Raw genomic sequence first — 272,945 nt, 5'->3', positions numbered from 1 at the left:
AATTACATAATTAAAATAGGACATCTGGTCCAGGGAACATTCGTGTTTGATAGAAGGATAAATCGTTTAATATGTCACTTAATTTAAATTGTATTTAAACAATTAAAATGCGATCATTTTGCTCCAGAGACCACTCATTTAGTGCAATGATAATTCCTTTAAGATGTTTCTTAATTGTTATTACATGCAAATCATTAAAATATGATCACTTGGTTCAGAGAACATCCGTTTTCGGTGCAATTTGGTCCCATCAAAATTTTGCTTGGAAAGAAACGTATCGGAAATCATTTTTAAATAAACTTTTGTTATGTAAGGTTTTTCACAAAAATCAATAATAAGCGAGATATTTTGGTTTATTTAATTCAGGCCCCCTTATAACTTCTCTTTTAAATAAAGTATTTTGAATGCCATATATCCTAAAATCTAACGTACAACGAACTTAATTTATATTTCAATTTTCATCGAAATCCGTTCAGCCATTATCGCGTGAAAAGGTCCAGACGGACAGACAGAGAGACATACAATCAAAAATTTCAAAAAAGCGATTTTCGGTCTCAGGATGAATAATTATACATGTTAACACCAATCGTTAATTCTCTGAGATGAAAATGAATGTGTTCATAAATATTATTTTAAGAAATACAGGAAATGAATATACAGAATAGCTATCAAGTTTTCTATGCATAAGAAGCTATTTTAATCTTACCTGTCCTGGATTCACTAAGAAGTTACTGTAATAACATTATAGCATTATGTCCACCTAGAGAAACTACACTTTCCAATGGTGAAATAATAATTAATTATACAAATCGGTTAATTTAGCTTCCGATATTACTTCATACAAACACAGAAACACACTCTGTAGGCTATGTTTAATAGCTTTCAATTGTTGTTGTCCATGGCCCCTTATAGACGAAGTCATTTTTTTATTTCATTACAGCGACTTACATGGCGTTGTTATCTTAATTTTAAAACTCATTTATCTCATTAAATATCAGTCCTATCAAAAAGTTGTATAGAATAAAACTTATCGGAAATCATTTTTAAAGAAACTTGTTATATGATATTTTTCATGAAAATTAATAATAAGGGAGATATTTCGATTTACGTAATTCTAGCCAACTTATAACCCCCCTTTTAGATGAAGTATTTTAAATGTCATATATTCAAATTTTCATATAAATCGATTCAGCCATTATCGCGTGAAAAGGTAACAAACATCCAGATAGACAGACAGACAGACATACAAACAAAAATTTCAAAAAAGCGATTTTCGGTTTCAGGATGGTTAATTATACATGTTAGGATCAATTATTTTTGGAAAAGCGAAAATTACCAGAAAAATTTCGGTTACAGATTTATTATTAGTATAGATTGCACAAATATTAATCTCAAACTATACATGGTAAGAACGTAATATGTTGTAATGCAGAAACAAGTTCAAACGTTTCGTCATCCAAGAACATATGACCTGCTTATCATCCTTTCTTCCCAACTCTTTCCCTCTCTTGCTGAGATGACGTGACTCACGTGATTCACATGAAAACATTGAAAATCCCTGCAAATCAAGATTTCAGGTATAACTCCCTGTAAAGTTGATTTGAATAATTTCGAGAGAAAAATTGTTCCGGAGCCGGGTATCGAACCCGGGACCTTTGGTTTAACGTACCAACGCTCTACCACTGAGCTACTCGGGAACTCTAACCGACACCGATTGTTGATTTGCATAATACACGTCACTGTTCGTATGTTGTACACGCTATTAGTTGTCCAGGTCTCTGTTAAATAGTGCCCATTACTTATAAATAATGGAAAACTGGCTTCGATCCGGATTTTTGAAAAGAAAAGAACATGATACGCTTCATTTAGGCAGTGCTAATAGTTCAGAAGCTGTGTGTGAAGAAGTATATTAATTATTTTTGTGCCATTAAATAAATATCTAGTCCTAGTGGTAGCTATTCAAAGAAAAAAAATATTTTCGTAAATATGACAAGAGTTATTTTGAACTTGGATTTACTTGGTGTGGCCCTAGAGCGAACCAAAACCTCCGTGCGTTGTTTGTTACGAAGTACTTTGAAACTAGTGTATGAAACCCGTGAAATTGAAACGACATCTAGAGACGAAACACGCAAGTATAAAAAGTAAATCTGTTGGATTTTAAATAGGCGGAGTCTAAAATTTCTTTTATCGTCATCTGGAAAAACAAATAAAAAATATTAATGCAGAAACATGCCCGATTTTTAACAAGTAAAGATGAAATTTGGCACGTTCTATTATTGGTGTACGACGTACAGTTACGTGCCCGTTTCAATGTGCAGACTGGGTGTCGGCGAAACTATTAAGGAAGGCATCAATACATGAAAAGGTTCGATCCTCTGTTATGAATTTGGGTGGTTCCTGGCTGGGTTATAGGCTCGGCGCCAGATGTGCAGGGAAACGCCACATTCATAGTGCTTTAAATCCCTCTTCTGTTGCTGAGAGTGTAAGTGGGAAGTGGGTACACGGGTAGGGTAATAAATTTCATAAAATATTAGTACTGGGAGAAAAAGTGAAAGACGATTGCCATGTATCATTTCCAAACTCTGAGATTTTAAGCTATAGTGTGATGCGTAATTTGTTAGAATTTTATTATTTCTTGTCTTTTTTGAAGGACCACATGGGCAGAACTCGAGGACTACTTTAAAAATGCATCCCAGTTGTTAGCAGCATTTTTGGAAAGAATGGTTAAATGATACTTTAAGGATTGGCTTTTAGCGGTTCCTGGTGAAAGTGATAAAGCTAAGTGTAGGTTTTTGTAAATTCATATTTAATGCTAAACACAGCGACCTTGTGCAACATGTTAAAAAAAAACACATGCCATCATCCAGTGCATTTTCTTCATCAAGAAAATTGAGCGATTGTTGTAAAGGTTACAAATTGCCGATAAATGTTATACGTAAAGTAGGGACCCTGACTGTATACAAGAAGGGATCAAGTGACGACTCACCGAGTGCTTCAAATACATCTAATAGCAGGGATATTGCCGCCACTGCGAGTGCAAGATTGAGAATCCAAACATTGACCCTGATGATCCTGAGGAAATCTCTATTTAAATCAATTAAACATAGTTTCAATTATCCAATATTAAAACATGTGGTATATCATTAACAGTATCAATAAATGAAATTTTGAATTATTTCATTGTAAAGTATTTTATTAAAATGTAGTTTTTTTCGTTCGAAAATAGCTTATATTTCAGTTCCGTCTAGCGGGATTCAGTGATAACCAGTTGGCAACACTGGCAGAAGGTCGAACTCCAAGCAGCACAAGCGATAATACGTAGTTAAATGAATTGTGTGTTAGAATTTACGAGTAAACTCGTAGGAAGAAATGAAAAACTGTAACATTAAATATATGAAGCTAGTAAGGTACATGAATAAAAATAATAACAAATGAAAATTACTTTATGGCTTTTTAAAGAACCGGGACATTTGCAAATTTGTACTTTAAAAACCTGAGACATGTTAAAAAAATCATGACATGTTTCATTTTAAATGAGACAGTACTAGATAAAATGCACGTCATGTTATCACAAACTCTACTTTCAAAAAGTATAAATCACAAACATACATACTAAAAAAATTCACTTTTAAAAATACTGCCAAGAGAAGTACGGAGAAAAAATAAAGCATCGCCATAAGTATTGTAACATCGTAATAGAAATTGACCAACAGTTTTCAGGGATTGACCACCAGGAGTGCAAGCTTCATTGTTATATTTAAAAATGGAATGAAATCTGTAATCTACAGTTATTTTTCAGGAAGGATGCCTAAAACGCAAAACAATTGGAATAAATTCGGGACAGTAGGAAATTTTACCAAAAAAACAGGACTGTCTCAGCAAAAACTGGACGAATGTAAAACCTAAACAAGTGACTAATCAACAAACACTAAAAGAAATGACAGCGGATTTTAAGAAATCCCTATGATTGCGTGTAATATAGGAATTAGAGCAATGGAACTAGGATAAGTAAATACAATTTGCTTTAAGATTTAAGTGAATGAAATAAGCCTTGAATAACAGCCAGTCTTCCAATAATAATAATAATAATAATAATAATAATAATAATAATAATAATAATAATAATAGTTACTTACTGGCTTTTAAGGAACCCGGAGGTTCATTGCCGCCCTCTCATAAGCCTGCCATTGGTCCCTATCCTGAGCAAGATTAATCCAGTCTCTACCATCATATCCCACCTCCCTCAAATCCATTTTAATATTATCTTCCCACCTACGTCTCGGCCTCCCCAAAGGTCTTTCCCTCCGGCCTTCCAACTAACACTCTATATGCATTTCTGGATTCGCCCATACGCGCTACATGTCCTGCCCATCTCAAACGTGTATATAATAATAATAATAATAATAATAATAATAATAATGATAATAATAATAATAATAATAATAATAACGTGTATATTTAGTAGTTGCCCAAAATAGTTTTTCCATCTGTTCAGGATTGAATGAGAGGCAATAATAATAATAATAATAATAATAATAATAATAATAATAATAATAATAATAATAATAATAATAACCAAAACAGTTGATAAAGCGCCGTAACATAGACCAATAAAATAATCAAACAACTTTCTTTACACGTGCTGCTGGTGTTGAATTGAAATCTTTATTTTTGTGTTTACATTCTATTCACTGTGACAATTTGTTTACATATATTTACACGACTAGCTTCTGTTTAGGTCCAACATTACATGTAGTACGAATTAATGAAAAAATCATAGTTGATGTTGACAGAAAATTGAGTTTAATTCGTTTTAAGTGAGAACATATTATTTGCTTATTACTTCTTCCGTTTTCTCGTGTAATAGGAATAAAAGTTAACATTCCAGCCAATCAAACTGAGCAACAAAAGTGTAGTGATTACAATTATTTAACACAGATTCATCCTTACATCCAGGATACAATGAAGTTTCATTATGATGTCGTTGTTCATTGCAACAATGTGAAATAAAGTTAAACTTAATGCCAACTTAAAAAAAAAATATGGTTGTATATATCTTGGCATTCTGGATTATATTTTTGTAAATGGCACTGCAGAGTCATTGTCGCCACAAATGGATACTGGCATGGCCATCTTATACTGGCCATATTGGTTTTATTTATTTTTACTCGAGAATTTCTCCCAACGTTGTCTGTACTGCACACATCCCTTGTGGTTGATTTCTTCATATCCTGGTATGGCTTTCTTTGCGTTCGAGTACCACCTGACGACGTTCGGGTATTTGCTTACATCAAAGTCAAAAGTCTGTGAACACACAAGATAAGTTCAGTTTCGGCTCAAGGACGATCACATAGGCCTATAAGCGCTCTTATCCAACAGCATAAAACAAGAACAATGGGCTTGCAAGAATACAAAATATCTCATAATAAATGGTAAGAGGAACATTTGTTTAATAATTAATTTGTTCAGAAAAATATTGCTTTAAAAATACAACAATATACGAGAGATATTTTGGAGTTTAGTAATGACATTTTATTCTCCAAAGTGAGGATAGTGTGTCTAATTATGCATAAGAGATTCGCTTTTGGGGGTTATTTTCTAAAAGAAAAATAAATATAGCCCACTATGTTTTATTAGAAATACTTTATTTGTAATGTGTCCATAACACAAGAAGATAAAACATGTAAGGCATGTTAAAACACAATGAAAAAAGTGGCGGGCATTGTCGGGGACTCACTCGTAGGCAGCAGCACTCGCAAGTTTCAGGGGAGGTCAAGGAAGAGAGAGTATCGATTCACTACGACTCAGTAGCAGAATGCCGCAACCGCGATATAATACTCCGCGCTATGTCGATTTTCTGTGAATGCGCTGCATTGTTGAGTGTTAGTTTAATGAAAAGTGCATGCGTATGTGTGTAACATACCTACTAATTTTGTGTAAAATAGCTCATACGGAGGAACACTGCTGCTGCCAAGAAGTCAAAAGGAGAATAACAATGGCAAAGGAAGCTTTTAATAGAAAAAGGAGCATCTTCTGCGGATCTCTGGAGAAAGAACTAAGAGAGAGACTAGTGAAGTGCTTTGTATGGATCGTAGCATTGAATGAAGCAGAAACATGGGCACTACAACGAAATAAAGAGAGGCGACTACAAGCACTTGAAATGTGGATATGGAGAAGGATGAAGCGTGTAAAATGCACAGACAGAATAAGAAACGAAGCTGTGTTGGAAAGACTGGATGAAGAAAGAATGGTGATGAAACTAATCAGAAAGAGGAAAAGGAATTGGCTGGATATCTGGTTGAGAAGAAACTGCCTTCTGAAGGATGCACTGGAAGGAATGGTGAACGGGAGAAGAGTTCGGGGCAGAAGAAGATATCAGATGATAGACTACATTAAAATATATGGATCATATGAAGAGACAAAAAGGAAGGCAGAAAATAGGAAAGACTGGAGAATGCTGGGTTTGCAATGAAAGACCTTCCCTTGGGCAGAACACTATGAATGAATGAGGAACACTGAGGTCATTATTTGCAGAATTAAAAGGCAAATGGTTTTCAAGTTGGAGGAATGAAACAAAATGAGCTTACAAAGATAGGAGATCGACACTACATTTACATATTAAAATAGCGCATGGAGGAAGATAAAATAGGAAATTTCAATTTTCCATGGTATAAGAAATATCCTTGGCTAAAAGAGTGCTCTGAGATAAATAAATTATATTGTTTTATCTGTATTCTGTTAGGGGGTGAAAACGAGTAGTCATCATCTATGGGGTCTGTGTTACAAAACGTTTAGACACAAAAGCCGAAAAATATCTCCTGTATGAAAAAATACAAAATAAGCAGATTTTTCTAGCCTACCCAGTATTTACACCTTAGCTTCACCACTGGCAATGAAGTTAACCATATCAACTTGTCAACTCTTCAATTGTTGTATTTCTTGTAACAGAAAAAGTTTATTTTGTATTTAATTGTTTTACCTCATACTGTAAGAATTACGAGTTCAGATGAGTTTGGTGACAAAACTCTAGGTCGATTACACAATGTGAAGTAATATAAATCGTTCTATTTTTTTGTAAAAAATAATCTAAACAAACGATGACAACTGAAACGATAAATCTTTAAAAACAACTCACAAACGTTATCGTGCATACAAGTGCATTTTGATAACAGCTGACGCAGGACTCACTCATGGAGCGAATTTGTACAGTCAATCTATGTGCATATTACGTAACTCAGAATGCGAACAATATAAATTTAATTTGTAAGTAATTTTTTTTTTTACTTGTTCAATTGGTATGTTTCGCATTGGATCGAGGTCCTCCAGTTAGTGACCCCTAACTGAGACTAATAATTATGATTAGACCACGGACCTTTATGCACTAAAAGACCTGAAAATATGCATGCAACTGTGCAGTAAAAACAGTTGAAATATGCGCTAAAAATTGAAATGTATGGAGTAAAAATACTTTTTAAACGTTTAATAATATGATGTAAATTAAAATAATTTAAAGTTATAAGTATTAAGGAGATCCTTCTCTGGTGGCGGGAAAAAGGGCTTAAGTCAGTCTATGCAAGATTTACAGGAGGAATTTTCAAAGATTTATACAACTGGTGTAAATCCGAAAAGTGGCAAGTTTCGGCTATTTCATTATTTTCTTTATTGTTGACGTCACTGGTTTTACGATCTCTTTTAGGAAAAGTGTTTAAGGAAAGAAATCTTATATCACAAAAATAATGACTTAAGCCCATTTGCCCCCCCCCCACCGTAGGTATATTGCACAGAAGACGATTTTGTCATCAGTAAGAAAAAATTTGTCTTCAGAAAACCATTTACTCAAATTTTTTCTGCTACTTTTTTCTTTCGGCATTTCGGTGGTTAAACTTTTTAAGCAGATCGATCATGTAGTGGTTCTTCGTTTGATTTTACGGTAAAACTTGTTGAAATGAAAATTTACATTCCACGAAACTTCACTATCGCAGATGTTTAAATAAATTCAATTTTGTTTCTATGAAATCAGAGCGCACTAGCAGCATTGTCTTCGCAGAAATTCCATGACGTAAATACCTGTCTTTATTGTCGCAGATGTCTCAATATATTCGCTCTCGACGTTCCCATTACTTACTTCACACGGTAGAAACGGTGGCTTTGTTTATATCATGGAAACTATTAATGAAGGTGATATAATGATAATAAAACAGCGATATGAGCCCTTACTCACTAGGATGCATTGTCAAACCAATACGTACCACTAAATGCAAACTGTGTAGCCTACATTTCAGTTTTTCTCTAGCCGTAGTAATATTTGCTAAATAATTTTTTTAGGTTAGGATTGGTTTTCTTTGATTAGTCTTGCTTGCATGCATAAATACAGACATGGAAATCCTACACATACAACCCAAAAACCAAAAACTCAACACACTAGAACAATATGAAATATACAGACATACTAAAACACACCCTGATCAAATTCTCAACACACAGATCAATTTCAGAACACACACACTATTTGACACCACATTTCAACACTTTTCAACAATCGAACGCACCCACACAACAGGCAGCGAAGTTCGAGATGACTCCGAGATCTAATAGGCTCTGAGGATGGTGTGAAGAAACACAGAAACAGCCGCACATGCTTACACAAGTAACACGAGTAATATCGCCATTTAATCAATTATTTAGTCTTGCTTTGCTTAAATTAGCTTAAACTAGTTTGGATATGTTGAGACTTGTTTATATTTTCTATCGTTAATTTTGGTTCCTTTCGATAAATTCTGGCTTTGTTTATGTTAGTTTCAATTTCTCTAGGTTAGATTCTATTGTATAAAAGTGAAACTAACCTAAGAAAACCAAAACTCCATTCCGGTCGTGAGATTTCTTCTTGTTCCACGATAAGCTTTCCGCTCATAAAACCACAACTGTGCCTATATTTTTTACACAAAGTTCCTCTTCTCTTCATAACAAAGTTTATAGCTCAGGACTGTTTTCTGTTCGAAAAATTGATAATAAATCTGAAACAACACAATCTACATTTTTTCTAGCTATCTAAAGATCTCTGTATGTACGATGAATGAAAAACAATCTAATAAGCGGACTGTTTCACATGTTTCCGAAAACAGCATAACAGCGGTATGTCCTATATAAGTGCCAATGATAGAAATAATGTTTCATCTTTCACGTGTTCTTTCATCATTTTTGTCCTTAAACTATTTTCCTTGCGGCTAACTCACCTCCGCGCTGGACACGGATGTCACGAGGTCGAAGTCAGCTATGGTCAGGTTGTCGCCTGCCGCCCAGGTCTGCCCCTCTAGGAACTTGTCCAGCAGCTGGAACGCTTCCTCCAGCTTGGAGAATCTGGCTGGATCGGGAGCCTGCCCCAGGTATATAATGCTCAGCTGCAACAATCCATTGACTTACTTCAGTAATCGAATCACTGTCAATTTTACATTCCACTCGGTTATCATTTATTAACAAATCCATTTTTTCATTCGCTCAATAAAGCATCCACTATTTCATTGCTTCCTTAATTAATTTAATTATTTCACTCACTCACTCACTCACTCACTCACTCACTCACTCACTCACTCACTCACTCACTCACTCACTCACTCACTCACTCACTCACTCACTCACTCACTCACTCACTCACTCACTCACCCACTACTGTCCATCTGAGTGGTTAAGTCGCAGGGTCATCGAAACGGGGGAAATCGCGTGACATTTACTTACTTTAACGGGACTATTTTGTTTAAATTATTTTGAACACTTGCATAATATTACAGAGGTGTGAAAATTATTAGAATAATCTTAATTTTAAAGGTTTTTTAATAGTTCCTTCACAAATATTAATTGAATTGATGAATATTGGTATATATTACTATACTGATGTAGGATATATTTACTACTAACAATGCCGGAAAGCATTGTTGTACATTGGTATTTGTCTTATTTTACAATTGTTATGGGAATTCAGAAATTATTATATTATGTTGGCGGAATTGGAAACAATACAAAATTATATGCACAAAACAGATGTATACGTTCATTTGAACCTTCACAACAATGTAAACGCAAAGAACAATTTGTTTAAAGCATTTCTTAATTAATTTTTTATGTTTCCAATTCCGCCAAAATAATATAATAATTTCTGAATTCCCATAACAATTGTAAAATAAGAATACAATAATGCTTTCCGGCATTGTTAGTAGTAAATATATCCTACATGAGTATAGTAATATTATATACTAATATTCATCAATTCAATGAATATTTGTGAAGGAACTATTAAAAAACCTTTAAAATTAAGATTATTCTAATAATTTTCACACCTCTGTACGTGCTGTAGAGAAAGTTACACTACACAGAACTATACACAGCGTATTCTTCACCTAATATAATTATTATTAGAAACATTAAATTCAGACGTTTGAGATGGGCAGGGCATAACTTATAGAACGTATGGGCGAATCCAGAAATGATTAATAGAGCAGAGAAATTCGTTTTGGCGGCGGGGATCGCACCTGGGTCTTTGGTTCTACGTACCATTGAGCTACGCCGAAGTTCAATCCACAGCACCGGATCGAATCACCCTCCTCCAGTGTTTTTCCCCTTTGGGACCTGACTCCAAGTTCGACATAAGATTGAGTCACAATCTCCCGACTCCTGTATTTTTCTTCTCTTCGAGCATTTTCCTCCCTTATATTTGCTTAATGTAAAAATCTATTTGAAACATAATTTTTCCGTGGTTGATGGCGATTTATATGATGGAGTCCGTTGTTCCAATGCGCAATCTCTGTACAAGACAATACTTGCCAGAAATAGTTTCAGGGATCGCTAGTTTAAAATCAAGCAATATTACAGTAAGCATACCAGACAGCAAAACTCATGAAGGAGAGTTTTCTCTTATGAGCAAAAAGTGAACAGATGTTCGAAACAGGAGCACGACACATGTATTAAAGTCAGAACTGAAAACCACAGGCAACTTCAGCTACTCACATAGGGAATTCTTGCAATTTGGTTGAAACTATTAAGCCTTGGTTTTTCTGAATCGATGCATGCGTCGGTTCTGAAAAACCAAGGCTTTACGCGAGGTAAAATGTCTCAAAATACCCTTAAATTATACCTGTGTAAGTGTACAATATTTTTTTTTTAAGTACCGCTAACTGAATTGCATAATTTGTCAATTTTCTATGTGAAATATTGTAGATCTCTTATTCTCCCATATTAAAAAAAACAGTTGGCAACCCTATATGACATTGACTTACGTAATAATCCACAAATCTCTGGTACAGTGTCCCGATGTCGAAGTAGAGCCTCTGGTTTACGAGGGCGCGTTTCTTCGGATCCTTGGGATATAGAGAGTCGTCCTTGGCGTACTGGTCCACCAGGTATGAACAGATGGCCCGGCTGTAATGTACAAAAACAGTGAACCATAATGTGTTAATATGAATTCATTACAAATGCCATTGGCTTCTGGTCCTGTCACGTCCATTCCTGCTCTGACGATGAATCATCTGCCTATATTGTAACCGATGTCACGATGTGGTGTAAATTTGTCTCCTGGACTTAATGATTTACAGCAGATATTAGCAGAAAACCACAATTTCAAGCCACACAGAGTTTGTGTGCTCTCGATGTGGGTTTCTGGCGTCTCGTCAGCCCACTCGAGTTGTGTGGATATAATGGGGAAAATTGAGACGATGTCGGGTGGAATTCCTGGGTAGCTCAATCGGTAGAGCGTTGGTGCGTTAAGCCAGCGGTCTCGGGATCGATACCCGGCCCGGAACAATTTTTCCTTGAAATTAGCCTATTCAAGTCTGCTTCACCAGGAGCTTTATCTAAAAGCTAGATTTGCATAATTTACACCTTACTTTCTTCAACCAAGGAAAGTAGATGAGTATTATTGCTTCAATTTCATTTGAAGAGTCCGCTGCAAGAACGCTGGATGTCATTTGGAATACATTTTGCAGGAGAAGCAATTGAAAGTTTGAAATGCTTAGCGCTCAAAGCTTAACTGTGATTTTCCGATCATTACTGGACAATGACTATCAGTGTTAATGCCATATAACTCTCTATGTACATTCTATATGAAGGGTGCACGGGAAAAACGATCAAGGTCCATAAAAAATCGAAATTGAGTTAATAATGCTATCTTATAGTGGAAAAGAAGTACTATCATGTGGTCTAGCTAGTAATAAGAAATAATCGTTCTTGACATTCCACTACGTCAATTTCTATTAAATACACACATAACAAAGTATTAAGTGCTTAAACTTTAAAATTCGTTTTTCTCGAAACTTTCTAAAATGGACCTTGATCGTTATTCCCGTGTACCCTTCTTATGTCTTAAGCTATGCATTGATAGTCTTTGTTAATTTTCGACAAGAAAGTGACATCCATCATTCTTGCAGTGGACTCTTCATTTGGAAGTAACGTCATAGGCTATTTTCTTATAATTATACACGTGAAAATGTTTATATTTTTAAGGAAAATTGGTTTTACAATCTCAAGATTTCGGAGTACTTAGGAATTTATGCATTATTTTAAAATTACATATATCTGAGTTTTATAATCCTGTCTGTTGATAGTAAAAACACGATGAGTAGTATATGCAAAATTTTTAACATCAATCATCAGTTTTTACAATTTACATAGATTTTAATACACGACTGCATTCATTTCTTCATAGAATGGCGGAAAGACATGTCCTACCGAAAAGAGAAAAAATTCTGAAATAATGAAAATACCGTACTACCTAAAATATTACATTTTATTGGTAGGATTTCGCAAGTAAAACAAGTATTTCTTGAAATTTCTTAAAAATTTGAATTACTATGCTTTCTTCGCATTATTATATATAAATTCGCGTTATTTCGCTATTCAACAGATGACAGCGTCTTGCCATCCTAACGGCAAACATCAGCCAACTCTTCCTCTTCCCGTTCCGTGATCACTTGATCAAATCTCAGTCCCCCTCGCGTATGTGGTACCTAAGAGGTTACGTCCAATTTCGGCTTCCCCTTCAAAATTTTCTAGAGTTCCTTCAGTGGAGCAGCGTAACCCGGAGTGAGACTAGTGGCCAACAGGCTTGGAGCTCACATATTTACTTTTGTACAGCCCCCAACCCCTTGCAAGGACGCGTTTACGTACATTTTAAAATTTTTCCTCCCAATTCTCTTTCGATTTTTCGATTTCGCTATTCAACAAAAGTGCGTTTTTTGGGCTTGTAGGAAGCAGTATAAAGAAATGGTGCAAAAATTGACAAAATGAGCGCAATTCGCGTTATCGCGTCTCACGAATTTTACGGAACCTTACTTATGTGTTTGGAGTAAAAAATGACAACTTAAGATTTCTTTCTACGATTTCTGATTTGAGTCTTTATCTCAGTCTTCATTTTGAGTTGATAAATGTTATTGAAATAGTATTCATAGGCTATTCCAATATTTTAATGGTTCAAAAATGAAGTAGGCCTACAGAATTTACAAAGTGAAGAAAAGTCTGTAGTGACGAGTATTAATTTACTTCGTCTTTTTGAGAGTTTCCAAATTCTCAGATTGAAATAGGCCTACACAAGTGTAATTTCTCCTATGAGCCTGATATTGCACTTCTAAAGGCCAGAAAGTTTTAACAAGACGTTCAATGGTTGATAAGTATCAAACTGCACCAAGACGCAAAATTTTAGAATAACATTATTAAGCGAAATCACAAAAAATCTAATTTTCTCAATATTCTTACATGATTAGTCAGTATAAATTTTCATAACTGTTAACTCAACATCATTATAAGTAATCTGAAATACATTGACTAGCTACATATTATTATATAGGTATATCAAGAACAATTTGATTTGATTGATCTCTGATTTTATGCATTCAATTGAATAAATAATGAATTAACTGAAGCCTGTTGACCTGTTTCGTCCTCATGTAAAACGAATTGTCATCATTCTGTCTTTTGGCGTCCAGTATAATAGTATTTTTGCTAGGTGACCGTCTTCCATTATTATTACAAAACTGTTAGGCCAATTTGTATAAAACTCCCTGACTAAAGATCAACTTTGATCGAAGATCGAAAAGTAAACCGAATTCAGACACTTCTTCTATTGTATAAAACTTTTCTGCGATCAAATTACCTTGGTTCAAATGCAATCTAAGTTCACGTGAAAAGGATTTGGCAACATCGCATAAACAGGTGAAATACGTGATGCGCGGACCATGTTATACAGGTTTGTTCAGTGTTGCCAATCTAGCGATTTTAACTCTTTTTCAACAACAATTTCTTTTAACTTTTATCTTACTTAAATAGGGATTTAGTGACCTTTTTAGCACCCCATAGTGACAAAATTTAATCTTTCTTTGTTGATAATGAGAAATCTAGCGACTTTACAACTACTTTTTCGCGACTTTCCGCATTACACTCTGTTGGAGACACTGTTTTTTTTTGCAATGTAAATAATGGCGGACAATAAGAAGAAGGTTGACTGTTCTCCAAGTTGTTATCATGTTATGGTGTTTGATACTGCTAAACATAATAAAGCTTTATAAAACGACAATTTTCATTTAGTAATATAGTTAATTGAACATTTATGAATGTACCTATCATATCCATTAATGATTAATGGTTGTTATAAACACAATATGATTATAGGTTATGTTATTTGATACTGCTGAACAGATAGAGCCTTATAAAATGTAAGAATGTTTGTGTATTAAGGCAAGAAATTGAAAGAAATATATGTACATGTACCTAACATATCTATTAATATTAATAATAATGGATATTTTACTTGCACAATCTGTCACTCGTATATTTCAAACAGAAAAGAAATAACTGAACTTGGATCATCTAACTTAATCGGAGAAATTTCTTCAGTCAAAGTTGACTTTAGTTTGAGACAAATTAATCTCAGATTAGACTTTATACAACACAAAATTCCAAGTTCAGCTGAAACAAGGATCAATTTAACCTCTGATCTAAGATTAAATGGCTTATACAATCGGGCCTTAGTAAGTTCGGGACCTTCAGAGCACGGCTCAATACTGTGAGAGTTCAGGTGTGATCGCGGAGCCACGCCAGTTATTTTCAGCGTATTCCGAATCTCACCGGACCGGTGGACAGCAATGACTTCACGCTGCAGCGAAATAGGAACAAAACTACTGGAAGGTTCAATGGCCATCATGGCGGCTGTACAAGTTGTATGTGCTACGCTAGCAAGATTTTGCGAAATTTCCGTACTGTCATCTCGTTCAAAGAAAAGAGAGCATAAACAATTTATTTCTTGAACCAGTAGCAATAACTTGTCTGTTGACATGTTCGTTCATAAGCCATTAACATATTGTTTTTAGTATAGCAGTATAGTATTTATTTATTTAACCTGGTAGAGATAAGGCCGTCAGGCCTTCTCTGCTCCTCTACCAGGGGATTACAACTTGTTGTGCTCATTACAAACAATACAGCAGAACACACCGCCATGACACAACATTTGCACGATGTCATTCGTCTGCTAATTCCCGCCCTATGCAAGAACCAATCAGATTCACTGATGGCGGCTGATGGATACTGCCACCACCTCTGCAAGCTGATGGAACCGGTGCAACAGAGGTGGGGCCATCAGTGATGTCATCGTTGAAATTCGGAACACTGTGATGCCATCAGATTGCTCAGCGCTGAGATTCGGAATACGCTCTCTGCTTTAGTGTTAGTGAATTGACGTGTTACTCAGTAGTGGTGGTGGTGGGGGAGGGCAGGAGTAGGGGTAGCGGTAGCGAGAACAGCAGCAGAAACAGTAGCAGTAGCAGCTTTATTTTCCTTGATAGAGTTAAAGCCATAAGGCCTGAAATACTATACTAACCTCTCAGAGAGTACGAAGCCGTTGTCATTCAGAACTGGGATGCAGTGCTGGGGGTTCATCTGCAAACAAAAAACGAACGACTGTTAGTGAGCATTCGGTGATGTGATGATCAATGGTGAGAAAATATTTTTATGAAAGAATCGCAGATATGTGGATGATATGCAGTTGTAAAGTAGCCACGTTCAATTAGTAGGCTAGCGGTGTCAAAGAGGACGGAAGTTTTGTAGTTTCAATAATTTTAATTATGTCGCGCTGTCCATTGTCGTCGTCAAGTCTTTTGAAGGCCGCTCCAATACTCCACGCGGAGTGTATAAAGCAGAGTTGCAAATTTTAGCAGTGTGTCTTGTTCTAGTCCACAGTGAAAATTAATTATATTACTTTATTTTATTATTCATTTATTCTATTTAATTATTTCTTTAAATAATTAATTTAAAATAAATAATATAAATAATCTTCAAATTAACTCATGCTTTGAGCAATTAAGCCTAGCCCATATCCATGTTATATTAATAAATAGCAGCAACAAACAAGACGTGACAACGTCGCATTTTCATTTTATTATCGGTGCATGCAATAACGATCTACAAATCTTAAAAGGAATGCCGCTGCCTAATAATTAAACGAGGCAACTATATATTACATGTAGGCCTATTATGCCCCCATCAACAACCTGCAGCATGTTATTAAATTTGAATTTTTCACAACATTTCGTCGACAAGATCCAAATTTCATTAAAATAAATTACTTTTCTTCTTTTCTTCTTCTTCTTTTTCTTCGATCTTTCTTAAATGTTTCTTAATTTTTCTCCTTGCTCTCATATACTTGTTTCGCTTTCTTTCGTTTTCTGCTACTTAATTTCTCTTGCATCTTCTTCTACAGAATAATCCATTGAGTGCTCAACTGTAACATCCTTAATAAAACTACAATAATTTTTTCACCTACGGTAATGTGGTTACAATAGAGCCTACTGGGTGATCAACCTCGTTCAATCTGCGACACGCCATTTTTGATCTTGGAACACGTGCTATCGTCTTTTGCGTGCTGATAGATATCTCAGACTCTGGGAAATACGTACATGCGGCAGAAAACAGATGAACTTTGCTTCGAATTTCGGGTGCTGAAAAAATTAATACCACAACTGGCAGTTATTTTTTACCTCTTATGATAGCAGCAATAATTTCGGTTTGCAGTAGAAAAAAATGATGTAAATGAAAGTATCTAAACTTGTGAGTTAACTAATTAGCAATACTCGTATTCATATCAATATCAATTGGCTACACAATTCAGTTGTGTTTTGATTCCAATTCAATTCTATATTCAGGTATATTCAGGTAAGTGTAATTAAATAAGATACAGCTTATACCCGTAGACCTACTTGCTATGAAACATACACGTGGCCAATGGACAGAAATATATTTCACATTTTAATTAATTTCACTTCGTGTTTAGATTTTTATTGAAATATCCAAGAGAGGAAATAGCATGGCAGCGAGTTCTCCAAGAATGAAAGTGCTTGACATTCAAAGTACTTACACTTAATATGGAGGCCTATAATGTATTGAAGGAAGAAGACGTTCAAATAAAAATAATGCACACAGAGACGCAATTATAACAAGAATAGCAACATTATTAGGAGTTAGTATTTTAAGTAGGCTATGCATTTCAAAGTAGTATTTTCTGTTTTCGAAATTCGTACTAATATTATCACGTGGTCAAACTAAATAAATTTTTAGGTTAGACCTCATGAATCATAAACTGTTTAATTAAAGCAATGAATTTTATGTTGTCAGACAAAATACATTTTAATATTAGATCATATTAATTTTATTTACCGATACCAACATAACATGCGAGAAGTCCAGGAGGAAAATTTAGGCCTACTGTTTGATAAATTATTATTGAACCATTTAAAAACACTTCCCAACATAAAGATGGGATGTGGTAAATAAGTAAATAAGCAAGACACTGTCGTTGTCAATTATGGCAATTTTAAAATTATGAAGTAAATTGATGAAATTTATTACTGTACAAATTGGAGATAGAAGAAAGAGATTTAGAATTTCTGGTGTGAAAAATTGTGACTTCTCATCCTTTTCGTCATGAAAGTAAACGTTGTTTATGAAAGAATGAACAAGTTACATTGAATCTTCGACCTTGCTACTCACGGGACTGATGTCTAATTTGTATTGCGTTATTTCATGAAGAAATGAAACAGAGATGATATAACTTTACAAATATGTATACAAACAGGGTGATTCACGAGGATTTACCGTCACGGAGCTTATTTCCGAAGACACTCTGAACAAAAATGTCATATAGACATGTCTCTTAATCTCAATATTTTCAGAGTTACACTAATTTGAAGTTGTTTGGTAAAATACCATTATTCTTTAGTTCTAAGAGTGAAAGAATATTACAGATAAAGAATTAACTATTCAGGAGTATCATTTCTTTAATTAGCTGGTATTATGAAGCTAAAAATGTGTTGTAAATTCCATAGTTCCTTCGTACAGAATTTTTTTCGATTTTTAACTGCAAAAATACATCTTTCTTACGCATTTATCATATATTGTTACAAATCACGCCATTCTAGTAAAGTCTTCAAGACTGTACATTAGCATACATAATTAAACTGTAAAGAATCAAATTCCTAAAGTCGTTTGATTTCTAACAATTTTTGTGATAAGTGCGAAAGAATATGCTAATGTAATTTTTAGTTAAAAATTGGAAAACAAAGTCTGAACAAAGCAATTAACAACACATTTCTAGCTTCAGAATGGAAGACAATTAAAGAAATGTTACTTCTGAATAGATCATTCTCTATTTGTAATATTCTTTTACCCTTAAAACTAAAGAAAAACAACTTCAAATTAGTGTAACTCTGAAAATATTGAGATTACGATACATGTTTATATGACTTTTTTGCTCTGAATGTCTTCGGAAATAAGCTCCGTAAGTGACGGTAAATCCTCGTCAATCATCCTGTATATTATATCTGCGAAAAGTTATTTTCCTCGAAAAAATAAACATTGGAAACATTAATTTTCATGTCATTTTCTTCAGACCACTTTGCGATTGCGTCAATATCAGTAGTAATTTTGATTGCACGAAAGGTTTTTAAATCATCAGAGAATAATAAAACCAGAAATTATTATTGTACTGATATCTATGATGATGATGATGATGATGATGATGATGAAGAACAAGTAAATATTAAGCACAGTAACGCCGCGCTGTTTGCATTTATACCACAGTCTAGTATATAAAGTCACGAAGGTTGAGTTGTTGAGGTTGCTAGAAACAATAGACTGTGCCGGTACTATTTCGCATTGTCTGTTATGTGGCGATAGTAGCGAAGTGGTTAGCAACTATCCATGGATGCATATTTACTACGCATTGAGCTTCGTGACTGTATAATATACTAGACTGTGTTTATACTGTATTTCGCCCACACCTGTGGAGTAACGGTTAGCGCGTCTAGCCGCGAAACCAGGTGGCCCGGGTTCGATTCCCGGTCGGGGCAAGTTACCTGGTTGAGGTTTTTTCCGGGGTTTTCCCTCAACCCAATATGAGCAAATGCTGGGTAACTTTCGGTGTTGGACCCCGGACTCATTTCACCGGCATTATCACCTTCACCTCTTTCAGACGCTAAATAACCTGAGATGTTGATAAAGCGTCGTAAAATAACCTACTAAAAAATAAAATACTGTATTTCACCGTGGTCCATATTTGCTTCAAAATAGTTCAAGTAGATTTACAAGTGCTGTGAAATGGCGATACTATAGTTATCATTTACGATGCCAATAAATATTAGGACCTAGATTATGTAGTTATAGCACAGTCTAGTATATACAGTCGCGAAGCTCAATACATAGTAAATATGCAAACATTAGGTAGTTGCTCACCACTAGGATCGCTAATATCGCCTCATTACAGGCAGTGCAAAATAGTACCGTCACAGTCTAGTGTTTCTAGCACCCTCAAAACTCGAGCATCGTGACTGTATATAGTAGACTGTGGTTATAGTATGTAACCAGTTTAACTGAAATCCAACAGTACAACATAAAATTTCCCTTGGTATGCATTAATTACATTTTATCATGCGTGGTAAATTTTCTCAACCGTTAACGGCATTGTTACCTTAAGGAAATCTGGTTTCAAGTGAGCACCTTGGACCAGGTCGGTGTGCACCAAGTTCAAATCAACACCCACTGCTTTGGCCGTCAGAAGGACCGAACGGCAGGGGGCGCTGGTAGGCAGATAGTACAGGTCTCTCGGCATTGCGGCGAATACTGGCAACCAGACAAACAACAGACTGTCGGGCTTGCTGTATTGTATCCTATCTTTACTGCTCTCCAAGGCTTTCTGGATGTCACGTGATATAATGCGTATGTCCGCATGATGCAAGAGCACAAGTCTGGCTTTGGAGTGTCGCGCTAGCGTAGTATACAACTGTTATGTAACAGCTTGGTGGGTTCTGGGTTACTTTTCCGCGCTTCAAACATTAAGGCTCATTTCACCGGCATTATCACCTTCCTTTCATTCAGACGCTAAATAACCTAGACGTTGATACAGCGTCGTAAAATAACCCAATAAAATAAAATAAACATAACAGCAAACATATTTGGTAACCATGGAAACATAACAACGACGCCATTTCCTCATATTCTGTCGTATACTTCAGCGCTCCACGATTGTGTTCTGTTTGCAAATCACGTAAGCATAAGCATGAAAGTTTGGAGTTTGCAAACTTTCATGTTATCATCTTACGGTAATGTTTATGTCAATGCTTATGTGAATCATTGTGAATGATCCCATTTGGTAGCCTGGGCGCAAACTTCTGTGTTTATGTTACGGTTATGTTTAATTTTCATTGTGAATGGGCCTTAAATGTTGGAACTTTTTTTATTATAAGGGCAACTAGTCAAATCGCGTTATATCCCTTGACAGAAATTTGTGACACAATAAGTATACATAATAGTAATATGCGTTACAAGAGCGGTATGTTGAAGTTTTCATGTTCGAGGAAAAGTTTGAAAAAGCGAAACGTAGTTGAGCTTTTTTAATTTCCGGGAATTGAAAGAAAACATACCGCTCGTGTATCGTACATTATTTTGTGCGAAGATCGTTTATTACATACCTGAAAGAGGAATTTCTAATTAGTTGCAATGAAATCTCCATCTTGGTTTCTGTTCAATGAGGGCAAATTTGCAAAACAAAAATATCTATCTTCAACATTGTTGCTTTAAAATGTTTTCTGTGTTTACTATACTCCAGCAGGCCGTGATATACGTCTGTCTTTTTTTTCCCCCAGTCTATAAATGCGAACTTAAAACAAACGGTAAGGTTATGTAATGATTTATTTTTCATTTTAATATTTTAACAATATTATTTTAACAATATTATTGCAATAATAACATCGGCATCTGAAATCTTGTTGATTTTTTCACGGCTTCCTTAATGTTACTTGCATCACGAATGCAGTAACTTTAGTGGAGTTGTAGAGTATACTTAATTTTTGCAAATATTTAAAAACAATAATTAACAGTGTAATTTAGGTGAAATTGCAGTGGTAAGTTTCCAATTTATAATTATTACTATATTGAACGTCTATAAAAATAATATGTTAAAAGCCTAAAGCATTAAAATCAATATGTCACTTAAGGGGTAAGAAGAGGGAAATTGTTATGTGTGTTAGGTTGGGAATACTGAATGTGGAATTTTACATTTTCCGCGGATTGGTTTTGTGCGGAAACCAAGCAAATACGCACGATCTCGCACAAAATGAAATTTTATTGACAAAACACAATTTTGCAGTGTAAGCTTTCACGGCCGGAGTCTATAGATCTCATTTTCCGGGCTGAGAGGCCGTGGTCTATTGGTAGGTTTTATACCAGACGTTTCGTCTGCAACTGCGGCAGACATCTTCAGTGGAGTGGTATCCGAGGTCGCAAGACTCTTCTCGGCGTACCTGAGGCAATCAGGATCAGGATCAGTATATATTTTGAAGCAGTTGTAGAAGCTGTAAAATAGTATAAAGTAAAAAATAACCCCCAGTGTTTCCCTCCAATAGACCCGAATGCTTTTTGATAAGTTGCGCCTCTAAATATTATGTCTCCAGTGGCGGATCCAGAGCTCCCTAAAGCGGGTGTGGACAAACTTTTTTTTCCTACCCTACTGTCGCCACTTGCTAGTCCTGGCCGATCTAGGACGAGTGTAGTTACTTTACAAGGAGTGTACACTCACCCCTACCAAACGATTTATTGACGTACGTGTATAAGGCAGATATTAAAATGTAGGGTTTAATTTTATGAAAGTAGAATAACTCCATAAACTTAAATATAACTGCTGTCATATCGGCTTCGGGGGGGGGGGGGAGGCTAAAGTCCTTCTTAGTAAGGAACTTGTCTCCTTTTAGATTCCATTAATGCCGAGGCATTTTGAAATCAAATCGGTCCCGTTTTCTTATTTTTTAATTCTACGAAGTACAACGAATTTTGACGCTGAAAAATATATCGGTATCAACATTTTTACGGATATAATTATTTCAAAAAATAACTTTTGGATGCCGTTTTTTCGTCTGTGTGCCTCGATTTTTGTAAACTTTGGGCAACTTTTGTTCTTATTCAGTTCTCAAATTGTATCATCATAAATATGGAACTAAAAAATCCGATTTTATACGGCTAGAGGAACCAAAGTGTTTCACAAACACAGCTCTGAGCCATGGTACCTACTTTGGTCCAAGGTTGTACAATAAAATAATTGATAAATAGGCCTACCCAAATTTGGAAAATTTTAGTATCAGAAATTAAAAAAATAGCGTTAGGAATTTAATTTTTAAAGAATATATATTGATTTAATATGTATATGTACTTGTATGACTTAAATTGTTAAAATTGAAATTGTATTTTTAAATTTAATTTATTCCTGTATTTTTTTTCTTGACCCAGTTTGTGTCAAATAATTATGTTTGTTTGTGTTTATCTTTGTGTTTAGATATCTCCCTGAGCACGAGTTTTTACCCCTTCAGGGAAGAACTAAGATTGTATTTTTGTACATGTTATTTTACTAACAATAAACAACAATAAACAACCTATTCCACGAATCAATTCAACCGTGTAAGATGCGCATGAAATAAATGTACGCCTAGAAACAGCTTTTGGCTATAAATTCTGGCGACTTATACATTACATTACAGATGCGATTTATTGACTTACCTCATACTGGAACTGTCGACTGCTGGAAATATAGATCGACAATTTTTGTACGACAGCCGCCAGGTTGGTCAAGTGGCAAGAGCGCTTGGATTGATAACCCTGTGAATTAGGGTTCGATGTCCGGCGTGTTTTTCCTCAATCCATTAAGAGCAAATGCTGTGTAACTTTCGGCGCTGGATCCTGGACTTATTTCGCTGGTATTATCACCTTCATTTCACTCAGACGCTAGATAACCATAGCAGTTGTTAAAGCGCCGTAAAGTAAACCAATTAAACAACTTTCTTTACACGTGCTGCTGGTGTTGAACTGAAATCTTTATTTTTGCGTTTACATTCTACTCACTGTGACAATTTGTTTACATGTATTTACACGACTAGCTTCTGTTTAGGAACACATTTACACATAGTTGATCATAGTTGATGTTGACAAAACATTCAGTTTAATTCTTTCAGGTGAGAACAGATTATTTGCCTATTACTTCTCCCGCTTTCTCGTGTAATAGAAATAAAAGTTAACACTCTAGCCAATCACACTGAACAGCAAAAGTGTAGTGATTAGAACTATTTAACATAGCTTCATCCTTATTATCCTTATCCAGGATATAATCAAGTTCCGTTATGATGACGTTGTTCATCGCAACAATGTGAAATGAAGTTACAGTTAATACCAACTGTAAAAAGTATGGTTGTATATCTTGGCGTTCTGGATGATATTTTTGTAAATGGCAATGCAGAGCCATTTTGGCTTCATTTCTTTTTACTCGTGAATTTGTCCCAAAGTTTTCTGTACTCCACACAACCAGTCTGGTTGATTTCTTCATATCCTGGTATGACTTTCTTTGCGTTCGAGTACCACTTGGCGACGTTCGAGTATTTGCTTACGTCGAAGTCGAAAGTCTGTGAACAAACAAGAGAAGTTCAGTTTCGGCGCAAAGAGGATTACATAGGCCTATAAGCGCTCTTATCCAACAGGATAAAGCCAAATATCTTACTATAATAATGCCGGACAGCTAGAAGTTCAGCGCGAGAACTGCTGCTACCTAGGAGGCAGGGTGTGCTGAAATCCGCGAAGCAAGCTGTAATCTACTATAGCCTAATGTAGATTGTTGCTGGTCTAGTAAATAGTTTTATTAATTAGTGCTGTGTTAAAATGTCAGGGTGTATATGTGCTGTTTATAACTGCTACAATTACAGCATTACCAACTGCTCCAAATCGTACTTTCGTTTTCCGAGGGATCATAAAACGTGAGTCAACAACACTCTTTATTAGGCCTAATGCATTCGTCTCTGTGTTGATAGAAGAATAAAAATTAGCTTTTTTATTTAGGATGAAAGAGTAATGGAACGGAGAAAAATTCTCTCCGGCACCGGGATTTGAACCCGGGTTTTCAGCTCTACGTGCTGATGCTTTATCCACTAAGCCACACCGGAAACCCATCCCGATGTCGGACAGAATAGTCTCAGTTTAAGTTCCAACTCTTGGGTTCCCTCTAGTGGCCGCCCTCTGTACTACGTCATAGATGTCTATGAACGCAGGACTGAAGTCCATACATGTGCTGAGGTGCACTCGTTATGAGTGACTAGTTGGTCGGAATCCGACGGAATAAGCGCCGTCTTAAATCACGAAGTGATTTACACATATCATATATATTTATTTATTTAGGCCTAATAAATGAATATAAGTTAAAATGTATTGGTAATTTTAAGATTCTCTCAAATTAAGTTTTATAGTTGTGCACATGCCTTCACTAATTATTACAAGCATCAGATTATTATCAATTTTATAAAGCGTTATTTTATATTCATTATCAATGTGAGAATTAATTTTGTCTTACTAAAGCAAAGAAAAAATATGTAACAATTCATTACGGAAAGTAATATGAAGTATGCAATATTTCTCATAATATTTAACTTTGATATAAAATAATAATGTCACATGAAAATAAATACTATTCAACATTTCTTAATTGTCTCATATATTATTCCACACTAATACCTCACGTTTTAAACAATAGTCCGATTCTCGCTTTGTTAATATTTTGTATTTGTGGTCGTAATATCACACCTCTCCGCTAGATGTCAGCTCCGCTACATTTCGCACTCACGTCAATGCTGCTAGTATACAGCTGTCCGGCGTTATTATAGTAAGATATTTCATAAAGCAAGAACAATGGTTTTTGGTAAAACTAGTAGAAACACAGAAGCCTGCATGCAAGAATACAGAACATATCTCATAATAAGTGGTAAGAGGAATATTTGTTTGATAAAAAATTTGTTCAGAAAAAATATTGCTTTGAAAAAAAAAAACAATATAGAAGAGATCATTATGATGTACCGAAGTACGTATGATATTACCGTGCAGAAATTCTGCATTACCATATGATTAAGGATGGGTGGAACGGAGAAAATTCTCTCTGGCACCGGGACTCGAACCCGGGTTTTCAGCTCTACGTGATGACGCTTTATCCACTAAGCCACATCGGATTCCAGTTCCGTTGTCGGATTGAATCCTCTCAGTTTAAGTTCCACATCTTAGTTTCCCTTTAGTGGCCAAACCTCATGCACTGTGTCACAGATGTGTGACAGTGGCACAATGTCGTCCAACACATCTGCTGTATGAGAAGTTGCAAGTTAAAGAGATATTTTTTTCAGCCTACCCAGTATTTACACCTTAGCTTCATCGCTGGCAATGAAGTTTAACATTATGAACTTGTTTCATAATATACTAGTACATGATATACGCTTATTTACACTTTGAATTGTTTTATTTTTGTAACAGAAGAAGTTTGTTTTGTATTGAATTGTTTTACCTCAAACTGAGTGAATTAAAAGTTCAGATGGGTTTGGTGACAAAACTCTAGATCGATTATGTAATGTGAAGCAATACAAATCCTTCCATTTTTATAAAAAAAAAATAGCCTATATAAACTATCTTATTAAAACGATGAATCATTAAAAACAACTCACAAACGTTATCGTGTGTAAACAACTGAATTTTGATAACAGCTGACGCAGGGGTCGCTCAAGGAGCGAATTTGTACAGTCACTCTATGTGCATATTACGTAACTCAACAGCAACAGCAATTTAACTTGTGAGGAAATTTAGTTTTTACTTGTTCAATTGGTGCAGTCCGCATTGGATCCAGGTGCTAATAAATATGATTAGACCAAAGATCTTCATGCACTAAAAAGCCTGAAAATATGCATGCAACTGTGCAGTAAAAAAGCTGTTGAAATATGCGCTAAAATTGAAATGTATGGGGTAGAAATACGATGTAAATTAAAATAATTTAAAGTAATAAGTATTAAAAAGATATGTTACACAGAAGACAACTTTCCCAACAGTAGAAAAATATTTGTCTTCCGAAATCTATTTTCTGCTACTTTTTTCTTTCGTTATTTCGGCGGTTAAACTTTATAAGCAGATCGATCATGTAGACTACTGATTCTTCGCTTGATTGAGTAGTAAAACTTGTTGAAATGAAAATTTACATTCCACGAAAATTCATTCTCGCAGGTATTTAAATGTTGCAACATTAACACAAAAATGTAAATTCTACAACTCCAACCGAAAAATCAGAAACTAAACACACTGGAACAATACGAAATATACAGGCACACAAAAACTCACCCGCATCAAATCCTCAACACACAACTCAATTTCAGAACACACTTTTTGACTCCACATTACACTACACAAACACACCTCCACATGAAACGCAATTAGAAGGCGCGAAGAGCACTCAGTTCTGAGGATAGCCCACAGGCTGAAACTAGTCAACAAGGTACCCACTTAATTAACACGTGAAAGCATATATATATATATATATATATATATATATATATAATATTCAGAATTTGTTTATGTGAAGCAATTTGCCAGTGCAAAGTCACTCACTGGAATAGAGAGGACAAAGAACTCCATATGAGATGAGTAGAAATATTCAAACATTTCTCCTAGCAACAATAATAATCATTCAGAAACATTGCTAAAATTGTAGGATTTGACTTTACATGCGTAGAACCAATAATCCTGTAGAAGAAATTTTCGTCAGAATGAACAAAATATGGACACCAGAGAAAACACAATTGGAGATTGATACTTGGAAAGCATTTTTAATTACCAAAGTTAATTTCAAATACAGATTCCTTGAATTCTGCAGTTTCTAGAAGAAGAACAAGAAAGTATTTTCGAAATTAATTCATCAAAGGCATAATCCAATTAGTAGGCTGAAATTTTGTGTGCTATGTTACTAGTAATGTAACTTGTTTTGCGTTTGTAATTTGTTATACAGGGCTTTCATTTCAAAGCTTCCCAGTCTGAATAATTATTAATTTCAATTACTTTCAATTTAAACACAAAACACGTCAGTTAGATATTGAGGGGGAAGTTTAAAACCAGTAGTGTTAATTGCATGTTAAATTTCACCCGCCACTCCCTTTGAAATTTAAAATGACAACTCTGTATTATGATACTTAAATTTGAAAGAGTATTCAGTTGTTCCTACAACTCATTCATTTGTTTTCACATCTTTTGTTTTCTGTCGTCGCCTGGCAACCTGGATTATCGTTATGGTTTATTAGAAATGAAAAGCATAAAACTACAAAGACTATTATTGATTAGAGGTTATTTCAAGTAGTAACATAAAGACAGTAGTATTAAAAAATATTATGTTTATGTATACATATTCTTTAAAAATGGAAAACAGAATAAAGGATAATAAAAGCCGAAGTTTGGATTTATGTTATTTATGTATGGTTTTGATACTACTGGCAGTGCTATGTAGAGGAGTTCTGAAATGGCCTGTGTTACTCTCTAGCCAACAATGGAGCAAATTTTAAACATTTAATTTAATAATCCGTGGCGCCACAGCCCTTGAAGGGCTCAGACCGGCCAACCGGCTGCTGACCTCACGTTCACATGCCGAAGCATAAGTGGACGATCATCCAACCAGAATGGAGGTATCGTATGGTTACCACGATGACACCCCCACCCGTTATAGCTGGCTTTCGAAACCGGATTTCGCTACTTATCATAATTACCCAAGTGCATCACGATGCTGGGTGGACACCGGTCCCATACACTGGCCGAAATTTCATGAGAAAATTTCTTCCCCCATGAGGACTCGAAGCAGCGCGCATTCCGTAACGCGAACATTTAATTTAGTCAATTTAGTTAATTGAATTTATAAAATTATCCAAAAAAACTGTGTTTTCACCCTACAACCGACAATAACAACAATCCAGGTTGCCAGGCGACGATAGAAAACAAAGCACGTCAGAGCAAATGGCTTATACGTATAGACAATTGGATATTTGAAAGAATAGCCTGTCATAATATGGGGGTGCCATTTTAAATTTCGAAGGAGGTGGGATGTGAGGGAGTGTAACCTAAAATGCCAGTAACACTAGATTTAAACTTCTGCCTCAATATTTAAATTGACTTGTAATTTATTTAATTGAAATACAAGTTATTTACGTAGACTAAGTCTGTATGCATGGTAAATCTTAAACCGCTAATGCTTGCATCGTACTCACATTATTTAAAAATTCAAGAATTAAATTTCTGTTCCCGATACAGACTGTTATACGATTAGGAGGGGGAGTTTCCACGAAGCTGCAGTATTAGCAAGGGTCCGTTTTGAGCTTCAGCAGTTCTGGCCACATCACACAAATTCGGATGAATATTAGCTGCAATTGTTTTTACAGCTGGCGCCAGCGTTTTTGGTATGTGTCCTAGATATAAAGGGTGCTATTCATAGACATTTCGCAGCACGCGCTACGAGCTTGCTTAGCTAGTCCCGGCTATCCACTGGTTACTAGTACAAAATTCAAATCATATATCGCTAACACTGGTTTATGAATACGAAAAACACTGATCATCCACCGGAAGCCCGCGCTAAAAAGTCTATGAATACGGGCCATAGTGCCCAGTTTGTGAGCATGTTGCTAGTGCAGGTGAGAATGGTACCACTTCCTATACACGTCCCATCAGCCATTTGCCAAACACAGTTGTCAGAATGACTGTGGCAAATATAAAACACTCACACCTAACGTTCCCATTACTTATTTCACACGCCAAAAACGGTGACGCGGACTGTACGTGGCTTTGGTTTCGGCTTGTCATTGAAGCATCCTGAATTGTATCCCTGATATAGATTGTAATGATGACCACGCTACGGTTAACTCACCTCCGCGCTGGACACGGATGTCACGAGGTCGATGTCAGCTATGGTCAGGGTGTCGCCTGCCGCCCAGGTCTGCCCCTCTAGGAACTTGTCCAGCAGCAGGAACGCTTCCTCCAGCTTGGAGAACTTGGCAGGGTCGGGAGCCTGCCCCATGTACATAATGCCCAGCTGCAACAATCCATCGACTTACTTTGATTAATCGAATCATTGTCTCTCTTACATCCCACTCAAATAAAACATTATGATGGGGTAGATAAAGTTATTTTTTTCTCTCACCATGTTAATAATGTCAAAAGAAGTGCTTATACAATTTTGGCCACTCGACCGCAATTTTTTTCCGACTCTGCGTGTATTAATATGTTAATTAATTACATCTTCATCGTTTTTACTCTTTGAAACGATAGGCTCCTGATGTAAGGAAGAGAAACACGTGCTTTGAGAGATTGGCAGAATTTTGGTAACCCTTAGATGATCAATATTATTGCGCAATAATATTGAGCGTGTGTAAGTTAGATTGAAAAGAGGTGGAATGTTACTGAGTGCAGTGGTAGGCATTTGTATGCCTTTAGCCCTTCTACAGCGATCGCAGCAAACCCATCTTGCTCATTCACCTCGCACGCTAGAATGTTTCAAAACCTCCTTGCTACTGTCTCAGTGGTGGATCGCATATACCACAGTACGAGCTCATTGCTATCCTTAACGAAAATAGAACTATAGTTTATGGCACACAATAGGAATTTAAAACTCAATTTGATGCAGACATAAAAGTATTTTTGTCATGAGCTAACAAAAACTATTTATCATCCTGATGATCTTTTCCAAAACCCATCTTTTCTTGATAACATAGGCTTGTATGTTCTGCTACTTTAATGAGACTCATTTTAATAAATTCTCCTTCCGTATGAGGGTTTTTGCTTTAGTAAGTTCCTAAGTAGCTTCATAGGTCGTCTAGAGAATGTTTTTTCCTAATGAATTCCGTTCCTGTTGTTGTTACTTGTTTATTGCTGGTTGTGTTTGATTTATATCTACCATAAAATTTCCTTTTTAGTTCCCGGTTGTGTTTGATTTATTTCCACCGTATAACTTCGTTTTTAGTTCTATCATTTGTTCAACACGATCACGATCACACCTGCCAAGGGTAAAGTTTATAAATATGTAATATTTCTATTATAATGATAGGGTATTTTATGTCCAAAATTTGTATATATAAATGTGTTAATATATAAACCTATGTTCATTTATAGTTAAAAATAAAGTAACAGCATGTTTCAGAGAAAGAGAATTAAATTGTAATTAATTGAACCTTACTTACTTACAAATGGCTTTTAAGGAACCCGAAGGTTCATTGCCGCCCTCACATAAGCCCGCCATCGGTCCCTATCCTGTGCAAGATTAATCCAGTCTCTATCATCATATCCCACCTCCCTCAAATCCATTTTTATATTATCCTCCCATCTACGTCTCGGCCTACCTAAAGGTCTTTTTCCCTCCGGTCTCCCAACTAACACTCTATATGCATTTCTGGATTCGCCCATACGTGCTACATGCCCTGCCCATCTCAAACGTCTGGATTTAATGTTCCTAATTATGTCAGGTGAAGAATACAATGCGTGCAGTTCTGTGTTGTGTAACTTTCTCCATTCTCCTGTAACTTCATCCCGCTTAGCCCCAAATATTTTCCTAAGCACCTTATTCTCAAACACCCTTAACCTATGTTCCTCTCTCAGAGTGAGAGTCCAAGTTTCACAACCATACAGAAGAACCGGTAATATAACTGTTTTATAAATTCTAAAATTAATTGAACCTTAAAATATTATTTGCACGGTTCATATAATATTCATAATGCCGCTGCAAATTTCTTATTTTAGCAAGCTATTAGCATAGCAAGCATCTAATATGCTCTACTTCCTCACAAAAAATGTATTGTTATTCCATTCCTTATGGAAATAATATTCCCTTAACTTCTTCGGAATTATAGGGAATCTACGAATCCCCTGCCATCTTTCTTATTTTTTTTAACAAAGGATGGAAACTCTGCCTGTGTACTGATTTCAAATTAAATAACAGATAGACATATGACAATGACTTACGTAATAATCCACAAATCTCTGGTACAGTGTCCCGATGTCGAAGTAGAGCCTCTGGTTTACCAGGGCGCGTTTCTTCGGATCCTTGGGATATAGAGAGTCGTCCTTGGCGTACTGGTCCACCAGGTATGAACATATGGCGCGGCTGGAATGTACAAAAACAATGAACCATAATGTGTTAGGTTAGGTTAGGTCACGGTGGCTACGGGCGGGTTAGGACGACCCTTTGCACGTCAGCCATACTGAAGCCTATTTTGCACTCCGAATTTATGGGATAAATGATGAGGGTGTACCAGCCCACCGGCCGCATATGACCCCTCACCCGCTCACCCAATGGGGGCCTCCTACCCCCCCCCGCGCTCTAAATTCATACCACCAAAGTGACCAAAAAGCACAGGATCGATATACATTAGTATGTATGTTGTTCCTTTATTGTGGTATGAATAGATTTTTGTTTGAAGTTCGTTTTCTTGATTATTTACAAGCCATTTATAAACGTAATCTTTCTCTTTACCCCTAAGTGAGACGAATTTCAATTTACTTTATATTTCGCGTAAGGAAGTAAAGGATGTATAATTCAGTTCCTCACGAAGTTTAGAGATTTAGTGATTTCCTGTTTTGCATTGCGTAGTATCAGTTCCTAACAAAGCTTTAAATACTAACCTCTCAGACAGTATGAAGCCGTTGTCATTCAGAACTGGGATGCAGTGCTGGGGGTTCATCTGTGAATAGAAAACGAACGACTGTTAGCGAGCATTCGGTGATATGATTATCATTTGTGGAAAAGTATGCTTTGTAAAAAATTCGTCAGATATGTGGATGACTTGTATATACTATGCCCCCATTAACAACCTGCAGAATGTTATCTTATTACCAGACATCGGATTCTAGGGCAAATGCCTATTTTGTTTCTTTAGGAGAAAAGTAAAAATAATTATTAATATTTGTGTTTCATGGAAATTGAAAGGTATTCAAAGAGTTTTATAGTGCCCTAAAATGCCCTAAAACGGTTATTAGAGCCTAATTTGTTAATATTCGCCTAAAAATGCCTAACTCACTGTAAAGTTTCGCATTTTACTCTTACTTTTTATAATTTATACTTGCATTCACTGCGAAATTTAAGACATTTAAAAAGTGGAAAATTTGCTTCACACCGGCCATGAAACCATTGATAAAGGAAACAAAATGTTTTGAATCTCACGACACTCGCAATAGATTTCACCGAATTTAACATGTTTGGAGGCATAAATTCCGACAAAGAACCAACCTTAGTTTTGAAGCAGGCAACAATCACAACATGTGATATACTATACTATAAAAATGACTGTTTTTGGTCTGAAACAGATTAGCTGTACTGCCCTTCAGAGTGTCATAAAATCACAATTTCTGGTGGTGTACTGTGCAGATAATTATAATAAAGTCTGAGCATGGAACTGAATTTCAATAACTTAAAATGAGTAATCTTGATATCAATAATCATTATTTCATTAGTTTCAATATATTAAATTTGTGCAGCTCTGTTTATAAATGTAATATAGTATTCTTTTTTAATGTTTAAACATACTTTTTTGTGCGTATTTTAGTGTATAACTAAAAATTTCAGTGAAAGAAATAAGTATGATACCTTGATGTGCCTAAAATGCCTATTTTCATTAAAATAGAGCCTAATTTTACAAATTTTGAGCTTATTTTAGGCGCCTAAAACTGCAGTTTTTAGTGCCTAAAAATCCGATGTCTACTTATTACATTTGATTTTTGCACAATATTTCGTCAAGATCCAAATTTCATTCAAATCAATCACTTTTCTTCTTCCTCCTCTTCTGTGTCTTTCTTCGTTCTTCCTTAAACTTTTCTTAATTTTTATTCTTGTTCTAATATTACTTCTTTTGATTCCATTTGTTTTCTGGTGGTCAGCCTGGGTTGGATCAGCTCTTGGCACGCGTGCTATCGTCTTTCACGTGCTGATAGATCTCTGAGAATATATAAGTGCGGCACAAAACAGATGAACTTAATTTAATCCGCGCCAATCATCTTCTAATAATAATATTTCGTGCCTAGCATACACTAGCAAGCTGAGTAAGATAATCTCCAATGGCTAGTGCATGTTTGTCTTCTTTCGAAACAAGTTAAGTAAAAGTTACTGGCTCTTTATGTTGAAAAAGGTGTTCATATACGAGTCCTACATACTGACAGAAGCTATTATAGAAGAACGAAGGAGATTTGAGCAATAATTTCCTGGTCTTGATGTTCAAAGTGGTTCAACTGTTCATCATTTAATAGACAAATTTTGGATATCTGAAAGTGTCATAGACAAAACACAAACTGTACGCGTCGAGTGCTTCCCGAGGGAATTCTAGGCAGCATTGAATTTCGACTAGAAAACTCTTATAAAAATCGCTTAGATGGCTTCTTCAACAAACAGGAATTGCCTACGGTTCGGTTCAGAATTTGTTTTTGTTGTCATTTGCCTCGACTCACGAGCGAACTCATAGATGCCACTAGTGCCGAGAAACGTAGATCACTTAGTTCTTCCGAGAGCATCTAGAGTGCACCACAGGCTAGGAGTCTACACTACATTCGTAATGTATGATGATGGAGAATAGACATAAGCGGGTTGACTGATTAATATATTGATTCATACGATGAGTTTGAGGAAAGAAACATTCATTTCTAATACGCGGATCTCTCAAGGTAGTTAATGGCTCTTAGCTAGGGTAAGGGGTTCTACGAATATTTCGACTGCCTGTGAGGGTTCAATCCCCGATTCTTCTTTTTGTACTCTTTAATGCCGGACTCCGAAAGCAGGTAATGTTCTAGTTAATATTACTTTAAAACGTTAATATATAATCGATGAAAAATCGTATGAACCAGAATGTTCCACAACAGTAGCTCGGTAATCATTCACGGTTCGAATCTCTGATACTCGTGACAGCAAAAGTGAATGATACCAACAGAATTGAGTATAAGATATTCCAGCAAGCAGTAAACGTTGACATGGTTCACCTCCATGTCGTAGACCATTTGGTATGTCATAGTCTGAGTCCAACGTTTTTCATGGTCTCCCCAGCTTGTGACGTTCTCATGGTAGTGTCGCTAGAAGTGACATACTCAAAATATCTTTAAATAAATGAATAAATTATGTTAACAATATTTTCTTGAAGTCCGTCATAAACTTATATAATAATATGATATTTTTATTTCAATCTACTTGATGAACGTTTTCGGTTTTGTAAACCATCTTAAGATCACTGTTACCTCTATTGAACTGTTATACTGATGTGCAATGGGTTACATTAACCATATTGTATTAAAATATAAAATATAAAATGTGAGATAAAACGTTAATGAATGTACATATTTAAAATGGTAACATATTAAATCAAATTAGTCTAAAATAAAAGTTTTGCAGCGTATACAGTCCTATCAGATATGAAACAATTATTTTCTTATGACCTTTTACATAATAACTATCATGAGACTGCATTTACAAATAATTATTGCATAATTTTATTATGAATCGTTGAAATTCGTTGGAATAGATATGCAGCATCATGCTTGGATTTACGCAGCGCCCAGGAGCAGGTCTTGTGGTCTGAAACTACGCGAAAATTGTATTGTATTAACGTTATAAAAACATTTTTACAAAACAATTTTGATTACGTTATCTAATTATGTCAAAAAAGGGAGGGGGTTGTGTTTGACTGAAAATCTTTATGGCATACCATAAGTAAAGATTTTCAGTAGCACGTATGGGCGAATCCAGAAATGCATATAGAGTGTTAGTTGGGAGACCGGAGGGAAAAAGATCTTTGGAGAGGCCGAGACGTAGATGGGAAGATAATATTAAAATGGATTTGAGGGAGGTGGGATACGATGATAGAGACTGGATTGATCTTGCTCAGGATAGGGACCGATGGCGGGCTTATATGAGGGCGGCAATGAACCTCCGGGTTCCTTAAAAGCCAGTATGTAAGTATGTATGAAATAATATTAATAATATAATAATAATTTTTTATTTTTATTTATTTATTTATATTTGTGTGTCGAACAGCAGCCAGAAGCCAATATAATAATAATAATAATAATAATAATAATAATAATAATAATAATAATAATAATATACTTATGACAAATAGCTCAAAATAAAATTATGACAATTATAAAGTTATGAAGTAGGCTTATATTGAAAAACAATTTTTCTGTACAAGTTGACAGTTTCAATACATCTGGAGACAGGAGAAAGAGATTTAGAATTTAATGGTGTGAAAATTGTGACTTCTCATCCTTTTCTTAACAACACGAAAGTTAACGTTGTTTATGAAAGAATAACAAGTTACATTCAATCTTCGATCTTGCTACACAAGGGACTGATGTCTGATTTGGGGTGCGTCATTTCATGATGAAATTAAATTGAGAGATAAGATATAACTTTTACAATAATATACACATATTATATCTGGGAAAATAATAATAATAATAATAATAATAATAATAATAATAATAATAATAATAATAATAAATTTCCATGCCATTCTCTTCAGACCACTTTGCGATTGTATCAATATCAGTAGTATTTTTGATTGCACGAAAGGTTTTTAAATCATCAGTGAATAATAGTTAGAAATTATTGTTCTGATATCATCTATGATGATGATGATGATGATGATGATGATGATGAAGAATAGGTAAATATTAAGCACAATACCGCGCCGTTTGCATTTATATTGTATTTCACCGTGAATTTCTGTCAAAATAGTTCAAGTAAGTCTACAAGTGCTGTGAAATGGCGATACTATAGCTATTACTTACGATATCAATAAATAATAGGCCCTAGATTATGTAGTTATAGGATGTAACTAGTTTAACTGAAATCCAACAGTACAGCATAACATTTTCCTTGTTATCGTTATATATTAAATTTTGTCATGTGTGGTAAATTTTCTCGACGGCACTATTACCTTCAGAAAATCTGGTTGCAAGTGAGCACCTTGGAACAGGTCGGTGTGAACCACGTTCAAGTCAACACCCACTGCTTTGGCCGTCAGAAGGACCGAACGGCAGGGGGCGCTGGCCGGCAGATAGTACAGGTCTCTCGGCATTACGGCGAATACTGGCAACCAAACAACAGACTGTCGGGCTTGCTGTAGTGTAGCCTATCTTTATAGGTTTCCAAGGCTATCTGGAAGTCAAGCGACATGCTCATTATCTGATGTAATGCGTATCTCCGTGTGGTGCAAGAATACAAGTTTGACTATGAAGTGTCATGATAGTACACAAACTGTTGTGCAACAGCTCGGTGGAGTTCTGAGTTAGTTTTCCGCGCCTCAAACATTAATGTCTGAACTTTTCTTTATTAGAAGATCACGTAATCAAATCGCGTTATACAGAGTTGGCCAGATAAAACCGGCCCGTGTTATGACATTGATAGGTACTAATGATTTGAAACAAACTTCAAATGGAATGAAAATAAAATGCATTTACCTTCATAATAAATGTTGGAAGTGCCCTCCATCTGCATCTAGACACTTCTGTGCACGTTTTAACAGGTTCATGTAAACACGTAATCTTGAATGCTGCTTTCGCTGGTACTGAACGAAGCGGATATTTGTCTCTGAATAATTGTTGTGTTTCCTTGATAGAGCTGGTCTGTACGTACGCCTCCACAATGAATATTAGCTCTGGTATTGAATAAGTCATGCTTATTTAAAGAACAACTCTTTACATGTGTTTAGAACGCCTGACTTTTAAAAAAGCAACCAGAAGAGGTTATAAGCAACAATGGCGCAACAACAATGACACAAAACACGCGGAAGATACAGTATAGCCAACATAATTACATTTTCAAGAAAAAAGAAATAAAAGAAATAAATATCCTACATAATTTATTTTCCAAATCATATGACATGAGATGGGGCCGGTTTTATCTGCCCAACCCTGTAGTAAAGGCTGGTAATATTGTGATACAATAGTACATTATGAAACGAGCCTATAATGGTAGTAATTAAGACAAGAGTATGTTTGTTTATGAAACGAGCAAGCTAGTTTCATAATTTTCATACGAGCGTCTTAATTATCATTATAGGCAAGTTTCATACGACTTTTTATGCTCGACCATATTTATAACTTGAAATTATTCAGAAGTATTCGTGTTATGGTTATCTAAGTGAAGAGCGGAACTGACCTTCTAAATTGTGAGATGTGCGCAGACGCGAATGTATTGATTTTTTCCGAGGAACGAATGTCATTGACCTTGATATAATCTAGAGAATAACATGAACATTAATCTTGATATAACCTGGAAATTGATTTAGAATTGAAAAACGAGAAGACAAATTTAATTTATTTGAATATTATTTACAATTAACGCTAATTATTATAGTAACAGAACATAATCTTGTGCGACAGTATTAGATTTTCAGCCTCCGTGACGTTTCGCTAATTGTCTTTCGATTGTATATCCGAGAATAATCGATACTTGCGGTTTTATAATGGTACAATGGTGATTTCTCATTGGCTGAACAACTGAACTATAATGATTAGGTGTACTTTAATGAGGTGCGTTAAAGGGCTACTACCAGGTGCATAATTAGGCCTACTACATTTCGGCATGGTCGAGCATAAATAATATTATGATAGTTCTTCCTGAGAATTTTTTGCAGTTTTACTGAGCGAGAGGAAGACTGTTTTTTTTTGCGTCAACGTATTAAGGGAACGTTTCTGCATAAAACCGGTCCTTTATCTCGCGCAGTAAAATTGTGTAACATTTCAAAAAGTACTACCATAATATTATTAGTATTACAATATTACCAACGTTTACCCTATACCTTGACAGAAATTTGACACAGGAAATATAAAATGAAATTTGATGGACAAAACACAGTTTGTTGCAACTTCTGACTATTATTGGAATGCTTTCTCAGTGGGACAATATACGTTTTGAAACGGTTGTAGAAGCTGTAAAAGAGTATAAAATAAAAAATAACACCGAATGTTAATAAACCATGGTTTATATAACGACGCTCGGAACTGCAGAGGTTATATCAGCGTCGCCGATGTGCCGGAATTTTGTCCCGCAGGAGTTCTTTTACATGCCAGTAAATCTACTTAGCCTACATAACACACACTTAAATGCCATCGCCCTGGGCCGGGATTGAACCCGAAATCTCGAGCATAGAAGGCCAGCGATATACCAACTATGCTACCGAGGCCGACCCCCCAATGTTTAACCCCCAATTGACAGAATGCTTTTTGATAAGTTGCTTCTCTAAATATCATGTCTTCAGTGGCGGATCCAGAACTCCCTAAAGGGTGGACTAACTTTTTTTTTCCTACTGCTGTCGCCACTTGCTAGTCCTGAGCGATGCTAAGACGAGTCCATTAGTTACTGTACAAGGCGTGTAGGCCTACGCTCATCCCTGCCAACGATTTAGTGACGTGTAAGGCAGATATTGAAATGTAGGTTTTAATGAAATAAAAGTAAAACAATTCTATAAACTTAAATATAACTGCTGTCGTACCGGCTCAAGGAGGTTCTAAAGCTCCTCTTAGCCCATCCCTGGGTTCGTCTATGTATGTATCTGTGTGTTTCCCAGAAACATATTTGTGAAGGAACTTATCTCATTTTAGATTGCATGAATACCGAGGCATTTTCAAACCCAATAGGTTCCGTTTTGTTATTTTTTTTTAATTCTACGAAGTAGGCCTAAAACTAATTTTGATTCTGAAAAATATGTCGGTATCAAAAATTTTTACGGATGTAGTCTACAGTCCCCATTATTAAAAAATGACTTTTGGAATGCCGTTTTTTTCATCTATTTGCCGCGATGTTTGTAAACTTTGGGCAAATTTTGTTCTTATTCAGTACCTATTCCACGAATCAATTCAGCCGTGGAAGATGTGCATGAAATAAATGTATGCCTAGAAACAGCTTTTGGCTATAAACTCTGGCGACTTATACATTACATTACAATTGCAATTTATTGGCTTACCTTATATTGCAACTGTCGACTACTGGAAATATAAAATCGACAATTTTTGTACGGTAGCCGCCAGGTCGGTCAAGTGAATAGAGCCCTGGACTGATAACCCTGTGGACCCGGGTTCGATATCGGACGTACCCTTGATTTATGACATTTCGGGCAAGCCCGTGGTCCAGTTAACACAGAGGTTTTCTCACCGCCATTGTTATATATAAAAAAGAAACTTTTGTATGATTTCTTATAGGCTAATTCGCTGTTCTAAACTGTATTGTATTGCCACGAACGAAACTAAACAGCACTGAATGGAAGTCAGCTGTATATTAATGTTCTAAATTTGACGTCTCTTTAGACTATATTCCGCAACACAAAACAGTCCACGCTTGATCCAAGTGAAATGTAGACATATTTCCTCGGCAGGCGCTTTTGTTCTGCGTGGGTACAACTACAGAGTTCAATTTTTTATTTCCTGTTTGTACGACCTGTTGTCATGTTGTGGCTGTTTCAGAGTATTTAATTATTTGGGCAGAGAAAATGATGATGATGATGATGATGATAAAAAAATAATAATAAATCTCCTCGTGCATTGGAGAAGCAATTTTTATGTTTGTCATAGAAACAATACCAAAAATTTGTAATTAGGCTCACATTTTTATATCAAAATTTCACTTTGGTTTCATTATCCGGCCAGAAGATTTAAGCATCAACTAGATTCTTTTTTTTATTTCGCTATATCAAGTACAGTAGAACCTCTATTATCCGTGGTAATGAACGGGGTGGGCAGAACGGTTAATCGAAAAAAATCGGATAATCCGTACCGTAAAACATTTTCGTAAATTTAGTGAATAAAGCTTACACTTTCGTAATTTTCTCTATGACGTTATATTCTACTTGCTAGGTAGTGTACCAGAAGTTCACTGACTTATGTCTGGTGGTTAACGACGGGTTTTTAGGGGACAAGAAAACGCTTTATAATGACTTCTGTGGGAAGATAGGAATAGTGGAGATCTGAAGTTGTAAATTTACATACTTTATACACTTTAACGACGGAGACCGTAACAGGCCACTAGGTCTAATACCTGCAAGGACGATGATAATGATACACTTTAGCCACGATTTTTTATTAAATTGCACACGGTTGTGACGCTAGACTTGCATTCTGAGATGAGCAACAGTTTCTCGTCCTCTAAACCACTCAGCTATTTGTACTTTTTTATACTTAGCACAAAAGATTTCTTTTGATACCTGTGGAAGACATTCAATATAGAAGTTATACAGTACAACAACAGTAGACTGTACTGTGTAAGTATTAAAGTCTATAAAAAAGTTCTAATATAATGTATAGTACTTCATATATTTCTGTAGCAAAAAAAAAAAATCCGAGAGAAAGACGTTCGGATAATCCGCCAATCGGTTAATAGAGTGACAGATAATCGGGGTTCTACTGTAGTTTCAACTCTGATTGAGGTTTTGAGTGGTATGTACCTCTATTATCAGCCAGTACATCTCACTTGGCGATATGTGTCAGAGAAAGAACATTGTGTAGGTACATCTGAAGCCTGATTAGTGTAATAGTGTCAGCGATGTACCGGTATGCAATGGAGGGGGAAGCGAACTGGCCATACTAATAATACTAATAATAATACTTTATTGCCAGAACAAAGATACATATTGCTTTTTTATATAAAAACAATCTGGCTCTCCCAGGAAGAGTAAGTTACATGCTCGTGGTCAGGGGGCATTCCGCATAATGTTAAGACATTTTATTAAATAATAGAGTAAAAAGTAAACAAAAGAAAAAAGAAGAAAAAACACAGATATCACAAAAATTGAACTTTAAATTTTCTCTCTAAACAGCATTTTTAAATTGATTTTTTGAAATAAGGAGCATTAGCAAATTGTATGTTTGGGAATTTATCTCTTATCATGTTATAAAGCCTTGGACCGAAGTTGCTACTGTGATTATAAGCTACAGTTGTGGTACATTCAGGTTCTGTCAAGCACATGTCTGATCTTTTGGTTTTATACGTATGTGAATATAAATTAAATATATTTCGGTTTTTATGTACGAAATTCAATAAGACATTGTTATAAATTTGATGGAAGTTAAATACTTTAAATTCTGAATAGGCCTGCAACAGTTCTGAAGGATAATTAAGAGGTTTATTAAGGTATATTTTTATTATTCTTCTCTGTAGCAGAGTTATTGGCGTGAAGGAGGTACTATAAGCACTACCCCATTCTATAATACCATTTTATAATATAACTTGTACTAATGCGGGGTAAATCAATCGTACAGTATGGGACAGTCAAGTAATTTCGTAGGCTAAAACAAAAGTGAATATTTTTTCTTAATATTCCATTATCTCCTGGCTTTGTTGCCTCATGTATGATTTCTTATTGGTATCATTTGAAAGGTTCAAGCCTGTCTTTGGACACTTTACCAACAACAACAGGTAGTTTTAGAATACTTACTTTTGAAACAGTAATTTTGAGTCGGCGACTGTTACTGCAAAAGAACAAGTAACTAAGAAACGAAAATGATTGCAAGGGATTAGTAAGATGTTTATTTAAAAAACGCAATGTCATATTAACGCATTGCTTTTCGAGCGTGCACCTAGGTACATAGTCCGCAGCAGCGATACGATTACTCCCAATTACGACACTGGGCATTGCGTTGGCAATGGTTGAAGTTCATGACCGGGCAGTTTTTAATCCCACTGCCATGGATTCAGCACACTTCTCCTCTTATAACTCTCTCCTTCCACCTTCTCTGTTGCTGTGTTTTACGGGCTTTATTTCATACGACGTCATCTTTGCCGACCACAGGTCTCAGGTTATTGCATTACAGAAAAATGATTTCTGTTAATTTCGTAATCACCGCATCACACACTTCACTTTTTGAGGTGACTTTCAGTTGAGAACAAACACGGTTTGTTAACTACGTAAAGATTAATTTCTGGTTCTAAAGAATTTATCTGTTATGGTAACAATGGTTATTAGAGGAGAAAACATCGCTCCTGCGCCGTGGATCTAACCCGGATCCTTGGTTCTACGTACCAAGTGTTCTAACCACTGAGCTACGCCGAAGTTCAATCCACAGCACTGGATTGAATTCCCCTCCTCTAGTGTTTTTCCCTTTATGGCCCAACTCCATATTCGGCGTATATATTGATATATATACTAATAATAAATCTGTAGCCGAAATTTTTCTCGTAATTTTCGATTTTCCAAAAATAATTGGTCCTATCATATATAATTAACCACCCTGAAACCGAAAATCGCATTTTTGAAATTTTTGTTTGTATGTCTGTCTGTATGTTTGTTACCTTTTCACGCGATAATGGCTGAACCGATTTATATGAAAATTGGAATATAAATTAAGTTCGTCGTAACTTAGATTTTAGGCTATATAGCATTCAAAATGATTTATTTAAAAGGGGGTTATAAGGGGGACTGAATTAAATAAATCGAAATATCTAGCTTATTATTGATTTTTGTGAAAAATATTACATAACAAACGTTTCTTTACAAATGATTTCCAATAAGTTTTATTCTTTACAAAATTTTGATAGGACTGATATTTAATGAGATAAATGAGTTTTAAAATTAAAATAACGCCATCTAGACGGTGCAATGAATTAAGAACAAATGACTTCGTCTATAAGGGGCCTTGGACAACAACAATCGAAACAGGGGCCTTGGACATCAACAAACGAAAGCTATTAAACATAGCCTACAGAGAATGTTTCTGTGTTTGTATGAAGTAATATCAGAAGCTAAATTAACCGATTTGTATAATTAATAATTATTTCACCATTGGAAAGTGTAGTTTCTCTAGATGGACATAATGCTATAATGTTATTACAGTAACGTCTGATTAAATCGAGGACAGGTAAGATTAAAATAGCTTCTTATGCACAGAAAATTTGATAGGCTATTTAGTACATTCGTTTTCTGTATTTATTAAAATAATATTTATGTACACTCATTTTAATCTCAGAGAATTAACGAGCAACGAGAGTGTATTGATTTAGTATGCAGTAATAGTACTTTAGCTTAGCAATCCATTATTTTATAATTCAAATTTTAACTATGCTCAATTGAATCGTGTTAAAATACATAAAATATATATGCAATAAATGCAATGCAAAAAAAATTGGGTAATGAGCGAAGGAGATTATCTTGCGCTGTTGTAAAAGTTGTTCCCTGGATCAAACGTCCTATTTTAATTATGTAATTACTTTATATTTATCTCTAACAGGTGCAGCGGAGCGCACGGGTACGGCTAGTAGGCTAATATATTGTCAACTGCCAATATACAGGACCACATCCAATTGAGTGATTTTAATGGCCGGGATTCAACAGTATTTGGACTGTTGGGCGAGGAGGGCGATTCGATCCGTAGTTTAGTGGTTAGAGCACTTTATACATAGAAAAAGGACCGCGGTTTGATCACCGGCGCCGGAGCTAATTTTTCTCCTCTAATAACTATTGTTTAAGTTTGTCTCACGAGTCGGGATGATTGTTGCGTAACCCTTAAGGATGACGTGCAGCTATGACATAACTGGGGGGTTGGGGTAATTACTCAGAATTACTACTAAGCATTTCTGTTTGTCTCTGTTGCCATTACCAGGCTTTTTTTTTAATGAGAACCGTCTGTAGTTTAGGGATGGGGGGGGGGGAGTGGCAAGCAGACACGCAAACAGATGGAATGTTTATTTTATTCTTTCACAGTTTTTTCCTCTTTCGACTGCGTCCTCTTGGTCTCTGTTTAAACACAGATTAATTTTTTTTTATTGGGTTATTTTACGACGCTGTATCAACATCTAGGTTATTTAGCGTCTGAATGATATGAAGGTGATAATGCCGGTGAAATGAGTCCGGGGTCCAACACCCAAAGTAACCCAGCATTTGCTCGTATTGGGTTGAGGGAAAACCCCGGAAAAAACCTCAACCAGATAACTTGCCCCGACCGGGATTCGAACCCGGGCCACCTGGTTTCGCGGCCAGACGCGCTGACCGTTACTCCACAGGAACACAGATTAAAACAGTCTATAGAGTTGTTATGGTGGAACATCGATGCAGTATTTTCTTTCTCATCAAGATCTCTCTCTCTTGCACTTACACACTCTCACATGCTCTCGTGACAAGTACGTAGTTCTAACAGTACTCTTTCTCCTGAATTTCACATTCACACAATCTCTCTCAGTTTTAATTTCACGTTTACAGTCACAATCTCTGATTCTCTACACAGGTTTAAAGAAAATCATTCATTATTTTGAAAGACGGTAGTATTAATAAAAATAAGAAAACAAACTCAATAAACATGGGTCCTAAAATTAGCAACTTCGTGAGTATGAGTTCTTGTTCATCATCATAGTAAGCCTAAATGCTCAATGTGATTTACATTCAATGTAACGCGTCCTAGGGACTAACTAACAACTTCCATTTGTTTATTGCTTTTCCGGTATGATACTGTATACCGAATAAGAAACAAACAAGAACTCACGTTAGATTTTAGTAGATATGCTGTTCTTGCAGTACCAATTTCTAAGCTCTTGTTTGGTATAAAATTTAATTTTAGCGCCCATATTTATTAGGCTTTTTCTTGTTTTGATGAATTTAATTTTAGGGCCCATATTTATTAGTCTTTTTCTTGTTTTGATGAATTTAATTTTAGGACCCATATTTATTAGGCTTTTTCTTGTTTTGATGAATTTAATTTTAAGGTCCATATTTCTTAGGCTTTTTCTTGTTTTGATGTATTTAATTTTGATAAATTTAATTTTAGAGCCCATATTTATTAGGCTTTTTCTTGTTTTGACGAATTTAATTTTAGGGCCCAAATTTATTAGGCTTTTTCTTGTTTTGATGAATTTAATTTGAAGGCCCATATTCATTAGGCTTTTTCTTGTTTTGATGAATTTAATTTTAAGGTCCATATTTCTTAGGCTTTTTCTTGTTTTGATGTATTTAATTTTGATAAATTTAATTTTAGAGCCCATATTTATTAGGTTTTTTCTTGTTTTGATGAATTTAATTTTAGGGTCCAAATTTATTAGGCTTTTTCTTGTTTTGATGAATTTAATTTGAAGGCCCATATTCATTAGGCTTTTTCTTGTTTTGATGAATTTAATTTTAGGGCCCATATTTATTAGAGTTTTTCTTGTTTTGATGAATTTAATTTTAGGGTCCATATTTATTACGCTTTTTCTTGTTTCGATGAATTTAATTTTAGGGCCCATATTTATTAGGTTTTTTCTTGTATTGATGAATTTAATTTTAGGGCCCATATTTATTAGACTTTTTCTTGTTTTGATGAATTTAATTTTAGGGCCCATATTTAGTAGGCTTTGTCTTTTCATGAATTTAATTTTGATGAATTTGATTTTAGGGTACATATTTAGTTGGCTTTTTCTTGTTTTGATGAATACTACCACTTCTCAGAATATTGAATTTTTTAAAAATGAAAATCACATTGACCATATCCTATGATGCTGATGAAGTATTCATATCTCGGAAGGCATTAATTTTAGGAACCGTGTTTATTATACTTTTTCTTGTTTTTGCGAATACTTCCATGTCTAAAAATAAATTGAATGAAACACACCATATGCGTAGGGTTCAATTCTGTCGATAGAAACGAAATCGAGCGTGTCTAGAAATCTTTTCAAAAGAGGTGAAATTGCCATTGGAGATGATGGTCGACAGTTCCCGTACTCCTTCAGTCTTCCTCACTCTCCCTGTCACTTGCTCATTTCTACTCACTCTGATGATTGTGTTCAGAAGTAGAATTTTAAGTTTCAGGTGTTCCACCGTGTGTTTGAACTCAACATCTCCAAAATTTCGAAACCACGGAAGTTCATCATTAATTAAACTTCGCTAAGGGTTTTATGTATAACTTAAGCATGGATAAAATTTGTAAAGCTGAACTGCAAACTGAGTACTACTTTTCTACATACCGTTCTAAACAATTTATACACTCACCCTGGCACAAGCTTGAAAATTCCCTCTCTGTATAAATTTGCTCTTGATATTTCAACCAGTCTTGGACAACATTATGTACATAGAATGGTTTAAATCCGGGCTGTAAGGAGGTGTTCCATAACGTTCTAGTGAAAGAAAGAACTGCAAAAGTTTCTGTATTCGCTGTGCATTATCGTGAAGAAGCTTAACATCTTTCAATAGGAGATCGGGTCTCTTCTGCGAATTGCAGCCATTAATTATCGTAATGCTGCACAGGTACCTGTCAGCTGTGATTGTTGTTACAGTCTGCATAAACTGAAGGAGAAGTAGCGTTGGATCACGAGCCAGCGTACACACAGAAAAAAATGATTTCCCACAGCATGCAGGGAACTGTTATTGAGGGAACCTTACTTAATGCTCAACCCTCATACATACAGGTTTCAACAACAGGGCAAATAGATACTGTACGACTAGAAGAGTTGCAGGTGTTGTTTGAAGGACATCGTGGAGAAATGAAGGGGAACAATGAGATAGTCCGAAGCCACACTTTTAACTAAAATAGTTTTTTTTTTTTTTTTTTTTGCTAGTTCAATTTTTACCTACATGGGAAAGCTACTGATAAAATATTATAAAACAAAATAACGTATAACGCTGAAGAAGTTATCATACCATATCTAATAGCATTGGACTCGAAACCTTTAACATGCTTCTTGTAAAATTTTGTCTTTGTGGCTTAGGACTTTATCACTCACCCCTTCAAATATCAAAAAGTCTAAGTTTAAAGGAAAAGTAATTTACAATAATAAAAAAATATTACAATTTATTTTTCATGTACAAAGTTAATAGTGTGGTTAGATTAGCTGTAACAGTGATATGCATATATTTTTGTAGAATGTAAAATATATTTCTCATAATATTAATGACAAATGCACTTCACATGTGTGAGTGTAGCAACATTCCTGTGTGGAATACAGTTTTCAGATTCTTAAAAGGAGAGATTTGAAGTATTTTCTTCAGAAATGAAGAATTATCTTCGCGTCCTTGATCTTCTTGTATTCGAGACATCCGGCATGGTTCAATTCTTCGTATTTTGGAATCGACTTCTTGGCGTTAGCAAGCCATCTGGACACATTTGGGTACCGGGTGATATCGAATCCAAATATCTGGAATGTCATGTGTTTCATAAGTTCGGAAGTAAATAAATAAATAAATAAATAAACAGATAAATAAATAGATAAACAGATAAATAAATAAAAAATAGATAGATAAATAAATAAATAGATAAATAATCTTGCAGGGTTGCAAAAGGAGATGAAAGGAAATTTTTGGCTTTGATATAGTTGTCAATAACTTCGTTTTGTGTATTTCTAAAAAGTTAACGGTCACCAGCGGTAAAGCTATGGAGTGAATACTGTACCTCTGCGCTCGAGACTGTAGCGATGAGGGGGAAGTCCGCGATGGTGATGTGGTCACCTGCAGCCCAGGTCTGTCCTTCCAGATACTTGTCCAACTTGCTGAACGCGTCTTCGAATCTCTTACACTGATCAGGGTCTCCGTCTGAACCTCGATACAATATGGGAACCTGGGCAAGAGTATGACTCAATATAGCACTTAACAACAGAATGAAGGGATAAACTAATGAAATGTACTAAGTAATAGATACCTAATAGTTATTACGTCTAATATTTCGTTCCAGTTGGCAGTAGTGTATGGAGTTTTATTAGGTAAATAGAAGAAACTTCATTGTAGGGACATTTCGTTCCTTGCAAACTAGAGCGTCCATGTGCATTTTTCTAAGGGGGGCCTGATGAAGGTCTCAGTTACCAGAGTGGTTTAAGACCTCCCCGAAAAAAAAATAGTAATTTGAGCTTGTGAAAGAATTTTAGATCATGTGAACGTTATTATTATGAACCAATCATTTAAGAGTTTCAAGCACAAACTTTTATAAAAATGTGACTGAAAAATAATGAACAAAAATTAAAATTGTGATAGCTGAACACAAGGGAAATATATAATTATATTTTTGTTAATATAACTGAGAGTAATGGCTTTGTAATAAAATGAAAATAATAATAATAATCGGTCCATTTTGAAAATGATAACTAATACAAAGATTGAAAAACAAGTAAAAATAGAGTGAAGCATTAAAATAAAAGTAAAATTGTTGAACTATGCAATTTTTGGAAACAACAATGTACCTGTAGACAATTAACATTCTCACAATCTCGACTATCGCGTCTTGCTGCGTCAAACATATTATGAGCCCTTCAGAGCAGAAGTGGTGTAAGTCAAAATTGGGTGATGAGGTTTAAAGTAAAAATTCAGTAAAATACAGCGCAAAGTAGCAATTAATATGTCCTTCGTGCTATCCACTGACTATTAATAGTTGAAATAAATTGAATATTAATTGCTACTTTGCACTGTATTTTCCTGAATGTTTATTTTAACCCTCATTACCCATTTTTGACTTACACCACTTCTGCTCTCAACGGCTCATATATCAATATGTTGTCGTTTCATGATCCTCATTTAATCATGTGCATGAAATTTTAAAGTGAACAAGATCTGAGAAACTCCTGCACCAATATCTACTGAAGTTGGAGAAAGGTGGTGTACAGCAATATACCTTCATGCTCAGAAATGTAAACAGTTCACGCCCGCTGTTAAGGTGCGTACACACTTCGCGAACGAACAACGAACGAATGATGAAGCAAAATTTCGTTGTTCGTTCGCTGTTTGGAGCAACGTACAAATCATCAGCAAATTGTCAGAAAACATTCACATTCGCTGATTATTCGCAATAAAGGCAGACGAAAATATAATTATAGCAAGTGCAGCCGTTGTTATTATAGGCAGTTTAACAAAAAGAAAGTTAAAAAAAACAAAAGGCGATGGTGGCAGACGCCACTCTACGAAAGTCGCAATCAATATAGAGGCACTGCCTTGCTTCACGATTTACGTCGAATGGAATCTGGACAGTTTCACAACTTCTGTCGTATTTCAGAAACAGACTTCGAAATATAACTGTGCAAAATAGGGCCAAAAATTTCCAAGAAAGACACAGGCTGGCGAGAAGCAATACCTATTCAGGAAAGACTAGCATTAACACTTCGATATCTCGCTACAAGAAATTCGTATACAAGTTTAATGTATTTATTCAAAGTGTCGAAACAGCTAATTACCAGGATTGTTCCAGAAGTATGTACAGCTATAAATGAGGAACTGGAAGATTTTATTAAGGTACGACTGCAAGGCAGGGGACAGTTTCAGTACACGGATACTTCACTGACAATAATTATCTAATACTAAAAAGAGAGATTTGTTTGTGTTTGTCGAATGCGCATCATGCTTACGAAAAGACACTTTTCAGTGCCAATAATTTATTTTGTGTGCACAAGGTTGGAACTTTGTTTTTTCTGGGTGTGAATTTGTCCAAAGGGAACGACATATGTTTATACGCGAACCAAGTTGACACGTACACTTCATCACTCCCCATTCCAGATCTTTTTGTGGAGTTCTGTCTTTCCCTCCGGAATGATGTCAGTAGGGATTCAATTTTCAATTTCCTTTTTGACTTCTGCTCCCTACAATAAACAACAAACATGTATCCACTGAAAATAAATAAACAAAAATAATTTTCAAATTTTGCACGTGTTTGACTCGCCTGTCTTGCAGCTGAACATCTTTCCAATAGCTTCCCAAACATAATGTTTTCTTACTTTATTGTGGTAAGTAGGATGCTTGGGATTCCAATTAAGTTTCCTCCTCCCTATATGTATTAATAAGATTTATAACAGCGTCTTCCGCCCACTTCAGTTTCGATATCCTTTTAGTGAAATTGAACTAAGCGCTGCGTTCTGCTACGAACTACAAGCTAGTGGCAAATCCCGTCCACAACGAATACCAACTTCCTTTGATGTACCGACAAGCGACGGATCACTTCCGAAGGCAAATCAAACGATCGGTTTGCCTTTGCTGCGACGTACACACGTACCGATTTCAATCACCGAATACAAAATCGTTCGTCGTTCGTTGTTCGTTCGCTAAGTGTGTACGCACCTTTATGCTGACAAGCAAACACGACAGATCCAGTGGGGGACTGTAGGAAAGAAGCTAGTCCTTGCGTATTATCTATTCTGTACAATACAATTTAAACTATATAAAAGACAATTTAATTTAGTTTCAGTTTCATATACAGACATACTGTATTTATACGACTACTATTATACATGTTTTTGTTACAAGTAGAGGGCGGAGAAAAATACCAACATAATCTTTTTACGAGGATACAAGCGCAGGGCGTCTGACCTATACATCGCAGCGCAGGTAAAGTAGCCACGTTCAATTAGTAGGCTAGCGGTGTCAAAGAGGACGGAAGCTTTGTAGTTTCAGTAATTTTAATTATGTCGCGCTGTCCATTGTCGTCAAGTCTTTTGAAGGCCGCTCTAATACTCCACGCGGAGTGTATGGACGGAAGCTTTGTAGTTTCAATAATTTCAATTATGTCGCGCTGTCCATTGTCGTCAAGTCTTTTGAAGGCCGCTCCAATATTCCACGCGGAGTGTATGGACGGAAGCTTTGTAGTTTCAATAATTTCAATTATGTCGCGCTGTCCATTGTCGTCAAGTCTTTTGAAGGCCGCTCTAATACTCCACGCGGAGTGTATGGACGGAAGCTTTGTAGTTTTAATAATTTCAATTATGTCGCGCTGTCCATTGTCGTCAAGTCTTTTGAAGGCCGCTCTAATACTCCACGCGGAGTGTATGGACGGAAGCTTTGTAGTTTTAATAATTTCAATTATGTCGCGCTGACCATTGTCGTCAAGTCTTTTGAAGGCCGCTCTAATACTCCACGCGGAGTGTATGGACGGAAGCTTTGTAGTTTCAATAATTTCAATTATGTCGCGCTGACCATTGTCGTCAAGTCTTTTGAAGGCCGCTCTAATACTCCACGCGGAGTGTATGGACGGAAGCTTTGTAGTTTTAATAATTTCAATTATGTCGCGCTGACCATTGTCGTCAAGTCTTTTGAAGGCCGCTCTAATACTCCACGCGGAGTGTATGGACGGAAGCTTTGTAGTTTCAATAATTTCAATTATGTCGCGCTGTCCATTGTCGTCAAGTCTTTTGAAGGCCGCTCTAATACTCCACGCGGAGTGTATGGACGGAAGCTTTGTAGTTTTAATAATTTCAATTATGTCGCGCTGACCATTGTCGTCAAGTCTTTTGAAGGCCGCTCTAATACTCCACGCGGAGTGTATGGACGGAAGCTTTGTAGTTTCAATAATTTCAATTATGTCGCGCTGACCATTGTCGTCAAGTCTTTTGAAGGCCGCTCCAATACTCCACGCGGAGTGTATGGACGGAAGCTTTGTAGTTTCAATAATTTCAATTATGTCGCGCTGTCCATTGTCGTCAAGTCTTTTGAAGGCCGCTCCAATACTCCACGCGGAGTGTATGGACGGAAGCTTTGTAGTTTCAATAATTTTAATTATGTCGCGCTGACCATTGTCGTCAAGTCTTTTGAAGGCCGCTCCAATACTCCACGCGGAGTGTATGGACGGAAGCTTTGTAGTTTCAATAATTTTAATTATGTCGCGCTGACCATTGTCGTCAAGTCTTTTGAAGGCCGCTCCAATACTCCACGCGGAGTGTATGGACGGAAGCTTTGTAGTTTCAATAATTTTAATTATGTCGCGCTGACCATTGTCGTCAAGTCTTTTGAAGGCCGCTACAATACTCCACGCGGAGTGTATGGACGGAAGCTTTGTAGTTTCAATAATTTTAATTATGTCGCGCTGATCATTGTCGACAAGTCTTTTGAAGGCCGCTCCAATACTTCACGCGGAGTGTATGGACGGAAGCTTTGTAGTTTCAATAATTTTAATTATGTCGCGCTGACCATTGTCGCCAAGTCTTTTGAAGGCCGCTACAATACTCCACGCGGAGTGTATGGACGGAAGCTTTGTAGTTTCAATAATTTTAATTATGTCGCGCTGACCATTGTCGCCAAGTCTTTTGAAGGCCGCTACAATACTCCACGAGGAGTGTATATATAAACCAGAGTTGCAAATTTTAGCAGTGTGTCTTGTTCCATGTTATATTAATATATAGCAGCAACAAACAAGACGTGACAACGTCGCATTTTCATATTATTATCGGTGCATGCAATAAAGACCTACAAATCTTAAAAGGAATGCCGCTGCCTATAATTAAACGAGGCTACTATAACAGGCAAACAGGACACTGCTGTAGACTTCATGTAACTAGTGAGTGCTGATACCAGTTGATGTTCGTCGTGAGTCTGTCGTGTTTGCTTGTCAGCATAACAGCGGGCGTGTTTTGTCTCAAACAGTAGGCTTCGAGCGCAGATGATCTGTCTACATTTTCCGGCCATTTCTGAGCATGAAGGTCCTTGAGAAGTGGATAGGTCTTGGAAAGAACAGTACAGGTTGGTTCACAATAAACCGGGAACGGAAACGACAACGAGAACGAGAATGGAAATAATGTTAAGATATATGTATTTAAAAATGTGTGTATTCACAACAGTTAATTGTAAATACTCACATTTAAATACATTTATTTTAACAATATTTCCGTTCTCGTTCTTGTTGTCGTTTCTGTTCCCGGTTTATTGTGAACCAGCCTTTACCTCTTATTAGCGGATCTGCTTCGATAATAAAAAATCCGTCATGTCGAAACCGATCTGTGATTCGGATAAATAAAGTTATTCAACGAACTTTTCAAACAATCCTAAAACGACCAAAAGAGGAGCTTTTATAAGATTTTATGGAATTATCGGCAGAGAACTATGACATTACAGTTCTCGGTTTTGAAACTGGCAACAGAGTATGACTGCTACTTTGAAATATGAGGATGGAAAGACACAAGATAGTGCTATGAACTTCAACTATAGGCTAGATAAAATGCAGAATATTATGCATATTGTTGATATGACTTACGTAGTAGTCCAGGAATTTCTGGTACAGGCATGTGGCGTCGAAGTTCAGTCGGTGGTTGACTATGGCCCTCTTCTTCGGGTCCTTTGGATACAGAGAATCGTCCTTACCGTACTGATCCGCCAGGTAGCAGATGATGGCGCGGCTGTAGAAACGTCACAAATTATTAAGTCTAAAATTAATGAGACCAAAATGGAGAATTCTGAATTGATGAATTCAAAATTGTTAACCATTTAGGGAAGAATTTACACATTTAATTGAAAATCGTATGAACTATTATTTTTTAAATATTCATTAAAAATCATCAGTACAGCCCATCACAGCTCTTTACCACCACTTCCACGATCATCCAATAAAATTATAATTTTATCGCCCTGGAGTTATCTCTGTAGTTGTGAAGAAATATTACATAAAGAGTTTAAAATTCAGTTAATATTTTACTGTATTTTAGAAGTCTGTGAAGTTCAAATTGAACTCAAGTAAATAAAATTACATAAAGAGTTTAAAATTGAGTTAAATTTTTACTGTATTTTAGAAGTCTGTGCAGTTCAAATTGAACGTAAGTAAATAAAATTACATAAAGAGTTTCAAATTCACTTAATTTTTTACTGTATTTTAGAAGTCTGTGCAGTTCAAATTGAACGTAAGTAAATAAAATTACATAATTACATAAAGAGTTTAAAATTCAGTTAAATTGTTACTGTATTTTAAAAGTCTGTGCAGTTCAAATTGAACGTAAGGAAATAAAATTACACAATTACATAAAGAGTTTAAAATTAAGTTAAATTTTTACTGTATTTTAGAAGTCTGTGCAGTTCAAATTGAACGTAAGTAAATAAAATTACACAATTACATAAAGAGTTTAAAATTCAGTTAAATTTTTACTGCATTTTAAAAGTCTGTGCAGTTCAAATTGAACGTAAGTAAATAAAATTACACAATTACATAAAGAGTTTAAAATTCAGTTAAATTTTTACTGTATTTTAAAAGTCTGTGCAGTTCAAATTGAACGTAAGTAAATAAAATTACACAATTACATAAAGAGTTTAAAATTCAGTTAAATTTTTACTGTATTTTATAAATCTGTGCAATTCAGATTGAACGTAAGTAAATCATTATAATTACAATAATCAAGTTACGGTAAGATAAAGTGACGTATAAATATTAAAATATAAGTTTTATAAGAATTTTTTTAATACCACTCACCTCTCGCACATCACTAAGTCTTTGTCCACAATTGTCGGTACACAGTGTTGTGGAGTGAGCTGTAACAGAACAGATCTTCGTGCAAATAAGGGAGATCTATCTCTGCTAATGTATGAATAATATGGAATGCTCATATACTGCCTAATTTTTACTATTTCCGACTACAGTCTATATACAAAACTAGAAAGTTATTGACAGTTCAGCGGCTTCATGACGTCACCATGCTAACCGCTCAAACTAGCCAATCAGAGTTCATGGTGACAGGTCGGCGTTGCCGACTGTTTTCACAGCGAGCACGTGGTAGCCAAATTTTTTATTCGGAAGTGCTGAATCTTCTTACGCCTACTAGGAATATCGATGTTCTGTCTTGGCTATTGTTTTCACAGTTATGTTGCTGTTGATGCATGTAGTATTATTTGAGTGTAGTTTTAAATTTAATTTAGTTGCGAGTATATTTGCATGAGATAGGTTCTGAAGTAAATCTCGAAAAGGCAAAGTATATGAATATGTCTCGTGACCAGAACATAGTACGAAATGAAAATATAAAAATTGGAAATTTATCCTTTGAAGAGAAGAAAAAATTCAAAATCCCGGAGCAACAGCAACAATTAATGTAAATGACACTCGAGAGGAAATTAAATGCAGAATAAATATGGAAAATGCCTGTTATTCGGTTTAGAAGCTTTTGTCATCTACTCTGCTTTCAAAAAACTTAATATTAGAATTTATAAAACATTTATATTACCGGTCGTTCTGACGCTTTTCCAATTCACTGCGGACTAAAGCAAGGAGATGCACTATAGCTTTTACTTTTTAACTTTGCTTTAGAATATGACATTAGGAAAGTCCAGAACAACAGAGAGGGTTTAGAATTGAACGGGTTACATCAACTGCTTGTTTATGCTGATGACGTGAATATGTTAAGAGAAAATCCACAAACTATTAGGGAAAACACAGGGATGTTACTTGAAGTAAGTAAAGAGATATGTTTGAAAGTAAATCCCGAAAAGACAAAGTATATGATTATGTCTCTTGACCAGAAATAATACGAAATGGAAGTGTAAAAATTGGAAATTTATACTTTGAAGAGGTGGAAAAATTCATATATCATGCATCAGTAGTAGTAACAAATATGACACTAGAGAGGAAATTAAACGCAGAATAAATATGGGAAATGCGTGTTATTATTCGTTTGGGAAGCTTTTGTCATCCAGTCTGCTCTCATAAAAGACGAAAGTTAGAATTTATAAAACAGTTATATTATCGGTTTTTCTGTATGGTTGTGAAACTTGAACTATCACTTTGAGAGATGAATAGAGGTTAAGGGTGTTTGAGAATAAGGTGCTTAGGAAAATATTTGGGGCCAATAGGGATAAAGTTACACAACGCAGAACTGCACGCATTGTATTCTTAACCTGACATAATTAGGAACATTAAATCCAGACGTTAGAGATGGGCAGGGCATGTAGCACATATGACAAGAGTGAATCCAATATGAGTGAATCCAGAAATGCGTGTAGAGTGTTAGTTGGGAGACTTGAGGGAAAAAGACCTTTGGGAAGGATACTATTAAAATGGATTTGAGGGAGATAGGATATGATGGTAGAGAATGGATTAATCTTGCTCAGGATAGGGACCGATAGCGGGCTTATGTGAGGGCGGAAATGAACTTCCGGATTCTCTAAAAGCTATTTGTAAGTAAATATCTTTGTAATGTTATTTATTTTAATAGTGCCTGTGTGTTTTAATAATACAATATGGCAAGACAGTATTATTATTGAATAATTTCAAGGGAAAAATTGTTCCGGGGCCGGGTATCGATCCCGGGACCTCGGGTTGAACGTACCAGCGCTCTACCACTGAGCTACCCGGGAACTCCACCCGACACCGTCTCAACTTTCCCCTTTATATCCACACAACTCGCGTGGGCTGACGAAACGCCAGAAACCCACATCGAGTGCACACAATCTGTGTGACTTGGAATTGTGGTTTTCTGTTAACGTACACAGTGATGTATATATTATGCAAATCTAGTCTTTCAGGTGAAGCTCCCTGTAAAGCAGATTTGAATAATTTCAGATTGTGTGCACTCGATGTGGGTCTCTGGCGTTTCGTCAGCCCACACGAGTTGTGTGGATATAAAGGGGAAAGTTGAGACGGTGTCGGGTGGAGTTTCCGGGTACCTCAGTGGTAGAGCGCTGGTTCGTTCAACCAGAGGTCCCGGGATCGATACCCGGCCCCGGAACAATTTTTCCCTTGAAATTATTCAAATCTGCTTTATAGGGAGCTTCACCTGAAAGACTAGATTTGCATTATTATTATTATTATTATTATTATTATTATTATTATTATTATTATTATTATTATTATTACATTAGTCTAGTTATAAAGTATACTGTATGATACAAATTTATTCGCAGCCCACAATTTCGCATCGCTCTCTTCCCGCGTGTGAGAGACAGAACTGTGAATACCTTTCCAGTTTTGCAGAGACTGTACACGTCTTTGATTTCGAGGACGAAGATGTAAATTTTGTCACTGACATATGAACTCTTATTTGCATCCCGTTTGCTGTCTTGATTCTTGGACGGTAACCTTGAACAATGATAACCACATGATCAGGCCTACATGTAAATGATCGATGTTAGTTAAAAATATTAACAGGTTAACAGAGTAAGAAAATCTTCCTGAATCATCTGATGAATGAAAAGCAACAAATGTTGCTATACGTCCCAAAAAATATTGATTGTCCCAATTTTTTGGCTTAGAAAAGTGTCCAGCCAGAAACAGAAGGAACTTGTAAAAAATCCCGATCTTGAGGAAATTAATAAATACTTACATATGTGGATAAGGAAGTTATATTTTTACTGTAATCACGAAATACATAGAATATAGAACGAGTCAAACCTAAGAGTATCGACACCCCTGCTGTCTCTCGACACTGCAGTCTGGAAGCAAATCGTTTTCTCGCGGATAACATTTTTTTCCGTTTGACGACGCTACAGTCTGGCAAGTTATCTTTTCAGTAACTAGTGAATTATTTAATTAAGAAAACTGAGAGAATCTTGCTTGAATTTCAGAGGAGTTGCTCAAAATATTCTCCATTACGTTCTGTACACTTTTCGAAGCCCAAAAATTGGGACAGTCAGAATTAGAAAGAACAGCTAGGGAATTGCGTAAATATAGGAAAATGTTCAGTTTTACGATAGTGTTAATAATAATAATAATAATAATAATAATAATAATAATAATAGTCATCATCATCATCATCATCATAAAATATTGGTTGATTCAATATTAATCGCATCTTTTGGTAACCCATCTCCATTTTCTGTTGTTCCCTGATCGTCCTCCAGATGTATACTCGTGTCCCTGTTATTTCCGGCGTGACTCCTCCTCTTTGCTTACGCCTTAGGAAGTGAAGGCTCTATAAAGTGTAAGTAGGTAGTATCGTTCGCCATTTTTGTTCTTTCGTTGCCGAGCTACCAGACCGAGGAATCTATTTGCCACACCGGTACACATTATCATGTCATAGCTCCTATGATAATAAATCAAACGCACTGCAATTGAGAAATTGTGCGGCAAATAATGTCCTCGTGTGCTTTCTGCGAACGCCAACGAAAGAACAAAAATGGCGGGCGATTATATTAAGTATTTATCGAGCCTTAGGAAGTGCATAACGTCATCAGCAGCGAATGAGAAGACGTACTCGTTTAAATGTAGTCGACCGGCAACGTAATTGGCTGCCGGAAATAAGAGCGACGGGACTATAGTTCTAGCATAGTGTACCTATTACCATTCTTCCAAGTTGTTTTTGGTCTTCCTCCCTTGTGCTTTCTTTGAGGTATTGATTCCGATGTGCTTCTCTGTAGTTGTTACTCTTCCATCCGTTTTACATGGCCATACTATTGTAACTGTTTCATTTTAATGCAGTCCAAAATTGTACTGTCTATGTTCAATAATAATAATAATAATAATAATAATAATAATAATAATAATAATAATATAATAATAATAAAATTAATAATAATAATCTTATACCTTAAGGAAATCAGGTTTCATATGCTCCCCCTTGAATAAATCCAAGAATTTTAAGTTCAGTTCAACGCCCAGAGCGCTGGCAGCCATCATAACTGAACGGCATGGTGCACTCAGAGGCATGTAGTACAGATCTACCGGCATCTTTAAGTCGTTGTATACACTTCTCTCTGTGAACAAAATTTTAAGAGAAAATACAATTTAATTTTATACAGGAGAATAGATGATGATAAAAATCATATAGCCTATTTTCGACTAGGCCTATCAACCTGAACATATTGAATCTCCTGTCATAAATTAATGTGTTTTTATAATGTTAGTCAACTGATATTTTTACATGCACCATCGTTAACCGAGTTATTTTAGTTTCTCATTGGATAAAGTATGGTGATGCTGCAAAACATAAATAAACCTATGTGAAAAAAAAAAAAAACTTATTAAATTTACATATCTTACATCAAATTATTAGGAAGCTAAAGTTTTGTGCACAGGTAGGGCCACAAGTCACATTACTCCTGTAATATTTAAAAGAATTTACAATTAAACAATTGCAATTTTACTGTATATTTAATATAATAAAAGGTTTTCTTCGCAAAAACTCACACCTAATAACAGAAACACTATTTTTTTCTTTATCCGTTTAACCTCCTTTCTGGGTCTTTTAAGGCAGTACCAGTGGGGAGGAAGAATTCTTTCGGATCACACCTGAGATATGGACAATAGAGGGACTTCTCTGGTGAACAATCAGGTCGGCGCAGGGACCAACTCCTAAAGACAGCACGAACACATATATACACACAACGGACAGAATGTTAGGGGTAGATTGAAAGTAAATTCCAATCCGGAATTCGCTTCTGTGATTGGGGAAAACCCTGAAAGAAACACACTCAAATTGGCGAAATCCTGATTTGAACCCGGGCTTTCCGACTATTGTAATAGTAGCTCTCAAAATTCAACACGATGCTGGGTGGGCACGAGTGTCATTCATTGGCCGAAATTTTATGAGAAAATTCCTTCCCCATAAGACTCGAAGCTGCATTAATTCCATTCTTTTGGATAATAGTTCAATAAAATAAAGTTAAAACAGTAATGTAGGAATATTGTTGTGAAACTCATAAAAAACATGTTATGTAATGAACAGTATGAATCATCTTCATAACAACGATATTTTAAGATCGAACTTGACATTGCCATTGCTGACTGAATATTCTAGTTTCCTGACCCGGTCAAGGGTGGCTTGACTCCTAGAGATGATAACGATGCTAAAGAAGGATTTATCAGAATTGGACCGAGAGAAATGCTTGCGGTATCATAATTGAGGTGATCAGAATAATAACCGAAGTTCATTTTGAGAAAAATTACATTTTATGTTAATTTTTGAAGCTCTGTGAATTTTTAACATTAACTTCATTTTTTTCAGGATTTCTTAAATATGGTGCTTAAAGTTTACCTGCAAATTCTTGATCCTTTGTCATGAGTAGTTCGTCTGTTTTCTGATGTTTAAACAAAGTAATGGCAATTAAAAAAAAAGATGATTTTTTTATTTATATGTGACGCTGTTAGGTGCAAAACTCTTTTTCAAATTAAAAAAATGGGTTGTTCCTTACCGCATGGAATTTATTTCTACATCAAAACTTGCCTATTTACAATTTTACGAGGTCTCGAAAATCGTTAATCGTTGAGAAGTTTTCTGGTGGTGTGAAGGGAAGGCCTGATGGCCTTAACTCCACCAGAGTAAATAAATAAATAAATAAAACCCCTAATCCATTATAACATTTGATGCAAAACTTGCATGAACCTTTCATAAAGTTCTGAGCAAATCCGTTCCTACACTTAGGTTTATGTATTTTTAATGAAAAATCTCAACTAACTTTTCTTGTACTGAATTGAATATTTTTAAACTTTTACATATTTTCTCTCTTTTACTCCAATAAAGATTTGAAATGTTCTTTGTAATGAATTTGTAGGACAATGTTTGATATTGTTGCTTCAATTATTTTCAAATAATAATTATATTTAGATATACTATCATATAATTAGTTTAATTTCTTCAAAAATTGCCTTATCCATATCATAGCATAACCGGTCTTATACAAAAATAAAATTCAGATTATACCCATATTTTTGGGTTTAGACGGTGTAACAACTACTAAGTTATTTAGCGTCGATGGGAGTGGTGATAGCGAGATGGTATTTGGCGAGATGAGGCCGAGAATTCGTCACAGATTACCTGACAATCTCCTTACGATTAGGAAAGATCTCGGAAAAAACCCAAACAGGTATTCAGCCCAAGCGGGGATCGAATCCGCGCCCGAATGCAATCCGGAACAGCAGGCATGTTTCTTAGCTGATCCAGTTACGCCATTGGCTAATAATAATATTGCATAGCACATGTAGTAGAGAAGTATTGTATGTTTTCGGTAACAATTCTTGTGTTTGCGATTGTGGAGACAAGTTTCCAATCTACTATTCAGGTTTCACTCCCTACACCCTCATTATATGAATTGGACGCTGTGTTATATGAAAGAAAAGTACTCAAACCGGTTTTCAGGTTTCGATTCCTACACCCTCATTATATGAATCGGACGCTGTGTTATATTAAAGGAAAGCACTCAAATCGGTTTTCAGGTTTCGATTCCTACACCCTCATTATATGAATCGGACGCTGTGTTATATGAAAGAAAAACACTCAAACCGGTTTTCAGGTTTCGATCCCTACACCCTCATTATATGAATCGGACGCTGTGTTATATGAAAGAAAAGTACTCAAACCGGTTTTCAGGTTTCGATTCCTACACCCTCATTATATGAATCGGACGCTGTGTTATATGAAAGAAAAGTACTCAAACCGGTTTTCAGGTTTCGATTCCGACACCCTCATTACATGAATCCGACGCTGTGTTATATTAAAGAAAAGTACTCAAACCGGTTTTCAGGTTTCGATTCCTACACCCTCATTATATGAATCGGACGCTGTGTTATATGAAAGAAAAGCATTCAAACTAGTTGTCAGATTTCGATCCCTACACCCTCATTATATGAATCGGACGCTGTGTTATATGAAAGAAAAGCATTCAAACCAGTTTTCAGGTTTCGATCCCTACACCCTTATTATATGAATCGGACGCTGTGTTATATGAAAGAAAAGCATTCAAACCAGTTTTCAGGTTTCGACCCCTACACCCTCACTATATGAATCGGACGCTGTGTTATATGAAAGAAAAGCATTCAAACCAGTTTTCAGGTTTCGATCCCTACACCCTCACTATATGAATCGGACGCTGTGTTATATGAAAGAAAAGCATTCAAACCAGTTTTCAGGTTTCGATCCCTACACCCTCACTATATGAATCGGACGCTGTGTTATATGAAAGAAAAGCATTCAAACCAGTTTTCAGGTTTCGATCCCTACACCCTCATTATATGAATCGGACGCTGTGTTATATGATAGAAAAGCATTCAAACCAGTTTTAAAGTTTCGATCCCTACACCCTCACTATATGAATCGGACGCTGTGTTATATGAAAGAAAAATACTCAAATCGGCTTTCAGGTTTCGATCCCTACACCCTCACTATATGAATCGGACACTGTGTTATATGAAAGAAAAGCATTCAAACCAGTTTTCAGGTTTCGATCCCTACACCCTTATTATATGAATCGGACGCTGTGTTATATGAAAGAAAAGCATTCAAACCAGTTTTCAGGTTTCGATCCCTACACCCTCACTATATGAATCGGACGCTGTGTTATATGAAAGAAAAGCATTCAAACCAGTTTTCAGGTTTCGATCCCTACACCCTTATTATATGAATCGGACGCTGTGTTATATGAAAGAAAAGCATTCAAACCAGTTTTCAGGTTTCGATCCCTACACCCTCATTATATGAATCGGACGCTGTGTTATATGAGAGAAAAGCATTCAAACCAGTTTTCAGGTTTCGATCCCTACACCCTTATTATATGAATCGGACGCTGTGTTATATGAAAGAAAAGCATTCAAACCAGTTTTCAGGTTTCGATCCCTACACCCTCACTATATGAATCGGACGCTGTGTTATATGAAAGAAAAGCATTCAAACCAGTTTTCAGGTTTCGATCCCTACACCCTTATTATATGAATCGGACGCTGTGTTATATGAAAGAAAAACATTCAAACCAGTTTTCAGGTTTCCATCCCTACACCCTCACTATATGAATCGGACGCTGTGTTATATGAAAGAAAAGCATTCAAACCAGTTTTCAGGTTTCGATCCCTACACCCTCATTATATGAATCGGACGCTGTGTTATATGAGAGAAAAGCATTCAAACCAGTTTTCAGGTTTCGATCCCTACACCCTCACTATATGAATCGGACGCTGTGTTATATGAAAGAAAAGCATTAAAACCAGTTTTCAGGTTTCGATCCCTACACCCTTATTATATGAATCGGACGCTGTGTTATATGAAAGAAAAGCATTCAAACCAGTTTTCAGGTTTCGACCCCTACACCCTCACTATATGAATCGGACGCTGTGTTATATGAAAGAAAAGCATTCAAACCAGTTTTCAGGTTTCGATCCCTACACCCTCACTATATGAATCGGACGCTGTGTTATATGAAAGAAAAGCATTCAAACCAGTTTTCAGGTTTCGATCCCTACACCCTCACTATATGAATCGGACGCTGTGTTATATGAAAGAAAAGCATTCAAACCAGTTTTTAGGTTTCGATCCCTACACCCTTATTATATGAATCGGACGCTGTGTTATATGAAAGAAAAGCATTCAAACCAGTTTTCAGGGTTCGATCCCTACACCCTCACTATATGAATCGGACGCTGTGTTATATGAAAGAAAAGCAGTCAAACCAGTTTTCAGGTTTCGATCCCTACACCCTTATTATATGAATCTGACGCTGTGTTATATGAAAGAAAAGCATTCAAACCAGTTTTCAGGTTTCGATCCCTACACCCTCACTATATGAATCGGACGCTGTGTTATATGAAAGAAAAGCATTCAAACCAGTTTTCAGGTTTCGATCCCTACACCCTCACTATATGAATCGGACGCTGTGTTATATGAAAGAAAAGCATTCAAACCAGTTTTCAGGTTTCGATCCCTACACCCTCACTATATGAATCGGACGCTGTGTTATATGAAAGAAAAGCATTCAAACCAGTTTTCAGGTTTCGATCCCTACACCCTCACTATATGAATCGGACGCTGTGTTATATGAAAGAAAAGCATTCAAACCAGTTTTCAGGTTTCGATCCCTACACCCTCACTATATGAATCGGACGCTGTGTTATATGAAAGAAAAGTACCCAAATCGGCTTTCAGGTTTCGATCCCTACACCCTCACTATATGAATCGGACGCTGTGTTATATGAAAGAAAAGCACTCAAATCGGCTTTCAGGTTTCGATCCCTACATCCTCACTATATGAATCGGACGCTGTGTATATGAAAGAAAAGCACTCAAATCGGCTTTCAGGTTTCGATCCCTACACCCTCATATGAATCTGACACTGTGTTATATGAAACAAAAGCATTCAAGTCAGCTTTTAGGTTTCGATCCCTACACCTTCGTTATATGGATCATACGCTGTATTATACGGTTAACTATTTTTTTGTTTAATGTTACACAGGTTGGATTTGAGAGAAGAGAAGGTGGTGTTAAAGTTTGCACTCACCAGATAAGTTCTTGTCTTCGCAGCCTGATATTCTCTCGTGAACTGATTCACAACTCCAACCTCATCCGGTGTCCCGCATCAACCTATCCCTACTCAATTTCTGCATGTGAACATACCCCTCCCCCACCAATCACGTGACTTGGATTGTTGATTACGAGGCTGTTCCAGTGTTGCCAAGTAGATGGTATTCTAGCTTACGTTGTACTTGACTGATGGCGGGAACAAGAATCCATGCGCTTAGGTTTGATTACAGTACATTTCTGCATCTTTTATGTTGTGGTTATTCCAGTCCGACAGGTGGCCTGGTGGCTTTCGTTAATAGGGAAGTTTTACCTTTAGATGGCAGGAGCGTTCAATGCGCCACAACATGTTGTATGGCTATATTACATCATAATATATTACAGTCGATTACGTTCTACCGCTTCTTGGTTTTCTGTGCGTGTCAAGATTATATTTATAATATATTGTATAACCTTGTATAATTTATTACAATTCAGTATTTTCTTGCCTAATAATATAATTTAATTTACAATAAATAACAGCGTAAACTTGTATAATACTGAGCGATTCCCTTAAGAGATGGATAGGGAAATCTGCAGTACGTATGCCGAAAATAGATACGAGTAAATTGAACTAAACGAGAGCTTTGAGAACGAGGTGCACGAATAAAAAAAAACAGCAACTTAGCCGAATGTGACTATTGCATCTTTAATCATTAGTATTGTGAGTACCGTAGTCTACTCGAAAAATAGGATATGCAGCCAACAATGTGTTTTTTTTTATAGGGAAAGGACCATGGGGCTTGAATTTCTCGTATTTTTTTTGTCTAATTGCGGAAAGACCAAATGCAATTTTTAATAGGATGATATTATATAACATGATCGCGATAGTATCACGATTATTCCTGTGTTTTGTAGGTTAAGGGGAGAGGATAGTAATTTTTAAAAATTTTTTCTTATTTGGTGTAAAATATTAATTTTTTGTATGTAGAGAGCTCATGGCTATAGCAACTCAACAAAATATAAATATTTTGAATAAATTATTTGGGAGGCAGATTTGAAAAAAAAAATGTACCCAATGCAGGATTTTACTAAACTCGATATATCTAAGCCATTTTTAAAGGTAAATTCAAACACTATGTTACAATTTATTTGTAAAAGCACGCTCTACAAACTGTCTGTAACAGAAATTTGATATTAGTTCCTACATTTGTAAAATAAACAATTAAAATGTAATAACATTTTTTTTTATTTTCTTTCTTGCAAACAGAGAGACTTATTTTTAAAATGAAATCAATTAGGGAAATTCCGTTACAGAGAAAAGTTTCCTAGTAGTCTAGAGAATGTGTATTCTAAATTTCATTCATATATCTTTAATAGTTCAACAATTATATCGATTTTTGTCTGGCTATGTAGCGAAAAAAGTAAAGTTCCAGAAACAGCAATCAAAGGGGTGTGATTTAATAATCCAGAGCGCAGGAACTTGAAAAATGGCGTCTCAACATCCAATAAGGGCACAGATACCCACATAATGTTATACAATGTATTCCACACACATCACAGAGTATTTTAAAGAAAAATTTGGTTTTGAAAAAAAAATGAAGTTCCGGAAACAACAAACAAAAGGGCGGTGTGATTTAAAAATCCAGAGCGCAGGAAGTTTAAAAATGGCGTCTCAACAACTGATAAGGGCACAAATACCCACAAAATATTGTACAATGTATTCTGCACATATCACAGAGTATTTTAAGGAAAAAAATTGTTTTTTGAAAATTTACTCATTTTTCACCAAAAAATACCATCCTCTTCCCTTAAGGACATGCAGTTTTGAATACTATGTAGGATGATTTTGAAAAATCGAAGTTAAAACATCGTTCTAATAAAAATTAGTCTACATTAAAGGCATTATTCACGAAATAGATTTTTGAAGTCAAGGTTCCCCTACTTTCTTATTTTATACACAGACTATATTATTTATAGGCCAATATTTTTTCACTACGAATAGTCTTGGATAATAAACAACCTAGTTAGGCCTAATTGAGGGTTTACTGTAGGCCTAGTATCGTTCCATTGTAGAATGTAGGCATAAACTTCGAGGACTCCTACAAGTACAGAATGTTTATAATCTAAGCTAACTAGTGGCTTGTGCAGCAAATGCTGCAAACTAAGTTCATTAGACGTTCAAATAAAAATTTTCCAGATTTTTTTCAATGAATACCAGACATTTTGGAAGTTATTTGCTTCCATAATAATGAAACATACTCCTTCTGAATAGTTTTTTATGTCAAATACTTTTTCTTGAACATATCCACCTTAGTTTTTGAGTTTCAACGCGAAAACGCAAGTAACACTGTCAGGACGATCAGAGGGTTTTTCATGTTGGAGTAAAGCAATAGCTATTTCAGGTTATTGTGAATTGTTGGTTTGTAGGCCTCTTATTTTATCAGTACGTAATACCTTTTGGTCTTTCCTTAGGAACTGTAATTTTTGCGCTCTCTAGAGCCAATACTGAAGAGAATGACGCATATAAATATCTACACCACACCGTCATTAAGTATATGAAAAAGACCCAACCCCACTTGATTAATAACTACAAAAATATTTGATTTATATTAACAATTTTATCTTACGTAAGTTTTGTAGCCGCCACTCAGTAAATTACAGAAAATATCGAGATCTAATTTAAGATATTCTCTACATCTAATTATATAACTCCAAAACGTTTCACTTTCATATCATTAATATAGGATTAATATGCATAATTAATGAAAAATAGTCACATCATGGCATTAACTATAATATTTCATGTCTAATGGTAATAATGTCATCAAACTACCTCAAATTTTGTAGATTTTAATATCCAATACACAGCTGTACTCAGAAAATTACACACCGCAAAATCGGACCTGTAAGTCTTGAAGTCCACACCTGTGGATTAACGGTCAGCGCGTCTGGCCGCGAAACCAGGTGGCCCGGGTTCGAATCCCGGTCGGGGCAAGTTACCTGGTTGAGGTTTTTCCAACCCAATACGAGCAAATGCTGGGTAACTTTCGGTGCTGGACCCGGACTCATTTCACCGGCATATCACCTTCATTTCATTCTGACGCTAAATAACCTAGATGTTGATAGAGCGTCGTAAAATAACCCAATAAAATAAAAATAAATCGTCTGAAATATAGAGAAGAAAGACACGTTTATCATACCAAAAGAAATTTGACATTTCTTTTACCTGAACCTAAATGTTACACAACCTCTGGAATAAATCATAGCCAGAGTTACGGGCCAAGGTTATACAACTCTATTTTGATAATAAAACTTGACCTAGGTTATTCTGAGTTTAATAAATTTAGTATTCACGTGCCTTTTTTTCTTTTTCTTAATTTCAATATACTATTTATTCATTCCAACCTATATTCTGTTCTTGACTTGATTATCTACTTTCACCTTCGTAATTATCCCTGTTTTGTAATAATTGTATTGGTTTTGTAATTTTATTGAAACTTTGTTATGTTCCCTTTTGGTATAAAATAGTTACTTACAGAAATCGTCCCCGAACACGAGCTTGCTCCAATGGGTGTGCGCTACATCAGTAATATGTACTGTATTTATTTTGTATTGAATACTAAATGCTAAAGGTGCGCGTCTTGTCATTGGCCGCTGATGACATTATACACTGTTGTTGTTTATTCTTAGTAAAATAACATGTACAAAAATACAGTCTTAATTCTTCCCTGAAGGAATAAAAACTGTTAATATACTGTCCTACTCGGCGGCTAGCATGTACTGAATATCCAACAAAGCAGTCAACTTATGGCGTAAACAAGTAGGAGGAGCCACGCCGGAAATAAGAGCGACGCGGCTATATGTTCATTAATCGTGAGCGATACATAGAGTCTACTGATAATGGAATAGAGCTAATATAGTATGAATGGTGATGCGTATTAAAAATAATCCCAGGCCTAACTGAAATTCAGACCTGTATCTCCTGCGTGACAGATCGAAGATCTGCAGGAACAACCTAACCTACAATAGTTATATAGAGTAAGAACTGACAACACTGCATCACTCCCTGTGGACTCAATGAATAGCTTTCATCCTTTGCACTAACCTCTGATTGGCTGGCACGATGTCGTCATTTACTAGATTGCTAAGAAATCCTGGGTCAACATAAATGTTTATAAAAGGATCTATTCTAGAGCCGATGTATGAGATAAATTCGTTGCTATAGTAACAAACGCTCAGCTCTGAACTCGGTCCCAATGCTGCCGAATGTAGCGGAAAAATATTGGAAATACAGCGATTTTTTACTTTTCAACCTTCATTCTAATTTTTTCTGTAGAAAAATAATGAGTAGGCTACATTTTTTAAAACCGTGCCAAGTTAGCTAAACTAAAGTGTGTTGTAATGGTTAATTCATGAAATAAAAAAAAATATTCGTATTCTCTATTTAGACTGAGATCAAAAAGCTAATTAACATTTATTTTCATGACTATTTTCATGCTTTTTAGTAAATGTGAACTAAAACTTTTGACAACTTTGTCGCAAAGAGCCTTTTTAGTGACGTCAATATAAAACATATTAAAAAAAAACATAATTTCAAAACTGTCAGCCCTAATGGCACCTAATTTTGTACAGCTTATAGTATTGTAGGCATGTTTATGTAGTTCAAATTTAATACATTTTGAATTAAAGTTGTAGAAGTTTTAAAAATAGTATAAGCGTCCCCTTAAGCAATCCAAGGGATTTAATGAATTCTCTGTCCCACTTTATTTTACCTGCAGATGAGATGAAAAACAAATTCACTGATCGGAGTTGTAAATGTCGCCAATCTGGTAGAATTTCATTAACGTAGCGTATATTCTTGGAGTCCGGAGCGAGAATAAAGGAATTGGAGCAAAGCGGTTGTGTTATAACTCGACCTCGCAATAAAACAGAGGTACTCACTATAAACATTTTATTGTAATATATTTATCAAGTACAATATGAATAGTGTGGTTTGTAATTGTAACTGAGGGCGGGAATTCATAGTTACAATAAATCCTTCAGATATTATAGGTACAAGGTGCGTCAGTCAATCTGGCGATTTTGAAACCTTGCTTTTTTCTTGTATGGTTTTCCGAGGAGGATGTGCATACTGTCAACTTCATTGTATTTGTGCTGTTCCATCATCTCATGCTATCAAGACCTAGATTGAAAACTTTGAGGCTTCTGGTTCTAACTGAAGATAAAAGGTGGTAATGTAAAAACAGTACGTAGACCTACACCTGAGAATATAACTACACAGAGACACCATTGAACGGAGTCCAAGCTGGTGTGAGCGTCGCCATTCTGTGTCATTCGGACTATCTGAAGCTAGCACTCGACGGATTTTACACAAAGATCTTCATTTACACTCCTACAAAATTCAAATTACTCGTCCACTACACGAACAGGACCACAGAAACAGAGTTCAATTCTGACATTACTTTGCAGTTAACTAATGAAAACCAAGATCTCGTTAACAATCTACAGATGAAGTTCATTTACATTTACAGGTTTGCAGTTAACTAATGAAAACCAAGATCTCGTTAACAATCTACAGATAAAGTTCATTTTCATTTACAGGTTTGCAGTTAACTAATGAAAACCAAGATCTCGTTAACAATCTACAGATGAAGTTCATTTTCATTTACCAGGTTTTGCAGTTAACTAATGAAAACCAAGATCTCGTTAACAATCTACAGATGAAGCTCATTTTCATTTACCAGGTTTTGCAGTTAACTAATGAAAGCCAAGATATCGTTAACAATCTACAGATGAAGCTCATTTTCATTTATCAGGTTTTGCAGTTAACTAATGAAAACCAAGATCTCGTTAACAATCTACAGATGAAGCTCATTTTCATTTACCAGGTTTTGCAGTTAACTAATGAAAGCCAAGATATCGTTAACAATCTACAGATGAAGCTCATTTTCATTTATCAGGTTTTGCAGTTAACTTATGAAAACCAAGATCTCGTTAACAATCTACAGATGAAGCTCATTTTCATTTATCAGGTTTTGCAGTTAACTTATGAAAACCAAGATCTCGTCAACAGTCTACAGATGGAGTTCATTTTCATTTACCAGGCTTTGCAGTTAACTAATGAATACCAAGATCTCGTTAACAATCTACAGATGAAGCTCATTTTCATTTATCAAGTTTTGCAGGTAACTTATGAAAACCAAGATATCGTTAACAATCTACAGATGAAGCTCATTTTAATTTATCAGGTTTTGCAGTTAACTTATGAAAACCAAGATATCGTTAACAATCTACAGATGAAGCTCATTTTCATTTATCAGGTTTTGCAGTTAACTTATGAAAACCAAGATCTCGTTAACAATCTACAGATGAAGCTCATTTTCATTTATCAGGTTTTGCAATTAACTAATGAAAACCAAGATCTCGTTAACAATCTACAGACGAAGCTCATTTTCATTTATCAGGTTTTGGAATTAACTCATGAAAACCAATATCTCATTAACAATCTACAGATGAAGTTCATTTTCATTTATCAGGTTTTGCAGTCAGCTAGTGAAAACCAAGAATGTCGTTAACAATTTACAAATGAAACTCATTTTCATTTATCAATTTTTATTAACAAAGAATATCGAGTTCAGGAAGAGATGCTGTTAAGAGTGATGTTAGCAGGAGACTTAACCAGTGCCTTCAGTGGAATGGATGTTATTTTTGCAAAATAAAACGTCTTAGATGAATAAAATTGAAGAAAATCTAAATGATTTTATGTATAACTTGTCTTCATATGTAATAAAACCAAATAACTTTCTCTAATCACTCACTGTTCGTAACGCTTATAAAATCGCTCGATTCACTGACGCATCCTCTATCAATGGTAAACACAGTTCATGTAAATAAGGCAGTTGTAATACATTTAGTATATGTATATGTAATATTCGTGATTGCAAAACTGTATTGAAATGCAGAGTAGGGTCAAGTAGGACTATTATGATACAAAAAAATCTGTTACTGTAATTTTTTTATCAAAGCATATACGAACTTGAAAAAAATTAAGTCATGTGCTACTTGATAAGGATTTGGAATTTAATTTATTTTTTATTTGTAATAATGAATAAAATTAAAACAAAATCATTGTGTCATAATAGCCTTCTGTGTGGGCTATTATGATACACCTAGAGAGCTATTCTAATACAGTGCTATAAATCTGGCCATATTACACACAGCAATGAAGGAAAGCTATTGTGATACACAGAAATGCTTAATGTGTAATCCATAAAAGTTTGGTTGAAGTCACATTAAAATCGACTAAGATTTAACAACTTTTGTAATGAATTAGTTTTCCCATAAAAATGTATACACTTAATGACATTTTAACACTTACTGCCAATGCTAGAAAATTGCTGTATGTGCAAATATTCTTTGTGTGTGTAAGGAAATAGATTGAGTAAATTATGATACAATTTGTATTGCTAAAATAAATTAAAATACCTTTTTACATAATGATGAATATATTTTCGAAAGATGTGTTAAATTTTAGTAGTAAGAAGAAAGACTATTAAGTTAAAATTGTTAGATAAATAAGTAAAAATAAGTCTATATGTTTAATTTTTTTAACTTGTACTGTATTATAGATGTCATACCAACTTGTCAATTCAAACATCCTTCCCAACAGCTGAGAAATTATGAAATACTCCTCAAGAGATAACAAATTAATTTATGTTAGAAAATTTATCAACTTGGTAAATTCCTTTCATTGTAAATATATCTTCAAAGTCCTCCTAGCGTATCATAATAGCACTTCTCATTAACACACTAATTACTGCTAGACTGCTGAACATTCATAACTTTTCTTTAGAGAAAAATTAAACTGACATTATTCTGAGTAAAAGGAAAATTTAAAAACTATTCTGTAAGGGGATGTAAGGTTCAAGATAACTTGCAATAACAGTAGTATCTAAGTAAGTTTCTTTTTGTGAAATCTTGTGGTGAATTCATTCCATTGAAGCATATTTGTATTATTATACACGTTATGTGTACACTAAATTGTAGATGGCAATGAATACCTTTAAAAGAAACTTCAGTTATTCAAGAAGATGCATTATGTTTGTTTTGCTTTTTTATTTTTCACTGTAGTATACGTCGGTTTAGAGTGTAAACCTGCCAACTGCCAAAAATAAAATTTTACAAGGGAAGCGAAAAACTGAGTTTAAATTAATTCTGAAACTTTAGGACCAAATCCACAGTACAGGTACAAATGCCACTTGTACTTTGGATTTGGTCCTAAAGTTTCAGAGTTAAATTAAACTTACTTTTTTGCTCCCCTTGTAAAATTTTCTCTTTGGCGGTTAGCAGGTTTACACTCTAAGCCGATGATGGGACAGAGAACTACAGTGCAGTTACTACATTCCTTGTTTTTATTACTTTATCAGTGCATTAGAGAGCTAGATCATTTTACACATTAATAAAGTGAACAATAATTCTCATTACTAATTTTATGCTAAATTCCTCAAGAAATCTAAACATTAAATAAGTTTCTCTTGGGGTGAAAATTCACCCATGTTAGTATCCATGTAATTATATAATAATTCATAGTAGCACTGAATCGTTAAAGAGCATAAAATGTATTTGTATAATCGCAGTTTTAAACATTTTAAAGTAGACTATATACAGCGTATTCCGAATCTCACCGGACCGGTGGACAACAATGACGTCACGCTGCAGCGGAATAGGAACAAAACTGCTGGTAGGATCGATGGCTGTCATGGCGACTGTGTAAATGGTTATCTGTGCTACGCTAGCAAAATTTTGCGAAATTTCCGTACTGCAATCTCGTTCAAAGAAGAGAGATCATAAACTTATTCCTTGAACCGGTAGTAATAACTGGTCCGTTGACATGTTCGCTCATAAGCCATTAACATATTGTTTTTACGTTGTGCTCATTACAAACAATACAGCAGAACTAAAGCAGAACACACCGCCATGACACAATAGTGCACGATGTTATTCGTCTGCTAATTCCCGCCCTATACAAGAACCAATCAGATTCACTGATGGCGGCTGATGGAGACTGCCACCACCTCTGCAAGTTGATGGCACCGGTGCGACACCGGTGGAGTATCAATGACGTCATCGGTGGAATTCGGAACACCGTGATGCTATCGGATTGCTCACTGGTGAGATTCGGAATACGCTCATAGTAAATTAGCCCAACATTTTTTTTTTTACTATATCATATTAACCCTACTTGACCCCAAATGAGTTTTGAAAAATGTTGTTCAGATATTAAGAATGAGCTTCAAGTCCTTGATCTTCTTGTATTCGAGACATCCAGAATGGTTCAGTTCTTCATACTTGGGAATAGACTTCTTAGCATTGGCAAGCCATCTGGACACGTTTGGATACCTGGTGATGTCGAATCCAAATATCTGGAACAAACGGTGTGCTTTAGAAGTGTGTAATAAATAAGTGTAATATTGTAGTAACTATTGAAAACAACATTATTATTATTATTATTATTATTATTATTATTATTATTATTATTATTATCATTATCATTATCATTATCATTATCATCGAATCCTCTCGATTCACACAGAACTCTAGGCGTAATGGAACAAACATGTGTTTAAAGACTTGCAGTAGGACATATGACGCATGATGTTGTCTCCAGTAATGTAGGCTAGGTGTGAACAACAATTTCTTCTTAAGAACTCCTAGAAAGTTAACAGTGACCAGCGACGCAAATATAAAGTTACTACTATACCTCTACACTTGTGATTACAGCAATTGGAACGAAGTCCGCGATGGTGATGTGGTCGCCTGCAATCCACGTCTTTCCGTCCAGGTATTTGTCCAACATGACGAAAGCGTCCTCGAATCTCTTACACTTTACAGGGTCCCCTTCTTCACCTCGGTACAATATCGGCAACTGGACACAAGAAGAGTTTCGTATATTATTCAATATATTTTTTTTTTGTTTACGTTGATGAATGAGTAAAGAAATAAACCAGCTGTTCTCAATTATTTTTAAGGCCAGTATAGAATTTTTAGTTTTCATACGAGCCAAAGAGCAGAACTAATCAGTGTTGAACATGCTTTCAATGTTATCGTAGTACAAAATCTATTATTAATAGTAATATTTTGTTTCTTTGTTCTTTCATAGCAAAATCATTAGAAATATTAAGTGTCTTGTCATCTGGTGAGCCGGTACTCATTTTCAAAGGAACTTGGGTTTCGGAAAAGTTTTGCAAAAGCAACCTATCAACACTATTGTCAGTTTTGAATTCGGATTATCCGATTTTTTCGATTAACCGTTTAGTCCATCCTTCATTATCACGGATAATATAGGTTCTATTTTAAAACTCTTGAAATCAAAGACTCGGGCTAATTTGCTGGTGATGAAAGATAATGTACAGCAATAATTTATCCATGCACACTCACGTAATAATCCAGAAATCTCTGGTACAGAGTCGTGGCGTCGAAGAACAGTCTATGGTTGACTACAGCCCTCTTCTTGGGATCCTTTGGATATAGAGAGTCGTCCTTACCGTACTGATCCGCCAGGTAGCAGATGATGGCGCGGCTGTAAAACCGTCAAGAGAATATTTGAAGAATAGGATTAGTACAGAATAAAACACTGAATTTTTGATTCACCATTTCAGAATTTCTGCTGTTTAGCAGAGACATTTTAATAACACGATAGGAAGTTTTGTGAGTTCTAGGATTCGTGTTTCAGAAACAGCTGCGTCATTATTATCATGATAGAGTAAATTACGTTTTTGCACGATAGTGTGTATTCTCGTCGTTACAGCAAACGGCCACCACGACTGAAAGTTGATTTTACTGAATTCAGAGTAGCCAACCTAGATAAGTATGTTGAAATATTAAAAAATAACTGCTCTACAGTTGTAATGAAAACCAATGCCTTCTATATATGCTACAATCCTATTAATGCATGTAAAATTCATACGAAAAAGACAGTGTTAATTAATATACATTATACGAAACAAATCACTGCATTTGAAATGTACTGAACTTTATTTAAACAATTCAAACTTCACTTAACAAAAAGAAACAAAAATTATTCCAGTTGAACACGAAACATTACAAGTGCCTGAATCATTTTTACTCCTTTACATTGAAGTTGATGGTGAAATTTGTACATTGGCCAGATTGCAAACTTTTAGTCAGCTGTTCATAGTGTAATGTACGTACTATATATTAAGAGTAAAAAAAAAAAAAATATATATATATATATATATATATATATATATTTGAAATATACTATCGTACGAGAATAAAGTGCTTAGGAAAATATTTGAGGCTAAGAGGTATGAAGTTACAGGAGAATGGAGAAAGTTACACAACGCAGAACTGGACTATTGTATTCTTCACCTGACATAATTACTTACTTACTTACTGGCTTTTAAGGAACCCGGAGGTTCATTGCCGCCCTCACATAAGCCCACCATTGGTCCCTATCCTGAGCAAGATTAATCCAGTCTCTACCATCATATCCCACCTCCCTCAAATCCATTTTAATATTATCTTCCCATCTACGTCTCGGCCTCCCCAAAGGTCTTTTTCCCTCCGCCTCCCAACTAACACTCTATATGCATTTCTGGATTCGCCCATACGTGCTACATGCCCTGCCAATCTCAAACGTCTGGATTTTATGTTCCTAATTATGTCAGGTGAAGTATACAATGCGTGCAGCTCTGCGTTGTGTAACTTTCTCCATTCTCCTGTAACTTCATCCCTCTTAGCCCCAAATATTTTCCTAAGAACCTTATTCTCAAATACTCTTAATCTCTGTTCCTCTCTCAAAGTGAGAGTCTAAGTTTCACAACCATACAGAAGAACCGGTACATAACTATTTTATAAATTCTAACTTTAAGATTCTTTAACAGCAGACTAGATGACAAAAGCTTCTCAACCGAATAATAACAGGCATTTCCCATATTTATTCTGCGTTTAATTTCCTCCCGATTGTCATTTATATTTGTTACTGATGCTCCAAGATATTTGAATTTTTCCACCTCTTCGAAGGGTAAATCTCCAATTTTTATAGTTCCATTTCCTACAATATTCTGGTCACGAGACATAATCATATACTTAGTCTTTTCGGGATTTACTTCCAACCCTATCGCTTTACTTGCTTCAAGTAGAATTTCCGCGTTTTCCCTAATCGTTTATGGATTTTCTCCTAACATATTCACGTCATCCGCATAAACAAGAAGCTGATGTAACCCGTTCAATTCCAAACTCTCTGTGTTATCCTGAACTTTCCTAATGGCATATTCTAGAGCGAAGTTAAAAAGTAAATCACCTGACATAATTAGGAACATTAAATCCAGACGTTTAGGATGGGCAGGGCATGTAGCACGTATGGGCGAATCCAGAAATGCATATAGAGTGTTAGTTGGGAGACCGGAGGTAAAAAGACCTTTGGGGAAGCCGAGACGAAGAAGGGATGATAATATTAAAATGGACTTGAAGGAGGTGGGATACGATTGTAGAGATTGGATTAATCTTGCTCAGGACAGGGACTGATTGCGGGCTTATGTGAGGGCGGCAATGAACCTTCGGGTTCCTAAAGAGCCGTAATTAAATAACTATACTATCATGCAAAAAAATATTGTGTAATATACGTTTGTGAAGTGCATTACAAAATCTCGGAAACTGAAAAATTCGTTCTGCTCGTTTCTAAAAAAATGTCCTCGATTTCCAACCTTGCATCATAATATACTATTACCAGTATCATTATCATTCTAAAATTGTAACCGTCACCGACTTATCACCAAATCCATGAATAACATCATTATCTCTTTTATCAGATTATTGTTTATATCCGTATTTAGTGATGCTGCTTGAACTGCACAATCGGGAATTTTACTTGAAGCAAGTAAGGACATACGTTTGGAAGTAAATCGCGAACAAACAAATTATAGGATTATATCTCGTGACCAGAACATAATACGAAATGGAAATATATAAATTGGAAATTGATCATTTGAAGAGGCGGAAAAATTCGAATATCTTGGAGCAACAGCAACAACAGCTATTATTCGGTTGAGAAGCTTTTGTCATTTAAACTGATTAAAAAAAAACTATTGCCGGTTGGTTTGTATGGTTGTGAAACTTGGACTCTCACTTTGAGAGAGGAACGGAGGTTAAGGTATTTAAGAATAAGGTGTTTAGGAAAATATTTGGAGCTAAGAGGGATGAAGTTACAGGAGAATGGAGAAAGATACAAAACGTAGGACTACACGTATTGTATTCTTCACCTAACTTAATTAGGAACATTAAAATCTAGATGTTTGAGATGGTTGGGGCATGTAGCACGTATAGGCGAATCACAAACAGAACATCTTATAGTGTTAGTAAAAGTTAGTTCAAATTTAGGGAAATTTTAGGCGATAGGAAGTACTTCAAATATAAGCAAACAATAAAAGTGGTGAGGTGTTCATTAGAAAGAAGGGAAAGCAAATTGAGAGTATGTATTGTAGTAGTAGAGGCAACAAAGGTAAAATAAGATGACTGCACACGTCAATGAAGGTTTATTGTAATTAGAAGGTAATGGGGAGCACGAATACAGAGATGTGGTGGCGACCCATTACCAAATAAGAGTTGTAGAAAAAAAAACCGAACATCAGAAATTGTTAAGTGATTTGATTTTGAATCAGTCCACTTTTTATTATAACTTGTCTCTGATGCTGATTTGTGCAAATATTCTATTTCATATGAGTAAACTTGAGAATCCACATTGTAAACACTTGATAGAAAAGTATAGCCTACGTCTAGAAAATTACTAACTCCAACAATCATGTGTACACAATACTTACCCTCGTGTTATGAAAGAACATTAATTCTAGATACGATCAGCTATTGGTACCAATAAAAGGGTTAGACTAAAACTGTATGGTGTTCTTAAAAAAAAAATCCTGCATATTCGAAACTGCTAAGTGCCATATGAATTAAATAGTGAACGAACACAAGACAATACACAACATTATAATAAACATAAACTATTTCAAATTCGAATGTATTTGACAATTTAGGAACGTACACAGTTGTACATTGCAACGGAATAGTTGACACTTAAATACATCATTTATTTGTATTTTTAAATGTTTCACAATTTTCTACAACGAAGAGAATGAAGTAAGTCGCTTTCGTAAACTTGTGTTATACTCTATTTGTTTTAGTCACCTGTCTGTACCCAGCAGTGTTTTGATTCAAGCACAGTCTACTATATACAGTCGCGAAGCTCAATATGTAGTAAAAATGCAAACATGGGTAGTTCCCCACCACTAGGATCGCTACTAGCGTCTCATCATCGCAGATCTCTCTCCTAGCAGCCGACAAAATATGTTACACTTTCGTTGTGTTCCTTTGGAAAAATTAACACCTTCCTTCCATTATTGAAATATTAAATGCATAAAGTTAATTTATTATTTTAATGAAGTATATTAAATTCCACCATAAACTCGAAGATACCTGCAAGAAATAGGTTAATATTTTTGTTTGTGCAAAACGAACTGAAATTTACTATAATCGCTTCACTCATTCGAGATTATAGCGATAATTAACTATGAAACCAATAGATATTAATTTTCATTTCCCTTTACAACAATAATAATGGAAATATGAATTAATGGAGTAACTTACGTCTACCGGTACTTGTAGTGTAGGCTTACGTAGTTAACAAAGTGGGATGAGGTTAAGCAATAATAATCACACCAGAATTGGAAATAAAACGTGATCAATAAATTTTATTGTAACAGACTTTTTCTACGTCTTTAGTAAAGTAACAAATAAAAATAACAACAAAATTAACAGCTATAATTAAAAACATATCCTTTGAAAAAAAAGTAGGCCTAAGCAATAATAATCCCACCAGAACTGAAAATAAAACGTGATCAATAAATTTCATTAAAACAAACTTAATTTTTCTACGTCTCTAGTAAAATATTATTATTCCAATTATTGCATTTTGCTGTTAACATTTTCATTACAACCAATAACGAACATTTCACAAGCATCAATGTGAAATACGCAACGAGCTAGCATTCGATGGAAATACGACACAGTCCAAAGTCGACCGTGGACAGTCTATTGTTTCCAGTTGCTAACCGCTTGGAGCGCATTATCACGAGATTTGTAAAAAAATCACCTCAAGCTTCGCGACTGTATATAGTAGACTGATTCAAGCATTGCAGTGCTCTGTACAAGTTCCTCTAGAGTTGATGTAAGCAACACGACTTATATAACACGCAACATTGAATTGAATTGAATTTACGGGAGGGGGGCACTATGACCCAGCACTGCGACCTGTTACGATCTACTGCGCTAACCCTCAAGCCTGGTACATTTCCAAACCCACACCGGTTGACTACACTAAGGTTCGCTGCGTACCCAGATGTCGAGCAAACAACTCCCCTCGTCCCTACGCCAGGGTCCCCTCCGTGCGTCGCCAGCCAGCGATCGGGGAATGCTGTGGAATGATGACGAAATGGAGAAATGGTGACGGAATGATGTAGATGCCTAATATGGGAAAAACGGGAGAACTCAGTGAAAAACCCCAACTGCAACTTTGTCCTTCACAAGTGTCACTATGGATTTTTCAATGAAAAGCTCCAGACCTGACCGGCTAACACGCGACATAGTTACCTTCAAAGATTGCCGCCCGAACTTCCATCCGTATTAATTACCGCCGTCTTCAGTCATGATTTATCACCAGCATTAACACAGCATCGTAAAATATTGGATTAAAATAATAAAATTAAAATTATAAATGTCACTTACCTCTCGCACAGCACGAAGCCGTTGTCTACCATTGTCGGTATACAGTTTTGTGGAGTTAACTGCAATGGAACAGAACTGTGTATAAATACGACAAATGAAGTTCAGTGAAAACTGAGCCATGAGGTGCGGCTCTGTTAAGGAGTTTCTAGCTAGACATCCAATGTTCGATATAGCCTACAGCTTGGAAGTGAACTTCCAAATTTTGTTCTTATTATGTATTGTCTGATGCGATGACCATGTAACATGCTGACCACATTACTAGAGAGTTTTCCTGCTTGAAAATGAATATTTTCAGTTAACATTTTGAAAGAGTAAGACAGAAAAGAAAATATTCCTGAGTATAAGGATCTGATGAATAAAATGTACCGTAAGTGGTGTGGAAAAATATAGCGGATTTGAGAAAATCTCTGTCATTTCATATACCGTCGAGCGGGGTGACTGTGCCATTCGCGCATTTCATAAAAAGACGTAAGGAAGTAGTCTTTAAAACCGTCACAAGGTTTCAAAGTCTACTAAACGTAAGGAAGTAGACTTTAAAACATTGTCACGTTCTTAAAGCATACTTCCATACGTTTTTCGCGAATGGCACAAAGTCATCCCTCGCGACGGTAACGTCCATACAAGAATTAGGGAGACGGAATTAGGATAAATAAATACAATTTGCTGTAGATTCGCGTGTGTTTAATGAACGGAATGAAATGATCTATAAAATAGTGAGTCCTCTAATAATAATAATAATAATAATAATAATAATAATAATAATAATAATAATAATAATGTGTGTTTAATGAACGGAATGAAATGATCTGTGAATAATAGTGAGTCTTTCATTAATAATAATAATAATAATAATAATAATAATAATAATAATAATAATACTTACAAATGGCTTTTAAGGAACTCGCAGGTTCATTGCCGCCCTCACATAAGCCATCGGTCCCTATCCTGTCCAGTCTCTATCAACATATCCCACATCCCTCAAAGCCACTTTAATATTAATAGAGAGATTCGAGCCATAAAAACTGCCTTGAACCAATTCACGTGCAGGTCTAAATCCTTTATAAATGTTGTCATTCTAGTTGACTCCAATTGCAAATTACCTGGAACCTCCAGCCAACAATGATACATTACAATGCAGGAAGATCATCAGAGAGATTAATAACCTAGGCAAAAAAGTGTCCCTACCATAGATACCGTCTCGCTGCGGCTTTGCAACGAATGAAATGGCAGATTCACTGGCTAAGAAGGGATTGCACATTCTTCGTACTTTTCCCTGCATAATCCCGTACTCTAGAGCAGCTGTAAACATCCGACACAGTCAGAGAAGCTTTCCGAGTTGCTAATTTGGAGGATCAGATAAAAGATAAACTTTGGAAAGAAGCTTTATTAATCGCACTCCCAGAATGGCCTAGAAGAACAGCTGTTGCTTTATTTCGTACTGCAACAGGGCATGACTGCCAAGGCAACCATCTTCATCACTAAGAAAGCAGATACATTGGAAAAATTATAGGCCCATATCATTAACAAATATAATAGCAAAAACTATGGAGAGAATGATAAATTCTCGTTTGACATGGCATCTGGAAACACAGAACCTTTTATCAATGAACAAAGAACGATTCAGAAAATTCCACGCAACTACTGATAAAATTTTAAGCCAATCATAGGATGTTAAAGAAGCTATGAGTGATAGGAGAACTACTTTAGCTTTATTCGTGAAATTCAAAGGAGCTTACGACAGTATATGGAGAACCAAAGTATTGGATACACTAAGAAAACTAAGAATATCTGGAAGAATGTTACATTGGATTTATGACTATTCACGAACGATTTTGTGCAACTAAAGTAAACAACACATTGAGTAAATATAAGTAAACTAAAAAAGGAGTTCCACAAGGCGCCGTAGTCAGTCCAATACTATTCAACGTTTTCATCTATGACCTTCCCACGTATCTAACTACAACAGAGGAAATGAAAACGGCACTTTATGCTGATAACCTTGTTATTTGGATCTCAGTACCAAATATTAAGAGAAAGATATTATTAGGGGGAAAATGGGTACAGTAAGACAGGGAGAACAGTGAGACATTTTTTATTAGATAGTAAATTTTGATATTGAGATGTTGGTAACAGTGGAGTTGTATGTTGCATGAGTAAAGTAACAGTATTTTCATACTCGAATTGATTCTAGTTATAAAGGCGAATGATGAAAAAATAATTCGTAATTTTTCACTCTAGAAGTAAAATTTTGGCTTGTGTTTAATGAAGGTTATATTGGATATACAAATGAGATATAAATATGAATCTCTTGTTATCTAATACTATGGTATTTGAGATTAGCTATGTTTAGCAAAGTTTCGTCTTTCTTGTTTTAATTTTGAAGTGATGGCGTCATTTTTAAATGAACTATGCGTAAAGGGAACAGTGAGACATGCCATTGAAGGGTACACTGAGACGTCTCACTGTTCCCATGTACCAATGATTTGTAAAAACAAACTGCAATTATATTACATTTACCAGTAACTAACATTAAAAATGAACATACTAGTAACCAATTTAGGGACTGTAGCTTAAAATAATGGATACATGACGTTTTAATGGTTTCATAAATAAAAAATTATTCACAAAACTTAAGAAAATGTTACAAAACAATAAAGAATTACATTAAGTTCTTATAATTATAAGCTTTGTTGTCACAAAAAATTCATTTCATTTTTTCGCAAAAGTTTTAAATGTCATGGAAAATTCACTTTTCCAAATATTCCAGATGTTTCAATGGTTTCGAAGTCAGACATCAAAATGATTCTAAATAACCCTACAGAACATGGCAAGATAAAGAGACAGCAAGCTTTCCTTTCTTTTGAAATAAATGTAAATCATTTCAATGTCCGTTAATAGACACTGTGGTATCTCACTGTGCCCTCCTGAATGGGAACAGTGAGACATTTGCATTTTTTTGACAAACACGTATTGTATATTATGTCCTTTATCTATTAACATTTTTGTTTATGTATTATTATACTAAATGTTTTAATGTCTATTTCTATTGCATTTGATTCTAAAAATACTTGAATTATCACTTGCATACATATGTCTTAATATTTTGTGTCTCACTGTACCCACTACTCCCCTAAATAAATTGAACCAAGGGATAAAACGCCTCGAAGAGTGGTCACACCAAAATCTGATGGAAGTAAATTCTCAAAAAAACATGTTACCAGATTTTCTCTTTATGTCATTCTAATTCAGAAATTGACATAAAATTGGAGGAGAAAGTATAAAACAAAATTAACAATCTAGCTATTTGGATGTTATTATGGACTAGAAATTAAATTGGAAGTCTCGCATATACAAAACTGCCAAGAAAGCAAAAATAGACTCAACATATTAAAACGTCTTGCCGATTGCAAATGGGGCTGCTCAAGGACAGACCTTAACAACACACATAAAATTTACATAAAATCGCTCTTAACATATGGTAGCGAGGTGCTTATTACGACTACATCCAATAGAATTAATAAATTAGAAGTTGTGCAAAACCAAGCACTAAGAATTATAACGGGAGCGGTTAAATCAACACCTTTACTGTCCATGAGAATTCTAATTGGAACAGAACCTATTGAAAGAACTGTGAAAAGTAGGGCTCTGTTACAATAGGAAAAAATGATTCGACTGCCCAATGATCCAAAATGGTTACAGTATAGTAATAAAGATAATGACAATAGCAGACAATTGAAAAAATAGCTGGGTTTTACTCAAAAAGTTCAAAACTTAAGATTACAGTATGATCTACCAAGAGCTGATGCTGATAAGTTTATTTACCCATTGTCACCAATAGCACTTCCACAAGTACAATGTGGAACAGAACTGATTGAGAGTTTCACGAAAAGCAAAACAGATGAACTATCCATAAGAACCACAACAATAGATACAATACACCTGCTATACTCTGAGGAAAAATGGCTACACATATATACAGATGGTTCATTAATGGAGAAAGACGAAAATGTAGGTACAGGAATTCACTGCAAAATCTTCTCATTTACTCAGACTATAGGACCTTATCACAGCAATTTTGAAGGAGAAAGTGAAGCCATCAGGGTTACATTGAACCAATTGAATAACTTTACCTGCTAGCATCAGGGACTGTCGAAATAAAATTGAATTCAAACGCAAAGTTACTAGGCAGTTGGTCAGTAATTGACACTCGTTCAGACATGGTTTCTTGTAAATAGTTCTCTTAATTTATCACAAAATATTTCAATATCCGGTAATTTCATCACTATAGATTTTTGTTATTGTAGGTTTAATTTGTAATTCAGTAAATACAAAAATATTCTTTGTTCTTAACTTCTATAAATTTAAAGAACTATATATCAAAGGTCCTTCAATAACTGTCTATTCAAAATACAAAATATTACATTAGGTTACTTGAACGTATCTTTGACTAGCGCTTTCGCTATTATAATAGCATCTTCAGGTCAGACTTGCGTGATATTGAGCTTTTCATATAAAGACGTGGATGGACAAGTAACATCGAAATATATTAAGGTACATGACGTGAGAATATAAAAAACTACAATGATAAGAAAAACAAGTAAAATTTGACTTATGAACAGTCGAATATATATGACAGTTAAACCTTCATGAGGTCTCAAAATAAATACATAAAAGTATTACGCTAGATCCATAATATCATATAGCAGAAGCTATAACATAACCTAACTAATATACACAAGTGTTAGAAAAGTTTTAATTAACGACGATGACATAAAAAATAAACATGAATAATTTTAAAAGGAATAATTATTGAATGTACAATTTTCAAATTTGAATGTGGTTGGTGGTTCAATTGATGTTATATTGGACGTGTGCGTAATAGAAGTGGAACTCGTTGATTTAGGCCTACATGGTGTATTCAACTTATTCAGAATTTCCGAATGAATAATTTTAAAAGGAATAATTATTGAATGTACAATTTTCAAATTTGAATATGGTTGGTAGTTCAATTGATGTTATATTGGACGTGTGCGTAATAGAAGTGGAACTCGTTGATTTAGGCCTACATGGTGTATTCAACTTATTCAGGATTTCCGAATGGTGCTCTTCATTTATTTGTAAATCGGATTTCAGAAGATGCATAGGTATGATAAGTGATTTTCATTAATTCTTGTTCTTGAATGCCAATGCGAGTCATATTTGAAACTGCTGTGCATCGACTGGAGTGGTTTGTAATTATATATATATATATATATATATATATATATATATATATATATATATATATATATATTTGACGTCCAGATCAGCGCAGTTTCAAATGTTGGCAAACAAAGAAACAAATGCTAGGGACGCGATAAAATTAAACAAATGCTAGGGACGTGATAAAATTGTGCGATAAGCAGCCATGATTGGTTGAAACACGTCCTTTCGTACAGTATTATTGGTCAAAAGTAGTATGACGTAGTAAGAGTGTAATAGTCACCCTAACTTTCCTATGAATTGCTTCAGCACATACGATCAGAAGACCCGTGCCTGAGATTGAAGAGAAAATTCTGTTAATATAGTACATGTGTATGTGTAATATTGCTCAATAAATCCATCTATCTACTACTGAATAATAATAATAATAATAATAATAATAATAATAATAATAATAATAATGAAAAACGTATAGCCTACATGTACTTTATGATGACGAAGAGATAGAAAAAGAAGATATTAAAACTTACATTGTGAAACTCAGAGGTCAGGTGCTCCCCTTTAAACAGATCCAAGTATTTTAAGTTGAGTTCAACTCCCAGGGCGCTGGCAGCCATCATAACTGCACGACATGGTGGGCTCAGAGGCATATAGTACAGGTCTATTGGCATCTTTATTTCGTCTTAATGGCTTTTACTGCGATAAATTAAGTTTAAAACAAGACACAAATTAAATTAAATTATAGGAAAATAGATAAGAGATCCACAAATACTACTCTACTGAAAATCTTGAAATTTTCCAAAATATTTTTATTGACTATTTCACTTCTTTAGAATGTATATTTTCATACCCCAAATGGATGTAGTTCAATAAAATTCTGATTACAAATACTGTATGTTTAAACGTTTTTTTATTAAGGAAGAGCTGTAATTTTTTTTTCATTAAAGAATTATTTTTTACAAATTTACGATTACAAATGTAGTAACTTTTTGTTCTAAAGTTGGCTCCCTGAAGTTACTAGTTGAATGTAGCGGAGTAGAATTTTAATAGGTATATGTTACAAATATTCATTTTACTTTCAAATTCATTTTTCCATCAGTTTATTTTTCTTGAATTAACACTAACTTTTTTATGCCAAATATTAATCAATCTGGATGAAATGTTTACTCCAAGTATTTACGAGGTAGCTGCATGTTTCTATGCATTTCTTTTATAAGAAATGCTGGTAGTTTGTTTTATTAATATTTCTTTCACAAATTATAGAAAGAATAACATTTTCAAAAATTTAAGTTTTTGAAAGCGAATAAATGAGATATTTCATAAAATGAATGCATAGAAATGGTTCTCTGTCTTGTGAAGTAACCAAAAAAAGGGGGAACTTAAAAATTGAGATCTTCTAGTAAAAAGTTGGGTTTGAAAAATATTTCTAAGAAAAATAAAACAAATCAAAAGCCAAAAACATTTAGAAGTTCAAAATTTGGATTTTATTAGCCCTTTACATGGTCTCAAAATTTGATTGAAAAAATTATTTGGAAAGACTTGTCATTTTTAGTATAGTGTCCCCTTACAAACCTTTAATATAGTAGTTATTTTAGTAAAAGAAATGAATCTGTAAGAATTTAGTGATGGGTAAAAGTTAACAAACCCTTATTTCATCTGGCTGTGATTTTAATAAAAGAAAAGGATCTCTGAAAATGTGATGATGAATAATTTAACAAACCTTTATTTAATAACTCACTCACTCACTCACTCACTCACTCACTCACTCACTCACTCACTCACTCACTCACTCACTCACTCACTCACTCACTCACTCACTCACTCACTCACTCACTCACTCACTCACTCACTCACACCTACACACCTTATTTGAATAAGCAAAAGTGATTCTTTAAAAATGTAGTGATGAATAATTTAACAAACCTTAGCGTTATATAGTGGTCATATGAATAAAAGAATGGGATCTGTTAGAATGTGATGACGGATAAAATATGAACAACAAACCTTTACTTTTACTTAATACGGGAGGGATCTGTAAGCAGATGATGGTGCATAATTTTTACAAATGTTTTCTTTATATAATAGTTACTTTTAATGAAAGAAAGAGATCTTTTGGAATACGTTGGTTGAAAATTAAATATAACTTTATGAAATTTAGTGTTTTTCTTTTATGAAAAGAAAGGTACATAGGCATAGGGTAAACTAGGGTCTGTTGGACAGTCGGGCATGTTGGACACTCCGTACTTTAACGTGTTACCACGCCACTTGTGACCACTCGTGGCTACTTCCGTCATTGACTTCTAGCTGAATGTGGTGGTCACAAGTGGCGTGGTAACACGTTAAAGTACGGAGTGTCCAACATGCCCGACTGTCCATCAGACCCTAGTTTACCCTATTATAAAAATATATTTGTGTTTGCTATTTTAAAGGAAATTAGGGCGATCATTTTGAAGATTACGAGTAAAACCATTTTTATCGTTCTCCAATATAAATCTACACCAGCAGTATGTAAATGTAATTTCTCATTGCGCAACACATAGGCTACTCTGTATGCAACTTCACTTCACATCGTATTGTATGAGAGAGAAAACATGTTCGGAATATTTGCACTCACCAGATAAACGACTTCACACCTTGATTGTTAGTTCTCTACTGATGCGTTTCATTACGAAGGCCAAAATGATCTGCTATTTTTCCCCACTCTGATACCACGTCACGTGACAGCTATGACGTAAGTTAGTAAATGCTCTCTCTCACACTATAGCAAATACTGTAGAGAGCTAATACCGGAAAGCTGGCTCTCATATGTGCGACATCGACTAACAGCGCTCCAAGCGGAAGGGTTTGAATAAGTTGACGAGAGGATCGGCCGTGCGGGAGGAGATCGAAACATTTCTTGTGTTTCCTGCAGCGGGCTAGAAGTAAGAATAGTTGCCTGTCTAAGAAGCTGTTATGGAGTGTAAAGCAGGCGTTGTTTGTGCAGTGTTTCATTGTAAGAATTATACTTGGCAACGAGGAGCGGTGTCTTTTTTCAGATTCCCTCGCGACAGAAATATGTAAGTTTAATCCTTTTGTATACGTACTGTACAGTATTTAATGTTTGGTAGTCTTTCTTGTATTCTCTAATATTTAATTTAAATTACAGAAGGCAGGCAGTAGCCATACAAAAAAGCTGTGAAAAACAGAATTGATGTTATTTCTAACTTGTGATTGTTGTAAGTTAGGCTCTACATGTTTCTACCAGGGTTGTTAACTTCATAAATTTGTCACCAAGTTACTGGTAATACAGTTAATACAAAGCTCATAATTATGTCACAAATTAATTATAGTGTATATTCCCTCACAGTTGTGCTCAGTGGGTTCAAAAATGCAGTAGGTCAGATCTAGATGAGGTGTTTAAGAAAGGAGGATCTGAACGCTTATACAAGTCTCATCGTATCTGCGCCAAACACTTTCAGCAGTCAGACTTCCGAAACTCGAATCTACATAGTCAAGGGTAAGCGGTCTGTTGTAAAAATAAAAACAAAATAAAAATCATTATAAACTCTTACTATACATAGGCCTATATGTAATATAATTCTTTAGGTTGAAGAAAAATGCTGTTCCTTCCCTTTGTCTATCTGCGCCAGGAGAAATAGACAAAACAAAGAGGCGCAGTCCGAAGAAACGGTTCACAGAAAGTGTATCGTTACCAGAGGATACACCGCTTTGTCTGGAACTACCTGAAATAGATTCTAACAAAAGTAAGATATAGTAGTACCTGTTCTAATATAACCTATGCATTCTACAAAGTCACAAACATTTAAGTAAGCCCTGATTGTTGTATTTTTATTTTCCTGGCCCTAATATCGTAATTGTTATTTGCTAGCAAATATGATTACAATATAAAATGTTTCGAAATATAATATTGTAAGCCTTATAAAGCACAAAATCTATCTTGTTACAGATAACTTGGAGAATGCTAGAACTCCTAAAAGAGAAAAAATTTCGTCTGAGAAAAAAATACAGTTTCTTACTAACAAACTAAGGAATGCACAGAATATTATGTCAAAACAAAGGAAACTCATTCAAACCCTAAGAGCTGACGTACAAAAATTGAAAAAAATCTCATTCATCTTTAGAATGTGTTCAATCGCTGGTAGAAGATTCATTTCTTAAATCTCAGTTGAAGCTAAGAAAAAGAAAACCTATGGGAAGGCGATATACAGAGTACGACAAAAATTTCGCACTGGCATTGCATTATGCTTCACCGTATGCATATCGATACTTGAGGACTTTCTGTCTGCCGACTATTCGCTCCTTACGTAATTGGCTGCAACAATTGGGTGTTGGTCCAGGTTTCAATGAGACAATAATGCAACTTCTTAAGATAAAATCGAGAAGTCTGACACCAGCTCAGAGAGTTGTTTCCATTGTACTTGACGAGATATCTTTGAAACAAAGTTTCTCGTATGATGCAAAATCCGATTTATTCGATGGCTTTGTAGAATTTGGACCGTACGAGAGTCAAAATCAAACAAAAAGTGAAGAATTGAAACCCGCAAATCAGGCTTTAGTATTTGTGATTAGGCGCTTGCAAACCAACTACAAGCAGATAATAGGATATTTCCTATCTAATAATTCCACGTCCGGTGATGTTCTAAAGGATCTTCTTTCCGAAGCCATCCGCGAGGTTAGGAAATGTGGCTATTTTCCTAAAGTAGTCGTTAGTGACCAGGCAGCCAGTAATATTAGAATGAGGAATTTATTGGGATGCGAGGTTGATAAACCATTTATTGAAATAGATGGAGAAATTGTGTACTTCTTCCATCTCCTAAAGTCAGTACGAAACAACTTTAAGCGGCACGACCTTTCGTACAAAGATGAGGTATACAAGTGGCAACATGTTGTTGAACTGTATAATAAGGATAAAGATATGAATCCTCGATTATGCCCAAAATTGAGACAAAAACATACAGAACTTCCACCTTTCTCGCCCATGAGTGTTTGTCTGGCTCCACAGGTCCTAAGTCATTCAGTCAGCAAGGCCATAAAAACTCATGTGTCGTTTCAGTCACTACCTGAAGCTCTTCAAACAGCTGAGTTTATAGAGCTAGTGGATCGTGGATTTGACTGTTTTAATTCATCGACCATGAACGATGCTAAATCCTCACGCAGGGCTTTACAAACTACTTCTTGTCATTGGACGACTCTACAAGAACTGGAAAGTCTGTTTTCAAAACTGAAAATTCTGAGCGAAAAAAAGACAAACCCTCCTTGCTTAAAGGGTTGGATACAAAATATAATAGCGCTATGTCACTTGTGGAAAGATCTGGAACAAAATTTTAACTTTCTGTTCCTGCTTACAAGACGTATAACACAAGACTGTATTGAAAATATTTTCTCTGTCGTGCGTTCTAAGGGTGGTAGTAACATTACCCCTGACAGCTGTAAATTCAAGTCCGCCGTCAGAGGAATTATGAGCTGCCAGCTCTTAACACCTTCAGAGAAAGACAACTGTGAAATTGAAGTTAGTGATTTTTTAGTTACGACGAAGGAGATTGAAGAAAGTTCATTTAGAATCTGCAGTGATTATCCAGCAACAGAAAACAGTTTTGTAGAAACCGCTGAGCTTGAAGAGGACAATCTTGATCAGTGTATGATTCCAGATAATGCACTAACATAATATGTGACAGGGTGGGCTTGTAGCAGAATACCACATGAGACATGCAAACTGGAACTAGCTAGTTTCAAATCTGAAAACTTGACAGACATTTATCAGCATATTGCAAATAAAAAGTATGACAGTGCTAATTTTCTAATTCCCACAAGTTATTCAGTTTCTTTATCTAAAATTATTCGATGAACATTTCACACGCACTTCAGAAAAATTCTTTTATCACGCAGACAAGGTGTAAAAACCAAGTTAATGGCCCTTATTTTTGAACAAATAGATCAAACTAATTCAGTATGTAAAGATTGTAAACATATTTTCGTTAATAAGTTCCTTAACGTCATGATCAATTGTTTTGTAAAAAATGAATGTGACAGAAAAAGTTGTACAACAGTGACTGGAAAAAAAAAGAGAAAGGCTAAAAAAGTAATGCATCAGTAACCTGGAGAATAGAGAGCTAATGGGACAATTAAGCAGTATGTACTGTAGCTTTAATGTTGTTTTTCACCAATGTGATATCTCTTTTAAAACATCTTATACTATTATTATTAGTATCATAATGTTCGTTCAATAGTTATGACAATTAAATTAACGAGAATTTAAATCTGACCGTTCTGTAATGATTTCTTTAGCTCTCATGTAATACTATATAGGCCTACCACAATTCCTCCCAACCCCTCCTAGATATATATGCAATCAAATACTGTAGAGAGCTTCGTACGGTGTTTGAAGCAATACATATTGGAAGCATTGTTCAAACCAAGCCGCTAGACAGCGCTAGTGTTCTCGTGTCGCCTCCCGACACCATGTTAATCGCGTTGCTTTCCGGTATTAGCTCTCTACAGTATTTGACTATAGTACCTCACATACATTCACTCTCTCTTTCTCGTCCTCTCTCTCTCTCTCCCCCTCCCTCTCTCTCTCTCCGCTTCTGTCTCTTACTATCACTCACTGGGTGGTATCAATGAAAAATTAGCAGTATCTCCAGAGAAAATTAACTCGAGGAAAATAAAATTAGTCTGCTTTATGAGAAATTAATCCGTGATAGTGTGAAAGTAGTGCGGTATGCGACGAAACAAACTGTACTGAGATTCTCGCATTGATACTGCGCATGTACTTACCGTATCCATGGTGAAATTGGTTTATCTGAACTCATTGTTGTATTGTTGATACACAGTAGCCTATAGTGAAGATTTGCTAAAATGGTTCTCACATCAGAGGAGAAGGTGTTTATTGTCGGGCATTATTTTCGGTCATGCGGAGGTGAGGCGTCAAAATAGGCCGAGGCCCTAGCTGCTTATGATTAGGTTTTCTCCGGAGCGGTTATTTGTGCGCTTTCAATCGGAGACCTCCGGTTACCTCCGATTGATGCCGCGCAGGTTGCATATGTGCTGTGGCGCAGACATACACTTTCCGCTGAGCATTCCTTTAATCGGATCAGGTAGTGATTCGAGTCCGCTGACGTCCGCGTATCTTTTAAAATAAGTTGTAATTTGTTGTTGTTTAATCTCTCTTTTATGTTAATCTCTCTCTCTTTCTTCGGCTCTTTTTTTTCTTGTGTTGCTTAAAGTGCTACGTTAGCTAACAGATTTTTTTCTAGTTTTGAAATTCATAGTATATATGGAAAGCCGTATTAGTTTTATGTCATTGATCAAATTAATAACATTCAATTTAACTGCAAAGCTAACGCAGAAGTAAAGCTTTTCAGTAGCTAATGTAAACATTTATACTTTAGTTCTCCTACAAACTTTCGTTTAATCGCAAACAGTGTTTGTCAGTTATTATTCTAATCGGTTTAGTTTAACGTAAAATATATTAAGGAAGCTTCAGAATGGAACAAAAGAAATGTGGGCGATCAATGGGTTAAAGTTTACTGTCCAACATAATTTATTCAGATTCTTCACCGGGCAATATTGTGATTATTGTGTTAAAGGATGTCAGTATTAGAACTGCCTCTTCTAAAACGCGCCACTCTTTCTCTGTAATAAAAATATAAGCGGATATCAACTTAAGAATAATTGTAATTATATTATTAACACATGTTTCTTTAGTTTCATTCAGAAACTCAATATTTTAATCCAAACAGTAAAATATAACTCAAGTTGTCTAAACAGCAAACTATAGGCCTAACTCAAGTTGTCTAAACAGCAGAATATAACTCAAGTCGTCTTGTAAATATTTCATATGTTTTTATTGCCTCGAAAGTTACGTTTTAGAGAAATTTCAAGACTTTTACCAATACTGTGGGCCTTTGGGAACAATAGCACTAAAACAATTAAAAAAGAAATCGTATCAAATGTTTTGCGTGATTGTTTTCATCAAGTTCGCGTTTGTGCGATCGCTTCAAATGGTATAACAAATTCGAAGTTCCACCACCCTTAGAGTAAATTCGCCCACAAAGTTTACAGTGTGCGACTTTATTATTACCTTCAACTAAATTAAAGAATTTCCATGCGACGGATATCCGATTTGGTGCCATTTTATTCCACTCACAACTACCGTCAGTCCGTACGCGCCGGTCGTCCTTGAGCTAACTGTCGCTTCGCTCCGAACCACCGCATCCCCCCGTAGTCCCCTGTTCCACCTACCAGAGATCACCGGTGGAGAGCTTTATTCGTGATCCCCGATTCCTCCGCGGTAGTAGTCACTCCGATGAGCAGCACTGGGCCGAGCTTGCGCCACGTTAAAGAGCAGTACCAGAAGCGATTTAGAAATGTTGCACCAAATAACACAACAATGTTAGCTGTCGTCGAGAAGTTCCGTTTTACGCAATCAGTCTTAAGTCGCCTTACATATTATAATGACTTATCTTGATTTTCAGAGTATGTTTGCTATTGTAAAGGAAATTAGGTCGATCATTTTGAAGATTACGAGTGAAACCAGATAAAATTACTCAGACATGCTATCTACTGTCCGTCCAAGTGGTTTTCTCGCAGGATCGTAGAAAGGGGGGAAATCACGTGACAGTTAATTACTTACTGTTCTCCAACCAGGAGATCAACCGTGAAAGGAATGTCCTTACTATTGCGTCATCTATTGAAGCGAAGCAGATAGATAATATTACCGTTATAACGTCAGTTTAAAAACCATACGCTCTCCTGCATATGTTATTTCCTGTATGGAGGGATTAAAAGACCAGGAGATTAACAGTGATCTAATTTTGTAACTAGGGTACTATAAATATGTGTGTATCAATGTTATTGTTTGTGCTGTGAGAGCTAGCCAATAGAGATACGAGTACCCACGTGTGTGACCTTATGACATCTTATGACATCAACATTCATTCACAGCATTACCCCGCTTCGTCTCATTCCGGAGAGACTTTCTCGTGATTGAAGGCCCTTTTATATAAGTCATTTTAAACAGTTGTATAATATTACGTAGACGTCCAATTATAACAGAAATTGTTTTCAGAAAAGAGCTTTGACAGCCCAGCCACTAGCCTTTACAAAAGGGCGAGCAGAAGCAGCTGGGGAATCGGGATGCGACGTAGGAAAACGGACGGCAGTACCTGTGCGAAAATATGATTCAATATTGAAAACTCTTTCGTCATTGGAAAACGCGAACATATTTATGGAACGTAATTACTCTACTCACTAACTCAGTACTGTTTACTATCACTGTAAGGCGACTTTCACTGCATATGCGGCCTTGGTTCTGTGTGGAGACCGGTTGGAAGTTTACTAGTAGAGGGAGTGGGAGTGAAGTACATTAAAAAATTCAGGTACAATAAAAATTGAAGTAAAAATAAAATTATGTCTCTGAATAAACCTTACATTGAAATGTGTGTACTTATTGCATTTGCTCTTCTATTTTGTAAGTAATTATAATTTATTATATTCTTACATTTTCTAGATATCAGATTTTATATTATGCATTACGCTTTGCTTTTACCAATGTACATTTGTTCATTTATATGTTAGTTATAAAGATAAACGTCCAATCAATTATAGGCCTATTTCAAACAATTTTTTTTATTAGAGAAAATAAATATCTTTCAATTGTTACTCCGTTTGTGTACTCAGAAAATTATTGTGTTCGTATATGGTGAAGTGCGCCTGGTGTTCAGTCTAGCCTCCAATACATTAAGGGTAATCGCTTGAAGTTCGAACATTCGGTCGAGTGCTCGGATGTCGGATGTTCTCTGACCGGTCGAATATGAACCGGTTATAAGTCCTGTTTTGCAGCTGTTTAATTTGAACGATATGTTCAGAATGGAAGAATCATTTTTGCATCCATGACCTTCCTGATTTCTAGGCATCCGGCATGGTTCAGTTCTTCGTACTTGGGGATAGACTTTTTGGCGTTGGCAAGCCATCTGGACACGTTTGGATACCGAGTGATGTCGAATTCAAATATCTGGAACAAGATGATGTAGTCAGAAATTTATAAATAATCAAATAGATGAAATATATAAATGTATAAGATATGTATGTATGTATGTATGTATGTATGTATGTATGTATGTATGTATGTATGTATGTATGTATGTATATAAACAAATAAATGTAAAGATATGGTAATTATTAAAATAACTTCATCATTATCGCCTAGTCTAAACATTCTTGTTTGCTTTATTCTCAGACAAAAAGTTACATATTTTCGAAACTATTACCGCTACATGCATGATATTTGAAACATACATTCTTTAGGCTATTAGGAAACTTTTGTCTGTAATATAAATTTGGCAATTTGTTGCACTTAAAAATATTCCCCCATATTTAAGAAAGTATCTCTAAAATTAATTCTTAAAGTGTAATTTTATATCTTAAAATTATGAAAGCGAAAATCAAAATTAAATTGTGCTACAGTCATTTTAAAGAATGTGCTTACAAAGTAAAATGTCATAGAAACTATTAATTTATCTTTAAAAATTGCTTAGATATATCCATTTTAATGAACTACAATAATCTGGTGGCCACCGGCGTGGCTTATTCGGTTAAAGGTTGACGCTCACTGGCACGAACCGACCGGAACGGAACGAACCGGAAATATTCTGCGAGAGACGTATGCATGTATTTTAAACGGCAAACGCTCACTTGTCCGAACGGAAGCAACCGGCTGCCGGTCCTGACGGACAGGGTTCTCGCGACACGACCCTAGCGGAATTTCCGATGACAATCGTCAGCATTCGTATGTCTTCGCTGGTCTTCGGAGAAAAGTGTGTTGGCTGTTCTCAATACTTTCCCACTCAACATGTGCTGGTGCGTTGTCCAGACAGATTATTCTTAAAATGGGTGATGAAAAGTTAATTTTAACAGTGCTAATCGCGCTTCTGTGCTGATTGGCCTTCTAAATGTGATGTTTCCCTTCGTTATTTCAGGTGCTAATAACAGATGAAGTTTTAAACATTTTTCTTCGCTCTTAAGAAAGTACTAAAAAAACCATTACTCGATCTTTACACAAATCTGGGAAAAGATGTTTAAATTAATCATGCAATGCTAATAGTTTGTAGGCTATATCCCTTGAGAAGTAACGGTAAAGTAGGTACAAATACCAATGCAAATGGTGGGTCATTGTACTGCTAACGTAGTGAAGGAAAGAATGAAAATTACCCTGTGGGTATGACCGTTTCGCACAAACACCCCCAATCAGTTGTTCTAAAATAAAACAATAGTTTTTTCTGTTTTTTTTTAAGAAACTTATTTTGACATCAGGTAATACAAGTAGCAAACCTACTGCCATTCGCATCCAAGTTAAAAGACTGGATTTCAATTGACGATTCCTTTACTAAAATGGTAAAATCGTGCAGTCCAAAGTGTGTGACAAACGCATTGGGTGCTCCATGAAGTCACAATTAGAACAGCATTTAAAAATTGGACTTCATGTGAGAAATAAAAAACGTGCTCCGTCGAAAAGAAACAAGTTCTTCTTACACAAGTGGTGCTGAAACATTCGTCTCCTACAAGTGAATTTAATAAAAATTTGTGCATGGCAATGGTTGCTGCAAACATATACAATGGTATAAACTTGGAGTTCCAAAGTTCCAAGCATTCCTACGCAAATACTGCAACTTCAATATTTCGCATGAATCAACACTCCGGAAAAAATATTTGAACTCCTGCTATACTGACACAATGGAAACGATTAGAGATGGACTTGATGATTCCTACGTATGGGTTTCCGTTGACGAGACGATCAATGACGGCAGAAAATATGGAAAAATATTTAATTATTAATTGCGCCTCCAAACAATGAGGTTCAATCACATGTGCACCTGTAATTTTATATTAGTGTGAAAAAATACATCTAATAAAGCTTAGATTTTAAATTACCAACTTTTTTTTTATTTATTACATATTTATCTACATAATTTGTCATTTTTAGCTTCATATTTATGTAGTCTACATAGTTCTCATTTTCACATTACATAAAATCCGGGCTCTAGTTATGGACCCATATTTTCTTTTCTTTTTTTCTTCCTCATCAGCTAAAGACTCAGTAAAATAAAATAATCTTCGGAACTACTATCCCACTCTATGTTTAAACCAGACTGCCTGTCGACTGTACCGGAATATTCCGAGCAATGAGCGTCAGAGCTTCCGCGGAAGACGGACTGCTGTAGATTTCCGTTCCGGTCGGTTCGTGCCAGTGAGCGTCAACCTTAAGGCGTTTGCCTTCCGGTCTGAAGTTGCGCTCGGGCGCAGGTTCGATCCCCGCTTGGGCTGATTACCTAGTTGGTTTTTTTCCGAGGTTTTCCCAACCGTAAGGTGAATGCCAGGTAATCTACGGCGAATCCTCCGCCTCATCTGGCCAAATACCATCTCGCTATCACCAATCTCATCGACGCTAAATAACCTAGTAGTTGATACAGCATTGTTAAATAACCAACTAAAAAAAATAAAAAAATCTACGACCTGGTAGTCTTCTTCAAAATTTGGACCCTCAAATTTTTTCAAAACTAATACCGAATAAATTTAAGTTGATGCAGCACTGATATTTCTATACACAAAAATGGAAAATGTGCATAAATTTGGAAAAATTTCAAATTATATCATCCTCTCCCCTTAACGCCCTTCCATATGGTCTGAATGAGTTGAATTGTCTCGTCTTTCTCTTGTGATATTTTGTTGATAACTCAGATACTGATCTGAACTATCGTACACAACTAGAGATTCATAAGGAAATCTCATAATGCAGCCATTTGGTGGACTTAACTATAACAAGAAATGTGATATTTTAATAAAGCAAGAATGACCCACAAATTCGTAATCTGAGGAAGAAAAACAAGAATTACGTTCTCCTTTTCCAGGAATCCGGAATCTTGGTACAAGTATCATTTTAGGCAGATACGAATTCGTAAGAAATAACGGTCACCAGCCACACATATAACATGAATACTCTACCTCTGCACTTGAGACTGTAGCGATGAGAGGGAAGTCCGCGATGGTGATGTGGTCACCTGCAGCCCAAGTCTGTCCTTCCAGATACTTGTCCAACATGACGAAGGCGTCTTCGAATCTCTTACATTGTGCAGGTTCTCCTTCTGAACCTCGGTACAATATGGGTACCTGGACACAAGCAGAACTTTGTGTAGCAATAGTAAACCTAGGTCTGAAACTTTCAGTGTTTGTGCATATGTGACGCGATGCAAGAACTGAAAAATCACAAAGCGAAATTTCCATTATGCTAGACATAAAGACGGTGTTTGATAGATAAAAAAATATTATCTTTATGCCGCTCAAACTGGCTTTATTTGTCATATATAAGTATTACGATTCTTTTAAAAACATAGTGCGTAAATGTTATTATTGTCTAAAATTTGCCTTGGAGAGATCACGCCAAGTGAATTCGATTAAGTATCGTTGTGTCTATATTGAGTTAAAACCAAATTATACGAGTATAATGACTAATATTACAATAATTCCTTGTTTTCCGAAGCTTGATATGATTACTGATCCAACATTGAAGATTTATAGAAAGGACACAAACAATATCAATCATATTATTATTTTATTGAGTGTACAGGGCTCCCACAAGTCACGTTTCCAGTTTCGAACAAGTGTAACTTATGTTTGATGAAACTCAGATACTTAAAATTCATACCGACTCAGAAAGAGAAACTCAGAAAATTTTTGCTTCAGTACACCACATAGGGTAAGACTGCCGCGTAATAACATTTGTTCATTATTGACACGAAATGGTTGCTATGGAGATAGAAAAGCTTTTTGAATTCTTGTTTTTCATGTTAACTATGGAGCATTCCACATTAAGAAAAAAGCATTGGTTTCATGGGCCTTGCCAAGTACATTGTAGGGGCTATGTGGTAGGTAGGCGTTTCTATGACAACTGGTCATTTGAAGGTTAGCGCAATAGGTAGGTAGGTGGTAAGTAGGCGTTTCTATGACAACTGGTCATTTGAGGGTTAGCGCAATAAGTAGGTAGTTGGTAAGTAGGCGTTTCTATGACAACTGGTCATTTGAGGTTTAGCGCAATAGGTAGGTAGGTGGTAAGTAGGCGTTTCTATGACAACTGGTCATTTGAGGGTTAGCGCAATAGGTAGGTAGGTAGGTGGTAAGTAGGCGTTTCTATGACAACTGGTCATTTGAGGGTTAGCGCAATAGGTAGGTAGGTGGTAAGTAGGCGTTTCTATGACAACTGGTCATTTGAGGGTTAGCGCAATAGATCATGAAATGTCGCAGTGCTGGGTCATAGTGCCTCGTCCAGAAATTCAATCAGTTCAATTCAATATAAAGCAATATTTCCTTTAAATAGGCTTACATAATAGTCTAAGAATCTTTGGTACAGACATGTGGCCTCGAAGTACAGTCTGTGGTTGACTATAGCTCTCTTCTTCGGGTCCTTCGGGTACAGAGAATCGTCCTTACCATACTGATCCGCCAGGTAGCAGATGATGGCGCGGCTGTAAATGAAACGTCACGGAATATTACATACGTCAGATATAGTACACAATCAAACACTTAAAACTTATTTGTATGTGTTAATTATGTGTCGTGTGAAGGTGCTTGTAGACCTTCGAAGTACCAATTCTGTTCAAAATTTTAGACTTTGGGATTTCGTTGGTTCCCATTTGGATGTATTGTATTGTATTGTATTGTATTGTATTGTATTGTATTTATTAACATTCCATGGTATTCATACATGCTTACAGCTAGAATATGGAACAAGTCAAAAAACTTAATACTATTATAAAATCTTAATTTATAGTCACAGTCTAAATGAAATATATACAGACGAGATTTACAATATAGTCTACTAGTACAACACATAGTTTTAGTATCAATTTCATGAAGTGTTATTGACTGTCATGAATTCACCTACAGAATAAAAGGCGTGAGAAGTTAGGTACTTCTTTAATTTGGCCTTAAATAATTTTATGTTTTGAGTTTCATTTTTTATATCGATAGGGAGGCTATTAAAACTTTTTACTGCCATATAACGCACTCCTTTTTTGATAGCACGATAGACTTGCCGATGGAGTATGAAAGTCATTTTTTGACGTATATTTATGCTATGAACTTTTGAATTAGTTACAAAGTTTTCACGATTACATAAGAGGAAGATTATTAATGAAAATATATACTGACAAGCCATGGGCAATATTTGTAGTTTTTTTAAAATAGTCCTACACGATTTCCTAGATTTGGCACCTACTATTATTCTAATTACTCTTTTTTGTAACAGAAATATATTGTTACTATCTGTGGAATATCCCCAGAATATTATTCCAAAACTCATTACCGAGTGGAAGTATGGAAAATATATTGTTTTAAGGTATTGATATTTACTATCTTTTGCATAGATTTAATAGCAAAACAGGCTGAATTTAGTTTGGGGGTAATTTCTTTAATATGATTTTTCCAATTTGACACATTATCGATTTTTAAGCCAAGAAATTTGGTTGTTGTTGTTTCTAATAGGGATCTATTATTAATTATTACGCTAGAAATTTGCGACGTTGAATTTGGACAGGATTTAAATTGAATTATGTTAGTTTTGTTACTGCACGCCACCAAAATATGCAGGTTGTTTCATAACCTTTGGGATACTCCCATAGCTAGTGTATTTTAGTGCATCTAAAATTAGTTTCGTATTTACGTTATAGGCTTGGAAAACCATAAAACTTAATAAGGGTTTTGCATTGATTGTGTTTCAACTTTCAATAGAGGTAGACTAGGTCACTGTCCTCGTATCTCAATCTTTTTCTGAAGTGTTGTGCAAAGATTTTCTCCACGCTATCTGGTTTACAGTTAGAAAATAACAGTAATATTGTGCTTTTAAGTAAGCAATTTCCGAGAGAGAAATATTGTCGGAATTTTTAGTATGAGTTTGTATTAACAAAATAATAATTAATATCCACTACAACCCATTAATTTAATCGACTCGATTATCCGATTAAATTTGTTTGATCGATTAATCTTACAACAGAAACTGATCGATTAATCCATTAAATTAATCGATTAAATCCCACAACACTACTCTAAACGTTACCAAATGTTTTATTTATCTTTTTATCAGTGTTTGTTTATGTGGCTGTTCTCATTTTCAATAACGTAAAATGGAAAATTACAATTACTAGTCTATTACAATTTTATCAGTATCAATGAATACCTTCTGTTGCTTGAAACGGCTTTAAATTTATTACAATAAGTTATTACAGCCTCCATGAATAACCTCTGTAATCTGAAGTGCCATTCAATAGAGGATTTTATAGCAGCTTGAAATTCCACTGACCTCTCACACAGCACGAAACCGTTGTCCACCATTGTCGGCAAACATTTCTGAGGAGTTAGCTGCAAGAAGAAAACAGTGGGCAAGTAGGGAACTCTATTTACAAAATGTACGGGGGTTGGCATCCCGATCTTCAGGTAAGATACACCTATTGACAGACAATTATTTTTTATACTCTTGACGGAGAATTTGAATCGAACTTTCTTTTGTCAGTTATCAATTGAAGACTGCATGTCAAATATTAGCTTAATAATAATAATAATAATAATAATAATAATAATAATAATAATAATAATAATAATAATAATAATAATAATAATAATAATAATCATAATAATAATAACAATAATAATAATAATAATAATAATAATATAATTTAGTTACATACTTACCAATTTTTTTAGAGAACCGGAGGTTCATTACCGCCCTCACATAAGCCCGTCATCGGTCCCTATCCTGAGAAAGATTAATCAAGTCTTCTAGCATCATGTCCCACCTCCCTCAAACTCATTTTAATATTATCCTTCCATCTACGTCTCGGTCTCACCAAAGATCTCTTTGCCTCAGGTCTCCCAACTAACACGCTATATGCATTTCTGAATTCACCCATACGTGCTACATGCCCTGCCTATCTCAAACGTCTGTATTTAATGTTCCTACTTATGTCAGGTGAATAATACAATGCGTGCAGTTCTGCGTTGTGTAACTTTCTCCATTCTCTTGCAACTTTATTCCTCTTAGCCCCAAATATTTTTCTAAACACCCCTAAATTGTATTAATAATAATGATAATAATAATAATAATAATAATAATAATAATAATAATAATAATAATAATAATAATAGTGTTGTTGAATCTTACCTTGAGAAATTCAGGTGTCTGATGCTCTCCTTTGTACAAATCCAAGTATTTTAAGTTCAGTTCAACCCCCAGGGCGCTAGCAGCCATCACAATTGAACGACATGGTGGACTGACAGGTGTATAGTACAGATCTATCGGCATATTTATACTATATTACAGGCCTTCAATGTGAACTACGAAACTTCAAAACTTGGTATAAGTTTTATTGATACAAGAAAGTAGACAATGATATCTCATAGCCTAGTTTCTTTAAACACTTCGATAACAAGTGTCACAGATGTTTGTGTAGACTATGTAGACCTTCTCGTGTGTTTTATTTTTCAGGAAAGACCAGCTCAGTGAGTGTATTGACGTTCTGTGAGCATGACTTGCTGATAATTTTTATTGAGATAAACATACAGCCGACGTCATTGTCAATTTTCGAGTGGTTGACATGTACGTTAACACACACAAAGCTGCAGTGATTAGACCCAGCTACGGTCGATTCATTTTAAGGATGATATCGATAATAAACATATCTTCCTCTGGAAAGATAATAAAATCTATTTTTTGGCATTGCATATTACGTAATTTGAAATAAGCTTTTTCATGATGACAAGGCTAAACTTGGACTCCGTGGATATATGGCCATTTGTTGCTGATGCAATTAATCCGTTATCCAACGCTTAAAGTTACCCAGAAATTCTACTTCGATTGCTTGAGAGGAAATATCGGAAAAAAAACCCGAACCATATAACTTGCCCCAACCAGGATTTGAACCCGGGCCAGCTCGTTTCACGGTCAGACCGTTACTCCACAGCGGTGGACCATCCAAGATCCCACTGAAATATTAAACAATACGTGATTCATACTCTCATGCTGCTTGTGTTAGCACACGAAATGAGGCACGACTAAACTCTACTTCATACATGGGCATCGTGCCTCACTTGAGAATTAATGCCTCACTGACCTTCACAGAGCTTATCGCTCTGAGTGACATCTTTACAGTCCCCGTTCCTCCCTCACGTAGCTCCTAGGTATGGGCAGGTTCTAAATCAGTTTCATAAGCAATATCAGTGGTGGCATAATGGCATTATCAAAGTAGTGTGTACGCGTTAGAAAACAATTATTTCATGAGAAATTGGAGGAAGAGTTTTTTGCTGTTTAGAAGGGGAGAACATACGATGTATGTTATGCTCGAAAATCCTATTAGGCATTAATAAATTTAATATACAACGACATTACTCCTTATGTCATAAAGAACATGCTGAATTAGAAGATAAGACAAATTAAATGTTATTTTTTCTTACTATTCCGAAGAAAATTTATGATCTTAACATTTGCATAATATACTAAATACGACATTATACCTTAAACACGCTGCATTAAAAGGTACGAGGAATTAAATGTTGTTTGTATGTATTATTTCCAAAATAAATTTATAAAAAAAAAAAATATCAAATGTGCGTAGAAAACGAAATATGATTTTCTGAAATTATTTTAGGTTGAGAACGTGCAAATCTTTTAAGTAATCTTGATAAACGCCAGAATATTCAAGAAAATAAACGTAGACAACGTGATGGAATATTATTGGCTAGTTACGCAATTTCTCGCCTGTAATTTAAATCAATTCAGCGACGGAGAAACAGTAAAGAAGTTTATGATTAAAGCTGCAGAATTAATTTGCCAAATTGAATAAAGGTTTTCGAGTGTCTCACGTTAACCAAGCGTTTTCCTAATAATTCGCCACTGACCGCCTTAGCGATTACGATAAGGTGACGCAGGTCACAGCAATTTATATTTCCCATCCTACTCTGCAGTCTCCTCTCCTAGTAAACAAACTATTTCAAATCGAGTGCAAGTAACCGAAAATTGTGCCCATGTATGATCTAAACTCTATCCATACGTATTTAGGCATTACAAGATCTGCATAAATAGATCATATTTGTCCTTCATACCAGAGATGCGACAGGAAAACCATATGGATACGGTTTTGCAGTAGGATGGCGCACCACCCAATTGAGGAAAAGAAATTCGTGATTATCTGAATAACATTTGACGTCAACTCGTGCGGTTGTGATGGGCCAATTATATGGCCTCCAAATTCTCCAGACCTGACACTACACGATTTCTTTATTTGAGGTCTTGTAAAGAAAGATCTAGGCCTATATGAACAACAACCCAGAGATCTAAAGTCGGAAGTTGCAGTAGCTTTTCAAATAATTACTCTGATCTGTAAGTTCACATATGGGAAAGATCAGTTTCAGGAATTGAACTATGCTGTGTACACAATGGTGGGAATTTTGGAGTCTAATGTGGTCAAAACTCACAACCTTCTGGACTGCATTTAGAGATTGCTGAAAAATAAATAGTAATCCTTCTTATGTTGCAGTATTTTTATTTTATAAAAACATAAAATTACTTAGTCACACGTTAAAAAGTGTTAAAATTTTTAAAAAAGGTGTCAGACAGACCTTCGACAGACGGTCCGTTTCGACGTGATGTTACGTCAGTGTCTCCTGAACTACTGGTGATCTTGAATTCTGCGATGTGCATTTGTCGATTGTAGGGGTGGGGGTATGTTGCTCTTATGGTGGGGGCTGGTTGTTTGTGTGCTATGACGTAGCATGACATCGAATAATGTGTGGGTATTGAACTGTAATTGTGTGTTAAGTATATGTTGTCGGTATGTTATTGTATGTTTATATATTTCGTATTGTTCTAAGGTGTTTATCTGTGAACTTTTTGGTGTGATGTGTAAAATTTCCATATCTGTTTCTATATTATTGTAGTCTTGATTATTGTTGATAATGTGTTCTGCGTAATTTGATGTGATGTAGGGTTTGGTTGTAGCCTTAATATGTTCATTAGGTCTTGTATGAAAGAATCTTCCTGTCTGTCCTATGTAAAAATGTGGGCAACTATTGCATTTTAGTTTGTAAACTCCAGTTGAACTATATTTATTTGAATGTTTAATGTGATTATTTAGATATTTCTGTGTTGTGTTATTTGTTTTGTATGCTATCTTGTATTTTAGTTTTCTGAATGAAGTTGCAATTTTGTGAGTGTTGATATTGTGATATGTTAATGTTATGTATTTATTCTCACGTGGTGTTTGTGTTGGTTTGTTCTGTTTTTGTTTTGCCTTTTTTTTTAGTGTGTCTATTATGTTAGGTTATATCCATTGTCTTGTGCTATATATTTTATTGTGTTTAATTCTTCAGTGTAGTTGTCATTGTTCATTGGTATATTAATTAATCTGTGTGTCATTGTACGGAAAGCTGCATGTTTATGTTGTATGGGATGATTTGATGAATTGTGTATATGTGTTGTGGTTGTAGTGGGTTTCCTGTATATTTTGAATTCGTGTCTGTTATTTGTTTTGGTTATGGTGATGTCTAAGAAGTTTATAGCTTGGTTATGTTCTGTTTCTGTTGTATGCTTTAATTTGGGATGTATTTTGTTGAGTTGTTGATGTAGGTTTTCTATTTCTCTTTTGTTTCCATTATATAAGACTATTGTGTCATCTACATATCGATGCCAGTACATTATTTTCTCTGCGTGTTTGTTGTTATCGGTGTTTAGTATGTGTGTTTGTTCTATGTTGTGAATAAAGATTTCAGCTAATATACTTGATATAGGTGAACCCATTGGTAATCCTTCAGTTTGTGTATAATATTTATTGTTATGTGTGAAATAATTTTGTTTTGTAATAATCTCTGTAATGTGTATAATTTCGTCAATGTGAGTCTGTGGTATGTTAGCCTATTTTTGATAAGCATTTTTCGAAGTATTTCAAGTGTTTCTGTTACCGGTATGTTTGTATATAGGTTTTCGATGTCAAATGATGCTAATGTTGTGTTGTGTGGAATTTGTTTGTGTTTTATTTTGTTAACTAGGTCTATGGTGTTGATTATTGTTGTTGGGTTTTCAAATTGTATACTATTTCTTATAATGTCTCCCCAAACGGACCATCCTGTATTTTAATGATATAAAAGTTTCATATAAATGACCATTTTAATGTAACTGGCTGTGTGCAAATAAATTTTTTGGTTGGGTAATTGTTTTCAAACTCATAACAACAGATGGCTTTTGTAGAATATGTTCAAAAAACAACCATCTTGGCGTCCATGACCTTCTTGTATTCGAGACACCCAGCATGGTTCAATTCTTCATACTTGGGAATAGACTTCTTAGCGTTGGCAAGCCATCTGGACACATTTGGGTACCGGGTGATGTCGAATCCAAATATCTGGAATAAAGGATGTGTGTCAGAAGTGTGCAAATAAACGTCATAATATAGTCATAATTAAAATATTTCATCATAATACATGGCATGACAGCCCATTATGGGCCCCTAGCCTTATTCAGAATGTCCTTCCAGACTTCTCTATTTGCTGCTAAATTCTTCCAATTTCTAATTTTACTAATTCTAATATCCTGCAAGACATCATCTTCCCATCTTAATTTCGGTCGTACTGAAATTTGTATAGGCTTACATTTTATTGGGACACTTTGAAGTTTAGTAGAAAGGAAATATCAGATGATAGAAGATATTAAGATATATGGATCATATGCGGAAACTAAGAGGAAGGCAGTAAATAGGAAAGATTGGAGAATGCTGGGTTTGCAGTCAAAGACCTGCCCTTGAACAGAACAAGTATGTATGTATGTATGTATGTATGTATGTATGTATGTATGTATGTATGTATGTATGTATGTATGTATGTATGTATGTATGTATGTATGTATGTATGTATGTATGTATGTATGTATGTATGTATGTATGTATGTATGCATGTATTTATGTATGTATGTAACTTACGTATGTATGCATGTATGCATGCATATAGCATATATTAAAAACCAACTCTACAACTTTACTGAAATATAACATTTAAAAACATTGAATAGCTACAAATCTTTAAAAAAATAACTCACAAATGGTTACAAAATTGTAGGAGGAAGATAACCGAATGTGTTTGATGTAGTATACCTGTGCCAACAACACACTTCTTCCCCGAATTTATAGGAAGATAACGGTGACCATTGGCATAAATATGATATTGTGATAGCGACGTGAGATTCGAACTCACAACCAGCGTTCCGCAAGAGAGCAGATCGCGCGGAGCACGGAGGGACGGCGCGCGGCGGGGAGAAGAGAGGGGAAAGGGCCCACGCGCGAGGGGAGGCTGCGCGCGCAGCTGCTACTTACGCAGTGAATGGGGAACGGACCTTCCCGACTCTTCCAGAAGCCCGTCGAAGTGGAAAAATCGCGAATTCGAAGTTTCTCGGTTACGTTGCTGTGGTTATAAATTACGGACGCGAAGGAGTGTGTGTGTGATTCATGATTAGTTCAGTGAGTAAGCCAGTGAACAGAGCAAGCTAGCCAGTCTTGTGTACCGGAGTTCGACTTGAGTGTGCGTCCGCAACTGTGCCAGCATCCGAAGGCCTGAGTTCGAGTGCAGTGGACCGCAGTTGGAGGGACCTGAGTTGGAGTACAGTGAACTGTCTCTGAAGGTCTGTGGTTCGAGATACCGTGAACTCGAGTGACTGAGCTAGAAGAACTGTGAATTGAGAACTGATAGTTCTGATTTGTAAATAGTGCTTTGTAAATATTAGTTAAGATTAACAGTTCAGTGTTGTTCGTAATAGTCCAAGTAAATTGTCATTGCCGTCAGTGGAGTACTATAACGAATACTGTGTTGAGTGAAAATCCTATTGTTGACGAGAGCGTTTAAGGTGAATTGTAGAAAGGAATTATTGTTGGAAGAATAAGTTGAGTTGAAATAAATTTACAATATCATTAATGATTATTGTACCTCTGCGCTTGAGACAGTAGCGATGAGAGGGAAGTCCGCGATGGTGATGTGGTCGCCTGCAGCCCAAGTCTGTCCTTCCAGATATTTTTCCAACATGACGAAGGCGTCTTCGAATCTCTTGAGCTTGGCGGGATCTCCTTCTTTTCCTAGATACAATATTGGCACCTGGTACAAACACGAGTCAAGTATTATTACTTGTACATTTATGATAGTTCAAAAGGTTTAACTGACGTAAATGTGATCAATGGGAAGTGAAATCATAACAGATAAAATTAGTGCAGAGGTTTATTCCATTAATTTTATTTATTTATCTATTTATTTGAACGTAAAGAGGCATTACTGCCTATAAAAGCATCTTCTTGACATTTTTATTTTACAAGAAAAAAGAATCAAATAGTTAATAATACAAAACAAATACAGTATATGCATCAGAGCTTTATAACATATATAATCAGTAAACTGAATAATCTGAATATACTGAATATAATGAGAGAGAGGAGAGAGGAGAGGGAGAGAGAGTAGTAGCTTCTTAATTAACCAAATTTGCATAAATGTGTTTTTTAAATATATCAACTGGCCCTGAACATAAATCAGAATCATTGGGATTAACTTACTATAAAGGGACAACATTCTGATCAGGGTGAATTTTTTTTAATCTAGGAATGTGGAAAAGTACTATTTTACGTGACTTAACGAATGGGGCTTATGACGTTGTGCTGTCAGATCTAAGGAAAATCCCATTACGGAGATATGTGTTGCTTCAAACAGATCATTGAATTTTCAAGCCAACTGATGCAATATTTAGGCATAATATTTTAATTTAAATTCTACCTTCAGTAACTAAATGACGCTATGATATCCGATCGGCTTGACCATTGATTTTCTGTCGTGCGGATCCGTGTTTACAAAACCCTGCCAGTCGAAATTGAATTTGTGGCTAACAATCATGATCTTTATTTAATTTTCGCTCAATACTCCCGTTTGTTCTTACCGATATTCTGCTATTTCTTCACAGCAAAAACAATTATAGTAATAATAATAATAATAATAATAATAATAATAATAATAATAATAATAATAATAATAATAAAATAGATTTATTGCGGACATTAAATAATATGATTACAGTAGACTTCCTTAAAAAGAAATAAAAAAATATATAATCACAAATTAAAGACAAGATCATTCACCCCTACATTAAAGAATTCGTCAACAGTATAAAAAGCTTTATCAATTATTAACAACTTTACAATAACTGTTCTAAATTAATAAGAAACAGCAATCATTTGGCATTAACAGACAATTTTGGAATTCATTTTGAAGAAATTTTATCAGGTAAATCTTTGATAGACAATAAATGATTTGATATTTTCCGTCAATGACTTAAAACAATGATGTCAAAGCAAGCGCATTTTTCTGACCTTGACGTCGTGCGCGGGCATCAAGCGCTGATATGGAAGGAGGAAGGATTATGTACAACAACCAGCGTGTTGGATTAAGAAAGGAGTGGTGTACAAACTTGAGACGGAATGTGAAATTTTTATGTCGTTATTTTTATATGACTTCTTTCTGTTGAATATTATCTATATTGTCTGTAAAACAAAAGTACTAACACCAATTTCTTAATATTGCAGTTGTGTTTTAAACGTTATAACATAATAAAGAGTTAAGAAGGAATATTCACATAAATTCCATAGTAGTACAACTAAATTGTACTAAGTGGATGAAACACATCATTTATTAAGAAAGTGATATCCCAAAGAAAGAGATTGAATATGATGTGATAAGTTGGAATTGATATTGATGGTATCTTATAAAAGTAATCAATCAACTAATCAAAACAATATTACAGTACAAAGCAAAGTTACCTAGGTATATGTTTCAGCTGTAACTAATATTACATAATAAAAATGTTATCGCATCATTCTTTTAAGGTGAATTGGTTCGCAACTTCCTATCATCAGAATATTAACTCATTTTCTCGAAATCTGTTGAAGCTATAGAGCTGACGTTTCTAACACATGGGCACATATCTCTTGTCTATTATATAACAGTAGTTACTTTGTTAATTCATTTCCATGCGAATATTTAAAAAAATTTGTAATACACTATCTTTAGTAATACGTATTTACAATATATTAAATTTACGAAAACATTGTTTCAGTACCTGTAAGGCTACTAAATAAATATATCTTAAAATTTCAGTTTTCAGTCAAAAAGTTGAGAAAATATTTCCTTTGAATAAAAAAAGCACGCTTGTGAAAAATGAGCATTAAAAATAAAACTTACATTTTTATAATGCACTTACACTTCTCAGACAAATCTAAAAATTAACATGGATACAGTTTTAATAAGTCCTCTTCCCTTTATCTATTGAATCAGTGCTGGCCATCCCTGAATATAGCTCGACCAAGCGGCATAGCCTATACTATCTCTCTCGCCTGTCTCTTTCCTTTTCCGCTGTAAAGCGTTCAGGCTCTCCTGAGCTCTAAAGCACGCGCTTGCCAGTATGGGCACCAGTTGACATCACTGACTTAACATCTTGTATATGGGTGTGAACTTTATATTACATATTTATTCTAAGTATTAACGTTTTCGTCGTACTACACGACATCATCAGATACATGATTGGAATACAATAATTTCGTGTGTTTCATTCTTAATTAAAACAAATTTATTATGGCAAACCAGCATTCAGCTGCCTCCATTACATATTTACATTGTGCTTTAGTAGAGATGTATTATATTAGAAACGAATTTCATACGAAATTTAGAGAATATTCGTAATAGTGATCTGGCAACAATGTTCTCGGATCTGAAATTGGTAACTGAGGATAGAAATTTTAAAACTTGAGAAGTCCAAGACTGCAGGCTCATGCCATGAAATACGGTTATTTATCCCATGTTGATGAAATACAGACCGTATTGCACATTTTCAATGCACTTACGTAATAGTCCAAAAATCTCTGGTAGAGAGTTGTGGCGTCGAAGTACAGTCGGTGGTTGACTACAGCCCTCTTCTTGGGGTCCTTAGGATACAGACAGTCGTCCTTGCCGTACTGATCCGCCAGGTAGCAGATGATGGCGCGGCTGTGAAATCAAGCGTTAGCGAACGTATTACATCAGTACAGAAGAAGATAGTGAGCAGTCTGTTTTGTTCAAAAGGAACGTAAAATAAAAGCAAAGAGTTAAAATTATAATCTGTATGTGACCAGTAAGGATGGAAGTTCGGACACCGAACCTATGAAGTTAACTACGTCGCGTGCTATAGAAGTGTTGTTTGCGTCAACTTAGGGTGGTACAGGGACCTGTACAGAGCACTGCTATGTTTGAATCAAAATACTGCTCGGAATAGTCAAGTGACTAAAACAAATTCAGTCAGGAGAAGGAAAAACTGTCTTCACACTAGTTTATGTGGATTTTATGTTCTTCTGTGTGAATTATTCTAAAGCAGAAATACTTATGTCTCTTTTCCCTAGCAAGCAGATGTTTCGTAAGTTGTCAATAAATTAATAAAAATGTTTGTGGAAACTGACTTATGGCACTTTTCCCAAGCATTGCAGAATTACCATCTTATGGTTTGAGAGCAGCCTCCTTGGTCTAATAAGAATGTAAATTCTTTAAAATTAAGATGATCAAATTGTAGTATTTGAGCATCCTCTTTAAATTAAAAGCTAAATTAAATGAAATAAACAATAGTACATTATGCAACGAGCCTATAATGGTAGTAATTATGACGCGAGTATGTTTGTTTATGAAACGAGCGCTAGCGAGTTTCATAATTTTCATACGAGCGTCTTAATTACCATTATAGGCAAGTTTCATACGACTTTTTATGCTCGACCATATTTCTAACTTGAAATTATTCATAAGTATTCATGTTATGATTATCTAAGTGAAGAGCGGAACTGACCTTCTAAATTGTGAGATATGCGCAGACGCGAAAGTATTGATTTTTTTTTCCGAGGGACGAATGTCATTGACCTTGATATAATCTAGAGAATAAGATGAACATTAATATTGATATAACCTGGAAATTGATTTAGAATTGAAAAACGAGGTAACAAATTGAATTTATTTGAATATTATTTACAATTAACGCTAATTATTATAGTAACAGAACATAACCATCTGCGACAATATTGGATTTCCAGCCTCCGTGACGTTTCGCTAATTGTCTTTCGATTGCATATCCAATAATAATCGATACTTGCGGTTTTATAATGGTACAATGGTGATTTCTCATTAGCTGAACAACTGAAGTATAATGAATAGGTGTACTTTAATGAGGAGCATTAAAGGGCTACTACCAGGTGTATAATTACTACATTTCGGCATGGTCGAGCATAAATTAATTTATAATATCATTGTAGGTGAACAGGATATTAAATTTGAAAGCAACGTAAAATATAATTAAAATTATTATCCTATGGCATGTGAGCAGCTTCTTCAGTTCAAAAGGAACTTTATATAAACAAGAGCAGTTGAAATTATCTTATCTTCTGTGAACAGTTCTTGTAGTTTAAAAGGAACGCCATATAAATAATTGAAGGAGTTTTGTGGAAAAACAACCATAGTCCAAAAACATAACTTTTCAGGAGAAACAAAAACTATCTGGCATGGGCGTTGTTGACACTTAAAGTATGAAATTATCTTATCCTCTGTGAATAGTTCTTGTTGTTTAGAAGAAACGCTACATAAATAATTGAAGGGGTTTTTTGTATAAAACAACCATAGTCCAAAAATATAACTTTTCAGGAGAAACAAAAAACTATCTGGCATGGGCGTTGTTGACACTTCAAGTATGAAATTCATCACGCCATTTCTTAAAGTGTTGCAGAAACTTGGGAAAACTGAAGTACATTTATAACTTAGCCTCATTAAAATACACGTGTAAATATAGGTAACTGTGGACAAAGGTTGTTTTAAGAAAAGAATTCTCTGTTGTGGCCGAAGTGTGCCTCTCCTTTAATCTTCTTTTTCTTTATTATATCCTGTTTCTTCTCCTTTCGTTGCTTATGTTTCTTCCATGGGGTTACTTCTGCACCTAAATATGACTCCATAACTAATACAATTCACATGCCAAAGTATTTTTCTCTGAGTTGGCTTTTGTCGCGTACATAAGAAGCTGTAGGGGAGAAGTGGGTGCAGTAAGACAGGGAGAACAGTGAGACATATTTTATTAGATGGTAAATTTTGGTGTTGAAATGTTGGTAACAGTGGAGTTGTATGTTGCATGAGTAAAGTAACAGTATTTTCATACTAGATTTGATACTAGTTGTAAAGGTGAGTGATGAAAAAATAATTAGTAATTTTTCACTCTAAAAGTAAAATTTTGGCTTGTGTTTAATGAAGGTTATATTGGATATACAAATGAGGTATAAATATGAATGTTTTGTTACTTAATACTATGGTATTTAAGATTATGTTTGACAAAGTTTCGTCTTTCTTGTTTTAATTTTGAAGTGATGGCGTCATTTTTAAATGAACTATGCGTAAAAGGAACAGTGAGACATGCCATTGAAGGGTACACTGTGACGTCTCACTGTTCCCATGTACCAATGATTTGCAAAAACAAACTGTAATTATATTACATTTACCGGTAACTAACATTAAAAATGAACATACTAGTAACCAATTTAGGAATTGTAGCTTAAAATAATGAATACATTACGTTTTAATGGTTTCATAAATAAAAAATTATTCACAACATTTAAGAAAATGTTAAAAAATAATAAAGAATTACATCAAATTCTTATAATTATAAGCTTTGTTGTCACCAAAAATTAATTTAATTTTTTCGCAAAAGTTTGAAATGTCATGGAAAATTCACTTTTCCAAATGTTCCAGATCTTTCAATGGTTTCGAAGTCAGACATCAAAATGATTATAAATAAGCCTACAGAACATGGCGAGATAAAGAGACAGCAAGCTTTCCTTTCTTTTGAAACAAATGTAAATCATTTCAATATCCGTTAATAGACACTTTGGTGTCTCACTGTACCCTCCTGAATGGGAACAGTGAGACATTTGCATTTTTTTGACAAACACGTATTGTATATTATGTCCTTTATTAAAATTTTTGTTTACGTATTATTATACTCCATGGTTTAATGTCTATTTCTATTGCACTTGATTTTAAAAATACTAGAATTATCACTTGCATACATATGTCTTAATATTTTGTGTCTCACTGTACCCACTACTCCCCTACTGCCAATCTACTACAGTTTAAAATTGAATGTTTCAATATGATATGAGTGGGATATTTGGAAATGCTACCATCGTCCTGAACAATGGATGTTTCACTAAAAAAAATTCTTTGGACTATGGTTGTTTTATGAAAACCACTGAAAATTTCCACTCCTATAACATAGGACTAGTTCGGGCGCGGGTTCGATTCCCGCTTGGGCTGATTACCTGGTTGGGTTTTTTCGAGGTTTTTCCCAACCATAAGGCAAATGTCAGGTAATCTATGGCGAATCCTCGGCCTCATCTCGCCAAATATCATCTCGCTATCACCAATCCCATCGACGCTAAATAACCTCGTAGTTGATACAGCGTCGTTAAATAACGAAGTAAAATAAAAAAAACATAGGACTATAGTGTTTTTTTCCACTAACAACTAATTCAGTAGATGGCCGCTACAAACGTCCACCACACGCTCAATATCTCAAATTTGCATTTTTTTGGACTGTGATTCTTTTTTTTTTTTAATCTTCAATTGCAATTTTATCGTAATCTTAACGTCACTGTAGCCCTGTAGCTTAAAATAGACGTTAAATGAAGTATTACACTTAAATACGATTTTTGTGAAGACTGTGCCTGAATACCTTCTGTAAAAGGAAAGTGAAATAAAGAATTATATAATTTAAACAAATATAACTTATCGTCTCTGATTATACTTTATCGTTTAATAGCACATTATGCAACGAGCCTATAATGGTAGTAATTAAGACGCGAGTATGTTTGTTTATGAAACGAGCGCAAGCGAGTTTCATAATTTTCATACGAGCGTCTTAATTACCATTATAGACAAATTTCATACGACTTTTTATGCTCGACCATATTTCTAACTTGAAATTATTCGTAAGTACTCATGTTATCGTTATCTAAGTGAAGAGCGGAACTGACCTTCTAAATTGTGAGATGTGCGCAGACGCGAAAGTATTGATTTTTTCCGAGGGACGAATGTCATTGACCTTGATATAATCTAGAGAATAAGATGAACATTAATATTGATATAACCTGGAAATTGATTTAGAATTGAAAAACGAGATGACAAATTGAATTTATTTTAAATATTATTTACAATTAACGCTAATTATTATAGTAACAGAACATAACCTTCTGCGACGATATTGGATTTCCAGCCTCCGTGACGTTTCGCTAATTGTCTTTCGATTGCATATCCGAGAATAATCGATACTTGCGCTTTCATATTGCTACAATGGTGTTTTCTGATTGGTGGAACACCTGAACTTTAATGAATAGGTGTACTTTAATGAGGTCCATTAAAGGGCTGCTACCAGGCGTATAATTACTACATTTCGGCATGGTCGAGTATAAAATAATTTTAAATAAACAATTGCAAGAATTCTTATTGGAATGATCATCTCATTTTCCTCAATAAATAATTTATGTATAACTGATGTTAAATGAATTATAAAGATATTAATATGAAAGGAGTCTAAATTAAATATTGCAGTTGCCTGTATTGTCTCATCATACCTGATAAGCCTATGTAGTTGAAATGAGATTGTAAATGAAATATTTTTAAATTGTTTAGAAATCATTTTACCTTTCACCTAGGACGAAGTCGTTGTCCACTATTGTCGGCAGAGAGTGTTGTGGATTTAGCTGTAATAAAAACACTTATGTATTGTACAAGTGTGAAAAATGCGACTCGCTCTTAGAGGAGCGGATAATGATCATGGGGCCCTTAGTTGTGGCGTGATTGCTAGTGATTGAACTGATTTTGTAAGCTAACAATAAATGTCATCCGTATCCCTTCATTTACATTTTTCTTTTGATAAACTACAATTTTGCAGTGCAACGTACGTCAAGCAACAGAAAAATAATCACACTAAGGTACTTATGGATCCACCGTGAAACAAGTGGGCTCGGGTTCAAATCCTGGTTGAAACAAGTTATGCTGTTGGAGCTTTTTTGCGAGGTTTTCTCCTAACCAATTGGAACGGAATTGCTGGATATCTGTCGGCGTTGGACCTCGGAATCATTTCGCCATAATTCACACGTTATTGTCATCGTTACCATAGACCGAATTAAGTTCACGGTGCAGCGTGCTGTATTTCTACAAGAGCGCGACCGTTCGGCGACAAATATCATTCAAAAGCTCTCCCAGAACGCCGGCTGGCGACGCACGGAGAGGCTAGCTTATGGACGAGTGGGGTTGCCTGCTTCAAACCTGGGTACGCAGCGAACCTAAAGCGATGATTTTCAAAATGGCCCGCTATGTAATGCGGGGAAGGCATTTCGTTTCCACGCAAAGACACCTTTTGTGGACAATACGTTATGATGGTTTCTAAATACCACGCCGCTGCGCACACTCAGCCTATACCAGATTGCGTCACGGTCCACTTGAATAGACGTCAACTGTTCCGGCATCTGACGGCGGAATTGTTACAAAAATGGCATCTGAGTTCAGCAACGATATGGGTGAAAAATTGTTACATTTAGTACGGAATCATCCCATATTATATAATTCATCTAATAATTATTATAAAATTGTGAAACACATTTACTGTTTGTCGATTACTCCAAAGCGTTTGACAAAGTTATTAGAAGAGAGCTCTGGAACATATTAGAAAAAAGAGGTATCCGTCGACATCTTGTAAGAATATTGAAGAATAGCTACAAGAACACTGAAATCTGTATAAAACAATCAACCGGTCCTATTTTAGAAGAGGATATTAATATGGGTGTTAGACAAGGGTGTTCATTATCCCCGCTTTTATTTAATTTATACATTGACAATGTTATCCGGCAATGGAAACAGCAATTAAACATTGCGGATAGTTGGAATAAAAAAAAATCATGACACTCTTATATGCAGACGACCTAGTGATTCTTTCTGATAATGAAGATACATTATAAAAAGTATACATGTATTAAACGAAATAGGAAAGGAATATAACATGATCATCGCGCCTAATAAAACTAAAATTATGGTTTTTAGAGGCAACACTCCAGTGAGATTGAAAATAGTCATTGATGGACAAAGTATTGAACAAGTTGGAAGCTTTAACTATCTTGGGTGTAAGATATCAAGTCAAGATGAAGTAGATGTCCTACATAAAATAGAACGATTTAATCAGCTACGTGGCACGATAAAGAGAACACTTAAAAATAAAACAAGAAAGAACACAATGATTAAATTTTCTAAGACAATGGCTACACCCATATGTCTATATGGCAGCGAAAGCTGGAAATTAAATAAGACAGATATAGCCTAAGTAGAATTCACGCAACGGAGATGAGATTTTTGAGATCAGTATTGGAGTAACAAGAGAAATTAGAATAAAAAAGGAAACGATAAGAAAGGAGCTAAATATATACAATATAAATGAAAGAATTGTGGATTATAGAAATAAATGGCTAGAACACGTACAACGTATGCTAGAAGAAAGATACCCAAGAAAAGCTTTGAGGTATAAACCAAGGGGGAGAAGAAATATAGGAAGACCTCATAAGAGATGGATAGACCAATTTGGAGACGCAACAGGCTAATTAGTCTAAAGCATGCAGTAGAAGAAGATTATTAATGACAGTAAAAGAGAATGTATGACAGATGATTGGGAAAATCTAGCAAGTTTACTCTAACTCAAAAAAGCGTTTCTTATTACATATTTTGATAGGTTATTCTGGCTCCTTAATTATTTAGCACAAAACTAAAAATATATATTTCCTCGTGTAGTCAGAAGTAGTGATGATTAATTTAAAATAAAATGATACAGTACTAACCTCATTTTGAATTTGTGTCACATTGTTTCTTCATTAATTTTTGTATTAAGTAAGATATTCGGATACCTTTTATGCGAGATTATTTAATGATAATTCAACTCTTTTAATTTCCACAAGTTTATTTTGGCAGAATTAACAGAAACACATTTCTTATACACAATGAAATGTAGCTATTTATCGCTGCTGTTTCTGCAATAAATAACAAGATTAAAAAACATAATATATATTTTTTTTATTTTAGTAGGTTATTTTACGACGCTTTATCAACATCTTAGGTTATTTAGCGTCTGAATGAGATGAAGGTGATAATGCCGGTGAAATGAGTCCGGGGTCCAGCACCGAAAATTACCCAGCATTTGCTCATATTGGGTTGAGGGAAAACCCTGGAAAAAACCTCAACCAGATAATTTGACCCGACCGGGAATCGAACCCGGGCCACCTGGTTTCGTGGCCAGACGCGCTAACCGTTACTCCACAGGTGTGGACAATATAATAATAATAATAATAATAATAATAATAATAATAATAATAATAATAATAATAATAATAATAATAATGATGAATCTTACCTTGAGAAAATCAGGGGTCATTTGTTCTGCTTTGAACAAATCTAAGAATTTTAAGTTCAATTCAACCCCCAGGGCGCTGGCAGCCATCATAACTGAACGGCATGGTGCACTCAGAGGCATATAGTAAAGATCTATCGGCATCTTTGTTCCGTGTTAGGGGCTTTTACTGCGAACAATGAAGTTTTAAAAGGTAACAAATTAAATTCATAAAGTACGGAAGAAATAAGATCACATTGCCTGCAGCCATCATAACATTGACACAGCCGCAAAGTTTCCGTGTAGAATACGTATGGAGGGTTCACTGAGAATGAGACTACAGTGTCCGTTTTCTTACAATATTTTATTTATCATTGTTAGCTTTACATTGAGATTTATAATGATAATATAATTCGACTTTCACTGATATTGGATTTTGCGCACAACACTTGAAAATTATTTTCATTCAGACTTCTCTAAACTTTAGACATTGTTATTTTTCTAGCATAATCGATTGGCATCAAAACGAAGGCTGTACGATGTGTCTTTCTCGAATTATGACCGTTCACTATCGCCTTTTACCCCTCTTTATTGTCAGTTCCCTCTACCACTCCTATATCATCACTAGGGATCGGAAGTTGAGGCACTAAAAAATGATGTTTTAGGCTCCTAAAAAGGCACTAAAATGGTATTTTAGGCTCCAAAAAAGGCACTAAAAATTGTATTCCAGGCACCTAAAAGGCACTAAAAATAAAAATTTAGGGAAAATTAACCACTGAAAATTTATTCCACACACAATAATTTGGGCTATTTTCTTACACGATGTTTTAATTAAATGCCAGTATTCGCATTTTTGTTCATTATGTATACACAGCAAATTAACATAACACTGTATGACGACTTAAAAAAATTAGATAAGTTGTATTTGTCCTACAGAATGTTTGATTTAGTGTACACTGATTCGTCTGCATGTTCATAATTTGAATGACAGTACACAACAAGTAACTTTTCAAGATTAAAACACTCGCTCTTGTGACGTCTATTGGACAAAATCTGTTTATATGCCGAAAAGGATTTCTCAACATGCACTGAAGTGACTGGAACGTGCTTATACAGTACTACCCTGGCTACATTAAACCCTTCAGGAAGCTCACCACCGGTCCCACTTAGAACTTTATACACAGAATGAATGGTTTCATATCCAGGATTTCTTGAAATAACACTTTTTAGCTTCTCATATACTTCAGCAGCATACTTGCCAGGAGCTACACATAATCTGTTATTTGCATTCAAAACAGGGACATGGATTCACAAAATGACAGACTGCTGGATTCCAGTTGTTGAATGGTAGCTGCTACAAAAGTGAAATGCACATCGATATATGCTAAGTCTTCTTTAAGTCCTTTTTCTTGAATCACACACTGAACTTCTTTGATTGACAGAGAATCATTCTCTGAAAATTCCTTAACAATTAGTGCTATTTGCTCAAAGTTATTCGCATAGTATTTTACTGCTCTCAACCATGTCCCCCACCTTGTAACAATAGGCTCAGGGGGTAGGAGAGTGTCAGGTAACTTCTCTCTAAACACAAAGATAATCCTAGACTGTGTGCTTCAACCAGATACGTCGTCTATGTTATGCAGGAGAAGGGTAGATAATGAAGTAAACCGTTAAATTATCTGAACTCAAGACTGTGACTGGTCGGTATGAACGATGGGACTACAGTAAAACCTCGATTATCCGTCACCTTATTAACCGATTGGTGGATTATCCGACTGTCTTTCTCTCTCGCAGAAAAAAATATGAAGTACTGTACATTTTATTAGTACGATTTTTTTTCTACAGAGTGTTTTTACAAACCTTTACCCTTTACAAACCTTATGCCTACTCTTCGAGTGGCCGTATTGTTTAACTCCTATACAAAATGTCTTCTACAAATTTCAAAAGAAAACATGTTGTACTACCGGGAAAAGTGCAAGTAACTGAGTGGTTTGGGAAGAGAAAATGTGGTTCATCTCACATCACAATACGAGGTAGGAATTACAACTATGCGCGATTTAGGATAATGAAAAAAAAAAATTAAACTGTAGGCTATAAAATTTGTAAATCTACAAAATGAGACCTTCACTATTCCTATCTTTCCACAGACAGTCGTCACAAGGAGCTTCCTTGCCCATTAAAAACCCGTCATTGAAAACCAGACTTAATTACAATAAGTAATGTTTTAATAACTGACTTATGAGAAAATCAAACATGAATTGTAAAAAAAAACAGACTTAAATCACTGAACTTCTGATCCAATACCTAGCGTATTAAAAGAAAAGACCATGGAAGAAATTATGAAAATATTATGTACTTAGTTCATGAAAACTTTTTATGGTACGGATTATCCGATTTTTTCGATTAACCGTTCAGTCCACCCCCTTCATTACCACGGATAATAGAGGTTCTACTGTAGTTAGGTAGAGGGTCTTAAGAATTCCATCACAATATTGTGTCCGAAATCTTTGTATATTATAAGATCTATCAGTTTTTTTTTTTTTCAGTTTCAAGCAAAATAATTAATAATGAGTGGTGTTAACTACTGCATATATGCCTATACAGAAAAGGAAAAAAATAACAAATAAAAACAAAAAGGCACAAACTAAAAAAAAGGCATATCTAGGCAATATAAAACTTCACCACAACATTCGGTTTTTCATGATTCGTATACATAAATCAACAGCCTCAAAATACGTATATTCAAACAAAATAGGCATATTCCTAAGCTTCCGATCCCTATTCATCACTTTACTCTACTTACCGCTCAAATCGCGCATATCAGAAATGTTCGTTCCTGTATTCTAAACTACAGTTTGGTTTATTTGGATATCTCTTTTACTTCTCTCCACTCTGAATTAGGCTCCTTTTATATGTAGTTTTTTTATTTTCATTTCATTTATTGTATTCCATAGATCTTACATTAGCATTGAAGCTTTAAGATGTGAAACAAGTCAAAATCTTGTAAGATTATATTTTTTTGGCGAGATGAAGTGAGGCCGAGGTTTCAACACAGATCACCTGGCATTCGCACTATGGTTGGGGAAAACCTCGGAAAACCACAACCAGATAATCAACCCAAAAGGGGATCCAACCCAAGACCAAGCGCAGCTCCGAATCAGCAGGCTAGCGAGTCTGCCGACTGAGCTACGTTGGGGGCCTTACAAAAAAATACAGTAGATGATTCACTTTACAAACCTAAACAATTATTCATTATTTGATTTATAAAAATATAATACATAACAAGTTAATTAATTCAATTTAAAAGCATAAACAATTCATTTAGTTCAGATAAACAAAAATTGATAATAGTTATATAATTATCATGCAAATTATTTCAATTTAGATGCAGGAAGAATTCATCAGTTGAGCTATACTGATTATTATTGAATTTACACATATACAGTTCATCAGCCAAGCTATGGGCCTACAAAAAATGCAACGTATGGTAACGGTGGGAATGAGGTTACATTCCACGTTAAAAGCCGAAAATGGACGTAATATCAAGCAAGAATTTCTTAAGTAAATTCATAGATAATCAACAGAGATGGTACATTTTCACAATCACGAAAAATGCGATATGTGGCCAAATGCTGTCAAAATAAATAATTTTACGTTTAAAAGCATGTTAAGTACATGACTGCAGTGTTTTAATTTGCGAAAAAAAATGCGAAATCGAGTACAAAATGCGAAAAATATCTTTCTGTGAAATGAGAACGAAATTACATTTTTTGAGACATTTTTGTATTTTTGTAAAAAATAAATCAGAATCTATCCAAAGGTCCCGCCATAGACAGGTTCTTACATTTCTTCAAATAGTGTGGTCGCCCCTCCATGTTTTCAACAGTAATCTCACCAGAGGTTTTGATTTATCTAGAGAAAATCAAACCTCGATTGGGATTTAATTGACTATTACACGATTAGAAGAAAGTATATAAAGATTAGAAGTAACAAAGTACTCCAATACAATAAAATATTAATTGGCTTACGAAAATACAACTGTCTTCAAATGTATTATTGTACCATCTGAACATTACGCTAGATGGCAGTAGTGTTTTATGATTATGTATTCTTGTTATCAGTTGTGCCAACTATGGAATCTTATTGAACTCTGTGGACGGTTACTAGTCAAGATGGCTTTGTCGATTCAGTTTCATTTTTATTAAAACATTTGCATTCCACTTCAATCATCCGGATCCCAGTAATCAACGTCACTTGACACATGATTTTCAATAAATCTTAATATTAAACAATCTCTGATACGTGACTATCCATAATATCATATAGCAGAAGCTATAACAAACATAACCTAAATAATATAAACAAGTGTTAGAAAAGTTTTAATTAGGGATGATGAAATAAACAAGAAACGTTTTAATTAACGATGATGAAATAAAAAATAAACATGAATAATTTTAAAGGAAACAATTATTGGAAGTACAATTTTCAAATTTGAATGTTTTAGTGGTTGGTGGTTCAGTTGATGTTATATTGGATGTGTGCATAAAAGAAGTAAACTCGTTGATGTACAGGGTGTATCCCTCAACTTATTCAGGATTTCCGAATGGTGCTCTTCATATATGACCAGTGATCTTAATTAATTCTTGTTCTTGAACGCCAATGCGAGTCTTATTTGAAAGTGCTGTGCATCGACTGGAGTGGTTTGTAATTTTCTGTTTTTTGACGTCCAGACCAGTGCAGTTTGAAATGTTGGCAAACAAAGAAACAAATAATAGGGTAGTGATAAAAATAAACAAATGCTAGGGACGCGATAAAATTAAACAAATGCTATGAATGCGATAAAATTGTGCGATAAGCAGCCATGATTGGTTGAAAGACGTCCTTTCATACAGTTTTATTGGTCAAAAGTAGTGTGACGTAGTAAAAGTGTAATAGTCAGTTTAAATAGAATAGGAATGTGATCTACCTGATAGATATACCTACTGTGTTGTTATCTGTACCGTTATGTCCAGTTTTAAACCAATCTGCCTGGTGAAAGACATTAGCTGCGTCTCTCCCTCTTTAATGTTTTAATTTCAGTTAACGTCAAGAAGCCCAGTCCACACATATATGTAGTTGAAAATGACAATAACATATTAACTTTTACTACGCCGTGCATCACAATTTTCAGAGGAGATGGCAAAGACTTAGCAACAATGATTTCGCGGTGAATGAGACAATGGGCGCTCCGTATGTTAGGATATACAGGGACATCATTTTATTTTTACTAACATTTTTAATATTAACTTGCCAATACCTTTGGATTAACACTGTTCGCTACCCCCTTCCACGACTGGAGTTCGATGATGCTGGCGTAATATATAAACAAATCACTTTACTAGGTATAGGAGGGAAGAAAAGTAGTTCATTCATTTACGTAAACTAGGAAATATTGCACTTTTGAGTTTGATCATTTTCATTAGGTTTTTGTTTAATCAAAATACAGTACTGTATTAACAACGAGTGTTTTTACTCACGAACTGAGCTGTCCATGCGGACGTAGTCATTATGCATTGTATATTATACTGTCTACAGCACATTAGCGTACAATATAGAGAATGAAGTTAAATTTAAAAATAATCATAATATGGATTTTTAAACACATTTTTTAAAATGGTGGACATTTATTTCGATACAGGCTTCAGTTATAATGTGCATGTTATCGCACTATAGACTATTGTACCTAATCCCAATTACCAGTTTCGTTCTTCGTACTAGTAACTCATGTTGAAATAATTCTATCCTACTCTATAAAAGACACCTTACGTACTGTAAATTCAATCTTCACTTCTGCCCGATCCGAAACGATAAAATTACTCAGACATACTATCTACTGTCCGTCCAAGTGGTTATGTCGTAGGGTCGTAGAAAGGGGGAAATCACGTGCCAGTTAATTACTTAACGAGGCCCTTTTATTTAAGTTGCTTTAAACAGTTGTATAATGTTACGTAGACGTCCAATTCCTAACAGAAATTAATGTTCTCACAAAAGAGCTAAGTCGACAGCCCAGCCACTAGCTGGCGAATAAAAGCTGGTGGGGGAAACCGGGATACGACGTAGGCAAATGGACGACAGTACCTGTGCGAAAATAATTCAATATTGAAAGCTCTTTCGTCACTGGAAAACGCGAACATATTTTTGGAACGTACTATTTACTATGACCGTAAGGCTACTATGACTGTATATGCGGTCTTGGATCTGTGTGGAGGACAGTTGAACTTCATTAGTAGAAGGGGTGGGAGTGAAGTACATTAAAAAACTCAGGTACAATAAAAATTGAAGTAAAAATAAAATGATGTCCCTGTACAAAATATTTCTTCACCGGTTCCTCGCTCGGGCACTTCTTTGCACAAAAAGAAAAAATGCAATTACATCCCCATGAATGTACCGAATGTAGGAAAGAAGTTGTGCGTGACCACTAATGTCGATGGACTCGTCGATCTGAAGTGAGAACGTCTGACTGCTCTGTATTTTCTCCTTCATAATGTCTTGGATGTCTCTGGACATGCCACTATCTCGCGGCTAATTGTATCAGCAGAGAGATGAATTTAATTTTAATTCATTTTGTTAATTTTTTACAATAACAGGTAGAAGTTCGCGTCACACCTTTCACCTTGTAGAGGCACACCGGTTGCGGAACACTGGACTGTAGAGGAATCTAAAAGAGTGTATTGGTGGATAAGTTAACGAACCTTATATGTATTGTTTAAAGCAGGCGTCTCAAGGCCAACGCATAAAAGTTGTTACAGAGAGTAAGTGTAGATAGCGTAGTCAGCTGAAGAGATAAGCGCAATATCCGAAGATAGCCGATCGTTGATTCCTGTTACAAGCATGAGCGAGCTAAGTTTTAACTGTCGCGGGAGAAATGCCACAAAGCAGCATTTTTGAGTTGTTTGTACTGTCACAATAGACGGTTGTTTTCGGAAGGAATTTCTGAAGTAGTTTGCAGTAATAATAATAATAATAATAATACATTTATTTTCTAATTATATATGAATGAGTAAAAAGAAGACATCTGAAGCATGAAGAACCATACATGCTACATAATTATTTAAGCAAAATTAGATTAATAAAGTAGTAACAGTTACCCACTGAAACTTGCGACTCCCACAATTTCACCCTACCCTATTACCCCATTATCTCCTGGCCTAGTTGCCTCATAAGTGGTGCCTTGTTGGTATCACTTGTGAGGTCCAGACCTGTCTTCGGACAGTTGACTAAACAACAATACTTCATTTCTAGTAAATGGTTTTGATATCGCTCTTTTTTTTTTCTTCAAGTTTATACTATATTTAATAAAATAAAAATCAATTAAATAATAATAATAATAATAATAATAATAATAACAATAATAATAATAATAATAATAATAATAATAATAATAATAATAATAAAATTACAATTAAACTTGTTGGTTGTTAAAGTACGTATTCTTATGATACGGCAATATTAATGTATTAATTACAATAATAATTAAATAATATTTTCGAATTGTTTTCAATAATTAAAAATAACCAAAACATCTTAGAAATTTACAAAAAAAATTATTTTAAATTAGAATTATTCAAATCTCAAATCTGGTCTCAAATTCTTTTCAGTACTTCATTATATTTGTTACACTGGTCTTTATTCAAATTAGGTAACAATTTTAGATTAATAAAGTAGCAACAGTTACCCATTGAAACTTCCTACTCCCACAATTTCACTTTCCCTATGAAGGCTTTTATTTCTTCGTACATTTGCGGTAATAAGGACATTCTTTCCTCGGAGATGGACACAACACCGTAGCGGTTGCAGATGTCTATTCAAATGTCGCGGTCAATGACGTCATCCGGAGATACACGAGCTGGTCCCGCATCTTGTTCCACTCTTACATTAAAAGAGAGAGAGAGAGAGAGAGAGAGAGAGAGAGAGAGAGAGAGAGGAGGAAGTGCTCCGAGAAGGCCCTATTGAGACGTCTGGTTTAAAGGAATGTGTAAGAATGTGATGGTGGATAATTTAATAACCTACAGTTAATATATTAGTTATTTTAATAAAGGGATTGAGCTATAAGAATTTTTTTAACTAATAGCGACATTTGACTTGCGTCATTCATCCAAGCGTCTCCATTATGGTTGATAATATAACAAAATTTTACTTCATTGAATTTCTGTAAGAGAGAAAAACCACTCATTTTCTTAATATCAGGGATGACCATTATTTTAACAAGATTTCAGATTTTGAATTATATTACCATTGCGTGAGAAATGTATTCTGTAGCCTTTCTTCCTACTTGAGGCATTGAGTACATCAAGAAGAGCTAGTAATATAATATTTTTACTCACCATGTAACTTCCTGACACGTTGGTGTTCACTTGTCAACTGTTTCTAGTTCCAAGGTCTACAATAAGATTACCACACTTCCCCACCATAGCTACCGCGGTTATCCACGTAACGTCGAAGACACTGCTCTGACGTAGGGCCCAATTGTAGATGGACTGTACTTCCCAAGGTTGCTAGGCGTGTGCTTGATACAATTGCGGCCTACTTTTTTTAATTCAACATAAAATCCTTTGGAAGTATGAATGCTCGTGGTATCATAGGTTACTCAAAAGGATTAACGGTTACTGTTGATTTGGAAATGGGTAGGCTATAATATTTGTGCAAGTAGTAACATCCGATTTAATCGTCATTCTGGGTAAATCCGTGTACAGACGAGTTAACCTTACTATTATCAGATGTAGTGTGAAGTGTGACAGAGTTTTTCCGCCACAGCTCCGAAAATATCTCTGTGACAGATAATAGCTATTTTATGACAGTGTGATTTTTGTGTTCGGCTGATTTTTCTCATTGCCTTTATAGTCGTATAATTACAGCCGCCATCACATATTGGGTGGAGATGGCAATTTATCTCGCTGTGACAGATAATGGCAATTTTGTCACAATGTGGTTTTTATGTTCGGCTAGCTCATGGTGATTGGAATGTTGCCGAATTATCCCGAATGTAACTGAATTACGTATGTGACAACACAAGGTTTGCCACAACGATACAACATATCGATCGTCTACTTCAAAAGTGCGACAACTCAAAAAAACAAGTTTTGAGATATCTTCAGTTGAAAGTTTCAAATAAATCACCTAGAAAGGAACAGAGTTCTGGTTCATAACCACGACAATTAGAAACGAGTCAGCATTCAGGACGAGTATATCACAGTCTTCCAGTTCATTATTAATACATTTCGAAATGTACTAATAATGAATTAGTAAAGTCCATAGTTATAATTATTTCTAAACCAGTTTATTTAGTTCTTTTTTCTTTTTGGTTGTAAATATGACTTATCTCAATACTGAATCGGAAAGAGCTCCGAAAAGGGCTTTCAGTAGTATAAATAACTAAAAAATGGCAATTTCTAAGTTCTCGCACTTTTGAACTGGACGATCGATATATTATTATGTTCGTCGCTCTTCTGCGAATTGGCACACAGGTGCTACAGGGACATCATTTTATTTTTACTTCAATTTTTATTGTATCTGAGTTTTTGAATGTACTTCACTCCCACCCCTTCTACTAGTAAACTTCCAACTGTTCATGACAGAGAGCCGAGAGCGCGTAAGCAGTAGTGAGTTAGGAGTATAGTACGTTCCAGAAATATGTTCGCGTTCTCCAGTGACGAAAGAGCTTTCAATATTGAATCATATTTTCGCACAGGTACTGTCGTCCGTTTGCCTACGTCGCATCCCGGTTTTCCCCACCTGCTTCTGTAGCTGGGCTGTTTTAGCTCTTTTCTGAATACATTAATTTCTGTTAGGAATTGGACGTCTACGTAATATTATAAAAGTGTTTAAAATAACTTAAATAAGAGAGCCTCGTTAAGTAATTAACTGTCACGTGATTCACACCCCTTTCTACGACCCTGCGACAAAACAACTTGAACGCACAGTAGATAGCATTTCTGAGTAATTTTATCTTTTCGGATCGGGCAGAAGTGAAGATTGAATTTACAGTACGTAAGGTACTCTTTTATAGAGTAGGTACAGAATTATTTCAACATGAGTTACTCGTACGAAGGACGAAACTGGTAATTGGAATTAGGTACAATAGTCTATAGTGTGATAATATGCACAAAAGAACTGAAGCCTGTATCGAAATGAATGGCCACCATTTTAAAAAAATGTGTTTAAATATCCATATTATGATTACTTTTCAATTTAACTTCATTCTCTATATTGTACGCTAATGTACTGTAAAGTACAATATACATTGCATAATTAATACGTCCGAATGGATAGCTCAGTTGGTGAGTAAAAACACTAAGTGGTAATACAGTACTGTATTTTGATTAAACAAAAGCCTAATGAAAATTATCAAACTCAAAATTGTGATATTTCCTAGTTTACATAATTGGATGAACTACTTTTCTTCCCTCCTATACCTAGTAAAGTGATTTGTATTTTACGCCAGTAGCATCGAACTCCAGTCATGGAAGGGGTAGCAAACGGTGTTTCCTGTTTGAATCGTTAATAGAAAGGTATAGCCAGATTAATATTAAAAATGTTAGTAAAAATAAAATGATGTCCCTATATAAATATTATATCAACGATACTGATTAGCGCGGAGAATAACAAACACGTGTGGAGAGGTGTAAACTTGAGTTGAATGAGACGATAATAGATCCCAGTTATCTTGTCATTGAAGTCTGTACTGTCTGAGCGCCAGCTCTGAAACCGCGGCAAGAATGTAGTGGTACCGATAAGGTGGTGATGACGTAAGACTGTACTATACTAGGCTAAAAATATACACTGCGGCAGGAATGCGGTGTGGAAGGGATAAGCGGGTAATGGTGTTTGAGCTAATGTTTGTAATACGGAGGAAATATCCATACACAGCTGGCCGTGCTGAGTCACATCCCCCCGCTCCCCACTTCCTCATATCGTACTGTTTTAGAGCTGGCGCTCAGACAATCAGTGTTGCCAAGTTGGCGATTTTGTCACCAGATCTGGTGTTTTTGGGAAGCCATTTGGTGCCAAGAAATGTCATTTAGCGACATGTCGAAATTCTGGTGATTTTAAAGTAAATCTGGTGATAAATAAAATTATTTCATTTATTCTGGTTTTTCATTTAATTAACCTCAAATATTAATTGATCGGGAAAACTTTGGCATGACTTAGTGTTTCAAGAGGTACATAAGTCAACGCATCGTAGTTTTGTTTCATTAGCAGTTCGCTTTGTTAGTCAGTCGCCGGAGCGTTTAGCTATACAACGGCCTTTTTAAATTCGTACCGTACATTGTTTCTTAAAGTAGTGCAATGTTGCGTTCAGTGATACTGTTGCTTTCTCATTTCTAACTCTTCCACACTTAATTGCCGATATTGAACGTGTGTTCAGTGTAGTGACTTTTGACCAAAAGTAATTTCGTAAATACAGGGACATCATTTTATTTTTACTAACATTTTTAATATTAACCTGGCTATACCTTTGGATTAATGATTGAGACCCAAAAACACCGTTTGCTACCTCCTTCCACGACTGGAGTTCGGTGATACTGGCGTAAAATACAAACAAATCACTTTACTAGGTACAGGAGGGAAGAAAAGTAGTTCATCCATTTACGTAAAGTAATTTTAGGTTTTGTTTAATCAAAATACAGTACACTATTAAAAATAAGTGTTTTTACTCACGAACTGAGTTATCCATGCGAACGTATTCATTATGCAGGGTATATTATACTGTCTACAGCACATTAGCATACAATATAGAGAATGAAGTTAAATTTAAAAATAATCATAATATGGATATTTAAACACATTCTTGAAAATGGTGGCCGTTCATTTCGATACAGGCTTCAGTTCTTTTGTGCCTATTATCGCACTATAGACTATTACATCTAATTCCAATTACCAGTTTCGTCCTTCATACTTAGTAACTCATGTTGAAATAATTCTGTACCTACTCTATAAAAGAGTACCTTACGTGCTGTAAATTCAGTCTTCACTTCTGCCCGACCCGCACAGATAAAATTACTCAGACATACTATCTACTGTCCGTCCAAGTGGTTATGTCGCAGGATCGTAGAAAGGGGGGAATCACGTGATAGTTAATTACTTAACGAGCCCCTTTTATTTATGTTATTTTAAACAGTTGCATAATATTACGTAGACGTCCAATTAATTCCTAAGAGAAATTAATGTTTTCAGAAAAGAGCTAAGAAAGCCCAGCCACTAATCTTTACAATGGAGCGAGCAGAAGCAGGTAGGGGAAATCGGAATGCGACGTAGGCAAACGGACGACAGTACCTGTGAGGAAATATGATTCAATATTGGAAGTTTTCGTCACTGGAAAACTCGAACATATTTCTGAAACGTACTATAATCACTAATTCAGTACTGCGGCCTGGGTTCTGTATGGAGGACAGTTGGAACTTCGTTAGTAGAAGTAAAAATAAAATGATGCCCCTGTAGAATGACAATTGAAACACTTCATGCTATTACGTGCATTAAATTCGGCTTGAAAAGAGTCAACAAATGCTGCCATAGTTATAGTTTACCAGAAGATATAATTAAACAAATTGATACCCTACAGTCATATACGCCCCTGAGCGACAACTTCTGGAGAGGAGGATGTTGTCTTTGAAGAGGAGGGAGAACAGTAAATGTTGTAAGTTTTAAGATAGGATTATAATTCGTGACTAATGGGACGTATCCTTTATTTGTAGGCTATATTAACACAAACATTTTACCATATAAGTGAAATCTGAAAAATGTAAATTTTAGTGATTTTCTGGTGATTTTTGTATTATGATTTGGTGACATTTGATTTCACGAGTTGGCAACACTGCAGACAGTATGTATCTTTTGACTTGGAGTTGTCTGGAGCATATATAATCACAGTCGACATCTCCTCAAATAGCCTATATTGTACAATTCGCAACAATGTCTTGATCTTAAAAGAGGACATGCCGTTCAGATTTGCTCTCCCAAAATCTAAATCTCATACTTGTAAAAACTGTACTAAATATATATTTTCCTACCAATAAATTCAGTACAGCTTCTAACTATTCTTAAGAGATTGATGTTGGAATTTTCTTTTTAACTTAGAAACATTCTAGAACAGGCCTGCACAAGGTTTGCGCTCTCCGAGCCGGCTCACAGCTCATGAGCGGAATGCAGATATTAACTGCGCTCTGTATAAGGGTGGACTGGAAGAAGAGGTGGATCTCAAAAGGAAGTACTATTACGAATGCTTATGAAATGAATTCCCTTTCAGTGTTTGTAAAATTATCTTGGACTGTTATTAATTAATAAAGAAATATTTCTTTTACAGAAGTAATAGAAATTCTATAGCTACTTAAATTTACAATATCATTTTGTTATATTTTTATTTATCAGTACATCAAAACGAGGTTTTATGCTGTTGGCAGCTGAAAGGAACAGTAGCCTGCTGATCGTAATGAAACATCAGTTACAGATGTTCGATGTTGATTATAGGAAACATTTGCTCACAAATATAAATGTTGAGCCAAACATAGCAATCATTTTCACAGCCAGCCTGTGTAGTCGTGGATATTATTGCTAATGTTTAGTCTTGTGAAACTCAAGCAGGCTAGTAGTATTATTCAAACGATCTTTAGACCTTAGATCACATTGAAGATCAATAAGTTCGAGCTGTAAATCGTTAAATGTTATGTTCCGTCTTTTAGATTCCTCCATACTGTACTGTAGCAGTAGGTAAGCAACGTGAAACAGTTACTGAGAATAGGCCTACACACTGCACTCCACTAGATATAACTGAGTGGTCGTTTCTCCCTCCTCTACCCATAGCAAGTCTATGTCATTCTGACGTATCTTCCTCTCCGTTTCGGCGAGAGGTAAACACCGCTCTCCCGCTCCGGAGGAGCGCGCGCGCACTGATCGAACCTATCAAGTTGGCCATTCCCTTTCTTCTGAGTTTAATAACCAGACATCGAGATTTTGGACCCGATAGAATAAGTTTACTAAGTCCATACTATAGGCAGCTTTGTCACTGTGTTTGAGGTGGATGGGAGTCGGTAGAAGGAGAGACATGTGTACATAAAAACCAAGTCCAGTCCAGTCTGCTGGTGCTGTACAGTGACGTTCCAAAGAAAGACAACTAATTTATCAAACATTAAAATAAAATGAATGTTAGAGAAGAAAAATTCTGTAGGACCAAAAAATTAATCTTTACGTAGAATAAAATAACAACCTATAATCCGAAATTTTCAAAATAAATTAATATGCATTTCCTTTCGGCTTCTTTCATAAGCACATGTACAATACTTACTTACTGGCTTTTAGGAACCCGGAGGTTCATTGCCGCCCTCACATAAGCCCGCTATTGGTCCCTATCCTGAGCGATTAATCCAGTCTCTATCATATCACATCTCCCTCAAATCCATTTTAATAATATCTTCCCATCTACGTCTCTGCCTCCCCAAAGGTCTTTTTTCCCTCCGGCTTCCTAACTAACACACTATATGCATTTCTGGATTCACCCATGCGTGCTAAATGCCTTGCCCAACTCAAAAGTCTAGATTTAATGTTCCTAATTATGTCAGGTGAAGAATACAATGCGTGCAGTTCTGTGTTGTGTAACTTTCTCCATTCTCCTGTAACTTCATCCCTCTTCATCATCATTTCACATAGATCTAGGAATAACTCGGATTCTTTATTTGTAAGTGAATCGGACACAGGTGGAATTTCTTCCCTCTTAAAGAGACAAAATGTTTATGTGTGAAATGTGTTTTCGAGAGTTACAGTGGGTCTCAAGGTATCGTTTTTTGTCTCCCCTTAGTCTGACATGACACAATTTACATGTAACATGATCCCCTTTTATTTAAAAATAATAATTTCCGAACTCCTGCACAAATAAATGCGTCTTAGAGTCTTTCACGTTTGGCATACTTACTGTTAATTATATTCTTACGACTAATCAGATAGGCCTAGATAACCACATGCATAAATCAAAACTAGACTACTATCTCCTGTCCTCTCTTCTGACAAAGTGACCTAGACATACAAGACTGTTTTTATTATCAGAATAGTACCTCCTCTCCCTGCCTTATGAGTACGACTGAGTAAATAAAGTACATGGGACGACAAATAGGTCGCTACCCTCACTGCCCCCACCCACTACCGTCCTGATTTCCAAATTGAAATCGCACTGTTTTCTTCTATCGGGTCTGAAGTCTCTAAGCCTGTTAATAACTTTGTCCCGCTTCTCTATGCCTTTCCGCAATCTTTTCGAATGCTAAATATGTTTTGCTCTTCTTCCAACAGTCCTCGGTGTTCTTTCAGTCGACCTATAAAAGGAATTATTATGCCACACCTCTTTTCTTCTCTCGCGCGCGCTCATTTTCTCACATTCACATGGTTTATGAGTATTTTGATTCTTTCCTTTCTTGGAAACAGAACATGTAAATCACAATTAATTACAAATATTGAACAATTTATTTTACTGCACTAGTCATGCATAATATTTACAAAATATTTCGATTGTAGGAGTTGAGGCATGTCCATATATTAGTCAAAATATAGAATTATTATAAAGTTAGGAACACAGTTAAAATTAATATATTTTATACACATATTGAGGAATCAAGAGGTCTTAAGCTGCAGTTAAATAAATATGCGAAGAACGGAATTTACGAGTAGTTCTTGCTTGCTGAAATAAATGCTTCCATGTTATCATGCAACAAATAAATTTGGTGACTATTTGGCTTGTTTATTACACACGTTTTCCAAATTTCAGAAAACGTTTTTAAATCTTCAAACGAGAATTCGTATGGTACAATGTGACTATGAATGTGGTACAAACGTCACTGTCATATTAAAAACATTTTGGACAAAAATGCATCTGGGAGGCGGAACTTGTATCATACTTTCTTGTCGACCATTAATTAAGACGTTTGAAGAAACTTACTTAGTTCATGATAAAACGAAATCGAGAACATGAAGAAATAGAGATATTCAGGTTGTAGAAATTCTTTCTGAAAACTAAATCCTAGCTAGCCAAAACCGGTAATGTGCTAAAGCAAACTCATGCAAATGCCATACAGCGGAAAATTTTCCGCAAACGTATGAAAATATATTCTTATAAATTGCAAATGGTGCTTGAATTGAAGGAAGCTGATCACGAAAAGAGATACGACTCTCCACCACGTGTTTCAGCTCAGATAAAAATTGAACTGGAATGGTTATCTCGAATACTGTATAGAGATGAGGCCCAATTGTGGAATCATTACCCACAATTGTCAAACATGTACAACAGACGATCCACATACACCAATGAACGCAACCCACAAGACAGGATTTAAATGGCAACTGTTTACTGTGGGAGGGGTTGCACTCTACAGTGCAGTGACGGATTTACAGACAGTTGCGCCACTACACTCCTACCTACCATATGTAATTAGAAGAATTAATTCACGTGATATTTAATTAATCATTTTTCAAAGCAATTTCTTCGAAATTGGGATTTATATCTGTGTATGCTATTTTCAGTTGTAAAAGGAGATGAGCATCACTTACGCGGGACTTCATAAATTTCTTTTTAGAAAACAGCTGTTCGCATTGGTGAATACATACTCATTATTTTGAAGCAAACTGTCTGAGCAGTGGATATGTAGTATTGGACAGCTTTTTAAAAATTTTAACCCCAGCAAACCTTCACATTCTGCTTTCAATAAACTATCATTTTGCAAATCCAGTACCTCTAACTGCAATTCTGGGATAAAATTTTAAATTTCAACATGAATAGGAGTGACAAAAATATTGAAATCTTTGTCCATCCTTTGAAAATCACTGAATCTGTGTTCTTTGAACTCGTATAATAGGTGATCTATTTTAAGGATGTACTTATTTAAGTTAGCGTCCTGAATATTTGTAGCTGATCCTAAACATAAGAAATGAAAGAACCGCATTTCTTGTAAGTGTGATATCCTATCGATTCAGTTGTTTCTGCGAAAGATATTGTATCACTAATGAAGCTCTGAAGTACAGCAGTCCAGTATAATCCGCCACGACATTTTCGTGAGGTGGGAATGGGGAAGGTAGGGGGTAAGATTGATGCTTCGCTGAGGTCTGACGTCACTGCGGCAATGCCGCAGGAATGGCCGCCACTGACATACACAGACTAAATCCTATTCTTCACACATTCCAAAGCCATTTAGTTCACCTTTATTGCTCAATTTCTTTCGCCAGTTATATTAATTTCAACTATGTTAGTTTCTTTATAGTAACCCTGTATAATATTACGCTATTCTTTAAGTTTCAACGGTAAATTTGATGGAAATATGGCCATTTTAATGTTGATCTACTGTGTGAAGAATTTCTTGGGTAGACTTTTTTAAAACTTATAACAGTTGACTTCAGAAAAGAATCATTTTAGCATCCATGACCTTCTTGTATTCGAGACATCCGGCATGGTTCAGTTCTTCATACTTGGGGATAGACTTCTTAGCGTTAGCTAGCCATCTGGACACGTTTGGATACCTGGTGATGTCGAATCCAAATATCTGGAATATAGGATGTGTGTCAGAAGTGTGCAAATAAATATGTAAACGTAAAAATATAGTCATTATTAAAACATCTATTCTGTGGTCTGGACCACCTTGTCCGTTTTGACATCTCTCAGTTATTGTCACCATCTTTTATTAGGTTAACCTAGTTTTCTATCTCCTTGAGTATTATGACACATTGTTGTTTCATTTCTTGAATCTTTGATGCGCTCAAGTTGTTCTTTGCGCTTCCTTATATACGAATATATTAAATCATTGATGCATGTAACATTGAGTTCTTAGCTAATAAGCAAACATTCTTATGGAGGCAGATAAAAAAGTTATTTTCTTCCACCATCTCGCACCATTAGAATATTTGCTTGTAAGCTACGGTGACCCACTATAGTAATATAGAGCGCGGCAAACAATACTAGACCCTGGTAATGTGCTTGCCAGTGTTGCCAATCTGTTTAGACTAAAAATCCCTGATTTTCCTCCTATTTTTTTCCCCTACATTTCAATAAAAATCATTAATTTCGAAATATAATTTCAGCTTAAAATCGAATAGTAATCTTTATTAACAGAACTCATAATATCAAATAGAAAACAATTAAACGGTCAATATAATCAAAAGGCCTATATAATTTTTACACTCATTAAGCCTCATAAAGTACTACCAACCGAAGAGAACTTGCAAGTTTTTATTTCACGACTAGCCTGCTATCGATAATCTCCTTCCCCTCACTTTTGGAATGTTGTAACTTTAATATCTTCTCAGAACAGGGCTTCTACAAAAGATCTTTCCGGTTTCGAACACATGTAACTTACGTTCTATGACTGAGGTGCATGAAAATAGTACCAATGGAAAGAGAAACTCAAAAAGTTTACTTCCGTACCTTAAAGATGTTCAACGTGTCCCCACGTAGGTAAGCGGATTTTCCGATCCCAAGATTCTGAGGTTATGTCTGGTCACCTTATCAGAAAAGTGGCTTCGTCAGAGAACACCACGGAACGAATAAATTCGTCATCGTTTTCAATTAAAGTCTGCATACTTATGCAGAAATTTCTTCGTAGCACTTTGTCCTCAGGTTTTAGGGCTTACAGCAACTGTAGTCGGTACGGATGAAATCGCAACCGCTTGCGAAGAATCTTGCTTTAAAATCAGTTTACCATTTACGGATTGTAGGCTCACTGGGTGGATCTGCACCAAACTTTGTTCGGTAATGCCGTTGAACATTAATAACCGATTGGTTCACAGAAAATCAAGTTTTCTGTCCTCTATAGCAGCCATTTCGCCTCGAATGCGCTATTATGGGGCAGTGTTACCAACTAGGAAAACAATGCTGCTACAACTAAACTTTTTTAAGTTCTCTTTCCATTGGCGCTATTTTCATGCACCTCAGATTCATAGAACGTAAATTACATGTGTTCGAAACCGGAAAGGTTTTTTTTTTTTTTTGTAGGAGCCTTGTATAAAGAATATGTTTCAATTGAAGGTTTTCTTTAATTTTAAAGGGAAGATTAATTAATGGTTATTTGCTTATGACTCTATGTTAATTTTGAAATACCATTGCACTGTTTTGTCAGGTACCCAGCTTTGAAGCAATTAGCACTGATAAAACCAACAGTTTATTACCACAATAGAGAGACAACAGAGTAGTACCACAGTCTACTATATACAGTCACGAAACTTGAGTTTTGAGGGTGCTAGAAACAATAGACTGTGCTTATTAACTTGAAGATAAGCAAAGATGCGGTAACAATAAAAGAAAGACTGATATCGAAAGCTGCATGACAGAGCAGGTCGCATTTAAAATATGATTGTAAGAGCCCAAAGGGAAAGCGAACGATTTGAATTTAGAAAAAATTGTCTAAGAAATGTAGAGGAATAATCTTTGAAGAAAGAAACTAGGTCCGCGGCCGTTTCTTTTATGTTGATATTCATATTTTCAGTCTCCATAGTAACTTATATGTTGACTTGCAGTCAGCAGCGTTTGTCTCCGAATGGATTTCCCGTGCATTTTTCATTGCATATCGTAAAGATTTGCTCTATGGCTGTCGCACAAGATGTTTTAACTTCAGTAACTGTACCACTAACAGATAATATAGGCCTATACAGTAAAGACCCGATATAGTACAGACCAGTGTTCGGATTCGGATATAACGCGGTAGAAAATGTTCCATAGAAAAAAAATATATATATATATATATTTATCCGTGAATATCAATTCTATGAAGTTTTTTTTCCTTCCGCGTTGAGAATTTTTTTTCGTATCATACACGTGGTGTACAAAATAAAGAATAATATGTAACCAACCTCATTTGAACTTCTCACTTTACACTTACATCATTTGTTGTTAATAAACAAATTTCTCTCTCTCGGCTAATTCAGCATCAGTGAATCCTTCCATTAAGTCAAGTGAGGTTCCTGCAAGGTTAATCACCTTAACTGTTTATGCTGAAATATAATGACATCGAAAGGCGTACGTATAGTCTAAACTATACATGGGCATCGTGCCTCACTTGAGAATTTGTGCCTCACTGACCTTCACAGAGCTTATCGCTCTGAGTGACATCATGTTCACAGTCCCCTTTCCTCCCTCACGTAGCTCCTAGGCGTGGGCAGGTTCTATATCAGTTTCATAAGCAATATCAGTGGTGGAATAATGACATTATCAAAGCAGTGTGTACGCGTTAAAAACGATTATTTCATGAGAAATGGAGGAAGAGTTTTTTTGCTGTTGAGAAGGGGATAACATACGATGCTGAATTAGAGGGTAAGACAAATTAAATGTTATTTTTCATACTATTCCGAAGACAATTTATGATCTTAACATTTGCATAGTATACTAAATACGATATTATACCTTAAACACGCTGCATTAAAAGGTACGAGGAATTAAATGTTGTTTGTACGTATTATTTCCAAAAGAAATTTATAAAAAAAATATCAAATGTGCGTAGAAAACGAAATACGATTTTCTGAAATTATTTTAGGTCGAGAACGTGCAAATCTATTAAGTAATCTTGAGAAACGCCAGAATATTCAAGAAAATAAACGTAGACAACGTGATGGAATATTATTGGCTAGTTACGCAATTTCTCGCCTGTGATTTAAATCAATTCAATGATGGAGAAATAGTAAAGAGGTTTATGATTAAAGCTGCCGAATTAATTTGCCAAATTGAATAAAAGTTTTCGAGTCTCTCACGTTAACCAGGCGCTTTCCTAATAATTCGCCACTGACCGCCTTAGTGATTACGATAAGGTGACGCAGGTCACTGCAGTTTATATTTCCCATCCTACTCTGTAGTCTCCTCTCCTAGTAAACAAACTATTTCAAATCGAGTGCCCATGTATGGCCCTAAACTGACAGGTGTTTCATAGTACTACCATTCATGAAACATAATACCGTAAAATACATGACACATTTATGGAGAAACTGTAAGGGAAAGGGAAAAGGTGAATAGGGCGTTACTACACTTGAATGTTTCTTAAATATCAACATATTTGCACATCCCTCCCACCCTGTATTATAATATGACTGTTAACTGGTATACCTCTGCACTTGAGATTATAGCGATGAGAGGGAAGTCCGCGATGGTGATGTGGTCGCCTGCAGCCCAAGTCTGTCCTTCCAGGTACTTGTCCAACATGACGAAGGCGTCTTCGAATCTCTTGAGCTTGGCGGGGTCCCCTTCTTTTCCCTGGTACAATATGGGCGCCTACACACATACATGACTTCGTGTAGCTCTGAAATATTGTTACTTATAAGTATGTTTTAAAACTTTAAATGTAACGGCAGGATTTTCTATCTTGGCAGCGTTAAATTACGACTTACATAAGGAACTTTTTCTCGAAAACTGTTGAAGCTACACACCTGGTGTTTTTACAGCTCGTGTACACATACTGTAACTTGCCTTTATACTGGAACAGTAGTTTTTATCTATTTCCTTACTGAGAAATAATTTTTTTCTCCATTTGTATATTTTTCCGACGATTTGCAGTAATTACCCCTTGTAACATCTCCAAAATTTAACAGATTTTAAATACATTATTTCAGTACAGTAAAACATACAAATGAAAAAGAATTCATAAAAATTGGACCTTTCTAGATTAAATAGGAGGGGAGACAAGGTTCCTTTTGTGTGTAAAGAACTAAATTTAACGGAAATAGAGCGTTAAAATAAGATGCATACAGTGTGTAAACGATATAAATTGCCAATATATTTCTGGTGATAGACCATAAATTACTGAACAAAAAAGTATAATAAAATGTTTCTGTAACTTCTGTAGTTTCCCTAGAAAAAAAATATTATCTATGAATCGAATGTTTTTGAAAATGATAGTAGACCGTCAATATTTACTTCGTTCCGCCACGTACATTGCAACTATGCTGATATCCTTGTTTTCAAATCATTGTACTACCACAGTCTAGTATATACAGTCGCGAAGCTCAATACGTAGTAAATATGCAAACATTAGATAGTTGTTCACCACTAGGATCGCTAATATCTCCTCATTATAGGCGATGCAAAATAGTACCGTCACAGTCTATTGTTTCTAGCACCCTCAAAACTCAAGTTTCGTGACTGTATATAGTAGATTGTGGTACTACTCTGTTGTCTCTCTATTGTGGTAATATTAGCATGTGTTGGACTGAAAGTCATTGGCAATGACGTTTACATTTACTCGAACAATAAATATTATACTACTGCCAATCCTAAAAACATGATATTTTAGGAATTAAAAACAGAAACAGAAGAAAAAAAAATTCACTATACATCATGTTTAGTAGACCGAGATGTGCAGTCTGTATAATTTTGGCAGTTTATATCGTTTACACTCTGTATACATAGATTACTTCTCAGAAAAACGAAAAATTAACACGGACATAATTTTAGTATAGGCATAATCATATATGATATACCGATTTAAAGAGGAACATTAAAGAGTAAATTGGAAAAATAAAAATTTTATCACATTCACCCTCAAAATCTGAAATTTTTTTGGAAAATGAGCTTTAAACTTAAAACCTATAGGCCCTATCCCTTCTCAGAAAATCGAAACATTTAAATGGATACAATTTTAGTATTTACTTAATCCGGGCTATTGTATGGATGATGATGGTGATGATATTATGTGAAATAATGATGGCGAAATGAGTCCGAGTTCCAACGCCGAAAGTTACCCAGCAATTATGCTTCAAGTGTTTGAGGGAAAGCCTAGGAAAAACGCCAACCAGTCATTCCATAGTCAACACACACTGACCGTTACTCTTCAGCGGTGGACTAGATACATTAATAAATTGAATAAATCAAATTATAAATGGATCTCTTTGTATAATGTAATATACACTTACCGAACTTCTTCGTATTTCATTCTAATACACTTGAATAATTGTCTTATGCGGAAACCCCACAAGACACATTTTTTCTCAAATTGATATGCTATTCATATAAATTTGCATGTTTATATTTGTATAATTCTTCAATTTCTTGGTTTAAATATACATTTGAAGTGTTTTATATGGCAAAATTGCCCTTCTCCGACATCTTCACCTAAAATTGTTTTAAAGAAATAACATTATTGTTCTAGTTGTGAATTCCAGAAACACCACATGTCCAGGCAATTCAGATTTTTTCAAGAAAATACTAAGGACAAAAATTAAAGTTCATGTGGGCTATTCCATCTCAAATCGACCGAAATATAGAGAAAATTGACCTTACAATTTTTAAATACAATGAAACTTTTTCTGTCCGTTGACAACTATGATACAATGCTTTGCGCAAAGTTTGAGGCATCAGAACTTAATAGTGTTTCAATTAATAATATTTAAATTTATCGTATTTTCATAAAATTAGCAACTTTAAACTGTTGTGGCTCCGAAATCCTTTCACCCAATGATCAAAACCATGGTTTATTTTGATGCTGAGAAGTTAAAGTTTATATTGACATATAAACAGATTTTCTTACTTTTTATGGAAATGGAGAAATTTAGATTTTTCTTCATTAAGACGCCTTTGCCCACGAAAAAATATTTTAAAAATATATGGTTAGATTCCGCATTGAAAGTACAAATAAACACATATATTTTACTGATGGTATGTTGATAAGAAAGTATTAAAAATATGAAATAAAGAAAATAAATAGTACGCGCGTGAACTAACCAGCTGACTGTGAGACGGGAGGTAGTCGAGACAAGCAAGGCCAGGAGGCAAACCTGTGATGTGTCGTCTAGCTGTCATGGCTGAGCTAGCTTTATGACAAAGTTTTAATAACACAGGAGTAAAATGACGCCCAACGCTCGCTTATCTTCAGCTCTCGGCCAGTACGTGCGGTACTGCGCCGTTCAAGTCTAGGCTTGTGAAAATAATTTATTTAATACCCTCGAAACTTATTGCCGAGCCACTAAGCAAACAATGCCGAATCCCTCTTAATAATGCAAAGTTTTTTTCTCAATATTTTTTTACATTTTTACAAATGGCCAAAAAGCCTAAAAGCAAGTAAAATCAGATTATCTGTCTCTCTGTGTACAATAAAAAATAAGGATTACTTCTTAACATAACCTACCAAATGTCAGCTTCAAAATAAGCTCTCGTTCAATGTTCTGCAGTAAATGGTTCCAGAGTTCTGAGAGCTGAAAGAGGCTTGTTTTTATAAAATACGCTAAATTTGTCGCTCAATAATACGAAAACCGTTTGACTTTCGATAGTATATTTTTGAAAATGCACTCCCCTCAGCACCTTGTATAAGTAGGGAAAAAATTAGAGTATAAAAAATGCGAGGTTTTTTACTGACGATTTCATATTATGGAATAGCCCATGTAGCCTATGTCAAACACTAGAACCACTTATTATACTTTAATAAGAAAGTCACTTCAAAATATCAAACACTTTTACTGATAATCAGTTTTTTGTGCCTCCTTAAAGTTTCTTTCAAATGGACATGTGGGGTTTCTGCAATTCGCGATTCACTTACGTAATAGTCTGCATATCTCTGCGACATACATGTGGCCTCGAAGAACAGTCTGTGGTTGACTATAGCCCTCTTCTTCGGGTCCTTAGGGTACAGAGAATCGTCCTTGCCATACTTATCCGCCAGGTAGCAGATGATGGCGCGACTATAGGACGAAACGTCACAAATTAATATCACTCAGATTTAGTACAGCATACAGTGACGAATTTTGAATTAATTTATCCAGACTTATGCTATTTCAGAAGTAGGCTATACCATTAATACAAGATCATGTGACTTTTATAAATATGGTTAATGTTCTCGAACAGTGGCTTGTCTGGCTACAGGTACGATGTATATGAGATCGATTCTCGGCAAAAAGTGGAGATTTACTTTTTAACTCCCATTGAGATTGGCTGTATGTCAGTTTTTTTTTAGTCTTGTCTCAGACAGTGGTCTTCCATTGTACAGGGACATCATTTTATTTTTACTTCAATTTTTATTGTACCTGAGTTTTTTAATGTACTTCACTCCCACTCCCTCTATTAGTAAACTTCCAGTCGTCGTCCTCACAGAACCAAGACCGCGTATGCAGTCAAACTCGCCTTAAACAGTACTGAGTTAGTGAGTATAGGCCTAGTACGTTCCAGAAACATGTTCGCATTTTCCAGTTACGAAAGAGCTTTCAATATCGAATCATAGTCTCGCACAGGTACTGTCGTCCGTTTGCCTACGTCGCATTCCGGTTTCCCCCACCCGCTTCTGCTCGCCCCTCTGTAAAGGCTAGTAGCTCGGCTGTCTTAGCTCTTCTCTGAAAACATTAATATCTGTTAGGAATTGGACGTCTACTTAATATTATATAACTGTTCAAAATAACTTAAATAAAAGGCCCTCGTTAAGTAATTAACTGTCACATGATTTCTCCCCTTTCTACGATCCTGGTACAAAACCACTTGGACGGTCAGTAGATAGCATGTCTGAGTAATTTTATCTTTTCGGATCGGGCAGAAGTGAAGATTGAATTTACAGTACGTAAGGTGCTCTTTTATAGAGTAGGCACAGAATTATTTCAATATGAGTTACTAGTACGAAGGACGAAACTGCTAATTGGAATTAGATACATTAATCTATAGTGAGATAATATTGACAAAAGAACTGAAGCTTGTATCGAAATGAACGGCCACCATTTTCAAAAATATGTTTAAATATCCAAGTTATGATTATTTTTCAATTCAACCTCATGCTCTAAATTGTACGCTAATGTGCTGTAGACAGTATAATATACACTGCATAATGAATACGTCCGAATGGACAGCTCAGTTCGTGAGTAAAAACACTTATTGTTAATACAGTACTGTATTTTGATTAAGCAAAAACCCAATGAAAATTATCAAACTCAAAATCGCAATATTTCCTAGTTTACGTAAATGGATGAACTACTTTTCTTCCCTCCTATACCTAGGAAAGTGATTTGTTTGTATTTTACGCCAGTATCATCGAACTCCAGTCGTGGAAGGGGATAGCAAACGGTGCTTCCGGTTTTAACCGTTAATCCAAAAGTATAGCCAGGTGAATATTAAAAATGTTAGTAAAAATAAAATGATGTCCCTGTACCAATAACATGTCTAGAGTGCCTCTCTTAGCATTTAGGATGTAACGAATTCAAAACATGCTGGGATTATTGCCTATAATAATAATAATAATAATAATAATAATAATAATAATAATAATAATAATAATAATAATAATAATAAGGTGAATGCAGAGTATCCAACGCCACTGAACGATTATTTCACTTTTATCACTGCCAATGTTGCGCTATAATCGTATATGCAAGGTAGGTTATAACAAAAACCTAAACTAACCAAACATAACCAGTCCAAGAAGCAACAAGTTATACTAAATATGTGTAAAATTGGCCTATGTCTATATAGTGGGCGGGACATAAGTAACATTGACCAAGAATAATAATAATAATAATAATACTAATAATAATAATAATAATAATAATAATAATAATAATAATAATAATAATAATCAGGTGAATGTAGAGTATCCAACGCCACTGAACGATTATTTCACTTTTATCACTGCCAATGTTGCGCTATAATCGTATATGCAAGGTAGGTTATAACAAAAACCTAAACTAACCAAACATAACCAGTCCAAGAAGCAACAAGTTATACTAAATATGTGTAAAATTGGCCTATGTCTATATAGTGGGCGGGACATAAGTAACATTGACCAAGAATAATAATAATAATAATAATAATAATAATAATAATAATAATAATAATAATAATAATCAGGTGAATGTAGAGTATCCAACGCCACTGAACGATTATTTCACTTTTATCACTGCCAATGTTGCGCTATAATCGTATATGCAAGGCAGGCTATAACAAAAACCTAAACTAACCAAACATAACCAGTCCAAGAAGCAACAAGTTATACTAAATATGTGTAAAATTGGCCTATGTCTATATAGTGGGCGGGACATAAGTAACATTGACCAAGAATAATAATAATAATAATAATACTAATAATAATAATAATAATAATAATAATAATAATAATAATAATAATCAGGTGAATGTAGAGTATCCAACGCCACTGAACGATTATTTCACTTTTATCACTGCCAATGTTGCGCTATAATCGTATATGCAAGGTAGGTTATAACAAAAACCTAAACTAACCAAACATAACCAGTCCAAGAAGCAACAAGTTATACTAAATATGTGTAAAATTGGCCTATGTCTATATAGTGGGCGGGACATAAGTAACATTGACCAAGAATAATAATAATAATAATAATAATAATAATAATAATAATAATAATAATAATAATAATAATAATAATCAGGTGAATGTAGAGTATCCAACGCCACTGAACGATTATTTCACTTTTATCACTGCCAATGTTGCGCTATAATCGTATATGCAAGGCAGGCTATAACAAAAACCTAAACTAACCAAACATAACCAGTCCAAGAAGCAACAAGTTATACTAAATATGTGTAAAATTGGCCTATGTCTATATAGTGGGCGGGACATAAGTAACATTGACCAAGAATAATAATAATAATAATAATAATAATAATAATAATAATAATAATAATAATAATAATCAGGTGAATGTAGAGTATCCAACGCCACTGAACGATTATTTCACTTTTATCACTGCCAATGTTGCGCTATAATCGTATATGCAAGGCAGGCTATAACAAAAACCTAAACTAACCAAACATAACCAGTCCAAGAAGCAACAAGTTATACTAAATATGTGTAAAATTGGCCTATGTCTATATAGTGGGCGGGACATAAGTAACATTGACCAAGAATAATAATAATAATAATAATAATAATAATAATAATAATAATAATAATAATAATAAGGTGAATGTAGAGTATCCAACGCCACTGAACGATTATTTCACTTTTATCACTGCCAATGTTGCGCTATAATCGTATATGCAAGGTAGGTTATAACAAAAACCTAAACTAACCAAACATAACCAGTCCAAGAAGCAACAAGTTATACTAAATATGTGTAAAATTGGCCTATGTCTATATAGTGGGCGGGACATAAGTAACATTGACCAAGAATAATAATAATAATAATAATAATAATAATAATAATAATAATAATAATAATAATAATAATAATAATAATCAGGTGAATGTAGAGTATCCAACGCCACTGAACGATTATTTCACTTTTATCACTGCCAATGTTGCGCTATAATCGTATATGCAAGGCAGGCTATAACAAAAACCAAAACTAACCAAACATAACCAGTCCAAGAAGCAACAAGTTATACTAAATATGTGTAAAATTGGCCTATGTCTATATAGTGGGCGGGACATAAGTAACATTGACCAAGAATAATAATAATAATAATAATAATAATAATAATAATAATAATAATAATAATAATAATAATCAGGTGAATGTAGAGTATCCAACGCCACTGAACGATTATTTCACTTTTATCACTGCCAATGTTGCGCTATAATCGTATATGCAAGGCAGGTTATAACAAAAACCTAAACTAACCAAACATAACCAGTCCAAGAAGCAACAAGTTATACTAAATATGTGTAAAATTGGCCTATGTCTATATAGTGGGCGGGACATAAGTAACATTGACTAATAATAATAATAATAATAATAATAATACATTAAATAAAAACTGCAGTTGCAATAATCAATTTATCGTCTATGAATATCCTCTGTGGTTGAAGAGACGTTAAAATAAGGCTTTACAATTGAGGACGTAAAATGCTGTTCTGAGATATATAGAGTTGAAATAGAGCAGTGCACTAAATGCGCTAACCAATGAGTGTGAAACTGCTGTAAATGTGTTTTTTTTTTTTTTCTACAGAATACAACAGAAATGCTAAAAGCATTTTAATCCATTCGTATAGGCCCTATATTTAAGTGATGCATGTTATAGACCCTTTTTGTGGAGAATGTACTTTCAATTCAAAAATAAATATAAGCTGTATGTAGTCTTTATAAAAATTTATTATTATTTATATAGTTATATAAAATACAGCAGTATTATTAATAATATTCCTTAACATTTTTAGAACTTGAGATATTTTCCACATAACATAGCAAATAACGAACATTTCGAAAAGTTAGTAAGTTTTCAAAACAAAATAACGAATCGTGAATATTTAGACTTTATGACATTTTTTCCACACAAAGTAACAAATCACGAACATTTTGAAAAGTTAAAAATGTTTTCAAAACAAAATAAGGAATAGAAGTTTATGAGACAAGGTAATATATAATGAACTTGTTGAATAGTAAAACATGTTTTTCAAACAAGGTAGGATATTATTTTTGTTCAATCCACATCCATATTTTCCACACGATTTCCCTCCTCATCTCTGTCATCTCTTTCACTCCTCTCTTCATCTTCCATAGTCTCAGAAGATAGACTCATAAATTGAGCGGCTTTCCTCTTTCACATATGGAAACAAGTCTCTGACATCGTTAACTTTTCTTCAGTGGAACTCGAGATGCTGATTGAAGATCCAGTCTTACAGGGCGCAGTTTTTCATGAATTAACATGTTCTATAGATAAAGGACGTATATAATACGAGGGCTATCCATAAAGTAACTTCCGTTTATTTTTTACAAACCTGTGAATGACGTTACAGAATGGGGTTACAATACGTTTGAAAGTATACATTCTGATTTATTTTTCCACATAGTTTCCAGCACATTGAGACACTTGTAGCGTTTGATGAGCTCTGAAATTCCGCAAGCGTAGAATTCGGCCGCCTGCGACTGGAGCCAACCTACGACGCTGGTTTTCAACTCTTCGTCATCGTCAAAGAGCAACAAAATATCATTTTTAACGATAGTGGGTCATGAGTTTGTTTATATAAAAATCATTATTAAATGTAAAATGTAAGCAACATCGATCATATGCGGAGACCAAGAAGGAGTTCTTGGAGAGAAATGCCACAATTAACGCTGAGCATTACTGTAACACACTAACAAACTTGAAAAGGGCCATTCAAAACAAACGTCGTGGCATGTTCAACCCTGGGGTGATTATCCTGCATGACAACGCCCGGCCGCATACAGCGCTTCGTACTGCGACCAAACTGCAAGAGTTCAACTGGAAAGTATTGGATCACCCTCCCTATAGCCCAGATTTGGCGCATAGCGATTACCATCTCTTTATGCACATGAAGACGTGGCTTGGCTCGAAGCGCTTTGACGATGACGAAGAGTTGAGAACCAGCGTCGTAGCTTGGCTTCAGTCGCAGGCGGCCGAATTCTTACCCTTGGAGCATTTCAAAGCTCGTCAAACGCTACGACAAGTGTCTCAATGTGACTGGAAACTATGTGGAAAAATAAATCAGAGTGTATACTTTCAAACGTATTGTAACCCAATTCTGTAAAGTTATTCACAGGTTTGTAAAAAAATAAACGGAAGTTACTTTATGAATAGCCCTCGTATATTAAAATAAACAGATTTACTAGCCTTGTTGTTCAAAATTTCTCAAAGAAACTTTGTGGGTGTAACAAAGAAACTATGGAGAATCGATTTATGCATTTTTCCTGAAAAAGGGCTTATGGGGCTATGGGCCCTTATTATAGCTACGTTCTCAGTTGCTATCATCTTATCGTCTATGAATATACATTATATATTAATTTAATAGGGACGTAAATAAAGAATTACAAATACAATTCTTGTTATCTTGTTAATTAATGCACTCTTCAGGTTAAAAAAAGTTAAATGAAGAATTAGGATTACATCTTACTGTATAGCCTCTTTAATAAAAGAGGTGTTAAATTAATCATTATAGTAAAATTATCATCTTATCTCTTTAACTTTGTGGTTTAAAATAGATTTCAGTGAATGATTAAACTAAAATTATAAATGCCGTCTTATGGTCTGTGTGAAGTCTTTGTTCTTGAATGTAAGATAGCTGTATGAACTTCCACTTACCTTTCACACAGCACGAAGTCGTTATCCACCATTGTTGGCACGCAATGCTGGGGTGTTAACTGCAGCAGAAGAGATCTGCATGTAGGGTAAGCATTGGTAATTTCGTGATAATTTCATGAAAATTGATTTAAAATGCAAATGTGTAAATATATCCTTATTCCGATTTTTTTCATTTAAAAGACTATAATTTGCTGTACAAATCTGGAGACATAAAAGATTGGACACGTTCTTGAACAAGTGCTGAAAACCACTTTTACAACTTAAGATAAAAGGCTGGTTATTTCGTGATATTACATTGATAATTTCGTGAGAGGTAGAAGAATTGTGGAAAAATTCTTTAAAGTCAAATGAAATTCCCATTTATTGTTACAAGACTTCAAACATAGTAATTCCGTCTAATATTCATAGCAAGAAAACATAGAAATACATATCAACACATAATAAGAATGAAATCAAAGTAAAAATTGAAATTAAAAAGGGATCTTCTTTGCCCTGAATGGGGTGAACGCTTTTATTACGGACTTTACTATAGCCTATATTACTAGGGTAACTCCAAAAGTAATGCAAAACATTTGTTTAAAAATTATATTTTTATCCTACAGCTTTGCTATTTTCACAGAATGTAGATGCATCCTTCAGGAACAAAATGTCACTTTTCCACACAATCCCCGTCCCTTTCAACTGCCTTACGTAACCTAGGAACGAGGGCCTGTAGACCAGCATGGTAAAAGTCTGGACCAACACGTCTGAGCCACTCTTTAGTAGTCATCTTCTAACCTCGTTCCGCGAAGGGATCCTTCAGTTTACCAAAGAGATGGTAATCGCACGGTGCCAGTTCAGGCTGTAAGGCGGGTGTTTCAGAGTTGTCTATCCGAATTTTCTGATCTGGTCTGTGGTCTTGTGACTGACATATGTATGGCTGTACGTTGTCGTGTAATAGCAGAACATCCTGCTTCTCCCGATGTCGTCGAACACGACTCAGTCGAACTTGAAGTTTCTTGAGAGTTGCCACATACGCGTCAGAATTAATCGTGGTTCCGTGTGGCATGATGTCCACAAGCAAGAGTTCTTCTGAATCGAAAAACACAGTAGCCATAACTTTTCCTGCCGAAGGTGCACTTTTGAATTTCTATTTCTTTGGTGAATTTGCATGATGCCACTCCATTGTCTGCCTCTGTCTCCGGTCAAAAATGGTGGAGCCATGTTTCATCTTCTGTCACAATTCTTGCAAGTAAGTCATCTAGCACTTATCATTGGCACTTAGTATGATAACAAATCAAACAGAATCTACACTGATCCCATTGCGGCCCCCTTTTCTTTTTTGTTATCACATCTTATCTTCAGATTTCTAAAATTCGTATTGTAATACAATTTTTAAAATAGTATAAAATGTAACGCTTAATGCTCAACAAAATTTCGCCTAAAACAGCTAAGATTTCTATCAGTAAAGCTAAGCTAAGACTACAGCTGTATCTAAAATTCCAAAAACATTTTCTAAAATTTCATTAAGATATAATAAATCATTGTACCTAATATCATATGCTTACCTTTAGTAATAAGCCTGTAATGTAATTACAAACATCCACAAAATTTATACGCCTGAGAAATCGAGGCTAACTTTCTCTCTCTAAACATAAAAGCTCACTGAAGCAGCTACAATAGTCACACATAGCGTAGCTGTATGTTTCTGGAAACCGGACAACATATGCAATCCCTTGGCGGAAATTTGAATCTCGTAACACTATTGGATAGTTCACGAAAGAGCAAAAAAAAAAAAAAATATTACGAAATAACCACTGCCACGAAATTACCAATGTTTACCCTAAGTACCATAGATCTGTCTCGTTCTAAAATATACGGCTGTTATAATCCATTAAAGTTTGCTAAATGTTTGTCATTTATCTGGAACTTCTGTGATTTGCTATTTTTATCAATAATCCAGCAATTTCTTTCAGTCACATGGTAAGGTTTTTTTTTAATATTCGTTAAATAGATTAATGATAATGCTTACGACAGTGATGGCCTTACCTTGACAAATTCAGTTGTCATGTGCTCCCCTTTGTACAAATCCAAGAATTTTAAGTTCAGTTCAACCCCCAGGGCGCTGGCAGCCATCGTAACGGCACGGCATGGCGGACTGACAGCCATGTAGTACAGATCTATCGGCATCTTTATTTCGTTTTACCAACTATCACTGCAAAAAAAATAATAATTTCAAAACAAAACACAAGTTAAAGTCATACACTAGAGAGATATTAATAATGCCCCATAGCTTACTTTTCTTCAATATTTTGACGATAAATGCCGAATATACAGGATGTCATTAATTTCATGGGGTTATTTTTTTTTAGATATTTAAAACAAAAGAATGTAATAAAATTTCGGTCGTTTTTGCTTCTTTTTCGAGATAAAATTGTTTTATATGAAACATTCTATTAGGTGTTTTGGAAAGCCATTCATTTAATTCCCAATATGCTCAGTAAATTTAGGAGAGTAGTGTATTATGATAAACAACTGAAAGAATTTTTGTTTAGTCTTTTAAATGTGCAAAAATTTGAACCCAACGAATGTAACATTTAAAATTCCTTTGTAGAACGAAAAATTACATTTGTTCGGATCAAATTTCTGCACATTTAAAGGACAACACTAAAATTCTTTCAATAATTCATTGTCTTTTAAATTGACTAAGCATATTGGGAATGAAATAAATGTATTTACCAAAACACGGTATGAAATGTTTCATATTAATAGAAGAAAAAAAGAGCAAAATTGTATTGAAGTTTTTTGCTTGAAATTTACCAAAGAATAAAAACCTGACATGTATGACATTACTTCTGATCCATTCTGTATATATATATATATATATATACAATTTATGATATATATAATATCATAAATTGTACGTTTACTTTGATTTCAAACAACATTCTGCTTAGTCAGTTTTCGTATTTCATCGTCGTGAGGAGCTGGAATTATAAGATTAAACTTCATTATCGATTCTCGAGTTTTTATCATGTGTGCTCTCAAACATTAGTTTACGCCTTCTCAGTCATCAGTGGGTGACTAACTTTGAACGATGAGTTACTTCTACCGCTAGGGCTATCTGAAAAATACTACGATTCCTACTGCATTATATATGATTACAATTAAATTAGTATTGCCACTACTACCGCTATAGTGGAAACTACTTACTGTCAATGTTACTATTAACGCTTTACAAATGCTTGTGCTACTGCAGTTGCTATTAATATTATTCAGTTACTTCTCCTACAACGTATACTGTTATAGGCCTAATACTGTTTTCACTTTAAACATTTGTGGTCGGTTTTTCCAAGTATTGTTAGAAAATTTAACGACTGTTAAACTCTAAACAGTTTGTTAATTAATAAAATTGCATGTTTTCAACACCAGTTTGGTTTAACAGATTGTTAACAGTTTATTAATTTTAAATGTAGGATTTCCGCCAGTTAACTCTTTTAACAGTTAAATATGGCCGATGTCTCCACAGCTGTTCGAACAGAAGTTGCGAAATTAATATTTTGTGTCTCTCTGTAGGGAATGTTTAGCATATGACTGGTAATATAACATTTAAAAAATACTTTGGACTGTTTAAATACATCAGTGTTATTTTATTTCTTTCGTATTTCGTATCCATAATAGCAATGAGGAAATATAACCTAACTTTGTAATTATTATTCAGCACGTCACCTACAACTTTCATTTGTCAACTGTTTGCTTATGGAGCGTGGCCTATTATAACAGGTTGTCATTTTATGCAAGTTTCATGATTCACTCTATAATATAGAATTTAAAGATTAATTTTAGCCAATCAAAAATTGTCTTACATGTGTAGAATCATTACCAACTACTGTTGAGTAGTTAAAATAGTGCTAACAGACGTTATAGTTAAGTGTTGGTTATCTTAAACGAAATTATGTTGAACAAATGGAAAATACATTTACAAAGCGTTAAAAATAAACAGACTGTTAATTTAACATTCGTTAAGCAAAATTAAACATTACTTGGACAAACTGGCCATTAGACTACTACCTTCACTGCAACAAATTAATGTTAGTACTAAAACTGTTCCACTACTACCACTATTACTACCGTTCGTTGTTCCTACATTTCTACCAGTAATACTTTTACTCTTTCTACTACTAATTTACTGCTGAACTACTACTACCACTAATACTGTTCTATACTGCAACTATTACTGATATTTTAACTACTACTACTACTACTACTACTACTACTACTTCTGTTGTAGACTGTAATTGTTGCAGATATTTTCACTGCTACTACTACTAATACTGCTTCTACTTCTATTGTACGCTGCAACTGTTAGTGATATTTCACTGGTACTACTACTACTACTACTGTTACTACTACTACTACTACTACTTCTGTTGTACACTGCAACTAGTGCTGATATTTCACTGGTGCTGCTACTACTGTTACTGCTACTAATTCTGTTGTACACTGCAACTATTACTGATATTTCACTGGTACCACTACTACTGTTACTGCTACTTCTTCTGTTGAACACTGAAACTAGTACCGATATTTTCACTCCTACTACTACTACTACTACTACTACTACTACTACTACTTCTGTTGAACACTGCAACTATTACTGATATTTTCACTGCTGCTACTACTACTGTTACTGCTACTACTTCTGTTGAACACTGAAACTATTACTGATATTTTTACTGCTGCTACTACTACTGTTACTGCTACTACTTCTGTTGAACACTGAAACTATTACTGATATTTTCACTCCTGCTACTACTACTACTGCTACTTCTGTTGAACACTGCAACTATTACTGATATTTTCACTGCTGCTACTACTACTGTTACTGCTACTATTTCTGTTGAACACTGCAACTATTACTGATATTTTTACAACTGCTACTACTACTACTTCTGTTGTACACTGAAACTATTACTGATATTTCACTGGTACCACTACTACTGTTACTGCTACTACTTCTGTTGAACACTGGAACTATTACTGATATTTTCACTTCTGCTGCTACTGCTACTACTACTACTACTACTACTACTACTACTGTACACTGCAACTATTACTGATATTTTCACTGCTGCTACTACTACTAGTGCTACTGATACTACTTGTTTTACACTGCTATTACTGATATTTTAACTGCTGCTGCTACTAGTGCTACTACTACTACTTCTGTTATACACTGCAACTGTTATTGATATTTTAATTGCTGCTGCTACTGCTGTTACTGCTACTACTTCTGATGTACACTGCAACTATTACTGATATTTTCACTGCTGGTGCTACTTACTACTACTACTACTACTACTATTACTACTTACTACTGCTGCTGCTACTACTACTACTGTTGTTACTGCTACTTCTTGTATTGCTACTTTTAATGCAACACCTACTAGCGTGTAGTCGATATCAATGTAGGAAAATCACTTCAACCAGTTTTAAGGTTTAGAACCCCGAAAATTTCACCGTAAGAATCCCGTGCCACATTACATAACGAATGATTTTTGTCTATCTTAACACCGCATGGTTGTATATAAAAGAGGAAATGTAATACTTGCACTCACCAGATAACAGTCTTCACTCCTTGATTTTCGTATGTCAACTGATTTAATTATGTTACCCCTGTGACCTTCTTATCCATGCTCTAGTGCTCGTGGGTAATCACGTGACATTTCTGACGTAATTGTACAGAACGATGGTACTCGGCTTGTGACGTCAAAGGTTGTTGTTGAGTTTAGGAGAGTGAGCGGACAAGTGACTTTCATAGACATTAGGGATGGGATAAATTGTTCTTTTTAAGAAACAGTTTCGACTGTAACTGTTTCATGAACGAAACTGTTCCAAAATAACAGTTTCAAAGAAACAGTTTCATAAGGATATATTTACAACGTCAGTGCCAACTGTTACAACCTCTCATATGTTTCAGGAACATGTTTCAAAGCCCTTGAATCATCTTAGATCAGCTGTTCAGTGTATTATAACGACCAAAATAATTTTTCGTAAGTTATTGTTACAGAGTACTGTAAATAACTACAATTAAAATTGAGTCGATGTTAGTAAAAATGACGCTTATAACCTTAGGAGAGCTTAATAACGATAAGACATTCGACAATGTTTTGTTCGGTACCGGTATATTTATTAACACCATATCACGGCACCATAAACATTTATTCTCCATCAATGGGCAGCTAATAATTAATATCGGATTTATTAGGGAATTTGATTCGTACAAATAAATTCCACGGTACTACACTGTTGCACGAAGACCGTGTGGAAAATGTATATTATCTACTTTCGATTGGAGGTTGATGATAGCGCTACATATGACCTTTACAGACAGCAAAGAGGAGGGAAACTGTTTAGAAATTGAACTGTTTACTCTGAATTTAATTTGGGGATGACAATTAATAATAGGCCTAAATACAATTAATAATAAATAAATTAATATCTAATTATATATACCATAATAATAAAGAGGATATGGAAGTGAAAAGAAGCAATATTAGATTATATAATTCCACTTTAGAAAATATGCCCACGACATAATAGAAACTCAGGTTGATAAAAACGCATCTAATGCATGCTTAAATGGTATTACATATAACAGGAATATTTACACACAGAATAATAAATTTTACAGGAGAAAAAGTTCGTCCAAAGGGCTGGACTCGGGAAGAGTACCCAAAACGCTCATTGCATTTCCACGTTGAATTGCAATACTTAAACGTTGACGCAAATAAGTAGTGCAACGGTGATCACCAGTAATGGAGATCAAAATTTGGCCGATTTGAGATACCAAAACTTTAGCGTCATGACTCCAAGGACCGAAGGTCTCCACAGCAAAGGGGACAAAGATATAATTGTCTAAAAGATGAGCATATTTATTGACTTTATTTTTCACGGCTAATTCAGCAGCAGATGCTACGCGTCTGGAGGTATTCGGCAAGTGAGATGGAGCTAGAGTGTCAACACAAGTGGAGTCCCAAATTAAAGATTTTCCTCTAGACCATGGAATTAAGGTAAGACCCTCGGGTCGTTTGCCATCCGCGCGACTAATACCTGGTGGTTCCAAAAGAGACGGGATGCCACAAGAAGTCAGAGATCTTACTATTGGAACTATGTGGAAAGTTGAATTGATCACTGGAGCAGTGTGACACTCTTTGGAACAGTTGGAACAGGTTATTTCACGAAACAGTTTCAATTGTGAAACTGTTCCAGCTATTTTTACCCATCTCTAATTAGAGATTAATATGAGATTTAATATTGTTATTGTTGGTACAGGGATAGGTTTGCTTTTGAAATAATCCGGCTTATCGGGGTCCGGATTAACGATGTTTTACTGTAATTCTTTAAGTCACTGCTTTCGTCTGCGTAGAGACACAACCCAACACAAAAAATACACTGCCCGCCAGGAACCCTCTTCTACTAATTTTGGCCTAAATTTGTGGGAAACAACTTTATTTACACGGTATCATAGCAACGTACATACTACCTTAACAACTACACGTAAAGCTCTCTTAACCTCTTCCCTTACTATATATTTTACCAGTTTTGTGAAAAAAATGTCATATTTTTTTATTTTCGTAAAGAGGTCATTTAATATTGCAGAATCACTGTACATCACTAATTTTCTTACATACCTAAAACTCACTATGAAATAGACATACTTCATACCTGAATTATTATCCCGAGTTATCTTGTGCACCTTGATTCCAGCTCTGGTAGTTGTCCCACTTTGATTTTCTTCTGAACTATTTACCAACTTATGTTTTTTTTATGGATTAATTTATGAGGTATAATACCAGTGCTGTTATCAAGGCGTTAAATGTTGCTTGTCGTGTGATAGACTCGAAAGCAGGGTATTACCCACAGTGGCACATTGCATTCCGGACAGTAGTATCTGCTCTCCTATATGAGAGCGTTTTGGGAAGAATGGTGTAGCAGTCATTGAATATTTGTACCAGTACATCTGTTCTTCAGGTTTGTGAATAATGTTCTGCAGCATCACTATGCCCAAAAGTACACGTATTTCAGAGTCTGTAGTAGGCCGCCACGAATTATTTTCAGCATTCTGTGAACACTTATTAGCATGCCGAATCGTCTCCTCGAATATAATGTTGATGAGATCATTATTAAAGAATAATTTAAAAAATTGAGAACTATCGTTATCAGAAACAATGTTAAAATGTCAGGGAATGGGGACCTCGGAGGTGCAGAAGAAATGGTGCCAGATGTCTTCTATTCAAACCACTGTCGAAAAGACGCGATATCAACTGATCTGAATTTGTTTGTTGGTCTATAACTTCGTCTTCTGATACCGATATTTCATTTCCTAATCTTCTACAGGAATATATTCCTGATCAAAAGTTTCGGAATCACTAACTTGATCCATCTTTACACAAAACAGCACAAAAAACACTAAACTAAAACAGAAACCACCAAAACTAACTAGCATCTACTCACTACTGTGTGTGAATGCTATGTGAGCATAGAATTCCACTCACAAGGAAGAAGTACAAAAAACACGACCAGAATAGCAATATCACTAACTTCTGTAGCCATCTAGTGAGGAAAAGGTTAATGAAAGAATGGAAACGTATATATATTCGGGATATAATCCTTAGCAGCGAAAATGGGACTCAAACGAGTTAACTCGGGTTAATCAGGGAAGTGGTTAAAACGCACTTCACAGAATTTAGTTTCACAGCATTCGACTGCCTCGCCTAAAGAAGTTCTACTGAAATACATCGATTATAAATAATAATTACACTAGAATGAATATTGTATACAAAGGAGATATCTGTTCTACCAAAATAATGAACTGTTCAGCATATATTTTCATATTATCTTAAGACGGTATGCGACTCACAATCACAATAATGTGTTTAACTAGAAAACAAAGTATTATTGACAGAGCTGACAGACCAAAGGCTTATGCACGCAACAGAACCCTTCATCATAGAGCAGGGGTCTGGCTTTCTGGGCTAATTAAGAATATTATTATGGTCATTGCCGAAGATAATTTTAACGATCACCGTATACGATAACACATGTAGAGATTTCATGTAATTCTGGTGCATGACGTGCACTTTTGTCCTTTAAATTACGTGAAATAAAAATGCATCGTCATGCTTATAGAAGAATTTTTTCATCTTGAACAGAGCATAACATTTCTGACAAGATATTACTCCGTTATCGTCGACGTTGCAACGTACTGTTTATTTTGTATAAAACTTGATAACGTAGATATCTCTGTTGTTTACTGAGAACTGCACGGGATCACAAAATAGGTACAAAGAAAAGATTAAATCGTTAAAATAACCGATAGGTTCGTAGGTTTACCATGCTGTGTATCTTCACGTAGAACTACGTGTTATAGGAGTAGGATCACCTGTTGATAGTGCCCAGGTGTACTATGCTTAGGGTTACCAGTTAGTCATGACTAAAAGCAGGACATGTTGGGTTGAAAAGCGGGACACCTAAAATTTTGCAATACCGTAATCGTATTTCTTACAAATTTCAACAAGTTTGTCAGAACTAATATTTTTAGGATGAAAGAGTAATGGAACGGAGAAAAATTCTCTCCGTCGCCGGGATTTGAACTCGGGTTTTCAGCTCTTCGTGCTGATGCTTTATCCACTAAGCCACACCGGATACCACCCCGGCGTCGGACAGAATCGTCTCAGATTAAACTCAAACTCTTGGGTTCCCTCTAGTGGCCGCCCTCTGCACTACGTCATAGATGTCTATGAACGTAGGACCGAAGTCCACACATGTGCTGAGGTGCACTCGTTATGAGTGACTAGTTGGCCGGGATCCGACGGAATAAGCGCCGTCTTAAATCACGAAGTGATTTACGCATATCATATATATTATTTATTTATTTTTATTTTTTATTTATTTTTTATTTTTTTTTTAATGTACGAAAGTACATATGATATTTCCATGCAGATATTCTGCGTCATCATACGATGAAAGAGTAATGGAACGGAGAAAAATTCTCTGCATGGAAATATCATTTGTACTTCGGTACATTAAACAAAAAATATATAATATTTTTAGGCCTACATACTAAATAATTTATATATAAGAAGAATATAGTATCTTAGTTGTATTTCTGGGAGGAACCGATCTTGTTGAGGAGATCCTTTCTTTATACAGGGACATCATTTTATTTTTACTTCAATTTTTATTGTACCTGAGTTTTTTAATGTACTTCACTCCCACCCCTTCTACTAATGAAGTTCAACCGTCCTCCACGCAGATCCAAGACCGCATATACAGTCATAGTAGCCTTACGGTCATAGTAAACAGTACGTTCCAAAAATATGTTCGCGTTTTCCAGTGACGAAAGAGCTTTCAATATTGAATCATTTTCGCACAGGTACTGTCGTCCATTTGCCTACGTCGTATCCCGGTTTCCCCCACCACCTTTTATTCGCCAGCTAGTGGCTGGGCTGTCTTAGCTCTTTCCTGAAAACATTAATTTCTGTTAGAAATTGGACGTCTACGTAATATTATACGACTGTTTAAAATAACTTCAGTAAAAGGGCCTCGTTAAATAATTAATTGTCACGTGATTTCCTCCCTTTCTACGACCCTACGACATAACCACTTGGACGGACAGTAGATAGTATATCTCAGTAATTTTATCTTTTGGGATCGGGCAGAAGTGAAGATTGAATTTACAGTACGTAAGGTACTCTTTTATAGAGTAGGTACAGAATTATTTCAACATGAGTTACTAGTACGAAGGACGAAACTGGTTATTGGGATTAGGTACAATAGTCTATAATGCGATAATATGCACATTATAACTGAAGCCTGTATCGAAATGAACGGCTACCATTTTCAAAATTGTGTTTAAATATCCATAATATTATGATTATTTTTCAGTTTCACTTCATTCTATATATTGTACTCTAATGTGCTGTAGACAGTATAATATACACTGCATAATGAATACGTTCGCATGGACAGCTCAGTTCGTGAGTAAAAACACTCATTATTAATACTGTACTGTATTCTGATTAAACAAAAACCTAATGAAAATGATCAAACTCAAAAGCGCTATATTTCCTAGTTTACGTTAATGGATGAACTACTAGTAAAGTGATTTGTTTGTATATTACGCCAGTATCATCGAACTCCAGTCGTGGAAGGGAGTAGCAAACGGTGTTGATCCAGAGGTATAGCCAGGTTAATATTAAAAAATGTTAGTAAAAATAAAATGATGTCCCTGTACAATATGGTCATAAAACTGACCACATGACAAGTCTTTCAGATTGAATTTTACACAGGTAATCCATTTCATAGACTCAACATCCAGTCTGTTGCGCTCTTTTGTCCATTGGACATTAATAAAAATGAGAAAATTCTTTCTACATTTGCATTGTTAGAAGGAATTGCAGAAAAGAACTCGGCCAATTTCAACAATTCTGAACAACATACTACAGGGTGTTAAAAAAGTATGCAGTATTTTAGGAGGTGCTAGTATGCATCAATACAAGTAAATAATGTCTAATAAGCATGAGTCCTACAGCACATACTTTCTGAGATCTGAACACTTGTTCATAGGAGGTGCTCAATGTGACGTCCGTTCATGGCAATGCATTCCTCTGCCCTTTGGCGTAAGGAATCACGCACCCTTTGAAATTGACCAGGTTCCTTCATGTGTCCCCATAACCAAAAGTCTAGGGGATTTAGTTTGGGGAATGAGCAGGCCAAGGTGTGGGGCTTCCCCGACCAGTCCAGCGGTGCTGAAATGTCAGCGTCAGGTGTTCACGCACATTGCGGAGAAAATGTGCTGGTGCGCATTCGTGCATGAACCACATCTTTAGTCTCTGCTGACATGGCAAATTCTCCAGCAAGGCGAGCAATACGTTAATAAGAAAGCCCTGAAAGTCTCTGTGGTAGCACGTATGACCCTATTAATCTATCGCCAAGAACGCCTGTCCATACGTTGATTGAGAATCGGTGCTGATGCCTTGTTTCTTCAACTCCATGGGGATTTTCGTCAGCTCACACATGCTGATCACGAAAATTCACAACACCATCTCTGCTGAAGCCCACTCATATCCGCAACCAGACTTCTGTTTTCAGCATTCCTTACGACGTATCAGTATTCCATGGCAGGGGTGTCAACTACGTTGTGATTATCTGGTAGTCTGCTGTATTGTAGGGCAGAGAAATGCATTGCCATGAATGGACGTCACATTGAGCACCTCCTATGAACAAGTGTTCAGATCTCAGAAAGTATGTGTTATAGGACCCATGTTTATTAGACATTATTTTCTTGTTTTGGTGCATGCTATCACGTCTTAAAAAATTGGATACTTTTTTTTTTAACATTCTGTATATTAACACCATTGAAATACAGAGTGTCCCAGAGTGATGTATACACTCTTTGAAATACCACAGTATTTCACAGCAAAGAAATGAGATAGAAATACGATTTTTGCGGTTTGTGATTCAGAAGGCAGTAGAAAGCATGGAAACATGTTCATCTGTTTATAAAAAAACATGGCGGTGCAATTATCGTTCGATGAACGTAAAAGGATACTGAAATGTTATTGGAAAGTGGGGAATGTTGTTGAGGTTCAACGACGTTGGAGGGTTGAATTTGGAACACAACCACCAACAAGGTTAACTATCACAAGAATTGTTTCTATCATTTATCTTATTTATATTATTTACATTATGTTACAGCGTCTGCTGTATGAGATTATGGATAGTCACGTATCAGAGATTGTTTAATATATATTGATAAATAATTGAAGTGAAATGTAACTGTTTTAATAAATAGCGGAATATATGTAATGATGAGATGGTACAATAAGATACATTTTCAAGACAGTTTAGTACATATTTTAGTCAGTCAATTAATATTTTATTGTAATTAATTAGAGTATTTTATTTTTTCTTATATCTATATACTTTCTTCTAATCGTGTAATAGTCAACTAAATCCCAATTGAGTTTTGATTTTCTCTAGATAAATCAAAACCTCTAGTGAGATTACTGTGGTTATAAACTCATTTCTATTATGTTGGAAGCTTGAGACACATTCGTTCTTGTGGCGACAGAGTTTTTAAGGAACTATCGAGCTAAAAACTACACTGAGCTAATGCATAACATAATTAAAGTACGTATCTCATAATATAGGTTGCCGTTATGTCTTTACAAAATAGAATTGCATTTCTTACATTCCCGCCTTAACTGTTTTTCACCTAATCGTGGTGATATAAGTGATGAACGTGGGGGAAAATATACTTCTTATAAGCTATTTTAACAAGAAAGTTTATCACAATTTTAATGTAAATTTGTTATGTGAAGAAATTCTTGAGTTACATATTTTTATTTTAAAATTCATAACAAATCACTTTCGTGAAATATTTTCAAAAAAGAATCATCTTGGCGTCCATGACTTTCTTGTAGTCGAGACATCCGGCATGGTTCAGTTCTTCGTACTTGGGAATAGACTTCCTGGCGTTGGCAAGCCATCTAGATACGTTTTGATACCGGGTGATGTCTAATCCAAATATCTGGAATGAAATGATGTGTATCAGAAGTGTGAAAATAAATTACCTTTGTACTAATCGTAATAATATATTCATTATTATAATATCTAGTGCAGTGGCCTCCAAACTGCTTGTTTTCGTTTTGTTCTCTTTGTCTTCCCATTTGTCTCCTTTTATTCCCCTTGTTGTACTTGTATTACCCTTAAGGAGGCCAGATAGAATACATTTTCATATGACAGTGAATTTCTAAGTTTCCCCTCCTCCATATCCAGTAAGGAGAAATACGTAGTTCTAAGGCAAAATAACGGTCACCAGCAGCACAGATATGACTACTATACCTCCGCACTAGAGACTGTAGCAATGACAGGGAAATCCGCGATGGTGATGTGGTCACCTGTAACCCACACGTGTCCGTCCAGGTACTTTTCCAACATGACGAGCGCTTCTTCGAATCTCTTGCACTTGCCTGGGTCCCCTTCTTTTCCCTGGTACAATATGGGCACCTGGGCACAAAAATGACTTCGTATAGCTGTGAAATATAGTTATTTTCAAGTACGTTTTAAGATTTTATGCTCGACCATGACGAAATGTAGTAATTATACACCTGGTAGCAGCCCTTTAATGGACCTCATTAAAGTACACCTATTCATTAAAGTTCAGGTGTTCCAAAAATCAGAAACCACCATTGTAGCAATATGAAAGCGCAAGTATCGATTATTCTCGGATATGCAATCGAAAGACAACTAGCGAAACGTCACGGAGGCTGGAAATCCAATACTGTCGCAGAAGGTTATGTTCTGTTACTATAATAATTAGCGTTAATTGTAAATAATATTCAAATAAATTCAATTTATCATCTCGTTTTTCAATGTCTAAATCAATATCAAGGTTATATCAAGATTAATCTTTATTTTACTCTCTAGATTATATCAAGGTCAATGACATTTGTTTCTAGGAAAAAATCAATACTTTCGCGTCTGCGCACATCTCACAATTTACGAGATATGGCACAAGGTCAGTTCCGCTACCCAGTCAGATAAGAATAACATGAATACTTATGAATAATTTCAAGTTAGAAATATGGTCGAGCATAAAAAGTCGTATGAAACTTGCCTATTAAGACGTTCATAAACATACTCGCGTCTTAATTACTACCATTATAGGCTCGTTGCATAATGTACTATTAATAGTGTTCAAACGGATACGAGATTATTGTGGTTTTGTAACATGTTGTTAATGCAGAAATATCGTAATTTCCAGAAGTACGTATTGCTTCAGTCGTCAGGAAAGAGCAGCAAAGGAAATCCCATATTATGTCGGATACGTTATCAAGAATGTTGTCTAGGGCTACACCAGTTCATAAGGGAAGACGACGAAAGGAGAAATTGCCTGTCTGCTTGGCTTCTGTTCGTATTGCTGTATTAGTAGAAACTGTAGTTGTATTGAAGTACAGTTGAGTTACATCTAAAAGTTGTTCAATTGGGAAATCTCGTAGATTGATGATATCGTGGAACAAACCTACAATAATCGAACAACCTTCTTCGGATTTCATTGTAGCATACTTACGTAGTAGTCCAGGAATCTCTGGTATAGACAGGTTGCGTCGAAGTACAGTCTGTGATTGATTACAGCCCTCTTCTTCGGGTCCTTAGGATACAGAGAATCGTCCTTACCGTACTGATCCGCCAAGTAGCAGATGATGGCACGGCTGTAGGACGAAACGTCACAAATTAATGTCACCCAGATATAGTACGAAATATGATGGCGTGTTTTGGATTAATGTACTAGACTCTCACAAGAACGTTCTGCATGCCATGGACTCTAAGGATGCAGCCTCAATTTGAAGCCGCTATAACAGTCGTCAGTTTCTATCTGATGCTTTTACAATTCACTGCGGGCTAAAGCAAGGAGAGGGTTTGGAATTGAACGGGTTACATCAGCTTCTTGTCTGTGCGGATGACGTGATTATGTTCGGAGAAAATGCACAAACGATTATGGAAAACACGTAAATTCTACTTGAAGCAAGTGAAGCGATAGGTTTTATTCATTTATTTATTTATTTAACTAGCTAGCTAGTGAATACAAATTATATTTATGAAACAAAAATGTTTCTAGCCACTACCGTAAGTGCCAGGCTCGTGTACGGTGAGGTCTTAGTCAATAATATAATATAAAATTTACAAGGACAGTTTACTAAATACAGTAAGTAACTTAGTTTAAACCATTAAATAAAACACAAGAGCAAGAATAAAGAAGAAAGAGAAAAAAGAGAGAAAAATACACATTAATATAAATTGACAATCCGACAGAAGCCAGTGATATTCAATTAAATATGAATATAGTCGACAGAAATAAAAGGTAAAAAAATACATTTGTTAATATTATATATCATGAATAATTTTACAAATTCCTTTTTTAAAAGCTTCAATTTTAAGATATTTCAAATTTGGAAAATGGTTTATAATTTTATTATAAAGTCTTGAGTCGAAACTAGCACCATGTTTAAGAGCTGCACTTGTATGGCATTTAGGCTCGATTAATGGGAAAGTAGAATTTTGTCTTCGAGTACGATATTCATGTCGATTATATTTATGTTATATTTGATTTCTGTGGTAGTAAATTAGTAAACTATATTTATAATTTTCTTCAATAGGCAATACATTAATATCTGTATAAATTAAATTTGTTGGATAGTCCATATTTTTGGTCAGAAGTAAATCCCGAAAAGACAAAGTATATGATTATGTCCCGTGACCAGAATATTGTACGAAATGGAACTATAAAAATTAGAGATTTATCCTTTGAAGAGGTGAAAAATTCAAATATTTTGGAGCAACAGTAACAAATATAAATGACACTCGGGAGGAAATTAAACGCACAATAAATATGGGAAATGCGTGTTATTATTCGGTTGAAAAGCTTTTGTCATCTAGTCTGCTGTCAAAAAATCTAAAAGTTAGAATTTATAAAACAGTTATACTAGCGATTGTTCTGTGCGGTTGTGAAATTTGAACTCTCACTTTGAGAGAGGAACAGAGATTAAGGGTGTTTGAGAATAAGGTTCTTAGGAAAATATCTGGGACTAAGGGGGATGAAGTTACAGAAGAATAGAGAAAGTTACACAACACAGAACTACACTCATGGTATTCTTCATCTGACATAATTAGGAACATTAAATCCAGACGTTTGAGATGAGCAGGGCATGTAGCACGTATGGGCGAATCCAGAAATGCATATAGAGTGTTAGTTGGCAGGCCGGAGGGAATAAGACCTTTGGGGAGACCGAGACGTAGATGGGAGGATAATATTAAAATGGATTTGAGGGAGATGGGATATGATGGTAGAGACTGGATTAATTTTGCTCAGAATAGGGATCAATGGCGGGCTTATGTGGGGGCAGCAATGAACCTCCCGGTTCCTTAAAAGCCATAAGTAAGTGTAACAGTCGTCTGTAACGTAAGTGTGAGTAATGAATTAACTTACCTTCAGCATAAGTATTGATGAATTACGAAAGCACTCGGAATTAACCAAAACAGACCTCTTTAACTCTGTATAAGTTTTGAAATTATTAATAGTACTGTGGAAGAATTCAATGGTGGTACAGGTGAAAGATACAACAAAATTACTGGTACACTGTAGACACTGTACTTTAAAAGAACGCTGGATATGAAATATTGTTGCAGTGATATGTGAATTTTCAAATGTAAAATAGCGTTGGACTTAATCCTATACTAAAAGCCAGGTTATGAACCGACTAAACAGGAAGTAGGTGGCTTGGCGAGAGGAAAGTGCGGGTTAGAGGGGTAGCCTATGCAGTGATGACACGTTGAGTGTGGGGGATTGGAGGGGAAAAGGAGAACGGAGCTTTTCATTGGACCTCACGTGAAAATGTCGTCTGCTAACGAAAATCTGGCAACGGAATCACGGTGACAGTGTAGCCAAAGTTCCCAGTTCATTTGCAATACCACGTGCATTACGAGTCGCATTTCGTACCAGCGTCATTAGCTCGTGCTTTCTTAAAACATTAATTTTAATTACTAATATTGTTGATAGTGTTATCGAGAACTATATACAGTAGTTATTTGAAACATATCGGTGACAAACGCTTTGAATCTCGCTCCACTATGTGGCAACAGAGCTCAGAAAGAGAACAACAGAACGTTGCTTCCGGTTTAATCGGTTCATAACCTGGCTTTTAGTTTAGAGATATTGCGAATTTGAAATATAGTCCTATAACCTCATGTGTTGTTGACTGCACTTTCAAAATATGCCCTCAGAGACAAGACAACAGAAGAAGATTCATTTTCGAGCACTTGAAAGAAACTTTCCTAATCAATTGCTTTGCTAACAAAGTGGACTCTACATCGTCGAAAAGGTATTTTTTGGTAACGACAGCTAAATGGAAGTACAGTTCTAACATGCAATTCCATAAGGGTTATAACTTGACTTTTTTTGCAGTCGCTAGATGGCAGCATAGTGAAACTGATTAAAGTCCATTTGGTTGAACAGTCAGTTATATTATATTATGTGAACAGGGATAATAAGGTTAATAAATTTATTGCTTGAACTTCCACTCACCTTTCACACAGCACGAAGTCATTATCCACCATTGTTGGCACGCAGTGCTGGGGTGTAAACTGTAGCAAAACAGAGCTGTACGTTAAGTACGATACATTTTCTCTCGCTGTAAAATATGCGGCAATTATTCCTCAAGTGAAGCTGAATTTGTGATTCTTTATTAGTTTCCTATTGATATGGACAAAAACCACGATCCTACTCGCAATAGTTAGCGAATAAGAGGTTGTTAACATTTGAAAAAAAAAAAAAAACTTTTTTCTGCAAAAAAAAAAAGTTATCAACTTTCAATCAATATGTTACATACGACATGAGTCATTCTCTCTGAAAATCTGTAAGGCTATTTCACTTCCACCCTGTATACAGGATGTTTCCGAGGTGGTATTACAAACTTTCAGGAATGATGACGAAGGGCACATGTATCAATTTGAGATAAGGAACCATGGTCCGGAAATGACTGAGTCGAAAGTTATAAGCAAAAATAGTTATGTGAAAATGGAATTGAAATTTGGCACCACGTGTCCTCCTTCCCTTAACTTTTGAAACAGTCGTGGAAAAATGATATGGCCGGATGACTCCTACGTGGCTACTTGACCCGATACAATCTGTGAGCTTGTCTACTGTTCCCATTGGCTCATTCGTATTCGAAAATAAGGTCTGCTTATTCCGCTCTCGTGTACTCCTCCATTTCACTAGGACTGATCGACTGGACACTGCAACTTGTACACATACACTGCTGTCTACAGAAATGCATATCAGGACCGACCATGTTCGTTACACATTACGTTATCTGGATTGCTTTAGTGTAGTTTCCTGTCCCCACACCTCAAGCAGCACAATGAATGGAATACTGTAAGTACACAACGTAAACAACGTCAGATGAATACAGTGTGTGTAAGATGTACAGATAAATACACATAAATAAGGTGTACAGAGGAATAAAATTATTTCATTTCCACAGAACTATTTTTTTGTTTGTAACTTTCGACTCAGTCATTTCCGGACCAGGGTTCCTTATCTCAAATTGATACATGTGCCCTTCGCCATCATCCCTGAAAGTATGTAACACCACCTCGGCAACAGCCTGTATATTGTTCTGCAAAAGCATTTTAAAATGCTACATTTGTTCAGATCAAATTTCTGCACATTTAAAGGGAAAAACTAAAATTACTTCAATCATTAATTACCATAATACACTGCTCTCTCAAATTGACTGATCTTATTGGCAATTAAAGCAATGGCTTTCCCAAAACACGCTATGAAATGTTTCATATATGAAACAGTTCTTTTTCTCGAAAAGGAAGCAAAAACGACCAAAATTTTAGTAAACGTTCTTGTTTGAAATGTCTCAAAGAATAATCTCTTCAAATTAATGACATTAGGCCTACTTACGGTTCATCCAGTATATGTTTTTCTTCCATTAGAATAATTACGCATAATATTACCCCTCAACGTATTGCCCATGCCCTCTAAATCTGTGTATTCGTATGAATATTTTGTGTTGCTTTGAGGTCTACTATACAGACACCATTTACTTCCCACGTAAATGAGAACACCCTGTATATCAATAGGGAAATATGCAGTCTATACTTACTTACTTGCTTTTTAAGGAACCCGAAGGTTCATTGCCCTCACATAAGCCCCCCATAGGTCCCTATCCTGAGCAAGATCAATCCAGTCTCTATCATAATATCCCACCTCCCTCAAATCAATTTTAATATTATCTTCCCATCTACGTCTCGACCTCCCCAAAGGTCTTTTTCCCTCCGGCCTCCCAACTAACACTCTATATGCATTTCTGGATTCGCCCATACCTGCTACATGTCCTGTCCATCTCAAACGTCTGGATTTAATGTTCCTATTCCGGCCTATTGCTTTTAATTTTCTGTTTTATATTTATGGTCATATTTGCCAATGGGAGACCACTTCTTTGTGAAAGTAGCATTTACAAATGAAGAGTCCACTGCAAGAAAGATGGATGTCACTTTCTTGTCGAAAATGAGCCAAGACTGTCAATGCATAGGTTAAGGCATATAGAAAGTACATAGAGAGTTATATGGCATTAACACTGATAGTCATTGTCCAGTAATGATCGGAAAATCACAGTTGAGCTTTGAGCGCTAAGCATTTCAAACTTTCAATTGCTTCCCCCTGCAAAATGTATTCCAAATGACATCCATCATTCTTGCAGTGGACTCTTCAAATATATTCTCCTGTGACATTTATGTATCTATACTGCGTTCTATAATATCTGACAAGCGACGTAAACATTGTTGACAAAAAAAGGGCGAAAGATATTTCCTGATCAACCAATGGCTGAGGTCATATCCCACGCTTATCTTGAAGTTGGGCAGTCAGAAGCGTTCTACCCCGCTCAAATTCAAGATAAGCCTGGTACGTGACCCCTGCCATTCGTTGATTAGCAAGTAGCCTATCTTTCTCTGTTCCTCTGCCGGCAATGTTTACGTCACCTGTCAGGCATTGTGGAACGCAGTATAGCGATCTTAAAGGCATGGAAATCTAACAGTCACATGTAAAATGATGTTCTTCCTATTCGTTACATTACATGATCATGATAATGACGACGGTGTTCTTACCTTGAGAAATTCAGGGAGTAGATGCTCTTTTTTGTGCACACTCAAGAATTTTAAGTTCAGTTCAACTCCCAGGGCGCTGGCAGCCATCATAACTGAACGGCATGGTACACTGAGAGGCATATAGTACAGGTCTATCGGCATCTTTGTTCCACTTTCACTGAGAAAATGTAATTTCAAAACAAAACCAAGTTAAATAAAATAATAAGAACATATGGACTACTTCTTCAATAATATCCTTACCTAAACCAGTAGTTATTTTCTTAATTGATGGTAGTGACATTATGACTTTTTAATTGGTTTATTTTACGACGCTTTATCAACTACAATAGCTAACAAGCGTCTGAGTGAAATGGAGATAGTTACAGCGAAATTAGTCCAGGGTTCAGCGCCGAAAATTATCCAGCATTTGTTATTAATGAGTTGAGTGAAAACCTCGGGAAAACCCTCAACCAGGTAACTTGTCCAAGCCAGGATTTGAACCCGGACCCGCTCGTTTCACAGTGAGACATGCTAACCGTTATTCTACAGCGGTGGATGTGATGATCCAAACTTTCACTTCTTAAGGGGTTAGGTACAGCTTACAGCAGTAAAATTTTTGGAAATATTCAACATTTTTTTCCTCCATTACTGTATCTTGTATAATAGTGAAAATTGGTATGTGTAAAACACTGTCCTTCTGCTATATGAAAAAAAGTATTTTTACGCTTTAAAATGAATTATTTATATTTTTTCAAAATTCAAAATGGTGGCAGTTTACTGTGCAGTGATGAAGCGTTTCTCTCATAACTCATAAACTTGTTAACTTTTTCATGTTCTCTCTCTTTTATTTTATTGCTGAAACTCATGTTTACAATATCATGCTCTTTCAACTACGTTCCTTAATAAATAATATATTTTATTTTGTGTTAGAAGAAAATACTGATATTTGACCATTTTTAAAAATAAATTTATTTTTTCACAACCTATCAAAGATAGAGAAGTGATCTTGCATCATATTGTAGATATGACATGCATAAATGCACACAAAAAAATTCATCACAGAATATTGAATAGTTTTTCAGTTATATGGGAAACGCTTCATCACTGCATAGTGAACTGAATTTTGAAAAAAATAAAATGTAAATAATTTTTTATATCGTAAAAATATTTTTTTCATATAGTAGAAAGAAGTGTTTTACACATAGTAATTTTCATTATTGTACAAGACAAAGTAATGGAGGAAAAAAATGTTGAATATTTACAAAATTTTACTGCTGTAAGCTGTACCCAATGTCTTAAAGGATTTGTTTTAATTATTGTACAATACATACAGTGCAGAAGTATTTGTCATTTAACAATATACAGAGTGTAACAAAAGTTTCTGTAACAGTATGTTAAAATTATTCAATTTTATAGTTTCCATTTTCTCAGGAACCATGGCCAAATTTTATGGTATAGGAGTTGGTACTACTTGATTGTGGTGTGATGCAATCCTTTATTAATAATTTGGCTGAAAATGTGATATTTACCATCAAATATTAGAAAAAAACTAAAATTTTTACTGTACCAGAAACTTTTGTTACACTCTGTATTTTTGGCCACGATTGTGAAGGTAATCGGTGGTATGAATTTTGAAAACATTTCAACCGACAAACAGGTTTCGAACTCCGAAACTTTCACTACAAGAATCGCATGTCACGTTACGCAGCAAATCTCTTCTGTTTACCTTAACACTGCAGGATGATGTAAAAGAAAGAAAATGAATGTAATATTTGCACTCACCAGATAGCAGTCTTCATGCCTTTATTTTTGCTTGTCAACTGATTAATTCCGTTGTCCAGATTACCATTCTGTCATCCATCTTCACCCACTTCCCGTGGATAATTACGTGACTTTGTTGTGACGTAATTTTAGATAGTGATGAGTGTGATGAGATGACATTCGGAGAGCTTGTGACGCCAAGATTGTTCCGAACAGATAAAGATGATTACTGAGTTTAGAAACCACTTTATGAGCAGTGTTGCCAATTCAGCGGTTTTCCCATGCCGCTTGTATGTATGTATTTATTCACACTGCAATGAGTATATACCCGGTGGCAGTGGTAACTAATTACACTTAATAATGACAATAATAAACTTGTTAATTAAAAATACACTTAATAATAATACCAATAATTAATACAAATAATTAATACTAGCAATAATAATAATAATAATAATAATAATAATAATAATAATAATAATAATAATAATAATAATAGGGAATATCCTAAATTAAAGGAAGCACGGTCACTTAAAATAACATTTAAAATAAATCTAGCGGGAATACTAGCGGTTTTTAATCTTTAAAGTTTCTGAAATGAAATTCATATTAGCATTATAAGCGGCTTTCATAATTACATATAATTCGTTCAGTGTGTTTTTTTTTTTTTTTGTGAAATAATGGATATGTTAATGTAGTGATAACTCCATATTATATATGTTACCGTTAAAATCCGAAATCCGTCAAAACCAGTTTTTAACTAGTTTAAGCAAATAAAGATAGATAGAAAGTGAGTTTTCGTATGATCTAGAATCAGTGTCGGGTTAGGTTTGGTTTGTTTAGGTTTTAGTTTGGTAAAAGCCTAAAAAAAAAACCTAAACAAATCAAACCTGACCTGTCATTGATTCTAGATCTTACGAAAATTCGCTTTCTATCTATCCATATTTTAAAACTAGTTTTTACTAGTTGAAACTGGTTTTGTCGAATTTTGGGTTTTAACGGTAACATATATCGTGCAATAAGAATTTAAATATGTTGTGTCTGTGATAATAGTGTTCAAAATTGCTTTATAGCGCCACATTGGCAATGATAATAGTGTGCAAGATTCGTTACATTGGCGGGTGGATGCTCTATCTTGACCATTATTATTATTATTATTATTATTATTATTATTATTATTATTATTATTATTATTATTGAATAATAAGTATACATTAAAATCTAGAGATATTTGTTAGAAAATCGCGGGTTTTCGAAAGCCATCTAGCGGGATTATATGAACAACTGTTTATGAGTAAGTCAAGTGTACTAGAGATTTTATAGACATTGGATCAAATGAATAAAATAAGTAAACTCTTTTATTTGCAGAAATTTCAGTGGTTACTTGATGATAATTGAATAAGACTTAAGTAGTAACTTACTGTTTAGATACTGAATACTTTTTATTCAGTAAAGGCTTGCTTTGTCAGTGAGTACTTAAAATATTTTGAATAAATTTGATTTATTACTTGTCGATAAAGATGTTCGAGAACAAGACACTTAGGAAAATATTTGGGACTAAGGGGGATGAAGTTACAGAAGAATAGAGAAAGTTACACAACGCAGAACTGCACGCATTGTATTCTTCACCTGACATAGGCCTAATTGATGAAAAGGAAATGAAATGATTAGCCCAAAAAGTGTCCCGTTAAGGGCAAAGGCCTCCTCCTATAGAGGGATCGCTCTATTTGTCTCACGCGGTGAGCTACTCCGCGTAAGAGATGTTTACAACCTTGGAATTGTTCACTTGATTCATATTTTGCACTGTTAGATATTGTTCGCTTGTTTCTGTCGCACTGGTTTTAGTCGCTGTTCACTTGTCTTCTTAGGTTTTTCCAGTCTTCCCTATGCCTTGCTCTGCTTGACCAATGGCTTCCTACACGTTCACTGAAGAGGTCGGCCCATCTTCTTCTTGGTCTTCCGTGTGATCTCTTGCCAATGCGGGGATCACATAGTGTGACTGTCTGCGTCCATCTGCCGTCTCTAAGTCGTGCAACATGACCTCCCCACTTCCATTTGGTCGGTGGCTTGCAGTGCTGGATCATTAATTGCTGACATCTTTTGTAGCACTTCGTTTGGAACTCCGTCCCTCAGTGATAAGCCTAGTATCCTTCTCAGCATCTTTCTTTGGCATATTTGGAGACTGTTACGAAGTTTGGCAGTGAGAGACCATGTCTGACACCCATATAACAGTACAGGAGTTACGCAGGTCTCCAATATCTCTATTCTGAGTTTCTTGCTGAGTGTTCTCTCCAGTACGATGAACTTGAGAGTCCAAAATGCCTTCCACGCGAGAGAAATCCTTCGTTTTATTTCCTTCTCTGTCTTCTGGTGAAAGGAGACTAGCTGTCCTAGGTATACGTATTCAGACACGTATTGTAGTTCTGCACCATCAATTATTATGGGTGACTCCGGCCCGTTTGACATTACTTGTGTCTTGGTCATATTCATCAGGAGGCTTGCTGATCTATGACATAATTTATTAGGAATATTAAATTCAGACGTTTGAAATGAGTAGGGCATGTAGCACGTATGGGAGATCCAGAAATGCATATAGAGTGTTAGTTGGGAGGTCGGAGGGAAAAATACCTTTGGGGAGGCCGAGACGTAGATGGGAGGATAATATTAAATTGGATTTGAAGGAGGTGGGAAATGATTTTAGAGACTGGATTAATCTTGCACAGGACAGGGATGGATGGCTGGCTTATGTGAGGGCGGCAATGAACCTCCGGGTTCCTTAAAAGCTATTTGTAAGTAAATTGTAATTACTTATTACTTCTCTGATTCCTCAGTAATCACTTATACATTTTTAAGTTTGCTAAAGAGGCCGCCATTACGGCGTTGGAATTATAATCCTGTGGATCTTGGTTCGACCCATGCCACCTCTCATTGTGCACAGTAGAGAGACTCTAGAATGATTTAATTGTTTTTTAATTAATTAAACATATCTTCCTATCTAATTTCAGGTGTCATGCTATTATTCCGTTTCTACAACCAATAGAAGATATTTAATATAAAACATAAACAGCATTTTCACGCAGTACAGAATGGAATGGGGGAGGATGGTTGGACATAGAGATGCTTCAATGCTTAGCTTCTGTAGCCAGTCTATTCCTACAATTTCATTGGCGAAGCCACAATATCTGATTTTCGGGCTTCCTTATCTGTACTTCTGTTGTGTGAATAATAACAGGCGTTTCCCATATTTATTCTGCGTTTAATTTCCTCTCGAGTGTTATACTAGAAAAGTAGTAATACTGTTTTCCACTGACTTGTACACTACCGGTCAAAAGTTTTCGATCACCTATCACAGCTATGGATTTGTGATTACAATGGGGATTTCGTTTTGAATATTCTATCATATCATATAATGCTAGAGAGAGAAAATATTTATTTTGTTGGTCTATTTAGTTTTTCCGATGTGTTTGTACATTGAAATAAAGTATACAGTTGTTTTCACAGTTGATCGAAAACTTTTGACCGGTAGTGTATGTATAAGTAAATAAAAAATGAGTTTGAAGGAAACATATTTTTTTGCATAATTATATTTTACATGCTTCAAAGAAATCCACTTTCTTTCTAATGCTTTCAATTATAACACCACATATCGTTTATTTTCATGAACTAATTTTCAAACGACTTAGTAAGATGAAATTATTTAATATGCTCTCATATAAAGCATGGACATGCCTCTTTCTTTTTAATAATAGTTCTTTTTTTTTTTGTTTGGTCAACTGTTCGAAGACAGGTTTGAACCTCATAAGTGACATGAGTAATAAAGTGATAAAGGATCTTAATTATTGAGAAACATAAAACTTACGAGTTTAGTCATAAAGTATGTGTCAACCTCGTTACAATATTTCTTGTGACTGAAAAGCACACTTAACTTTCAAGATTTATTGAGTTTTATTCTTACAATGCAGTCGACATGCTCTTTAGTTGTGTTTGCAATTATTAGAAATGTGGATTCACACCCTTATAAGTTACAAAAGCACAGTAGATAACGTACTTGCGTCTTAAAACGTTTATTAATATAATATATAATGTAAGGCTGTATGAAAGTGCATGTATCTATTTCTAAGGGCTTGCAAAGTGGATGATGGTAAGCTCATTTTTTTGTTTTGGACTCGTAGAACTGCTTGTAATCCATGCATCCGGCATGGTTCAGTTCCTCGTAGTTTGGAATGGTCTTCTTCGCATTCGCCAGCCACTTAGAAACGTTGGGATACTTTTTCACATCAAATCCAAACGCCTGTAACAGAAAAATGTGTAGAGTAAGGGAGGGTATTGTCGGATACCATTTTGATGTTTCAAAATAAAGGTAATTAAAAAAAGTTAGAACTGGAATTACTTAGTATTATAATAACCTCTTGGGGTTCCTGCAGATTGTACATAAGTATTAGGTAATTTACATAATATGTATTTGCTGTATAACTTTCAAAGACAAAACAGAAATAATATCATCACTGACAGAATGGGAAGCTAATGTCGGATACATTAGACATTATTATGTAAGAGGTATGATAATGCATTTAAAATAATATATTGCATATCAGAAACAATGGTGTTCTGTTAGCCAACTGATATGCAAGCCTTTTAACATCATTTCTGGTTCATCCAAAATATTTTCTCTCCATCATTAACACATAGTCAACTAGCTTCTCTTCAAGTGAAGCTGGGAGTATTGGTTTTCGTCCAAGTTTCGATTTAACGGCTTTGGTGGGCTCAGAGTTGGACCGTACATAATCAAATAATGTTGATCGAGGTACATTGAATCTTTTGGAAGCAGCAAGATAGCCCATTATTTTCTCCCGTACTGCGACAATGGCATTTACCATATCTTCAGACTTCCATTTTCTTTAGACTGAATCTCTTTTTTCTTTTACTTTAGGCATCTAAAAATATCAGAAGAAGAAACAATTCGTTACTTCATAATATTCGATTAATTAGAAAATTAATTACTTACATTAATTAAAAATACCCATGAGTAAAAATGTAGTGGTTTGTTATAGAAAACATATAAATGGGTTTAAGGCAGCTTTTATGTAGCGAGCAGCATTGAAAGACAGCCGACAATGCCCTCGGCTAGTATCCGATAATGCCCTCAGCTAGTATCCGACATTGGCCGACTCTTCACAAACAGTAAAACAAGCCAGCTGCATGAAACATGTTGTCGATAGCATTTCTGCAATTAGAGAATTAAGAAGCCTTATCTATGGTATATCAAACAGTGCATACCATTTTGTGTAAATATAAGAATAACTTGTAACGAATAAATCACATTACTTACCTTCAAAAAGTTTTTTTTTTTTTTTTTTTTTTTTTTTTTTTTTTTGCAGAAACGTTGAAAACACGCTATTCACACACAGTGAAGCACTCAACAGTAATGGCTATTCATGCAGATGTTCGTCTACTTGTAGAGAACGTAATGCATTATTTTCACATCAGATTGCAACATTCGATGGAAAAGAAATATGTTATCCGAGATTATCCATTACCAGACCTATCCGACAATCCCCTCCCTTACTCTATGTAATAAGATTTTCTGTTTGTATCACAATCGAATTCATATAGTGTGATTAAACGAAACACAATTTATTTTATTAATTTAATTCGCTCCATATGTTTCATATTTATAGACTTCATAGGTTCACACCAGGTGAAGATGAAACAAATGATCAGTGTAGCTTTCTTCGTAAAGAATATAAAGCCACACGTTTTAAGTATGCTTTTACTGTATGTAAATTAATCCTGTCCCTTAGTTACGGCCGTAACACACTTGAAGAGTTTTCGCTAGCAAGAAATGTGTTGCGAGAGAATTCAAAGATTCATAACATAGATTCAAATGGACGTCCACACACTGGAAGAGATCCTCGTTCGAGGCAAAAACCTCGCGCGAGTTTCTCGCTGGAATCGGTAGCTCAGCGACTTATCTTGACACATTTATCAAAGATGTTTGACATTTATACTCTTTATGACGATTGAATGTAGAAAAAGATATCACAGGTGGCGATGAATTGTATGGTTTTTATTTGAACATGAGGAAAGATGGCTGATAATTATTGTAGTCAGAAACTTATCGAACTTGTACGATGTCACCCGTAGGCCTATTTATATGATACACGGGATGAAAACTATAAAAACACGAAACATAAAGAAGAAATCTGGAGACAAATATCAGATTATCTGAAAATAAATAGGACTATATTTTATTTTAATGACATTTAATAGTATTAATTAAACATTTGAAATAATGTATCTATATGTCTTAACAGTTTACATAATTTTAATCGAACATAGCAAAGAATCCTCTATCATATCATGAATGGCAAAAGAACTGAGGTCTATTCAACTTGAAACAGCGCCAAACGTATCATCATCCAAATCGAAACCAGTGTCCAAAACTCGCCCTTATCTTCGTGAGATACAATGTGATTTTCAGATATTTCTGTCTTTAATTTTAGGCCTATTTTTTCTTTTCATTAACAAAATATGCTATTGTAACTACTTATCACCTGAATACCCAGATTCTACATAGCGTTCGTATGTAATTTGTAAAGTACGGCAATATACTTACAGGTTATATATTTAAGTACGACAATATACTTAGAGGTTATATATTTAAGTACGACAATATACATAAATACATAACCTGTAATATTTTCCCCAACGAGTGATTACTGTAATCAGAAAAATGCTTTCTGCATGAAGGCAGTGCATATATGGTAGCGAGGTATATGATCTGTGATAGTGAGAACTCGCCAAGTGTGTGGAGGAAGGCTCTTCGCCTCTTTCTCGCAACACATTTCTCGCTAGTGTGTTACGGGCCTTAGATGGATCTAGGCAAAGTTTATAGGTCACCTCGCCCTTGCGAAGTTTATTTCTCCGTCAATTTATAAAAGTATCTACAGATTCGTAAGACTACAAGAATATAAAGCAAATCGAACTGAATGTGGTAGAAAAAATTAAAAAAATCTAGCATTGATTTGAAGGTACTGAAGATTTTAATAACACTTCGTTATTGTGAAGAGATTTAGAGGTCTAAAGGATAAAAGATCAAAAGGATAGAGGTTTATATCTAACGCATTCCAGTTCAATCTAACCTAATTCTTTCTAATCTGTTTGAATCTAATATAGTCTACATCTAATCCCATTCTAGTTCTAGTCTGTCTAGCTACAGTCTTGATTTAGTTCTAATATAATAATAATAATAATAATAATAATAATAATAATAATAATAATAATAATAATAATAATAATAATAATAATAATAATAATAATTCGTCGGTCCAAAATCTTACTTTTGAGATTAACGAGTGACTGTTTAAATTAGTATAATTAGAGTAAATTGCTAAGAAGGTTATACTTTAAGCTATTTTTAAAAATGTTTATTGTCTTGCAGCCCCTAATACTTTGTGACAAGGAATTCCATTGTCGTGAGTTAGAGACTGTAAAAGATGATGACTAACAAGATGTTCTATGTACAGTAGTGGCAAAAAAAAAAAAAAAACCGGACCGACCCTTGTGTAGCTGATTTCAGAGCCTTGCTCACAGTGACAGCACGATAGACTGGTAATTAAGACTTTCGTGGTTCGAATCCTGCCTGGGAAGAAAACTTTTTTTTGTTCCTTATTCAAATTTATTCCCAATACTTTTCGATTGCAGCAATATTTTACTACTTAATTAACTTATTATTCCCAGAACATGTATTTTACCAGCTTATTTCTAATGGCTTTCGAAATGGGCTACGTCAGCAATTTCAATAGATTACTCGCTATCTTGTGAATGCGCGCGTGGCATGCGCAGTGGCTCATTTCGGAGACATTATTCCGTCGGTCCGGTTTTTTTGGCCACTACTGTACTTAGCGTGCCATACATAATATAGATCTAGTCCTCGTCTGAATCTAGCCTGTCTAGTAAGTGCTGGTTACTTCCAGGGGTGAAAGTTCTTTAAAGAATAATGAAGAATAAAACTTTGATTCAAGTCTATCGGTCTATCATTCAATATGGTATAATTGTTTGGGGTGGGAGTACAAAAATTAATCTTAATCCGTTAAATTTACTACAAAAACGAATAATTAAAATTTATTTGAAGAAACGTTTCGATTATCCAACTAAATTAATTTATTCTGAATTTAATGTATTTAATATTGAACAAATTTATAAGTATACGCTGTTAAAATTTTATCATAAAAATCGTAATAAGTTTGTATTACAGACACACAATTATGACACAAGACGAAATATTAATTCAACATTAGTAGAACCTAAATGTCTCACATCTGCTGGTCTAAAGCATAGCATTAATTTTGGCCCTCGGTTGTACAATGCTTTAACTAAATTACACCCAGAGCTTCTAACATGTAACCCACTAACATATAACAAGACAATTAGAAACGTGTTAATATCTTCAATTTGATTAAATAAATTTATAGCCTATGTGTATGAATTAATCAACCTATATTATATTTGTATTCTATAATTTTGAAAAAAAAAAAAAATATATATATATATATATATATATATATATATATATAAATTGTCCTACTTATCACGTGCGATATTATTGTTCTCTAGTGTTAATATTATATTATATAATTCCATTGCCGCTGTAATTTAAATTTTAGTTCCTATTTTATTTTATTTATTATTATTATTATTATTATTATTATTATTATTATTATTATTATTATTATTATTATTTTCTATATTTCTCTTATATTAATATTGTATTATATAATTTCTGTAACTGTAATTTTAATTTTATTTCCTATTTTATTTTATTTTATATTCTCTTATAGGCCTATTAATATTATATCTGAACTGCGACCGAACACGAGCGCTGCTCATTCGGTCTCAAATTTTGTTAATACTACTGTATCTCATTTTTTATATTGATTGTATTATTTTATTTCTATTTCTCTGTTTGTTTGTAATTATATTCTTTATTCTGTATATTTAAATTTAAATAAATGAATTAATAAAATAAATTACAAGTAGCCCGAAGAGAAATAATGCCACTCATCTGCAGTCTTCATGTTCAGTATAGCCTGTGCTATTCTTGTGAAATTTCCGTAACCCTGTCTAGGCTATATTCACCGACCTCTGCACTAGACGCTGTTGTGACAAGTGCCAGGTCCGCGATGGTCAAGTGCGTGCCGGCGACCCACGTCTGACCCTCCAGGTACTTGTCGAAGAACTGAAACCCTTCCTCCAGCTTGGCGAACTTGGCAGTATCGGGTTCGGCGCCAGAAAACATAATTGGGGACTGAAAACAGAAAGCATGCTTAAACTCATGCCGATCACATGGCTAGAGATTCATTCTGTTGATTGAGAAAGTGAATTTTGAGTGAGGCAATTTACTTGAACGTTTGCGATAACGGCGACTTTAATAATGATAGTGGTAGTGATGATAAAAGAGAAGTTTTATACCATATTCTTATTGAATTTGGTATTCCCAAGAAACTAGTTCGATTAATTAAAATGTGTCTCAGTGAAACGTACAGCAGAGTTCCTATAGGTCAGTTTCTGTCAGATGCGTTTCCAATTCACTGTGGGCTAAAGCAAGGAGATGCACTATCACCTTTACTTTTTAACTTTGCTCTAGAGTATGCCATTAGGAAAGTCCAGGATAACAGAGAGGGCTTGGAATTGAACGGGTTACATCAGCTGCTTGTCTATGCGGATGACGTGAATATGTTAGGAGAAAATCCACAAAAGATTAGGGAAAACACGGGAATTTTACTCGAAGCAAGTAAAGAGATAGGTTTGGAAGTAAATCCCGAAAAGACAAAGTATGTGATTATGTCTCGTGACGAGAATATTGTACGAAATGGAAATATAAAAATTGTAAATTTATCTTTTGAAGAGGTGGAGAAGTTCAAATATCTTGGAGCAACAGTAACAACAAATATAAATGATACTCGGGAGGAAATTAAACACAGAATAATATGGGAAATGCCTGTTATTATTCGGTTGAGAAGATTTTATCATCCAGTCTGCTGTCGAAAAATCTGAAAGTGAGAATTTATAAAACAGTTATATTACCAGTTGTTCTTTATAGTTGTGGAACTTGGACTCTCACTTTGAGAGAGGAACAGAGATTAAGGGTGTTTGAGAATAACGTGCTTAGGAAAATATTTGGGGCTAAGTGGGATGAAGTTACAGGAGAGTGGAGAAAGTTACGCAACGCAGAACTACACGCATTGTATTCTTCGTCTGACATGATTAGGAACATTAAATGGAGACGTTTGACATGGGCCGGGCATGTAGCACGTATGGGCGAATCCAGAAATGCATATAGAGTGTTAGTTGGGAGGCCGGGGGGAAATAGACCTTTAGGGAGACCGAGACGTAGATGGGAAGATAATATTAAAATGGATTTGAGGGAGGTGGGATATGATGATAGAGAATGGATTAATCTTGCTCAGGGTAGGGACCAATGACGGGCTTATGTGAGGACGGCAATGAACCTCCGGGTTCCTTAAAAGCCAGTAAGTAAGTAAGTGGTAGTGATGATTAGTTTGGTCACGATGGAAAAGACGTTGATTACAATGATGAAAATGATGATCGTAATGATGGTAATGATGATGTTGGTGATGCCGAAGCTGATAATGTTGATGATCCTAATGGTATCCGTCCTGGTGTCGATGATAATAGCAGCGGTTTTGGTTATGATTAGGGACAGGAATGTCATTCATTATCAAATTTGTAAAATATGCATGTATTCATGCACTATCAAATGACAAAATATGCACAATGAGGGAAAAAGAAATAGTAAAGTATGCACTAACAAAATTGAAACACATTTTATTTTCGAATGGCATCATGTACTACTGTCTTTCCAAATCTTCACCAGTGAACTTCACTTGCATTTGAGGCGTTAGTTGCAAAATCAGATACATCACTAAAAAGATAATTTTTCAGTATGAAGGAAAAATGTTTGCAAGGAACCAAGGATTTGCAACCAATACTATTCTTTCATCATACAAATCCATGTGATGTGTCTGGCTTTGGAGCATAACAATGCTATAGCAGTTGTAGGATCATATGAAGATATGAAATATAACATTAACTCTTTTTCGAAAAAAAAGTCATGTATCTGATTTTGCAACTACACTCCTCATTTATCAACAGTAATCTCACTAGAGGTTTTGATTTATATAGAGAAAACTCGAGTGGGATTTAATTGACCATTACACTATTAGAAGAAAGTATATAAAGATTAGGAGAAATAAAGTACTCTAATATAATAAAATATTGACTTGCTGATATTATATTTCACTAATATAGGCCTAAGCTTCATCAAAACATTTGAACGGAGCCGTCATTTTCAGTTGACTGTCTATGCTGTAAACAATTGGCGATCGCAAAGCATGTTTTGCAGTAGGCCTACCGTAAAGAATGTCTAAGAAACGAAGAAACTCTTTCGTCTTTCCTCTGTAAAAGCAATAGACCGCAGTAGATCAAAGCAATATGACGTCACTGACTGATCTGCGATTGGTTAAAGACCAGCAAAGATACGCTATAAGATATAGTCCCGTAAATATTTAATTATAAGTAATAATTTTACAGATATTACGAGTATGCCAATTCAAATCAGTGTAATGTAATTAACCGTTATGCTAGGTTAAAAGAAACCTAATGTACCTAATTAATTGTACTTGATCTTTTATGTTTACCACAGCATAGTGATACATAGGCTCCGTATTTCAGCTACCTATAAACTGGAAATAAGTTGCCTGATTTGGAATATATGTGACGTCACAGCGCAGGTACAGGTACGTTCGTATACAAAATAGTTACACATCCTCTGTCTTATTCCTCTAGAAAGTCAAAACCGGGACGCAGGCATGAGTAGTCTTATCGATCACTGCTCTTAGTAGTCGTATTATTTAAATAACTACATCTTTGTGGCTGATTGAAGGTTTATTGCAGAGGTAAAATGCCTTAGATAAGACGCTCAAGCGTGTAATATTGCAGGGCATAGTTGAGGATATTTGAACTAATATTTTCACTGTCAATATAGAAAACATTACATATAAATTGTGTAAAATAAACGTAAAAATGACAAAAATAGTGCCCTGAAAGACACTGCAATATCCAAAGGCACAGAGAATGTGTTGAACGTAATCAAAAGAACCAGTACCGTCAAAATCTGAAAATTATGAAGATAATAAATTGACGTTTAGCATGGATTTGTGTAGCCTATCATGATGTTCAGTGCCAACATCCCAATTGATAAATTAAATAATCTACATTTTAGGAAATTTCCAGAGGAGTAGGCTACATAGAAAATTAGTGGGTCTTCAGTGATGAGCGACATGCAATATCCTAATGAAACACGAAAAAATATCAGACAATAGGAATATCTTGTACTTTATCATGCATCAATAACGTCATGTGCTATTGAAAGAATTTCTTACAATATAAAATCATTTCAAGTTCCGTAACTTACGAATGCACGTTATTATTCACTGCAAAGATCACGACGAAAATGAACATCACTGCTCAAGCATGTGTTTACTATTATAGCTTCAGAATGTCGGGAGTTGACTGTACTCCACGAACACGCAGCGACGACCTGTTTATTTATATCCTTATCCGTTCCATTACCTGTATTTGGCGTACTACGTGGTACATTCATTAAGTTCTGAGACTGAGGGCATAGTGGCGGTGTGGTGCACTAGAACGGATAGGTGGCGCCGTGATATGGTACCTTGTCAGTTAGTCTCTCGTCCCAGCATCATACAGTTACGTGCATATAGTGTAAGCAGAACTACGGTCATTGTTGTGACGGTGATTTGAATGCGCGCGTCGGAACTCGAATATGTTGCAGTTTGAGCAACGGGTAAACGTTACGTTCTGTCAGAAATTAGGCGAAACTGCTATAACCGATCATAACTGGAGACGAAACATGGTGTTTCCTTTACGATCCGCAACTGAAGCGACAATCCGCCACCTGGAAAACGCCATTATTTCCAGGACAGAAAAATCCGCAACAAGACAGGTCAAAAGGCAAGGTGATGCTTTAACAGTTTTTTTTATTCAAATGGAATTGTGCACATAGAATTCATCCCACAAGGTGCAACTGTAGACAAAATCCTCTACAAAGAGATTCTTGGCCGTTTACGCAATTCAATTCGTCGTAAGCGTCCTGAGCTTTGGCATAGGAAGAATTGGCCATTGCTACACGACAACGCCCCTGCACATCGCTCCATCCTTGTCCAAGAGGAACTTGCAAGGCAACAAGTCGCTGTTTTGCCACACCCTCCGTACTCACCTGATCTCGCACCATGCGATTTTTTTTCTCTTTCCCCTCTTGAAATCAATCCTACGTGGGCGTAATTTTTATGCGGCCGAAAAGGTCATGACTGCCACAAGAGAAGCCATATGGCATCTTCCTGCCAACATCTTTCAGCAGTGCTTCCAGCAGCTACACCAACGTTGGCAGACGTGCATAGCGGCCAACGGCGACTATATTGAGGGAGGATGTCGATCTGTTTAAGTGTACGCCGTATCACGCGGCATCTTCTGAGACATCCAGATTCTTGTGGGTGCCTACCCTTCAGGCGTCAGTGTCAGAACTTAATGACTGTACCACGTATATACCCAATGTGTCTTTAACTTCAGTCTCTAGGTAGCCGGAATACGAAGCCTAGTGATACATGACTATGGTTCTTGGCTTCGATAGACAATAGTTTCTTGTGGAAGGAAATATTTTAACTACCCTCGACCACTTTGCAACCCGCAAATCTTTGTTTTTTTTTTTTTTTTTTTTTTTTGGCGCATAACAACACTATATCAACGCAAACAACTGATACAGTATTTATAAACGAAGAATACAGGGGCAAAACACGATAAGTCACGTTTTACTGTTTTTATAGGAGAGCAAGTTGAAAGTTTCAAGACATATTGTATTGTCTTTTGGTTATCATTCTTCAAATTTCCCTTGACTAATGAGGTTATTATTCTGCTCAGTTAAACTTCATAAATCTACACTACCTGACCTATTAAATGTTAGCTAAAACAGAAAATCGATAATTATTTTGGACTTACTGCGTTTTTCCCCTGTGCTTTCTTTACTTACATAATAATCCAAGAACCTCTGGTACAGAGTTCCGGAGTCGAAAAAGAGCCTCTGGTCGACAACAGCGCGTTTCTTCGGATCCTTAGGATACAGAGAATCATTCTTTCCGTACTGGTCAGACAGATAGCACAGAATAGCCCGGCTGTAAGACAAAATATTGTGGCATAAAATTGTGGTAACTAGCCGACTAAGCTCCAGCAGCCGATAACAACTGTTTCGAATCGCTCTCTGTAGATGGCAACACGTGCCAGCAACTGATTCGTTCAGCTGTCATATTAATTTTATTGGTACTAGAATAAAGTTCATTTATGTAATTGATATTATGTGAGTTAATAGAAAATCAATACAGTGTACATGTTACATAATATGGCCTTACTATCCAATGTTGCAAAACTAAATACTGTACAGGCATAAAGCATTTGAATTTGTTGTTGATTCTTTGAACGCTTTATCTCCGAAGTTATTTTTCGTGTATTTTTCGATCCAGTGTCACTCGTATCAATGATGGATATAAGAAATCTCGTAGTGTTACGCCCATGGGCTCGAAAAATTTTTCACACGCCACCAAGTTTTTTTAAGTTGGTTATTTAACGACGCTGTATCAACTACGAGTTTATTTAGCGTCGATGGGATTGGTGATAGCGAGATGGTATTTGGCGAGATGAGACCGAGAATTCAACATAGATTACCTGACATTCACCTTACGGTTGAGAAAAACCTCGGAAGAAACCCAACCAGGTAATCAGTCCAAGCGTGGATCGAACCCGCGCCCGAGCGCAACTTCAGAACGGCAGGCAAGCGCCTTAACCGACTGAGCCACGCCAATGGCTTCCACCAAGTAACTAAGACAAATTTTAAACATTTAGCAGTCAAACTAAAGAAAAAAGGGATGTAAGATATGCTATTATTAAAGAAGACGTCTTCGAAATAGGAAAATATCGAACATTTATTTTCAGTTCGATTTTTTTTTTCTTTTCTAAAAATTTGTCCCGCTCTACGAATCTGCCGCCATGGGACTGGACCCAGGGTGCAAGTGATATAAATTAAAATCATATAATAATGCATACAATTATTAACAATTGTTTTATTTATTTATTTATTTAACCTGGTAGAAATAAGGCCATCAGGCCTTCTCTTCCCCTCTACCAGGGGATTACAACTACAATATTAAGAATACAATTACAATTATAATTACAATTAATATTAAATTTACATACACAATAAAAATCAAAGTACTAAACGATTAACTGATTAATAAAAGCTAGACAGTTTATTGTAAAAGTTAAGAAGAGAGAAGCATTTCTTTTATTAAGTAAAAATTAAACCTACTCTACGCAGTAAGAAAATGCTTAATAACCTTGCTTTTGAACGCTACTAAATTCCGACAGTCTCTGATGTCACTGGGTAGGGTATTCCACAAGTGTGAGAGCGAGATTGTGTATGATTATGAGTATGATGATGTCTTATGTGTTGGTATGGCTTATTGATAAAGTTGAATTTAATGAAGCGAAATGAATCCGAGGTCCAACGCTGAAAGTTACCCAGTAATTCTGCTTCAATTGATTACGTGAAAACCCCATTAAAAATCCCAACCAGGTAATTTGTCCCAACCAGAATTTGAACCCGGGTCAGCTCGTTTCACGGTCAGACAAGCTAGCCGTTATTTCCCAGCAGTGGACTATTGTGGTATTTTTATTTTCAAAGAATAATTAATTGAGAATGAAATGAATTTAATTCTGTTTGTGAGTTGTATTATTAATGATCATTTTCTGTATTTAATGTTTACATACCATTATTATCTGTACGGAACAAGTATTAATAAAATTGAATTTGTGTTTTTCATCCGATTTGTTTCGTTGGAGAGTAGTTATTATAGGTCTGTGATAAGAGAAATAAGAAATATTATTTCACGCAAAAAAGTAAGGCTATTCCTCTAGCTAACACCAGATCAATAGAAGAATCTGCTAATTGTGTGCAGGTGACATGAAATGTTGAAACTTTCATAACGTTGTATACACCACTATTTATTCAAGAAAAAATTTAACTATCATAAATTTATATGTTTCAATGTATAATAAAAATTAAGAAAAACCTTAATACTTAACACGTTAAAACAAAAGTTCACCACTGTAATACAAACTACAATTACTGTCTTTCAGAACAGAGTTAGAATAAGTCCAAAAAATGGTTCATTTCTATTGCTATAACATTGTTTAATAAGTTACCACAAAAAAGCATATGATGCTAGTTATATACAATTTAAATCTGTTTTGTATAACTGGTTAATCAACCATCCATTCTATAGTACTAGCGAATTTCTTGACACCACTGTAAATGTATTGCATTGCTCTGTATTATTACGATTATTATTAGTATTTGTTATTGTTATTATTACCAGCATTGTTATTTCATTTGTATTGTTTGTATTCATCTGTTCTTACATTTTATGTCAAATATTATTTTGTATCTCTTATAGTTAAGTACATTTTATGTCTATTGCAAGAAACTGATATTAATAAACGATTGATTGATTGATTGATTTGAAACTCTAGCATAAAATATGTTTCGTTTTAATAATAATAATAATAATAATAATAATAATAATAATAATAATAATAATGTATGTATGTATTCTTTTTCTTTATTTCGACAATATGCTCCATTACATAAGCAATACTACATGTGAGGTTTGTGCTTACAGGATTACAATGTTCTTACAATTATATATGCGACAGAATTTGTTACTTATAAGACAATGTAATTTTATGCTATTGTGACTAGAATTGAATATATCATGTTATAAACGTAGAAATAATTTTTTGAATAGTATATATTTATATGTTACAATGTGTGTGTGTGTGTGTGTGTGTGTGTGTGTATGTATGTATGTATGTATGTATGTATGTATGTATGTATGTATGTATGTATGTATGTATGTATGTATGTATGTATGTATGTATGTATGTATGTATGTATGTATGTATGTATGTATGCATGCATGCATGTATGCATGTATGTAATGTGTTTTACCTGGGTATTTATGACATTTCAGCTTGTCGTTTGTAGGTAGGTACAACATATGTCGATCTTAAGTTTATCTTACCTCTCCCACAAAACGAAGCCGTTGTCGTCCAGAGTCGGTATGCAGTGTTGGAAATTGAGCTGTAAGAAGCATAATGAAACTCAGTATTAGGACCTTTTGTTCCTACTATCTTATTCTTAGTGTACAAACACGAAATTTTAAGTTACACTTGTAAAATAGGAACCATATGGTACTTTAAGTTCATCGTCGTCACCATAACCATCACCATCACCATCATCATCATCATCATCATCATCATAATTTATTTATTTATTAGTTGAAGAGTCCATTGCAAGAATGATGGCTGTCATTTGAAATACATTTTGCAGGAGAAGCAATTGAAACTTTGAAATGCTTAGCGCTCAAAGCTTAACTGTGATTTTCCGATCATTACTGGACAATGACTATCAGTGTTAATGCCATGTAACTCTGTATGTACATTCTATATGTCTTAAGCTATGCATTGACAATCTTGGTTCATTTTCGACAAGAAAGTGACATCCATCATTCTTGCAGTGGACTTCAGTTATTTGTCTGCCCATCTTCTGAACGGTCTTTCCAATTTAATGTCTAATTGCCCTTGGTAACCTGTATTCACTTATCATTCGTAGTACCGTAATACTTGTCGTGTCCATTGTGTTCTACATTCTCGATTTTTGTGTTTTTTCATCTATTGCTAATTCTTTTCTTATATCTTCATTTCTTTTATTGTCTAGCAATCTATAACTTCTCACTTCTCTTATAAAATTCCATTTTTGAAGACTGTGTTATCACAGTATATGAAATATCTTCATAGTCTACCCCACTGATTCATATAATGATGCTGTAATATTATTTATGCTCGACCATGCCGAAATGTAGTAATTATACACCTGGTAGCAGTCCTTTAATGCATGTCATTAAAGTACACCTACTCATTATAGTTCAGGTGTTCAGCCAATGGCGAGTCTGCTTACAGGTGTTCAGCCAATGACAAGTCAGCTTTGTACCGTTATAAAACTGCAAGTGTCGATTATTCTCGGATATGCAATCGAAAGAGAATTAGCGAAAAGTCACGGAGGCTGGAAATCCAATACTGTCGCAGAAGGTTATGTTCTGTTACTATAATATTTAGCGTTAATTGTACTGTAAATAATATTGAAATAAATTCAATTTCTCATCTAGTTTTTCAATTCTAAATCATTTTTCAGGTTATATCAGAGTAATTTTCATCTTATTCCGTGCCAAGGTCAATGAAATTCGGCCTCGGAAAAAAATCAATACTTTCGCGTCTGCTCACATCTCACAATTTACGAGGTATTGCTCAAGGTCAGTTAGATACAAATAAAATGAATAATTTCAAGTTAGAAATATGGTCTAGCATAAAAAGTCGTATGAAACTCGCCTATAATGGTAATTAAGAAGCTCGTATGAAAATTATAAAACTCGCTTGCGCTCGTTTCATAAACATCCATACTCGCTTCTTAATTACTATCATTGCAGGATCGTTGCATAATGTACTATTTTAACATTTGCATATTGAAGTGACTGACAAATCGATGGCCATGCGCTATTGTGAGTGAAGGGAGAAAAGCCAAAACTGAACATACAACAATTCTTAAAAACGTTATGTTTTTCCATCTTTATTTTATTTTTCATGTACAAGGTTGCCTAGTTACCTTGAGGAATTCCGGTTTAAGATGTTCCCCTTTGAACAGATCCAAGAGCTTTAGGTTGAGTTTTACTCCCAGCGCGTTTGCAGTGAGCAAAACAGATCGGCACGGTGCACTGAGGGGCAAGTAGTAGAAGTCGATCGTCATTTTATTTCCTGGAATTAGACAAAAAAGATATGAATATTAGTTATGCTACTATAGTGATAGCGTGTACGATGGTATTGCTTATGGGAGGGAAGAGATTAAGGTAATGGTAATTATTCCGATGCGATGATGGTTGTGTTTGTGACCGTATTCTCTAGAGTAGCGGTTCCCAAACTTTTTGAAGGTCAGACCCATTTTTGACGAAGGTTTTGCTTACTACCTCCCCCCCCCCCAACTACAATATCAATACTTAACTCTATGCGAAAAATATAAATCTCTGTGAAATTGAAAATAACGATAATTTTACTCAAAACCATTGGGTAACATCCAAAGAACGATAAAAATAGAAGCATGTGATGCAATGACACGAACTATTATGTAAACATCATTTCTGATACTTCAAGCCACTACCATCTTGGCGCTGCGGTAATAATTCAATAGCATTGAAAACAATGCTTGCGCTGTTACCCAGGATCCCAATTTGTTCATCTTTGTTTTCTGAACTTTTCATCCTGTTCGAGAGTTCACGCTATTCGTAGTTAGCGAGATGGAACTGGATATTTATGGAAACAATTCAACTATACAGGGTTTTCATTTCAAAACTTTCCAGTCTAAACAATTAATTATTTAAATTGAATTCAATTAAAAAAAACACGTCAATTTAGATATTGAGAGGGAAGTCTGAAACTAGGCTTAATTGATTTTTAGATTTCACCCCCACTTTGAAATTTCAAGTGGCACCCCTATATTTTTATACTTAAATATGAAAGAACATTAGATTGTTTATACAACTCATTCATTTGTTTTCGCATCTTTTGTTTTCTATCGTCACCTGGCAACCTGGATTGTTGTTAAGGCTCATTCACAATGAAAATTAAACATAACGTAAGCGTTAACTTAAGAATATAAACGTTACGGTAAAATCAAGATCATTCACAATGGGAACATAAGCTTAACAGCAAACATACTTGGTAACCATGGAAACATAACGACGCCATTTCCTCATATTCTGCCATATACTTCAGCGCTCCACGATTGTGTTCTGTTTGCAGATCACGTAAGCATAAGCATGAAAGTTTGGAGTTCGCAAACTTTCATGTTAACGTCTTACGGTAACGTTTATGCCAATGCTTATGTGAATCATTGTGAATGATCCCATTTGGTAGCCTGGGCGCAAACTTCTGTGTTTATGTTACGGTTATGTTTAATTTTCATTGTGAATGGGCCTTTATTGTTGATTGGAGCTGAAAAGAATAAAGCTACAAAACGTATTGAGCATTTCATGTAATAGTTGTGTTTGTGTATCAAATTATTTTAAAATGGTGTATACCCTTCAAGAGAGAATACAAATAATCCTTATTGATTTAATTTATGAAATTACACAAAATAAGCTGTGTTTTCATCCTACAATCAACTGATAATAACAAAAATACAGGTTGCCAGGAGACGATAGAAAACAAAAGATGCGAAAACAAATTAATGATAATTATGTATAAACAATTGGATGCTCTTTCATATTTAAGTATAAAAATATAGGGCTGCCATTTGAAATTTCAAAGTGGTGGCGGCTGGAAGGTGGGGGTTTGTGGAAACTGACTTATGTCACTTTTCCCAAGCACTGCAGATATATAAACGGCGAAGCGTGATGACACATCGTTTCCTGTCTGCGCTGCACTGTTCAGCATAAAGTAAAATACCGAATATTAAACAATACAAATAAAACCTATATATATATATATATATATATATATATATATATATATATATATATATATATATATTTTTTTTTTTTTGTTAAAAAACGGATGTGTTTTTAAAAAGATCGTTGAAACCTTCTACATTTGGCAGTGACAAGATTAAAAAGAAAAATAGGTCGTGCAGCGATGACTATTACAAATATGGTTTTACCGTTATTTACAATAAACCCAAATGTCTAGTTTTTCGAAAATGTTGTCACAAGAAAGTATGAAACCGTCGAAGCTATTTCGCCATTTAAATACCAAACATCCAGATATAAGAGACAAACTGTAGAATTCTTTCAAAAAACCTAACTCCAAAAGGAGTGAGCTCGATTCAGATCTAGTGTGTTACAATTTAGCCACTTCGTTCGATAAGTTGCCTTGTAGATACTAAATAGGGACAAAATCTTTCAGTATTTTAGAAAGAATCGTTGTACACGGATATACTAACGACTTGATGAAAAACACTTTTATGTATCTGGATTAAATAAAACGTAAATTTTCCCGAAAATCTGGGAATAGATTTTGGCAGGATCAGCGCAATTTTTTGTTATACTTTGTATGAGACATGAATGAATGAATTAATTAATGAATTAATACATAACAAATATATACTAAATAAATAACTTCTTTTAAATAATAAATAAGTAGATACAATAGTAGATAAATAAATAAATAAACAAATTATATATATATATATATATATATATATATATATATATATACACACACTACCGGTAAAAAGTTTTGGATCACCTATCACAACTATGGATTTGTGGTCACAATAGGAATTTCGTTTTGAATATTCTATCATATCATAATGCTAGAGAGAAAATATTTATTTTGTTGGTATATTTAGTTTTTCCGACTGTTTGTACATTGAAATAAAGTATATAGTTGTTTTCATAGCTGATCGAAAACTTTTGACCGGTAGTGTATAGCCTATATAAGTAAATAAAAGTAAATACCGGTACGTAAAGACATATATATTATAAAAATAAATAAATATATATAAATATACTATAAATTTGTCTTGATAGTGGTGGTGAACCTTGTGTTTAGACGAAGTGTTAGTAGAAATTCAACCTTTCTCACTAATTTAATTTCTTGTTCTCTTTGAATTTTTCTTTGAATTACGGAGCTGTAAATTGTTTGAAGAGTACAGGGGAAAAACATTCAGTTACAATTCTTATAAAGGTGATGTCGTTACCTAATTCAGTATATTATTGCAAAATTTAGTGTTTTTCTTGTAAAAACTGGTAAAGGAGAATTATCACCACGGATACGGTCATACTTTCCTACTTTTTCATTAGGAACAGCAATAAATTTTGCTGTAATACTGTGTATTTAATTAGAAGATGACATCACCCTTAAGAGAATTGTGAATTTGATTGTTTTTCCCCTATACTCTTCATTTGGTTAAGTTTATATTCCTAATTTCATTGAATCGTAAGATATCTATAGACAAAAAGGCAGAGAAAACCCCAGTTTTCCTTCGAATACAGTATTTAATTTGCTTCTATTATTTTCATATCATAATTCATTATTTTCATGATCTTATGTCTGCGAATAATTTGTGTACTTTTAGCGGACGTTCAATCTCTGATATTTTTCTATTTTTTAATTAACTTATTAACGTATTGTCTCTTGTTTTCATTTTCAGGTCGCTGTTAGTGTTTTCTTCGTACTTTCGTTTCCATGGTTGCTTTTTGAAGGAGCTTTGTAAGTAGAATGCATAAAAATATCTGTAAATTACACTTACCAGAATCTGGTGCTGGATTTCTTGGAACTTTTCTCCTAGAAGTTTATCATTAGAATGACAGGCTCCATTTATTTTAAACAAGAAGATAACTTATTGCCTGCGATTGGGAAATTTCGCGAGTCAGTTATAAATGACAGGTCACATAGATAAGAGATATCTGCGCTATAAATGACATAACATTTTATGAGTAGGCCTGCAACAATTCCTCGATCGGGGCCATGTTTAGTAGTCAATAACCTTTTGGTCATTTTTGAGCGATTAGTTTGATGTCCGAAACTGATTTATAGTGCATTTACTTGCAATGAAATACTTGAAGTAAAACGATTAGAATGATATATTCGCCTTGTTAAGAACAGGGATTAAACCAAATAAGATAGAGGCATGTTTGAACTTGGGGGTTAAGAGTTTATAGTTTGTCTGTAAGTGTACAGAGCAAGTACAAGATCGTGCACTCTGGTTCTTAAAGCTAACAACCTGTAGGAACTGGAGACGAAATAACCTACAGGAATTGGAGATAGGGTTGCCATCTCGTTGCCACAGATTATCACCAGATTTCGATTGGGAAAACAGCAGAAATCTCTAGATTAAAAAAAAAGAACAAAATTATTCCTGCAATTTTTCCCCAGTAGCGTTGTGCTTCTTCTGAAGATATTATTTCTAACCCACAAACTATATTGTCACATTTCTGTAGTGTTCGGGTAAAGGGGGACAAGTCTTTTTTTGTGCAGATGGAATTTCGTTCCCCAGATGAACAAAAAAGTTTAATTATACAACTAAGTATGCAAAAATCAAAATAATACTTGCAGATGATGTTTTTTTGTGTAGAAAATTATTTGCAATAAGGATTCCAAGTTTAATTTTCATTTATCTCCAAACTCATTTTTATGACTTATTTTCCTTTACCCAAACAACACAGATTTGTAATCAAAAGATATACTGTCCAGCCATAGATGGTACTGGATCTTTCGGGCTATTTTACGTTGTAAAGTCCCTGTTTTCTCCACTGCCTCTTTCGGGATATATGCATAGCAAAATGTTCCTTCTCTATTTAATTCAAATGTTATAGACATGATCTTTTGTCATCCAGTCTGCTGTCAAAAAATCTGAAAGTTAGAATTTATGAAAGTTATATTACCGGTTGTTCTTTATGGTTGTGAAACTTGGACTCTCGCTTTGAGAGAGGAACATAGCTTAAGGGTGTTTGAGAATAATGTGCTTAGGAAAATATTTGGGGCTAAGAGGGATGAAGTTACAGGAGAATGGAGAAAGTTACACAACACAGAACTGCACGCATTGTATTCTTCACCTGACATAATTAGGACATTAAAACCAGACGTTTGAGATGGGTAGGGCATGTAGCACGTATGGGCGAATTCAGAAATGTATATAGAGTGTTAGTTGGGAGGCCGGAGGGAAGACCTTTGGGGAGGCCGAGAAGTAGATGGGAAGATAATATTGCAATGGATTTAAGGGAGGAGGGATATGATGGTAGAGACTGGATTCATCTTGCTCAGGATAGGGACCAATGGCGGGCTTATGTGAGGGCGGTAATGAACCTCCGGGTTCCTTAAAAGCCAGTAAGTAAGTAAGTAAGTAAGTAAGTTTCAGACATGATGGCATGGAGAGTTTGAATTGTCATTCTATTCCTGAGTTTATTTTGATTATGTAGCAAAATTTTAATTTTAGAAATTAATGCAGAATCACTGACAGTCAAATCTGCTCCTGAACGTAATTCAGGACTATGTATTGAATCTGTGCGTGTCATTTTAAGAGCTTAGTAGTTCAGATATGACAGGGATGCAAAACTGTGCTACAATTGTGGCACACGCCACAAGCCGGAGTACGTGACTCTTCCCTTCCATTCACCTCCACACGTCATTAGATATGGTAGGGGGAGAGGAAATGAGTATTCAGTGTGCTTGCGGACGTCACAGGTACGTAATTCAAGGCCGGGGATTGTGGATGGGGAACAAACTCTTTCCACATGTTTCCACCCCTCTCTTCCTCAGTTCTGCAACTCTTTGATATGCGATCTCAAACATTTTTAGCGGGTCAGCCACTGGAGAAAGGGTGTGGTAGGTAGAATTTGTTTATACCGTCCGACCATTAATGCACTCGAATGTACCTGCCTGCATACTTCTACGAATAAACGTTTTATTGAGTTGTTAATAGTCCCAAATGCAATCTCTGCATCCATTCTAGATCGTGAGAGTAGACGATTAAAAATATTTTTTGATTTATCTTCGTATATTCCTTGTTTGACTGTTGTTAGACATGCAGGTTAGCCGTTCCAAAGACAAAAATATGGAGCAACTGGAAAAATATGCGACAGAGATTCTATCGCTCGTCTAGAAATAACTTTAACTTAAGTATACGTTGCATGTTAACCTAGCGATATTTAAAGTACAGATCGACTTCTGATACGCAATGCAACGTAATTCCATGACGCACGAATACACACATCTACTTTAAACAGTTTGTGCTAACCTTCGTTTAAAATAACTTTCGGAATCGTGTAGGCCGTTTATATCATCTGACACCATTTCAGGCACATGACTGAATTGGTCGCATGACATTCGAAAATACATATTAAATCATTTGCCATTTTCTTCTATTTGTCTTACTAGATGACGAGATTTATCCACATCCTCTTACGTATAAATACGGCTCTTTGAGGTAAAATTGATTAGAAAATCTAATATTTTTAGCGTTACACAAGAAGGTCAACAAGTTCTCGCTAGATGGTGCAAATGCTAAAGCGTACGCGTGCTGCCATCTGTCGAATTTTGCGTAATCTACTTGCAAGTGAATAAGCGACGAGAGTTAAGGCTGGTTCACAATAAACCGGGAACGAAAACGAGAACGAGAACGGAAATATTGTTAAAATAAATATATTTAAATGTGAGCATTCACAATTAACTATTGTGAACGCTCACATTTAAATACATTTATTTTAACATTATTTCCGTTCTCGTTCTCGTTGTCATTTCCGTTTCCGGTTTATTGTGAACCAGCTTTTACCTGCATGTAACTCGATACTGTCAAAGAAGTTATATTACTGTACAAATCCATATTTCTGCTTGTATATCACTCGTAGGTATGGCTGAGGAGAATAATGTTATTGAGGCATTAAAATAATGATAACTAAATTGAAAGACCTTTTTTGTCTTCTAAAATTAATTTATTCCTCCACTTGCAAAATATGTATTGTATGTACATTTACAGCCTTCAATTCCAAAACTGTCTACATCCATTCTTAACAATTTTCAGGAAACGCCAAAAACTGATAACTTTTTTCCTAATTGTTTGCAGTGTTCGTCATATTTGAAGCTTATTTATGGAAGGAAAGAGGGAATTTAGGCACAACATTCATTAGAAAATTGCTAGAGACATTTAGGTAGATGACGAAACCGCCATTATCTCAATTAAAAAAAATGGATTTAGACAGTTTTGGAATTGGACGATTATATATCTTCTTCTCTAAATATTGTACAACATAAAACCATGTATTTTATTTCTACTTAACACAGATTAAATAAGTAGTTAAATGCACAATTGAGTTGCAAAACTGTACTGTAAATATAACATTTGCTGCTGTTTAAAATTAATTTAAGCATGATTTACATAAGTTCACATTACAGATTAACAGTAAGGAATAACAAAATTACATTTAACAATTTCAAGGGAAAAATTATTCCGGGGCTGGTTATCGATCCCGGGACCTTTGGGTTAGTGCATCAAGCTCTACCGACTGAGCTACCTAGGACTTTCACCCGACAGTGTCACTTTTTCCATTTTATGCACATAACTCGAGTGGGCTGACAAGACGGCATAAAAAAATTGAGACTGTGTCGGAGGGTCCCGGGATCGATAACCGGCCCCGGAACGATTTTTCCCTTGAAATTGTTCAGCTTTACCTGAAAGCTAGATTTGCAAAATTACATTTAATTTGTATTTGTAAAAATAATGTTTGTAAAGATAATTACTGCATACGTGTGAGATAAAAGTTATCCAACAGAGAAGAATGCAGAAAAAGAATATACCCTAATGACAACTAATTTCTAGAAACAGAGAGAACAAATTTGAGTGGATTATACAATGATAATTTAAGTAGCTTAATATAACCTAAATACATAGAAATCTTTCCCCTTGTCGTAAATCTATATAATATTAATTCTTAGGTAATGAACATCAGAATAATTTAAAATATACCTATTGTTAAACTGCATGATAGATGTTCAGTTATTTAAAAAAATGCCATTCTCAAAATACAATAATATATACATGAATTTTAAAAAACATCTCATTTCGATACATCCATTGTAGAGACAGGTTTAAATAAAATACATAATTTATTTTCTTCAACACATGTATTGAACATCTAAGGACATAATTATACAACAGTTCAGTAATTATCTAAACACAAATAATTCTTAAAAGGCAGAGTTCTTGCCTTTTAGAAATTTAATAGAACCTTCAATCTCTGAGGTTACTAACTTGTGTTAATTCATTTGTTCAAAGCTGTACATGTATATTTTGTTTAAAGGAAAAAATCAAAGTTTGTAAACATTTTAAATGTTTCATTCATTCATAGGGTTCTGCCCAAGGGCAGGTCTTTCACTGCAAACCCAGCATTCTCCAGTCCTTTCTACTTTCTGCGTTCCTCTTTGTCTCCGCATATGATCCATATATCTTAATGTAGTCTAAAATCTGATATCTTCTTCTGCCTGAACTCTTCAACCGTTCACCATTCCTTCCGGTGTATCATTAAGAAGTCAGTTTCTTTTCAACCAATTTTCCTCTTTTTGACCAGTTTCAGGATCATTCTTTTTAACCCACTCTTTCCAACACAGCTAAGTTCCTTATTCTGTCTGTCCATTTCACACGATCCGTACTTCTCCGTATCCACATTTCAAATGTTTCAGTTTTTTGTGCAATGCTATTAAATAATGTCTTGTAATTTTGTATTGGAAAAATAGTTTAAAAACGTCTGTTAATAATAATAATAATAATAATAATAATAATAATAATAATAATAATAATAATAATAATAATAATCCACATCATATATAAAATTTTTTGCCTCTTTTGGTTACATGCAATTTATATCTTTTACAATTAAAATGACTATTTAAAATTAATAATTGTAATCCTCGTTTAAAGTCTTAGAATAAATAATAACATTCCATTTCACAATTAATTAAAGTACAAAATTGTAAACTTAGAGAATTATAAAATAAATTGTAACATTGCAAACTAAATTATAGTTCCATCGCTAAAATTATTTTCCCTACGTTTTGAATAAACGTTCTCGAGTAATTTCGTCGTACATTTGTACTATGGCGCAGATGTTTTCACATTCTCTGCTCAGGTATTTTCGTTATACAAGTTTGCTGTAAAGACTTCTGTCCATAATAATTTATTGGAATGATGTTATCATTTAATTTTGATGATTATTTGTCTCATAAATCAGTTCACCGATTTGAATTTCAAGTAGTCAGTTTCATCTATCGAGGGGACGCGCTACTAAGTTTTAGTCAATTTTAGTCACTGTTTTTTTTTAATATGGTGCCAAAACCTACGGTTTCTTGGTGAATATTGCAGTGAAAATTTCATCGCGATATCTCACACATTTCGGATAATTTTATTTTCAGAATTAATTGATTTTTACCCCGCTATATTTTCTGCAGTCCTCGAAAAACAAAATAAAATTTACTTGGATTTTCAATGAACCTCAGTATACATTGCACACGATTGATAAGGTTTTGTTTTCTTTTATAGATAAACATTTTATGAATTAAAGTTGTCAGTCTGGCATCAAATACCTTACTAGGTATTTTGTGGCAGTCGAGGTAAGCATATCCACTTTAAAGAAGTATTTCACTCGCTTTACTTATATAAAGAAGTTCCGTACCTATGTGAAAACACAAGTAGCAGAAGTAACTTCTAATGTTTGTTGATGAATTATTAATAAAATAATAACTTCTTATAATAATAATAATAATAATAATAATAATAATAATAATAATAATAATAATGTATTATAATCGAATCTGTACATGTTATAATATCGACAACAATGTACTTCTATAAATAATTTTATTGTAGCTAGCTAAAATATATTTCGATGTTCAGTAATTTAATGTAAACGGTTCAAAAGCCAAATACACGCAAAACCTTAAAATTTTATTTCTACCGGTTTATAATGCTACAGTTTCCGTTATTTATTTTCTCTGTGTTAGTTTTGTAATTCTATAATTCAATATTTTGTTGAAGTATTGTCACCATATTGTATTTCCTAATACTCATTTTGAACTTTTCAAACGCAAATGTTCGATGTTAGACATATTTTTGTTTGTAAATGTAATTGATATATAAAGTAATATTGGATAATTCTATGGTTTCAATTCATTTTGAGATTTGTTTCCAGATAAGTCTGTAATCAGTGATCCTGAATATATTTTTTTTAGTCTAAATGACTTATAATATTAACATTAAAAATTAAAAAAACAAGTTTATTATATACATGCATATAATATTTGTCTTCCAATATCCAATAATTATATTACTATTCGGAACTTTTTCGCCGTAAAGGCATCGTCAAACAATAGTTACATTATATAAATTTCGTGCTTCCATATGTACAAGATTGATACTAAAATTTCATTTTTTACATGTATAATAAAATTCAGTGGTTTCAAAGCAAAAGGTGATATGTCAATTTTTTGCGAAAATGAGATTTTGTGATACGTTTTGCATCCTGATGGCATCTTTATTCTGGTGAAAGATAACAAGCATATCTACTATTTTTTTCTCAAACCTATTATGAAATATTATTAGTCTGACTTCAAACACTCGTTCAAACTTCAAATGCTGGCTCCTGAAAAACTTAAAAATTGACATATCACATTTTGGCTTGGAGACACAGAATTCTGAAATCAGTTTTTTTATTAAATTATTTGATTATTTTAACTATTATCCCCCAGAGAGTCTTCTACACTATAAAGTATTTTGTAATAATTATTATTACCATCTATTTGATAATATGTAAAAAGCTATCATTGGGACAAAGAAATGTTACGTTTTACTTAAGTTGTACAATACAAATATTAACAGTGATAGATTAAAAATCCAAGATTTCCCCACAAATTCTTATTGACAGTAATAGATGAAGGTCTACAAATTTCAAACTTTTGAAACCATGGTGATATTTTATAAATTTTGTAAGTTTAAAACAAGAAATGTATGCAAGTAATACGTTGTTGGGCAGTCAGCAACTGATTTAAAATTAATTCAGCACTCAGATCATATCAACTATGCCATTCATTAGAGAAATAAGTAGAAATTTAGCTACCGCACAAAAATATTACGAGAGCATTTTGAAAGTAATGAAAGTGTAAGAAGTAAAGATATAAAGACAATTAGGACATGATAACACACTGTAGATACTAGGGAAGATAAGATGGAGAAAGAAAAGGAAATGTAAGAGGAGAAAAAAAAGAAAAAAAAAGAGTAAATGAGAAAGAAAAATGTTAAACGAAGTTAGAGTGGCTCGCTCATTGTTCTGAGCTTCGTATTTTTTAGAAATATGAAAGGACGAAAGCAATGAAAAACAAAAATGACATACATTTCGGCATGCATATTAGATTTATGCATTTGAAAATAGAATTTTTTTCTATTAAATATTTTCTGAATCATGCTTATCTTTCTGGTACACGAACTGATTCATCCAAGACGTTAAAATGCAGTTTCTGCGGGAAGCCTAATGTTGCAGGCATTTAAATATAGAATTCGTTCAAATTGCTTGATATCTCGATGCACTGCTATTTATTATACAAAGGGTTGAAATAAAAAAAATGCGAAAGTATTTTGAATTTGTGTGTTTCTTTATATCAGCCATAAAATATCTACATTTTTATTCATTTTACATTTTGTGTATCAAAACTCTTAAATAAACCAGTATTTACTTATGCTATATAGAATTTTATTTTTAGCAGAAAGTAAGCTTTTTGTGTGAAAGAAAAAATCAATATAATATGTATTCGAAAACTTACGAATCTTCTTAATAAAAATGTGGGAGTACAATGCAATAGAAATAAAATAAATATGACGTTACTTGAAAACGCAGCATTATTACAAAATTAGTTTCCCGTTACGATATGGTAAATATTTTCTGCGTTTCTTTTTCTTATTTTTGCCAGTTCATAATCTGTTCTAAAAATATACTACATCTATTCCTCATGAAAAGTAGCACACGAAAGAATCTTATCTTTGGTGTACTGAGTCAGTGTGCAAGAACATAATCTTTCTCGCCACCTGACAAGTTATTAATAGCCTACATTTGTCCAAAGATGCTAGGAAATAAATACTCTTAGATAAAATCTTACAGAAGAAATGTTAGTGATCTATCTGAGGTAACAACATAAGCACAACATGAGAAAAAAATAAATTTTAAAACGAATTAATTCCATTATGACGTTAGTTTCTTTTCTAATCCTCTCATCAGTCAGCGCCATTGTTGTAGACATAAAAAATAAAAAAACGCTATGCAGTTAACAATGCAATCAGAAGGACATAGGATCACGGCCAATTAGATGATTGTACCTGCATAATAATTTAACAGATTTCTGTGTACTATGCGTGACATAATTTTTCTGACGCCTCACAAAAAATAAGAATTAATTTGTGTTATTACCTGAAATAACGAGATTTTTACTTAAATATTTCCGTGTCTATTTATAAATTCCAAAGCCACATTTCATGTAGGCTAAATAAAGGACATATTTGAGTTTATATTAATTATGTTCTCTTATAATTCATAACTTCGAAAATAAAGAAATTATTGCTTTTCTAGAAGTTTAAATAAACCGAAATTATAATCGTAGTTCTGTTATGTTGGCAGTTTTGTACTGACCGGGGTTACCAGTTTTAAAAATGTAATAGTGGATTAAGAAGCGTTGTCCAGTGTGCAATAAATAATTATATAATTATTTAATGACAAATTTTAATAACTAGTACTGGTACTGTTAATGTTTTTTTTGTTTAATATCAGTTGAAATTAAACTTTTATTGTTACCATCTAATATATATATATATATATATATATATATATATATATATATATATAATTTCAACTGGTAATGGAAATTACGGGAAAACGGCTGAACGGATTTTAATGAGTGATCCCTCATTTTCATGCCTGGCATCCAAAGTTTTTCGGAAAAGTAGTAATTTTCAGTGAAATGTTCATTTTCCTACATAATTTTCCTATTTTCCAAAATCCATCTGTTGTCAGTTTTGAGAACTAATTTTATTGAATCACGGCCGACTTGATTGAATTTCAGAACAAAACACTCACTACAATAAACAACAGGCTATTACACGAAGGCCATGACCTGCAGAATTGCCGACATATTTAGACTCAATTCAATTTGTTATTAAAAACTGATTCTGTAGTGTATAATTTTCTGAGTAGCAGCTGTGTATTGGATATTCAAATCTACGAAACTTGAGGTGGTTTGATGACATTATTACCATTAGAAATTAAATATTATTATAGTTAATATCATGATGCGTCTATTCTTCATTAATTGTACATAATATTGATGCTATATTGATGACATGAAAGTGAAACTTTTTGAGGTTATGTAAGTAAATGCAGAGAATATCTTAATTTAGATCTTCATTTCTATAATTTACTGAGTGACTGCTATATATAACTACAAAACTTAAGTAAGATAATAATATTGTTATTGAAAATCAAATATTTTTATGCTTATTAAACCAGTGGGGTTGGGTCTTTTTCATATACTTAATGGCGGTGTGGTGTAGATATTGATATGTGTCATTGTCTTCAGTATTGGCTCGAGAGAGCGCAAGAATTACAGTTCCTAAGGAAAGATAAAAAGGTATTATTTACTGATAAAATAAGAGGCCTAGAAAATTTTGTAGTCTCCCGATCATTTCAGCAAGATCTCTTAGTAGGATAAAATGATTTTACGCTCTACATTTCAAGTTCTACATGCAGAAAAATGCTATTGTTCGAAAGCTTAGCAAACCTGACATTTTTTTAAACTTTTGCCTACAATCCACAATGACCTGAAATAGCTACTGCTATCTTCCTGACATTGATACTTGCGTTTTCGCGTTGAAACTCAAAAACTGAAGTTGGATAGGTTCTAGAAAAAGTATTTGGCCTAAAAAAATCCGTTGAGAGGAAGTATGTTTCATTATTATGGAAGCAAATAACTATCAAAAAGACAAGCATTCTTCATTGAAAATAAATCTGAAAAATTTTTATTTGAACGTCTAACGAACTTAGTTTGCAGCAGCATTTCCTGCACAATCCACTAGTTATTTATAATTTAATAGCCTATAAGAACAGTTATGTATACAGTCTGTCCACTGGAAAGAATAAAGTGATGTAAACACACATATGTGGTGTTTGGCTTTCTGAGCTGAGCACACGTTTTCTTTCATGAAACAGTCCTAGCGAAATATTTCCATTTCATTTTTATTATATGTTCTTAAAGATCGTTCTAAATGTACACAAAGAATAACTTTATTTTCTGTTACCGTGTAATTGAATCTGTTGATGTGTTAAATATAGTGTCATGAATATTTTTAACAACTGCTGAGTGATACATTCCGATCCATAATTGATATTCTATATTTTACGTGACTTTTATTCCTTCGCTGGTCAGAATATAGGCTACTAATGATGTTGAAGGATCACACACAAAAATAAAGCTAATAATCCAATAAAATGATATAGTAGCTATCATATTGTCATAAGAATCGTCACTAACGTCTTCATGATGAAGATGTTTAATCTTCATTAGAACTAGACAAATACTTCACCTTAAATTTTCTGTAATTCTTTTCATATCTCATTGTTACTATAGCCAACATCGTCATAGTCATCTTGATAATGTTTTTAAGTTTTCGTTGGGGCGCAAATTTTGAATTTCTGTTAAAATTAAACAATTATTCGAACGTACATTTTCTATTTCAACATCGTTATACACATTTTTATTGTTTTATTCATGAATTTATTACCGACCATTCTGTTTGTGGAACGGCAGTTGCCTGTACTAATACACAGGCCGCCGCTGTTACGTCATCTGTGCAGTGCGATCTCTCTCATTATAGTCACAGATCACGTCTTTATCTTTCCCGCAGAACAACAACATAAGATCGCAGCGCCGTTGTTTACGTTCCACAAACAAAATGGTCACTTAGTAATCATAATTATAATATTTAACGTCGTTTACATAAATCTGGTCGCACTTCTCTGGGGGATAATCAAGAGTAAAGCTTGAATGTGCGAGGTCCTGCTTGGAAACTCTGTACATGTCTCATGAAATTGAGATGTTTAAGAGAGTTTACTACGAAACATCTCTCCTAGAGTATTAGCTCCCGCCTGGTTTATTTCCTCGTAGCCTGGCAGGCTTTCCTTCGCCTTTTCGTACCAGGTTACCACATTGGGGAACTCTGAGATGTCTACTCCAAACGCCTGCAAGACACCAAAATGTGACATTAGTACAGTAACCATATGCACAAGTAAATACAAGATCGATGAGAGAGAAGGAACAAGACTGGTAGACCTGTCTTCCCCTTCTCTCCCATACTCCACGTCACATACACAACTCACGTTGCATTCCAATGTTTGTATTACGATGCAAGCAACTCCAAAGCCTGATTCACAGTATGGCATTTGGATTTTTACGAGTAACTTTCAAACTAATGATAATCGGATCGATGTTTATATGACATTTTATGCTCAAAAGAGCCTATAGAACTGATTCCCAAAGTACGGGTCATTAGTCGTGAATCACCCTGTATGTTATAATATATAAAAAGATAACCCAAGTCTAAACAAAACATATCGTCAGTTTACAAGCAAAACATATGAAATAAAAATATTACTTCTGAGAAAAATGCATGTATAATGTACAGTAGTGCAAAAAAAAAAAAAAAAAAAAAAAAAAAAAAAAAAACCCGGACCGATCCTTGTAGCCGATTTCAGAGCCTTGTTCACTCCAGAGCACGGTAGACTGGTAACTAAGACTTTCGTGGTTCGAATCCTGCCTGGGAAGGAAACTTTGTTTTGTTCCTTATTCAAATTTATTCCCAATACTTTTCGATTGCAGCGATATTTTACTACTTAATTAACTTATTGTTCCCAGAACATGAATTTTATCAGCTTATTTTCTAATGGCTTTCGAAATGGGTTACGTCAGCAGTCGAAACTACAACAATTTCAGTAGATTACTCGCTATCTTGTGAATGCGGGCGTGGCATACGCAGTGGCTCCAGAGAATAGGGAATATAAAGAATGGACACTTCGCGTCGGTACCCTTTGATGTAGCCGGACTGATTTCAATGACCTTCAAGCCAGCTAGAGCGTGAGATTCTGCTTTCTCCCTAGAGTTGGCGCTGACATCACACCAGCTAGCAGTCGACACAGCGGAAATATAACACACATAATTAATACATCTAGGTACATTATGTGCTCAAATAAAATAAATTGGATCCATAAAATAATAAATCCGTCATAACTGTAATGTCTAGATTATAGAGTTCCTTTATAATGAGAGTTGAGACGTTGACCCCAACAATAATTAAAATATGTAATGATTTGATAGCAGTGAAAATGTACAAACAAAACTCTTATGAGAAGTAAAGCCATATACCTGTATTATGTTATATATAAATATTACACGAATTTGATACATAATTTTATAATGTATTATATCATTTTATAATATAATTTATTATATCTGAAATATAAAAAAAATATTACTACTAGTTTGTCATTGAGAAATAAGGGAAAGCTGTTAACTAGAATTTATTTGAAACAAAGCGTTACTGGATTATGCAATAAGGTAGGCGATGTTTGGATCCTGTGTCTCAGCTCTATACTCAATTATTATCTTAGCGTATGCTCGATTACACTAACCTCTAGTGCTTGAAAGTGGAACTAAACTCTCGCGCACAGAGAAACAAAACACAGGAAAATTCGCTCAGTGTCCATTCTTTATAATCCCTATTCGCTGGTGGCTCATTTCGGGGACTTCGATTATTCCGTCGGTCCGGATTTTTTTGCCACTACTGTACATAATGTATCTGTATAAACTTAGGATTGGAATATCAAATGCACATAAAGAAAAACAACTTACTAAACATGATATTTTGAGTATTCAGTTTTGTTAAGATCTTTCGAAACGCCTTTTTCTCAGAGGTAATATTTTTTACTTAATGTGTTTTGTTCGTAAGTCGGCGATATGTTGTTACTTCACTTCAGTATTCCGTCCCTCTCAAAAGTAAAAACAGGAATATCCAATACGGCGCTAGGCTCTGCAAAATGCCGGGTATGCGATTCACCCGAACGACATTGTATGTGGGACATCTCCCGGGTTAAAGAAGACTATGAAGATTATGAATATTAATCATAAGCCATGTGGAAAGAAAGCTGTTGACCGTTTTAGGTCAATAAATAGACAATGTTACTGTTCCAAATCCTGACATTTTGTAGAGGTGTGGACGACAGTGCTGTCTCGTCCAGCTCATTGAGAGAATGTCGATGTGAGGGGTTCTCACCTCTGCGTTGGACACGGACACCACAAGGGCCACGTCCGCGATTGTCATACTTTCACCCGCCGCCCACTCCTGGCCCTCTAGAAATGTGTTCAAGTACCCCACTGCCTCGGCGATCTTTTCTTTTTTCTCATCCTGTGGCTCTAATCCCAGGAAGAGAACTGGAAACTGAAAAAGGCACGGAAATTAGTGTTAAAATAAACAAAAGTGAACGTTATGCATGAAGATTACACATTGAAGTACTCATATCTCTGAAGATATTAATTTCAACAATCAAAAGTGAACGTCATGCATGAAGATTACACATTGGACTACACATATCTCTGAAGATATTAATTTCAACAATCAAAAGTGAACGTCATGCATGAAGATTACACATTAAAGTACATATTTGGAAAATATTCATTTCAATAATCAAAAGTGAAAGTCATGCAAGAAGATTACACATTGAAGTGCTCATATCTCCGAAGATATTAATTTCAACAATCAAAAGTGAACGTCATGCATGAAGATTACACATCGATGTACTCATATCTCTGAAGATATTAGTTTCAACAATCAAAAGTGAAAGTCATGCATGAAGATTACACATTGAAGTACTCATATCTCTGAAGATATTAGTTTCAACAATCAAAAGTGAACGTCATGCATGAAGATTACACATCGAAGTACTCATATCTCTGAAGATATTAGTTTCAACAATCAAAAGTGAGCGTCATGCATGAAGATTACACATCGAAGTACTCATATCTCTGAAGATATTAGTTTCAACAATTAAAAGTGAACGTCACGCATGAAGACTACACATCGAAGTACTCATATCTCTGAAGATATTAATTTCAACAATCAAAAGTGAACGTCATGCATGAAGAATACACATCGAAGTACTCATATCTCTGAAGATATTAGTTTCAACAATCAAAAGTGAACGTCACGCATGAAGATTACACATCGAAGTACTCATATCTCTGAAGATATTAATTTCAACAATCAAAAGTGAACGTCATGCATGAAGATTACACATTGAAGTACTGATGTCTGAAGATATTAATTTCAACAATCAAAAGTGAAAGTCATGCATGAAGATTACACATTGAAGTACAAATATCTCTGAAGATATTAATTTCAACTATCAAAATTAACGTCATGCATGAAGATTACACATTGAAGTACTCATATGTTGGAAGATATTACTTTCAGGTCCCATATTTATAAGATTTTGTTTCTTTGTTTTGATGGTTACTGTCACCTCTCAAAACATTTTGTAACTTTATAACACCCTGTAGGCTATGTTCCGAATTATATTATTGTTTATAGGATACTCATTTTCTTTAACTATTAAAAGAGGTATCCAAATGAAATCGTTAATGTGCGTCTAAATAAGAAGAAAAGCTTCCGTTTTTTTGGGTTATACACATAAAAGATTTACTTTATAATCATTATTAGCAGAGTGAAATGTTAATTTTTAATTTATACGTTGTAAGGTAAAGACAGATTAAATTAATTTTACTCAATTTTCATAAAATATCTACTATTAAATATTACAATAATTTATAATGATTTCATTTTTACAATTATATAAGAAATAGGTAATTAAATCAGTATATAACAATTAAAATGCAGTATGATTATTTTAGACGGACATAGACTAAACTAGGAACGCTGTAACTTGAGAACTGTTGATATTTATTTTTTAGTAATGTGTATATACAGATACTGTCTCATAAGTAATATCGGTTTAGAAGCAACATTTTCGTTGGAGTGTGTTGTGGCAAGAAATTAATCTAATCTTCAAAGTAAAGATCATTAGCTTCTATGGAATATGTTAACAGAACTGATTTATTTCACTTTACTTAGCTTAGTTTTATAAATGTTCTGTATGGTAAAAATGAAAAAAAAATATATATATATATATATATATATATATATAAGAGAAACTTCTAAAAGTGATTCTTAAGTGTTGAGTTATACTTTAAAGCAACTATAAATGAGCAGGATTAAAAAAATGCCCAACTAATACTGACAAAGTAATCGAAAATCCTTTGGTGAAGTGTTCCGGCGTCGAAGTAGAGTCTTTGGTCCACTAATGCCCGCTTTTTAGGTTCGGATGGGTATAATGAGTCATCCTTCCCGTATTGGTTGACCAGATATCCCAGGATGGCTCGACTGAAACAAGAAAAAAACACTAAGTTTTTATTACCAGTCCTTAAGGATTTTGTTACAAACAAAAATGTGTTGTTTAAAACGCAATTTCATTTAACAACTGATGTAGTGCTTCAACCTAAGGCTTAACTAGCATAGGACGTAAGAGTAGTCTAAATATGTTTTCAGCACAGTTTTGCAAAAGTATTTAGACGCTAAATAACCTAGTAGTTGATACAGCGTCATTAAATAAACAAGCAAAAAACCTTAATAAGATCTTGTTGCTAGAGCGTTGAACTCATAATCCTCCGGACCGGGGCTACATTTTCTGACAAAGAGACAGGTGTAAAGTAATACGGCTTTTTGAGAAGTTATAAACAGGTACAGTATTTTAAACCTAGCGCTATTAGTGTCTAAATAGAATGATGGTTGTAGTAGCATTTATTTTAGGGCATAATTTCACATACGTTGGATTTTCCTAAAACACGACAACCATAAAATGATATGGGTCTGAACATTATTATCTGATATGTTAAATTTAGCAGTTTTAGTATCGAAGTTAACTTAATTTGTTGTCGAAATTATTTTAGTGAATATGGGTAGGCCAGGGAAATTATTTTTTTAACAAAATAATCTGTCTTCAATGATGGTGACCATAAAGATCCAGAATAAAAGCACTACAGAATGATTAGGAAGATAGAAAAGATTAAATACAGGAATTGTAAAGTAAAAAAAAAAAAATCCAGAGAAATGGAAACTCATTAATGACCAAAATATAGGCCTAAATGGTAATGTAATATTTGGATTTAATCCTGCTTTTTGTGTACATTTTATTCAATTGTCGGTTTCTGATTTAATTGTGTAAGTTCTATTTGATTGTAATCTAATATTAATATGTATACTAATGTGTTTATTTTTATTTTTACTGTGTACATTTTTCTTTTTTTATTGAATTATCGGCTTCTGTTTTTATGTGATTCGCATCTGATTCTAACAAATTAATATGTATTTCACTAGGTATGTTTATTTTTATTTTATGAGGTAAATTTTATGTAACTACCTCTTTTGATCTCATTATGTAATCAGTATCTAATTACTTAATTCTGATCAAGTTTTATGATCAACTGTGTAAGCAAGTTTTAACCCTGGTTGAGGTAAGAGAAGGCCTTAAGGCCTTAACTCTGCCGGGTTAAATAAAACCATTATTATTATTATTATTATTATTATTATTATTATTATTATTATTATTATTATTAAGGATATTCAATAAATTTTTTTTAATTTAAAAAAATCGGGGACCAAGTGCTTTTAAAATATTCCATGTGAAATTAGGAAGTGTGCCACGTGAACCAAATAAAAGACCAGAAACACTCCATTGACTAGTGGAAATGTATTTCTCAGTTAAGATATCCGCTGTGTTAATATTCCGATTTATATAGACCTTAATGGTTAATATAGAACAACCTTAAGAGATTATTTTTAAAGTCTTAATTTTGTTGTGGCATCTTAAACATTTATCATAGTTCGCGGGAAAAACAATGAATGTCACATTTCTGTTAAGGATTACATAATGATCTAATTGAGTCTGTAACTGCAAGATGTAGTGCTGTTTCTGTAGAAAATAAAGGATGATAATTCTCCTTTTTACAATTTTTCATAAGAACAACATTAAATTTCGCAGTGATCCATTGATTTAGATAACATCAACCTTAAGAAAACTGTGACATTCATCCTTTTTCCCGGGAACTCTTAATTTGGAATTCTTCAAGATTTATTTTCGATATTTCTTGGTAAGCATGTTTGATGAAATAGTTTGCTTATTATGTGGCCAGACTGTATGTTAGCTGTATGCCGATAAATGAAGAAAGAATCATTCAGAAGCCAAAACGACTTGAAATAATCCTACGCGTTGACTGAACTTCGTCCTCCCGTGCTTTTCCACTGCACGGCCACTATGATTCACACAGAGGTCCATGTTACATCCTTTATAATTCTCTCATGTCAGATATCATGGCCTGCAGACATTACTGGTGCAATTAAATTGTATTAATGGGCGCTTTGTGGATAACAGTTGACTGATAAAGGCCATAGTACTGGCTATATTTTTTTCGTAATGGAGGAGCAGGGAGAGTGGATTACAGGTCATTGGTATCTTATCTGGCTCGGTGGATATTTAAGGGGAATAATGGAATATAAATTAAGATTTTGCAGACAGGGGACTGTAAAAGCGCCTCAAAGATTTCTTTTTGATTTCGTGTATACAGGATCTGCACTGGCGAAGCAATTAGGGCACGAAAACACTTGCTAATTGAGAGTTGAAAATTAGAAAAGGAAAGAAGATAGAATAGAACGAAATAGAATTAGAGAAGAAATAAAATAGAGAAGGAAGTACAAGAAGAGGAGAAGATAGATGATAGGCCGGAAGGAATTGCAAGAAGAGGATTGAGGGAAAAGAAAGAAGATGAAGAAGGGATTACAATAAAAGGGGAAAGAAAAGAAAAATATAGAAGAGCAAATGTCAGAAGGGAAGAAGAGAGAAAGAACATAGGAGAGAAAGAATTACGATAACAGAATAAGGAAAGAAAGAAGAAAGATAGGGGAGAAGCAAATGTGGGAAGTGGAGGAAGAAATGAAGAAAGAAAGGAAGAATGTAATGGAAAAGAAATTTTGAAAAGAAAAATAGAGGAAGAAACAAAGAAGATAAGTGAAAACATATTGCGACAAGCGGATAAGGGAAGAAAGTAAGATGAGAGGGGGGGGAAAAGGAATTGGGATAAGAGGATAAAGGAAGAGAGACTAAATGTGGGGGAAAAGGATAAAGGAAAAAAGAATATGGGGAAAAGGAATTGCGATAAGAGAATAAAGAAAGAATAACGGGGAAAAGGAATTGCGGTAAGAGAATAAAAGAGAAAGAAAGAATATGGGGAAAAGGAATTGCGATAAGAGAATAAAAAAAGAAAGAAAGAATATTGTGGAAAAGGAATTACGATGAGAGAATAAACAAAGAATAATAGGGGAAAAAGAATTGCGATAAGAGGCTAAAAGGAAAAGAAAATATGGGGAAAGGAATTGCGATAAGAAGATGCAGGAAGAAAGAAAGAAAGAATATGGAGAAAAGGAATTGTGATAAGAAAATAAATAAATAAATAAATAAATAAATAAATAAATAAATAAATAAATAAATAAATAAAAAGAGTATGGGGAAAAGAAATTGCGATGAAAGAATAAAGAAAGAAAGAAAGAAAGAATATTGTGTGAAAGGAATTACGATGAGAGAATAAAGAAAGAGTAATAGGGGAAAAGAATTGCGATAAGAGGATAAAAGAAAAAGAAAGAATATGGCGAAAAGGAATTGAGATAAGAAGATGCAGGAATAAAGAAAGAATATGGAGAAAAGGAATTGCGATAAGATGCAGGAATAAAGAAAGAATATGGAGAAAAGGAATTGCGATAAGAAGATAAAGAAAGAAAGAAAGAAAGAAAGAAAGAAAGAAAGAAAGAAAGAGTACGGGGGAAAAGAAATTGCGATAAAGAAATAAAGAAAGAAAGAACTAATATGGGGAAAAGGAATTGCAATAAGAGGATAAAGAAATAAAGAAAGAATATTGGGGAAAATGAATTGCGATAAGAGAATAAAGAAATAAAGCATACTGGGGAAAAGAAATTGCAATAAGAGGATAAATTAAAAAGAAAGAAGATAGGGGAGAAGAAACTGCAAGAAAGAGAAAAATAAACAAGTTAGAGTATTAGTTGTAAGAGGGAAAAAGGAAGAATATAGAGCATATGAAAATATTAGAAGACGAGAAAGGAAGACAAAATTTTTATGGAAACATCTTCGCATTTCACAATAACAAATGACAACAATGTAGACTAAGGATTCCTGTGGACAGTGTTTTCCAATAGGTGGCCCGTCAAAGGTTTAATTCTGGTTTAGACTGAGGTCAAATATTTAACAGAGACAGGTACTATAGTTACGGGAAATAAGGTTGTTTCCAAAAGTACGGAATTTTGTAAAGTCTAACATAATTTTTCAAATGCATTTTATTGACACCAGTGACTTGTCGAACATTTTAAGACTTTCACTGATACAAATTTAACTATATTTCTACAGAAGCAAAACAATGTTTCTTGAGTGGGACCAAAATAGATTACAATTTGACATTTCTGGTACTCAGAACTCAAAAGAAGTTAAATGTTATTTTAATGCTATTACTCTTTCTGGAGTAAATGAATGTGGGTAATTTTATAAATTGTAATAAACATGTAGGGCCGTATTCATAGACATTCTTAGCAGTGCGATGATCAGTGAAATAAAGTTTTTCTTAGTCATAAACCAGTGTTAGCTATATGATATGATATGATATGAATCCTGTACAAGTAATCAGTCGATAGCCGGGGCTAGTTTAGCACGCTCGTAGTGCGGGCTAGCGAAATGTCTATGCATAGCACCCGTAATGTTTTGTCAATGTGTTAACCTACAGATGTGAATCTCACTTCTCATGAGTAATATAAAAAATATTACGTATGTAGTTCATAGCCATCATCTATTGTTATTAACCACACCTTACATACCTCCAGTGATTATAGTGTCGAAATCTCGCATTAAGGTGTTCTTGAGTCATTTTAAATATAAAGTATATGTAAAAATATTTGCTAACGAAGTTAGGCCTATTAAAAATTAGAAGTCACTTCTAGTAAATAGGCCTATTAGGTATTTCAAAAAAATATTTTCATCTGGTCTTCAATCTGTTAACTTTAACACCTTTAATTTCTTTAGGAATATATACGGTGACCAGATTCAGAAAGATAAAAAAGAGGACACAAAGCTTCAAAAATGAGAACATTGTTCGAAAAAAGAGGACAGAAAATATGTACTGTACTTAGATTTAGGCTGTGGTCTATATTATACTTGAAATTACGTCAGTATCTATTTTATTACAAAATATTTATAGCACAGATTTAAAGCTTATATCATACTTAAAAGTATGAAAAAAACTTGATAGTAATGATTTTACAGTTACGTAACTATACAGGGTGTTTCCGAGGTGGTGTTACAAACTTTCAGGGATGATGGCGGGGGGGCACATGTATAAATTTGAGATAAGGAACCCTGAAATGGAAATGACTGAGTCGAAAGTTATAAGCAAAAATAGTTGTGTGGAAATGGAATTGTAATTTGGCACCGCATGCCCTCCTTCCCTTAACTTTTGGAACAGTCGTGGAAAATAGTATGGGCCTGATGTCTCTTACGTGGGTACTTGTATCGATACAACATGTGAGCTTATCTACAGTTCCCATTGGCTCATCCGTATTCGAAAATCAGGTCTGCTTATTCCGCTCTCGTGTACTCCTACATTTCACTAGGACTGATCGACTGAACACTGCAACTTGTACACATACACTGTTGTCTACAGACGTGCATATCAGGACCGACCATGTCCGTTACACATTACGCTATCTGCATTGCTTTAGTGTAGTTTCCTGTCCCCATCCCTCAGACAGCGAACTGAATGGAATACTGTAAGTAGACAACGTAAACAACGTCAGATGAATACAGTATGTGTAAGATGTACAGATAAATTAATACACATAAATAAGGTTTACAGAGGAATAAAATTATTCCATTTCCACACAACTATTTTTGCTTGTAACTTTCGACTCGGTCATTTCCGGACCAGGGTTCCTTATCTCAAATTGATTCATGTGCCGTTCGCCATCATCCCTGAAAGTTTGTAACACTAGCCCGGAAACACCCTGTATATGAAAGTCAAGGAAACTATAATTATTAAAGAGGACAGAAAATATATATTTAGATTTACATTACACCTCGATTTCTCGATTTACTAGCTACATCTGAGCAATGACCATAACAAGGAAGAGCAAAGAGAGTTATGATCGTCGGCAAAGAATATATTCCGTCGATGTTGCTGCCAACTACAGGGAAATTACTTAAAAAAAAGCGTAAAATCAGATGATTTCAAAATATCAGGCGTACAAGTTACCAAAAGGAGGACATTTCTAGATTTTTTAAAATCCTCATTGACCTCGGGGAAAAAAACCCTAAAAAGGAGTACATCTCCGGACAAAAGAGGCCGTCTGGTCACCCTAGGAATACAGCAATTAAATAGTGTCACAAAAATCTTTAACAACGTATAAAAAGCATAATCAGATGTATATTATTTTAATGTACCGAAGTACATATGATATTTCCATGCAGATATTCTGCGTCATCATACGATGAAAGAGTACATTAAAATAATATATATGATATGCGTAAATCACTTCGTGGTTTAAGACGGCGCTTATTCCGTCGGATCCCGGCCAACTAGTCACTCATAACGAGTGCACCTCAGCACATGTATGGACTTCAGTCCTACGTTCATAGACCTCTATGACGTAGTGCAGAGGGCGGCCACTAGAGGGAACCCAAGAGTTGGAACTTAAATTGAGACGATTCTGTTCGACGCCGGGGTGGGTATCCTGTGTGGCTTACTTAGTGGATAAAGCATCAGCACGTAGAGCTGAAAACCCGGGTTCAAATCCCGGCGCCGGAGAGAATTTTTCTCCGTTCCATTACTCTTTCATCGTGTAATCAGATGGATTAAAATTTAATAAATAATTTTCCCGAGGTCAGTGAGGATTTAAAAAAAATCTAGAAATGTCCTCCTTTTGGTAACTTGTACGCCTGATATTTTGAAATCATCTGATTCTACGCTTTTTTTTAAAGTAATTTCCCTGCAGTTGGCAGCAACATCGACGGAATATATTCTTTGCCAACGAATAAGTATGACAAGTTTGTTGTAGCTGAAAATAGACAGCTATTAGAGAACACAGTGCTGTAATTCCTCATCTCATAACAGCTTCATGAATTGATCGTGACATCGTGTTCTGTCAGCCTTGCCATGCGTTGACCAGGTCAGACGTGTTTCGTGTCACGAGAGTAAACAGAGCGCTAGAGGTCGTTTGATAAGATCTCACATGCTACTACAACTACATTACGAAACGGAATTCATCTTGTACCGTGTCCGGAAATTTTAATTTTCCATTACACATTGCCCATGTTTCGTTTTCTTATCGCTAAGCTGTACTTTCACTGTTCGTCTTTCGTCATGCTGCTCACAAGAAGAATCTCTCGGACTGTTACCAGTGTTGCCAACTTTAGCGACAAGTCGCTAGATGTAGCAATTTTGAGGTAGTGTTTAACGACAAAAATTACGAAATAGCGACCAACGACTTTTCTGTAGTTTTTATTATCATTTGGCGAGAAATTTAGCGATTTTTTTCGTTTTGTCATTTTAACTGTTTTTAATAAGAGGTATTTGGAAACATTTTTAATTTGACAATATTTGACATTTTAAATATGTATGTATGTATGTATGTATGTATGTATGTATGTATGTATGTATGTATGTATGTATGTATGTATGTATGTATGTATGTATGTATGTATGTATGTATCCAATGTCTACTCACTTCACTTAACGTGATTCGGGTTCCGCATATTGTGATAGATGGCAAGACTGTGATCCATTTTCTAGTCATACACCACTTCATGGGGCCACACTGTACATGGTGTGTATCTGTGGAGAGTTATGTCGTGTACTAGGGTGAGTGTATGTGAAAGTGTTCGTGTAAGTGTATTGTAGGGAATGGGTGAGGATGATGATGGTGAGGAAGGGAGAAAGGGAAACCCGGTGCCAGCACGTAGCTTACTGCTGTCGGATAGCACCAAGGAGTCCGCCATGCTTAACCTCCCCATAGGGAAAATATTTTTGTTTGTACAATTTCAGAACTTAGTAAGAACAACCCTACACAACATATCATGACATCTTGAGTAATTCCCCTGCATTATCTTTCCTCTGGGGAATTTTTGGCGCTCTTAAATGGTGCAGCAGGTGTACCAGTTCAACTATTCTGCCGCGGTAACTCTAATGATTTTCTGTGTTTGCTATGCTTTCCTACTCGAATGCTGAGATAGAACTCCTCTAACTTATTATTAGTGAAACCAAAACCACGCAACAGAAATCATATCGGGAAAACTAGTGCTATATCTCACGCCAGAAAGGAACACCTTGAGGATTTCGGGAAACAATTCTCAAATACCAAATTTCCTGAAGTGTTCTACGGAAGACTGAAACTACTGATGCGTGTATACGTTTCATATACGTTACACTTCCGACCTATATGAATCCTTGTCTTCCACGTCAGCAGCTACAGTAGAAGAGGAGAATATGAATGATTTACCCCGAAAAGTTCCGATACATTTTTGCTATTATTAATGTTACCCGTTTCTTTAGAAACACCTTTTTTTTTACTTGTGAATTGAATTTAGCGATTTTTCAGAGACATTTTACATCTTATTTGGCGACTTTGAGATGACGATTTAGCAACACTGACAGCCATCTGGGTTCAGTAGTATGGAAACTCATGTCCAGTACCCATGTCTTGCTGCAGTCTGTGCTAAGAATTTTGCCTGTATTTGGGGCGATTTGATTTGCACCAAATCCACGCACCGTTCTTCGAATCAGGTCCGTTTTCTGTTTTGGACCTGTTTTGGATCATGGAATTTTCCTCTTCCGTCTTTAAAATACTTATACAGGGTGTTTCAAAAGTGATGGTAAAAATTTATGGATGAGAAGTAAAAACGAAGAGAAGCAAAAAAGTTCCAGTAAACATGGGTCCGCAGATTAACCATTTATGAGATATTGCCATTTTTGCAATGGAGGGGGGAAAGGAATTGGTCACTATGCCCCATTATCTCTTGACCTCATGAATGATGCCATATTGGCGTCACTCATGAAGTTCAAATCTGTTTTCGGACAATTGAATAAACAACAGCAACTAGCCATTGGAGTAGCTCAGTCAGCAGAGACGCTTGTCTTATCCGGAGCTGCGCCGGGAGTGGTTTCGATTCCCTCTTGGAATGATTACCTGGTTGGGTTTTCCGAAGTTTTTCCAGCCGTAAGACGAATGTCAGGTAATCTATGGCGAATCCTTCGTCTTATTTCGCCAAATACCATCTCGCTAGTACCAATTTCATCAACGCTAAATAAGTTAATGGTTGATACAGCGTCGTTAAATAACCAACTGTACTTTAACGAATCTTAATATGAAACTTAGTTTCAATTCGTAAGCGCTAAATAATCTCTTTTTCAAACAATGTATTGCAGCCGCGATTCTTGTAACTGTCGTGTGTCGATATGATGCACCGACTTCATCCTGGACAGGTTCACCCCTTTCCACTGGCTGAAACGTAATTGAACGAAGAATAGTCATGTGGTGTGTGTTGGAAGTGCTCCTATACGTGTAAATTCTCTCTGATGGGCGTAGCTCAGCGGTGACTAAAGCGAGTGTCGTGATTACATCGAGTAAGACAAGCAGTGGCGGTACCATGTCGGTCTACAAACTCTATCTCTACAAGTAGTAAGAGGTGATTTCGTAAAGAATGAGGAGGAGAACTTTTCTGTTGTTCCGTCGGACAAAATGTAATATGTTTACTTTCCTCGGCGGTTCAATTAGGACTATATAGAAACATTAATTGTCATGCTGAATAATGTATTATTATTATTATTATTATTATTATTATTATTATTATTATTATTATTATTATTATTACTGACCACTAAGTATGTGTTTCTATAATTATTCTTTTTGTGCATGAATATTGATATTTTTAGATCTTCTCCCTAGCAGGATAAAATTATTAGATTTTATCTCAATTTTAATCTTCTTAATCTTTAGATGAGGGTAACTATTTATTAGTTATTCATTTAATAATAATATTGTAGAATAACTGATTCAATATTATGTGCCAACGAACTGTTAAACGCCAGGAACCGACATGTCTTAAATCATAGCCAGGAAGAGAAAAATGACTCAATGAGATAAATAAATGTAAGGAAGTCAGCTATCTAATGAGGTTTGAAATATCTCGTGCTCTGAAGCCTTTTAATAGAACAGAATTTCTCAAAAGAGTAATGGTTAAAATAGCTTAAATAACTTGTTCATAAGAAGTTTTTAATTTTGAAAAAAAAAAAAACGAATTTCTCGACCAAGTATCGAGAGAAGAATTTAGAAAATTCCTGATTATATTCAAGAGGAAGGTTAAAAAAGAAGCAAGAAAAATCGTATATTATTCACTGGCTCTTGATGACAGCAATGACATTACTGATACAGGAAAGCTTGAGATTTTTATCCACGGGATTGTTCGAGATGTTAGTACAGGGACAACCACTGGTTGTAGTTTTCATGCCAAGTACCTTTCCTCTGTCTCCTTACTTCATAGGCTGTCTGTCGCATGTAATCACTGCAGCTCGAGTTTTGGTCACCGCTGCAGCGTTAGGGTTGAGCCTGCCCCTTGAGGATAACATAACATGGGACAATAAGTACCTAACGTATGGTTGCGTTCCTGATCCAATTCTCGAAAAACCAAGCCTCTCCAGGCTACATTGTTTCGTATTGTTCGGTACGTTACTGCTCGAAACAAGCCCGAAGCTTGCATGTGGTTGATGACCTTGGTAATAAATGTAGCATAGTTAATGTATTTGCGTGGACGTATACAGAAAGCAATGTCGAGCAGGATGGACACGACAGCTGCTGCTATACTGGATCGATTTTTGTGTAAATAGAACTGTCGATCTGACCGTCTCGTTTAGAGTCCAGAAATGGAAACGATTTGTGGAAAATTAATATTCCGAATGGATGTTTATCTCTACGATACAATCTTTAACAAGATAGGCCGTTGTTTTGATATTTGCAGAGCTATAGAGGATACAGTCATACGTAAACAGAGAAAAGTATGTCACACCACATTCCATCGTTAATCAAGCCAAGAATGGGGAAGCCGCTTCTATGGCTCAGAGCTAGTACGCAGGTCTTAGACGGTCGGGGTTTGATCCCCAAATAAACAAACGGATGGATCGATATTTAAATAAATAAATAAATAAGTAAATAAATAAACAAATAAATAAATACATAAACAAGTAAACAATAAACAAATAAATAAGAAAATAAATAAATAACTAAATAAAAATAAACAAATAAGTATTAAATAAACAAGTAAACAATAAATAAATGAGTAAATAAATAAATAAAAATATAAATAAAAAATAAGTAGATAAAAAACAAGTAAACAATAAACAAATAAAGGAGTAAATGAATAAATAAGAAAATAAATAAATAAATAAATAAATATTAAATAAATAAATAAATATTAAACAAATGCATAAATAAATAAATAAGTAAATGAATGAATAAATAAATAACTAAGTAAATAAATAAAGAAATAAGTAAATAAATAACTAAATATTAAACAAATGAATAAATGAATGAATAAATAAATAAATAAATAAGTAAATAAATAAACAAGTAAACAATAAACAAATAAAAGAGTAAATAAAGAAATAGATAAATAAATAAATAAATAGATAAATAAGTAACTAAGTAAATAAATAAACAAATAACTAAAAAAAACAAATAAGCAAACAAAAAATAAATAAAGGAGTAAATAAATGAATAAATAAGTAAATAAATAAGCAAATAAGTAAATAAATAAAGAAGTAAACAATAAACAAATAAAGGAATAAATAAATAAACAAACAAACAACTAAATAAATAAGTAAATATTAAACAAATGAATGAATAAATAAATAAGTAAATGAATAAATAAATAAATAAGTAAATAAATAAAGAAGTAAATAAATAAATAAGTAAGTAAATAAATAAATAAGTAAATAAGTAAATAAGTAAATAAATAAAGAAGTAAATAAATAAATAAGTAAATATTAAACAAATAAATAAACAAATAAATAAATAGGTTAAGGGAAAAATAAACAAGCGAACAGGCAAACCAACTAAATACATAAGATAAATAAGTAAGCAAGGAAGTAAATAAACAAGTAAATAAATATTCATAGAATTGATCAGTGCACACAGCATACAATATTAAACAATAAACTACAATTACCGACGCCAATTTTATTTTATTGAAGGCAACACTTATAAATTAATGCTTCGTATGGTTCTCTATAAGCTGACCTAATTAATTGACCTCACGGAATGTTTACAAACATGTCATGGCCTATGTAAGATCACGATGGCCTCGATTTACTCCTAATTGAAATTGTTTGTCATACAATTTCAGACTTGTTTTCTTTCCTATATTCTCGAGTGATTATCTGACTGTGCCACATCTCTAAGGATACGCGTTATCAGTTAATTCATTACATACTGTACCTAAATGCATAGCACTACTTTATAACGTTGATAATTCGATAAATTAAAGTCATATTGTGCGAAACATTACATAGATTTCAGAAGATACCTCAAATGTAATGCCTTTTTCGAGAAATTCACACATCACCGACAGCTCATACTCTGTCTCAAAATACGAATAAGGTTTTGAGTGTTGCCTATACTGCAAAAGGATTCTTGCTGTTAACACTGCAGGCATTAATCTGAAGTTAGTAGTTTTAAACGCCGTGGAGGGCAATGCATTTTAAATGACAATGGAATCCTTGCCATAGTTTCCTTCGGGAAGAAAGTAATGCTAGGCGATCCTGTTCCTCACAGAGGGCCCTGGAAAAATTCTTCTACACATACATATGTTGAATTTCGATGCTCAATAACCTCTGCAGTTGAAAGCTTCAATAAATATAAAGATACCAGTAATAAGATCTCTAACTTTTATTCTGAATCTCCTTGCATGTAATATGGTTAAATGCATAAATCATCATTGTACTCTAACAGGTATTAATATTTTTATTTTCATAGGTAAGATTGTCGTTAAAATAAATACTTCCAATATAATAATAATGTTATGTTATAATATAATATAATATAATATAATACAGGGACATCATTTTATTTTTACTAACATTTTTAATATTAACCTGGCTATACCTTTAGAGAACCGGAAACACCGTTCGCTATCTTCTTCCACGACTGGAGTTAGATGATACCGGCGTAAAACACAAACAAATCACTTTACTAGGTATAGGAGGGAAGAAAAGTAGTTCATCCATTTACGTAAACTAGAAAATATCGCAATTTTGAGTTCGATAATTTTCATTAGGTTTTTGTTTAATCAAAATGCAGTCTGTATTAAGAATAAGTGTTTTTACTCACGAACTGAGCTATCCATGCGAACGTATTCATTATGCACTGTATATTATACTGTCTACAGCCCATTAGCGTACAATATAGAGAATGAAGTTAAATTGAAAAATAATCACAATATGGATATTTAAACACATTTTTGAAAATGGTGGTCGTTCATTTCGATGCAGGCGTCAGTTCTTTTGTGCATATTATCGCACTATAGACTATTCCATCTAATTCCAATTGCCAGTTTCGTCCTTCGTACTAGTAACTCATGTTGAAATAATTCTGTACCTACTCTATAAAAGAGTACCTTATGTACTGTAAATTCAATCTTCACTTCTGCCCGACCCGCACAGATAAAATTACTCAGACATGCTATCTACTGTCCGTCCAAGTGGTTATGCCGCAGGATCGTAGAAAGGAGAGAAATCACGTGACAGTTAATTACTTAACGAAGCCCTTTCATTTAAGTTATTTTAAACAGTTGTCTAATATTACGTAAACGTCCAATTCCTAAGAGAAATTAATGTTTTCAGAAAAGAGCTAAGACACCCCTGCTTTTACAGAGGGGCGTGCAGAAACAGGTGGGGAAAATCGGGATGCGACGTAGGCAAACGGACAGTACCTGTGCGAAAATATGATTCAATATTGAAAGTTCTTTCGTCACTGGAAAACGCGAACATATTTCTGGAACGTACTATACTCAATAACTCAGTGCTGTTTACTATATGCAGCCTTGATTCTGTCTGGAGGACAGTTGAAACTTCATTAGTAGAAGGGGTGGGAGTGAAGTACATTAAAAAACTCAGGTACAATAAAAATTCAAGTAAAATAAAATGATGTCCTTGTATAATATAATATAATATAATATAATATAATATAATATAATATAATATAATATAATATAATATAATATAATATATACTAATAATAAATATGTAGCCGAAAATTTTCTGGTAATTTTCGCTTTTCCAAAAATAATTGGTGTTGACATGTATAATTATTCATCCTGAGACCGAAAATCGCTTTTTTGACATTTTTGTTTGTATGTCTGTCTGTTTCGTTGTTTGTTACCTTTTCACGCGATAATGGCTGAACGAATTTCGATGAAAATTGAAATATAAATTAAATTCGTTGTAATTTAGATTTTAGGCTATATGACATTCAAAATACTTCATTTAACGGGGCCTGAATTAAATCGAAATATCTCGCTTATTATTGCTTTTTTGTGAAAAATGTTACATAACAAAAGTTTCTTTAAAAATGATTTCCGATAAGTTTTATTCTATGCAAAATTTGGTAGGTCTGATAGACTTTTAAAATAACAATTCAATACGTTTTCACCGCCGCCTCAGATTGTAGCGTTGTTGTTCCTGCAGTAATTCCCATGTGCAAAATAAAAAATTTTTGAGTAGGAAGAAAAAACACATTTATTCATTCCATGGCAACGGTATATAGGAGATCGTGAATTCTTACATTTTCGAAGGAAAGAAATATAATTACATATCACTGTTAATGCTGTATCACTATTTAAGTTAGGGCCTATTTGAAGGTTTCAGAACTATAGTGGGCCAAGCGCCATTTACTGAAGACGTAGAAAACAAGGGTTAAAATTAAGTTATTACCATAATTCAATGGAACCATATAGCAAGTAATATAAAGTTTACACATTAAAACTAAATGATATGTCAATCTTCATTAAACTATAGTTGCGTGTAATAACAAATAAGAAACATGGTAAAGGAATTGTTATTGCACCAAATGAGTGCCCTCTGGACCAAAATGATCGTAATTTAATTATTTAAATACAATTTCAATTAAGTAATATATTAAAAGATTTACCCGTCTAACAAACACGAATGTTCCCTGGATCAAACGTCCTATTTTAATTATGTAAACACTTTATATTTATTTCTAACAGGTGCAGCGGAGAGCACGGGTACGGCTAGTATAATATAATATAAAAGATAATGATAATGATAATAATAATAATAAAGGTTTTTATAACCTGGCACAGTTAAGACTATATACCATGGCTGAATATAATAGAATTCGAAACTTGACTTTGCCGTTGCAAACGTTAGAAGCGCTAATAGAGATATTGGTCTTGGTGCCACCTATTATTATAAGGATAACTACTCGTAATTACTCTATGTATCTAGCACAGTGGTGGGCAAAATGAACGCAACCCACAGGACAAGATTTAAATGGCAACTACATACTGTGGGAGGGGTTGCACTCTACAGTGCAGTGACGGATTTATTGACAGTTGCGCCACTACACTCCTATCTGCCATATGTAATTAGAAGAGTTCATTCACGTGATATTTAATTAATTATTTTCAAAGCAATTTCTTCGAAATTGGGATTTATATCTGTGCATGTTATTTTCAGTTGCGCAAGGAGATGAAAATCGCTTAAGCGGGATCTGTGGCTGGACTTTATAAATTTCATTTTAGAAAACAACTGTTCGCATTGGTAGGTTGATGAATACATACCGTCATTTCCCATAACTATGGTCCTGGAACACAACTATGGTCCACGATACAACCATTCAAAGATCATTGTAGAAGTAACATAGACCGTTCGTAGATAACTGCAGTGACTTCAATTCAAACTACAGTTCAGCAAAAATATAGATAAACGAGGTATTACGTTATGGAGTACAAAATTTGAATAGTTGTATCGTGGACAATAGTTATGTTCGAGGACCATAGTTGTGAGAAATGACGGTACTCATTATTTTTGAAGCAAACTGTCTCAGGAGTGGATATGTAGTACTGGACATCTTTAAAATAATTCTAACCCCCAGCAGACCTTCATGTTCGGCTTTCAAGAGGCTATCATTCTGCAAATCCAGTACCTCTAACAGCAATTCTGGGATAACATTTTCAATTTAAACATGAAAAGGAGTGGCAAAAATATTGAAATCTTTCTCCATCCTTTGAAAATCACTGAATCTGTGTTCTTTGAACTCGTATAACAGGTGATCTATTTTAAGATACACATATTTAAGTTCGCGTCCTGAATATTTGTAACTGATCCTAAACATGAGAAATGAAAGAACCACCTTTCTTGTAAGTGTGATATCCTCTCGATTCATATGATTCTGCGAAAGACATTGTATCACTAATGAAGCTCCGAAGTACAGCAATCCACTATAATCCGCCACATAGACGCGCAGTATTTTCATGGAGTGGGAGAAGGGGAAGGTAGGGGGTAGGTTTGATGCTTCACTGAGGTCTGACATCACTGCGGCAATGCCGCAGGAATGCCCGCCATTGATCTAGCAGCACATTACGTGGCGAAAAGCATAACTAATTACTCCATGCATCCAGCAGTGCACCTTGTTGCGAAAAGTTTAACTATGTGCATAAAATATCTTTTCCTATTCTGAAACCATTGACATAGATGAATATGCCACCTAATTTAAAATAAAGCTTTTAAATTTTTATTCCTCACATCATCTTACACTGAAAATTCGTATTGCAACCAAGAGGAAGATGAAAGAGACGGTCTATTTTACACTACTTTCTAATACAATTAATTAAAATATAAACAAAAAGGAACAGAAAACAATAAGTTAGGTAATTGAAATTGTATTCTTCGGGTATTTAGTGTACAGTGCACTGGAAACCTCTGCAAAAACTAGTTAGGTATTTGAAGTTATTACGAGTATATTACTATCTACTATTTTACAATACATTCAACAGCTCTATTTTACAAGATCCATAAACATCACTGTTTAACATACACTATTTACTATACACACACGTATATCCAGGGGCACAAGTTTCTAGTTTCGATCTTGTCTTCTCATCTAACGGTCTTTAATGTATAAGTGGAAAACTCTAGGGGATGTACCCATCACGTAGTTCTAATATTCACCATCTACGATATCGGGCTGACCTTGTTACTTCGTCCGCGAAATCTTAGATGGTGCTGATTGCAGTTTCCGATTCTATTATATACATCCATGTATATGCCTACCCATACAATCAATCAGGTGTTAAGCTTGCTTATATAGTCAAACATATAAATACGGTATGCGAAATTTAAGTAATTACAAATTAGTGTTCAGTTAGAAGGAAATACGATTTTACATAATAAAATAAGAGAAAGAAAATTGAATAAAATATATGAAAACAAAAAATAAAAATAAACACAGTGAAATACAATAGATTAAATGGTTATTATGCGTTAAGCCTGGAAACTCATCGTAAGATATTCTTCTAATTTACACTATGTTTAAAAGAAATGAATGTTCGGAAGCCCTCTACTTTAGGAAACAGAGAGTGCTGGGATATAACAACGGTGAAAGATGAGGAATATAGAGATGATGTGTGGCATGGAATTTGTAACTTGTTATCGTGTTGTAATCGGGTATTTAAGTTATTTTAGCGAGAAGGGTTGTGGACTCTAACAAATAAGGATACGATTAATGTCCCTCTGTTAAGGATGATGTCATTATCTAATTCAGTATATTACTACAAACGTTAGTGGTGTTCTAAATGAAAACTGGCATAGGATTTATTATCACCATGTATATATCCATCCTTCTCGTCATGTTCAGTAGGTACAGCAATAAATGTCACAGTAATATACTTAGTTAGATCATTATCTCACACTTAGCAGAAATGCGACATTGATCGCTTACCCTTGTAGCTATCCTGTTTAAGTAATAGGTAACAAAGAGAGGGCGGAACTTCCTCCTGTCGTATAACCTGAGCCATGATATCAATGTTTCAAATCAATAGCTAGATTAAATTCAATTTTTACAAGTTTGATGAGGAACACTGCTAACTCCATTAGTCGAATTACGAATTAATGGTTTGAATGAAGCTTTGAGACTTCGAAGTGCCTGAGGAGAAAAATTAATCAATGTAATTATGAAAGAAAAATTATGCTGAAAGCTGTTTACTAGGTATGGAACAATAAGTCATAGTATTATCTTGTTTTACATCTAAAAGCATCCAATAAATTACGACAAATAGAAATAGCTAGAATTTACCTTTCCCACAAAATGAAGCCTTCATCATCCAGCGTGGGTACAGTGTGTTGAGGATTCATCTGCAAAGTAGAGAAGCACACAGTTAGTTCTGTTTATCAAATTACTGTCACCCCATATGAAACTGATCCAGTCATCTCGCGACATATGAGAAAATAGTCCGTGCTTCGATAATACTTTTCTGAAAATTAATTGACTTTTATTATAATATAATAATATTCGATCATTCATTTATGGTTTTCTGCCTAAGGACAGATCCTTCATTGCAAACCCCGCATTCTCAAGTCTTTCATATTTTCTGTTTTCCTTTTAGTCTCCGCATACCAACCATGTGTCTTAATGTTGTCCATCACCTGACTTCTGCTTCTGTCCCGAACTTTTCTTCCGTTCACCGTTCTTTGCAGTTCCATAGGCCTAGTATAGTATAGTATAACACAATACAGTACAGTACAATATGATATGATATATAATATAATATAATATAATATAATATAATATAATATAATATAATATAATATTAGTACATTATGCAACGAGCCTATAATGGTAGTAATTAAGACGCGATATGTTTGTTTATGAAACGAGCGCAAGCGAGTTTCATAATTTTCGTACGAGCGTCTTAATTACCATTATAGGCAAGTTTCGTACGACTTTTTATGCTCGACCATATTTCTAACTTGAAATTATTCAGAAGTATTCATGTTATGGTTATGTGAGAAGCGGAACTGACCTGAATTGTGAGATGTGCGCAGACGCGAAAGTATTGATTTTTTCGGAGGAACAGTAATGTCATTGACCTTGTGTAATCCCGTTAAACTTGGTATAACCTTGATTATTGAATTCGACATTGAAAAACGAAATGACAAATTGAATTTATTTGAATATTATTTACAACTAACGCTAATTATTATAGTAACAGAACATAACCTTCTGCGACAGTATTGGATTTCCAGCCTCCGTGACTTTTCGCTAATTCTCTTTCGATTGCATATCCGAGAATAATCGATACTTGCGGTTTTATAACGGTACAAAGCTGACTTGTTATTGGCTGAACATCTGTAAGCTGAGTTGTCATTGGCTGAAAACACCTGTACTTTATTGAGTAGGTGTACTTTAATGACATGCATTAAAGGACCAGGTGTATAATTACTACATTTCGGCATGGTCGAGCATAAAATATAATATAATATAATATAATATAATATAATATAATATAATATAATATAATATAATATAATATAATATAATATAATATAATATAATATAATATAATATAATATAATATATAATATAATATCTGCCATAAAGTAATTGGGCACTGTTTTTGCCCCTTTAGAACCTCGTGGTACCACCTCTTGTTGCCATAACAGCAGTCAGTCTTGCTCTCCACTAGTTTGTGTAGGATATCCACTGGGATACGTCGCCATTCCTCTTGCAACATGGCACTCAGTTGTACAATGGAAATTTGCCCCATGTTTCGGCGGTTATTATGCAGTTGTATGCCGACAATAATGTTCACCGGTTGAACTGGCTTGCACAGAGACCTGATCTCAACCCTATTGAGCTACTTTGGGAAGAATTGGACCGGCGTTTAAGGTCTCGGGAGATGCGGCCAACTTCCATTGTCCAACTGAGTGCCATGTTGCAAGAGGAATGGCGACGCATTCCAGTGGATATCCTACACAAACTAGTGGACAGCATGCTTGACAGGGTGGCTGCTGTTATCGCAACAAGAGACGGTATCACGAGGTTCTAAAAGGGGCGAAAAGGGTGCCCAATTACTTTTTGGTAGATAGTGAATAATATAATATAATATAATATAATATAATATAATATAATATAATATAATATAATATAATATAATATAATATAATATAATATAATATAATATAAGGAAGAAGCTAGTGAAGTGCTTTGTATAGAGTGTGCATTGTATGAGGCAGAAACATGGACATTACGACGAAGTCAAGAGAGCGAATAGAAGCATTTGAAATGTGGATATGGAGAAGAATGGAACGTCTGAAGTGGACAGAGAGAGTAAGAAATGAAGTTGTGTTGGAAAGAGTGGGTGAAGAAAGAATGATACTGAAACTGATCGAGAAGAGGAAAAGGAATTGGTTGGGTCACTGGCTGAGAAGAAACTGCCTACTGATAGATGCACTGGAAGGAATGGTGAACGGGAGAGGAGTTCGGGGTAGAAGAAGATATCATAGACGACATTAAGATATATGGCTCATATGAGGAAACGAAAAGAAGGCAGAAATTAGGAATTGGAGAAAGCTGAGTTTGCAGTGAAAGATCTGCCCTTAGGGAGAACATTAAATGATGAAATGAATATAATATAATATAATATAATATAATATAATATAATATAATATAATATAATATAATGGATATCATTGTCTCACTCACTCCAATCATTAATTCATCCATTGAAGTTTGGTAGAAATCCGTTGCAACGCATAGAAGTTGAACATAAGCTTACTACATAATATATTATTATAATGTACCGAAGTACATATGATATTTCCATGCAGATATTCTGCGTCATCATACGATGAAAGTGTAATGGAACGGAGAAAAACTCTCTCCGGCGCCGGGATCTGAACCCGGGTTTTCAGCTCTACGTGCTGATGCTTTATCCACTAAGCCACACCGGATACAACTCCGACGCCGGTTAGAATCGTCTCAGATTAAGCTCCAACTCTTGGGTTCCCTCTAGTGGCCGCCCTCTGCACTACGTCATAGATGTCTATGAACGCAGGACCGAAGTCCACACATGTGCTGAGGTGCACTCGATATGAGTGACTAGTTGGCCGGGATCCGACGGAATAAGCTTAATCTGAGACGATTCTAACCGGCGTCGGAGTTGTATCCGGTGTGGCTTAGTGGATAAAGCATCAGCACGTAGAGCTGAAAACCCGGGTTCAGATCCCGGCGCCGGAGAGAGTTTTTCTCCGTTCCATTACTCTTTCATCGTATGATGACGCAGAATATCTGCATGGAAATATCATATGTACTTCGGTACATTAAAATAATATATATGATATGCGTAAATCACTTCGTGATTTAAGACGGCGCTTATTCCGTCGGATCCCGGCCAACTAGTCACTCATATCGAGTGCACCTCAGTGTGGACTTCGGTCCTGCGTTCATAGACATCTATGACGTAGTGCAGAGGGTGGCCACTAGAGGGAACCCAAGAGTTGGAGCTTAATCTGAGACGATTCTAACCGGCGTCGGAGTTGTATCCGGTGTGGCTTAGTGGATAAAGCATCAGCACGTAGAGCTGAAAACCCGGGTTCAGATCCCGGCGCCGGAGAGAGTTTTTCTCCGTTCCATTACTCTTTCATCGTATTACTACATAATGACTAAGATCGACTTGCTTGACTGCAGTTTCCAAATTCGACGAAACAGTAGTATCGTAGTATGTCTACGTTAGTTTTATTTCATCACTGGAATCATTTATGTTTTGATTTTTATCGAAATCGTTAACGATATACAGATTACAGTACTTTTACCATTTTTAGAATTATTGAGTCTAAAATTAATTAAGTCTGATAACTACGATAAAATACGTGATATTTTTGTCTTAACATGTCATGAGTCTTTTTTTTTTTTTTTTTTTGCTATTTACAAAAATAGCAATCAGTATTACCCACTATAGTGTTTAACACTTTAAAATTTTATATAAATATTCTGTTGAATGTAAACGTAAAAAAAGTATTTAAAATACTTGAATATCTGACTTTTAACCTGCTCGAATCTACAATCCATTGGTCTATTCACTCTACAAACAAAAGAAACCTATTTTTGAAACGCTTGGAAGTTCGAGTACATATTTAATATGGCTGTCTAGTTAGTCTTTCTCCGCTGACATATTCGTCAGCTACTACGTAGATGTTAAACTGTTGATGGACGCAGACCACGTGACGACATAAAATGAATGTCGATAATACAACACTAGTTTCCAAGCAGCAGCTTTCTTTTCTTCTATTGATTTTAATGTACACACCGAAACAATAGAAAGACGTGTAAGGTTTGAAATCAAGCTAAGTTGACATTGAACCTCGTTCAACTACCTACTGGCTTAATGTATAGTTAATCTAAAAAAAAACTGAATTTTTATATTAGTAGTGCTTGGAGCTCACGTTTCTTATAATATATATATATATATATATGATATTCTTTCCTTCAACTGTTTTTCATCATTAATAGAAAATTAATGAGGTAGTCTTTAAGCGCGGCAGAAGCGAAACTCTTGAGCTGTAAGTGTGTAGTAATACAGGGACATCATTTTATTTTTACTTCAGTTTTTATTGTACCTGAGTTTTTGAATGTATTGTACGTTCCAGAAATATGTTCGCGTTTTCCAGTGACGAAAGAACTTTCAATATTGAATCATATTTTCGCACAGGTACTGTCCGTTTGCCTACGTCGCATCCCGATTTCCCCCACCTGCTTCTGCACGGCCCTCTGTAAAAGCTGGGCTGTCTTAGCTCTTTTCTGAGAACATTAATTTCTGTTAGGAATTGGACGTCTACGTAATATTATACAACTGTTTAAAATAACTTAAATAAAAGGGCCTCGTTAAGTAATTAACTGTCACGTGATTTCCCTCCTTTCTACGATCCTGCGGCATAACCACTTGGATGAACAGTAGATAGCATGTCTGAAAATTTTATCTGTGCGGGTCGGGCAGAAGTGAAGACTGAATTTACAGTACGTAAGGTACTCTTTTATAGAGTAGGTACAGAATTATTTCAACATGAGTTACTAGTACGAAGGATGAAACTGGTAATTGGAATTAGATGCAATAGTCAATAGTGCGATAATATGCACAAAAGAAGTGAAGCCTGTAGGCTATCGAAATGAATGGCTACCATCTTCAAAAATGTGTTTAGATATCCATATTATTATTATTTTTCAATTGAACTTCATTATTCTCTATATTGTACGCTAATGTGCTGTAACAGTATAATATACATTGCATAATGAATACGTTCGCATGGATAGCTCAGTTCGTGAGTAAAAACACTTTTTCTTAATACAGTACTGCATTTTGATTAAATAAAAATCCTAATGAGAATTATCGAACTGAAAATCGCGATATTTCCTAGTTTACGTAAATGGATGAAGTACTTTTCTTCCCTCCTATACCTAGTAAAGTGATTTGTTTGTGTTTTATGCCAGTATCATCGAACTCCAGTTGTGGAAGGGGGTAGCGAACGGGTTTTCCGGTTCTCTAAAGATATAGCCAGGTTAATATTAAAAATGTTAGTAAAAATAAAATGATGTCCCTGTATAATCCTCTTAAATATTCGTGCAATGAAAGACGATCAATTGGGGTTAAATTTAAAACTTTTGTTCTAAATACTGTTCAAAATTTAAAAATTAAACAATTGGTTGGTGTGTATGTTTAGTCAGCAGTCCGAAGCCTGGTTGGAACCTCATAAGTAACACCAATAAGGCATCACTCATAGGCAACTAAACCAGGAAGCAATGGGGTAGGATAGGCAGTTTCTTTTCTGCTTCATTGCATACATAGCTGAATAGCAGAATAGTTCAATAATAATCAGACTTGAGATGTATACAAACAATTGTTCTTCCTCTGACTTAAAGCACTATATCCACCATGTTGAATCCCAAACCAGTGACGTGACACGATGTGATGTGACGTCTGCGTGGAGGAAACAACAATACGGAAAGTAAAAGATATGACATGTGAGTGCATTTTATTTTTAAACAGTATTATTAATTTTACCCAATGGTTGGGTGTGCGGATTCATACAAATAGGGCTAATAGTAAGCATGGAGTCCACAAATTCTACCTTTTTCTTGCCGACAAAGAAAGAAATGGCTCATAAATTCGAGACATAATGATTGAATGTCAACAACAAATAATTACCTTTGTAATGTTATTATTCGGTTGAGAAGCTTTTGTCATCTAGTCTGCTGTCAAAAAATCTGGAAGTTAGAATTTATAAAACAGTTATATTACCGGTTGTTCTGTATGGTTGTGAAACTTGGACTCTCACTTCGAGAGAGGAACAGAGATTAAGGGTGTTTGAGAATAAGATTCTTAGAAAAAATATTTTGGGCTAAGAGGGACGAAGTTACAGGAGAATAGAGAATGTTACACAACACAGAACTGCACGCATTGTATTCTTCACCTGACGTAATTAGGAACATTAATTCCACACGTTTGAGATGGACAGGGCATGTAGCACGTAGGTCTATGGGCGACTCTAGAAATGCATATAGATAGTTGGGAGGCCGGAGGGAGAAAAACCTTTAGGGAGGCCAAGACGTAGATGGTAGGATAATATTAAAATGGATTTGAGGGAGGTGGGATATGATGATAGAGACTGGATTAATCTTGCACAGGATAGGGACCGATGGCGGGCTTATGTGAGGGCGGCAATGAACCTCGGGTTCCTTAAAAGCCATTTGTAAGAAAGTAAGTAAGTAAGTAATGTAAATATGATTGAACATAATATTTTATGGTGAAATATTCCAAGAAATGAATTTGATTGCAATATTTGCATCAGGGATTCTAAGTGCATTCATTGAAACATTTATGCAAGCTACACTACTTCATATGGAGAGTTTAATTCTTTGTTGTCACTGGTAATATAATGGTCAAAATGCTGGTCTTTAAGTCGAAAGTTGGAGATTTCATGTGCACCTCTATTTTTTTTTATTGTAATTGCTTTCTATCTTTAAATTAATTAATTTCCATTGCAACATTAATTTACATAGTATTTACTTAGTCAATAATTTGTAATAAATTAATTGTCACCGAAATATTGATCCGCATTGGGGCTATTTTCCTTTGTATTTTAATATTAGTTACCGAATTAATTAATTTTCTCAATTAAAGTCAGCTGGGACAGCTGGAATTACCAGTGCTTCAGTTCACGGTTTTCAATTCAGTCATTAGGGTGTGGTTTGTAATTTTGTACGTTTGTACGTAACTTTGAGCTGCCAGTTGGAAATGCACAGACAATAGTAACATATAGCTAGTCGGCGATGTATGCAATGGATGGGGAAAGGAACTGGCCACCCTACCTCATTATCTCCTAACCTACTTGCCTCATAAGTGTTGCCTTCTTGGTATTACATGTGAGGTTCAGACCTGTCTTCGGACAGTTGACTAAACAACATCTAAATATTAACGCATATATATAATATTTTAAAATTAGTTATTTAATTAATTTTCACTTAAGTTAATACACATAGGGTTTACTTTACTGCACCACTTCATTCATGGAGAGAAGTTTTAGTTAGGATCCCCTCACTCATTCATAGTGTTCTGCCCAAGGGCAGGTCTTTCACTGCAAACCCAGCATTCCCCAGGCTTTCCTATTTTCTGCCATACTCTTTGTCTCTTCACATGACCCATATACTGTATCTTAATGTCGTCTATCATCTGATATCTTCTTCTACCCCGGTCACCATTCCTTCCAGTGCATCCTTCAGAAGACAGTTTCTTCTCAACCAGTGACCCAGCCAATTCATTTTCCTCTTTCTGATCAGTTTCAACATCATTCTTTCTTCATCCACTCTTTCCAACACTGCTTAGTTTCTTATTCTGTCTGTCATCATATCATGTTTGCAGTTTTTTTGGGAAAGGTAAATGCTGTAGCTTCCGGTTGCTTTCCGCACACCACTCCCTCTTTCGCATCTTTAAAGATCCCCTAAGCAAGAGTAAATGTATAAAACATGCATAGGCCTACAGGGTGAGTCAGGAGGAAAGGTACATGGTGTGAGGGGTGATACAATATAGGTGATTCTGAAAAGTTTACATATGCCCTGTTTTAACAGAATCTGACATAAAGCTTTTTGAAAATTACTAGCGTTAGTCTCATGTCCTTCATAACCACTCAATCAAAACAACATTAAGTTGTAGTAGGATCAATGAAACGTATCCTGGGCATTTGGCTGTTTCCCAGGTACAGAGCTTGCTCGCTGTGTGTTATGGTATGAAGAAAAAATAACAATCAATATCTGCGACAAGAGTTCAACGTAATTGTTTCAAGAAAAAACTATAACAGATATCGTGTATCTGGATATGTAGGAAAATTTTCTAATTCCACAATTAGACGAAGATGATCAAGAAGGATACATGCATTTCCAGCAGGACAGTGCACCTCGATTTTTTCCTTTGGGGGTTCGTTAAGGACCGTGTTTGTACCACCCTTTCCTGCCAATCTCGTCGAACTCAGAAATCGAATCAACACCGAAATTGCAGAAGTGAAGCCGTATATACTGCATCAAGTTTGGGAAGAAATTGATTACAGGTGGGATGTATGCCGTATGACCAATGACAGTCACATTGTACCACGTTAAATGTTTATGTATAAACTCGATGTGTTCTGCTATAAAATTAAATTAAAATCAGTTATGTATATGTTATCTCAAGACATCTTTATATTCTTCATCTTATACAGTTTCAGTTGCTAGAAATTGGAACTCGCTACCGAGTGATGTAAGGGGTTGTTGGACAATAATTTCATTTAGGTCAAAATTACATAAATTCTTACTTAACAAATAATTGCTGATTAATATTTATTACTTATAATGAAACTAACATCTGTCCATTCTTATTATTATCATTAATTTCTCTAAATAGATTTACAAAACCTCCAATGGCAATTACATTAATATTCTCATTGTAGAAATATATTTTAGATTCATATATATATATATATATATATATATATATATATATATTATTTTCTTCCTGTAACATAGTTCTAGTAAGCTTATATTAAGTTAATTTTTATCATTTTACTAGCTATCTCAAATCTGAAATTAATTATAATTGATTGAATTAAATTAGCTCATAAATTAAGTTACTACTTTACTTTATAGATTTATCTAAATTTAAATAATATGTAGTCTACTAGTCGTTAAAAATTAACTGAAGAATATTGCTGGAGAACCTTTTAAGTGTAGTGTAAATATTCGTAATTTAAATATGTATTGTATTGATTAAGGCTGGTTGAATGGAAGAGAAGGCCTTATGGCCTTAACTCTGCCAGCGAAAATAAAACATTATTATTATTATTATTATTATTATTATTATTATTATTATTATTATTATTATTATTATTATTATTATTATCATCATCTCAATGAACTTTCATAAACTTTCAAAGCTGTAAAGTCCTTTTTGAATCACCCTGTATGTTCGGTGCGCACACAACATTGTAAGCAATATGGGGAGCTGCAGCCAATAACGTAGCTTGGTTTCATACTCCAGCTGGGGGGGGAGGATGCTGAGCACAAGTTATCCCTATACTGGTTGGATGATAGCTCATCTGTGCTGAGATAGACCTCGTGTTGATCAGTCAAATAGGCGTTGGCCCTTCTTGAACTGCCGCGCAACTATTAATTGTTTACTAGAACGGCGTGAAGTAAAATCAATCGTTCTTCCAAACTACGTCTTTTTGTAGCAATAACAGCTTGCTTGACTGAATACACTCTCGGAATTGATGGCGCTGTTGTGCACAAGCAGATGTTAATGTACTCCATGTGCAGGTCGTAGAACCCTCTTGTTAATGGAGCTGTCAAATTTGTTTCATAATGCAAATAGATCTGACCTCTTCTTGGCATTAATAAAATATTAATTCTTACTTGTTCTTCGCCTTCAGCTAAAGGTCATTGCAACCTAGCGCAACTTTTCTCTTCTGTAGCTGAGTCGTTAGACCTTCTGCCTGTGACACAGGCGGTCTGGGTTCGACTCCTGGTTAGGCCAGGTGACATTTGTGACGGACAATGTCACAGTTGGGGATTTCCTCTGGGTTCTTTCGTTTACCCTATTAGGCATCTACATCATTTCGTCAACATTTCTCCATTTATTCATCATTCCATAGTATTACCCGAACGCCGGCTGGCGACGTACGGAGGAGGCTGGCCTAGGGACGAAAGAGGGTAGCCTGCTCGAAACTTGGGTACTCAGCGAATCTCAAAGTAGTCAGCCGGTGTGGGTTTGTGAATGCGCCTAGTTTGGGGGTTAGCGCAACAGATCTTGAAAGGTTGCAGTGCTGGATCTTAGTGTTCCCAGCGAATACGGATTATAATAATAATAATAATAATAATAATAATAATAATAATAATAATGATTTATTTTAGCTGGCAGAGTTAAGGCCGTAAGGCCTTCTCTTCCACACAACCAGCAAAAAGTGTATATACATATGCATGAACTTACAAAGAATTCAACAATTTGATTTAGATGAGAGTTACATGTATACAAGAGTTATTTACGAATTAAACAACAAAATACTATGAACTATTAATTAAACACTGAAATAAACTGGGTAGCAGAATTAAACTAAAATACATAGAATGTTAATATATTTCAAATTATATTAGATAATAGAAAGAGATTATTATGAGACAATTTTGAAAATGCAGCACAATCAGGATGATGTCTAAAGAAAAAAAGCAACAGTGTAGTCAGTAATATTTTAAATCAGTATGATTGGAGTGAAATGCTAATAAGGTTATCTTTTAAGCTGTTCTTAAAGGTGTTTGTTGTCTTGCAGCCCCTAATACTTTGTGACAAGGAATTCCATTGACGCGAGGTGGATATTGTAAAAGATGAGGAATAACAAGATGTTCTATGAAGAGGTATATTTAGCGTGCCACAGATAAGTGATCTGGTATTTACGTCGTGGTTAGAGTATAGATAAGAGAAACGAGACGAAAGGTAATTTGGTGTTGAGGTGTGCAGAATTCGAAAGAGTAAAGACAAAGAGTGTAAAGTTCTGCGTTCTTTAAGTCGGAGCCACGAGAGACTTGCGAAGGACGGTGATATGTGATCATATCGTCGGATGTTGCACACGTATCTGATGCACATATTCTGAGCTCGCTGTAACTTGACTGACAGTTCAGAACTTAGATCACTTAACAAAACGTCACAATAATCGAAGTGCGGCATTACTAGGGTTTGTACTAGGGTAAGTTTTAGTTGCTGGGGCAAGAAGTTTCTCAAGCGACTCAAAGAGTGAAAGGAGGAACAGATTTTCTTTATCGTTTCTTTAACTTGAAAATTCCAACTTAGATTATTATCAAAAAAGAAGCCAAGATTTTTTACGACAGATGAATAAGGGATTAGCGTGTTGTTAAGGGTAACAACTGAAAGATTACTGTTATTAAGGGAGTTAACTACACGCTTATGTCCAATAATTATGGCTTGAGTCTTACTTGGGTTAAGTGCGAGTCCGAAATTGGCCGCCCAAGTGGAGACAGTGGCTAGGTCACAATTTAACTTGTCAATCGATTCATTGATCGTATTGGGTCTGGAATGTATGTAAAGTTGTAGGTCGTCGGCATAGAGGTGATATCGGCAATACTGTAAGTTCTTTGATACGTCATTAATGTAGATAGAGAAAAGTAGTGGTCCTAATACGGAGCCCTGCGGCACTCCCGCCTTTGTGTATCGCCATTGGGAGAATGGACACTGAGCGAATTTTCCTGTGTTTTGTTTTTTTGAGATGTTTTTATTAGAAGTACCAGGTCTCTTGGACCCTTGCCTTTTACAAAAAATATGATTTTATAAATTGAAATGTAAATAGGTTTTCTTAAGGAAAATTGATTACTAAGACCGTCAAAGATGGAAGTATTTGTTTGGAGTTATGTTATGTCTCTTAGTAAAGGGTTGGCATGATGAAGTAGCTTATTCCTGTATGTAGTCTGTAGATCTTGAATATGAGCAACCAGGAAGGGTATATGAAGTTCATTGTAGAGTTTGACATTGTTCGTGAGGTAGTGTGCACCAGTGATTGTTCTGCAGACAGCTCTTTGAATTCCTTCCAGACTCTTCAGGTGGCGAGGATGAGCTTGGCCCCATATCTCACAGCAGTAGTGGATGTATGATCTGATGACTGATGTATACAGCAGGACTTTTGCTTTCCTTGAAGTCAGACTTTTGAAAAGTGGATAGAGTGCCATGTATCTTTGAAATACTTTGTCTCTTATGTTTTGAATGTATATTAAGATAAACGTTTGTCTAGAAGTACTCCAAGATATTTAACTGATATGGTAAAAGGTATTACTTGGTTTTGAATACTCAGTTGGTCTATAATCCTGGGAAAACGTTTAGTAAAGACCATCAATTGAGATTTTTCGCCGTTTACTTTTAACCTCCATTTGGTAACCATTGTGTTAATATATTTAAGGCATTTTGCATGTTGACACAAGCTGCATGAATATTAAAATGTCTGGTTTTGTTTCTCTGTGCGCCAGCGTGTAGTTCCACTTTCAAGCGCTAGAGGTTAGTGTAATCGAGCATACGCTAAGATAATATTGAGTATAGAGTTCAGAAACAGGATCCAAACATCGCCTATCTTATTGCATAATCCAGTAACGCTTTGCTTCAAATAAATTCAAGTTAACAGCTTTTCCTTATTTCTCAGTGACAAAATTGTTGTAATAATAATTTTTTATATTTCAGATATAATAAATTATATTATAAAATAATATAATACATTATAAAATTAAGTATCAAATTCGTTTAATATTTGTATATAATATAATATAATATAATATAATATAATATAATATAATATAATATAATATAGGTATAGGTATAGGTTTTACTTCTCATAAGAGTTTTGTTTTTATTCACAGTGCTATCAAATCATTACATATTTTAATTGTTGTTGGGGTCAACGTCTCAACTCTCATTATAAAGGAACTCTAGAGTCTAGACATTACAGTTAATGACGGATTTATCCAATTTATTTTATTTGAGTACATAATGTACCTAGATGTATTAATTATATGTGTTATATTTCCGCTGTGTCGACTGCTAGCTGGTGTGATGTCAGCGCCAACTCTAGGGAGAAAGCAGAATCTCAGGCTCTAGCTGGCTTGAAGGTCATTGAAATCAGTCCGGCTACATCAAAGGTACCGACGCGAAGTGTCCATACTTAATTACCTATACGCTGGTGTCTCGTCCCAAAATCCATTTCAATTCAGGAACCTAGTGTAACTATAAATGCGATGTTTCGAATACCGAAAAATAATTTCACAATTATGTAACAATGAAAAGTAGCGTATCCAATGACACATTATGAATATTTTAGTAACAAAAACAATGCTATATCAATTAAAATTGTGTCTCGGTCATTTACTTTCTCATATGTGTATAGGGTTGCCAACCCTCCCGTATTTCCCGAGATCTCCCAAATTTGCCCCTAATCTTTAACAATCTCCCGGCTCCCGTATTATTCTTCTCTTCGAGCATTTTCTCCCTTATTTTTGTATAGGCCTAATGTAAAAATCTTTATTCTAAACTTTTGATTTTGTTCTGAATGATGTTTGATTATATGATGAATTTTGTTGTTCAAGAAATACATTAAAATATGCAGCCTTTATAGAAAGTAATGCTTGCCAGAAATGGGTTTTACTGCTCACTCGTCTAAAATCAAGCCGTTTAATGTTATAAAATTGACAAAAAAACTGAACAATAATAATTGGACAGGTATTCGAAACAGGAGCATAAGAACATGTGAATAAAGTTGTTTTTTTTTAGTAATTGAACCGAATAATTAGTCTATTTTTGTATGTGAAATTTTGTCGACCCCTTAGTCTCTCGTATTTTCTTCAAAAAAATTGGCAACCTTATATGTATAGTGTGAAATATTGCGATGCTACAGAAATTCGAAATATTTGATATGGCGTGGTTTACCTTTCCGTATGTGTGTAACTCCGTCTTATGAATAAATTATTTATTGGACGTACAGAGCTACTCAAAAACAATTAAACCAATTTCATATGTGAACAATAAGTATTCTCGTATTTGGAAAGTAACAAATATAATTTTTATCGTGGCCGATAAAAAAAAAACTTTCCAAGTTTCATAGTATACGTCAACTCTTCAAAACTCTTGTAGGCCTATTTTTTTGTAGTAAACGAAGTAAAACGAAATGACTATTCCGCAATAGAAGGCATTTTGTGTAATGGTATTTACGGAGAGGTCACTGAACACAAAACTTGTTTATTCAAATAACATTTTCCAGCAAGATATTGCTTCACCGAATTCTCAACGCGATGTCCGTATTTTTTTTTAAATAAAGACCTTCGACATCGTTATATGAGACACAGCGGCACCAAAAATCTTGCCGTTTACTACTGGCAACCAGATCCCCGGATATAACGTCATAAGATTTCTTTCTGTGAGACTATGTGAAAGATATTATCTTTATACCAGCTTTGCCTACAAAAACCTCAGGAACTAAACAGAATCGAATTATGACTGTGAATGGATAGACTTATCAGTAGCTATCTGTGGCCTCCTCAATCCCCTGACTTCACCTACTATGGGGTTTATTTCTGTGGAATTTTGAAAGATAAAATGCGAAAAAAATATTCGATATAGGCTTACTCTGTGAGAAATAAACAACTTACGTGGAAATATCGCCCCCATTTCTCAACTGGAAATGCAGTAATGCGCGACTTCTTAAACAGGCGACACAAATATTTGAGAAAAAAGAAAAGAAAGGCAGATAATTTCATCATCCCATATCTTAATTTTGGTAAGTAAATAGCGTTTAAATTGTTTATAATTAATATGTTATATTAATATAGTTTCTGGCCGTGCCGGGTTATTACGTGATCTAACACGCGCTTCCCTTAGACGGCGTAATCTGAAGGCGTGTTTTCGAATCGCCCCTCGGGCATGGATGGATGTCCCTAGTTAATGTTCCATCCAGTGTGTGTCTCATTGGAGTCTCCTACTGTCTGCCGATCCCAGGTTAGGGGAGGCCCATTGCATAAATTCCAGTAATGCTGGAATAGTAAATAAAGTTTTTTTTAAATGAAATAAGTATAATAAAACCTTCAATAACTGTCTATTTTAACCTAATGAGTAATACAAGAAATTACGTTAGGTCATTATACAATAAAAATATGACCAGCGCTTTCGCCAATTAAATGGCATCTTCAGGTCTAATTAGCAAATTATGATGCTTTAAGCATAAAGACGTAGGTAAAAAGCAACATAATAAAATATGATAAAATACATGATGAGAGATAATTACAACATTATATGAATGGCTGCACAAACAGAAAATTGTCAAATATTAATTGCCAATATTACAGATATTATTCTGTCTGACAAATTAATAAAAACTCTATAATATTCTCATAGCTAGCAATGCGTATGTTTCTGCATATTACTGTCACTTAACTGCGGAATCCCGGCCAAATAAGTCACTCAGCTGAGTGCGCTCCTAATATAATGGCAGTTGACATTGGACATATACGTCAACATGCCTAACATGAAGTCAGGCCATAAAGGGAAACATTGAAGGAGGAGAATTCGATCCGGTGCTGTGGATTGAATTCGGTGCAGCTCAGTGGTCAGAGCACTTGGTACGTAGAACCAAGGACCGGGTTCGATCCCCGGCGCCGCAGCGAATTTTTCTCTTCAAATATTAATTGATAATTAATTAATGAATGTAATTTCTTGTATTACTCATTAGGTTAAAATAGACAGTTATTGAAGGTTTTATTATACTTATTTCATTTACATGCTAACTTGTCGGACCAATATGCCTCTTAAATTTTTTTTTTGTTAAGTTTATTTATACACGCTTTAACATTTGTGGTCATATCGCGTGTTTAAAATGTGTGAGTGTACCATTAGGCCGTTTTCAGTATTATTAAGTTCCTGTTTTTATTGTGTCTTGTATATGGCTTTGTGTTCATATGACTGATTATAGATTATGATTAATGTTTATGATATTGGTGATTGAGGTGGTGTTGAATCATGGAATGTAAATTTCCAATCCGGCATTTGCCCTTGTGACTGAGGGAAACCGTGAAAAATCCATGTGTGATTGGTCGCCCACGGGGTTTGAACCGGAACCTCCCGAATACGAGACTCAAACGCTACCGTCTAAGCCAACTCGCTCGGTTATGAAGGTTTTGTGAAGATGAAAAATAAAATAAAAATATCGACATTCCTTTTCTTCCCCTTAGATTCGTATATCAGCTGTTTCATTGAGTGCCATAGCAACGCGATTTTAAATATTTGGAGGCGAAATCAGACTGCAGAAGTCATAGTTATATAATACGCTGGAGTCTACTGGAAAATCCCTTAACCTGATGTGTTTCTTATATTGCGTGCAAAGGGTATATCGATCATTATTTGTTGTGAATTAGTAACGAGGTGACCAAGTGAACAGGACTTTGTCTTCGGCTGGGCTGGCTCCGTTCTATTATTGTTCTTCAAGCCTGGGCAAACTTGTTCATTGAACTTCGCTGTCGTATTGGATGCACATAGGTGTCAATGACTTTTGCAGAGGGCAAGAACTTTTCAGGTCTCTCATTTTAGTCGAGCAAATACGATCTATTTGCTGTACATTTCTGAAGGACTTTACGAGTTGTGATAAAAAAATTGGACATGTGAAAAAAAAAACACATGCGCATCTTTTTACCGTGTTGCCTGACTTTACATTTTACAGCTTATGGGTGGTGTGAGAAATGAAACACGAAAAACAAACAGAAAACAGAGAGAAAAAAGGAGAATACAAGAAGAAAGAGGGAAACATAAAGAGAAAATGGGCATACGAAAAGGAGAACAAAGAAAACGCAAGGAGAATAAGATGGAGGCAAGGAGAACAACGTGAAAGCAAAGAAGAACAAGGAAAAGCCAAGGAGAAGAAAGGGAAGATAAGGAGAACAAGAGGAATGAGGGTAACAATGGAAATATTATGAAAATAAGGAGCACTAAACGAACAAGTGGCAACGTCTTGGCAGAGAGCAGCTCATCTACCGAGATAAACCGAATTCGTTGACCTCTGATATCTGTATCAGGAGTAGAGTGTGTTAGCGGCGATGTTGCCGGACTGCTGAAACTTCAAACTTAATTTTCTAATTAACCGTGCATTTAATCATAAAACGTGATATAGGTTTTCTATTCATTTAAGCCAGCCGTGGCGAAAATGTTATCGTGCGCCGAGCCACTGTGTAACCTGCAACGTGCATAGCACCTATGGAGGGAGGCGGACACCCGACGGAGAAGTGAAGCAACTGTCTGACTTATTAACGGATTTTCATTTTCCTTACGTCAAGCACTTAAGTGTAATTTTATACAGTACAAGGCTACAAACTAATGTTTAGTACGTGTAACGAAGAAACGTAACGTAAAAATTCTGTGGATGTTTATAATTATATTACAGGCTTATTACTAAAGGTAAGCATATGATATTTGCTCATATTGGGTTGCGGAAAACCCTGGGAAAAACCTCAACCAGGTAACTTGCCCCAACCAGTAATCGAATCCGGGCCACCTGGTTTCGCGGCCAGACGCACTAATCGTTACTCCACAGGGACGGATCATAAAGAGTTATACAGAGCAATACTGTTTAAAGATGTAATTTTTAACAATGGTTATTATTTTATTATTATTATTATTATTATTATTATTATTATTATTATTATTATTATTATTATTATTATTTATCGGAAGAGGTGTATTGTATATACAAATTTTTGGATTTTTCCAGCAATATTTTATACATTTAATAAAATAGATTTGCGATACTCGAACTCAGGAAATAATGCCCTCACTGGCTTCAACTCTACTAATTACTTATAAATTTTCCACCCTCAAACTCAGGAAATTACGTCGTCGACAATTCCATAGACGAACCGTAAGGACTACATCATAAATGTCGCCATTTGTTATTTCGGCTAATGTGAAAGTATGTGTGCGCGCTCAGTGCCTACTCACTTCACTCTAAGTGATTCGGGTTAAAAAGTACGCCAAACGACACACGGTGTTCCCAAGCGGTCACTCATCCAACTGTAGCCTATACTGACCGCGCTGAAATTTGCTTGACTTCGGTGATCGGACGAGAAACGATAATATTCAACATGGTATGGCCGCTACTGCTAACAGGACACAAATTGCAGTTTCTCCCACACATGGTTAAATAATTTAAAATCAGTCTCATTTGGTAGAGAAATATACAAACTAACTAATGTATGAAAGAAAAATACTGCATATGCTTCAAACAATTTGCAACACTTATATAATTTTTATCTCTTCTGTATGCTTTGCGTAGCCCAACATTAATATATAAACACGATTTCTACCATGTAAAGACGGTGTCAGTGACGCGAATTGTGTGTTGCTGGTTGCGACAAGCTGGGAAAGAGTGTGGTGATACTAGTTAACCATCCTTTGACCTGACTTGGAGCTTAGGCGCTTATCACTAGCAATCACAAATGAAGTGTCTACTCCGTTGACGCTAGCACATTATTTTTCCACTTACGACGAAAGACTGTCCGAACGATGCACAGTGTGTAGTTTCAATTAATAGCCGGCCAAATAGTAATATACGTTACAAGAGCGGTATGCTGACGTTTTCATGTTCGAGGAAAAGATGGAAAAAGCGAAACGTAGTTGAGTTTTTTTAAATTCCGAGAACATGAAAACAAACATACCGCTCGTGTATCGTACATCATTTTGTACGAAGATCGTTTATTAGAAACCTGAAAGACGAATTTATAATTAATTGCAATGAAATCTCCATCTTGGTTTCTGTTTAATGACGGCAACTTCGGAAAGCCAAAATATATTTCTTGTTTATTGTTGCTATAAAATGTTTTCTGTGTTTACTATACTCCAGCAGACCGTGATATACGTCTGTCTCCCCCCCCCCCAGTCTATAAATGCGAACTTAAAACGAACGGTAAGGTTATGTAATGATTTATTTTTCATTTTAATATTTTAACAATATTATTTATATAACATATTGCAGTAATAACATCCGCATCTGGAATCTTGTTGATTTTTTCACGGCTTCCTTAATGTTACTTGTATCAGGAATGCAATAAGTTTCGTGGAGTAGTAGACTTTACTTAATTTTTGCAAATATTTAAAAACAGTAATTAATATTGGAATTTAGGTGAAATTGCAGTGGTAAGTTTCCAATTTATAATTATTACTATGTTAAACGTCTCTAAAAATAATATGTTAAAAGCCTAAAGCAGTAAAATGAATGTCGCGCTTAAGCGGTAAGAAGAGAGAAATTGTTTTGTGTGTTACGTTGGGAATACTGAATGTGGTATTTCACACTTACCGCGTATTGGTTCTGTGCGGAAAACAAGCAAATACATACGATCTCGCACAAAATATTGTAACTTCGAAACGTAAGTAACTGGTACCAGCACATTTAAAAAATGGAGAATAATAGGCTACCGAATATAGTACTAAATTACGAGTACAACCGCAAGGATAGCTGGATATCGGCATGTCAATTGATGCCCACAGGATCAAGCGCGCGCTTTAGAGCTCAGGAGAGCCTGAGCGCTTTACAGCGGAAAGGAAAGAGACAGACGAAAGAGGTGGTATATGCCGCTTGGTCGAACTATATTCAGGGATGGCCAGCACTGATTGAATAGATGAAGGGAAGAGAACTTATTAAAACTGTTTCCATGTTAATTTTTAGATTTGCCTGAGAAGTATAAGTGCATTATAAGAATGTAAGTTTTAATTTTAATGCTCATTTTTCACAAGTTTGATTTTTTTATTCAAAAGAAATATTTTCTCAACTTTTCGTATAGAAAAGTGAAATTTTAAGGTATAGGCCTATTTATTTAGTAGACTTACAGAATGTTTTCGAAAATATAATATACCGTACATATGTATTACTGAAGATAGTGTATTGAAAATTTTGAAAATATTCGCATGGAAATTGTTTGTAAGGAAATGAATTAACAAAGCAACTACTGTTACGTCATAAGCAAAAGGTACGTGCCCATGTGTTGTAAAAATACCAGCTCTATAGCTTCAGCAGATTTCGAGAAAATAATTTAATATTCTGATGATAGGAAGTTGCTCACAAATGTCACCTTAAAACCATAATGCGATAAGAGTTTTGTTATGTAATATTAGTTACACTTAAAACAGATACAGTACCTAGGTAACTTTGCTTTCTACTGTAATATTGTTTTGATTAGTTTATTGATTATCTTTGTAAGGCTAAAGATACCATCAATATAAATTCCAACTTATCATGTCATACTCAATCTCTTTCTTTGGAATATCACTTTCTTTATGAATGATGTGTTTTATCCACTTAATACAGTATAATATTGTACTACTATGGAATTTAAGTGAATATTCCTTCTTAACTCTCTATTATGTTATTAAGATTTAAAACACAAGTGCAATATTAAAAACTCAGTGTTAGTACTTTTGTTTTACAGACAATATAGATAATATTAAACAGAAAGAAGCCATATAAAAATAACGACATAAAATTTCACGTTCCGTTTGAAGTTTGTGCACCACTGTTTTCTTAATCTAACAGGTTGCTTATTCATATACACAACCCTTCCTCTTTCCGTAAATAGCGCTTGCTGCCCGCGCACGACTTCAAGGTCAGAAAAATGCGCTTGCTTTGACATCACTGGCCTAACCAGTAATGAATAGTAAGTGTAAGAAGTGTTGCTTGATCCACAGATATAGTGAACACTGTGTAGTGCTCTAGTACAGAACACAAGCGATGCAATGTATAAGCCTCTGACCTGCACGAATTCTGGTGCCAGGTGCTCCCCTGCCTGAATGTTGACAGTCTTGAAGTTGAGCTCCACGTCTAGCAGCTTGGCTAGCAGCATCACAGAGCGGCACGGCGGGCTGGGTGGGATGTAGTAGAAGTCCAGGGGCATCTTGGGCTTTTCGGGTTCTGCGGGCGGCTTGTTGACGGCGATTCTGAAGCAGAAACACGGCGTTAGCACTTCCCCATCACCATGTCTAAAGCCCATTGTTTGGTCATATTTGACACAAGTTAGGTAAGCAGTGACTGTAAAGGCTGGTTCACAATAAACCGGGAACGGAAACAAAAACGAGAACGAGAACGGAAACAAAAACGAGAACGAGAACGGAAATAATGATAAAATAAATGTATTTAAATGTTAATGGTTAATCGTGAATGCTCACATTTAAATATGTTTATTTCAACAATATTTCTGTTCTCGTTCTCGTTGTCGTTTCCGTTCTCGGTTTATTGTGAACGAGCCTTTACTATGGTCAAGTTTTTGGAAGTGAGTGAAATGTTGGTACAGTCGGTTAACGCATAAATTGTATTATTTTATTTATTTATTTATTTATTTATTTATTTATTTATTTATTTATTTATTTATTTAAGCCATGGGCCCTTCTCTCTCCCAATACCAGAGGATTAGAACTACAATACAAAGAATACAATTACGATTAATATTAAATTTACAATTACAGTTACAATAAAAATCGAAGTACAAAAAGATTACCTGATTAATAAAGGCTAGGCAATTTATTGTGGAATTTAAGAACAAAGAAAGATTTTTTTTCACTGAAGTACAAATTAAATATAGAATAATAAAATTATAGTGTGGTGAAATTACCAGTAATCTCGTACACGCAAATTTTCACCGATTTGAAGATTCGTTTTGTTGTCGCTGGAAACGTCAGTCAGTAAAATGTCGGCATAGTAAAAATAAGGCAATACAAGCGTCTACAGAAGGGGCTCTTTTAAACAGGAGGGAAGATGAATATTTACCCTTTTTAGCACAGTAGGTTTCTGCAATTTGCATGTAATTCTGAACACTGCTTTCATTCCTTACTGTTTAACAATATATTATTTCAACCTATAAGAAGCTACAAAGAATACTTTTTAGTCGGTTATTTAACAATGCCATATCAACCATTAGGTTATATAACGTCAATGGGCTTAGTGATAGTGAAATGAGGCCGAGGATTCACCGTAGAGTCGGCCTTCTGTGCTCAAGGTTGCGGGTTCGATCCCGGCCCAGGTCGATGACATTTAAGTCTGCTTAATGCGACAGGCTCATGTCATTAGATTTACTGGCATGTAAAAGAACTCCTGCGAGACAAAATTCCGGCACACCGGCGACGCTGATATAACCTCGGCAGTTGCGAGTTTCGTTTAATAAAACATAACATTAAACATTTCACAGTAGGTTACCTGACATTTGCCTTAATGTTGGGGAAAGTTCGGAGAAAATCTAAAGACAATCAGCCCAAGCGGGAATCGAACTACAAAGAACAGAAGCTCCAAGAAAATTATTAAACGAATCCAAAACTTAAAATTAAATTTAAAAGTACCTGGAAACTGTGAAAATGTAAATTACATGAAAACTAAATTTTACGTTATTTATTTGATTATTTACTTATTTAATTTCATATTTATTATTTACTTACGCATTTATTTGTTTGTTTATTTATGTATTTAATTATAAGTAAATAAATAAATAAACAAACAAAAATAAAGAAATAAACAAACAAATAAATAAATAAACAAATACATAAATAAATAAACAAATAAGTAAATAAGTATAGGTAAGTAAATAAATAAATAAATAATTCTATACTAATAATAAATCTGTAGCCGAAATTTTTCTGGTAATTTTCGATTTTCAAAAAATAATTGGTCCTAACATATATAATTAACCACCCTGAAACCGAAAATCGCTTTTTTGAATTTTTTGTTTGTATGTCTGTCTGTCTGTATGTTTGTTACCTTTTCACGCGATAATGGCTGAACGGATTTCGATGAAAATTGGAATATAAATTAAGTACGTTGTAACTTAGATTTTAGGCTATATGGCATTCAAAATACATTATTTAAAAGGGGGGGTTATAAGGGGGCCTGAATTAAATAAATCGAAATATCTCGCTTATTATTGAATTTTGTGAAAAATGTTACATAACAAAGGTTTCTTTAAACATAATTTGCGATAAGTTTTATTCCTCGAAAAATTTTGATAGGACTGATATTTAATGAGATAAATGAGTTTTAAAATTAAAATAACTGCCATCTAAGGCCGTGTAATGAATTAAAAAACAAATGACTTCGTTTATAAGGGGCCTTGGACAGCAACAATCGAAAGCTATGATTGATAGCCTACAGATAATGTTTCTGCGTTTCTATGAAGTAATATCGGAAGCTAAATTAACCGATTTGTATAATTAATTATTAATTCACCATTGGAAAGTGTAGTTTCTCTAGATGGACATAATGCTATAATGTTATCACAGTAACTTCTGAGTGAATCGAGGACAGGTAAGATTAAAATAGCTTCTTATGCACAGAAAATTTGATAGGCTATTCCGTATATTCGTTTCCTATATTTCCTAAACCAATTTTTATGACCAAATGAGTGGTGTCTGGATCAAAATGATCGCATTTTAATTTTTTAATTTAATTTAAATTAAGTAACATAATAAACGATGTATCCTTCTATCAAACACGAATGTTCCCTGGATCAAATGTCCTATTTTAATTATATAATTAGGGGAAAGTCGGGTAGTATCGGACATCGGGTAATATCGGACAGTGCGTTTCCTTCATCTACCGCCATATGGTAGTACCTGAATGACATGGTTACGTTTCTCTATGCGACATCACAGAAACGTAACCATGTCAATCAGGTACTATCATCGTGTGGTAGATGAAAGAAACTCACTGTCCGATATTACCCGATGTCCGATACTACCCGACTCTCCCCTACTTTATATTTATTTCTAACGGGTGCAGCGGAGCGCACGGGTACGGCTAGTAAATAAATAAATAAGAGAGTAAATAAATAAATAAATAAATAAATATGTAAATAAATAAGTAAATAAATAAATAAACAAAAAGAAATAAACAAAGAAATAAATAAGTAAATAAGTATGAGTAAATAAGTAAATAAATGAATAAATAAATAAATAAGTAAATAAATGAATAAATAAGTAAATAAATGAATAAATAAACAAATGAATAAATAAATAAGTAAATAAATAAATAAGAGAGTAAATAAATAAATAAGTAAGTAAATAAGTAAATAAATAAATAAATAAATAAATAAATAAATAAATAAATAAATAAATAAATAAATAAATAAATAAATAAATAAATAAATCTGCAGCGTACTGTTGAGCAACACTCCGTACATGTTTCCATTGCGTCGGTGACCAGACATTGGTCTCTAGTCATACCATACTGGACTTGGCACGAGACCTAACCTAATACAGCATGACGTATTGTTTTTTCTTATTTCAGTGTTTTTGAAGCTGTTCCATAGTGATTTGTTTCAATAATGAAATACTCTGTGTACAGTAAATAATGCAATGAGATACATAGCAGAAGTCTTCATTTCTACATTCAGACTGGCTCCAGTGTGCACCGTGTTTCAAACTGAAGTGCATGCCATTGAACATGAAGTTGTTTGGTGTAGACTATAGCTAACAGAACAAATTCATTCATACATTCGGAATCTCAAGCAGCTTTGCTCTTTATTAAAGATAAATTCAATATAAATCCAATAGTTTCTGAAATAAGAATCAAACTATTAGCACAGTCTAGTATATACAGTCGCGAAGCTCAATATGTAGGGAATTGCTAGGATTGCTAATATCGCCTCATTACAGAAAATGCAAAATAGTACCGGCACAGTCTATTGTTCCTAGTACCCTCAGCAACTCAAGCTTCGTGACTGTATATACTAGACTTGCTATTAGGTTATACTCGTAATTAGAAACCGTACTTTGTCCCAGAAGTCTACAAGATTAGTATTGCTGCTCTTAGTGTGCTGAACGGTGTTCGATAGTACTTAACGCCAACAGATAAATTATTCAGTATAATAGGCTATCCCGTCCACTCAGGTGAAACATTAGACCGTATTAATTAAATTCTACTGAACCTACAATATCATGTCGTGGACCGCACTTGTGTAGGTATACATATTATTAGAAACATATGTAAATAAACAACAATAATCAATAAAAATGTCCACACCTGTGGAGTAACGGTCAGCGCGTCTGGCCGCGAAACCAAGTGGTCCGGGTTCGAATCCCGGTCGGGGCAAGTTACCTGGTTGAGGTTTTTTCCGGAGTTTTCCCTCAACCTAATACCAGCAAATGCTGGGTAACTTTCGGTGTTGGACCCTGGACTCATTTCACCGGCATTATCACCTTCATTTCATTCAGACGCTAAATAACCTAGATGGTGATACAGCGTCGTAAAATAACCCAATAAAATAAAATAAAAAAAATAAAAAAAATCATTATATCTACAAATTAATTTACCCCCCGTGGGGGCAAACGCTGGGTATTCAAAACTGCACTGTAGGTAAGCAGGAAGAAGGAGAAGAAGAAGAAGAAGAAGAAGAAGACAATAAAAAAAGCAAAAAGTAAAAAAAATACAATTTACATTTGATTACACATACCTTTACACATTTTATTGTCCACACCTGTGGAGTAACGGTCAGCGCGTCTGGCCGCGAAACCTGGTGGCCCGGGTTCGAATCCCGGTCGGGGCAAGTTATCTGGTTGAGGTTTTTTCCGGGGTTTTCCCTCAACTCAATACGAGCAAATGCTGGGCAACTTTCGGTGCCGGACCCCGGACTCATTTCACCGGCATTATCACCTTCATTTCATTCAGACGCTAAATAACCTAGATGTTGATAATGCGTCGTAAAATAACCCAATTAAAAAAATATACATTTTGTTCAAAATGGAGGCCCTGTTTCTCGATACACAATGTGTTCTTAATGTGCTTCCACCAACGTTGTAGCACTAAACACGTTGTTTTGTGGTTAATTTGCGAATCATTGCAAGAAACTAGCAGTTATTGCATAGAGACGCAAACCAACACAATAAAACAAAACAACAACAACAAAAACAAGGCATTACATCGGAAAAACAGTTGACACACGAACATGGTTTTCAATCCACCTCTTATTACACCAGGTATTCGTTTATGCAAGTTATGACATCTGTATATGTGTACAATTAGTATGAAACCTTAGAACGAATATTGGGGAAAGCGACTTTTGACCCATCTCGTTTTTTTATTTTTATTTTACTTGGTAATTTAACGACGCTGTACCAACTACGAGGTTATATAGCGTCGATGGTATTGATGATAGCGAGATGATATTTGGCGAGATGAGGCCGAGGATTCGCCATAGACTACGTGACATTTGCCTTATGGTTGGGGAAACCTCGGGAAAAATCCAACCAGGTAATCAGCCCAAACGGGAATCGAACTCGCGCCCGAACGCAACTCCGGATCGGCAGGCAAGCGTATTAGCCGACTGAGCTACGCCGGTGGCTGACCCATCTTGTTATGTACCATTTCGTGAATTACTGTATTCTACACTTTTTGTTCATAATTTTGGCCCCAATTCTTTTTCAAACACTAGGCCTAATTGATACAGTCAAAATGAAAACTGACGAAGTGCAAAAAAGTTCTGAGGAAGCTAACAAACTGACCCATATATCTAAATGTGAGAAAGTAAGAATTTATTCCACTTTATTATAGTAAACTGTATGCCAATAAGTTGTACTTGTAATATTTTCAGGTCATTATTCACATAAAACTGAATAATATATAGTTTTTTTTAGTTGTCTCAAAACTTTGCTTTTTGCACTTGGTCAGTTTTCATTTTGACTGTATCAATTTTGAATTTAAGTTCTGCATAAATGATATTTCTACGTACGAGAAATGAAAACTGTACATCAGTGAGGATAAGAGTTTTTAAATCATATCATAATACTCTGCTATATCATCTACTCTACTCTTAACCTAAAAACTACATAACATGAATAAAAATACGTTTCACGCAATCCGAGACATTTCGTAAATCTCGTGTTACTTTTTTCAGTTTTAAGCTAGGTGTTTAACACTATCTAATCGTGTTCCGTCATATCAGTTTATCTAAACCACCATTGAGGTATTTTCCTCCTGTCCAGTTGTTAGGCCTAACCAACCACAACGAACAAAAAGAAAATAGATAAATCTCCCAGATCTCGAACGCTATGGTCCTCATGAAGGAAGCTATAAGTAGTATCACTACATTGGAGAAAATTCAATCTCAACACAGTGTTGTCGAATTTAATACCTTCATCGCAAGTTTTATTTGTCGCAATGTAAAATATATCTTTGGCATGGAACGGTTTATAGTGTACCGTACTATACATTCATAGATAGATAAATAGATTTATTCGTTCCATAATATTCTTACATTTGCTTTATAGCATAGAATAAAGAACATGTCCAATTGTTACGTTTAAATATAAATGCAATACATATAAAATGCAAATATGAAATATGTACAGAATTAATACCTTAATAACTAATATTTTATACAATGTAATATGTTTACCATTTAATAGTATTAAAATATTTAAACAGTACTGTGAAATGTCAAGAATTCATCTACAGAATAGAAAGTGTGAGATATTAAGTAATTTTTTAGTTTTACCTTAAATAATGCAGGGTTTTGGCTATGATTCTTAATGTCTTCAGGAAGAGTATTGAACATTTTTATCGCCATGTAACGTACTCCCCTTTGATAGCATGATAAGTTTGATGATGGCGTATGAAAATCAATTTTTCTGCGGGTATTTATACTATGTATGGCTGAATTAGTTGGAAAATTTTCTTCATTACATAAGAGGAAACTTATTATAGAGTATGTGTATTGATTTGTTAAGGTTAGAATCTCTAATTTTTTAAAAAAATAATCGATATGATTCTCTAGCCTTTGCTCCAACTATTATTCTAATGGCTCTTTTTTGTAATAAGAATATATTTTTACTATCTGCAGAATTTCCCCAAAATATTATTCCGTAGGACATAATGGAGTGAAAATAGGCAAAATATATTGTCTTTAAGATACTGCTGTTTAGAAACTGTTGTAACGACCTAATTGCGAAGCATGCTGAGCTAAGTTTGGGGGTTATTCCTTCAATTTATTGTACGTATTATTAATATGCAAACCAAGAAATTTGGTTGTTGATGTTTGTAGTTGAGGTATATTGTTGATAGTTGTGTCCAATGTTTCAGAGATTAAATTTGAAGTGGTTTTAAATTGAATTATGTTATTTCATTTTGTTGCAAGTTTTGACCGATAAGCAAAGTACAATAGGTTAGGATTAAATGGGTCCGTCTAATGCTTATCTATTAATATTGTATTGATATATTACAATTTATTGATCATGAACGTTTTCGGCACATATATGTGCCATCTTCAGATGTTAAAAGATAGTCTTAATACATACTTGATAATACCATAATGGTGAAACATAAGTAACAGCGACATAACCGTTATATTATACTATTCAAATCACCTTATGATTACAATGTTCACACCGTTATTGATTACACACTATCCCTTCACAATGAATTAAGCACACATACTGAATAAAACAATTAAAACAGAGATTTAAAAACATTAGCTTTGGCAATAGCAGGTAATGCTTGATAGATTCAAAATGAATGTCATTAATATCAATCACTTAATTGCATTATAACGTTAAGATAATTAAATCTGATCATAAATAACTAAAACAGAATATAACCATGAGCTTTGACATACTGGCAGGTGATGCTCGATAAAATTGACTAATAAATGCCATAATATCAGTCCCTTTTTTACATTTTAATAAAACACGTTGAAACAATTAATCAAAGCGTATGTGGTGCTTACGTAGTGTGATGTATTAAGACTATCTTTTAACATCTGAAGATGGCACATATATGTGCCGAAAACGTTCATGATCAATAAATTGTAATATATCAATACAATATTAATAGATAAGCATTAGACGGGTCCATTTAATCCAAACCTATTGAATTATGTTACTTATTTACTTACTTACTTACTGGCATTTAAGGAACCCGGAGGTTCGTTGCTGCCCTCACATAAGCCCGCCATTGGTCCCTATCCTGAGCAAGATTAATCCATTCTCTATCATCATATCCTACCTCCCTCAAATCCATTTTAATATTATCCTCCCATCTACGTCTCGGCCTTCCCAAAGGCCTTTTTCCCTCCGGCCTACCAACTAACACTCTATATGCATTTCTGGATTCGCCCATATGTACTACATGCCCTGCCCATCTCAAACGTCTGGATTTAATGTTCCTAATTATGTCAGGTGAAGAATACAATGCGTGCAGTTCTGTGTTGTGTAACTTTCTCCATTCTCCTGTAACTTCATCCCTCTTAGCCCCAAATGTTTTCCTAAGCACCTTATTCTCAAACACCCTTAACCTATGTTCCTCTCTCAAAGTGAGAGTCCAAGTTTCACAACCTTAAAGAACAACTGGTAATATAACTGTTTTATAAATTCTAACTTTCAGATTTTTTGACAGCAGACTGGATGATAAAAGCTCCTCAACCGAATAATAAGAGTCATTTCCCATATTTATTCTGTGTTTAATTTCCTCCCGAATATCATTTACGGTATATTTGTTACTGTTGCTCCAAGATAATTGAACTTCTCCACCTCTTCAAAAGATAAATTTCCAATTTTTATATTTCCATAATCATATACTTTGTCTTTTCGGGATTTACTTCCAAACCTATCTCTTTACTTGCTTCCAGTAAAATTCCCGTGTTTTCCCTAATTGTTTGTGGAGTTTCTCCTAACATATTCACGTCATCCGCATAGACAAGCAGCTGATGTAACCGTTCAATTCCAAGCCCTCTCTGTTATCCTGGACTTTCCTAATGGCATATTCTAGAGCAAAGTTAAAACGTAAAGGTGATAGTGCATCTCCTTGCTTTAGCCCACAGTGAATTGGAAACGCATCTGACAGAAACTGACCTATACGAACTCTGCTGTACGTTTCATGAGACACATTTTAATTAATCGAACTAGTTTCTTGGGAATACCAAATTCAATAAGAATATCATATAAAACTTCTCTCTTAACCGAGTCATATGCCTTTTTGAAACCTATGAATAACTGATGCACTGTACCCTTATACTCCCATTTTTTCTCCATTATCTGTCGAATACAAAATATCTGGTCAATAGTTGATCTATTACGCCTGAAACCACACTGATGATCCCCAATAATTTCATCTACATATGGAGTTAATCTTCTCAAAAGAATATTGGACAAAATTTTCTACGACGTCAACAAAAGTGGCATTCCTCGAAAGTTACTACAGTTAGTCTTGTCCCCCTTCTTAAAGATAGGTACGATTATGGACTCCTTCCATTGTTCTGGTACAATTTCCTTGAATTATATTAGTTTTATTAATGTTTAATGTTAGTTTATTGGTTGTAAACCAGTTATAAATTTTAAGGAGAATTATTTCTGTTTCATATTTGAATGTGGCAAAGTCCTTGTCTGTAATTATCAATTAATTTAATTTCTTCTACTTCCCTGTCACCACAAGTTTACTTTTTGTATCCGCAAGCAGATTTGATGTGAAAGAGCGTGTTACAAACGTGCAACGCCTCAAGTGCGAAGTGCAGCAAAGAAACGGCGTGGCACTTACTCTTCGACCGGTGGAGCCGCCGCGATATTGTCTATGCACTGACCCAGGGTGAGGGACGACCACGACTAGGGACGCGAGGTGACGAGCACGGCACATGCACTGCCCTCCCTGCGGCGCGATGGGAAATTTTTGTTGGTTATGTAGGTCAAAGCTTGGCCTTCAACCTCACCTGGTCTGTAAGAATGAAACTATTGGCCGCGGGTTGCCATGGCGATAGTCATTCCGCCGACAAAACAAAATACAAACACGCGTGCGCGTTGCTTCACAACACCAAAGCGCGATCACATGCCAGATTAATTGCTAAATAAACATGGCGTTCAATATTAGTGCTTCTGCTGTCTGAACCATGTGTTACTTCCAAAAAACTGGCTTGTACAAGCCAGCAAGGAATTAACGTGTATTACAAGGGTTGTCCAAATTTTAAGAACGGCAATTGAATTAAATTAAATTATTTTACTGAAATAATTTAACTCGGACAAATTGTCGGTGATCCGCCGTAGTGAATCAGTGGTACGTATTCACTTTTTAACCAAGAGAGCCTGGTTCGATTCCAGATATGGTCTTTTCAATTATTAATTAATTTAATTATTTATTTATTTAATCTGAGAGGATTAAGGCCATAAGGCCTTCTCTTCCATCCTACCAGATAGCACATATAAATACAAAAAAGAATTACAAACACTGATGAAAATAACACAAATTAAGTTAAAGCCCTGTAGAAGGTCAATAGAGTCAAAAGAACACTATAGAACTCTCATCGAGCTAATACAAGAAAAAAAGAAAGAAAACAGAGAGCAATGATGATATTGATAACTGACAATAATAATAATAATAATAATAATAATAATAATAATAATAATAATAATAATAATAATACAGTAATAATAATAGTAATAATAGTAGTAGTAGTAATAATAATAATAATAATAATAATAATAATAATAAATACATTACATATTAATTTTCAATTTTACAACAGCATAGTTACAATATTTACTATATGTCATGGGTTAAGGTGAAGTTGCGCAACCTGACAGGTGTTCAACAAGCAATTCCACGGACTAGAATGTGATTTTTAAATTTAAATTTGAATTTTGATATTGTCGACAGTCTCTGACATGGTCAGGGAGAGAATTCCAGAGGCGTGGAATAGATATGCTGAAAGATGTTGAGTAGAAGGATGTTCTGTGCAGAGGAATAGAGAGAAGGTACATGTTCCGGGTTCGAGGTAGTGAAAGGTGAACAAAACGAGATGCTAGGTAAGAGGGTGTGGAGGTGTGGATGATTTTAAATAGTAATAAGAGAGAGTTGAAGTATCTTCGTATCACGAGACTAATTGTGTATCCAGTGACAACAAGAGAGCAAGAATCATCTATATTTGTTAAGTTTATTATTATTATTATTATTTTAAATTATTATTATTATTATTATTATTATTATTATTATTAATGTATGTGCAATAAAGTTTATTTATACATAACAATAAGAGAACATAGATACACGAACATAATTATACTATAGCTAAGACTATTATGATCAAATGGATATTCTCATGACAAATTGGAAGTAATGTAAATACCACTAACAAAATATTGTAAAAATAATAATTCACAGAGTGATTTTATCCTACTTAATTTCATTTAATGTTTTAATTTAGAACAATATTACCTAAAAAACATATCAAGCTGTCTTATACAAAATAAACTTTAATTAAATTTTTAAATTAAATTAAACAATTGAGTAAGGGACAAACTAGAAATTAGCAACAAAACTAAAGGATGCGAAATACTCTCTACAGCTCTACACGAAATAAAATATTTCTTCCAACGATTTAGATTCTGGGAAAGTCCCCGTAACACTCATAGCGTTCCCTCGTTGAATGGCAATACTAAATCTTTGGCGGAGGAAAGCCGTACAGCGAGAGTCACCGTTAAGTGCTGATAAATACTTGCCGATATCAGAAGTTAACAACTTCGCCTCGGAACACCATGGGCCCATAGGTTCTACGGCGAAAACGACAAAATTATATCGATCCAGAAGATCGAGATACTTATTGCATTTAATTGTCACAGTAGATGCAGCGGCTGACCCAGCGAGTTTGGAAGTTTTGGGCAAATAAGGAGAAGCGAAGGTGTTGAGTTAAAGTTATATATTGTAAATCTACAAAAAAATACACATGAATACAAAATACAGAATATTTAACAACAGAAATAGAACAAAATAATACATAATTATAATGAAAAGGATACAATAATATTAATAAATTTGAGGACCGAATGAACAGCGCTCGTGTTCGGTCGGAGTTCCAGGTTGCGAATTAAGATTTCTGATGAGGGGGGATAGAATCCTAGATAGAGAATACCTTACATAAAATTATTATTATCCTCATTCGATACGGCTCAACGCTTGGTCGCACTGAGTTGCTTGTCTTGCATCTTGATTATAATAATAATTATATCCGTGAGCAGGCTTAAGATAAGATGTGTAATTCCTAAGTTATTGATCGTTGTCAGCTTGTCGGTGATGATAATGCATCAATATTATTTTCTTTGCTTATTTTATACTATACTCGTATACTCGTATTAAAACAATTATATTTTGTGAGGAGATACAGAGGTTATCCTTGGCAGGGATATCAATAAGAATTTATGGGAGGGGATAACTTTCCAACAGGGGAAAAATCCCTCATCCCTCCCCCGTTAATTCGCACCCTGCGCAGTACAGATATATTATTAATGTAAGAGAAGTATAGAAATAAAATAAAATATAAACTAAACTTAACAGCTGCAATGAACTCACATAATATGATATTAACATAGAGAAGAATAATATCGCAGGGTAATTATTTATGATAGAAAAAAGGAAGTAAATAAGATATATATATATATATATATATATATATATATATATATGTTTATACTATAGGCCTATATATTATATATATGTATATATTCCGAGATTACTTACTTACTTAGAGATTAGAGAATACAAATATTAGTACAGGCTGATTTATTCATACGCATAGGCTATAAATTTATTTAATCAAATTGAATACAATAACACGTTTCTAATTTTCTCATTATATTTTATTGGGCTATATGTTAGAAGTTCTGAGTGTAATTTAGTTATAAAATTATACAACTGAGGGCCAAAATTAATGCTGTGCTTTGCACCGGCAGATGTGACACATTTAGGTTCTACTAATGTTGAATTATTATTTCGTTTTTGTCGCGATTACGTGCCTGTAATATAAACTTCTTACGATTTGTATGATAATATTTTAATAGAGTAGGCTATATTTATAAATTTTTTCAATGTTAAATACATTAAATTCAGAAAAATTAATTTAGTTGGACAATCTAAACGTTTCTTTAAAGAAATTTTAATTATTCGTTTTTGTAGTAAATTTGATGGATTAAGATTAATTTTTGTACTTCCACTCCAAAAAAATAATGCCATATTGTCTTGTGGTTTTTTTTATTTTGTTTCTGAGGTTGTTCTACGTCGTGTTCACGCCACATTCAGGGAAGCCCCACTGTATAGCTGTTTAATGCTGGTTAGATCAGATTAGGAAAAAAAATAGTGTCCCTTTAAGCGGTTAGGTACAGCTTACAGCAGTAAAATTTTTGAAAATATTCAACTTTTTTTCCCTCCATTACTCTATCTTGTACAATAATTAAAATTGGTATATGTATAACACTGTCCTAATGCTATATGAAAAAAATTTAAGGTTAAAATAAATTATATATATATATATATATATATATATATATATATATATATATATCTCTTTTTAAATTCAAAATTATGACAATTTACTGTGCAGTGATGGAGCATTTCCCTCATAACTCATAAACTTGTTAACTTTTTCATGTTCTCTATCTTTTATTTTATTGCTGAAATTTATGTTTACAGTATCATGCTCTTTCACCTACATTGCTTAATAAATTATATATATATATATATATATATATATATATATATATATATATATATATATATATATATATATATATATATATTTTGTGTGTTAGAAGAAAATACTGATATTTGACTATTTTTCAGAATGATTTTTTTTTATCAGGTAAACTATGAAAGGTAGAGAAGTGATATTGCATCATATTGTAGACATGACATGCGTAAATAGACACAAAAAAATGTAATCATCATCACTGCACAGTGAACTGAATTTTGAAAAAAAAATGTGTATCTTTTTTTAATCATAAAAATATTTTCTTCATTTAGCAGAAGGACATATTTTTAAACATAATAATTTTGATTATTGTAGAAGACACAGTAATGGAGGAAAAAAATATTGAATATTTCCAAAATTTTACTGCTAGTAAGCTGTATCTACTGCCTTAAGAAAGTAATGTGAACGTTGATAAAAATACGTTACATATATATATATATATATATATATATATATATAAAGAACAAGAAGAAAAATTAATGTTTCTTCCATAAATTCATAAATACTATCTTACTGTTGTTTCCAAAATGTATCCAATTGCTAACGATATCATATCTATGTATTTGTCTTTGTATCACCTTTATTGATATCAAAATCGATAAGCGCTGCTGTACTTCGAAGCATTGCCTTGAGTTCCAATTCTGATCGGTACCTGAAGGTTTTCCCCTTGTAATTGTGCTGCTGTAAGTTATATTGCCTCAGGGCTGTGTCCGTTTCACATAGCGGAAAATCTACTCTGCTCCGCTAAAAATGTATCATTTTCAGAAAAAGTTGCGACTTGTACTTCCATTCAGATATGGGAATATGATATTATAAACAACAAAAATTTGATCAGTAACGAAGTGACAATCCAGAAATGTTTATTTTATACCTTTCTTCGTAAGTCTGTTCTAGTGAAAACCTAAGACGCGAGACAAGATGTCTGTATGCATTCTGAATAATGAATGAAATGTAGTTAGCTTAGGTTTTTAGAGTTGAGTGTACTTAAACGGGAATTTATTTCTCTTTTAATATTCTATCAGGCAATTTTAGAATTTGAAATACTTTTATAGAACAGTTAGCCTTCATGCACGGGGGAAGTTTTGTGCCTTTAAATTTTCAAAGAGTACGAGTTGGCGGAAGCATTATGTGGGTGATTTGAATGGCTGTGGTTCGAGGAAATTGGAAAGAGTTCACAGTGAAATAATGTATGACAATAAAAATGGTCAAATAGATTCAGTTTTATGCCGATAAAGTCAGAAAGGCGAAAAATAAAATGAAAAATAGACAGTAATATAATTTAACTAGTAGCTTGTGCAGCAAATGCTGCAAACTAGTTCATTAGATGTTCAAATAAAATTTTTTCAGATTTATTTTCAATGAAAAATACCAGATATTTTGAAAGTTATTTCCTTCCATAATAATTAAACATATTCCCTCTCAATGTTTTTTATGGCAAATACCTATCCACCTTCACTTTTTGAGTTTCAACGCGAAAACGTAAATAACAATGTCAGGACGATCAGTGGGTTTTTCGTGTGGGAGTAAAGCAATAGGAATTTCAGGTCATTGTGGATATTAGGTGAAAGTTAAAAAAAAGTCAGGTTTGCTATGCTTTCAAACAATAGACATAGCATTTTGGTATAGCTGCTGCATGTAGTGCTTGAAATGTAGAGGGTAAAATCATTTTATCCTGGTAAGAGATCTTGCCGAAATGATCGGGAGACTACAAAATTTTGTAGGCCTCTTATTTTATCAGTAAGTAATAGTACCTTTTGGTCTTTCCTTAGGAATTGTAATTTTTGCGCTCTCTCGAGCCATTACTGAAGAGAATGACGCATATAAAATTATCTACACCACACCGCCATTAAGTACCGTATATGAAAAAGACCCAACTTCACATGATTAATAACTATAAAATATTTGATTTTTAATAACATTATTATTATCTTACGCAAGTTTTAAAGTTATATATAAATTTTATATAATATAGAAATGAAGATCTAATTTAAGATATTCTCTACATCTACTTATATAACCCCAAAACGTTTCACTTTCATATCATCAATATAACATTAATATGTATAATTAATGAAAAATAGTCACATCATGGCATTAACTGTAATATTTCATATCTAATGGTAATAATGTCATCAAACTACCTCAAGTTTTTTAGATTTTGATATCCAATACACAGCTGCACTCAGAAAATTACACACAGCTGAATAAGCCATGTACATTATTTTTAGTAACTCTTGAAGTTTTTAATACCCAATGAATTTGAACTCTAAATATGTCATCAATCCTGCAGGTCATGGCCTTCGTGTAATAGCCTAGTGTTTATTGCAGTGTGTATTTTGTTTTTTTCTGAAATGCAATTAGTTCTCAAAACTGACGAAAGATGAATTTTGGAAAATAGGAAAATTATGTAGGAAAGATAACGCTTCACTGAAAGTTACTATTGGATGCCAAGCTTCAAAATGACGGGTCATTCATTAAAATCCGTTCAGCCGTTTTCCCGTCACTTCCATTACCAGTTCAAATTATATAATTGAATGCAATGTAGTATTATATTGCAATTCATTCATTCATTCATTCATTGTTCTGCCCAAGGGCAGATCTTTCACTACAAACCCAGCTTTCTTCAATCTTTCCTATTTTCTGCATTCCTCTTTGTCTCCTCATTGTAATGCAATATGATAAGATATAATATCATGTAATGTAATATAATATTGTGTAGTATATTATAGTATAACAGTGGGAGCTTTTGAGTGTTTGCAACATGTAATGTTGAGACATTGTCTGTCTAGTCTACATCTAGTGCGCCCAAAACCAGCATTAATTTGAATACTGTAAAAATTTTAGTTAGTAACTCAAAATATTGTACATATAACATAGTAGGCCTATATAAATATGTCATAATTATATTTCTATCAACATAGGCTTAACACAAAATGAAATATCACAACATGAATATGTACCTAACAATACGAATGGAAAGTAATGTAATGTAACATAACTTTGTTTTTAATCCTAGTCAAAGTACTATCAGAATAATGTAAAAACGAAATCGAACAGAAGGACCTTGACTTTTAGACATTTGTGTTATGGCAGGTCATGGCAGACTGGAAGGTTGTAGGATATTCGCTCAATTAAACAAAACTTTCCGTGCTGCTGCGGCAGACATCAAATATTGAAACGGAATGCCACTACGGCGTAGATACAGGTTTATATCCCGGAAATACCAAGCTACGTTTCTGGTAGAAAATAAAGGTTGGAATGAGTTTTCTGTAGTACTTTTCTTTCCCTCACCACGATCCCATGGTTTAACTAAACGTTATTACCGGTATCTACAGGTGTTAAAAAAAGTATCGTCCACACCTGTGGAGTAACGGTCAGCGCGTCTGGCCGCGAAACCAGGTGGCCCGGGTTCGAATCCCGGTGGGGGCAAGTTACCTGGTTGAGGTTTTTCCGGGGTTTTCCCTCAACCTAATAGGAGAAAATGCTGGGTAACTTTCGGTGACTCATTTCACCAGCATTATCACCTGCAGACGCTAAATAACCTAGATGTTGATACAGCGTCGTAAAATAACCCAATTAAAAAAAAAGTATCCAGTATTTTAGGAGGTGATAGCATGCATCAAAATAAGAAAATAATCTCTAATAAACATGGGCCCTACAACACATACTTTCTGAGCTCTGAACATAGGAGGTGCTCAATGTGACGTCCATTCTTGGCAATGCATTCCTCTGCCCTACAATACAGCAGACTACCAGAAAATTATACCGTAATTGACACCCCCTGGTATGAAATACTAATACGTCGCAAGGAATACTAAAAACAAAAGTCTGGCTGCGGATATGAGCAGGGTTCAGCAGAGATGGTGTTGTGAATGTTCGTAATCAGTATGTGTGGATTGATGAAAATCTCCAGGCAGTTGAAGAAACAAGGCATCAGCACCGATTCTCAATCAACGTATGGGCAGATGTTCTTGGTGATAGATTAATAGGGCCATATGTGTTATCATAGAGACTTTCAGGACTTTCTTATTAACGTATTGCCTGCCTTGCTGGAGAATGTGCCATGTCAGCAGGACTACATATGTGGTTCATGCACGATGGCGCACCAGCACATTTTCTCTGCAATGTGCGTGAACACTATGACGCTGACATTTCAGGACCGCTGCATTGGTCGAGGAAGCCCCACACCTTGGCCTGCTCGTTCCCCAAACCTAAATCCCCTAGACTTTTGGTTATAGGGACACATGAAGGAATCAGATCAATTTCAAAGAGTGCGTGATTCCTTACGCCAAAGCGCAGAGGAATAATGTATTGCTATGAATAGACGTCACATTGAGCACCTCCTAAGAAGAAGTGTTCAGATCTCAGAAAATATGTGTCGTAGGACCCATGTTTATTAGACATTATTTTCTTGTTTTGATGCATACTAGCACCTCCTAAAATATTGGATACATTTTTAAAAACCCTGTATAATAAGAGTAGAAATAAGTTTCTTACGGCAGCTATTGTGGGCAGACTTATGACGGGCACAACAGTTTTCTGTACTTACATATGAGGAGCTTGGTATCAAAGATGGACAGCTCCACTTTTGCTTTTGTTCCAGGAGAGACGAAAAACTAGATCCTTGGAAACCAATGTCACTGTTATACGTACACTTTTTTTTTTTTTTACATTTTCATGGGTTATAAAAAATTTTTTTCGATCTCAAAATGTGATTAAAATTAATATTCAGGTCGGAATTTAAGTTTAAAAAGTGGAGTTGTCCATCTCTGAAACTAAGCCATGGAGTTGTCTGTTTTTGAAACCAAATGAAGCTTCCTCACTTCCTTCTAAGGTACTTCTTTGACATGAACTTCCATATTCTCATTGAAATAATGATGTAACATAATTTTACAAAGAAAATTTACGTAAACCATTATGTCTTATTCATCCACAAACCGATTATATAAACACTCAGCCATGTTGGATTCGCGATGCATGATGGGAAAAGGTAGTACGAATGTGGGCTTCTCATTGACTGCTGAAGGAACTGTCCTAATTTGAAACCAAGCCACTGTGGAGTTGTCTACATTTTGATTCTAAAGCGCACAATTAAGTGCTATTTTCCCTTTGTTCTGTCCGTTTTTAACCTAAATAGTTCCAGAATAGCATTCAGCATTCAAAATTCTAAGAGAAACAATCGATATCTGGAAGTCGAAAAAATTGAGTTGTCTAACTTTGATATTATGCTTCTCATATACATATATGTGCGGGTCTGTGAATATTAAGTAGCAAGAAAACAAACATCAAAGTTAAGAAAGCAATGTGTTAGCCTATTAACTTTTTTTCATGGTTACATGTTGTCTACAAAATCAAGCCGTATTGCATTGTAAGGTAAATTTAATTAAATAATTGAAGATCAGATGTTTATTGTATTGGTTTCACAAATAATAATAATAATAATAATAATAATAATAATAATAATAATAATAATGACAATAATAATAATCTAAAAGAGCAGTATTTCTTAGATGCATGTTTCGTATTCACAGATGTAAAAATGCATTCTATATTTGTATTAGAGTTGACGTGAAACTTGAAACTTTTAAAACTGTATTTATTTAATACATTAATAATAACGAATAGAATAATAATAATTTATTTATTTATTTATTTATTATTTATTTATTATTAATATTTGTGTGCTGAACAACAGCCAGAGGCCAATTATAGTTCAGCACAATATACAAACAGAAGATACAAAGGTGCAAAAACAATTAAATAATATCTTAAATAACAAAAACATACATAAATAAAATTGAGTACAAACAGTAAAAACTAATAATCAAAACGAAACTAAACCTTAAAAGGATCTAAATTGTGCCCATGCAAATTGGCATATTTTATTCATCTACAGACTGGAGAAAGTGATTTTGAATTTCTGTTATAATTTTTTTTTTTGAAATCTTAAACCTTTTGTAGGAATACGAAGGCTGATGTTGTTTATGATAGACTCACAATGAATATCACCCTTGATAACTTTGCAAAAAAATTGATAATCAAGATTTAGACGTCTAGCATAAAGGCTACAACAGTTAAAATATTTACAGGTAATCTCATAGTTAAAGTCAGTGGAATTGGGTATATATCGAAAAGCACATAAGGAAATAAATTTTCTTTGAATATTTTCCAATTTAACCGAATCGGTTGGAGTAATGGAATTCCAGGCTACAGATGCATATTCAAGTTTAGAGCGAATCAAAGTAAAGTATAGAATTAATAGTGACTCAGGAGTAGAAAAAGAATAGGTTATAGACCTTATTAAACCAAGCATTCTTATTGAATGATTATAAATATATTGAACATGATCGTGAAAGTATAATTTAGAATCGAGTAGTACACCAAGATCTTTTATAGAATTTTTCCTAATAATACAGACGTTGTTAAGAGAATAATTAAATTTTATGGAAGTAGTTTTTCGAGAGTACGAAATGACAAAAGTTTTTGTTTTATTAATTTTCATTCCATTAATGTCAGACCAAAGTTCAATGGAGTTAATATCATTTTGAAGAGTTTGGCAATCGGCAGAACTATTTATTGAACGAAAGATTTTGAGATCATCAGCAAATAACAGGTAGTTTTAACTTATTCTTTTACATATATCATCAATAAATAATAAAAATAATAGAGGGCCCAATGTAGATCCTTGGGGAACTCCACATAAACAATTAAATGGGTCCGAGAGAGAATCACCTAGACGAACACAACATTGTCTATTAGTTAAATAGTTTTCAAACCAGCTCACGTAGTTAGAAGAGAGACCAAAGTTTTTTAATAATAATAATAATAATAATAATAATAATAATAATAATCTACGACACTTATTGTGCTGGAAAATCTGTTTCGTATCTAATGTATTTCGACAATAACAGTGTTGATATCGATGACAATAATTTGTTTTTATTTTTTTATTTACTAATATTTATTGTGCTGTACAACAGCCTGGGATCTATAACAGTTCATCATAAGATAAATGTTAGCACAAGATTTATAGTGAACAAGGAATTACAAAAAACAGTGCATACAAATAATTGTTAAAATGAGAGACAACTAAAAATAAACAATAATGACAAAATGAATAGATAACTGCAAAATACATGATACAGAAAAGCTAAAAAACAACACAAACGGATGAAATTGAAATGAATGTGATTTTGATAAGAATGCTTAATATAAGAATAACCAAACAACAAACTATACTCCTACATTAAACGGATCTGAATGAATACAATGTAATTAAATTTTTAATAAAATTAATTTACAATAATAATAATAATAATAATAATAAAATTTGAAATAAGTAGGTAAATTAAATTTTAATATTAATCACTTGATCCATGTAAATAAAAATAAAAGCAACAATAATGATAAATTAAAAATAAAAATGAACATAAACAATCTTGAACGATGAATTTTCCTCTAATCTATGATATAGTATACTATGAGAATAATAGTGATGATGCAATGATAATTAAGTATAATTTCTGAAAGAGTACATAAATGATAAATCATTGCCAAGAGCAAACTAAGTCTATATATTGAAAGGATCGAATTCGCAGCCATGCATGTTGGCATTTTTAATGCATCTGGAGACTGGTGAAAGAAATTTTGAATTTCTATTATGGAAAAGTTTGTGGGCTCTCATGTCTTTCGTTGGAATACGTAAGGTAATATTGTTTAAGGAGGAGTCACAGGATATATCACCTTTGAGGACCGTATAAATGAAGAGATAATCTAGCTCATGGCGTCTAGCATATAGGTTTTGACAATTAAAATAATAATAATAATAATAATAATAATAATAATAATAATAATAATAATGGCTTTATTTAACCTGGCAGAGTTAAGGCCGTAAGGCCTTCTGTTACACTCAGTCAGGATTAAAACTTGCTTACACAGTTGAACATAAAACTGGATCGGAATTAAGTAATTATATACTGATACATAATGAGATCAAAAGAGGTAGTTACATAAAATTTATCTCATAAAATAAAAATAAACATAGTGAAATACATATTAATGTTGTTAGAATCAAATACGAATCACATAAAAACAGAAGCCGATAATTCAATAAAAAAATGTACACAGTAAAAATAAAAATAAACACATTATTATACAGTGAAACCTGCCTTTGCGGTCACTTTATTTAAACGGCCACCTGGCCAAAAGGCCAATTTTCTCTGGAACCAATTGGATTTTCCGTAAGTTCAATACAATACAATATCTCATGCGCCGGCCAGCGGCCGGGGTCTATTTTGATTGGAGCCTGACTATAACGGTCACTGTCAAACAAAAAATCTTTTCACGGATACTGTCTGACCTATTTTTTCGACGGTTAGAGGACAGGAAGCAATAGCTAAGTGTACAATAGTACACCCTCCATATATTAGGGTTAGTTGGTTACCGTTTTATGACTCTTTTGTCACTTTCCACTCCGACCCTGCACAGCTATAAATATTCACATTTTGTCTCTAACTATATCCGGAATTAATGGGCAGAAATCTGAATGCACATAAATATATAAATTTTCTTTGTATATTTTCTAATTTAGCCGAATCTGTAGTTGTAATCGAGTTCCAAGCTACAGATGCATATTCGAGTTTCGATGGCACCAATGTATACTAGAGCATTAAAAGGGAATCAGGCGTGGAAAAAGAATAAGAAAATAATAGTAATAATAATAATAATAATAATAATAATAATAATAATAATAATAATAATAAATATGAAACTGTTAATTTCTTATTTTGCTTGTTATGTGGTTTACAAACCAGTATTATTCTTGTTAGATTATTTCCTTAGGCATCCGAATTAATACGCACACTCAGATTACGGCATACAGGAATAGCTGAATATTGATCAGTGCCTAAATGATATCTTCGTTACAAATGTGCAATTTTATCTCAAATATCTTCAAAAGTTAGTTTCATTTCTTAAATTTTGTAAGTAGTGCCGCTTTTGTTTCAAGACTTATCAACCATATTTGTCGTTACGTAATGCCTTGGTATGTACTTACGGAAAATTGCAGGATGTTCTCACGCCCTCGGCCTCCTTGTTGCGAAAGCTGCCTGGATAGGTGACAGGTCGAAACTGGCAGCAGCCGCGCTCTTGATGCAGATGTCGTTGGAGGTGACCTCTGCCTCAGGACGTCCGGACGTGGAAGCCCGACAGGTGTATAATGAGAATATCGATATCCTGTACTGTTAATATTTTACGAGCTGCAAGGAAGTTACCTGTCACTGTTTATGTAACAACCATTTTATTCATTAAAATGGAAGAGTAACACGTTGTGAGGATAAGGAGCAACAATTTGTAATTTCATCATCTTCATTTCATCGCTCTTTTTTTTATTTTTTGGGGATTTTAAAAGTAATTTATTTATTTTCAATTATGGCAATCAGTAGGGAATAGCATACAATGTGGAAATGAAATAACCTTGCAGCTTGAAAGGGGCGATAGGGTACACGTAAATGAATATAAATAGTACATTATGCAACGAGCCTATAATGATAGTAATTAAGACGCGAGTATGTTTGTTTATGAAACGAGCGCAAGGGAGTCTCATAATTTTCATACGAGCGTCTTAATTACCATTATAGGCAAGTTTCATACGACTTTTTATGCTCGACCATATTTCTAACTTGAAATTATTCAGAAGTATTCATTTTATTCGTATCTGACTCAAGAGCGGAAGTGACCTTGTGCATAGCTCGTAAATTATGAGATGTGCGCAGACGCGAAAGTATTGATTTTTTCCGAGGAACAATAATGTCATTGACCTTGATATAATCTAGAGAATAACATGAACTAATTTTGATATAACCTGGAAATTGTTTTAGAATTTAAAAACGAGATAACAAATTGAATTTATTTGAATATTATTTACAATTAACGCTAATTATTATAGTAACAGAACATAACCTTCTGCGACAGTATTGGATTTCCAGCCTCCATGACGTTTCCCTCGTCTTTCGATTGCATATCCGAGAATAATCGAAAACCTGAACTTTAATGAATAGGTGTACTTTAATGACATGCATTAAAGGACTGCTACCAGGTGTATAATTACTGCATTTCGGCATGGTCGAGCATAAACATATATAACGTTTTGTGATTAAATGCACGGTTA

The 272,945-nt window shown here is 34.7% G+C and overlaps 6 protein-coding genes across 6 annotated transcripts; all 6 read right to left on the bottom strand.

Moving 5' to 3' along the window:
* Positions 1 to 4,643: 4,643 nt before the first annotated feature.
* Positions 4,644 to 87,920, bottom strand: LOC138711654 (uncharacterized). Its single transcript, XM_069842786.1, has 16 exons — positions 87,789 to 87,920; positions 85,705 to 85,870; positions 79,973 to 80,031; positions 74,606 to 74,747; positions 73,929 to 74,093; positions 73,447 to 73,590; positions 36,303 to 36,497; positions 32,008 to 32,066; positions 31,348 to 31,489; positions 29,261 to 29,425; positions 23,820 to 23,966; positions 19,994 to 20,305; positions 15,854 to 15,912; positions 11,268 to 11,409; positions 9,234 to 9,398; positions 4,644 to 5,304 (listed from the first exon to the last, which is right to left on the bottom strand). The coding sequence occupies exons 2-16, from the start codon at positions 85,843 to 85,845 to the stop codon at positions 5,155 to 5,157; spliced, it is 2,187 nt and encodes a 728-aa protein (XP_069698887.1). The 5' UTR covers positions 85,846 to 85,870; positions 87,789 to 87,920; the 3' UTR covers positions 4,644 to 5,154.
* LOC138712312 (glutathione S-transferase 1-1-like) lies at positions 47,093 to 64,317 on the bottom strand. Its single transcript, XM_069843942.1, has 6 exons — positions 64,167 to 64,317; positions 58,495 to 58,661; positions 54,454 to 54,512; positions 53,251 to 53,392; positions 47,707 to 47,871; positions 47,093 to 47,452 (listed from the first exon to the last, which is right to left on the bottom strand). Exons 2-6 carry the CDS (start codon positions 58,633 to 58,635, stop codon positions 47,303 to 47,305), a joined length of 657 nt encoding a protein of 218 aa, XP_069700043.1. The 5' UTR covers positions 58,636 to 58,661; positions 64,167 to 64,317; the 3' UTR covers positions 47,093 to 47,302.
* A 6,643-nt stretch (positions 87,921 to 94,563) lies between the features above and the next one.
* On the bottom strand, positions 94,564 to 102,729 carry LOC138712313 (glutathione S-transferase D1-like). Its single transcript, XM_069843943.1, has 5 exons — positions 102,381 to 102,729; positions 101,523 to 101,581; positions 99,549 to 99,690; positions 98,174 to 98,338; positions 94,564 to 95,186 (listed from the first exon to the last, which is right to left on the bottom strand). Exons 1-5 carry the CDS (start codon positions 102,519 to 102,521, stop codon positions 95,037 to 95,039), a joined length of 657 nt encoding a protein of 218 aa, XP_069700044.1. The 5' UTR covers positions 102,522 to 102,729; the 3' UTR covers positions 94,564 to 95,036.
* A 2,324-nt stretch (positions 102,730 to 105,053) lies between these two features.
* Positions 105,054 to 127,222, bottom strand: LOC138712314 (glutathione S-transferase 1-1-like). The gene is made up of 6 exons (XM_069843944.1): positions 127,073 to 127,222; positions 118,734 to 118,899; positions 115,982 to 116,040; positions 111,130 to 111,271; positions 108,182 to 108,346; positions 105,054 to 106,611 (listed from the first exon to the last, which is right to left on the bottom strand). Exons 2-6 carry the CDS (start codon positions 118,872 to 118,874, stop codon positions 106,465 to 106,467), a joined length of 654 nt encoding a protein of 217 aa, XP_069700045.1. The 5' UTR covers positions 118,875 to 118,899; positions 127,073 to 127,222; the 3' UTR covers positions 105,054 to 106,464.
* A 6,870-nt stretch (positions 127,223 to 134,092) lies between these two features.
* LOC138711653 (uncharacterized) lies at positions 134,093 to 258,890 on the bottom strand. The gene is made up of 17 exons (XM_069842785.1): positions 258,805 to 258,890; positions 249,053 to 249,236; positions 228,500 to 228,558; positions 210,271 to 210,412; positions 208,250 to 208,414; positions 206,026 to 206,162; positions 192,744 to 192,820; positions 191,009 to 191,157; positions 189,372 to 189,430; positions 186,269 to 186,410; positions 181,283 to 181,447; positions 176,291 to 176,431; positions 151,705 to 151,857; positions 149,677 to 149,735; positions 143,222 to 143,363; positions 139,801 to 139,965; positions 134,093 to 136,258 (listed from the first exon to the last, which is right to left on the bottom strand). Exons 2-17 carry the CDS (start codon positions 249,191 to 249,193, stop codon positions 136,112 to 136,114), a joined length of 2,043 nt encoding a protein of 680 aa, XP_069698886.1. The 5' UTR covers positions 249,194 to 249,236; positions 258,805 to 258,890; the 3' UTR covers positions 134,093 to 136,111.
* LOC138712311 (glutathione S-transferase 1-like) lies at positions 163,004 to 172,368 on the bottom strand. Its single transcript, XM_069843940.1, has 6 exons — positions 172,162 to 172,368; positions 170,401 to 170,557; positions 167,807 to 167,865; positions 164,795 to 164,936; positions 163,567 to 163,731; positions 163,004 to 163,252 (listed from the first exon to the last, which is right to left on the bottom strand). The coding sequence occupies exons 1-6, from the start codon at positions 172,176 to 172,178 to the stop codon at positions 163,106 to 163,108; spliced, it is 687 nt and encodes a 228-aa protein (XP_069700041.1). The 5' UTR covers positions 172,179 to 172,368; the 3' UTR covers positions 163,004 to 163,105.
* Positions 258,891 to 272,945: the final 14,055 nt, after the last annotated feature.

Source organism: Periplaneta americana, chromosome 13 (assembly GCF_040183065.1).
Source record: "Periplaneta americana isolate PAMFEO1 chromosome 13, P.americana_PAMFEO1_priV1, whole genome shotgun sequence".
Classification (NCBI taxonomy): domain Eukaryota; kingdom Metazoa; phylum Arthropoda; class Insecta; order Blattodea; family Blattidae; genus Periplaneta; species Periplaneta americana.
This window is presented reverse-complemented; position numbering and strand designations above follow the sequence as displayed.

Excerpts from the sequence above, each read along its gene's own strand:
- LOC138712313 (XM_069843943.1), bottom strand. The coding sequence starts at position 102,521 with ATGCCGATAGATCTGTACTATACACCTGTCAGTCCACCATGTCGTTCA. Across the intron at positions 101,582-102,380 it reads AGACACCTGAATTTCTCAAG|CTAACTCCTCAGAAATGTTT; the intron begins GTAAGATTCAAC and ends TTCTTCTTGCAG. Across the intron at positions 95,187-98,173 it reads CTACAGTCTCAAGTGCAGAG|ATATTTGAATTCGACATCAC; the intron begins GTAGAGTATTCA and ends ATCTTGTTCCAG.
- LOC138711653 (XM_069842785.1), bottom strand. The coding sequence starts at position 249,193 with ATGCCCCTGGACTTCTACTACATCCCACCCAGCCCGCCGTGCCGCTCT. Across the intron at positions 210,413-228,499 it reads GGCTTCATTTTGTGGGAAAG|TCGAGCCATCCTGGGATATC; the intron begins GTAAATTCTAGC and ends TTCTTGTTTCAG. Across the intron at positions 143,364-149,676 it reads GACTTCGTGCTGTGTGAAAG|TCGCGCCATCATCTGCTACC; the intron begins GTAAGTGGAAGT and ends TTCGTCCTATAG.
- LOC138712312 (XM_069843942.1), bottom strand. The coding sequence starts at position 58,635 with ATGCCGGTAGATCTGTACTACATGCCTCTGAGTGCACCATGCCGTTCA. Across the intron at positions 54,513-58,494 it reads TGAAACCTGATTTCCTTAAG|CTCACTCCACAACACTGTGT; the intron begins GTATAAGATTAT and ends GTTCTGTTACAG. Across the intron at positions 47,872-53,250 it reads AGAAATTCCTGGACTACTAC|GTTCCCATATTGTATCGAGG; the intron begins GTAAGTCATATC and ends ACTCTTGCCCAG.
- LOC138712311 (XM_069843940.1), bottom strand. Across the intron at positions 167,866-170,400 it reads TACTCCCTGAATTTCTCAAG|TTTACACCCCAGCACTGCGT; the intron begins GTAAGAACACCG and ends GTTTTGCTACAG. Across the intron at positions 163,732-164,794 it reads AGAGATTCCTGGACTACTAC|GTGCCCATATTGTACCAGGG; the intron begins GTAAGTATGCTA and ends TTTTGTGCCCAG.
- LOC138711654 (XM_069842786.1), bottom strand. The coding sequence starts at position 85,845 with ATGCCAATAGACCTGTACTATATGCCTCTGAGCCCACCATGTCGTGCA. Across the intron at positions 74,748-79,972 it reads GGCTTCGTGCTGTGCGAGAG|CCGCGCCATCATCTGCTACC; the intron begins GTAAGTGACATT and ends ACGGTTTTACAG. Across the intron at positions 9,399-11,267 it reads AGAGATTTGTGGATTATTAC|CTGAGCATTATATACCTGGG; the intron begins GTAAGTCAATGT and ends GGATTGTTGCAG.
- LOC138712314 (XM_069843944.1), bottom strand. The coding sequence starts at position 118,874 with ATGCCGATAGATCTTTACTATATGCCTCTGAGTGCACCATGCCGTTCA. Across the intron at positions 108,347-111,129 it reads AGAGATTTTTGGACTATTAC|GTGCCAATATTGTATCTAGG; the intron begins GTAAGTGCATTG and ends TGTTTGTACCAG. Across the intron at positions 106,612-108,181 it reads CTACTGTCTCAAGCGCAGAG|ATATTTGGATTCGACATCAC; the intron begins GTACAATAATCA and ends CCTTTATTCCAG.